This window comes from Pinus tabuliformis, chromosome 9 (genome assembly GCF_031772625.1).
Source record: "Pinus tabuliformis cultivar Carrire ecotype Pingquan chromosome 9, CPIR1, whole genome shotgun sequence".
Classification (NCBI taxonomy): domain Eukaryota; kingdom Viridiplantae; phylum Streptophyta; class Pinopsida; order Pinales; family Pinaceae; genus Pinus; species Pinus tabuliformis.
The window spans coordinates 967,089,357-967,377,714 of record NC_142307.1 but is presented as its reverse complement, the minus strand read 5'-3'; the positions used below and the strand labels follow the sequence as shown (position 1 = coordinate 967,377,714).

At 39.4% G+C, this 288,358-nt stretch overlaps 1 protein-coding gene across 5 annotated transcripts; it reads right to left on the bottom strand.

Annotated features, from left to right (window-relative positions):
* Positions 1–75,548: 75,548 nt before the first annotated feature.
* Positions 75,549–229,292, bottom strand: LOC149151947 (SGNH hydrolase-type esterase superfamily protein). 5 transcript variants are annotated; one of them, XM_089439590.1, is made up of 7 exons: positions 229,102–229,292; positions 228,748–228,907; positions 188,784–188,861; positions 134,732–134,872; positions 134,534–134,610; positions 134,289–134,435; positions 75,549–76,255 (listed from the first exon to the last, which is right to left on the bottom strand). In XM_089439590.1, exons 2-7 carry the CDS (start codon positions 228,856–228,858, stop codon positions 76,003–76,005), a joined length of 807 nt encoding a protein of 268 aa, XP_089295716.1. In that variant the 5' UTR covers positions 228,859–228,907; positions 229,102–229,292; the 3' UTR covers positions 75,549–76,002. The 5 variants fall into 5 exon arrangements, with proteins under 5 accessions (XP_089295716.1, XP_089295715.1, XP_089295718.1 ...); XM_089439589.1 differs by lacking the exon at positions 229,102–229,292 and having other exon boundaries at positions 228,748–229,073; XM_089439592.1 differs by lacking the exon at positions 229,102–229,292 and having other exon boundaries at positions 75,549–76,216; positions 228,748–229,066.
* Positions 229,293–288,358: the final 59,066 nt, after the last annotated feature.

The window sequence follows — 288,358 nt, the reverse complement described above, 5'->3', positions numbered from 1 at the left end:
ATCTTGAATCATATCTTCCATGCTCCTATATTCTTAGAAAATATATTCTACTTATGCATTTTTGTTCTTATCATAAATGCTACATCTACATGAGTATCTAGAACTCGATGTACATCATGATGCTAGATTTTAGAGGATGTTTCTAGCCATGCAATTTTAATTTATTCCTACATGCTCCTATCCTACTCAAAACTTTGAAAGAAGTCTATAAGTAAAGAGTTTGACCTAGTCATAGTAGAGATCCAGAGGATATTCCTTCTTTTGCTTCTTTCCTTCTTCCTTCATCTCTTGAGTGAAGTGAGCTTCTTCCCTCTTTCTTTTGTTGTTGTTGTCAATTTTAAGCTTAGGGCAATTCCTTTTGTAATGTCCATATTCTTGGCATCCAAAACATTGGATCTTGGACATGTCTTTGTTCTTTTTTCTTTGTGGACCAATTTACCCTTTCTTTTGGCCATGGTAGCAAATGCTTTCTCCTTTGATCCCACATCTTCTTTTGCCTTAAGTATGATTTCATATGTTCTGCACAGAGACCACATTTCACTGAGAGTGGTTGCTTCCTTCTTGGCATATGTGCTAGATGTGAAGTTTCCCCACTCCTCAGGTAGAGCATTGAGTATTACAGTTGTCATCTCTCTATTATACATGCCTTCCCCAAGCTCTTGGAGTTGATCTCTCATTTCAGAGATTTTCATGAAGTAGGGAGCTATTCCTTCCTTTATTATGTTAATATTGTATAATTTATTTCTCAATGATATAAATTTTATGGTTGTGGATGCCGAGAATAAATCTATTAGCTTATCATAAATTTCTTTTAATGTCTCAAACCTGGAGACATAAGGATTGAGAGAGTTTTTTATTTATTCTATCAGAATCCTTTGATCTCTTGTCTCATCCTTATTGTACTTGGCTAAGGCTTGAGTCTGTTCCTTAGCAGGGATAGCGATATTCCATTTAACATGCTCTAGGAGTTCATTCTCCTTGAGTAGTAGATCAGTCCTCTTCTTTCATGCAAGAAACTTATTGGTAGCTACCAATTTATTGCTTTCCTTGCAAAAATACATTGATATATATTAAGAAGGGGACATGTGATTACTTGATATATTTTGAGATGTAATGGATTTGATTCCTCCTTGAAGGCTTGATGGCTTGTCTTCCCTAGATCTTGATGTTCTTCAAGTTTCCTTCTCCAAGTGGACTTTCTTGGTGATGATTTTTTCTTGAAGACTTGTAGCTTGATGTAGGTCCTGCTTCAATCTGCTCTTCTTTGTGGGTGCCTTTATATAAAGCTCTTCTTCTAGCTTTGTAGACCTCCTTGATTAATGATGGATTGTAGACCCTTCTTTACCTTGAATTAATTGAGACTTTTAGGCTTGATGCTTCAATCTTGTATATGCTTCTCCTTGATGAGTATTCTTGAGTTGCCCTTTCCTTGATGTGTCACCTTATCTCTGATACCATGTTGAAGAATCTAGGGAAAAGTAGTGTAGTGTGATTCTTCATTACTTGATAACAATTTGTGGAGTCTTTTTACTTTTCTTGTTAGCTTATTCTTCTTCTTCTTATTATTAGTGCATGTGTGTGTACTTCATCAAACTGCTATCAAAACATAAAACAAGAACTCAAGATGTTGGTTCTCTGTTAGGTCCAAAAACTCTCTACTATTGAGAGGAAAACCCTTTAGTGAATTTCTCTTATTGAAGCTTCTATTGATCAATACCAAACCCTAGACCCTTGACTAAGAGATCCTCCAAGTACAAGTGAAGTCTTTACTCCTTTTCTGCACCATATACCCCGACACCTTGTTTCCCGACACTTTGTCCTCCTTCTTCTGGCACTTTGTTCTTCTTCTAACTTGTTAGTAAACTTGTTTTACTTGTTCTAGAGAAGATGTCTTTAATTAAACCCTTTTCATACGATGATTCCTTTCTTTTCTTTTACCAATCGATGAATTGTTATGACTGTCAAGAGAGGGTTGTTATAACTGCAAAAAGAGATCTAATTCTCACATGTGTGACTGTTTTCTACCCTAGAAAATAATCCCTTCAACTTCTGTCTCATTCCTTCTTCCTTCGTTTGTGAGGGCTTCTCCTTCGCTCTTAGAGGGAGGCCTTGTAGACCTTGTTTTCACCCAAAATAGTGAGATATGATGAACTGTACTTTTCTATTGTTATAGCCGCAGGCAAACCTTCCTTAACCTCGCACGTGTGGCTTTAGTTTCTCTAGAAATGACCTCCTTAACTTCGATTGTGCACCCTTCTTTCTCGTTGTCCTTGGAGACCCATATACTACCCCTTTCACTTCTCTTTCTCGGTTGTCTCTTCACTAATTTCAGAGCTTCTTTTTGTGCATTCTATGAGGAGTGGATAACCTCTATAAATAGAGGTTTGTCCCTCCTCTTTAGGTTGACTTGATTGTTCATTAGGCCGACTTGGTTGCTACTTGTAGGCCGACTTGTAGAGTGGACTTCAGATGGAGTTGTATGCTTGAATGAGCTTCTTGATGGTGCCATCGCTTGGAGGAGACTTGTGACTTTGCTTGGAGGTATTCTCTTGACCATAATACATATACATACAAGGTATAACATTCCCTTAAGGTCTTCAACTTATTCTTTTGACTATTTGACTCACCTATAGCACTTTAAATAGTGCTAGACCTATTTCAATGAGAAAGAAACTCATTGACATATATTATAAAAATAATATTTCTTTTCTTGAATAAGTACAAATATAAAAAATACATTTATGAAGACCGAACCTAGTTACGTTTCCTTCAACAAACACCAGGCACCAGATATTCCCTCATGTAGGGCTCTAGCTCTACCAACAAAACTGTTGTTCCATCTTCCTTGAAACAATCCCATATATACTCAAAAGTCTACCTTCAAAATGCCCTAAACTTGGGTTGGTAATCATTGTCCTAAAATACTTAGGGTTGATTTGTCACTTAGGATCTTATCTAGCCTATATCTTACATCTGTTAGCCCTCTTCCATTTTCCATGTCAGCCTTCCATCCTGCCATAACTCTTGCACTTCTCTAGAGTATTTTCCATACTTGATCTAGTGACTATAACCCTAGAGATAAGTCCTCAAACCTACGGCCTCATCTCAGTGTTAAGGTTTGTTCCTTCTCGACCTTTTCTCTAGAAAATATGTAGCAATTATAGTGCATGATCTTGAGGTTTAAATAACTGAGGAGCCCTAAATTGGCTTGTAGATATGTTGTACCAAGCCTTTGGGAACAAATATTTTCTATCTAGCAACCCTCCTTCATGATGTATGATCTCTTGTATCAACTGCAACCATCATTCTAGTTCTGCATCTACACTAGATACCCCTAAAGAACCCTTTGTCTAGCCTAATGTGCTCTCCTTTCTCTGCCCTAGAACCCAGAGATGATCCGCCCCACAAATCTTCATTAGATAGGCCTTACGGCCACTTCTCTGGGTTGATCTACCTTTACATATTTGCATACCTTCCTTCTCCATAGCACAAGAATATCGATGCTCATTAGATCTGCTCCTAAACGGCTGCCACAACTTATATTATCCTCCTTCGCAAGCTTAGAAATCATATATTTTCCATTGTAGTGACTCCTTGAGGAAGATCAAACCTGTGAGGACGCTTCTTCAGATATGGCCAGCCTTGTATCTCTACTCAGCCCTCAAAGTAGGGCACTCATTTGGACTACATCTTGCTAGCCCTTTCATCAAATGAGCCTCTCCCATTCGACGCCTAGTCTTCTGCTAAGGCCTTCTTTAAATTGATTTCCCAAGCCTTCTTAGGAACCCTCTAGACCTTAGGGGTTTGATCCTCTTTAGACTTAGGAATTTAATTTTAACTTCCTTTTAATTTTTCTTTTCGAATTTTAAACCCCATCTAGGTCCAAAACCCCTTCACTTGGGTCTTTTGCTCACAAACCCCTTTTGTGACTAAAATTATACAAACCCTAACCTGGGCTTGTGGAATAAATCCCAAGCTACACATTTTAACACTCCCTCTTAGTGAGGGAAGTACTTCCACTGAATTATCCAACTTCAAACTAGCCCACCTGGAACTCACTTCTACAGTATACCTTATAGAATGGATCATTGTCACTATAGTGTCTATGCCTGTAATGTTCCTTTTTCTGGTGTTCTGTATGGCATGGCTAGGATGGACTTTCAGGGTTGGACACAAATAGGTCCATTAGGGGAATTTTGAGGTTTAAAATGGGCTTCTTAAGAAAATTATAAAATAATAGTGGAATTAATAAAATAAGATTAGATTACATCATCAAATTTTAGAGGGAAAAAAAGGAGAAACTATTTTTTCAACTCGTATTTTCAACTTATCTCCCTATGGGTTTACTCAAATTTCAAGAAAAAACATTTGTTGGATGCAAAATTTGATTCTTCATCCAAAGAATACCCATGTTGCATACTTTTGATGGACCCCACTACACGAAAAATGACAAATACCTGAAAAATGTGATTGCAATCATGTTTTTTCATGTAATTCTCATTTTTAGTGTAGAAAGGTCCATCAAAAGTATGCAACATGGATACTCTTTGGATGAGGAATTAAATTTTGTATCCAACGAGTACTCCTGCTCGAAATTTGAGCAAAACATTAGGGAGATAAGTTGAAAATATGAGTTGAAAAAAATAGTTTTATTATTTTATTATATTTTAATATTTTTACTTTTATACTCAAAAAATGGTGAATCGTCCCTAATGGTTGACATCATCATCTTGAATCTTATTGGTTCTTATAAAGTTTATTTTGGTTGTACATTTTCTTAGGAGGCCCATTTTAGAACTCAAAATTCCCTTAATGATAGGTGCAGGTTGGCGTCTTCAATGGGCCCAAGTGTTTTTAAAGGGGTTTCGTGGAGTTTTTATGAGGTCCGATAACATTCACTTCATATATTCCATCGCCCGCACAATTTTCCTTTCATTCCGTTGCATTTCGAAAACTTTCAAAAAATAGAGTTATTAATGGGTGTGACTCAATTAATTACGCTTAAGGTGGCATTTCGTGAGGAATACTTGGTAGAACACCTTAGTGTAATAATTCGATGGAACCGCAACGAGAAGATCTATAGGATGATATGGTTAAAAGTGATTTTTAGTGACCTTAGGAGGCATGGTGGCCAATTTACCCTTTCCCACATTAAAAAAGAATATGTTAATTGAAATTAAAAAAAAAAAAAAAAAAATGTTCCATGATTAAAATAATAATAAAATAGGAGGTTCTAGAGAGATCCATCAGATTTATAAAAGAGGAGGAGGAGGCCACTGTGAGACATCTTGAATTATTGTTATTTTCTATTGATGAGGTTTAGAGAACCTAGTTCCCAACTTCTAAGCCCTGGGATGGAAACCCTCGGGTGTGCTAGTAGGTGTTGGACGAAAACCCAATGCTCTTGATGAGATTTCACTCAGAGTGTTTCATTGGAGTTTGGAGGAAAGCAATTTTTGCAGTAACAGATTTGCCGCAATCTTCTTGCTAGGTCATCTACATCATTACCAGGGTCATTCATCATTTGGGTCAGAGATCTTTGTATGGGTTTGCTCTACTTGCTTGGCAAGCTCAGGTTCCACTATTCCTCATGCTGATGTACTTTTTCCAGTGGATTAATAAAATGTCTCAGCGATTTTTATTGGCATCTATCTGTGTATCAATTTGCTGACTGCGTGTTATTTACTATTATTTTGTTGTTTGAGTTCATTTATGGTATCTACTGTTAAATTTTCCATAAGGGACATTACAGTGGTATCAGAGTTGGTCTTCCTGCCAGCCTGAGGGTTTTATTGCAAAGCAACTTTAGAGGAAGATCAAGGGTTATTTGCAGGTTGACATTAGTTGGAAAGTATGCCCAAATTTTGATAAATGTTCAACAATTTGGCTCTGATGTTAAATACTCTACAGAAGCACTCTCCAATTGTTGCATGATTATTCAACAATCTACATGGTTGTGAAAGTAATTATTTGGTTATATTATCATTGTTCCAAATTATTTTATTAAAGTGTTGTGTATTTGGTCGATTTCTTTAAAGAGCCAAGGACCAAATTTTTTTATTTTTTTTTTTTTTTAGAGGGGCCATATCCATTGATAAAACCACGTCATTGTACCAAGCAACAAAATGATTAAGGTTTCCATTGCTAAGTCGACAAATTATGTGAGCGAAATTGTATTCTCAACAGACCAAGAAATTATAAAGGTTGCTTTGTTTATTTAGTATCCAAATATTTTTGTGGGACCGTAGGTCAATTATTTTATAAGGGCCATGAGCAAATTCATATTTTTCTTAAAAAAAGGTTGTGGCATAATTGAAGGGACTCAAAGTAAATTTAATCGGGGCTGGTTTTGAAAATCAAATGTTGAAGATTCAAATCTATTTGTGAATTCGTGAGGAAGAAAAAACAAACGTGCCATATTATTATACCTGTCACTGTAGGATATAACGTATTTAATTTTTCATTGACTTGCTATTAGTTTTTCATTGACTGAAAAAATTTAAAATCTATCCAAAGTTTAACATTATGAAATTAAATTTATTATTTTTAAATAAATTTTTTTTTTTTTTATCTTAAATATGATTGGTTGAAATGTCTCCCCTCTTATTGTGTAATGATGGAAAGAATTGATTTTGTGTACTTTATTATTAATTACTATGTACTATATCACTAATTACTATGTACAATAAATATAAATAATTTGAAAAATAACATTATATATTAATTACTACGTACCATAAACACAAATGGTTTGTAATTAAATTCAAAAATTCCATTTTCTCATTGGTATAAAGTAGTGAATAGACAATTTTTATGGGTTTTATTTTTTAATTTACAAAAAAATAATTTGAAAAAAATATGTAAAAATATCATGTGTACAATTTGTACAACTCTCGTTATATCAATCTATACTCTAATTACATGGCATGCCTACTATAATATGAACATTATATAAAAAAATTGACATCATATATTAAATAAATAGTTATTAACTTGTTATCATTTTCTTCAATGTCAATTATATATATATATATATATATATAACTTTTATCTACCAAAAAAATGTTTAATTATATTTTAAAAAGTTAAACAAATACTCATATAACTTATTTTACCGGGCCTAGAGTATGCCCTAAAACTGCTTCTGCTTGGCTAAGAGCTCGTCTTCCTCGAACGTAAAGAAACAGTTAACGGCCCAAGACCCAAAGGCATCTGGCAGTAGTGAAACCCTGCTCCCTTATGGACCACCAATGGGTTATTCCAGGTGGCGTGGTTTTCCTTGATAACAGTGATGCGTCAACCGACATTCGCGGATAGCAGCGAGAGATGGTTGTCCTCACTGTTGGTTTAACATCTGAGTTTGATAGGTTTTTTCACCTTTAACCCAACAAACAAACAAACAAAAAACTTATTTTACAATTTTATTATTGCTTGGAGTACATACAACACATCATGACATTAAAATATTTTATTAAACTAAGTGACAAAGAATGTTAACTATAAGATCTTCTTATAAAATAGGGCAATTCTTTATCCAAGTCTAAGTGAAGCCATGCCATTTTAATCTAAAGTGGGGTTGTGAAATGCTTATCAAAGTTTAAATAATTTTTGGGCATGAAGTGGATTATCAAATTTGTGGTGGCCGAGAATTATTGTTTGTGCAGGGGAACTGACTATTCACTAGCAGGGACACCAAACCCCAATAGCGTGAAGGCTGCGAGATGTTGGTGCAAAACCGTATTTGCAGAGGCCCCTGTTTGAGCAAGGTCTAACATAAAATAATGCGAATTTGTTGAACCAGTTCATAATTTGCAGAATTACACCCACCAGCAGGCCGAGCTATACACTTGGGAAGGAACCGACTTATTTTAATGCAGCAACATTGAATCTCTGAGGCCAAAATATTGTAACAAACATGAGGCCAAAATTGCTGGCAGCTCGAGTACTTTCCACAGAGGTCGGGCGAATCAATTTAACTGGGAGCCAAGTAGAAGGGAAGCTTATAATTTTTGTTGGGGCCAAGGATATCATTTTATCAAAGGCTGAGGGAGCCGAATGCACAATTTTGTAGAGGGCCGAAAGCTCTTCCAATCAGGATGCTAAGATTATAAATTTGACAAAGAAGTCACGTTGAATTCCCTGGTTCATATTTGATATGGTCTGAGAGGCTAAATCCATCTCCAACAATTGAGCCAGGTTTACACTAATTCTATGGTGATCGATTCACTATTGGTGGGTCTGATTTCTTATTTCCACTGTGGTCGTCGTGTACACATATAGCAGACTTCTTGTCTCAGATTATCCATCTCTCATCTTTGTCTATAAGGGAGGATCGAACCATTAAATAAGAGCAGTGTAGTATTGATCAGAAAGTGACCGAATTCAAAGAGAGACATTAGAGCTTATGATCCAGATCTAATTTTCCCTTGGAACCAAACTTCTTGTGCTTGTATCTGTTTGTCTTGGAGGAACTGAGCTGGTATCAAATGCATTTCCAGATCAGTGGACCGAGTCCATTCTGCTAAGAGAACGGTTGCACTAAGAAATTTGATGACCGAGAGCTTAACATTCAGAATTTTGGGCATTGTTTCTTGAAGGAGTCGAGTGGGATCACATTTTGCATGCCTGTAGCAACTCACTGAAAGAGGACGACTTGGTGTTCCTTTTAGCAGTTCATCAGTGAAGGCCAGATTGATTTTCAAGACATCTCCAGCACAAGTTCTTTTGACTGATAATTATTTCAAGTTCATTTCTTAAATTTGCAAGTTTAATATTGACTGATTTTGTATGCTAAATGTATGATGAGTTCCTGTGAACATTTGTGGGCATGCACTAAACATATCTTTGAAATAAACTCGAAAGAAAAACACTTACAACAACAGAAACTACACAGTGAACAAATTATATTGTCCCTACATTGTTATGTGCAGATTCAGAATGGTAGTCTATATGCTACTACATTGAGGCATGTATTGTAAGGCTGAGAATAGAGTTGAGTGTTATTGTTGGTACTAAGTGGTGAGCAGAGTTGTTGGTATTTTATTATCTTGAATTAGCCATATGTTATGGTTCGGAGAGTTGGTGAGATGATGTTCATTGTTCACATATTCCTAGTCTAGCTACTGTTGAGGGAGATTTACAAGCGGAATGGGTATTGAAAAGACCCTAGAATACCTCAAGAATGTCCTTAATAACTTTAGATGAGAGCAACAGCACTTTAAGACATTACTTGGTTTTTCTTTGCACCAAGAAATAAAGCAAAAAGGTAGACCATTTTCCAGAGAGGTCCTTAATAAGCTAAGGCAGAAGCAACAGAGGGATTTACAGAAGGAAAAGGAAGTGGGAAATTGGCTTTATGCACTTGGGATGGACTTAAAGACTGGAAGATCAGAAAATGACTTTCTCACATTGGAAAAACTGGAATCTTGTCTTTCCAAGGTGGAACAATCTGATTGGAGTTTAAATTGGGCTCTGGAGCTAGCTATGCTTGCATTGGTACAAGCCAGATTCTTGGAGCATCCAGGTGAGAGAGTCAAGCTTATAATTGCCTCTTGTTTCAGTGATATTTTGAGGATAGTAGCACCCTTTCCTCCCTACAATGATGACATCATGAAGAGGGTCTTTCAATTGATTGTAGAGTGTTATTCAGGGCTACATGACACCCAGGGCTCCAACTTTGACATAAGACGTATAATCCTAGACACTACGGCCAAAATCAAATCCTATGTTGTCATGCTTGATCTAGAGCAGGATGAACTAATCCTTTAGATGTGCCAATTTTTCCTCACCAACTTCAAAGAACAACATCCTAAGAAGGTAAAGGCCGACATGCAAGATATCTTATTTTCACTACTAGTTGAGGGAGACATCATTCGCAAACAACTACAGATAAAATTGTTAAGCATTTGGAGGAAGACATATGTTGTCTCACCCACTGCCTATGAGCTAGCCAAAGGGGTAGTTGAGCAAAACATGAGGTTCTTTAGAAGGCAGCTAACCCAGGAGGAGTTGCAGAGGATTTGTGGAGACCATGTTACTTTTAGGTATGTTCTATGTGTAGAGCAATTTATTTCAATTTTCGCAGTTAGCTCCATATCTTTTCTAGATTAGCAATCACATCATCATTAAAGTAAACTGCAAATAGAACATAAACATAAATGGCAGAAGACAAGCTAAGACAAGAGGACACAAGATGTGGCACTAGCCAGGGACAAACCCCAATGTGAGGAAACCCTTGATCAATTCTTCTTATATTTTCTTCAATAGTTCAGCAGAGAGAGAGAGAGATAGTACGTTTACAATAGAAGCCAACACTTTGACTTATCTAAATAAGAGCATAGATCATCTCTAAGAAGATAATACATGAGATCAGTTGAAGACATGCTACTTCAACTAGTTCTCCAAGGTGACTCCTTCACCTATCGTTGTGCTTCATTTCGTCATCATGATGCACCTCACCACGTTGCACCATGCTGCACCCATCATCACTATGCTACATCTCATCACGCTTCATTAATCATGACTATACCCATCACTGTACTGCATTATGTTCCATTGTTGCACCATGTTGCCATCTTGATCTATGTGTTGGTTGCACCTTGCTTGCTTGTTGTCCCATGCTTGCTTGTTGTCCCTAGCATGCTTGTTGTCCTTAGCATGCTTGTTGTTGCATGCTAGTTGTCCCTTGCATGCTCGCTGTAACACTGCATGCTTGGTGTATTTGCTGCTAAGTACCATACAACTATCCCAATGTTAGTTAGTTGTCCCTTGCATGTTTCTCTCCTTCAGAGACAGATGCTCCGACTGTTTCGGCAGTTCCCGGTAGTTCTGGCAATTCCCGATAGTTCTGGCAGTTCCGGTTGTTCCAGGCAATTCCGGCAGTTCCAGTGTTCCCAACAGTTCCTCGAAGTTATTTACTATTAAGAACATTGGACAAGTATCAAGTTTGAAGAATGAGCTAAGAACAATGAAGATGACTAAAGAATATATTATGACAACCTTCTTTGTGAAGATAGCTAGACTCAAGGATGATCTCCTGGCCATCGATGAGATTGTTCCAGACAAAGAACTTGTGATCACTGCTTTATTAGGATTGCCACCCTCTTTGGGTGCATTTTCTGCAAGTCTCAACAGTTGGAAGGTCGCACCCACCTTTGAAAATTTATGGACCACCTGCAATCAAGAAGAACTAAGGATATATATGGTTACCAATCCTGATAGCTAGACTCAAGGATGATCTCTTGGCCATCGATGAGATTGTTCCGGACAAAGAACTTGTGATCACTGTTCTATTAGGATTGGCACCCTCTTGGGGTGCATTTTCTGCAGGTCTCAACAGTTGGAAGGTCGCACCCACCTTTGAAAAATTATGGACCACCTGCAGTCAAGAAGAACTAAGTATCTCTATGGTTACCAATCCTGAAGGAGTATTAAATGCATGCATTTTTCATCATAAAGGAAAGAGATCAAAGGGACCAAGGAAAAAAGTTGACATGTCCAACATAGAGTGCTATCAATGTCATAAGAAGGTTCACTACAAGAGTGATTGTCCCAACAATCCAAATAATAAGAAGAGAGGAAGTGATCAAGCCAACTTTGTTGAAGAAGGAGACTCAAAGAAAGTCAAACCTGAAGAACCTGACATTAGGGACTTACACTACTAATTCCTTTTCTTGTAGCTTAATATATCTTGTTTTATATGTTTTAGAATTTATAGGTTAACATATTTTGGAAAAGGCATTTTTTGTATTGTTTTCTTTATAAGTTTGTAGGTATCCCTCAAGCTTTGAAGGGAACCCCCAAAAACTCCCAAAGATAAGTATCTCATTTCCTTTCAGTCTTTTGGTTCATATAATCATTTATTTTTCAATTATATTAAATACTAATCACCTTTATCACTCTATTGTCTTGATTAGGAAAAACATATGCAAGAGGTGTAAAAGAGGATCTCTTAAGACAAGGTTGGTCAAGGAACAAAGGTATGCTTTAAATACAGTGATTGAAAGGATTATTCATTTGATGATCTATTACTAACATTGTTATGTCTAAGCTATATTGAATCATAGTGATTCTTGCTTTGGGTGATTCATCACTTGATAAATCTACCCACCCCACTCATATTCTTAACTGATTTTGTAGAACCCTAGTCAGGTTCTGGAAAACCCTAACCGAAGGGTATGCTTCTGTGAATGTTTGAAACCCTAAGATGATTAGGGATATTGTGAAATGATATTTGAATTTTTATTGATGATGTCATGTTTGGTATTTTGGTAGGATCGAGAAATCATAACTTGTTAGGGTTGAATGATGAGGTCTAAAATCCCCAACCTTTGAAGTCTTGGTGATTGTTGATGTTTCTACATTGAAACCCTAGTCCATTAGGATTTGGTAGCAAGATTCTTATATTGTCTTAAGAAATGATTTCCTTGGTATGGGTGTGTTAGTCTGATCAAATCTCAGTGCAATCAATATGGTTGTGTGTCTAACTCTTATTGATCATTGTGAAGTCGGGTTTGACTAACACATGATATGAAAATCCTTTGCACGATGATGAAATCTAAGCATGTATGGATATGCCTTTTTGGTTGAAACCCTGGCTTGGTCTAGGTCAAATGTATCAATGTTGTTGGACATATGATATGATTATGAATGATTATGAACTCCTAGATATGTGTGTTAACCTAGTCATTGATGGTCATGAGTCTTAGGATTTAATAGAAATCATTGTATGAGATTCTAGGATGATGATATTTGGAAATCTATGGTTTTGCAGCTAAACCCTAGTAGTAAAATTATCTACTATGTGTGATATAAATCTGAGATCTATTTAAATGATTGTTGAAAATGAAAAGCTAGGGTTTTGCAATTAAATCCTAGTAATAAAATTGTCTAGTGTGAAATGTAACCATATGAGATCTATGTATTTAATGATTTTTGAGATTGAGAAAATGGAATTATAGTGTTTTGGTGTTGAACCTTAGTGAAAGTAAAATATCTTAAATATCATGATTTTATATTTGGGTAAAATTGTTGAAATTGTGAAAATAGAATTCAAGGGTTTTGGATTTACACCTTAGTTGAATTAGAAATCTCTGATGAATGTTGACAATATGATAATTTGAGATTTGTGAAATTTGAGTTTTGGATGGATTTTATGATTGATCGGAAATCTAGGGTTTGCAACTAACCCTAGTGGAAGTTGGTCAGGTTAATGACTAAGTTGTGATTGAATTTGATTGATTCTTTTGTATGAAATCTAGGATTTGTATGAATCCCTAGTGACAAGTCTAACATATGAATTTTGAAAGGTTTTTATATTCCTTGTAGATCTATATGTGTGTGAATTGTTTCTAGGGTTTGCTATATGTTGAAATAAGGTATGTCATACCTTTGGAAGAAACATTGAAACCCTAGATGGAATGAAAAGTGTTATGAAGTAGTCTAGGGTTTATGATAAAGTCCCTAGCAAGATGTTGAAGAGTATATGTCTCTTGTTTGTAATTAAGTTTGGGTATATGATATGTATAAAGATGAAATTCTTCCATAATTCTGATATGGATAACATCATGCTTCTGTAGATATGGTTGTACTTGTTATTTAAGTTGTGCAGGTACACAATCTTCAATATGGTGAAGATGCTCATTGATGTGATAAGCATGATGGGGATGATGATAACTCTCATACAGTGTGAAGCCACGGAAGATTATTTTATGACAAAAATTAGAAGTTGATCTCCCTAAGAAATCATGAATAGAAAAGAATTTCCTAAGATTAAGAGGGAGTCTGGATAAAGAGATGTTTTCTGATTGAGAGGGAGCACATAGATTGATTTTAAATGAAGAATGAATTTTGGAGGATATGTTGCTGCATGGGAAGTAGGAAGGAAAACATATGTTTGAGAAATCTTTTGTCAAAGATTCAGTTGATAGTCCTACTATGGAAAGTTGAGAAGCAACATCAAGTTGTCTGAAAGACCCCAGAGGTTCGTATTTGATTTTGTACATATGAAAGTATATTATTGATTAGGGTTGTGTTTGAACTGGTGAATCTCTCAAAGGTTTTGATAGCATGTTGTTTACCAATTAGTTTGATTGGGAGAGATTGGTCATTCTTGATCTGTTGGATCAAGGGGTACTGAGGCTCTGTGAGTGAAGCATTGACTGGGAAGACATCTGGCTAGCATTTTGTGCTAATATATGGGCCCCGAAGATGGGAAAGTTGTGTTAGTTATTGAGCTTTGTTTTGGATACACACCTGGATTTTTGGGTTGGTGGTTAGCGAGTAAGCCTAAGGGTACCTAAAGGGGTTGAATTCTTGATTCTATCTTAGTCCCACCTAGATAAATTGCCTTGGTCTGGAATCTAGTCCATGGCATTGTGGTGCCTAAAGTTATTCATGGTTCATATAGTTTGAGATCTTCCATTGTATTTGTACATGTGAATACCTCCCTAGTTAAGAGGGAGTGTTGGAAAATGTAACTATGTTTGGTCTTCAATAATGTACTTGAGTCATCATGTAATGTACTTGTCAAAAGCATAAATAAAAGGACTTTTATTATTATTATTGTGACTTATTAAAGCATGGATTTCATGCTTGGGTCACCATGTTTTAGGTCAAAGTCCCCATTGAGGACTTCTAGGATTTATTCTGAGTCTATAGAGTCATTGTACATTTAAAGAGACCTTTCTTGGGCTTTTGAATCATGTAAAAAGGTTAAGTATTGAGTCAAATATGAATTATGTAACCTCCACACCATGTCGGCCTAGAAAAAGATCAATTCGGCCTAAGGACCCTATTTGACCCCACATGAAGCCTATAAAAGGAAGCTCATCGAATTCATTTGGAGCATCAATTCTCACACACAAGTATGAATTTTATAGTAGCTGGGAAAAAGTGTGAAAATCTCTTGTAGTTGGGAAGAAGTGCGAAGTTGTCTTGTAGATGGGAAAAGGTGCGAAGTCTGCTGTCGGAGAGCCAAAGTGAATGTGAGTTTGGGGAAGTCTAAGAAGAGAAGGAAAACCAAAATTTTGGTGCTTCTCTTTCTCTGTTTCGTGTCCTGGATTGGGCGATCAAAGTATTCCAAGATTCACTATTGCCGGAAGTTGCCAGTTGTTGTAAGCCGCTACCTAGTCAAAGTTGCTGGAAAGAGATCAAAATTCTAGGAGGATGACTTGGTGTGGTGGGAAGGTCTGGTCTTGGTCTAGGGTGAAGAGTCTCTAAGAATACTATTGAAACAAGAATTACCTTGACTGGGTTTTCCCCTCGAAGGGAGTTTTTCCCTGGCATGTGCCTACATCTGGTGTCTATTATTTTATGTATTGTTGCTTTGGTAATTGATTGATGAACTAAAATGAAAGAAGATATAAAGAATCGTATTAATAAGAAACATCACAAGTAATTATCAAGAACAAGAAAATATTTATGCGTTTCTGATTTTCTAACATGTTTATGGGACCAACAGAGTAGGGGAAAGAAATACATCCTAATTTGACTCAAACATGGACCACACACATAAATTCCATCAATACAAGCCAACAGAATGCATAGGACTCATGAATAATGACCACACCTTAAAACAACAACAAAGCAGCACCTGTTTCTAAGTGTGACAGTTGAAACGACACATTACAACACTTAGAACACAAGTTGTGCCAAAAGTGTCGACTAAGACCAAAAGGTGCGTTAAGTTGTAGGAATGTGTTTGGCACATATTCTAGTGATATGTAAGAATATATCATGCAGAAGAGTGTGCAAGAACTAACTTTAGTGATGTGCAAAGGTGTGACACATGAAAGAGCGAAAACAACAAAGGTGAAACCTGGAACAAGCAAAAAACATGAAGACGACACTTGCAAAACTCAAACAAACTTGAAAGCACCACATGTCAGAGAAAAGATAACATGAAAATCACACTTATTAAAGTGAAAGTGAGAAAAAGTGACAACCACAAACGTAAAAGCGACACTTGTGAGAGCGACGATGTGCAAAAGCGGCAGTTGAGAAAACTCATCGAAATAAAAGTACAAACACAACCAAACTAAGGGAGATTGTCAACAAAAGGTGCACACTAATTTTCGAAATGAGTTGAACATTGCACAAGCATTGTCTTGATGGGTGGTGCTTCTCCTGTTTGAGCTTGCATAAAATAAAGTGCGCTCATGAGTTCAATCAAGACAGTGCATGTGTGACCAAGCGACTTTACAGTTCAAAACTAGGAAGGAGACTTGAAACCTTTAGAAAACATCAATCAACTATGGAGTAACCATAGGGTAATAGGCCATAAGATCCTCAGTACGCTCCAAAATTCAAGTGTGGGAAAAATTTTGGAGGGTGTTGATCGCAGCGTCAACAATACCATATCATTTGAGTCAGTGACCGGAGAATCCATAGTATGAACATTTTTATGCCAACGTTTCAAATCCCAAATGGGATCCATCATCAGGACTTAAGAATGATGATAAAAGAAGAGCGCTTAGAGAGAAATAAAAAATGAAGATCCGCAGCTCTTCTTGCTATCCTCACTCTAAATCTTTCGAGTAAAAGGATTTCACTCCAAGCATCCCCTCCGTATAGGGACAAGATTCTGGATTTAAGAGATCTGTGGTTTGTATCTTTTGAGTCAGTGACCGGAGAATCCATAGTATGAACATTTTTATGCCAACGTTTCAAATCCCAAATGGGATCCATCATCAGGACTTAAGAATGATGATAAAAGAAGAGCACTTAGAGAGAAATAAAAAATGAAGATCCGCAGCTCTTCTTGCTATCCTCACTCTAAATCTTTCGAGTAAAAGGATTTCACTCCAAGCATCCCCTCCGTATAGGGACAAGATTCTGGATTTAAGAGATCTGTGGTTTGTATCAGTTAAAGCAGTTGCGTTCTCATGCTCTAGTATACCTTAAAGCTTGCCTTTTAAATATGAGTATGAGTATATTTAGTATTTTTTTATGCACATGATTGCACCATAAGTACTCCTACACTTGAAGGAGATATTCCCCTTTTCAAATAAAATAGGGTAGGATAGTATAGATATTCCCCTGTACCGTTTCGGCGTTGACTCCATCCTCCGCCGATGTCTAACTCTCGAGGAAGCTGAGCGAGTCCTGAATGACTGCCACTCTGGCGCCTGTGGTGGTCACAAGTCCGGATATGCCACAGCTCAAAAAATCCTCCGTGTCGGTTATTTTTGGCCCTACATTTTTAAGGATTGCATTCTTGTCGTCCACTCGTGTCACACGTGCCAGATATACCAGTGGAAGATGAGGGCGCCGCCAGCTCCGCTGCACCCTGTTGTCACCGTTGGCCCTTTTGCAAAATGGGGCATTGATTATACGACCTGTAACACTCGCTCGGCCGAGGGGCATGAGTTTATTATTGTTGTCGTCGATTACTTTACAAAATGGGTCGAGGCGATGCCCACATTAACTGAAGACGGTCACACAGCGGCGCAGTTTTTGTTCAACCATGTTATTTCACGGTTCGGAGTTCCTCAGGCCATCGTCACGGATCACGGGAAGCATTTCTGTAATCACATGATGACCGAACTGACAACCCAACCAGGCTTACGACATGATAGTTCGACCCCATACTATCCACAGTCCAATGGCCAGGTTGAAGCCGTTAACAAGATTTTGGTTACAATGCTTCAACGTACCGTTGGCATGCATAAGTCTAATTGGCATCTGATGTTGTTTCCCGCCTTGTGGGCCTACCGAACCTCTGTGAAGGATGCCACTGGTTTCACTCCATTTCAATTAGTTTACGGACTGGAGGCTACCCTTCCCATCGAATGCGAAATTCCTTCGTTAAAATTGGCCGTCGAGTTGCTTCCCAACACTACTCCGGTAGAGGAACAACTTCTTTACCTAGAATGAATGGACGAGACCCGTCGGCTAGCCTCTCTAGCTATCGAAGCACAGAAGAAGAGAGTTAAAACTCACTTTGACCATACCATCCATCCTCGTTCCTTTGTTGAGGGAGATTTAGTCCTGCTATATGACCAAGCAAATGACAAGCTGGGGGCAAGCAAACTCGAGCCCATGTGGCTGGGCCCTTATATTGTAAAGAGAGTTTTGCAGAAAGGGGCATATGAGCTAGTTGACTACGAAGCTAATCCTCTCGATAAGCCCCACAATGGGTTGTACTTGAAAAAGTACTATGCATGATTCCATGCACTTCGGTTTGTACATGCGTGTGTTTTAGCAAGTGTGTTGTGTGTGTGTGTTTTCATGTTTTTGGCTTGGTGTGAAGGCGTGATTGCCGCTTATTGTGTCTTTTGCTTCTTGTGCAGATTTCTGGTGCACCTTACGTTGGTTTCGCTGACAGTGCTTGCCGCAGCACTCACAATTTGTCTTCTACGGCGTGGGTGATCTACGATCCTCATGGTGAGTTGATAGATCTTCAAGGTGTGTGTTTGGGCTGTACCACAAACAATGTCGCTGAATATAGTGCTGTCATTGAAGTATTGGCCCAGGCAATTAATCTCAATATTCGTACATTGGTTGTTAACCTGGACTCTCAACTTGTCGTCCATCAGCTCAATGGGCAATATTCCGTTAGAGACCGTCACATTTTAAGGTTGTATTTACGTGTTAAATTGTTAGAGAGGAATTTTGATTTCATTACATATCAGCATATTCCACGACGATTAAACACATTATCTGATGCATTGGCTAATCATGTATTAGATAGACATTTGCGTAACATATAATCAAAACATTATACAAGCAAGCACATAAAAGCACAATAATAAACCATAGGAATATGTATATATATATATATATCGTGTGGCGCACCAAGGCGCTCAAAAATAAGTGTACATGTCTAAATAGGGCCTGTGTTCTTTGTACATCTGAGACACATGTCTCTCAAAAAATCACCAGTAGGAAATAAAGACCTAGATATCTACTGTGGCGGGTTGTGCTCCCTATACTGCACAATCGCTCGGGCCACCCGCCTCAAAAGGCAGTGCATCCTAGGTTCTACTCCCACTGTATGGATCTAAGACGCTATGGGGACCTCCTCTATCCCCTGGTAATCTGGAATCCCTGACAGCAAGCCCTCGAGGTTTCGTATCACGGTCTCCATCGTATCATCTCCCGAAGGAGCCAAGGCTAGAGCTCTAATGCCCTGCGCATCCCTCCGCGCCTCTGGGGCCAGGCTGAGGGGTCGCGTCGGTCCTACATCTGCATACCATAGCGTTCGACGTTAGGACATGTACATGAAAAAATCAAAAACATCATAAAAATAAAAAAATCAAAAAATGAGATCAAGTGTCTTACCACCGTCATCCCACTGCTCTCCAGCAGGTAGCGGCATGTCTGGGTCTCCACGGAAGTCTAGGCCAGCATACGGCCAATCCTCCACAAAGATAGTCTGCCGCTCCAACCACTCTCGGAAGTATACCCCCCACGCCACTGGTCAACCGCCACCTCCTCGTGGCCTAACGTGGCCCCATCGTGTGGCCCTCGTCTCGCGAGGCCTAGGTGGGTCCAAGACCATATCCTGCAGTTGCAAAGCCGACACCCACTCCAGCATGAGCGGGACTAAGATCGATCCGTAACCAAACTGCTTCGACTCACCACGACGGCAGTTGGTCAGTTGTCTCTTCATGTTCGTCGCTACTGCCTCTGCCCAGTTAAATATGGTAGGATTCAAGCATTTGAGAGCCAGTCAGAGATGGGTCTTCGAGGCCTCGTGTTGGGCCTGGGAGCCCGCTGCCCATGTCACCATGAAGAGCACAGTTTGAAGGATGATGTCCTCCACTGTAGGAATTGTTATCTTTCCGCTCCGCAACTTGCGTGCCCGTGGGCACACCTGAGCCATCAGCATGTCTAGAGTATCACCACCGGGTCGCTGCCCCTCCAGAATAGGCCTCTCACCTCGACGTGACAACCCGGTCAAAAAATAGATGTTTGTGTAGTCAAACTCAATGTCTCGGCCTCGGATAACGAACTTCCCGTCAGTGGGATTCCAGGCTCTGATCAAGAGTTCCAGAAGGTCAGGTTGTGCTCGCAGGCGTGGAGTTAAGAAAAATTTAAGCAACCCGCAACCCCGCAATGCATTTTGGCACATGACGTCGGCAAAAGCTGTTATGTCCTCGTTATCATGGGCGCGTTCCTGCCAAACGAACGCCATTATACCCAGAATAATAAAAAAAATTCATTAGAGCCCTATTTACAAAGTTTCACACGTTAATTTTATAAAAAAAAAAACTTGTTGCGCAGCGTCAGCGCGACTGTTTTTAAAACATTCGCGTTGATAATGGGCGCCTTTGATATTTTTTCCGGGTCAACACGGAAGTACATCACTCTTCCGCGCTGATCCAGGATTGGCCTGTGGAAGTTTTTTTCGGTCAACGTGGACCCGATAGGGAAATCCGCGCTGATCGAGAGCGGAATGCGTTTCAAAAAATCCGCTCAAACAACCACTTCCCACCGTTAAAATGTAGAAAAAAGACTTCAACATGGAGCGTAAGGCAAGATGTATCTACCTGGAACTGACTTTAGGATGGATGATGCACATACGAGGTGGAATTTCGCTCGTCAACCTCACAGCTCCAAGTCGCTCTCCAAAGCTCCAATGGTAACAATGATAAAAAAAATTGTTTACCCCCCTATTTATGGTAAATTTTGAAAAATTAGATATTATTTTTCATAAATATGGGTTTTTTATGAAGGTTTTTACCATATGCTTGGTTCCGATATAGTTTTACTATGCTTTTATGCACATTGTCTATATTATTTCGAACAGGTTTACGCGTGCGGTGTTCCTTGTGCAGATTCTCAGCTGGTGGAATTACGACAGTTCTATGCGCACTTGGTCCCGAAACGTTGTCTTTAAGCTCTTTTTCGACGTGAAACAAGAAAAGATAGCCGAATCTCCCTCTCAACTCGTTAAAAGAAGTGAGAGGCGGTCGCCTTTAAGCTCTTTTTTCGACCGTTTAAACTTAAAAATATCGTCGGGTTTTTGTCGTTTAGAGCTTGTTATTGGCTACAAAACGACGTGCTTCTGATCGCTTTTCTAATTTTTCGGGTCGAAGTCACTACTTACGAAAAGTACTCCTCGATCATACTTGTTGGGCGGTTCTTTCGGGCATTGTTTTATACTTTTTCAGGCTCGAGAGACACAACTTTACGAAAAAAGACACCCCCTGGAGTTCACTTTTCTACTGTCTTTTCAGACTCTCTAACAAGAAAAGGCGTCGAGTTCTTCCTTTGTCAGACTCGTTAAAACTTAATGACATCGGATTCTGTCAAAATGACGCCTTTCAAGCATATGCTATCCCCGTCAAGCTTGTCATCAAAAAATAACCGGGGTACTCGCCAGCAATGGTGGGGAAAATGGAACCACAATCATTGTCGTGTCGACAGTATGTCGCTCTTGAACATGGCACTTGTCTGCATTCGTGTCTGGGTGGGAACATCTCATCTTGTTTTTACACTTGCCTCCGTGGGTTTGGGTTATCCTGTTTGACCTCTCATCTGCTCATTGCCTTGTCGCCATGACCCCTGATCATTTAAAGTCAAATACTGCCAAGTCCACTGTTGTGCCGCTGATATGTTCAAGAGAAGTTGACCTCTGCAAGAATACTCAACCTCCCTCTGATACCTCACGCAAAATATCTTATCCTTCTCTGTCTCGTGTCGATGATGTGGGAAACATTATGGCCCACCTTCGATCAAGGTCACTTCCTGTCGACTTCAGCTCATTATCCAGGAAGCTGACCTAGGGACTCGCTTCAGGTGCCTTGGAGCCTGCATGCCTCAATGGCAGGTTCTTCGTGTTCGACGCGAGGTTTTCATCATTGGCCTCAGATCGAATGATTATGTGGGTGTTCGATGCCAGCTCATTGATTCACACGCCGTAGATAGTACCTATAGTACCTTGAGGACCATTGTCATTATTGGTGGTACCTCTCGCATCTGTTAACAGTTTTCATCACTAACTAGTAATCAGACGATGTTCTTCCATGTTCGACTTCAACTCCTATATTCACATGCTTGAACTTGCACTTTGTTCGGGTCGAGATGGAGCGCAAGACCATGGATTTTGTCTATTGAGGTCCAGGTTGCGATTTTGTGGATTATTATGATCATTACATGACTCATTGATGGATGGCTGCGCCCATACCTGAGTCTTCATGGATGGTTGCGACCATACCTTTATTATCATCACGGTCTCATCAGCTGGGTGGTTGCGTCCATACCACAGACCTCTTTCGTATGTCTTTTGGATGGCTGCGCCCATGCCTAGACTACATGTAATTGATTATCAGAGATATCAGTTGTACTTGCGCACAGGTTCTTCCCAGTGGTGTTCCAGTTCAGTCGGTTTCATAAAGCATTTCACCCCTCCCACTCTCTCGGGCTTCATGCTTTAGGGGGCATCTGTTACACAGTAATTTGTCACTGTCTTCCTACCAGTCTTCCTACTGTCTCATGAGACCAAATCAATCATGCTCATGCTCTCTAATGTTTCCAAATGACCCAGTTTGCCAAAGTTTTTCTATCATCGCGACTGTTGTAAAAATAAACGCACTGATGAGTGCTCCAAAACAGACCGAATGCACTGCCAGCGCGGAAGTACATGTGATTCCCGCGCTGGTCGAATTTCATGAGACAGCGCGACTATTGCTCATATTTGATCGCGCTGACATGACTTTCTTCGTTATTCAGCAGCGATGTCAGCGCTCCAGTGCAATTATTCACCCGCGATGATCCAGTCTGGGCGAGTTTGTTCTAACAGCCAGCCTTCCAGATGCCTCTAGACCTGGTTGTTGGCCTTGTATATGTCGCCCTCCCTTCTCTGGCATGTCTGTTTCGTCATTTGAGCCACCTTCCTTGGAGATAAGCTCATCCTCCCACCATTCATGGAGACTCCTTCTCCTATTTAAGCCTCCACCATTGCTATGAGCTGCTAGTTTTGGATTCATAGTGTTTGGAGTGTTGCTGATAGTGTGTGAGCTTGATAGGTAGCTGGTGTGACAAGTGTGGGATTGCTAGAGAGCTTAAGGAAGGTTGTGAAGTGTTTTGATCTTGTGTAAAATTGTGTGAGAGAGAATTTTTTGTCTTGGGAGATTTACCTTCAAGGGTGAATGCTTGAGGAACTTGCTGGCTGGACCCTCTTGAGAAGGATTTAACGTCAGAATTATGGTTGTATTCTTCCTTTTTATCAATAATAGACGACTATCATTATGGTTCCACTCTTATTGTCTTTATGATGGTGTTTGAGTTATATCCTTTCTGACTGATATATAGTTGCATCTATTGGATTTTATGCTTGTGTTTGTATCGTTCTTTGCATGTGCAGGTGTCCGTGCACAAGGATCGTGAGAATTGTGACCAGCCGGGGCAAAGGAACAGGAGCATCAACTCTTCTACAAGTACTAGCGTTGGAATCCAGGTAGGCCTTCATCATTGGTCTTTCATTTGCAATTAGGAACCTGCGTGTTAGCGTTGTTTGATTGTTGCTAGACCCTATTTGGACTAGTAGGTATCGCCTCTGTCTGCAGAGAGGATTTACCTCCACAACAATTTGGCGACTCCGTTGGGGAGTTTACCTTGTTGTTTGATTTGTAAACTTTAGACGGAGCCTGAAGCACGGCCAGATAGCCTTCGAAACGCTATTGCTCTGCATTAGCAAAGTAGATCAACGCCATTTCAGTCAATCTCTGGTTTGGTTTACGAACTGAATAGCTTGGAGCTGGCTTTTGTCCTTTTTGTTCATTCTTTCCTTGAGTTTGTCATTGCTCTCTTTTCAAATTTTGGGGATTAGTTCTCTGTTTTTTGGTTTCCTGGTTCGGTCTGGGAGGTGCCTTGTTTGTTTAAAGCTTGATTACCTTGGTTTGGGAGTTTTTGGCTTGATTGTGGCCATTTTTGAGCATCATCGCGGTTTATAATTAAACAGTCGCGCTGTCATCGCGCAGCCCTTTCTGTGATCTCCTGATCATCGCGTTAATACACCAAACAGTCGCGACGGTTCTGAAAATCGGACCATCGCGGGTAAGGCGTGTACTTCCGCGCTGACATTGCATTGTTGCTACGCGTAGTTTGTTATCAGCGCATTGTTGCTGTGTACCACCCGCGCTAATTCCTGTAGAATTGAATTTCTTCAATTCTACCTCCTGAGCCTGTTGGTCTTGCTATCCCCTACTATCTTCACTTGGTTTATGACTTGATTTTCATTATCTTGAGATTGAAGCACTTTCTTGCGAGTATTGTTGAGCGAATCTTGCTTTTTGTCTTGTGACCTAGTCTTATCATTCCAAGTTTGTTGGATCAGCTTTACTTGGTTACTCGTTTGCAAAGGATCGTTTACTGCTTGCTATTGGTTTGGTGAAGCCTTCCTCTTTGCTTGCTTTTGCTTGGTTGTTTAAGTGATTGTTCTTGAACCAGTCTTGACATTGTTTCGACTTCTTTTCACTACCCGGACACAGATTACAGTTGTTTGGGGTCAACCGGTTCTTTTCACATTTGTTTGTTATTATTTCTCGAAGTTTGTTTAATGCACTTTTCCATCAACAAAAAGGAAAATCTCTTTTGCTTTGTATTAGTTAATGAGAACTAGAATCTTTTCATTTTTATTAGTGATTAGTGATCTCAAAGAAAAGTTTGTGAATTTCCATTAGCTGCATTAGGGAAGCTATTTGTTGTTTTGTGATCATTTCGTTTGCATGAAAGCCCTCAAACCCTCTCATAACTAGCATTCATTGAATGGAATGACATGTTTTGGCATATAGTTTTCATTTAGGCAATTTTGAGAGATTTCATACGGAAGGCCTGAAAACCGAAACCTAATACAAGATCAACCTTAAAATGAACTGAATAAACCTAAAAACACATTGGAACATAATGCTCACTATTTAGAGGTCTAGGTTAGAGACGTGCTCCGGCGTCGTTAAACCTAGTCACTTTTGTTTCACTTAAGGTTGGGTGATTCCTCCTTCCGTGACGCAACAGTGGTCTAGCACAGACTTGAGCTCCCACGTACCGTCGAGTATATGGGGAGACCCCACTAGGTTATCATCCTTTATCCATATGAAGCTGTGTCTGCCACCTTACAAGTTGTAACGCACCGAACACAGCATTCGGGAAGATTGACTACCGTACGGGATGTCCTTGGTTTTCATATGACTGCCAAGGTGTATATGCAGTTTTACAGATTTGTTTGGTAAACCTTTTTGCCTAGCTCTCCAGAGTAGTCACTTTTGATCCTTTTCAGACTCCTTAAATGAAAAGGCTCATCTGAGCATTTGTCACTTTGGGCTCATTAAACATTCGAAGGTGACTAGAGTCATCTTTTTGTCCTTTTCTCGACTCTTAAAAAATGAAAAGGTCAAGTTATGTCCTTGCGTCTTAAAATTTATTCGACCGTGATTAACATTCACCCGGTTAGATCTTGTTTGCGTTAGTTTGAGTAGGGTCCTTTCTCGTTAGTTTCCCTAGGGTTTGTTTTGAAGTTTGTCATCCTGGCTGAATCATCGATCCCGTCTCCCGTTCCAAGTGATCAAGGGTCTCCGTCTTCTGTTGCTCCTGAGGTACCGGTTGTGAGTGATACTCTCCCTGTTATCTCGAGTATCCAACCGATTAACTCTCGTGCTCCAGACGACGAGGATTACGAAATTCATTGGAACCCCATTTGGGAGCCTTACGAAGACGATATTCCTTTTACCCCTCCTGGTGTTTCGACCCCAATGTCTACCTCTAACATGGATGATACATCTCCTAGAGTGAGTGAGACACCTGTTTTGTCAAGTATCGAAACTCCTATCCCGGCCACATCTCCGATACCCTCACGCTATAAGTATTTGAGGGATAATGTGGGTACTAGGATCCCCTCTTCAAGTATCATGTGGGATCTCCGCATTACTCCCACTACGGGATCTTTTGTTTCAGAAGTTCACAGTACACCCGTCACTTCAGTTCCAACTGTTCCGAATGTTTGTGTAGCACATTCAACACCGGTTGTTAGTGCCGTTACGGCATCTTCAGCTGTGACTACTGGTGTTGGTCCGTCTCACGGCCTAGTGAGTAGTAGCCAGTCGGCACATACACCCAGAGTTGTTCATCCTGCACAAAGTGCATCGTCCTCTTCTAGTCCCACTCCAGGAGGGGGGCCATATGATCAATATATGAAAGCTATCTAGGATCCGAGCTCGCAAGGTCCGTTTTATTACTACGATTCCACTGGTCAATTCCTTTATCTTTCCAGACCCTTGCCTACTCAACCTGTTGTTGAGGTCTCGGTACCATTATCCGTTGCTTGGGGCGCCACCACTTACCATGGTGGTCAAGCAATGCCTGCACAACTTCAGGGACCACCTAACCAAGGCCAGTCGTCTTACGTGCAAACCCCCCAAGGGCAGCAATATTACGGCCAGCCTTACCCAGGGCAACCTGGGGGCCCACAGGGACAACCCTATCAGGGACAACCTTCGGCCACTGGTGGTCTGTCTTTCACTTATCTTACCCAACCTTCTGGCAATCCGGGGCAACCTGGTATTCAGCAAGGTTACCCGTCTGGGCAACCGGGACAACCTTACATCCAACAAGGTCAACCTGGTGTCCAGCAAGGTTATCCATCTGGACAAGCAGGAAAACCTTATATGCAACAAGGACAACTTGGAATCCAGCAAGGGTACCCTTCTGGGCAGGGCGGTCAGCCTTACGTGCAGCAAGGCCAACCCACTGCCTAACCTAGTCATCCATCTAAACAAGTTGGTCAACCTCAGGGTCAACCGGCCGTCCAGCCCGCTCAGCCATCTACTCCGGAAGGACAACCCTCGGTTGCACAAGGACAACCTAATACCCAGCGAGCTCATCCTTCTGGGCAAACAGGTCCGTCCCAAACTCAACCAGGGCAACCTTCCAGCCAGATGGTCCAAGCTCAACCTTTGCAAGGACATCCTTCTGGGCCCCAGACTCAAACTGGTCTTCAGATGCAAGGTGGGTTGCAATCCCAACCTTCTTACCAAGTGCAGCCTGGTCACCAGGCTCAAAATGGAGCTCAGCAACTGTATAGTTACCAGCAACCTCAGGGGCAAACTCAGTTGGCCCCGTATCAAAATTATCAACAAATGCAGGTCACTCCTTATCAGAATTACCAGCAACAATATGTTGCTCCTACGGGTCAAGTTGCTAATCCATGGGGTGTTGGGGGGCAGATCCAGAGTCAACCTTCCGGTTATGGACAGAACCCCTATGGACAGAATCCCTATGGGCAGAACCCTTATGGGCCAGGCCCGTCCAGACAAAGTCCATGGGGGCAACCGCCACCTGGTTGGAACTCTAGTACTACCTCTTATCCACTGCCGTAGATGTCCTTCAATCCTCAGTTACCTTTCTTAGAAACATTGGAACTGCCAGATGTGTCCAAATTGTCTAATGACCCCATTCTTCATAATCCATATTGGCCACCAGTTCCAACCAAGATACCGGGTCATTGTCCCAAATTCGATGGCAAAGCCGGAGAGGACCCTCAAGCCCACGTCATGACCTATCACCTTTGGTGTTCGTCAAATTCGTGGCTTGACGATTCCATCCGGCTTCGCCTTTTCCAAAGGACTCTCACCAGCTCAGCTACTAAGTGGTACATTGAGTTGAATCGCGGATCCTTTCAAGATTTCAACTCGTTGGCAATGGCATTTCTAACTCACTTTTAGTTACCCATTCGGTATGAGAAAGGGACGCATCTCCTTACGTCTCTTAAACAGGACATGGCCATGCATATATCCAATCATATACATGAATGGAGACGGCATCGTCATTTGATCAAGTTCTGGATTCCTGATCAGCTCCTAACCGATTGGTTTACAACCTCCTTTGTCCCTGCAATCGCGCGAGACATTGCTATGGGAGCTTGTGTAACTGAAGAGCAAGCTATCGCGCGTGCTCAGTACCTCAAATTAGTTTATTCTCAGTCGGGTACCTTATATGATTATTTTCCTGATGCCCCGAGACCTGGAACATCCAAAGCTCTGCCAAAGCCATCTGTTGACGGTGTTATTGGCTCTGTAAATGCATCTTCAAAGAAATCATCCGCAAACCCTGGGAAGCAAAAATCGAATGCTTCAAACGAGAACACTTCTCAGGGTCAATCTAATTCTGGAAATACTTCCGAGGTCAATGCCATCCAGTCCACCACGACAGATAAATCCTCGAAAGGAAAGAAGAAGGGGAAAGCTAAGAATAAATCTGAGCAGCCCAGACAGGACTCCCCTAAACCTCCACCAGAGGAAGGAGCCAAACATAAACCTAAGTATCTTTGTCTTATTTGTGACGAGGATCACTATACTAAAAACTGCCCCAAGCGGTCCGAAGTTAGTCGATTGTTGAAAGGTGCTCCCGGGACTCTTGTTGTGCTTAAAGAACCTTTCCCCTCACAACAAACTCAAATGGTGGCAGATCCATCACAACCCTCTTCTTCATTTGGCTCTCAAGTATTTATGGCTAGGACGGTTCCCGTCCACATCACTACTCGGGCAAAAGAATATCCGTCGCATGCCGGGAAAGAGCCTGAGGTCCCCTCCAGTGCTCCTCCATCCAGTTCTGGTCCACTCCATATCGAGAGACCTAGCACTGAGATGCCCATCCGACCCCCTCCAAAAGGTGTACTCAGGAAGTCTTCTTACAACCCTAATGCTCGTGTTTCCCAGCATTACAGCATCGTTGAGGACTTAGCTCAGGCTCCGTCTGCTATGTCCGCCTTAGAAGTGCTCCAGAGCTGCCCCTCCCAGAGGAAGTCCTTGCTATCAGCCATCGGTGGCATAGACCCAGCTGACTCGAATCTGATTTCTTTTGACCTCAAAGGCCATACACCGAGACTGCCTCACCAAATCGCTTTCCTCATACAGGTCATTATCAACACGAAAACGATTCATCGTACAGTCATTGATGAAGGTGCTTCGACTTGCATCATGTCTGTTGCCTATTGGAAAGCTATTGGGTCTCCGACGCTGAGCCAGTCTCCTACAACATTGGAAGCCTTTGACGGAAGAGAGTTTCGTCCTTATGGTATACTCCAATGGTTGCCCATCTCTTTGGAAGGGAAGATCGTCGAAGTGGAGGTCGAAGTTGTCGATGCTAATCTTACTTACAACCTCCTCCTCGGACGTAGCTGGACATACGCCATGCAGGCCGTGGCTTCGTCTCTTTTCCGTGTCATTCGTTTCCCTCATCAAGGGAAGATTGTCACCGTGGACCAGCTCTCCTTCTTCGCCTCCTCTTCCGAAGGCAACGTGCCTTTCGTGGAGCATACCTCCAAATCATGTGAGAGTGTGGGAGCCGGACTTTCTAAAGATCCCGCCTTGATGGGTGTCTTTTCCCTCCCACCTCCTAATATCGCTCCTATTAATATGATTTCCATGCGCTCTGATCCGTCGGTCCTTCCTCCCGCTAATCAGATAGAATCTTGGGCCGATATGCTGCCGTTGAGTCCAACCGAGCTCAACTACGTTGAAATCGTTGCTGCATTGGCTCCCCCTCCCGAACCTGCTCCTCCGAGCACGGTTCCCGACTCGTATGTTCATTCCCCTTGGCTTGGAGATGACGCTACTTCGGATCCATTAAAGGAAATATTTCCTTCCGATGAAGCCATTATCGAGACCATGTCTCTCGAGGAACCCCCTTGGTCTGATCATCACCACCGTTCCTTGTTTCTCCCCGCCCATCAGGAAATGATCACCTGTCTCGAACGGTTTTCTCCTTGTCTCCCATCTCAACCCCTTCAAACACCTATTCAAGTTTATCAAGTGTCCTCTGAAGGCAATATGGGAAACATTACGCAGACCCAACCCATCGACATCTCTGCGAAACCAGGGATTGTCGAGCACATTCACATTGGAGTCACTTGTACTCCGGAGGAAATTCAACTCTACACCGATATTTTTCGCGAATTTCGTGATGTCCTCGCTTGGTCCTACGAAGAGATGCCTGGCATTGACCCTAGCATAGTGGTGCATGAGATACCTATGTATCCGGGTGCTAAACCTGTTCGCCAACGTCTACGCCCCGTGCACCCCCGAAAGGCTGCAGCCATTAAAGCAGAAGTTGAAAAGCTTCTCAAGGCTGGTTTCATTTACCCCATTCCACTTACGGATTGGGTTTCTAACATCGTCCCTGTGAACAAAAAACAGGGTACCATTCGAGTCTGTGTTGATTACCGTGACATCAATCGGGCCTGTCCTAAGGATAACTTCCCCACACCCTTCATCGAACAGCTCATTGATGAGTGTGCAGGGAGCGAAATCTATTCATTTATGGACGGTTTTTCTGGGAATAACCAGATCAATATTGCGCCCGCTGATCAACATAAGACTGCCTTCATCTGTCCTTAGGGAAATTTTGCTTACAAAAAGCTCCCTTTCGGTTTGAAGAATGCCAGTGCTACCTTTCAACGTGCAATGTCCTATGCTTTTCATGACATCCGTCACATTGTACAACCGTACCTGGATGATCTACCAGCTCATTCAGTCAAACTCCAGGACCACCCTTCCCATCATCGTGAAATATTTCTCCACTGTCAACACTACCGCATCAGGCTTAATCCTCACAAATGTGTCTTCTGCGTTGAATTAGGCAGACTGATCAGCTTTATCGTCTCCTGAGAGGGCATCCGGCAGGATCCCCTCAAAGTCGAAGCTATTCTGAATCTTCCTCCCCCTGCTTCTTTGCAGCAGTTGCAGAGCTTGCAGGGCAAAGCAAATTTCTTAAGACGATTTGTTCCGAACTATGCCGAAGTAGCTAAAGGCTTTACACGATTATTGAAGCGAGATACCCCTTTTCATTGGGATGCTACCGCTCAAGAGTCTTTCGAGCGTCTCAAGGGTCTCCTTGTTTCTGCTCCATTATTGCGACCTCCGAATTACCATCGCGATTATACTCTGTATTTGGTCGCCACCGATACCACTATCGGCATGGTTCTCGTGCAAGACGACGATGATGACACTGAGCATGTCATATATTACCTCAGTCGCAACCTTTTAGACACGGAAACTCGATACGCTTACGTTGAGAAGTTGGCATTGGCCGCCGTTTGTGCCGTCCAACGTTTCTGGCATTATATCTTGTTGCGTACCACGACCGTGATTTCCGATTGCAACCCGATGACGTACATTTTGTCACGTCAGTTGATGGGGGGCAAATAATCAAAGTGGATCGTCATCCTCCAAGAGTTTGACTTGGAATTTACTGCTGCCAAGTCTAAGAAGTCCCTGGTCTTTGCTAAGTTACTTTGCTCTTTGTCATCTCCTTCCGCACCCTCTCATTCAGAGGACCATATCCTGGACGAAACTCTATTCCTAATCAACACCCTCGACCCTTGGTACGGGGATATTATTGTATATCTGCAGAAATCCTCTTTCCGTCCTGCTGTGTCCAAGGATGCTCGGCGACGGATCCGTCATCAGTCTCAACCCTACCGTATTATCGGGACACCCTGTACCGTCTCGGCGTTGACTCCGTCCTCCGCCGATGTCTAACTCTCGAGGAAGCTGAGTGAGTCCTGAATGAATGCCACTCTGGCGCCTGTGGTGGTCACATGTCTGGATATGCCACAGCTCAAAAAATCCTCCGCGCCGGTTATTTCTGGCCCTCCATTTTTAAGGATTGCATTCTTGCCGTCCGCTCGTGTCACGCGTGCCAGATATACCAGCGGAAGATGCGGGTGCCGCCAGCTCCGCTGCACCCTGTTGTCACCGTTGGCCCTTTTGCAAAATGGGGCATTGATTATACGACCTGTAAGCCTAGCTCGGCCGGGGGGCATGGGTTTATTATCGTTGTCGTCGATTACTTTACAAAATGGGCCGAGGCGATGCCCACATTAACTGAAGATGGTCACACAGTGACACAGTTTTTGTTCAACCATGTTATTTCACGGTTCGGAGTTCCTCAGGCCATCGTCAAGGATCACGGGAAGCATTTCCGTAATCACATGATGACCGAACTGACAACCCAACTAGGCTTACGACATGATAGTTCAACCCCATACTATCCACAGTCCAATGGCCAGGTTGAAGCCGTTAACAAGATTTTGGTTACGATGCTTCAACATACCGTTGGCATGCATAAGTCTAATTGGCATCTGATGTTGTTTCCCGCCTTGTGGGCCTACCGAACCTCTGTGAAGGATGCCACCGGTTTCACTCCATTTCAATTAGTTTACGGACTGGAGGCTACCCTTCCCATCGAATGTGAAATTCCTTCGTTAAAATTGGCCGTCGAGTTGCTTCCCAACACTACTCCGGTAGAGGAACGACTTCTTTACCTAGAACGGCTGGACGAGACCCGTCGGCTAGCCTCTCTAGCTATCGAAGCATAGAATAAGAGAGTTAAAACTCACTTCGACCATACCATCCATCCTCGTTCCTTTGTTGAGGGAGATTTAGTCCTGCTATACGACCAAGCAAATAACAAGCTGGGGGCAGGAAAACTCGAGCCCATGTGGCTGGGCCCTTATATTGTAAAGAGAGTTTTGCAGAAAGGGGCATATGAGCTAGTTGACTACGAAGGTAATCCTCTTGATAAGCCCCGTAATGGGTTGTACTTGAAAAATTACTATGCATGATTCCATGCACTTCGGTTTGTACATGCGTGTGTTTTAGCAAGTGTGTTGTGTGTGTGTGTTTTCATGTTTCTGGCTTGGTGTGAAGGCATGATTGCTGCTTATTGTGTCTTTTGCTTCTTGTGCAGATGTCTGGTGCACCTTACGTTGGTTTCGCTGATGGTGCCTGCCGCAGCACTCGCAATTTGTCTTCTGCGGTGTGGGTGATCTACATCCTCATGGTGAGTTGATAGATCTTCAAGGTGTGTGTTTGGGCTGTACCACAAACAATGTCGCTAAATATAGTGTTGTCATTGAATTATTGGCCGAGGCAATTAATCTCAATATTCGTACATTGGTTGTTAACCTGGACTCTCAACTTGTCGTCCATCAGCTCAATGGGTGATATTCCGTCAGAGACCATCACATTTTAAGGTTGTATTTACGTGTTAAATTGCTAGAGAGGAATTTTGATTTCATTACATAACACCATATTCCACGACGATTAAACACATTATCTGATGCATTGGCTAATCATGTATTAGATAGATATTTGCGTAACATATAATCAAAACATTATACAAGCAAGCACATAAAAGCACAATAATAAACCATAGGAATATGTATATATATATATATATATATATATATATATATATATATATATATATATATATATATATATATAGATATATATATATATATACATATATATATATATATATATATATATATATATCGTGTGGCGCACCAAGGCGCTCAAAAATAAGTGTACATGTCGAAATAGGGCCTGTGTTCTTTGTACATCTGAGACACATGTCTCTCAAAAAATCACCAGTATGAAATAAAGACCTAGATATCTACTGTGGCGGGTTGTGCTCCCTATACTGCACAGCCGCTTGGGCCACCCGCCTCAAAAGGCGGTGCATCCTAGGTTCTACTCCCACCGTATGTATCTGAGACGCTATGGGGACCTCCTCTATCCCCTAGTAATCTGTAATCCCTGAGAGCAAGCCCTCGAGGTTCTGTATCACGGTCTCCATCGTATCATCTCCCAGAGGAGCCAAGGCCAGAGCTCCAATGCCCTGCGCATCCCTCCGCGCCTCTGGGGCCAGGCCGAGGGGTCTCGCCGGTCCTACATCTGCATACCATAGCGTTCATCCTTAGGACATGTACATGAAAAAATAAAAAACATCATAAAGATAAAAAAATAAAAAAATGAGATCAAGTGTCTTACCACCGTCATCCCACTGCTCTCCAGCAAGCAGCGGCATGTCTGGGTCTCCACGGAAGTCTAGGCTGGCATACGGCCAGTCCTCCACAAAGATAGTCTACCGCTCCAACCACTCTCGAAAGTATACCCCCCACGCCACTGGTCGACCGCCACCTCCTCGTGGCATGACATGGCCCCATCATGTGGCCCTCGTCTCTCGAGGCCTAGGTGGGTCCAAGACCATATCCTGCAGTTGCAAAGCCGGCACCCGCTCCAGCATGAGCGGGACTAAGATCGATCCGTAACCAAACTGCTTCGACTCACCACGACGGCAGTTGGTCAGTTGTCTCTTCATGTTCGCCGCTACTGCCTCTGCCCAGTTAAATATGGTAGGATTCAAGCATTCGAGAGCTAGTCGGAGATGGGTCTTCGAGGCCTCGTGTTGGGCCTGGGAGCCCGCTGCCTATGTCACCATGAAGAGCACAGTTCGAAGGATGATGTCCTCCACTGTAGGAATTGCTATCTTTCCGCTCCGCGACTTGCGTGCCCATGGGCACACCTGAGCCATCAGCATGTCTAGAGTATCACCACCGGGTCGTTGCCGCTCCAGAATAGGCCTCTCACCTCGACGTGACAACCCGGTCAAAAAATAGATGTCTGTGTAGTCAAACTCAATGTCTCGGCCTCGGATAACGAACTTCCCATCAGTGGGATTCCAAGCTCTGATCAAGAGTTCTAGAAGGTCAAGTTGTGCTCGCAGGCGTGGAGTTAAGAAAAATTTAAGCAACCTGCACCCTTGCAATGCATTTCGGCACCCGGCGTCGACAAAAGCCGTTATGCCCTCGTTATCATGGGCGTGTTCATGCCAAACGAACGCCATTATACCCTGCATAATCAAAAAAATTCATTAGAGCCCTGTTTACAAAGTTTCACACGTTAATTTTATCAAAAAAAACTTGTTGCGCGACGTCAGCACGACTGTTTTTAAAACAGTCGTGCTGATAATGGGCGCCTTTGATATTTTTTCCGGGTCAGCGCGGAAGTACATCACTCTTCCGCGCTGATCCGGGAGTGGCCTGTGGAAGTTTTTTTCGGTCAGCGCAGACCCGATAGGGAAATCCGCGCTGACCGAGAGCGGAATGCGTTTCAAAAAATCCGCTCAAACAACCACTTCCCACCGTTAAAATGCAGAAAAAAGACTTCAAAATGGAGCGTAAGGCAAGATGTATCTACCTGGAACTGACTTCAGGATGGATGATGCACGTACGAGGTGGAATTTCACTCGTCAACCTCACAGCTCCAAGTTGCTCTCCAAAGCTCCAATGGTAACAATGATAAAAAAAATTGTTTACCCCCCTATTTATGGTAAATTTTGAAAAAATTAAATATATTTTTCATAAATATGGGTTTTTTATGAAGGTTTTTACCATATGCTTGGTTCCGATATAGTTTTACTATGCTTTTATGCACATTGTCTATATTATTTCGAACAGGTTTACGCGTGCGGTGTTCCTTGTGCAGATTCTCAGCTGGTGGAATTACGACAGTTCTATGCGCACTTGGTCCCGAAACGTCGTCTTTAAGCTCTTTTTCGATGTGAAACAAGAAAAGATAGCCGAGTCTCCCTCTCAACTCGTTAAAAGAAGCGAGAGGCGGTCGCCTTTAAGCTCTTTTTTTGACCATTTAAACTTAAAAATATCGTCGGGTTTTTGTCATTTCAAACTCGTTATTGGCTACAAAACGACGTGCTTCTAACCGTTTTTCTACTTTTTCGGGTCGAAGTCACTACTTACGAAAAGTACTCCTCGATCATACTGATCGGGGGGTTCTTTCGGGCATTGTTTTATACTTTTTCGGGCTCGAGAGACACAACTTTACGAAAAAGGACCCCCGTGGAGTTCACTTTTCTGCTGTCTTTTCAGACTCTCTAAACAGGAAAAGACGTCGAGTTCTTCCTTTGTCAGACTCGTTAAAACTTAATGACATCAGATTCTGTCAAAATGACGCCTTTCAAGCATATGCTATCCCCATCAAGCTTGTCATCAAAAAATAACCGGGGTACTCGCCAGCAATGGTCGGGAAAATGGAACCACAATCATTGTCGTGTCGGCAGTATGTCGCTCTTTAACATGGCACTTGTCTGCATTCGTGTCTGGGTGGGAACATCTCATCTTGTTTTTACGCTTGCATCCGTGGGTTTGGGTTATCCTGTTTGACCTCTCATCTGCTCATTGCCTTGTCGCCATAACCCCTGATCATTTAAAGTCAAATACTACCAAGTCCACTGTTGTGTCGCCGATATGTTCAAGAGAAGTTGACCTCTGCAAGAATACTCAACCTCCCTCTGATACCTCACGCAAAATATCTTATCCTTCTCTATCTCGTGTCGATGATGTGGGAAACATTATGGCCCACCTTCGATCAAGGTCACTTCCTGTCGACTTCAGCTCATTATCCAGGAAGCTGACCTAGGGACTCCCTTCAAGTGCCTTGGAGCTTGCATGCCTCAATGGCAGGTTCTTCGTGTTCGACGCGAGGTTTTCATCATTGGCCTCCGATCGAATGATTCTGCGGGTGTTCGATGCCAGCTCATTGATTCACACGCCGTAGATTGTACCTATAGTACCTTGAGGACCATTGTCATTATTGGTGGTACCTCTCGCATCTGTTAACAGTTTTCATCACTGACTGGTAATCAGACTTTGTTCGGGTCGAGATGGAACGCAAGACCCTGGATTTTGTCTATTGAGATCCAGGTTGCGATTTTGTGGATTATTATGATCATTACATGACTCATTGATGGATGGCTGCGCCCATACCTGAGTCTTCATGTATGGCTGCGACCATACCTTTATTATCATCACGGTCTCATCAGCTGGGTGGCTGCATCCATACCACAGACCTCTTTTTCGACGTGAAACAAGAAAAGATAGCCGAATCTCCCTCTCAACTCGTTAAAAGAAGTGAGAGGCGGTCGCCTTTAAGCTCTTTTTTCGACCGTTTAAACTTAAAAATATCGTCGGGTTTTTGTCGTTTAGAGCTTGTTATTGGCTACAAAACGACGTGCTTCTGATCGCTTTTCTAATTTTTCGGGTCGAAGTCACTACTTACGAAAAGTACTCCTCGATCATACTTGTTGGGCGGTTCTTTCGGGCATTGTTTTATACTTTTTCAGGCTCGAGAGACACAACTTTACGAAAAAAGACACCCCCTGGAGTTCACTTTTCTACTGTCTTTTCAAACTCTCTAAACAAGAAAAGGCGTCGAGTTCTTCCTTTGTCAGACTCGTTAAAACTTAATGACATCGGATTCTGTCAAAATGACGCCTTTCAAGCATATGCTATCCCCGTCAAGCTTGTCATCAAAAAATAACCGGGGTACTCGCCAGCAATGGTGGGGAAAATGGAACCACAATCATTGTCGTGTCGGCAGTATGTCGCTCTTTAACATGGCACTTGTCTGCATTCGTGTCTGGGTGGGAACATCCCATCTTGTTTTTACACTTGCCTCCGTGGGTTTGGGTTATCCTGTTTGACCTCTCATCTGCTCATTGCCTTGTCGCCATGACCCCTGATCATTTAAAGTCAAATACTGCCAAGTCCACTGTTGTGCCGCTGATATGTTCAAGAGAAGTTGACCTCTGCAAGAATACTCAACCTCCCTCTGATACCTCACGCAAAATATCTTATCCTTCTCTGTCTCGTGTCGATGATGTGGGAAACATTATGGCCCACCTTCGATCAAGGTCACTTCCTGTCGACTTCAGCTCATTATCCAGGAAGCTGACCTAGGGACTCGCTTCAGGTGCCTTGGAGCCTGCATGCCTCAATGGCAGGTTCTTCGTGTTCGACGCGAGGTTTTCATCATTGGCCTCAGATCGAATGATTCTGTGGGTGTTCGATGCCAGCTCATTGATTCACACGCCGTAGATAGTACCTATAGTACCTTGAGGACCATTGTCATTATTGGTGGTACCTCTCGCATCTGTTAACAGTTTTCATCACTGACTGGTAATCAGACGATGTTCTTCCATGTTCGACTTCAACTCCTATATTCACATGCTTGAACTTGCACTTTGTTCGGGTCGAGATGGAGCGCAAGACCATGGATTTTGTCTATTGAGGTCCAGGTTGCGATTTTGTGGATTATTATGATCATTACATGACTCATTGATGGATGGCTGCGCCCATACCTGAGTCTTCATGGATGGTTGCGACCATACCTTTATTATCATCACGGTCTCATCAGTTGGGTGGTTGCGTCCATACCACAGACCTCTTTCGTATGTCTTTTGGATGGCTGCGCCCATGCCTAGACTACATGTAATTGATTATCAGAGATATCAGTTGTACTTGCATGCAGGTTCTTCCCGGTGGTGTTCCAGTTCAGTTGGTTTCATAAAGCATTTCACCCCTCCCACTCTCTCGGGCTTCATGCTTTAGGGGGCATCTGTTACACAGTAATTTGTCACTGTCTTCCTACTAGTCTTCCTACTATCTCATGAGACCAAATCAATCATGCTCATGCTCTCTAATGTTTCCAAATGACCCACTTTGCCAAAGTTTTTCTATCATCGCGACTGTTGTAAAAATAAACGCGCTGATGAGCGCTCCAAAACAGACCAAATGTGCTGCCAGCGTGGAAGTACATGTGATTCCCGCGCTGGTCGAATTTCATGAGACAGCGCGACTATTGATCATATTTGATCGCGCTGACATGAATTTCTTCGCTATTCAGCAGCGATGTCAGCGCTCCAATGCTGTTATTCACCCGCGATGATCCAGTCTGGGTGAGTTTGTTCTAACAGTCGGCCTTCCAGATGCCTCCAGACCTGGTTGTTGGCCTTGTATATGTCGCCCTCCCTTCTCTGGCATGTCTGTTTCGTCATTTGAGCCACCTTCCTTGGAGATAAGCTCATCCTCCCACCATTCATGGAGACTCCTTCTCCTATTTAAGCCTCCACCATTGCTATGAGCTGCTAGTTTTGGATTCATAGTGTTTGGAGTGTTGTTGATAGTGTGTGAGCTTGATAGGTAGTTGGTGTGACAAGTGTGGGATTGCTAGAGAGCTTAAGGAAGGTTGTGAAGTGTTTTGATCTTGTGTAAACTTGTGTGAGAGAGAATTTTTTGTCTTGGGAAATTTACCTTCAAGGGTGAATGCTTGAGGAACTTGTTGGCTGGACCCTCTTGAGAAGGATTTGACGTCAGAACTATGGTTGTATTCTTCCTTGTTTATCAATAATAGATGACTATCATTATGGTTCCACTCTTATAGTCTTTATGATGGTGTTTGAGTTATATCCTTTCTAACTGATATATAGTTGCATCTATTGGATTTTATGCTTGTGTTTGTATCGTTCTTTGCATGTGCAGGTGTCCGTGCACAAGGATCGTGAGGATTGTGACCAGCCGGGGCAAAGGAACGGGAGCATCAACTCTTCTACAAGTACTAGCATTGGAATCTAGGTAGGCCTTCATCATTGGTCTTTCATTTTCAATTAGGAACCTGCGTGTTAGCGTTGTTTGATTGTTGCTAGACCCTATTTGGACTAGTAGGGATCGCCTCTGTCCGCAGATGGGATTTACCTCCACAAGAACCATAATGAATCATTTTTCCAGATAAATGTATCAAATGTATTGGGATCTTGTTGTATCCTTTGAATGAGTGCCCACACTTCCTCGTCATTCTTCCATTCATTCCTTGCTTCGTTTATCCAATCTATTTGGATAATAGAAATAACACAAAGAAATGCTTCCACATCCTCATCCTTTCTTGAGAGTGCATCTGCCACAACATTTTTCTTCCCCTATTTTTTTAGTTTCTGAAACGTCGCAGAAAAAAAGTTATAGCGAAAATGGCACGATGACCTGTTTGGAGCAGCGAAACCCTAGAATCCAAAGCTCTGATACCAAATTTTATGAAACCAACTCACAAAAAGATAGAAAAGATAGATGAATGCCTTAGAAATAAGCCTCTTTGAGGGGTAAACCTCCTTTACTTTACACAAATGAACAATTCTTAGATGATTCAAATGACAAAACCTCCTTTCTATATATAGGAGTCTACGGGGTCACAATATAACCAAGCCGACCTAACAATAATAATACAAAGGCACAAAAATAACAATATGGGGACAATATGGGCACATTAATAACAATAAGGGATACAACGACAATAGTAATGGGGGAGTCACTAATATTATAGGGACCTAACAGAAAGTTATTTTATTTCTCTTATTCCTTCCCCCATTTTTAATATTCAATGATAACATTGTTCTTATAGTAACAATATTGTTAACATTCCTATGGCAACCATGGCATTAGTTATTCTTTTGGAAAATAAAGAAAATCAATATTGGCAGTGACGGATCCAGTGCAGAAGCAAATCCAACATATATTCCTTCTCTCATCCTTGAAACAACTAGACGAAGTAAGGAGATTCTATTGTTTTTTGTGTGTGAAACAGAGTTATAGGAACTATATACAAGATGAAGGTTCACCTATAGCTTACATCCCACTATGTTTTGATTTGAAATTTAATATATTCTCAACATTGTGTCTATATGGCTTCAAGGATGTGTGGAGCATACAAGTTTGATGATCTAACTTATTCTTGACCAAGCTTCATAATTATATTGATAGTCTTATTTTATTGCGCTCTAAAGTTTTGAAAATGGATAAGACGAGTAATACTACAACATGCATGATCTTTCAGCCTTGGTACTGGAGGAAACCTTTAATTATTTTTCTAAAAAATAAAATTCCTATTAATGTATAAAAATGTTATAATGTTTTGATAATTTTTAACCCTTTTAACTTTAAATTTTAATGATTCCTTGGTTTCTCTCCATTCATTGTCATCACTATAAGGACTTAGGTGCAAAGGCATTCTCTTTCTTCTATTCCTACTCTTGTTATCATGCCAAGTCGAGGAGTATTGTGACATTAACCCTGGATGATTTCGATTACACTATAGATCTCCACTTCCCACAACTAAATCCCAAATATCCCTCGACCATTTCAATTCCTATGTTATTACCTTCCTTTCAGTGTTGAATCCTTATTTGGTGATATCTCTTAAGCTCCTAACAGTGTCAAGATCATGGCCCGACAATTTTTAAACTCTTTTTCATTCCAAATTGTTGACAGACCCTCAGGCTCAGTTGATGTCTTTAGGGGGAAATTTGGACCAGATAGATTGGAACCATGGTCAGTGAAGGAGATGGAAGCATTTCCAAAATACAACACTAGTTTTCCTATATCGCAAACCACATAATGGATTCCCTTCTTGCAGAATTTTATAGGGTTTGATATGACAGTCACCAGAGCATTCACTGAGAAGTTTGATGGGGAAGTTACTATTGTCGAAAGTCTTGTGATGAGGGTTTTAGAGCAGTCTATCTCTTAGGAAATGGGTCTCTCCTTCTAGGGAGAGAAGTGATTCAAAAATTTACAAGTGGAACATAGAGTGTGGCAAAGATTTATCACTAAACCTGGGTAGCAAGGCATCTGATTGTAGAAAATTGGAAGTATCTTTTGTACGTGTTGTGGAAGTTTCTTACCTATGAGGGTCGGTACTCTATGACATTTTTCTACCACATTTGAATTCTCCTATGTTTCTAATCAAGTGATTCCATCATATTCCCTTATTTCCTTTTGAAGAGTTTGGGTAGAATGGAACAGGGGGTCCAACGGAACCCCCTTACAAAAATTTCATATAGACTTTATCATTACGGCCTGGTTAAAATTATAATTTCTAAATAATTAGAAAAATAGACTCCAATTGGGATAATTTCCTTACTCATAATGAATTTGGAAACCCTAGACCAGTCATTAACCCTAAGGGAAAATCGAATGAGCGACAAGTTGAAGGTTCTGTAGTGAAATTGAAGGATCCCGGGCTGAAAATTATGCAGACTAACGATAAGAAAGGGGTTTCGAATTTGAGTAAAAAGGAATTAAGGAATAGAATACCAGTGAAGACACCAGTATCGGAGCAGACTAGAAGGGTAACAAGGAGTACAGTAAGAGGGAAGTGTGCCCCTTCTTAGTCGAAAACCCTTAGACAAACTAGACCACCTCAAATTTCTTTATCTAGTAATGAATCAAACCTAGACTATGAACCTAGCTTGAAAGAAGAAGTTCAATTTTATGTTGAAGAGCATAGTCCTCTAGATAATATAGACCATAAAATATAAATAGTTGTGGATGATGAGATAAAAAATACAATCGGTGATAAATGGTATACTCTTGGAAAGGAATCGGTGATTGGAAAAGAAAAAAAATTCAGTATTGGTTGAGGCAACTATATGTATGAATGAACCTGGTTCTAGATCTTCAGAAGTCCATGGGGAATCCATTCCATTTAAGTTCCTGTTACAAAAGGCTAGGAATGAGAAAAAGATCATAAATATGGAGGAGAAGGTTAAGGTGATCAAAATCCTTAATCAGCTTAAATCACATAACTCGATTATGAAAACCAAGAATGAGGAATTGCTAAGGGAACTGGAGTAATCAAGGGAGGAAAATAAAAGTATTTTTAAGAAGTCTAATAAATGGTGGTTGCACTCTTCCTATTTGCAAGATCTTAATAGGAGACTTAAAAGGAAGTTGAAAGAGATATAGGTCACTGGTCCAGAGACTATCCAAATCAAAAAAATGATCAGAGGGGAGTTCCAATTTTGTTAAAAAAATTGTGCGGGGGTGACCTTGTTATATCATTGCAGTATTTTGTTTGTGTTGGGAAACACAAAAAAATCGGGTTGGGGGAGATGTTAGGTCTGATAATTATCATGATTTTACTATTATAATGCCTCATTTTGTCCCCCTGTTTGCCCATTTTGGAACCTCCTATTCTGCATTCCCATACCCTTTTTGGTACAATGATCGAAGAACATGTTCAATAGGAATTTACTTTAAAAGTTAAAAGGTAAATGTTTATTTATTCCTAACATCTTCATTTACATGCATTTTCTAGGCTTAATTAATATTAAAAAGGTTTCTAATCGGGGTTATGCAGATCTTGCAACCTGCATACAATCCTGCAACCAAGAGAACAAGACATGTATGGTTGTTTACTCAAAGATGACCACGTGGGCCATGATTATTGGGCATCATTTACACCCGTCAAAGTTCTCAATGAAGGTTAGGTCAAGTGTTCTTTAATAAGACTTCAGTTGGTTCATGGTCGAGATAGGAGGAACTAATCTCCAAGTTTTTCTTACACTAGATTTGCACCCACAATAGGGGAATTTTTAGGTCTAAAATGGGCTTCCTAAGGAAATTATAAAATAATAGTGGAAATAATAAAATAAGGTTAGATTACATCATCAAATTTTAGAGGGGAAAAAGAAAAAACTATTTTTTCAACTCGAATTTTCAACTTATCTCCCTATGGGTTTACTCAAATTTCGAGCGGAAACACTCATTGGATGAAAAATTTGGTTACTCATCCAAGGAGTACCCATGTTTCATACTTTCAATGGACCCTGATACACGAAAAATGAGAAATACATGAAAAACGTGATTGCAATCATGTTTTTTCATGTATTTCTCTTTTTCCATGTAGCAGGGTCCATCGAAAGTATGCAACATGGGTACTCCTTGGATGAGGAATTAAATATTGCATCCAACGAGTAATCCTGCTTGAAATTTGAGTAAAACCTTAGGGAGATAAGTTGAAAAAGTAGTTTTATTATTTTATTATTTTTTAATCTTTTTACTTTTTTACTCCAAAAATGGTGAATCATCACCCATGGTTGACATCATCATCTTGAATCCTATTGGTTCTTATAAAGTTTATTTTGGTTGTACATTTTTCTTAGGATACCCATTGTAGACCTCAAAATTCCCCTAATGTAAGCTAATCCAGAAAGATTGCAAATCTAGAGTAAGAAAACTCAGAGATTAGTTCCTCTTATCTCGGCCATGAACCAGCTGAAGTCTTGTTAAATCACACTTGACCTAAACCTTACTTCTCAAGCTCAAGCACCATGGATGTGTCCTTGAACCACCACATATGACCACATTTTTCTTGTATATGTTCTCACTCATTCAAAACACATTTTTGTAATGTCTAAAATATAAAAGATTAACAATGGCTTCTTTCCTGGTCAGCATTAGCATTGTAATGTTATGATTATGGTTTAACTCTTGGGTCACTCCCTTTCGGTCACTGGACTCTAAAATATTGTTATGTGATGTAAAAACTAAGCAGTCGATTTAAGACAAGGATGCTATGTCAAGTTTCATGTTTTATTATCTATGTATTTGATTGCTATGTGAATTAATCAGCTAAAGGAGGCAACGAGTTGGTTGGTTGGGCCTGCCAACTCAGCCCGTTGCCCCTTCCTTCTTGATAGTAGGTTATAGATCTACTATCAATGTTTAGTATGCTAGGATTTGTGTGCTAACTTGTATCATTGCGTTCAAATCTAGAGAGTTGTTGCATGTTAATAGTAATAGATATTGTGTGCTCTTTGATATAATCCTTTATTTTTTGCATATCTGCAGAAGGTGTTGTGTGGTAACATTGATAAATATTGTGTGCTTTGTCGCATTGATATAACCCTTTACTTTATGCTTGTTTCACATGTATATGGATCTGGAAATATGGTGAATGCAAGTGCGATAAACCATTATTGTGAATACCACATATAAATCATAGCAAGTTTCATTTATGTGTACTATGATGAAGGAATAAACTATATGCTCTGTTTTGACAAATTATTTCAAGTAGTTTCTATTTGGGATTAAGATTTAGAGAATGTCATTAATTTGTAATGCAAAGTGTATCAAGTCTATTGTGATCTAGAGTCTAGTGTTGATTTGTAATATGAGGCGCATTAATCTACTGTAATATGGAGTGTTTTGATGATTTGTGATGCAAATTCCATCAGATCTATTTGTGATCTTGAGTGCATTATAACATTATTCCTAGATCTGCATGTGTTTGTGCACTGGAACATAATCTAAATATATATGTATTTTTTTCTTGATCAGGAAACTCGTGGATTTATCAGTAGAATTTAATATATGCATTTTAGTTGGCCCAAATATTTTGATGAGTATCAGTTTGACAGGGATTCAAGTTTAGGATCTTTTTATAAAAATAATATAATCATTCAATGAATGACATGTAGTTTTTCCAACTCATTATAAACAAAGTTGCTCTTATGGTCTTATGGTTGCAGAGTGTCTCTCTAATATCCCTTTCTCATATGCTCTCTTGTTGAGTTGTGGCAACTAGGTTTATTTCCAAGATTCATATTTGGTTCGAAGAGTGGGTTGATTTGTTTGTAAGGGTTTGAGATTTGTACACAGTGTTTTAAAAGAGTATTGAGTGTCAAATCTGTGTAAGGACACTATAGTTTGTGTATATGATATTTGGGTTACACAGTTAGCATTGGATTGGTGTGTAATTTAACAATATCTAAAGCCTTTCCTTTTGGTTTATTTGATTTTACATAGAGTGGTTGGCAATAGGACTATGTGTAGACTTACAATAAGACATATTTTCTTCTTTTGTTATTGCTTTCTACATTGTGTAGAAATGAGTTTGTTTACATTTACAGTCCTTTTTTATGGTGTGAATCTTGTTTCCAACTTAGTGAGGAGCTAGAGTTTAGATTCCTAGGTGACCAAGTAGATAGGGTTTTCTTTTCAGTTTCCATTAGAATGCAAAAATAATGTTTGTAGAAATTTGAGTGTTAATGGACAATTTCTAGAGTAGGAGAGGGTTTGGTTTTGCAGGTCTCTAGAGTCTTTCTCTGGCACATATTGTTCCATGTCTCAGAGTATATGAACCTCATATTAACATAATGATGTTGGATTATTAGTCAAACATACACTGCAACCAATAAATTGTGCATCAAAATTTGACAAAAACAGACACGCAAATTATCCAAAACTATGTTGCATACGAATTGCACATGGGGTTAATTGTGTAAAGAATATAACACATACCCAATAGATATGAATTCCAATAGAAGGTTTTACAAACCATGGATGGGTCACAATGCCTTAACCATCAAATAAAAACAATTTCTTCATGAATTTAATGAAGCTTCTTGACACCACTCAAGGGCCTTGAACAAGTCCTCATAACAACGCATAGGAACTTTGTAGGGGTCTTTGGCCTCTAATGCCATGAGTATGCCTTACGCACTATAAATGGGTATTGAGGCATAAACATGGTCAAGAAGGAAACAATGACCTTATGCCATAACTTAACCTTCTTGAGTTCAAGCACCATGAACAACACATAAAAAAACATGAAACAAGCCCTCTCTAGGAAGTCTTTAACATTCAACTTGATTATTGGTGTTATTACAAGGAGTTGGGCATCTTGGATGGGTGTTTGGTCCTTTAACATACTCAAGGTAAGGTAAAAAAGTGCCCAACCTTAAACCTTACTTCTCAAGCTCAAGCACCATGGTGAGTCCTTGAACCACCACATATGACCTATATATGGTATCAATCACCTCAAAGTGGGATATGAGGACTATGATTAGGTTAGTTGTGAACAAAGAATATATTTTGAGATTTAATGAAAGTTAGAGGAGGACAAAAAGGGCCTTGTCCCCTAAATGAAGCTTCATGGGCTTAATAGCCATGAAAAACACCTATACCCACAAAACATGCTCTCTTCTGAGGATTTCTCAAGTATGAGTGGTTTACCAAGGGACATTATGATATTTTTAGCAATACTTATTGGTCTTCGGATCTTGATATGGTCAAGAAAGTATTTCAAGGACTTAGATGTTTAACAAAGCTTCTTGGGTTCAAGCATCATTATATTTGCATTGAAACACCTCATGGGACCTTTTTTATGGGTTCTTTGGCCTCTAACTGGGATTGGCACACATCAATTCTTTTGTGGTAGTAATTGATTGGTTTAGGGCCCTAGACTATGGTCAAAAAGAAAAAACATGGGCCTTACACAAGAAAAATAAACTTCTAGAGCTTATGAATTGCAAACGAGGTCTGTAACCATGACGCGTGCCCTCACTATGGGTTATTTCACCTTTGAGTGGTACAACAAGCACTATTAGGAAATTTTACACAAAGGAGATCTTAATTATAACTAGGAAAGGAAAATAGGTCTTATACCCTTAGAACTAGTTTTTAGTGCCAAATACATTCTTTTAAAACATGTCACAATGAAAGAGTTTTACATGGTTATTATTTAATGTAAAAATAATGTGCTTCTACTTTAATCAAGCATGTGCACTTTTGTAACCATAAAGCATGCATGTCTCTATAACTTTAGCATGTGCATGCTTTTATAACTAAAACATTAGTGCACTTTTATAATGCACACTTATTCTTCTTCTTTAGAATTAGCTTCAAATTCTTTAGCTTTAGTTTAAGAGTGGAAAACCTAATGGTTTTGACTTTCTAAAGAAAAGCATATTCGTTTTTCAAATCCCCTATGATTATCTCCATTTTCAAAGAGGTTTTTAAATATATCCCGCATATTCATCACCAGTGAAACTACACACGCACTTATAGAACTTTGTATGTAGATTCCACATATATATATATATATATATATATATATATATGAAATTAAAATTAAAATTAAAAAGGATACAATAGGAATAAAAAGGAGCGATGGAGTCTAGGGATTTCATGTTTTGTGGAGATTTCTTTCATGTCGCTTCAAACCAAGGTTTCATTTCTCCTACCATGGATGGAATATGGATTGGCGATTTATCCTCAGTCTTCCTCTTACACATGGAAAAACTCATTTTCCTGGATATTCCTCAAGAGGACCAATCAATCATTCGATGTGATGCCCTTTTGACCCCAAAGGAGCCAGATGACAGGGAATGATTGCCACTTCCATTATATCCTATGTTCCAACATTTGTTTCTAAAAATGTAAATATGATGAGATGGTTGAGTATGAAGCGATGGATGAGCTTAATAGGGCACTATTTCTAGCCCTTCGTCCTCAAAATTTTGTCTATCTGTATGCTCTATCTCAAGGTCGGTGGAGATGAGGGCACTTTCATCCTTGGTGTATGCCTTGGCATCTTCGCTACAAAGTGTTCCTTCTTATATTTCCAAATATGTGCTTCTCGCCTCTCAGACTGAGAAGAACCATAATAATATTTTCTAGATATTTGTAGAGATATCAATGGGAAGTCTTCTATATTTTGGACAAGAAGCTCAACCTCAATCTCTTTCCTTAAGCAATATGTTAAAGACAAATGGAGTATGCCAACAAAATTTCAATGTCTGCAATACGAAGGGAAGGTTCTCCAAGATTCCTATCAGCTTATAGACTGCAGTATCACTAAAAACTATACCATAATCCTAAACTCAAGGTTGTGTGGGGATGCTCATGGTGCCAGGACTTTAAATGGAAACTCGGGCTCTTTCAAGGAAGCAGTGCAAGGGAAAACTTCAGCCCCTGCAAAACTAAGTGAAAATAATCCAAGCCCCTACATAGTAGACCAAATGGAGCAAGCTCCAACTATGGAAGTCAATCTTTCTGAGGTATCTTCCCTCTTTTCTATCCTCCATTCAAAGGTTTTTATTTACATATTCATTGGCTCTTGGTCGAAACCTGAAGCTTTATTCCAATGGATTTTCTCTTTTTGGACACCACACTGTGACATTTATTTATGCTCCAAAGTCTTCTTCATAGTCCAAAACATAGTTAGCAATCAAATGAATACTTAACTGAGTTCTCACTTTTTAGAAGTAGCAAAAAATCTTCTGATTTTGAAAAGTGTTGATTCATTATACACCTTTTTTTAGCATATTTTTGAGACTTTAAATTTTCTTATGTATTAAGTATGCACATTTTTTTAAATGTTAGTGATTTTCATCACAATTTGAAAAGTGTTGATGTGGCATCAACCCCTTTTTTTGGGCTTATTTTTGAAACTTTAAATTTTTTGATATATTATTATGGATAATTATGCGGACTTTGAAAAGCATCAACTTTTTTAAGGCATATTTTAACACTTTAAATTTTCTGATGTCCTAAGTACACAAAAAAATATGTTGATTATTTAACCATTTTTCAATTTATCTTATCCTTAATTTTTGTCCTAAGATATTTGTTTTTTAAGCGTTTTCCAAATTTGTGTTTTTTGTTTTTCTTTACAATGTTTTTTTATAATGAAATTTTAAATTTTTTTTGAAAGTTTAAAAATAATAATAAAATTAATATTTTGAGGTTAGAAATTTCTATATATTTATGTATCATTAATTAATACTTCAATACACATAAAATAATTGTCATTAAAAAATAATAATTTTAAACACACCACAAAAATACACATTTTGCATATTGATATAACAAAAAAATAAAGTATTTCTGGACATTTTCGCTAAAAATGACATGTTAAATAAAATATTATTATGAACAAATTGAATTAAAAAAAGTTGGAAAATTGCAAATTTTTATGAATTTTAATGCTGACATTTGAATTTTTTTTTTCCCAAAAAATGATTCAAATAAAATTTTAAGTAAAAATAACAAAAAAACAAAAGAAGTTAAAACATACAATTAAAAAAAGAACAATAAAATAAAAATAAAAATAAATAAAAATCAGAAACGTTTTATATATATATATATATATATATATATAACAAAAGAAAAAACAATTAAAAAATTAAATTAACTTAAAAATTAAAAAAGCTATAGGCCCACCAAGCCAACCTGCCTAGCTGCCTCAAGGGCCGCAAGCAGGGGGTAGGGAGGTAGGACAGGGACGCACAGAACCACCCCTCCTCCCCCAAGCATGTGGCCCCTTGGGCCAAGGCGGGGGACTTGCACGTAGACCCCCCCTACCCAGGCCTGCATCCTTTCGAGCACTGGCCTAGGGGTTGGCCAATTCTGAAATTGCAGGAATATTTTTAATTATTTAAATATTTTTTTTACCTACTTTTTTATTTTGATTTTTTTATTATTGTGAATTTTATATATATATGTTATTTTAATGTCTAATTTTTTTATTTTTTTAATGGTTTTTATTTTTGTTTTGTTTTTCTTTAATTATCCATTTTGGTTTTATTTATTTGCTTTTTTTTAATGTTAATTTATTTTCTTAAATTATGTTTTTATTTTAAATATTTGTTTTTACATTTTTTTTATAAATTAATTATGTTTTTTTTTTTACATTTTTTTATGTTTAATTTTATTTTCGTCCTTTTTATATATTCTTTTATATTTGAATTTTTTTTTGTTCTTTTTAAATATTTTTTTAATTACTTATTATTATTATTATTATTATTATTATTATTATTCAATATTTTTTTTGTAGGAATTTACAGGGTAAGTTCCTCAGACAGAACACCAAAGGACACCGCTCACAAACAGATCACAGATCAATACACCAGTACTTTTGACGTGGTTAAAACCCTCAAAGAGGGAAACAGTCCACGGCCTGAGCCAACGCGGCCACTTCAAGCAATTTATTAATAAAAGAATAAAAATTTACATAAGCTTCTCTCATGAACGGTTAACCTACAAATGACCCTCCATGCTCTTTAAATAGAGATCATGGACCAATCGGGTGTTAAGCCACGGATCAAGTGTCGGTAATACCGAGAAGAGAATGAACCATCGGATTGTAAGTTACAAAATGTACATAGTAAAGAAACACACTTTACCTAACTCTATACTAGACCAAATTATACTTAACTATTTCCTATGTGTCGGAATATCCTAACATCCCCTCTTAAGAACAACTTGGGATAGGATTGAAGGATTTACAAATATGACACGATAGGAGAAGGAAGGAGGCACTAGAGCCTATCCCCCCTTAGTGACAACTTCCTGAACTCCAACCATAAATCGAAGTTTAGTAAACTTCGCCTCTGTGAGAGCCTTTGTAAAGATGTTTGCAACTTGATCATCTGTTGAACAATATTGCACTTCAAGAACATGGTCGTGAATGAGCTTTCTGATGAAGTGCATGTGCAGTTCAATTTGTTTGATGCGCTGATGTTGGACTGGATCTTTGCATAGTTGAATGGCGCTTTGATTATCGCACCAAAGTGTAGTCGGATGTTGCTGCTGAAAGCCAAACTCTGACAGGATCTGACGAAGCCACAAGGCTTCCTTACTAGCTTCTACGACACCACGATACTTTGCTTATGTTGAAGAAAGAGAAATGGCACCTTGTTTCTTGCAAGCCCATGTAATAGGTCCTCAACCAAGAGTGAACACATAACCTGCAGTAGACTTCCGATCATCAGGGTCACCAACCCAATCGGAATCAGTGAAACCAACCAATAGAGGAGATGCTTCGGCATTGTAATGAATCCCAAACTGAACTGTACCTCGAACATAACGAAGTATTCTTTTAGCTTCTTTCCAATGACTTTCACGTGGGTTTTGCATAAACCAAGCAACAAGGCCAATGGCAAAGGAAAGGTCAGGACGAGTATGGGTTAGATACAAAACGTTTCCTACAAGTTGATGGTATAAGGTAGCATCAACTTCAGGGAAGTACAAGTGACTGAAAGTTTGACTCCAAACTGAAAAGGAGAAGAGGCTGGCTTACAGTCTTCCATGTGAAAATGGCGTAGAATATCACAGGCATACTTGGACTGGGAAAGGGAAATACCTTCCTTGGATTGCAAAACTTGAAGACCAAGAAAATAATGTAAGTGTCCTAAGTCTGTCATTTCAAACTTCCTTTTAAGGCTAGACTTCACATGTTTTATAAGGTTGGGATCACTACCAGTCAGGATAAGATCATCAACATAAAGAACAAGAATGATAAGAGAACTGCCCACTTTCTTGGTGTAGACAGTATTGTCAGAATGACACCTAGAAAAGCCATTTTGTAAAAGAAAGTTATCCATTTTGGCATACCAAGCTCGAGGAGCTTGCTTGAGACCATAAAGGGATTTATTAAGCCGACATACAAGGCTGGAGTCTGTTTGTATAAAGCCATTAGGTTGTTCCATATAGATTTCTTCATGCAAGTCCCCATGCAAGAAGGCAGATTTAACATCCATCTGATGGACTTCCCATTTGAAAGAGGCAGCAAGGGAAAGAACAAGGCGGATAGAGTTCATTTTGGCAACAGGGGAGAAGGTTTCAGTGTAGTCAATGCCTTCAACTTGTGAAAAACCCTTAGCAACAAGACGAGCTTTATGTTTATCAACTTTCCCATCTGGTCCATACTTGGTTCTGTAAACCCATTTGCATCTAACAAGTTTTCGTCCCATTGGTAGAGGAACAAGATCCCATGTATCATTTGCCAATAATGAATGATATTCTTCATTCATAGCTGCTTCCCAATCTGGATGGCCTGAAGCTTCTGCAAAGGTGTCAGGATCATAATTCACTGAAGCTTGAGCTAGTAAAGAAGAGGCTCTATCAAACTGAGAACGTGTACGTCGCTGATTTGTAGGATCACTGGCAAGATCACCTGCTGCATCCCGAGTAGCACGGACCCATTTTGGAAGCTGAGGAGCTGAAGGAGGATCCTGAGAAGGTGGGGGAGGATTTTCATCCTCACTTTCATCATCTGAAGAAGAAATATTTTCAAAAGTAGAAGAGATAGGGAGAGGTGGCACATCTGCCGAACTAGGCTCGTAGGCCGATATATTTTCAGCAAACTTTACATCTCTTCTAATGATAACATTTTTTGACTTAAATGGAATAAGTCTATATCCTTTGACATCTTCAGAATATCCAACAAAAATACATTTTTCACTCTTAGGTTCTAAAGCTATATGTTTCTCATCTGGAATATGGGCCAATGCTTCACTTCAAAAACACGAAAGTGACTTACATCTGGTTTAATTGAGCTCCATGCTTCTTCTGGAGTGATATTCTTTAAAACCTTAGTAGGAGTGCGACTTATTAAGTAATTTGCACATTTAATTGCTTCTGCCCAATAATTAAGACTAAGTCCTTTAGATTGAAGCATACAATTAGCCATTTCCTTTAAGGTGCGATTCTTCCTTTCAGCTACACCATTTTGTTGTGGAGTATATGGAACAGTATGTTGCATTTGAATTCCATTCTCAGTGCAAAAGTTGATGAATTTTTTGTTAACATATTCTCCGCCATTATCATATCTTAGCTTAAGAATTTGATGTCCAGATTGTTTTTCAACAAAGGCCTTAAAGGCCAAAAACATGTTAAATACTTCACTCTTGAGTTTTAAGAAGTATACCCAAGTGCGTCTGGAGAAATCATCAATGAAAGTTAAGAAATACTTGTATCCATAGAATGAAACAACTGAAGTGGACCACATAAATCACTATGCACGAGCTGTAAAGGGGCTGAGGCGTGCCAAGAGGCATGTTTTTCAAAACTATCCCGGTGATGTTTTCCGAGTACACATCTGGACCAAATCGCTCATGCCAGAGTTTGCTCACTTCATCGTTATGAGCAACAAATACTAAGGGAAGATTTGATGACCCAAAGTTGTGAAACTTATACAACCTTGTAGAATCATTAGCAATGCCAATGGCTAAAATCTGTCTAGGATCTCTTAGGTCCTTAATTACAACATCGTGAGGTGAAAATTCAACGATTTTACCTTCACCTGAATGAGTTATCTGATATACAGATAGAAGGTTGCAGGATAAGATTGGAACACATAATACATCATTAAACTGACCATTGTCTATATGAACAGTTCCAGTCCCTACAACACTAAGAGATCTATCATCACCAACATATATATTTTTGGTGTTACAATCATTTAAAGAAGAAAACATGGCTTTGTTTTTGGCCATGTGATAAGAAGCTCCAGAATCAATGAGCCACTCATGAGAATTAGAAGAAGAAGATACATTTAGTGCATAGTCAGACCGAGATGCTTGACAACCACATGCAGAAAGTGACATTCCTGAAGATGAAGTTGAAGTTGAAGAGTGATCCAAATGGATGTTATGCTTCTCCATTGTTGCTTCCAAGGCTTCCATCTTCTTAAAGCATTTGGATTCTAAGTGGCCATCTCGATTACAAAAGTTGCAATGTCTATCAGTCTTCTTCCCTTTGTTTTTATTTGTCTTATCATTTTGTTGAAATGATTTTTCATTTTGAGGCTAAGATTGCTTAGGACCCTTGTTTGGTTTAGGACCATTCCTTTTAGGATACAACTTCTTAGGATTCTTTGGATTTGGTTGCTACTGGGCGGCTAACGCTTTCTTGGAAGAGCTTCCAAGATTAAGAAGACCAAGGTGTAAGAGTTTTTCTTGTTCTCTTATTAAAGAATCACAAAAAGAATCAAAGGAATGGGACTTGTAGTCTTGTCCTTGAGAAATGAAGGCTTCTCTTGTAGAATGGAAGGTGGAAACAAACATAGAGTAGGCTGGTCTCAACTTAGTAAGAATGGAATAGATAAGGTTACTATCTTCTTTCTTAACCTTAACACCTTTCAAGAGAAGTCTAAGGGTCTTGAACTTGGACAAAAAATCTTCAATGCAAGAAAAATTATTGGGGTCCAATGTAAGCAACTCATTTTCAAGTTGATGGGCTCTAAGTTCATTTTTTATTCCAAAAACTTTAGTAATCTGTTTCAATGCTTCATCAGGAGTATCAAGTTCTGCAATATGGAATCTAAGATCTGGAGAAATAGACATCCCTATCAACCCACGTGCTTGATCTTGCCTATTTTCCCATTTAGCTGCCTTATCTTCATCTTTCGGTTTGGTTTCTCGCCTGAGGCTATTCTGTAGAGACCTTTACTTCTAAGTAAATCCACAATGTAGGACCACCATTGGAAGTAGTTGGTGCTGTCAAGAATAACTTGGCATGGACTTTCTATTTTAACAGAAACTGAAGTTATAGATGCTGAAACTAAGTGTTCCAATGGAAAGATCTCGAAAAATTAGGCTGATTGAAAAAAAATGGCTCTGGAAACGGTTTCCGGATGAAGAAGTTATGGCTTTTTGAAGAAAATTTGATGAAGATGCCGACGAAGTGCGGGAATGTGCGGAAATGAAAAATCCGCCCCCACAAAAAGGAGACTTGAACTCAAGACCTCTACTCTCATAAATTAGCTTTGGACCAAGTGAGCTAAACAAAAAGTTTGAAAGAGAGAGAGGGGGGTTGAAGCTTTGGGTTGCGTGCTTGCTTTGAGAAAGCTCTTTTTCCCTACAAAACAAAAAACACAAAACCCAACACAGACATAAAAAAAACGAACCTTGCGGCTCGAAGTTAGCTTTAGCCGGAAACTAAATATTTTCCTCAATGTTTCTGATTTTCCGAGATCACAGTAAGACGCAGCGGAAAAGAGCATACGCATGAGAAAAATCCTTCCTTTCTGTTTCTGATTTGCCCAGATCGCACAGAGTCGCGGGGCAAAGAGCATATGCAGAAATGAAAGGTATAGATCCGGTAATAAAAAAGGCTAAATAAACCGAAACCAAAATAAACAGAGAGAAAATAACTGTAAACTGCAAATAAACACTGTATACCTCCAAATCTTAAAAATGACGTAGCTAGGGCTACCGGAAACCTTTTCGCGTGAAACGAAAGGGGTTCCACACTGGAACATATTCTCACAACACAATAGAGCAGTCCTCTCGGCCCGAAAGTAGTCAGAAATAGTAGATCTAGGAAACGATAGTCGGATGCAGTTCTACCGGCTTCAGATTTGGATCACCAACGGACGCGGCCCTCAAATAGCTCTGATACCATGTAGGAATTTACAGGGTAACTTCCTCAGACAGAACACCAAAGGACACCGCTCACAAACATATCATAGATCAATACACTAGTACTTTTGACGTGGTTAAAACCCTCAAAGAGGGAAACAGTCCACGGCCTGAGCCAACGCGGCCACTTCAGGAAATTTATTAATAAAAGAATCAAAATTTACATAAGCTTCTCTCATGAACGGTTAACCTACAAATGACCCTCCATGCTCTTTAAATAGAGATCATGGACCAATCGGGTGTTAAGCCACGGATCAAGTGTCGGTAATACCGAGGAGAGAATGAACCGTCAGATCACTAAATATCGTGACCGTCGGATTGTAAGTTACAAAATGTACATAGTAAAGAAACACACTTTACCTAACTCTATACTAGACCAAGTTATACTTAACTATTTCCTATGTGTCGGAATATCCTAACATTTTTTGTAGGGTTCGTGTTGATTTTCGATTAGCAATATGACCCCATTATGTGTCAATTTTATAATTGATTTTAAAAAGTTTGTTATAATAGATTGAATTTGCCCCCACAATGTGTTAATTTCATGGTTGGTCTTTAGGTTTTCATTGCAATGGGTCGAGTTTGCCTACACTGTGTGTCAATTTGATAGTTGATTTTTAAATTTTCTTTGCAATGTGTCAAGTTGTCTTAGCCTAAGATTTTAAAATAGTTGTACTTTTAACATTTAAAAAACAAATTACTCTTGTTATAATGGCTCTTTCATTCATGTGTTCATTTTTTAAGTTTTTTTACGCATATAATTTTTCCATAATGTCATGGTTGAAAAATGTTGAAAACTTAAGGTTTTTTGTACTCATGATCTTTAGTTTTAATTCCATGTTTGAAAATTTATCAAATTTTTCAGGTTTTTCTAGGTCATGATATTTTATCTTTAATGCTATGGTTGAAAATAATTATAAGTAGTTTATCTTTAACACCATGGTTGAAAATTGTTAGAATTTTAAGGCTTTTCATAAACATGATATTTTATCTCTAATGTCATGCCTAAAAATCATTGGAATGTTAAGGTTTTTTGGAGTCATGATATTTAATCTTTAATTTCATTGCTAAAAAATGTTATTCCACCATCAACTCTTTTCGTTTTCAGAGTGTTTTTTTCACAAACAAAACTTTTATTGGGTTTTACCGCTATTTTTAAAAAATGTTGAAACTTTACCCCCGAAAAAAAAGGTGTTAATGCAGCATCAACACTTTTCATTTTTAGGTTATTTTTTCATGTTTTTAAGGGTCTTTTTTGCCATAGTTCTCGTTTTGAGTTCACAATTCTCGTTTGATAGGTAACTTTGTTCCAATTTGAAACACAGAAGGATCTGAGTTTTGTTCTAAATGAAGGGCATTCGTTTTGAGGAGGAGTTGGACTTTTCATCACTCTATGGTTCCCTCAATTTGATGTCATAACTATGGTGGTCTCAACTATGCTAGTTTTGGTCAGGTTTCCAAACCTCCCTCTTCCTTTCTGACATCACAAAGTCCTTGAGGACAATGGAAATACTCTGGGCAAATTTTAAAAAGTGGACCTAGAAAGAACAGATAAATGTCTCTTCACTTTTTACAAAATCTATGTGGAGATAGACCTTCGTAAAGGGCTACCAAATCACATAGAAACACAGAAAATTTATGTGGTATCAAGTTTTATATTATGATAACGTGACATTACGATGTTGTCTTCAAACAAAACATTTGCAAAATACATGTTTACAGGCAAAGAAGAATCCATAAAAGAAAAAGAGGCAATCCAAAAGGCCAAAAGTACACCAGTTTTCAAAGCAACACCTTTTATAAGATGAAGAAGAAGATATCAAGGAGAGTCATCTTGTCTAATTAGGTGTGGATGTTTTGGCTCAACCTAAAATCAAAATGGATGGAGACGTCATGGGACAGTCATGAAGCTTCACCCTTCTTGAGAAAGGTATTGAATCTTAAGGTTTCCAAGTTTCGGATGGGAATGGGGGCATGAAAAGAGCTCATGTTTCAGAGAGCTCAAATTCTTACAAAGAAACTCCTCATATGGATACAAGTCGATAATTGGCAATGGTTCTAGTTGAACCAAGTTCATATGTTTGGCATAAAGTGCAAAAAAAGAAAGGTAAAAAATAAGCTAAACACAAATTGTCAACCTTAATTTCTCTTCTCTTGTCGTATGTTTCTCAAGTTGTTAGATTCTCTTTTTAGCACAATCTCAAGAGGCGATTTTCTCTGGAATGCTTCCAACATATGAAAAATGTAATTTTATTTTTCCTTTGGATGAATAAAATTACGTGTCTTTATGTATATATATATATATATATATATATATATATATATATATATATATATAAAGACACGTAATTTTATTCATCCAAAGGAAAAATAAAATTACATTTTTCATATGTTGGAAGCATTCCAGAGAAAAGCGCCTCTTGAGATTGTGCTAAAAAGAGAATCTAACAACTTGAGAAACATACGACAAGAGAAGAGAAATTAAGGTTGACAATTTGTGTTTAGCTTATATATATATATATATATATATATATATATATATATTCCCCAATCGAGATGTCGAAATATGTGCCAACTGAGGAAAGGGGTAAGCTCGTCATCCCACCACCTCCTATCACATTTAAGAGGGAGGAGATGGCATGGCTATCCTACCCCGTGTAGTCGCACATGTTAATCGCAATACATCCCTTCACATTAAGATGGAAACTCGCATTCGCTTTGTGAGCTCTCGGCCTGTTTGCCATGGCTTTGTGTTCTTTTGCAATCTTTGTGGCAATCCTCCCCCACCACAAGTGAGATATTTCTCACACAACACTAGCTTTATGGAAAATTTGTTGCATGAAGGCCTCAATCCCCTAGAGGATGACCTTCATCACACACACACCTTGTGTTGATCGTTCAAGCATGGAGCAAGGTTGAGATCAAATTTGGAGAATATTTTAGAAATGGTATCAGAGCCAAGTATTGTTGAGTTGATATTTTGCTGTGAGATATTGTTTGAGTGGATCGCGAATTCGTTTGAGTCCTGAATAGCGTTTGAGCCCGTTGTTGCTGGTGTTGGCGTTGGAGGGTGTTGAAGACGTTGGACGAGAATTCGTACTTCAAGTACGCGAAGAAGCCGCAATTTCTCCTTCAGAAGAAAGCCGCAATTCTTCTTTCATCATTTTCTGCAAGTCTTTGAACGGGTATTTATCTTTCTTAAATCTACAATGGATGCTTCTAGAAATTCATCTGCTGAATCTTCTGAGTCTATGGGAATATTTGGAACAAAGCATTTTAAATCTATAAAGACTGAAGAGGAACTAAGATCTGGTTTAGAAGGTTTATGTCGATCTGAATCTGCTTCTGGTAATTCTGCAATAATTGAGCAAGAAGAAACAGACCCAACTGTAAACTGGAAACTTCCACCAGTCTCTCCTCAGGATGTTTATCGAGGACTTTCCTCTTTTAATTTCCGTGCCCTCAGCCAGATAAAAATCAAAGAAAAATCCATTAAAGCTGATTTAACATTGAATGCTATGTTGACCATCTCTCTCCTAGAGGCCAAACATATCAAAGCAGCCCTCAAAGCTGGTTATCAATACGCCCATCTGGGGATGGTGAGAATAGGACTGAATGCGTTGCATAGAAAAGGCCAAAAAGCCTATGTATTCTCAGCCCTATTTGATAATCGATGGACTACATTTACACAAGCCATGATAGGTGGCATTGAGACAAGCCTTGCTGAAGGCCCTGTACAGTATGATGTTTTTCCAGACTTTTCTGTTGCATTAGATGACCCAAATGTCCTGCAATGCCTAACATTAGGTATTCAGACTGCAGGATATGAAAACTTCAAAACAAAATCAAAAAATTTGGCCATCTTTTATATTACTTGTGTCCGATTTTATAATACCACAATTCCTGCTGTATTACACACCCCTGACAAAGATGAAGGCCGAGTCACTCTCATCCAGTATGACTCATCCTGTAATCCTGTAGCACCAGTCTATGTTTCCCGCAACGATTTGTGTCCTCTTGACGACTGGGTAACCAATTGGGGAAAACCCATAAAAGAAACATGTTGTTGCAGCGCAGTCAATCATTACTGAGATTGACGGTAAAGTTACCACAAGATTTCCCAGAGTCAATACAGTTCAGCATGGTGGATCCTCTGTTTCTGTCTCTGCAGTTCCAACCACAATTAGCCAATTACATCCTGCTCAAACCTCTGCACCTCCGCAATTTGTAATTGACCAAGCAGTATATGATTCTATCAGAAGATTATTTTCACAGCCAAACCCATCTCAGCCATTCAGCTCAGTCTGTGATCATCCACACTGCTCAAAAACATTTTTCCAATTCTCCTCAAAGCCACCTACACCACATGGTGAGTCATCAGACCGTCACAGGATCAATATGATCAGATTCACTCCTCCGTCTGATTCCTCCGAGGAAAACTACAAAAAAGTGGTATTCTTTAACCCACAAGAAGAACTACTTGTACATGCAGTTTCTAGTTCTTCCACTTATGGTTTGGGCTATGTTGATTCTTCACCTATTCCTGAATACAGGGGAAATCCTATTGATAGGATTCCAAAGCATGTAGAAATCCCTTCTGATTCAGAGATAGTTGCCTTTTTAAAGATTTTTAAAGGTATCAGTCCATATGATCCAGAAGATCAATGGAAAAAGAAAATGTTCAATTGGGATATGTTTACACATGAAAAAGAACATTTGTACTTCAAAGAAGTAATGCTTCTTCCAAGAGATGATCGCCCTGCCTTCAACAAACAGAATGTTGAGAAATGGAAAGAATGGATGAAGGCAGAAAATCAGTGGATATCATTCTATGAATGGTATTACCCTTCTGCAAATATAATAGAACAATCCTTGATGAAACAATTCAGAAACCAAGCAAAGCAAAAGAGAATCAAGGATCCAGAGAAATTTGTAGAAGAAAAGCTGAAAGAAAATCCTGTAGTAATTCCTCCTCCTTTGAAAGCCCATGTTTTTCAGCCAAAGATTCAGAGCATGTTAAACAAGCCAAATATTCTCAGATCTTTGATTACTGTTCAAATTGAAGGAGAAAAATTACTAAGAAAGATTTGTTCTCAGCTCCAAGTAAACATGATGCGGACTGGAACTCCAAATAAACACAAGTGGGAACTCCTTGACGGAAGCCTTTTGGAAACAGACACAGAGTTTCCCCCTTGGAAAAATTTTGTGATAAGAAGTCAAGATGGAAAATTGTACAAATTGCTTCCATCTCATGCTGATGATCCTAACCTAGTAGCAAGAGATGTTGTTGCTGCTACTAATTGGACTAATTTAGCTCTGTCTAGTCTTGAGAAATTTGTCAGTTCTAAATTTGAGAGTATTGAAACTGCTAATTCTGAAATGAAGACCATGCTTGAAAGTATTCTGAGAAAACAAGATTATAACACAGTTTGTCTGAATAGCAGCGTAACTACTCTAGTAGAAAATGATAAGGCTCTTGCTAAGAGTCTTGACAGATTATCTTTACAGACAGGACAGATAGAAAAAAAGACCCATGAAGCTACCTCTGCTCATGGAAAAGAAATAGTGAAGATCAGTAATTCCCTAGATATTGTCAAAAAACAAGTTTGGGAAGTATCTCAAGGGATAGAATCCCTGAAAAAGAAGCCTAGGGTCGAAGCTTATAAATCTGCAACTATATTTTCAGAACCCAAGACTTTTGTTCCATATTCTATTACTCCTTCTGTGGAAAGCCTCATCAAGACACCCAGTTCTATAACCTTTCCACCACCTACTTCCTCTCATCCATATTCTTTGTTTGCAAATCCCAGTTTCTTTAGCCCACATCCTGCCATAAAACAATCCAAAGAAACTGAAGAATCAAGCAAGCTAGAATCCTCTAATTTCATGTTTGAAGATTCATCCACTAAAGACGAAGAAGAAAGATTTGATACAAGTATTCATAAGATAGAAGCATCACTATTTGACATGGGTCTTCACAAGATAGAAGCAGAACCACAAATGGAAGATCTTGAAATTTGTATCAATAACTTCTCTGTGACAGACCAAGAACAATCTGATGATGATAAAGATCAGGTCAATGCTACATCTTCCAGATCGAGATGGGAGACTACTTGGAACCCTGCTCCTGATCGCAGAGACCTTATGAAATCTGAATATCATAAGGATTGGTCTGCAAATTCTACTTACTCATGGAATATTGACAATTGTACTGAGGCTGAAATCATGTCTGTTTTACATTCCATGCTTGTTTGTTATAGGACTTATCTTGCAGATGACATAGGTCCTACTAATGCTACAAGAAGAATAATTGGAGGATTTGAGGGAACATTAGATTCTTGGCTAAAAGCTGAGACATTGAAAGAGCCAAGCCTCCTTGCAGATTGGGAACAAGCTGTTGTCCTAAATGAGGATGGCACTACTCACATAGACCCTGTTACTCATATGCCTGTCAGCAATATGATAGGAAAACTCCTCTATGCCATTACTGTCAATTTCATTGGTTTCCCCCAGATAACCAATGATATTACGACCATTACTCTGCTGGCCATGAAATTGCATAATATGCAGCACTTTGATGAATACTTTAATGAATTCCTTCACAGATTGCACACATTGACTCCAGATCTCATTCTTGAGCCAAAATGGAAGGAAATTTTTGTTGCATCCCTTCCCCAATGGGTTTCTTCTGCTATTGTCAATAAATTACCAGGGAAGGTTGGTGATTATAAATTTGGTATAATCAGACAGGCTGTAAAGGCTATCATTGTTGAATTATGTTCACAAATGAAGATTGCTAGAGCAGCTACTAATCCTAAAAAGCCTCATGGATACCAGCAGCTCTGTAAGCAATGGCACCTTGGTAAAGCTGGAAATTCTGAGGGGCATAAGAGAAGAAAGAAAAGACATTTCAAAAAGAATTACCAGATTTCCCAAGAAAAACCAAAAGGAAAACATTACAAAGCAAAACCTTATAAGCATACAAAAATGTTTTCCAAAGACAGAGAAATAATTTGTTACAATTGTAACAAAAAAGGCCACACAGCTCCAAACTGTCCAAACAAAAAGAAGGATTCATCTAAAAAGAAAGTTCAGTATAGAAATAAGAAAGGAAAGATAAATTCTTTTGATCTTCCTAGCAGCTGTGATGAGCTTGTATCTTCTGATTCTGGGTCTGAAAATGATTTTAACTTTGTTGATTCAAAAGAGTCATCTGATGAAGAATTTTGTAATGACCCACACTGTACAGAATGTAAATATTGTGACTGTGATGATCCTGATGTTTGTACATGTAATGCAGTCAGAATGATGAAGACTGATTATGATGAGACCAACAAAAATATTTTTGCACAAATGATGGCTGCTACTGATCCATAGATGAAAGATATGTACAGATCTTTGCTAACAGAACATTTGAAGAAAACACCTTCTAATCTGAAGAATTCTCCAAATAAAGGGTATGTACCTCCTGCTACTCTTTTCTCAGTAGAGGCCTTAACCAAACAGTTTAGAAATGAAGATTTTGGAGAAGATCTGCCACAGACTTTGCCTGCAGTTCATCAGGCAATTAAGGAATTGAGAAAAACAATCAAGGAGAACAGGAGACTGTGTGTTGAGAAACACAATGAATTAAGTCTAAGGATATTGAATGCACAGGCATCTCCTGCCTCTTCATCACAAGGCCTTGTTTAAGGAAAAACAGAAAACTGGACTTATCATCCAGGACAAGTTCAGCAGCAGTACAACCGGGAAGAAGGAAAAGAAGAGGAAAAGGCAAGAACAGATTTTGGATGCAATAGCATGAATAGAGATGTCATGTATTGTGTCAAAATGAAGGTAAAGATTGGAAACCAGTATGAGTTCTGGAAAGTTCTTATGGATACTGGTTCTAGGTTAAATATTGTAAGTGATACTGTAGTTGGTATGCATCATCGAAGGCCAACAACATGTCCGAGGGTGATTACTGCAAGTGGTGATATCCCCACTAAGTATGAAGCAGAAATAGATGTTCTGCTTACAGAAAAGATCGGAGTTCATTTGGTTTGTCCCGTTGTCCCAGGACTAGACTGTGCAATGTACCTTGGGACCCCATTTTTTCAGAATTTTAGCATGCATGGAGCAAAATTTGATACAAAAACCCAGAGGTATGGATATTTTATCAGCCTTGAGAATAAGGAAGTCTTTTTTCCATTTATCAATTCTAATTCTCCAATTAGGATTAAAAGACTGGAGAGAATGGAAAATCTTCTGGCAAAAATGGAAGTAAAAAGAGAAGTATTAAAAACAGAAGAACATTTGGATAATGGAAAATATGCCTCTGAAATAGCAAATCTCACTGCTAAATTCAAAGAGTGTTGTTCGGACGATCCAAATGCTTTCTGGCATATTAAGAAACAGGAAGTAGAGCTTCCTCTCAAAAAAGACTTTAGTGGAAAATTAAGGAGATCCAAAGCAGTGGCAATGAATGAAGAATAGATGAAGCTTTGCAGAGAAGAAATAAAGGATCTCTTAAGGAAAGGGCTTATCAAAAAAAGTAAGAGCCCCATAGCATGTTTTGCATTTTATGTTAATAAGCATGCTGAAATTACCAGAGGAAAGCCAAGGTTGGTTGTGAATTACAAACCCCTGAATATTATTTTGGATTATGATGCATACCCTTTGCCAAAGCCATCCTCCATACTTGCCCAGATATCAAAGTCTAAAATATTCTCCAAATTTGATCTCAAATCTGGGTTTTGGCAAGTAGGAACCAAAGAGGAAGACAAGTGGAAGACAGCATTCTCTGTACCTGAAAGACATTATGAATGAAATATCATGCCATTCGACCTAATTAACGATCCTTCAGCCTTCCAGAGAATAATGGATGAAAATTTTGAAGGAATGGAGGAATTCCTGAAAAAGTATATTGATGATTTACCGATTCATTCTGATAATATTGATGACCATGTTAAACATTTGAAACTCTTTCTCCACAAGGTCAAAGAAATGGGTATAGTATTATCAGAATCCAAGATGAAGTTATTTCGGCCAATGATAGATTTCTTGGGTTACAATATACAGTATGGATCCTATACTGTAATCCAAAGGAGTTTGAATTTTGTTGATCACTTCCCTGATGAAATTAAGGATAAGACACAGTTGCAAAGATTTTTGGGAAGTCTGAATTACATTTCTAAGTTTCTGAAGCATTGTGCACAAGAAAGGAAATTGTTGAATAAAAGGCTTCAGAAGAATCCAATTCCATGGAATGGTGACTGCACACAGGCAGTGATAGCAATAAAAGAGAAAGTCGGAAATATTCAGCCTCTCTCCCCTATCAGAGAAGAATGGGAGAAAATCATTATGACAGATGCTAGTTATGAAGGTTGGGGAGCAGTCTTGTGCCAAAAGAACCCCAGCAGCAAAAATGAGATTGAGATAAGTCAATATGCATCTGGATTATGGGCCAAAAATCAATTGAATTGGTCAACTCTAAAGAAAGAGCTTAGAGCAGTTTGTTTGGGAATAGAAAAATTCAGAGATTTTGTCATCTACACCAAATTCACCATCAAAATAGACTACCAAGCATTAAAATATGTCATTCACAAATGTGATTTTGAAGACGTTGTTATGGTAAGATGGATTATGCAACTCAGTCAATATAACTTTGATATTGAATTTGTCAAAGGAGATAAGAACAGTTTTGCAAATATGTTGAGCAGAGAGTTTTTATCTGAACATTCAATAATGAGTCTGCAATGCAATTTCATCATAAGACATGAAGATACTGTAGAAATTGAGACTTCATCTGGATGGATTTCATATGATTTGGAAATAAGTCTTCTAGACCATGATGAAGATTGGCGACCGATAAAAGAAGTCAGGTACAGGACAGGCATTGATTTCCTTTGGACAGATCCTCATCAAGATGAAGCAAATAATGAAGCTCTTGAAGCCCTGGATTATCTAAGGCAAATCGGAAGCATTGCCTATGTAATTGAGAGAGATCATGAAGATGATAACAGGATCACTAGTTGTCACATAACATTCAGAAGGTTTGACAATCATCTTCACAGGGAAAATTATGATTTGGATCGGCAGCAAGAGGCTTTCTACACAGCAATGAATCTGCAGAATTTTTCTACTAATATGTTTTATTCCTTGCAGTTTTCTTTTTTGTTTGAAGATACTCCAGTAGAAGACATGGAAGAAGATGACCCTGTTCCAGGATGGTTCATGGATTGGTGGGAGAAATATGGCTTATCCCCACTTATCATGAAACCATACTCCATGGGCTTGTTGAAAATACCAAATTTCAGTCCTAACAGCACGATGATGACATTGGTTTTGGATAAAACAATAGGAGATGTGGTAAATATTAACAGTACAGATTTTTTGAATGGTGTCAGAAGATGTGGCCATGTGAGGTGGTTCGTAATGAATCACTACAAGTGCAGGAAAATAATTCTGAGTACCAACTATGAAGAATTCCATCAACAAGCTGATCCAGAATTAAACCCATTCATGAACCTTAATGAATTAGATTTACCAGATCCTCATGATAATTCAACTTGGGAAACTGAAAAAGAAGTGTGGGTACAATATTATTCCAATTACTTAATTGAAAGATGGAATTACCAGTACTACACTTACCCACAAATTGATTATTACACCTTTGATTGACGTCTTTCCAACCGACTATGGTGCTGGACGAGCTTTCGTGGATTCCCTCGTCCTGGAATCTCCACTTTGTACGTCTTGAGATTTGCATATCTCGTCTTTTTAGTCATTTCAGTCTTTCGAGGGTTCTCTTTTATGAATATCCTCTGTGTAAATTACTATATGTATGAAGATTCGGTCCCCACATGCCTCAGGCTCTCTGAAAAAGAGTAGGGATGAGATAGCATAGGACAATATTGTCCTATGCCCGAATCTTGCCTTCGGCGATTTGCCCAGCTCTGTCCAGTACTTTATTTCTGAGTCATAACATAGGACAATATTGCCCTATGCCCGAATCTTGCTTTCGGGGATTTGTCCAGGTCTGTCCAGTACTTTATTTCTGAGTCATCAGTATGGACACAGACCATTCACAGATGTTTGTTCCCTTCCAGCTTTATAAATAAGAGATAGCTGCGAAGTAAGATTCATTCGGGTTTTGGAGAGAGTCTTGAGTCTTGAGTTTTGGGTCGAGTGATTTTTCCTGCTCTGCATCTGCGGACCATAGTGTCTGATCTGCTTGCATCACGAAATATTCACTCAGGTCTTATAGTTTTGGTTTGGAAGCCTGCGCATCAGTGTGCTCGGCACTGGTGAGAACCTAAAGTGGCTGAACCAATAGGAAAAGTCTGTATATTTGAGAGTCTGTAAAATTTCTGAGGCAGAGTCTGTTTATTGCCAGGCAGCCTCCGGTAATACTTGTTCCTTGCGGACGGTAGAAAGTCCAGTAAATGCAATGACAGTCAATCTCTGTAAAGAAAACATCTTTATGTAAAATCTGCATCCATATAATAAAATTTCCACCAGTTCATATTTCTGCAAGCTTGTTGTGTCATTTATATCTGTGAAAGGGTAGCAGTTGAGGAAGCAACTCATGGGACGTTGAAAGCGGTTGTGGCAAGGGATAAAGCCAAAGGAAGAAGTGGTTGGCAAGGATTTGAGCTTCATCCGCAGTATCTAAATACCCAATGGGAAGATAGTTGTGACATAATTTTCTTTATGTTCAATCTTTGCAAGATTCTCAATTTGGTAGTATTTGCATGGTCGTCTTTGGTTTATGGTTTGCATGGCATCTTGGTGGTGTGGAATTTGATTGGTGTGCCCACACTTTTATCGGTATTAGAACCTTACCTGAGCTACTATCTGTATACTTATCCTCTATCACTACCAATTACTCTAATTCCTAGACCTTTCTAGCAACTGACTATTAAGTTTCTTCTAGTATTTTCCTGAACCCTATCAACTCGTTTCATTGGTTTTCCCTTCTACTAGGGAGCGTCTTTAACTAGGCTACTCTTCTTGTTGAGTACCATGCCTCGCCAGAAAATGTGATCTCTTTAGGGGTTTGCAGGTTGAGGCCCTCAAGGTCGACCTCAAGCTCAATCCCCAAGCTCATAATGTAGCGGCTATATTCCATTCCTCCACCCCTTTAGAAATCCAAGAGGAAATTCATCAGTTAAAAATCTTAACTACAAATGATTGCCAAGCCTATTCTGATTTTAAAATCCAAAACGAAGTAGCTAGTTGGGTTTTCGAACCTAAGCATATTAGGGGACGAAGGAGCCAATATCTCAATTTCAAAACCCTCCATTAGGAAACGAAGACGTTTCTGGGTAGGGTCCTTAAAGAAAAGCACAAGGACCACAATGACATTATAGCTGGTCTTAATGAAATTCAATGAGTCCAATGCCACAAATGGTCATTTCTTGTAATCTTGGACGTCTGCTTGGCCCACATAGAGGGCCATCTACAATGCAGCCTCAAGCCTCCAGTTCCAACAAGCACAAACGCCCAGGATTCGGCGCCAATCACTTCCTCGAATAATTTATGCTTCTTCCAACCTCTTGGCTAATGTTTTTAACTTTCAATAGAGTAGTTTCTTTAAGCAATTGTGTAGCTAGCAATAACTAGTAGTTGAATTTTTGTATATCTAGCTTAGGGCATGTTAGAAACTTGAACTGCAAGCCAATTTTATTCTAGGATAGTTTTGACTGAGAAATAGTAAACCACTATCAACAGATCTGGTTTTTAGTGTGATAGACTGCGACAATGTTAAAGTTAAATAGTGATCTCATATTTTGTATAGATGTTATTTTAAGGCAATAAAAACTTTGATCAACTATAAATATATATATATATTTTTTCATTTTTTATTTATTTTTATTTTTATATATGATTTTTACTATATAGTGAACAAGTAAAACTCAAAGCTTTACTACCATTCAAATATATGTAAAATAATCATTTTATTTATAACTTTACAATTGCCTCTAGAAATTCCATTTTTGAAATATTAAATTGTATTTTAATGTGAACACATGCTTGAACATTATATTTTGGAGAAAAAGTAATATAATTTTTAGAGTCATACAAATTTTACATCAATAAAATTATAATTTCTAAACTAATTTGGTTTTCTATATTTTATATTTTTATACTATATTCGTGCACACATCTCTAATAATTTGTTATTTTTTTTCAACTCAAACTTGTGATTTTAACCATCAAATTATTTCTATCTTTTAACATTCAATAAGTTCTTATTCCCAACTCATTGTTTTTATTATCAAATTATTTTTATCTTTTAACATTCAATAAATTCTTATTCCCAACTCATTGTTTTTATTATCTTAAATAATCATTAAAACAATTATTATATTGCATTTTAGATCTTTAATTTATATTGTATTTGAAATAAAGTTAAAATTTTATAATTTAACATAAATGCTTAAATCATTTAATTAATTAATGTATTGGAAATAAAGTTAAAAATTTTTAATTTAATATTAAATTTCCTTTTTTAGTTGTTATATTTCTTTTAATATTTTTTAATAAGAAAAATTTGGAAAAAAATCATCATTCAATAACAATTTTGTTATGCTTTTAAGGTACTAAAATGTATAATTACGAATGTCTTCATATCTCTATGATTCAATAAATGGAAATTATTATGAATGTGTTCATATGTTCATATTTCTGTGATTCTATAAATGGAAATTATTATGAATGTGTTCATATGTTCATATTTCTGTGATTCTATAAATGGAAATTTTGGTGTATATAAAGAAAGTATGGATATTACATGATAAGTTTTAAATTCATTTGATTGGGAATATTTCAAGGATGGAAATTTTTGTTAAAATTAAAAAATCTCTATGAATTTTACCAGAAAACTATAAAATGTTTAGTGGTATCTTTGCAAAAATATTCAAATTTGTAGTCATTTTGTATATCGTCTTTATAAAATTTTGAATATTTTTAAGATAAAATAATTGTATACTATAAAATTTGAAAGAACCATTTTTAGAAAACATAGAAATTGGCGAATATCTTTTTTTCCAAAATACATGGAAAAATTAACCCTAAAATTTTCCCCAATTTGAGATTTTTCTTTTTTAATTAAATTTTCCAAAATTTAATTAAAAATTAGAAATCTATAATTTAAAATTATTAAATTTATATAAATAAAATGTCCTTTTTAAAGACACTAAATTTGTTTTTGTATGGAAAAATTATTTTTAAATTAGGAAACTAATCATTTAACGAGAAATCTCCCCAGATTTCGAGGTGAAAAAAAAGAGTCATCACCACATTAAAATACACCTAAAATGTATAATTAGATTTACATCATCATTAAAGCATACTTTAATCGAAACTTTAATACATTGCTTCTATAATTTTTTAATTAAGATACTCATTCTTTATTTAGATGATTCAAAATTTTGGATATGAATTTTTAGTCATCTGACCTCAAGTTCAGTCATTGATATTTATCTATACATTGAAAGCATACTGGCATCAGGTGGATATAACCGAGCGTTGACAGGTGTTTCTCCTTATCCACAAACTCCGTTCGTGTCTAAGATTATGAGCATAATAAAAACATGTTTAAAATGATGAACATAATAAAAGCATGACAGTTTGCCAGCAGACCACCTCGAGCTTTATCCCCAGTACCCAACACAATGTAAATGGTTTCTACCACTACACAAATTCAAAATTTAAGTACCTAAGAAAACTTTAGTAATTGCTGGTATATATATATCTATATATCCGATGGCATGTTGTGTATTATTAAATGTCAGCTGTGGAACCAGGCAACCAAAGTATGGACAGGGTCAGACATAGGTCTGCATATGAGTAGAGGTGATATCCAGTAAATTTGGAGAAATCATTTCATTTGCATCAATGGGCAAAAAAGCACTTCACTAAGGATGCTGTTTTCCTTTCTCTAGCCTTCACCTATCAGTCCATGGAGATTGTCAAACTCAGGTCCATGTAATGACACCATCCATCCTGTGGGTCCTAAAACTACAAAATTGCTTAGCATGTGTATTATGTAAATTCTATGGAACCATCTACTCCAAGACTTGCACTTTGTTGTCATTTCACATTTAATTCTACTCAATGGTTTGTGTTTGACTACGAAAATAACTACAACAATGTTTGTACTAACAGTGCAAAACAACCAATTCAATATTTTCTATTGTTTTTGAACTTTGCACACAAAATCCACTAATATCTTTGGAGGCGATGTATTGCCTTTGTTCAAACTTGCGTTCTCCAAAAGTGCAGGCTTGCCTTTCAAAACAAATTTGCTACATGTTCACCTTGTTGACAAACATGGGCAACTCAATATAACCATCAACGTTGGTGAGAATTTAATACATCGGTTAGCACCATTTTCCATCGTGGTGCCAACGTGCACATCACAGAGTTTGATCTTCGAGCCAAATCCACATACGAAAGAGGTGAGGTAGGATATTGCATAGTGCTCAATCTAAGAACCAATATTGAGCGCATACCTTTGGTTCAAACGCAATGCCAGCATGGACTAGAAACTAACACGGATGGCATCGTAGCGCACAATTCCTATGTAGCTAGCTCAAAAGCAACCATGAAAAATTTAAAGGATAGATGCTTATCTTAAAGTTTAAAAATTTTGGCTAATCTTACAAGTCTCTAATACTAAAATTATTTTTATAAAAGTATTTAGACTTCTAATTATTTTATATTAGTCTATATAATTTTTTGTGATTTTCAAGGTATAATAATTTTAACTAAAAATTTGGTCAAATTACTTTTAGAAATAATGGAAATTGATGACTTTTTTTGGGAAGAGCATGGAAATTTAGCCCACCTGCGAGTATTAGTCCCTAAAATTTTCCCCAATAAAAACTATTATCACTTCATATCACTAGAATAATTATCATTACATACTATATCTAACATATGGCCAGTGTGAGAACACCACAACAATTATATGCTTCGCTCCTATTACATGTTCTTCACATTGCTTTCTCTTTAACTACTTTCCAATATTGTTCTTAAGAGGCTTCAAAATGCTCGTTAGCACTACCGCATAAAACTAATGCATTTTGCATATGCTTCGCTTACACCTTAACAATACCTTCGAAGATTTCTACATGCAAGTGCAACAACAATTAGCCTATTGCTGTGCCCCAATGTATTTGTTCAAGAACGTTACGCAAAATCATTGTAGAGGTTCTCGTAACCTTGATAGTGCCCTGTCAACATTCATTCATCCCTTGAATGACCAAATTTGTTGTCTTTTGCAAAGAGCATCATTCAGAGAATAATTTCATTTCTACCAACATCCATCTGTTGCCTTTGCATTCTCACTGTCTTAAAATCTGCCTTTAATAACTGTCCAACACTCACTGAGATCAAGTGGCCTAATAGATTGACAATTATATCAATCGCTCTTGCTTACTCATTAAACGACATTAGTTTCTAGAAGCAATTTAACCACTACATCATTATCAACAAAGTTTCAATCTGTCACCTAACTTCACTTTTCTTTCAAGAGCTGTGGAGGTCAATTCGGTTGTGCTCTGGCAGTAGGGCAGAGGCAGTATATCTCAATTATCTCAGGATTCGATCCTTGTTGTATTCATGTTTGGGAGTCCTCGAATCAACAAACCCACTCTTGCAAAAATTGGAAAATTCATGTTAAGAAAAAAAGAACTATAAAGACTTCCACAATTTTGCATTCATCCTTACTTTTTGAAAGATACCTCTCGTTAAGCATAACTACTCCTTTTTCATCTAACCGTAAAGTATAAAGAAGAATTAACAAAATCTTTGAGACCTTTACCCAAAACACTAATCCTCTTCAATAATCCTCTTTTTACTCTCAAACATGTCTGACTTGTTACTTTCATATAGGTTCAATAGCCAAGGTGGAGCTACAAGATAAACTTGCTTCCATTCCACTCACCCCTAACTGGTCTTTTGTGTGTCAGGTTTGTCTTTTCCCCTGGGCATCTTTCCTCCCAATTCCAGAGAAACAACTATTGCTAACAACTGGGCATCAGTCATAAAATAGAACCAAATGTCAATAAAAAAATCTCTGAATTTAATAAAACAAAGTTTGATAAACTCCTAAGAAATTGCTAAGAATTTATCTGATATTCTAACATTTATCGAGGTATGACATCCTTTCTTGTGATGTTTTAATGCTCTTATGAATTGTAAAGCAGCACTCCCACAGATTAATGAAGCCTTGACACTGTATTCAGATAATGAAAACTTTTAATAGTCCGTTGTTGCAATTCTTGAATACCTACATGCAGAGTGGTTTTTTCACTGTTAAAACTTGTTATTTGTTCTTGCCTCGTCAATGTTGTGCACTCTAGTATATATTTGTCAGTTTGAGTTCTTTGCTTCCACTACAGTGCTTCTGACCTACCCCAGTTCACTATCCTGAAAAAGAAAAGTCCCATTAACACCACTGCGAACAGAGAGACTGAGATTTCACCTGTGCTAAAAGTCCTTAAAAACAGAGCCAGCATGCTTTAGGATAATCTTTCCATCAAAAAACCTAAGTCTCCATTTATCAAACCACTTTATTAAATATTTATCAAATTAATCTCGTCTACAAAATCTTTTTACCTGACATCATTAGTTATTGATTTTAACTTTTTCTTAAGAGTGTTAAATGGCCAAACTAAAAGATTTATACAAAGTTTATGCCATATGGTCAAAAGTATGAGAACTTAAGTCTCCATTTATCAAAGCAAAATAGAGATTCAGGATAAGTTTTATGTGGTCTTTAATAACTGTCCAACACTCACTGAGGACAAGTAGCTTAACGGGTTGACACTTAACAATGACATCAATGGCCCTTGCTTATTCATAAAAAGACAAATAGTTTCTAGAAGCAATTTACCACTACATTATCAATAAAGAAAGGTTCAGTCTGTCACCTAACTTCACGTTTCTTTCAAAAGCTGTGGAGGTCAATTGGGTTGTGCTCTGGCAGCAGGGCAGAGGCAGTATATCTCAATTATCTCAGGTTTCGATCCTTGTTGCATTCATGTTTGGGGTCTTCAAAATGACAAACCCACTCTGGTCAAATTGCTTCTTGAAACTAATGTCTTTTTATGAATAAGCAAGAGCTATTGATATAACTGTCAACCCTATTGGAATTTTTAAGTTTAACCCGTTAGAAATTCTTCCTGTACTATCTGATTTATTTCTTCCTACTTATTCAATTACTTAACAAGTTATTTACTATGTAAATATTGAAAATAAATACAAGTACAGTATCAACACATGCAGATCATCAACTGAAAGTAAACAAGCACACAAGTGACACCATTGTTTTTGGACTAATTTCCGTGGAAAAACCCAATGCGGGAAAACCGGTGCAGCTATTCAAAGGGTTTTATTATTATGCAGTTTCAAAATACAACCTGGGTGCCAGAAATGGCTCACCCAATAGAGAATGCCCTCGGTAGTAGTACCTCTCAGTCGGAGACAGATATTCAGGCTAAATTACCGGATGAACGGTCCCACAGCTACAATGCAGCTTCTGTTGCTCTGCTTCACTCTGATAGGGACTGCATCACCCTATCCGACTCTCCAGCTCTCAGCTACCTCTAGGCCCTGCGTCAGCCCCTGGACCCTTTGTGTCTCACACGTTGGCCCTCTCTGGCTCTGCGTAGCTCCTAGCTGCATCTGCATGGCCTCTAGCTGGCTCTGCGTCCCTCTCCTGGCTCTGCGCTAATCCTCCTAGTACTAACTCTGCCTCTCTACTATTTATTCACTGCCCCTCAACTACAACTCTGATCACTCACTCAATTTCCTCAGCAAACCCTGCCCCAGAAAATCGAGTTTTTGATCTCTCTCGGTGTGTTCTCCAACTGACCCTCAAGCCTCCTCTTATACATTTGTCGTTGGTCCATCAACAGCCGAGATTAAATCTCTAATCAACAGCTAAGATTAGATTTGGCTTGATCCATGACTTTTGGACCCTTCTAACTCAGTTTTATATTAATACCCATTAATATTTTATTTTTATTAAGTTTAGACTTAGAAACTCCATTAAAAATATTAATTATTTTAATATCTCCCAAACCGGTTAGAATCTGCCCAAACCATTTTTGGGTCTTGGAGATCTCATGTGCTTTAACCTCTCCACCAATTTTATTGGCTAGAACACATCCGATGCTACCCCAAATCAACAAACCCATTAGGCTACTTTCTCTATAAAACATATTTGAATTCAACATTATTGAGGTAAATTACAGCTATCTATGGAAATTGACTCCAAAATCGTCCACTTTCTTGATATTGCATTTTCCAAAATCCGTGCTCAATGATACTGTAAAAAGAAACAAACGATAAAACAAATATACTACAATGAAACAAGAAATTCAATCAATAAGGGTTGAGAAAAAGAACATGATAGTATATCAATGTGTAAGCATTCATCTGTCTCCTGCAGAGAATGGAACGCAGAAAAAACAATTCCTTCTATTAATTGCACCTGTTTTCAACCAAGTAATATCATTCAAGGAAACAACAGCAAAAATGCAGATTGTTGTCCATGCAACAGCTGAATTACTCCAACAATAAGACGCATGTGTATGCACCAGACATCACAGATAACAATCGACAGAACAAACATTCCATATACACTCAAACTCAACTTAAAAAGCTCTTTAAACATTGAGAAGCTAAGATCTCAACTAAACTATGCAGATAGACGTGTCGAATGAGGATATAAATTTTCAACTAATACTTAGTAACTAGAAACTAGATCCCTTGTTGACAATGCCATTTAAAATCCTAAAAAGCTATGGCACTTGAACCCAGCAGTCAAACAATATAGAACGTCTATCAAATGCAAAGATAAAATTGTTTATTTATTAGCCGAAGGAGATTTCCAGAGACACGTTGCCTTAATAAAACATAAATTTATCTCCAGGAGATTAATCGGAAATTATATCAACTAATTCTTACTACACTGGCATTTGAAACTAGATCCCTTGTTGACAATGCCACATTCAAAATCGTCAAAAGCTATGGCACTTAACCCAGCAGTCACAATATAGAACGTCTCTCAAATGCAAAGATAAAATTGTTTATTTATTAGCTGAAGGCACTTAAACCCAGCAGTCAAACAATATAGAACGTCTATCAAATGCAAAGATAAAATTGTTTATTTATTAGCTGAAGGAGATTTCCAGAGACACGTTGCCTAAATAAAACATAAATTTATCTCCAGGAGATTAATCGGTAATTATATCAACCAATTCTTACTACACTGGCATTTGAAACTAGATCCCTTGTTGACAATGCCATTCAAAATCCTCAAAAGCTATGGCACTTAAACCCAGCAGTCAAACAATATGGAACGTCTATCAAATGCAAAGATAAAATTGTTTATTTATTAGCTGAAGGAGATCTCCAGAGACACGTTGCCTAAATAAAACATAAATTTATCTCCCGAAGGAGATTAATCGGTAATTATATCAACCAATTCTTACAACACTGGCATCAAGAAAATAACCATTACCTATAGAAAGTAGGCTGAATAATTCATATAAAAATGAATTCCTAGCAAAACTTTCTATGAGATAAATAAGAGGCCATAATTTAATCCCATTGCTTCTCTCTGTGAAAAGTAAATTCCGAAACATTGATGGTGCTCTTATTGTCAGATGCAACAACATCATAAGGTGATGATTCACCAAATTCTGTTGGTATATTCTTCCAGTGCAAAGAAGGTTCCCATTCTGCTTCCTTTAAAACTTTCAAAATTTCCTCAACGACAATATTGCTACCCTCTGCTGAGAAATGAATACCATCTCTGCAGGGACAATGTGTAAAATCATTTCCTTGATAATCTCTGATGCATATAAAAGTGAGGTGTAAAACATAAAGAAATGAGTGTGTTTCCCTATTTCTACCAATATCATTCGCAAAGTGACATAAATATAAGATGTATGTTAGTAATTTATGCATATTTAAATGATAAATTGAAAAATGCCTATATGCAGACTTTCATTTTTAATTATGCTTCAGAATTTGTAAAAGAGGTCATCAGAGTCCCATCCCTATTTCCGACCAGATTCATCAAGGATGAATTGCATTTGGAAGTACGAGAGGTTTAGCAGGATGGTTTTCTAATAAATTTGATTCCCAATGTGTTTCTAGCATGTACCAAAGCCCCTGCACTCTAAAGAGATCAAATCAAAAAACGCAAGACATTTCATGAAACATAAGAAACAGGAAAATTGAGTTGATGCAGACCCAAAGTCCAAATAAGCGTTATTCCTTTTCCTTATCCTAGGCGTTCTTTTTTTCTGAAATCTTCCGTTCTAAGTCTGCTGTTTTTGCATGAGAAGGTCAAGATTGAAACATGGTTTGTTGGACTTGTATCCTTGATAAGTTGCTAAAATTGGCAACTAGGGCCAAATTCCTCTATTGGACAGCTCATCTGTTGGAAATGATTATTGCATTGAATTCCTCTTTTCGAGAGGACCAAAATCGATCTATAGATCACCAAATTTGGATAAGGAAAAATATTTATTTTTCGAAAGAAATTCTGTAAGTCATGATTTTATTAAGGCAGGAAAAATTGAAAATTTGAAATTTGAATTTGCCTCCAAATGTCAAGGTTGGCTTCACCTCCATAAGGACAAAACATCATGTCTAATTGTATATAAGGGCATTCTCCAATCTCATTTCATACATCGAAAATCTCGTGTGATATCTCTGAGGGAGCCACAGCTTGGAGAAGCAGGAGGACGAGTTGTTTGGGTTTAATCTATCTCCCTCAGGACCGTGGGATGAGTCGTTTGGGTTTAATCTATCTCCCTCAGGACCGTGTTCATAGAAGGCAGCTGGCCGCAGGCTTTAGGGCTATTCTGGATAATGTTTTGGCATGTCTTCTGGGTTTGGATCTCTCCTTCAGCAGGACGCTTTCCTTCTATGGTGTCACAGGTAGGCCGCAGGCCTGTATGTCTTGGAACCTCAAGGCCGAGAGGTATTTCTGTGTTGCAGAATAGGCCGCAGGCCTATATCTCTTGTTCAGGAAGATAGATGTCTAGCCAAAGGGCTAATCACCAGCCTATATTGACAGCGAATAAGATCAGAGAGGATTAGAGGCCCACTACAGTGATTGTGGAAGTCTGGAAGATGAGGAAAGAAGGTATGGCAGGTTAACAGTAAACCCTAACCAGTGATCAGTATTACAGCAGCTCCTGAAGCATGTTTTGTCAGATCTGAGGATTGATTGTGCCATCTTCCTGTCTAAGGACATTGTTATTAGAACGTCAAATGGCAAGTCAATGTTATTGTACTCTCTCTCTCTCTGCTGAATTTTTGATATTAATAATAAGAAGAATCGATAAAGGGTTTTCCCCATCTTGGGGTTTTTCCCTGGCTTGAGCCAATTCCTGTGTTCTCTTGTCTTGGCTTGTCTTCTGCACTTATGTTCAATGTTCTTTCTTCAGTTACTATGATTTCTAATGGAATAAGAATTGCTAATGGGTTTATAATCTAATGAAGTATCTGACCTAAGCAAAGAACATGTTATCTCCAAAATTTAACACAAGTCTACCTCCCTTTGGCTATACAACTGAATTATTGCTGGCGGTTTCACCTTGATCTTCGACAATAGTGAAGAAAAGGAGGTTGTTTTCTCTAAAATCCCTGTCAATAATTTGTTGAAGATCCTATCTCCTCTTGTTCTTTTTTCTATTTAAGACCCATAAAAAATAGGCCACTTTGAACAACAGGGGAAAAGGCAAAGTCTTCATCACCAAGAGATTCAACAGATTCCTTCTCAAGTAAACTGTATTCCTTTATTAAATGAAACTATCTAACTCAAATCTGGCATTATATCCAATTCATCTTCATCACAGGACAATGTTTTTGGATATTTATACAATCACAATGGTGGATCTATGCCTTTCTGCTACAATCATGACCCATAAAGAAAGTCTAGAGGTCTAGTTCATCTTTTCTTCTTCTTTGAATTCTCCTTTTCAAGGTTTTGGTCCTGTTTCCCATCATCAGGAGAAAAAATGAAGCAGCTTAAGTCTAACATAAGGCTATGGTGCAATCCAAATATCAAAGACCAAGGGGAATAAAAGAAGCTACGGACTGAAACACTAGAAAGGATTCGGGAGAAAAGTGAGGACGTAAACCTGCAAAAATCCCTTTTTCCAAACCCAGTTGGATGAGGAAAATCACTAGACTCAAGTGAGGAATGGCTTGACTGGAAGCTGGAGACAAAAGTACCAAAATACTTTCACTGCATCACCAGTACCCAAAGGGTGAATAACTACATCACAGAGATAATCACAGAAATCGGCCAAGCTCTTAAAAATCACATACAAGTTAAAGTAGAAACTTCTCACTTCTTCACAGACCTACCAAGGATCATATAATTAGAGGAGAAGCACAAGAAATTATGGTTATAAGCTGCATGCTAAATCGCACGACACGAGGAAATTGGACACCGAGGATACTAATATATCAGTACCTGACACGTGACAGGGGGACCTGGCACATGACACGGAGGACACGTTATATATATATATATATATATATTACACAAATTCTCATTCAATTTAGAAACTAAAACATGTACATGATTATGATACAAATTTAATCATACATTATGCATACAATCATGATTCATCAATGATACAATTAGTATTTACTACCACATCAATGATGATAAATTGACAAACACAAGAAATTAACCATCAACTACATTTTTCACATTAAGTCATCAAAATCAAAATGTATTAAACAAATAATGAGTCCTGACTCCCTAAGTCACAGATACTATATGTGGGAATGCCAATTGCAAATAGCAAATACAAAAGAGGGTAGATATTAAGACCATAGAACAAGATGGAAGAATCTCATAGGCTATAGCTCATCTATGAAAAATTCTGAATCTACACATTAGAAATCCTACTGCAATCATTGGTTTATCATCTCCTACTTGTTCTTTACAAATAACAAGTTATTTAATTACTTAAACAGCGATGAAAACACTATTGCAGCCTACACATACATACAGATCATGAACTGAAATAAACTGAGACAATCACACAAGGGACACTGTTATTTTTGGACAATCGTCCCCGGAAAAATACAATTCGGGAAAATTGATGCAGCATATAGAGGGTTTGTATTATTAAACAGATTCTTGAATAAAACTAGGGTGCCAAATGCGGCTCACCCAACAGAGAATAACCTTGGTAAGGTACCTCTATCTGGAGACAGATATTTCGGCCAATCCAGCAACTGGATGATCAAACCCCACATATGACAAATGTTGTCCCCAGTGCTGAGCAGCAATGGCAGCTCCAAGCTCTGCGCTGGAACTGCGTCAACCTCTCAGTGAGCCTTCATTGCTCAGAAATTCGATACGCTGAACTTCTCTCTCTCTACTTCACAAACAAAACCCAGCGTTGCCTCTAAGGACCTGCATTAGCCTCTCTGGCCTCTATGTCACCCTCTCTGGAGCTGCGTTGTCTCTCTTGGTGCTGCTCTACCTCTCTACTATGTATTGTTCGGCCTTGGACTGAAGTCCCTCTGCCGAATTCTTGTCCCACATGCTGACAAGAATATCCTGTATGGCAATCAAGAAGGCCTTTGTTAATGTCTCATACTCAAGGCACTCGTTTTGAAAAATAATGATCCTTGTTGCCGCAAAATCTAGCAGGCCTTATGGAGGGGTACCCCACAAAGCAATCATTAGACCAAGTGACAACAAGAAGGTAATAGCCCACTGTCACCACAGCTATTACCCCTTGCTCTTAAAGGATTTTCACAAATGGGAGGAGTCCCAGTATAAGGTCACCTACACAACATATTCAAGGTTTAGAGGTTCAAGGTAATAGAATAGCTTACTTAGGGATGGGTCGGCTTAAGAACGAGGTTCAAACTATGAGAAAAAGAAATTTGGATCCCAAATAGAGGCCAAATTGAGGCAATGCAAGAGTTAGGGTTTGATTGATATGTTGTGAGTTGGGGTGACTTAAGGTCAAGATGCCAGGAAAAGGTTTCCAATAATAAGTATTAGCAACGTAAAGGCACTTGAAACCTTCAACAAGCCCTCAAGTTGAAGCTCCAACCAAAATAGAGTTTTATCCTGTTGACCATGTACATGTCAACAGTTCAAGAAGCAAGGTATAAAGCAGCACACAAACAAAAAATTAGTCAATCCCAAATTCTGCAAGTTTATTGTAAAAATGATTTAGTACGACTATTAAGCCATGTAACAACACCTAGGTAAGCCTATGATTCTTTTCAAAGTGTTTCACTCTAGGGAATTTTTAAACCTCCCCAACTTATGTGTGTTTGTAAACACGGATAATTGGCAAAGTTTTTCTCCCAATATACCCCAAAGCTAAGGTGGAACTCATTAACGAGGTATTAGGTAAGTCTTAGTGTTTATCGAGTCTATGTATTTTTCATACTAGATCATGTGTCTTGTTGCAGAATTTGGTTGGGTCTCAAGTGGTCTATGTCTGTGTATTTCCCCTTCTAAGAGTTGAATTATTATTTCGATGTAAAAGTGTGTTTAGAAACATTTTTGGTGAATGGTTCCTCGTAATTAAAATACCATTACCAAAATATTTTTTAGATACACTTAGAGAGTGGAAAAATAATTAATCCCCTCTTGAGTCCTTTTAATTTTAATTTATGGCAAAAATTAAAAATTAAATTAGCCAGAAATTATCCAAAAAATAAAATGAAGGGAAAATTAATTACCCTCCAAGTGGAAAATTCATCAAAAAATTATTTGAGGCTATTTTCAAAGGAAAAATTCAAGTCAAAGATAAAATGCCTCATTTCCAAAGCAAGACCCAGTCCAGAAATTCGTTGGGACAGAAAAGATTATTTCCTAGCAAATCGAATTTTTTGGGCCAAGCAAATAATTATTTTGCACAAGTAACGAAAATTCTATTTTGGTCCAGAAGTCAAAGTTTGACCCCTCCAACACAATGAACAAGGTCGAATTTTTTTGGAGATTTGTGCCGACTAATCAAGGGATTGAATTTTTTCTTCTGAGATTGAGCCATGGATCGATGCAACTAGACATTATTTCCACTTGGAGGGGTTATTCCCTCATTTTTATATATAAGGAAGCTCTCAAGCTCCTCATTGTATATTTGATCTCACTAGATCGAAGAAAAAAAATTGTATTGAGCTAAGCTCTGCTGGAATTTTTGCATTAATAAAAAGACTTTGGGGTTTCAATTCAAGGTGTCTCTCGCTTAATGATTCATGGTATGTGTTGAATGTGCTTAATGCTCTAATTTTGTGCTATCATTGAAGATTATTGTTTCATAGCCAATGGTTGGACTATCTATTAGCACAGGTATCTTGCTTTAGGTTTTGGGCTAGAGTAAACACTTAGAAGTTGGTAGATCTAGTAGGTATCTCTAGATCTCTAGCCTATTTGTGTGAATCGAACCCCTATGAAACTAATGATCTATTTTTCAAGTGTATATAAATATTTCAGGTGATTCAGCCCATTCGGAAAGCCCAAGTTCATGGACTTTCAGGTGATCACATTTTGTTTGGACTCTGAGCCTATCTAACGAATCTATTTTGTAGAGTTTGGGTTTGTGCATTAAAATTAAAATTATTTCTATCAAATTATCTTGCAAAATTTTCTTTGGGCTATAAATGAATTATTTGTTGATTAGAGCTAATGTTTTCTTGTAGATTATTGTAAATAATTTGTAAATAATTTTTTTTGTAAATTATTTTTCTCATTTGTAAATAATAATTTTGGGGTTTTATTTGAGAAATTTCTAGATCTTGTGTCTTGGGCTCTATTTACTCATATTGCAGGTGCCAAAGGACTAAAATTTCAAAGAGAAATTCAAATGTGAGGGTCCTAGCCCTCCCCTAGCCTAGATGACTAGGGTTTGAAGGGGTTTTCAGCCTTAGAAGGAGCCATCTAGCCTAAGAGAGGAAGTCATTCAACCTATAAGGGTTGATTTTGGGTCTAGACACCTCAAACTACAAGACCCAAGTGATAATTTTGCAACATCCAGCCTCCTTGAGTAAGCTACTAGCCCTAGAGGGCTTTTCCTTAACCTTTTAAGGCTAGTTTGGCCTACCCACAAGGGTTAGAGGCCATTCTTGGCCTAGCCGCAGGGGTTTGAGGGCTAAAATCCCTAGCTGCAACCCCTTTTTAGCCTCCACAAGAGGGCCGCAAGCCTAATTAGGCCTTGAAGACTAGGCCGCAACCCTAGACGGGCCTAAATTCTTTTTGGCAAGTGATATAAAAACTAATACTTTGTCTTGCAGGCCTAGAGGAATTTTTGGGCAAAGGTTTGAACGGTTTCTCATTGTATTTCCATCAATTTGTGGACTAATCTTGGTTTTGCAGGCTCATTATCCATTCAAGAAAGGTTTCAAGGGCTCAAGACTCATTTGTTTGATCATCCAAGGCCTTTGAGGCCTAGCCGCTAGGCCTAGGGCCACTTTCTAGGCTGGCCGCTAGCATTGGAGGGCTTGAAAGCCCTAGATGCTAGATTTTCAAGGTCTGATCTATCATTTTGAGTGGATTTGAGGGCTAATTATTTGTGTTGCAGGTGTTGGAAGGCCTAAAGGTCACTTCTTGGTGCTCCAACAACTCAAATTTTCCATTGAAGCTAGGCCGCTAGGCCTAGAGGGTTTGATCCTCTCTCCCTTTCTTCCCTTTTGATGACTGCCATTAGTAATCAGATCTGAACATTAACATTTCAGTGGCATATAAATCAAAATATAGGCCTAAACAACTCCATAATAAACTAATAACTCACACAAGATATCAGACATTGATTATAAGCACCTAAATCATCAATTTAATTGATTTGTGATAGCTGTCCTATGCATTTCTGAGGTCTGATATAATTGCTACAGCAGTATAATTGTTGATGTCTTGCTCTAAAAAACTCATCTAAGTAAGCCTAATATACTAAAGAATCATCATCTTGATTAAAGGGCTGAATAAACATTGATTTGTTTGATCTACAAGAAGAGTTTTGGGACTGATCTATAGCAGTGACATAGTGAAAGAGAAGCTCTTGAATATCTTAAATTCATTTATGTCTTGATAATAGCCTTCCATTGCATCATTCTTGCATCATTGCACAATATTTCATGGGCATTCGAATAGCTCTCTCTCCCTTTCTCTTATTCCATTAGTGTTGTAATTAGCATATTGCATCTTTGCATAGCATATCATAGCTATTCTCATTGACTTGCATTTGCATCCTTGCTTTGTCATTATTGCATTCTCGAGAAACACTGTTAGCAATCTCTATACTTTCTTATGCTTGTTATGAATTGTGGTTAAGAGAAATTGCATCTTATATCTAATTGTCTCATAGCACAAGTAAATGAGAAAATATTGTCTCTAATTGTTGAATAACATAAGAATATTGTTGTGCTCCAAGTTCATCTCTCAAGAAGAATCTTTTTAAGTGATTAGAATTGCTAATTGTGTTTCATTGGAATTGTTCATCTTGTTTCATTTGAGATAGTCTTTCAATTACTCTCTAAGTGCTTCATTTAATTGCTCTTATATTGGATATCATTATAAGCATTTGGATCTCAAATAACTTGTCTTATTGAAGTACTTAATTTACTTAATAATCTCATTGAAGCTATCACTCACATCTTGCATTTTCATCCTAAGTTAGAAGTGCATTTCTAAAACATACCTCCAAGCATAAGCTTGGTTGTAAGAAGATAGGACCACCTTCTTCAAACAATTTGAGGACTCTAGACCCTCATTCACAGTTAACATAGGTGACCTTGTAGTTCTCTTGTGGGCAATCCCTTGTAGGAATGGAGGCATCTAGGTGGTTAGAACCCCACAGGAGGTATCATTAATGAGGCCATAGCCTCCTTCCTTTGGGCTTCTCTCTACAACTTGCGTTCGAGACTAGTTCCAAAAGAATTGAGGAGAAGGAATCACTTAGATTAGGCATATAATTAAAAGTAACCAAGAGTTTGCATCTCACATAGCTTTAGGTCCTGCACTTCATATAGGATAGAACTTGCATATTGCAACAATTGTTCATCCGGTAACTTGGAATTTCAATTCATATTGTGCAAGTAATTAATCTCCAAAGGCACTGGTCTCCAAAGTGTGATCCTAACAAACCTAATTGTGCTAAACAATCATACTTTCCTCTTAATTTCAACCAAGTTGTTAGGCCATTCAGTTGTGTCTCCTTAACTTGTTAGTTCCCAATAAGTTGTTCATCATCTTATCCATCAGGACTAACCCGTATTAGTCTGCAGTTAGGAGACAACTAGAATGGAGTGACAACCTATATCTTGAGTGTTGTCGCAATCCTGTGTACAATTTGAGCTACAACATTTTCTAGGGCAAGATAAATTATCGATGAAAATGGAAAGAATGGCCACCAAGGGGAATGATTTTGAAACGACCACTACAACCCTTGATGTTGATACCTTCCAAGACCAAAGATTCCTCTACCTAGCTAATTCGCACTAAGCCCTAATTGGGTCACTTGGCCATAAGAGGGATGAATTAGAGAAAGAGAGAGAAAATTAATTTTGTCGATAAATATGACTTGATCACCAACAAGACATGGTCAGTGCCTAGTCCTTGTGTTGATGGAGTCTATAAAGGTGATAAATTAGCCAATTCTTGCAAAGGAGTAAGGATGTTTGATACTTTTTTACTACCCTTCTTCATCTTGACAAGACCAATAGCATCTACTTTTCCTTGTTGCTTAAAACAAGAGTATAATCAGATTATTTCTCACACAAGATCAATCCAAAGAATTTGGAAATCTAATATGCTCTCTCAAGCACAAATATCCTGAAGAAAATACATTTAGAAAGGAGTAACTCATTATAAGCAATGGACAATATCTCGTGATCCTCCACCTTAGTTCCAATGGCTTCCAATTGATCCTTCACTTCATTGATCCAGGTCAAGTACCTCACTGTAGTAATTGTCTTTCTCTTGTGAATGGATAAGAGTTGGTTTTGCAAGAGAATCTATTGAGAAGCACAAGAATTTTCAAATCACTTAACCAAAGCATCAAACATGCCCTTATTTGACCCCATATCTGATTTGTGTGGGATGAAATGATCCTTCATAGAATCAAGAATGATTCTCTTCAACTGGCTTCTTTCTTTTGATGAGTTTCCAATTGTCTTAGATTGGTAGGTTTTGGATTTCCCTCTCAACATGCTCCCAAAGATCAGCCTTATCCATAAGAATCTGAAGCCTAAGCATCCATAGAATAAAATTGGAAGCTCCGTCCACCTCGTCGCACCAAGATTCATCTGACACATCCTGAAAAGTCACAAGTGCACAAAAATACCAATATATGGAGTAGACCAAACCCCTTCTAGGGTGCAAATGCTTTTTCCAACTAAGGGTTTCACAGCCAATGACCTTAACTAGGTCAAGTACCTTTCCCAAAAAAACTCCAACCAAAACACAAATTCCCTCTTACTCAAGAGTGATCTCAACCATAACAAGCTCTTATACCATGTGGAAATTTCATGCACTCAAGCAATTAATGCAAAACTGAAATTTCACCTTCTTCATAGAAGGTCTCTTAGATCTTAGCCTTAAAATTTTCAGCCTTTAGGACTATTGTAAACTAGAGTATAAAACAGCAGTGAAAAGATCACAATAATTCACTTCAAATCAGTGTTATAACGACCAAACCAGACCGACCGGTCCGATCATTTTGAGGCAAACACTGGTTCGGACCGGTGACTTGAACCGTTTTTGTTCGGTTTGGTACAGTAAAGCCACGTAGCACGCAACAAGTGGGGCCTGTTTTGTTTTTTTTCTTTTAATGTCTGTCTTAGCTAGGCACTAGCCCATAATAGGTGCGTAATATTCAAGCATATGGCCCCACTATTACTATGCATTTCATGGTAATGTAAAAGTGACATTCTCTTTTATCTTTCATTTTCATCCTTTTACTTAAATTTTTAACATTACCATGAAATGACTCAGGATGTTTGAAAGTGGTTTTGACCTCATTGGATTTCATATGGAGAAATTAGAATTTTGGATCTCACTCAAAATCCAGCAGACTTAACAGTTTTCCAAGATTTAAAGATTGGGAGGATTGCAACACTACACTGGATTTTCTCATGTACGAGGGTATGGAACTAGTATTTAATCAAGAACACCAAGTCCTCTATGTACTCTGATGTTAGTGGCATTGGTTGTTGAACTCCTCTATCATGAGCCTACTAAAAAAAATACCCGTCACTCGAACAAAATTTTGACTTGACATGCTATGATTTTTCAATTTTATTTTAATGCTTAGAGTATGATATTGATGACAAAGATCCCAACATAGGCAATGATTTTGATGATATGTAGGTATTTGTTGTAGCATAATTTTTTTTGGATGCTAGAGGCCATGTGGAGCTTGTTTGTTGATGTATTTTCGGTTTAGAGATGGATTGCACTAAGTGTTATTTTGTTTATGTGCACCCTTACATGCTATATAAATGAGAGTTTTTGCTTATTTGTGTATAATGGTTTGGATTCATATGGATGCACATGAATATATATGTTTTTCTTTAAAATTTGAATATTTTATATTTTTTTGGTTGACCAGCTTTTTGGTCCGGTTTTTTTACCGGTTTTCGTATGGTTATGACCGGTTCCCGGTCCAGGGGGTCCACTGGTTCAATGACCAGTCCAGTTTTGATAACTATGCTTCAAATAGCCCCAAACTTCCTAGCAATTCAAGGAGAAAAGATATCAAACAAAGACATAAGTTTCAGCCCCTTCCAAAGAAACTTATCAGCCAGTAATCAGATCTGAAAATGCACTTCTAAAGCACTATAATCAGTAAAATCTGCCAAAAGAAAGGTTCTAGAATATAGGGTTTTTACAAAACAACTTATACTCAGAAAAGATATTGGTGCCTAAAAAATGATAAAACTAACAACACATGAAGAGAGAGAATTTTGGTGGGGGAAGAAGCTCTATATACCATTACCTTTATGCCAACGGGATGTCTACAGAGGTAGTGGCTTTCCTACTAACATAATGCTTGACTATTTCTAGAATTACTATGTGTCCTCCCCCTTTTCTATGGGATATGTTGTGTGGGTGTCTAGGTGTGTGATAATAAACAGAATAATAAATGGTGGGATGTGTCATGTTTGGTGTGTTGTAATGGTTTCTAAGACTTTAAAATCTCACACTCCTATCTCTCTATCATCTTCAAAAGAGCCAGTAACATTCAGAGCATGGTTGCGGGGTGTTAATTTTAGGTATGTTCTATGCTAGAGCAATTTATTTCAATTTTCACAGTTAGCTCAATATCTTTTCCAGATTAGTAATCAGATCAGCATTAAAGTAAACTGCAGATAGAACATAAATATAAATCGCAGAAGACAAGCCACGACAAGAGGACACAAGATGTGGCGCTAGCCAGGGACAAACCCCAATGTGGGGAAACCCTTGATCAATTCTTCTTATATGTTCTTCAATAGTTCAGCAGAGAGAGAGAGAGAGATATAGTACATTTACATCAGAAGTCAACACTTTGACTTATCTAGAAGATCATCTCTAAGAAGATGATACATGAGATCAGTTGAAGACATGCTACTTCAAATAATTCTCCAAGGTGACTCCTTCACCTATCAATTTGTTGCATCTCGTCATCATGTTGCACCTCACCGTGCTGCACCATGCTGGACCCATCATCACAATGTTGGACCTCATGTTGCTACTGTCCCAATGTTTAGCACTGTTGTACATAGTGCCACTGCTGCACCATGCTTACTGCTGTCCCAAAGTACTTGCTGCACTGTACTTGTTGTTGTCCATGCTTTACCATGCTGCTATTGTCCATGATTCTTCATGCTTGCAGCTGTCCCATGTGTCATCAAACTTGCAGTTGTCCTAGTGTCATTGCATTTGTCCTATGTATAAGCTTGATGTCCTACTTGCAGCTGTCCTAGTGTCATTGCAGCTGTCCTATGTATAAGCTTGTTGTCCTACTTGCAGCTGTCCTAGTGTCATTGCAGTTGTCCTATGTATAAGCTTGCTGTCCCATTACATGCTTACTGTCCCTCATGTTACACCTTCACTGAGTCTCACAGAGCTGTATCTTTCATACTGCTGTACTATGCATTACAACGTTCATCCTAAGATACCAAGGTTGCTTGCTGTGGTGCTATGGCCTGCGGCCTAGCACTTAGCAATGCCAATGTAACTTGATTGCTGTCCAAACAACCTTGATTAGGCTCCTGTAGATACTTGGCCTAACAGCCCTACACACAGCTCCTACGCAGCCTCCTTAACTCGGCCTAATCTCCAGCTCCTTGTTCCTTTGAGACAACCCTGTTCTTGGGCCTATTTGCACCCTCAAACAGCCCTCAAACCAACCCGCATCCCCACAGCAACTTGGCCTCTAATCTAGGCCCACCACGCTGTCCTCACGCTGTCTCTTTTTGTTGCGGCTAGGGCATAATATGACCCTCCTAAATCAGCATCTAGATGTTAGTCATAGACCTGCGTTTTTGCCCAATCCTTGCTGTGATTCCATGACCGCATTTAGGGCAGCGTTAGAGCTGTGTTCTAGGACTGCGGTTAGGGCTTTTGTGGATCTCCATTTAGCTGTGTTCATGACTGCGTTTTAGGTGTCTCTTCTTGCTGCATATTAGATGGCGTATTAGGGCATCAAGTGGCTTCTCCATACCAGTGTTAAGGCTGGCTTTATGGACTATAATTTAGGGCAGCGTAGGTCTCCTTAGAAAACCTTTTCAGCTCCACGTCTAGGGCTTCTCCTTGACAGCATATAAGAAGCTGTGTCTCCTCCATGACTGTGTTAGGGTCTAGGGCTTCTTCTAGGGCAGCATAACATCTTGAGATCTCTCCTCCCACCAAAACCCAAAGACCAATGGAGAGGAAGAGATCACAAGAGGTGTGTGAAATGACTTGAAAGTCACCTATAGTGCTACGTTGAGGATGAGAGGGGGCAATTTGGTTTCTAGCCGACCTTGACGAATTGTCCCATAACACAAATAAATTCATATATCCATGAATACTTATCAGAATCAGATATCTTTAAATCAATCCTACACCTCTCGATGAGAGGGATCCAAGAAAAATATCAACTACCATAAATAAGATGACCCTCATGGAGTTTGGCCCTAGTTGCCAATTTTAACACGGGGGAATGCCCCCCCTGTCTAATCCACTCCCAAAGCGCATCGGACGGGAGCGCGCTCCCTAAAAAAAATTATGCTCCCTGCCTATTAACGAGTGATAGATGGAGCTATTGAAGATTGGAAACAATTTTTTTTGAGTGGGGCAGCCAAATGTTCAAGCATGTGGCCCCAGTGTTGATATGCAATTCATGGTAATGTTGATTTCTTAAAGTAAAAGTGACATTCTCCTTTATCTTTCATTTTCGTCATTTTACTTAAATTTTTAACATTACCATGAAATGACTCGGGATGTTTGAGAGTGGTTTCAACTTCATTGGATTTCATATGGAGAAAGTAGAATTTCAGCTCTCACTCAAAATCCAGCAAACTTATCATTTTTTCAGGATTTCAGGGTTGTGGGGGATTGCAATGTTTCCATTGGATTTTGTCATGTACTAAGGTATGGAACTTGTATTTAATCAAGAGCACCAAGTCCTCTTTGTGGGGGAGACTCCCAATAATCAAGAGCACCTAGGGTACTAGGGTATGAAACTTGTATTTAATCAAGAGCACCAAGGTCATTCAACTATGTAGGAGGAGACTCCCAATAAAGCATGAGACAAAAAATTAGAAATTTCTCATGGCAAGAGGGTCAAGCAGTAGATAATAGATTTACTTGTCTTTTCTAGTTTCTAGTACTTTTTATAACTATTGACTCTTTCATATTTATTATGGTATTTTTTGTAAACAATATATGACAATTTAAGTTTGAAGTTTGAAGTTGGCATTTATAACTCATTGGTAATGAATTATGAATATGATGCTTCATGAAAGTTGAAAGTTGAAACATTTCATTTCATGTTAGATATTCTTTGTTATCGTTTGGTTACTTGGTAATGGTAATGGTTACAAGTACAAGTTACAACTTTAGTGATCAATGATGATAAATGTTATATATTGAATTTTGAAAGCTTGAAACTTTAAGATTGATGAATCATGAGACTCAATATGTTGTATGTTACTAACTTGTGGATGTGGTTGATGAAGATTATAACTTCTAGATGATTGATGTTATATGGTTCAATCCATGTTTTTATGTTTTTTATATCTAATTCATCATTCTACATGTTTTTGTTGACATATATGCATCAAAATATATATTATATAAAAATTCGTTCTCGATTCGCTCCTAAACCGGGAGCTTTTGAAAATGTCACTCCTCGCTCCCGCTTCCACTCCTGCTCCCAAATAACCTTGATTCAGATTATGGATAGGAAGAGGAATCCTAAAAAAGATCTAAGAAATAATTATCTACAAAAACAAAGCTTGGACCAAGATAATTCTCATGCTTTCAAAATGGAAAAGGTATAATGAAATAGACGGTAACACCAGAATATAAGCTTCTTCTTAGGAAACCTTGATTTCATCTTCCCACTGGTAGAAAGGAAAAATGTGTGTTCATCTTGTTAATTTTTAGGGCGAGATTAATCGTTGTTGTAGATAATTACAATTTTAAACTTTTTCAACATTTTCATATTACAATCACCCCATAACATCATATCATCATTAACAATTATCTAAAGAGAACAATGCAGCGGAATAGTAAGGAACAACAAAAGAAAATCATATACAATAGAGACACCAGGATTTTGGTCGAAGACCAAGGAAAAACCCCACAAAGGGGAAAACCCATAAATCAATTCTTCTTCTTCTATTAGATATTCATCAATGTTCAACTGAGATACAAAGTACAATATCATGAGACAAGTCATCATCAATCACACAACAACAAACAACAAGGGCCAATCCAACAACAAACAAGAATATTAGAGAGGCATGCACATGCCTCCATATCACTGTCACAAGGGCACGGTATGCATTACAATCATAGAAGTTCAGCCATCACTGTCATATCATCATCATAGAGACAAGCCATAGATCAGAGTGTCACTTCCATACACCAAAGGTCACTATCATGTCAAGTTCACTGTCATATAGATCATTGTTATGTCTCCAAGTCACTGTCATATATCTCACAATCATTACTAACATATAGATCACAATTCATACATCAAGATCTTTGTCATATAGAAGGTTACATTGTCACTGTCATAACCATGGGCCACACATCTTTATCATAGAAGCACTGCCCACAACTTAGTCACCGCTGCCATTAGAACAATTACCGTTATCACTGTCATCTGTAGACATATTGTTATCACTGTCATCAAGAATAGAAACCATAGCTCAAATATCTATTTCATAAGGATTGTTGTCATACATCAAGGTCATTGTTATATTTCACTATCATGTGCTCAAACATCATTGCAATATTGTCCAGACATCAGAGTGTCACATAGATCTTGTCTCTCATCCCTGTCATTATCATTATCAACGGTGAAAATATCATAGCTATACAAAACGGTCAAGAGAACAAACAATACAGCAAAGTATCATGCCCATTCATCAATATGCAAGTCACAGAGAAAGAGTTATGTAGTGAGCCACTGTGATAGAATGCGAGCCTCAAGAGTTTTGTATACAAGCCATAGAGTTTTGTATACGAGTTACAAAGCTATGTAACAAACCACTATGATAGAAGCGAGCCACAGAAAACTTAGCGCGATAGAATGCGAGTGATATGTGATTATGTAACTAGCCATTGTTATAGAAGCGAGCCACAAAAAACTTGTGCAAGCCATTTTAATATAGATCACTCAGAGATACAATGTGGGCCATAGATAAATAGTGAGCCATAAAACATTGCGAACCATAGAGAGATAAAGCGAACCACATAGTAAGATACGCGAGCCACAGGAATCAAGTGTGAGATCTGTGGGTGACACTCATAGGAGAAATTTTTCTCCTAGATGGTCCTCAGTCGGCAGCCAGCAACCCCTTGCAGCCACTAGATAGCTCAATGTGCCACCATCTCCGTCACCTGATCCGGCCATTATGATTCCTTGCCCATATGTTATGATCATATGTTTGAAGATGGGCATTCCAACCTCGAAGGTATGGCTTTTCATTATGTAGCTAAATACTTTTGCTTACTTGTCATGGACACCTTGACCATGGATTAGTGAGAGGATTTGGTGAAAAGAATGGGCTTGGTTTGTACTCTTGTCCCCTTGTCCAATTTGGTGGTTAACCTTGTATCCTAGTCCCGTGGGATCTCCTTTATTGGCTACTAGCTTTAGGAGTGCCACTACATGGGAAATCTCGATTTTGGTTGCATGGTCCTGCTTCCCGACACCACATACATCACTCCCCTCTGCTCATTATAACCTTTTTTTACATATTTCCCATCCAGGTCCACATTTGTTCATTGGGTCCACAAGGAGTTAGCCTCCCCCTCCCCTTGTCCAAACTTTGGGTCGAGTCTAGAACAATGCCCCAAAGGTTGATGCATCTAAAAAGGAAATAAAAAACATAATTTGGCAACTCTCAACTGTAATGTGTTATGAAACCAGCTCACAAAAAGATAGAAAAGATGGATCAACGACTTAGAAATCAGCCTCTTCGAGGGGGAAACCTCCTTTACATTACACAAATGAATAACATTTGGATGATACAAATGACAAAACCTCATTTCTATATATAGGAGTCTAAGGGGTCACAATATAACCAAAGCCGACATAACAATAATAATATAAGGACACAAAAATAACAATAGTGGGCTTCTATGGGGCACGATAATAACAATATGGGGACAATAGGGGCACAACAATAACAATAAGGGCTACAATGACAATAGTAATGGGGGAAGAACTAGTATTATAGGGACCTAACATGCCCCTCTCCTTCAAAAAAGTGTTGTCCTCAACGCTTGAGTAATTCTGGATGCTTTTGTATAAAATTCTCATCCTCCCATGTGGGAGCTTGTCACATATAACTTTCTTTAAGCATGAAACATGGAAAACTGGGTACACTCGGGAAGCTACAGGAAGCTCCAATTTGTATGCCATAGTACCTATCTTTTGAAACACCTTGTACGGACCATAATACTTTGGTGATAATTTATTATCCTTCTTAGCTTGCTTGAGGGACATTTGTTTATATGGTTGTAGTCGTAGGAATACCCAATCACCTACATCAAAACTTCTTTCGCTGCGATGTTGATCTGCCTGTTGTTTCATTCTATTCTGCACCAAAGTGACGTTATCCTTTAACAGTTGGATGTTGAAGTTTCTAATTTTCCTTAGTTAGAAACCCTTCATGCACTTTTTCTGATTTATTCCTACCTACTTGTTATTTTTCCTTTAACAAGTTATTTACAAAGTAAATACTGAAAATAAACACCAGTACATGCTCAACATATTACAGATCAACAACTAAAAGAAACAAGAACAAACACACCCCATGACACCATTATTTTTGGACCAATGTCCCTGGAAAAACCCAATGCGGGAAAACCGGTGCAGCGATCTGAGGGTTTTCTTATTAAGCAATATTAGAGTACAATCTGGGTGCTGAAACTGGCCTACCCAACAGAGAATTTCCTTAGCAACTATACCTCATAGTTTGAGAGACATCTCCTGGCTAAAACCCTGGAAAATCCTTCCGGCAGCTCCTCAGCACAAAACTTCTCTACAACCCTAGCGTTTGTCCAAACTGGACTGCGTCAGCCCCTCTCTGTCTCACGCTAGCCCTGCGTCAGCCTTTCTTGGCCTGCGTCAGCGCCAGGAGGCCCTGCGTCAGCTCTAGGAGCCTCTGCATCAGCTGCGCTGGCCCCTCTGGTGCTCTGCACAACACTTGGCTACCTATGCGTGGCCCCGCGTGAGCCCTTGTTGGCTCTGCGTCACCCTCCTTGGCTGCTGCACTGCTCTCCCGACACAATCTCTGCCTTCTCTGTTTCTCTGTACTCAATGCCCCTCAGTTGCTCTCCCGATCACTAATTCTATCTCTCTTAGCAAACCCTGCTCTAGAGAATAGAATGACTGATCATCTGGTGTGCTCTCCAAGTGACCCTCAAGCCTCCTTTTATACTTTTCCTGTTGACATCTCAATGGCCGAGATTAAGTACCTAATCAACGACTAAGATTAGATCTGGCTTGATCCATGTCTTTTGGACTAATCTAACACAGATTCATATTAATACACATTAATATTTTATTTTCCCTAAGTTTAGACTTAGGGACTTCATTAAAAATATTAATTATTTTAATATCTCCTAACCTATTTAGAATCTACCCAAACCCTTTCTAGGTATCGGAGATCTTATGTGCCCCAACCTCTCCACCAAATTTTGTGGCTAGAGCACATCCGATGCTACCCCAAATCAACACTCCTTCTTAGCGAGGATTGTGCTCTAGCAATACTCCTCACTGAGTATTACTCTGATCATCCGGCATCGGTACCTATGCTGATGTTAGGCCTTCCTGCCCAACATCCTCTACACTGTTGCCTCCTGTATTGTTGCCCATGGTTCTGCCACTGCCACTGTTGCATCTGTACGACAGCTCCCTCTGCATCCGTGCTGCTACTGGTCCTTTCTCCCAGCACTACATTCGCACTGCACCTCCTCTCATCAAGCTACATCGTGCTGCCCACTACTGCACTGCAACTCAGTTACTGAGAAGTAAGTAACTGAACTCCCAGCTAACCTCCCTGTTGGGCTAGAAACACCCACTGATGCTAAAGCTCCCTTTGTCGCTAACAAGTGCTCCCTCTCAGACCTCTGCGCTGCTGCAACAACTCCTTACATCTCGCACCATTGCACACCTCTTTGTGCCTTCCTGCACTGGTGCAACACTCCTATGCCTCTCGCACTGCCGCAACCTGCTAGTTATGCGTTGTCTCGGGACCCCTGCATTATAGCTCTCTCTGCCGCTCCATCTGCATCGGTCTCTACCCATTCATTGTGTCCTACTACTCCTCGTCGAGGCTCCCGTAGCAAGGTCTAATATAAGAGGCTGGGTACCACGAGGATCCTACCCCTCGTCGCCTGTAGTCTGCTTGACTACAGCTCGATGTCTCCCCACTTCGGCTCAAGTGGTGCGCGTGCACTCATGGCACAATCATCGTCTGTCAAAACTTCCTTCTCTTCCCATGCTAGCGCTGCCTTAGTCTCGGAAGACTCTCCCTTACTCTTCTTCCTTAGGCACTGATTCGCATAATGACCCATCTCCCCACAGTGGAAGCACTTGATCTTGGAGAGATATTTCTTCTTCCGCTTCTCCTGCTTTCCCTCAGATGCTAGGGCCACATCCTCCTACTCCCGTTGAACTTTGATCCCTTTGATGTTGCTAGGAGAGTCCCTCTGCCCAGGATACTCTGGACAAACACTTCCCAATCTTCTGAGACAACATTTAGGGCTCTCCTCACCATAAGCTCCTGATCCGGTGTCGCTCCTGTAGCAGTCAACTGGTCTCAGATCTCATTCAGTCCTCCGAGGAAGGTGTCAAATGATTGACCCTTCTTCATCTGATACGACATCATCTGGTTCTCAAGCAGCATTCTTCTCTGCACAAAAGTATGCTGGTACAAGTTCTTAAGAGCCTCCCACATCTCAATTGTTGTTTCCTTCTCGGCTATATGTGGTACCACATGATCCTTGACCCCATCAAGGATAATGCACTTGGCCCTCACCATCGCCTTTTTGTACTTGTCATTATCATTGGGGTCGACTGGGATAGCTATAACCTTCAAGGCGAAGTTCTTCACACGATTCCTGTCAAGAACTGATAAGATTTTGGCCTTCCAAACTGCAAACTTCATGCTTTGTCCAGTTTATCCTAGTCTCTTATCCCGTGTAGTGCCATGACGCTCCTCTACTTCCCTCCTGGAAGTTCTCTGTTCGACTCTTCTGAGTCTCTACTTCCTGTCTGGAAGTTCTCTTCTAGACTCCCTCTGAGTCATGATTTCCCTCCTGGAAATCTTTCTGTCGCTTGTCGAGATGCCCCCTACTCTGATCGTCTTGTGCAACTACACTACTGATCCAGGTTCCTCGGCTAGAAACCCTCAGTAACAACTCCTCTGGCCTTGCTCTGTCAAGTACTGTTCTGACTACAGCACCTCACCAGCTTCACTCTGCAATATTCCTGCAGCCTTCTAGACCCCAGCAACTGTCTCTCTGTGAACTGCATCAGCCCCTCTCTGCCTCACGTTGGCTCTGCATCAGCCCTGGGATGCCCTAAGTCGGCCCTCTGGCCCTCTGCATCAGCAACGCTAGCCTCTCTGAGGCTCTGCGCAACTCCCAACTTCTTTTGCGTGGCTCTGGTTGGCTCTGCGTCACACTTCTTGGCCTCTGCGCTGCTAGAAACAGCTTCTGTCACCTCGGGACAGCTGCTATTGCTTCGCTCGACTGATGTCTCTTAGTCCTCTTGTGATCTGCAATCACGCTCTCATACCATGTTGAAGTTTATAATTTACCTTAGTTAGAAACCCTTCATGCACTTTTTCTAATTTATTCCTACCTACTTATTATTTTTCCTTTTAACAAGTTATTTATAAAGTAAATATTGAAAATAAACACCAGTGCATGCTCAACATATTACAGATCAACAACTAAAAGAAACAAGAACAAACACACCACATGACACCATTATTTTTGGACCAATGTCCCTGGAAAAAACCAATGCGGGAAAACCGGTGCAGCGATCTGAGGGTTTTCTTATTAAACAATATCAAAGTACAATCTGAGTGCCAAAACTGGCCTACCCAATAGATAATTTCCTTAGCAACTATACCTCACAGTTTGAGAGACATCTCTTGGCTGAAACCCCGAAAAATCCTTCCCGCAGCTCCTCAGCACAAAACTACTCTGCAACCCCAGCGTCTGTCCAAATTGGACTACGTCAGCCCCTCTCTGTCTCACGCTGGCCCTGCGTCAGCCTTTCTTGGCCTACGTCAGCCCCGAGAGGCCCTACATCAGTTGCGCTGGCCCCTCTGGTGCTCTCCGCAGCACTTGGCTACCTCTGTGTGGCCCTGTGTGAGCCCTTGCTAGCTCTGTGTCACCCCCCTTGGCTGCTGCGCTGCTCTCCCGACACAATATCTGCCTTCTCTGTTTCTTTGTACTCAATGCCCCTCAGCTGCTCTCCCGATCACTGATTCTATCTCTCTTAGCAAACCCCGCTCTAGAGAATAAAATGATTGATCATCTGGTGTGCTCTCCAAGTGACCCTCAAGCCTCTTCTTATACTTTCCCAGTTGACATCTCAACGGCTGAGATTAAGTCCCTAATCAACAACTAAGATTAGATCTAGCTTGATCCATGTCTTTTGGACCACTCTAACACAAATTCATATTAATAAACATTAATATTTTATTTTCCCTAAGTTTAGACTTAGGGACTTCATTAAAATATTAATTATTTTAATATCTCCTGATCTGTTTAGAATCTGCCCAAACCCTTTCTGGGTATTGGAGATCTTATGTGCCCCAACCTCTCCACCAAATATCATGGCTAGAGCACATCCGATGCTACCCCAAATCAACATTGGAGAACTTGTTGTTGATGCTCGATGTGATCTTCCACTGCTTGAACCTTAGAATTTTCTCTTAAATATGATGTGATAGATGGTGGATGATATCCATAAAGTGCCATAAATGGGGTCATTTTTGTTGCAGTATGGAAGAAATTGTTATACCACCATTCAGCGAGAGGCAACCATTTGACCCATTGTGTCTGTTTATCAGATACAAAGCAACAAAGATATCCTTCCAAACATTTGTTTACTATCTCGATTTACCCATCAGATTGAAGATGATAAGATGGGCTATGAGCTAACTGAATACCAAGACAAGAAAATAATTATGTCCAAAAATTTCCAGTGAAAATGGGATCTCTATCGTTTACAATAATCTTTGGGTTTCCATGTAGCTTTTGAATTGTTTCCATAAATGCAGTAGAAACTGTACTTGCTTTAAATGGATGAGATAATGCACAAAAGTGTGCATACTTGGTAAGTCTGTCAACTACCACCATGATAACACTCTTTCCTTCGGACTTGGGTAAACTTGTGATAAAATCCATTGAAACCTCCTCCCAACATTGGCTTGGAATGGATAAAGGTTGTAATAGACCTGGGGTCTTAACTATTTCAACTTTATTTCGTTGGCAAACCAAACATTCCGCCACAAACTTTTGAATATTCGATTTAAAGCCATCCCAAAAAAATTCCTTCTTAACCCTGTGGTAAGTTTTTAGAAATCCTGAGTGCCCTCCTAAGGAAGAGGTGTGCAATTCCATAAGAATCTTTTGTTTGAGTTGGGAATTCTTACATAGGTATAACCGATCTTTGTACCATAATGAATCATTTTTCCAGCTAAATGTATCTTATGTACTGGGATCTTGTTATAACTTTTGAATGACTGCCAACACTTCTTCGTCATTCTTCCATTCATCCTTTGCTTCGTTTATCCAATCTAGTTGGATAATAGAAATGGCGCAAAGAAATGCTTCCACATCCTCATCTTTTCTTGAGAGTGCATCTGTCACAACATTCTGCTTCCCTTTTTTGTAGATGATTTCAAAGTCATAACCCAACATCTTTGTGACCCTTTTTTACTGCTCTTCTGAACATAATCTTCGTTCTAAAAAGTATTTAAGACTATCATGATCTGGTTTTACCTTGAACTGTCTTCCCATTAGGTAGGGTCGCCATTTCTTAAGTGCATATAGTAATGCAAACATTTCCTTCTCATAAATAGCTTTGTGTAAATACTTTCCTTTGATTGGACGACTTTCGAAAGAAATGGTCTTTCTTCTTGCATTAAAATAGCAGCAATTCCATTTCCCGAGGCATCACATTCCACAACAAAGGTTTTTGTGAAGTCTAGTGTAGCTAAGACAGTGCTTGGCACATTGCCTCTTTAAGATGTTCAAAGGGCTTCGTTGCTTCTAGAGTCCATGAAAATGCATCTTTCTTCAATAATGTTGTTAGAGGTGCTGCTATTCTCCCATAATTCTTAACAAACTTGCGATAATACCCTGTCAACCCGAGAAATCCTCGCAGATTCTTTATGGATGTGGGGATTTTCCATTCCTTAATGGTTTTAATTTTGCTAGGGTCTACCTTAACACCTTCATGAGATACAATATGACCCAGATATTCCACCTCTTGTACTCCAAAAAAACATTAGGAGCCTTTTGCATATAATTGTTTCTCCTCCAATAGTTTGAGCACCCTGTCTGTTAGGATATTCCGACACATAGGATATAGTTAAGTTCAACTTGGTCTAGTGTAGAGTTAGGTATAGAGTTAGGTAAAGTGTGTTTCTTTACCGTTGTACATTTTGTAACTTACAATCCGACGGTCACGATATGTAGTGATCCGACGGTTCATTCTCTCCTCGGTATTACCGACACTTGATCCGTGGCTTGACACCCGCTTGGTCCATGAATTCTATTTAAAGCGCATGGAGGGTCATTTGTAGGGTAATCCGTGCATGAGAGAAGCTTATGTAAATTTTCATTCTTTGATTAATAAATTGCCTGAAGTGGCCGCGTTGGCTCAGGCCGTGGACTGTTTTCCTCTTTGAGGGTTTTAACCACATCAAAAATACTGGTGTATTGATCTGTGATCTGGTTGTGAGCGGTGTCCTTTTGGTGTTCTTTCTGAAGAACTTACCCTGTAAATTCCTACATGGTATCGGAGCTATTTGAGGGCCGCGTCCGTTGGTGATCCAAATCTGAAGCCGGTAGAACTGCATCCGACTGCCGTTTCCTAGATCTGTTGTTTCTGACTGCTTTCGGGCCGAGAAGACTGCTCTGTTGTGTTCGGAGCATCTGTTCCAGTGAGGAACCCCTTTCGTTTCACGCGAAAAGGTTTCCGGTAGCCCTAGCTGCGTCATTTTTAAGATCTGGAGGTATACAGTGTTTATTTGCAGTTTACTGTTATTTTCTCTCTGCTTATTTCGGTTTCGGTTTATTTAGCTTTTTTTTAACCGGATCTATACCTTTCATTTCTGCGTATGCTCTTTGCCCTGCGACTCTGTGCAATCTGGGCAAATCAAAAACAGAAAGGAAGGATTTTTCTCATGCGTATGCTCTTTTCCCTGCACCTTAGTGTGATCTCGGAAAATCAGAAACATTGAGAAAAATATTTAGTTTTTCGGCTAAAGCTAACTTTGAGCCGCAAGGTTCAATTTTTGAAAATATTTAGTTTTTTGGGTAAAGCTAACTTCGAGCCGCAAGGTTCATTTTCTTTGCATGTCCGTGTTGGGTTTTGTGTTTTTTGTTTTGTAGGGAAAAAGAGTTTTCTCAAAGCAAGCACGCAACCCAAAGCCCCCCCCCTTCTCTCTCTCTCTCTTACTCTTAAATTTTTTGTATAGATCAATTGGTTCAAAGCTATTTTAAGAGAGTAGAGGTCTTGGGTTCGAGTCTCCATTTTGTGGGGGCGGACTTTTTCATTTCCGCACATTCCTGCACTTCGTCGGCAACTTCAACAACTTTTTTTTAAAAAGCCATAACTTCTTCATCCGGAAGCCTTTTTCAGAGCCGTTTTTTTTAAACCAGCCTAATTTTTCGAGATCTATCCATTGGAACACTTACTTTCAGCATCTTCAGCTTCAGTTTCTGTTGAAATGGAAAGTCAATACCAAGTTACCCTTGACAGCACCAACTACTTCCAATGGTTGTCCTACATGAAGGATTTACTTAGAAGTAAAGGTCTCTACCGAATAGCCACAGGCCAAGAAAAGAAACCAAAAGATGAAGACAAGGCTGCTAAATGGGAAAATAGACAAGATCAAGCACGTGGTTTGATAGGGATGTCCATTTCTCCAGATCTTAGATTCTATATTGCAGAACTTGAAACTCCTCATGAAGCAATGGAACAAATCAATAAAGTTTTTGGGATTAAAAATGAAATTAGAGCCCATCAACTTGAAAATGAGTTGCTTACATTAGACCCTAATAATTTTTCTTGCATTGAAGATTTCTTGTCTAGATTCAAGACCCTTAGATATCTTTTGGAAGGTGTTAAGGTTAAGAAAGAAGATAGTAACCTTATTTATTCCATCCTTACTAAGTTGGGACTAGCCTACTCTGTATTTGTTTCCACCTTCCATTCTACAAGAGAAGCCTTCATTTCTCAAGGAAAAGACTACAAGCCCCCTTCCTTTGACTCTTTTTGTGATTCTTTAATAAGAGAACAAGAAAAACTCTTACACCTTGATCTTCTTAATCTTGGAAACTCTTCCAAGAAAGCGTTAGCCGCCCAGCAGCAACCAAATTCAAAGAATCCTAAAAAGTCATATCCTAAAAAGAATGGCCCTAAACCAAACAAGGGTCCTAAACAATTTCAGCGCCAAAATGAAAAATCATTTCAACAAAATGATAAGACAAATAAAAACAAAGAGAAGAAAACTGATAGACATTGCAATTTTTGTAATCGAGATGGGCACTTAGAATCAAAATGCTTTAAGAAGATGGAAGCCTTGGAAGCAGCAATGAAGAAGCATAACATCCATTTGGGGCAATCTTCAACTTCAACTTCATCTTCAGGAATGGCACTTTCTGCATGTGGTTGTCAAGCATCTCGGTCTGGCTATGCATTAAATGTATCTTCTTCTTCTCATTCTCATGAGTGGCTCATTGATTCTGGAGCTTCTTATCACATGGCCAAAAACAAAGCCATGTTTTCTTCTTTAAATGATTGTAACACCAAAAATATATATGTTGGTGATGATAGATCTCTTAATGTTGTAGGGACTGGAACTGTTCATCTAGACAATGGTCAGTTTAATGATGTATTATGTGTTCCAACCTTATCCTGCAACCTTCTATCTGTATATCAGATAACTCATTCAGGTGAAGGTAAAATCGTTGAATTTTCACCTCATGATGTTGTAATCAAGGACTTAAAAGATCCTAAACAGATTTTGGCTACTACCATTGCTGATGATTCTACAAGGTTGTATAAGTTTCACAACTTTGGGTCATCAAATCTTCCCTCAGTATTTGTTGCTCATAACGATGAAGTGAGCAAACTTTGGCATGAGCGATTTGGTCACTTAAACTATCGCTCCCTTCAGCATCTATGTAAAGAAAATATGGTGACAGGTCTTCCTATGGTATCTTGCAGAGATGGTGTTTGTTCCGGATGTGTACTCGGAAAACATCATCGGGACAGTTTTGAAAAACGTGCCTCTTGGCACGCCTCAGCCCCTTTACAGCTTGTGCATAGTGATTTATGTGGTCCACTTCCAGTTGTGTCATTCTCTGGTTGCAAGTATTTCTTAACTTTCATTGATGATTTCTCCAGACGCACTTGGGTATACTTCTTAAAACTCAAGAGTGAAGTATTTAACACTTTTTTGGCCTTCAAGGCCTTTGTTGAAAAACAATCTGGACATCAAATTCTTAATTTAAGATCTCATAATGGCCGAGAATATGTTAAAAACACATTCATCAACTATTGCACTGAGAATGGAATTCAAATGCAACATACTGTTCCATATACTCCACAACAAAATGGTGTAGTTGAAAGGAAGAATCGCACCTTAAAGGAAATGGCTAATTGTATGCTACAATCTAAAGGACTTGGTCTTAGTTTTTGGGCAGAAGCAATTAACTGTGCAAATTACATAATAAATCGCACTCCTACTAAGGCTTTAAAGAATATCACTCCAGAAGAAGCATGGAGCTCAATCAAACCAGATGTAAGTCACTTTCGTGTTTTTGGAAGTGAAGCGTGGACCCATATTCCAGATGAAAAGCATAAAGCTTTAGAACCTAAGAGTGAAAAATGTACTTTTGTTGGATATTCTGAAGATGTCAAAGGCTATAGACTTATTCCATTTAAGTCCAAAAATGTCATCATTAGAAGAGATGTAAAATTTGATGAAAATATATCGGCCTGCGAGCCTAGTCCGGCGGATGTGCCACCTCTCCCTATCTCTTCTACCTTTGAAAACATTTCTTCTTCAGATGATCAAAGTGAGGATGACAATCCTCCCCCACCATCTCAGGATCCTCCTTCAGCTCCTGAGCTTCCAAAATGGGTTCGTGCTACTCGAGACGCAGCAGGTGATCTTGCCGATGATCCTACAGATCAGCGACGCACACGTTCTCAGTTCGAGAGAGCCTCTTCTTTACTGGCTCAAGCTCCAGTAACTTATGATCCTGACACCTTTGCAGAAGCTTCAGGCCATCCAGATTGGGAAGCAGCTATGAATGAAGAATATCATTCATTATTGGCAAATGATACATGGGATCTTGTTCCTTTACCAAAGGGACGAAAACTTGTTAGATGCAAATGGGTTTACAGAACCAAGTATGGACCAGATGGGAAAGTTGATAAACATAAAGCTCGTCTTGTTGCTAAGGGCTTTTCACAGGTTGAAGGCATTGACTACACTGAAACCTTCTCCCCTGTTGCCAAAATGAACTCTATCCGCCTTGTTCTTTCCCTTGCTGCCTCTTTCAAATGGGAAGTCCATCAGATGGATGTTAAATCTGCCTTCTTGCATGGGGACTTGCATGAAGAAATCTATATGGAACAACCCATTGGCTTCATACAAACAGACTCCAGCCTTGTTTGTCGACTTAAGAAATCCCTTTATGGTCTCAAGCAAGCTCCTCGGGCTTGGTATGCCAAAATGGATAGCTTTCTTTTAGAATCTGGCTTTTCTAGGTGTCATTCTGACAATACTGTCTACACCAAGAAAGTGGGCAACTCTCTTATCATCCTTGTTCTTTATGTTGATGATCTTATCCTTACTGGTAGTGATCCCAACCTTATAAACCATGTGAAGTCTAGCCTCAAAAGGAAATTTGAAATGACAGACTTAGGACACTTACACTATTTTCTCGGTCTTCAAGTCTTGCAATCCAAGGAGGGTATTTCCCTTTCCCAGTCCAAGTATGCTTGTGATATTCTACGTCATTTTCACATGGAAGACTGTAAGCCAGCCCCTTCTCCCTTTCAGTCTGGAGTCAAACTCTCAGTCACTTGTACTTCTCCTGAAGTTGATGCTACCTTATACCGTCAACTTGTAGGAAAACTTTTGTATCTAACCCATACTCGTCCTGACCTTTCCTTTGTTGTTGGCCTTGTTGCTCGGTTCATGCAAAACCCCCGTGAAAGTCATTGGAAAGCAGCTAAAAGAATACTTCGTTATGTTCGAGGTACAGTTCAGTTTGGCATTCATTACAGTGCCAAAGCATCTCCTCTATTGGTTGGTTTCACTGATTCCGATTGGGCTGGTGACCCTGATGATCGGAAGTCTACTGCCGGTTATGTGTTCACTCTTGGTTCAGGACCTATTACATGGGCTTGCAAGAAACAGGGTGCCATTTCTCTTTCATCAGCAGAAGCAGAGTATCGTGGTGCCGTAGAAGCTAGTAAGGAAGCCTTGTGGCTTCGTCAGATCCTGTCAGAGTTTGGCTTTGAGCAGCAGCATCCGACTACACTTTGGTGTGATAATCAAAGTGCCATTCAGCTATGCAAAGATCCAGTCCAACATCAGCGCAGCAAACACATTGAACTGCACATGCACTTCATCAGAAAGCTCATTCACGACCATGTTCTTGAAGTGCAATATTGTTCAACAGATGATCAAGTTGCAGACATCTTCACAAAGGCTCTCACAGAGGCGAAGTTCACTAAACTTCGATTTATGGTTGGAGTTCAGGAAGTTGTCACTAAGGGGGGATAGGCTCTAGTGCCTCCTTCCTTCTCCTATTGTGTCATATTTGTAAATCCTTCAATCCTATCCCAAGTTGTTCTTAAGGGGGGATGTTAGGATATTCCGACACATAGGATATAGTTAAGTTCAACTTGGTCTAGTGTAGAGTTAGGTATAGAGTTAGGTAAAGTGTGTTTCTTTACCGTTGTACATTTTGTAACTTACAATCCGACGGTCACGATATGTAGTGATCCGACGGTTCATTCTCTCCTCGGTATTACCGACACTTGATCCGTGGCTCGACACCCGATTGGTCCATGAATTCTATTTAAAGCGCATGGAGGGTCATTTGTAGGGTAATCCGTGCATGAGAGAAGCTTATGTAAATTTTCATTCTTTGACTAATAAATTGCCTGAAGTGGCCGCGTTGGCTCAGGCCGTGGACTGTTTCCCTCTTTGAGGGTTTTAACCACGTCAAAAATACTGGTGTATTGATCTGTGATCTGGTTGTGAGCGGTGTCCTTTTGGTGTTCTTTCTGAGGAACTTACCCTGTAAATTCCTACACTGTCAACATGTTGAACATGATCATTCCAAGACTACTTGTAGATTAGTATATCATCAAAAAATACTAACACAAATTTTCTAAAAAAGGGTTTGAAAATGGAATTCATCAAACCTTGAAATGTAGAAGGTGCATTGGTAAGGCCAAAGGTATGACCAAAAATTCATAATGACCCTCATGAGTTTTAAATGATGTTTTCGGAATGTCTTCAGTCTTCATTATGATTTGATGATATCCTGAACGAAGACCCAACTTGGTGAAGTAAATCGATCCATGCAATTCATCCAATAATTCACCAATGACAAGAATGGGAAATTTATCTTTAATAGTGAGCTTATTGAGCTCCCTATAATCTAGACACATGTGCCATGATCCATCCTTCTTGTGAACCAATACTACTGGAGCAGAGAAAGAACTTTGACTAGGTTGAATTATACCAACCTCTAGCATTTCTGCAACCATACATTCAATTTCACTCTTTTGGGAATGGGGATATATGTAAGGCTTGATGATTGGAGGAACACTTCATGGAATTAAATGAATAACATGATCATGATCACGAATAGGTGGGAGGCCTTTGGGAGTCTCAAATGCCTTGGAATGATTGTCCAAGACTTTTCGGAGATCTGGAGAAATAGATGATTTAGGTGTGGCAACCTCTAGTGAACATAATTGTGCAATTATGCCTCGTCGTTCTTTCTTTAGAAGCTTTGCCATTCCATTAAAGTTGATTATCTTTCTCGGTTTCCCTGCGATACCCCTTAATTCAACTTCCTTTCCTTCTAAAGAAAATTTCATGAAAAGTTCTTGAAAATTAAAAGATATTGTACCCAAGGATTGTAGTCATTGGACTCTTAGTACAACATCAGCACCACCCATTGGAATGAAAAGCATTGGGCTATTCAATACATATTCTCCCATGGATAGTTTGATATTATGGCACTTTCCAGAGCAATTTATGGTTCCTCCACTTGCAACCATCACTTGACACTATGGTGTTGGATATAGGAAGCAATTTCATTCCTTGGCTATCTTACAATGAATAAAATTATGGGTACTGCCCGAATCAATCAACACTATTACCTTTTTCTTCTTGATATGCCCCTCTATCTTGATAGTTTGAGGAGTGGTAATTCCAACCAATGCATTACAAGATATGGTCGGATTCATTTCTTCTTTCTCTAGGATTTGTTCCTAGTGTATATCCTCTTCTTTTGACGTTTCTTGTTTCTTTTCTTCCTCTTCTTTACAATCTATGTAAAATAATTTCTTCTCAGCACACTCATGACCTTTAGTGTATTTGCTATCACAGCTGTAACAAAGCCCTTTTGCTCTTTTTTCTTCCAATTGTTGTGGTGTCAACCTTGTAGGTTGTGGAAGGCTAGGGGCAACAACACTTCCATCTTTATAACTGTGAGTAGTACGCTTCCTTGTTGCCATAATTTTGCTTTCCATTTTTCTTGCCAACCTGAATGCCTTCTCCAATGAATCAGGTTCTAAAAGGCGAACCTCATGTTGAATGTTATCCTTTAAAGTCCCTATGAACACATCAATCCTATGCTCCTCTGGAATACCTTTTACCTTTATATTCAATTTTTGGAAGTCCTCAATGTGCTCCATCATTGAACCCTTTTGTTTGAGATTCATCAATTGGCTAAAAAAAGTGTTGCTTTTTGTACCCTCATAATGTGTTATCATTTCATCTGTAAAATTGCCCAAGTGACAATTTGTTTACGAGAGCAAAGCCATCAATACCATACAAATTGATTTGATTCCAAATATAAAGTTGCAATGCGTAACTTTGTGTGTTTTTCACATTATGGAGATCGAAATATTGTTGCATCTGTAGTATCCATGTTACAAGATCCTTGCCATCAAACTTCTTCATATCGATCTTTAGAACATGTTGGGTCTTCGATCCAACATTAGAGTCTATGAAATCATGATTAACATTTATTTTGTTCTCATCATGAGTTTCATTTACTACCCTTTCTTCATTAGTAAGCATTTCTTGTAGAAACTTTGTCAAATCTGTCTTCAAATCTTCCATCTTAGCTTCCACATCTTTCTTTAAATCATCCATCTTAACTTCCACGCCATCCATCTTAGCTTCCACGCCATTCATCTCAGCTTCTATGCCTTTCTTTAAACCGTCCATCTTAGCTTCCACGCCATACATCTTAGCTTCTACGTCTTTCTTCAAACCATCCATCTTAGCTTCCACGCCATACATATTAGCTGCTACGTCTTTCTTCAAACCATCCATCTTAGCTTCTGTTACTTTTTGTGAGAGTGAATTTTCTTGCACTTGGTCTCGTAATTTTGATATATCATGTTGCATACTAGGTGTTTCCATTTTCTTTGTTGGGGGCATCAATTAATGATAATAATGTTTCACTATGTCCTTTGAATTCCTTCAAACGAATTTTTCAAACCAAACTTATGCAAATTTGTTAAAAAACTACATAATTTTTTTCACTTTGTAGGAGCTCGATATTGAATTTGTTGTATCTCTCTAATTTCGTATCTCCAAGGTCTGAAATTACTTCCTGTGGTAGCCCTCTGAGTTCTATTTCTAACCCCGTAAGTCTGATCAAGAATGGATTCTTCAAGGAAGAGTTATGCTAAATCTCCCACGATGACCTGATTATAGACCGATTTAGTAGAGCGAACTTGTGTGAAGTGCCACGTGTCACTATTTTGACCTTAGGACCTGAAATCGATACATAGAAAACTATAGGTGGTCCTCTTTCTGTAACTTCTTATGAAATTTCAATCTGATGTTCAGAAAGGCAAAATAAAAAAAAAATATAAAATTAAAATTAAAAAATATAAAAAATTAAAATTAAAATTAAAAATTAAAGAAAAAATTATGATGATTTTCCCCAGGTCACCTGTTTGAGATATAATTTAGGATCCAGCAAAAACCGTAATTTCCTTTGATCATATCTCCGAAAATATAGCGAGAAAAGATCTGAAATTCGAACCCAAGGTTCAGAGTGATATCGGCTCAAATGAGTTTTTTGTTAGCTTCTGAAACATCGCAGGAAAAAAGTTATAGCGAAAATGCCATGATGACCTGTTTGGAGCAGCGAAACCCTAGAATCCAAAGCTCTAATACCAAATGTTATGAAACCAGCTCACAAAAAGGTAGAAAAGATATATCAACGACTTAGGAATCAGTCTCTTCGAGGGGGCAACCTCCTTTACATTACACAAATGAATAATTATTGGATTATACAAATGAAAAAAACCTCATTTCTATATATAGGAGTCTAAGGGGTGTTACACGGTAATTTGACACCATTTGTCACCGTCCATGTTACCCCTCTCCCGCACTTTGGAGGACTCATTCCGGGACCTGTGAGAAGTGACATAACTTGAAAACACTTGCATTATGTTCCCCTAAGTATGGACTTCATATGCCCTGAAGACATCTCCTGCAGAATATCCTTAAAAAGTTCCCTTTTTCCATTAGTGCGAATCCACAGTATATTACTCGTGCCAATGGGGGAAATCCTCCAAAGAGGGCGCGCCAGTTGGCGCTCTGTCTCAGATCTATACCCGCGCCAACCGAGTTTGGGAAAGCTTTTTAACAAACGCACGCGCGAAAGTTTTTTCCTTTCGACTCATGAAGCTTTTTAAGGATAATGTCAATCCCATGGATGTCTTGATTCATCGTATCTCCCTTTCCTCTATCCATAATAGCTTTTTGAGGATAAACCCAATCCCATAGATGGTGTGATTGATATTATCTCCTCCTCCTCCATCTATAAAAGCTTGTTCTGTTGCATTTGACAAGCTAGTTCGAGTATAGGGAGAATTATACTTTCAGAAGTCTAAGAGATTGTTGTAAGAGTCTTCTTTGCATTCATAATCAAAGAGAGAGAGGCTTGTTCCCAATCCCGACAAGCTTTGCAAGACATATGTAGCTGATCACCCAGCCAAAGGAGAATTTGACGTCAGAACTATGGTTGTATTCTCCTTTGTTGTTTATCAATAATAGATGACTATCATTATGGTTCCACTCTTGTTGTTCATTGTAATGATGTTTGAATTATATCTTTTCTGACCGATATATAATTGCATCTATTGGATTTTATGCTTGTATTTGTTTCGTTCCTTGCATGTGCAGGTGTCCATTCACGGAGATCGTGAGGATCGTGACCGGCCGGAGCAAAGGAACGGGACTATCGACTCTTCTACAACACTAGCGTTGGAATCCAAGTAGGCGTTCATCATTTACCTTTAATTTGTAATTAGGAACCTGCGTGTTAGCATTGTTTGATTGTTGCTAGACCCATTCTGGGCTAGTGGGGATCGCCTCTGTCCGCAGAGGGGATTTACCTTGCCAACAATTTGGCGACTCCGCTGGGGATGCTATTTGTTGTTTGATTTGTAAACTTTGGACGGAGCCTGAAGTACGGCCAGGTAGCCTTCGAAACGCTATTGCTCTGCATTAGCGAAGTAGATCAACGCCACTTCAGTCAATCTCCGGTTTGGTTTACGAACCGAACAACTTGGAGTTTGTCTTGCCCTTTGGTTTTCTCTTGTTTTGCTTGCTTAGATAAGTTTTCTGGATTGAATTTTTAGTAATCTCTTGCTGCCTGGTCTGTCTGGATACTGTTGATTGAGCCTTGGACAACCTGTTTTTATTTTTAAGCTAGCAAACTTTATTAGCGCGATTTTTTGCCTGACAGTCGCGCCAGTGGGCGCATGTTGCACAAAAACAACTCGCGCCAATCCCTTAAAAGCGCGATTTACAGCCTGACAGTCGCGCCAGGCCTGTGAACTTTTCCAGTTTGCTTGTTTGGAAGCCTTCTGAGCTTGGATTTCTGTCTTCTCACATCTTTTTCAACTACTGGAGTGTGTCAGAGCTTTGCTTGACTGGTTTTGACCTTCATCCTTCGGGTGTTTGCCTCTTTCCATCGATTTCACATTCCAGCCCTAGGGCATCTAGTGGCTTTGTCCGTCGAGCCTTCCGTAGGAGTTTTTTGGTTCTTTGATTGTCCAGTCAACTTCTTGGCTACTTTTTGCACTTGTCTAGTGGTTGTCAAAACTTTTTATTGTGTTCTTCGAGCAATTTACCTCTTTTTCGTTTGGATTTCGCTTGACTTCGTTTGGGCTTAGATTACATAGCTCATTGATGTCTTTGTGATTTTTCTTGGTTGAAAGATTGTCTTGGTGTTTCAAGGACTTGATTGGGTTTTCATTGAGTGAAATTTGTCTTTTTTACTCTTTGTTATTATCTCTCAAAATTTGTTTAGTGCAATTTGCCATCGAAAAGAAAACGAACAATCTCTTTTGCGTTGCAGTAGTTAATGGAAATTAGAGCTTTTCATTGTTATTAGCGATTAGTGACTTTAAAGAAAAGTTTCGTTTATTGCCATTAGCTGCATTAGAGTCATTGTTGATTGTTTTATGATCATTTTGTTTGATTGAAATATCTCAACTCGCTCGTAGCTAGCATTCATTGAATGAAATGATATATTTTGGCATATAGCGTGCATTTAGGAAATTGTGAGAGATTACATACGGTAGGACCTGGAAACTGAAACCTAATCAAAGATCAACCGTAAAATGAACTGAATAAATCTAAAAACGCATTGGAACTTAACGCATACATCTAGAGGTCTAGGCTAGAGACGTGTTCCGGCGTCGTTAAACCTAGTCACTGTTGTTTCACATTAAGGTTGGGTGATTCCTCCTTTTGTGACTCAATAGTGTTCTAGCACGGATTTGTGCTCCCATGTACCATCGAGTATATGGGGAGACCCCACTAGGTTATCATCCTTTATCCACAGGAAGCCGTGTCTGCCGCCTTACAAGCCGTAACGCACTGAACACAGCATTCAGGAAGATTGACTGCCGTACGGAAAGTCCTTGGTTTTCATATGATTGCCAAGGTGTATATGCAGTTTTACGGATTTGTTTGGTAAACCCTTTGCCTAGTTTCTCCAGAGTAGTCACTTTTGATCCTTTTCGAACTCCCTAAAAGAAAAGGCTCACTTGAGCATTTGTCACTTCGGGCTCACTAAACATTCGAAGGCGACTAGAGTCATCTTTTCGTCCTTTTCTCGACTCTTAAAACATGAAAAGGTCAAGTTCAGTTCCTTTGTCTTAAAATTTATTCGACCACGATTCACATTTACCCGGTTAGATCTTGTTTGCGTTAGTTTGAGTAGGGTCCTTTCTCGTTAGCTTCCCTAGGATTTTGTGAAGTTTTCATCCTGGCGGAATTACCAATTTCATCCCCTATTCCAAGTGACCAAGGGTCTCCATCCTTTGCTGCTCCCGAGATACCAGTTGCGAGTGATACTCTTCCTATTATTCCGAGTATCCAACCGATTAACTCTCGTGCTCCAGGCGACGAGACTTACGAATTTCATTGGAACCCCGTTTGGGAACCTTCTGAAGACGGTATCCCTTTTTGGGAATACACTTCCCCTCGTGTTTTGGCCCCACTATTTTCTTCCGATATGGAGGAAGTATCCCCTATTTCGACTGAAGAATCCGTTGCGACGAGCGGTGAAATTCCCACCGCAACGGAACCTATACCTGTTAGTAGCACCCCTACTACTGGGAGACTACCTACAGGCTATAAAGCATTAAAGGATGTTATGTCTTCTAGGACTCCCTCCACGAGTTCTATTTGGTCACAACTCTTTACTCCCACCACGGAGCCTTTTACTCCACAAAGTCGCAGTACGTCTGTTACCTCAATCCCAACCATTCCAACGGTATGTGTAGCTTCTTCGGCCCCCGTTTTCAGTGGCCCATCGGCCTCTATATTCGGAGTCGTTGATCCTACGTCAAACGTCCCAGCAGAGGGGCCATACGACCAGTATTTACGACATCTTGGTAGGCCTTTGTCGTCTCAACCGACTGTTGAGATTTCGGTCCCGTTGTCAATTGATTGGGGCGCCACCTATTATCATGGTGGCCAAGTATCGCCTGTGCAACCCCAAGGGCCACCTAATCAAGACCAACAGTCTTACACAGGGCAACCTGGGAGCCAACAAGGACAACCCTTCCAGGGACAACCTTTGGCCTCTGGTGGTCCGTCTTTCACCTCTTATGCTCAACCTTCTGGTAACCCAGGTCAATCTTCTGTTCAACAAGGCCAGCCTAGTATCCAGCAAGGTTACCCTACTGGACAAATTGGTCAAGCGTATGTTCACCCAAACCAACTTAATGTCCAGTATGGTCCAACATCTGGACAAGCTGGTCAACCATATGGTCAACCCACCGTCCAATATAGTCAAGCACCTGGGCAAGTCGGCCAGCCTCAAATCCAATCAGGCCAACCAACTGCCCAGCCCACTCGGCCATCTGGTCCGTCAGGACAACCCTCAGTTGTGCAACGACAACTCCACCCCCAGCAAGTACAACCTTCTGGGCAGGTGGGCCAACCTCAATATCAACTAGGTCACCCTTCCGGCCAGATGGCCCAACCTACAGGACATCTTTCTGGCGCTGCTCAACCAGGAACTCAAATGGTTGTTGTCTCACAAGCTCAACCCGGTTTTAGGCCCCAGGCTGGACCCCAAGCCCCATCCGGTTTTCAAATGCAAGTTGGCGTTCAATCCCAACCAGTCTATCAAACTCAGCCTGTTTCTCAAGCTCAGTTTGGAGTCCAGCCGCCTTATGGTTACCAGCAACCCCAAGGGCAACCTTCGTTTGCCCCATATCAAAATTATCAACAACTGCAGGCAAATCCTTATCAGAATTATCCGCAATCGTATGGTGCTCCTGCAGGACAGTTTAGTAATCCATGGAACGCTGGGGGGCAGAACCAAAATCCCTACGGACAGAATCCCTACGGACAAAACCCTATGGGGCCAAATCCGTCCAGACAAAGCCCATGGGGGCAACCGCCAGTTGGTTGGAACCCTGGTGCTCCATCCTACCCGCAGCCCCAGATGTCCTTCAACCCTCAGTTACCCTTCTTAGCAACCTTAGAACTACCGGATGTGTCCAAACTGACCAATGATCCCATTCTCCATAATCCGTATTGGCCTCCGGTTCCGACGAAGATTCCCGGTGATTGTCCCAAATTTGATGGTAAAGCTAATGAAGATCCTCAAGCTCATGTCATGACCTATCACTTGTGGTGTTCATCGAATTCGTGGCTTGATGATTCGATTCGGCTTCGCCTTTTTCAAAGGACTCTCACTGGCTCTGCAGCTAAGTGGTATATTGAGCTCACTCGCGGATCCTTTCAGGATTTTAACTCGTTGGCTATGGCATTTCTAACTCATTTTCAGTTGCCCATTCGATATGAAACGGGTACACACCTCCTGACATCCTTAAGACAGACAACGGCTACGCATATCTCTGATCATATCCATGAATGGAGACGGCGTCGACGTATGATCAAGTTTTGGATTCCCGACCAACTTCTTACCGACTGGTTTACGACTTTGTTCGTTCCTCCAATAGCACGGGACATTGCAATGGGGGCATGTGTCACTGAAGAGCAAGCTATCGCGCGCGCTCAGTACCTTGACTTGGTTTATTCCCAGTCTGGTACATTGTATGATTATTTGCCTGATGCCCCGAGACCAGGAACATCTAAAGCCCCGCCAACACCATCTGTTGACGGTATTATTGGTTCTGTTAACTCATCCTCAAAGAAGAATTCCGCGAACCCTGGGAAGCAAAAATCAAATGCTTCGAATGAACACACTTCTCAGGCTACACCCACTTCGAATATTACTTTCGAGGTCAATGTCGTCCAGTCCACCACGGCAGACAAAGCCTCGAAAGGAAAGAAGAAAGGAAAAGGGAAGAATAAGTCGGATCAACCTAAACAAGACTCCCCTAAACCTCCACCCGAGGAAGGTGCCAAGCGCAAACCCAAGTATCCTTGTCTTATCTGTGATGACGATCACTATACCAAAGACTGCCCCAGACGGTCCGAAGTTAGTCGTTTGTTGAAAGGCACTCCTGGGACTCCTGCGGTGCTCAAAGAACCCTTTCCCTCGCAACAAACTCAAATGGTGGCTGACCCCTCTCAACCTCCATCTTCCTTCGGTTCTCAAGTATTTATGGCTGGAACGATACCTGTCCACATCAGTACTCGGACAAAAGAATATCCGTAATCTGCTGGGAAAGAGCCTGAGGTCCCCTCTAGTGCTCCTCCGTCCAGTTTAGGCCCGCTCCACATCGAGAGACCTAGCACTGAGATGCCTATTCGACCCCTCCAAAAGGAGTACTCCGAAAATCTTCTTACAACCCAAATGCTCGTGCTGCACAGCACTACAGTATTGTTGAGGACTTAGCTCAGGCTCCGTCGGCTATGTCCGCTTTAGAAGTCCTCCAGAGTTGCCCCTCTCAGAGGAAGTCCTTGCTATCGGCCATCGGTGGCATAGACCCGGCCGACTCGGACCTGATTACTTTTGACTTGGAAAGCCATACACCGAGACTGCCTCACCAAATCGCATTCCTCATACAGGTTATTATTAATTCCAAAACGATTCATCGTACAGTCATTGATGAAGGTGCTTCAACTTGCATCATGTTTGTTGCCTGTTGGAAAGCTATTGGTTCTCCGACGTTGAGCCAGTCTCCCACAACCTTGGAAGCTTTTGATGGAAGAGCATCCCGTCCCTATGGTATACTCCAACGTTTGCCCATCTCTTTGGAAGGGAAGACAGTCGAGATGGAAGTTGAAGTTGTTGATGCTAATCTTACCTACAACCTCCTTCTCGGACGTAGCTAGACATACGCAATGCAAGCTATAGCTTCGTCTTTGTTTCGTATCATCCGTTTCCCTCATCAAGGGAAGATTGTTACCGTAGACCAGCTTTCATTCTTCGCTTCCTCTTCCGAAGGCAACATCCCTTTTGTGGAGCATACCTCCAAATCATATGAGAGTCTGGGAGCCGGGCTTTTTAAAGATCCCGCCCTCATGGGTGTTTTTCCGCTCCCACCTCCTAACGTCGCTTCTGTCAATATGATTATTGTTCGTTCTGATCCGTGGATCCTCCCTCCCACTGATCAAGTAGAATCTTGGGGCGATGAGATGCCATTGAGTCCCGCCGAGCTCAACTACGTTGAAATCATTGTTGCATCGGCTCCCTCTTCTGAACCTGCTCCTTCGAGCAAAGTTCCCGACTCGTTCGCTCCATCCTCATGGCTTGGAGATGAGACTTCTTCGGACCCTTTAAAAGAAATATTCCCTTCTGACGAAGCCATTATTGAGACTATGTCTCCCGAGGAACCTCCTTGGCATGATTATCACCATCGTTCCTCGTTTCTCCCTGCCCATCAGAATATGCTTACTTGTCTCGAACGGTTTGCTCCTTGTCTCCCATTTCAAACCCTTCAAACACCTATCCAAGTTTATCAAGTGTCCTCTGAAGGAAATATGGGGAACATCACGCAAACCCAGCCTATCGACATCTCTGCGAAACCAGGGATTGTCGAACATCTTCACATTGGAGTCACTTGTACTCCGGAGGAGATTCGACTCTATACCAATCTTTTTCGCGAATTTCGTGACGTCTTTGCATGGTCCTACGAAGAAATGCCTAGCATTGATCCTAGCATAGTGGTGCATGAGATACTCACGTATCCGGGTGCTAAGCCTGTTCGTCAACATTTACGCCCCGTACACCCCCGCAAGGCTGCAGCTATTAAGGCAGAAGTGGAAAAGCTTCTTAAAGCTGGTTTTATTTACCCTATCCCACTCACAGATTGGGTCTCCAACATCGTGCCTGTGAATAAAAAACAGGGTACCATCCGTGTTTGTGTCGATTATCGTGATATTAATCGGGCCTGTCCTAAAGATAATTTCCCCACACCATTCATTGATCAAATTATTGACGAGTGTGCCGGAAGCGAAATGTACTCTTTCATGGACGGTTTTTCTGGGTACAACCAGATAAATATTGTCCCCGTTGATCAACACGAGACCGCTTTTATCTGTCCATGGGGCACTTTTACTTATAAGAAGCTCCCTTTTGGTCTCAAAAATGTCGGTGCTACCTTCCAACGTGCAATGTCTTACGCTTTTCATGATATTCGTCACATTGTACAACCGTACCTGGATGATCTACCAGCTCATTCAGCCAAACGTCAGGACCACCCTACAAATCTTCGCGATATCTTTCTTCGCTGCCGACACTACCGTATCAGACTCAATCCTCACAAATGTGTCTTCTGCGTTGAATCCGGCCGACTTCTCGGGTTCATCGTCTCCAAAGAGGGTATCCGTTTGGATACCCTTAAAGTCGAGGCTATTTTGAATCTTCCTCCCCCTACTTCTTTACAGCAATTGCAAAGCTTGCAGGGTAAAGCGAACTTTCTAAAACGATTCATTCCAAACTATTCCGAAGTGGCTAAAGGTTTTACACGGTTGCTAAAACGAGACGTTCCTTTTCATTGGGATGCTCTCGCTCAAAAGTCTTTCGAGCATCTCAAGAATCTCTTGGTTTCCGCTCCATTGTTGCGTCCTTCGAACTATCATCGCGACTATACTCTGTATTTGTGTTAAATTGGCAACTAGGGCCAAACTCCATGTGGGTTGGCTTATTTCTAGCAGCTGATATTTTTATTGGATCCCTCTCGTCGAGAGGTGTAGGATTGATCCAAAGATCATCCGATTCCGATAAGTATTTATGGAGATATGAATTTATTTTGTTTATGTAATTATAGTCAAGCCGACCAGCTCTTATGTAGGCTCTAGAAGCCCAACCGACGTGTCTATTCAACCTCTACATTTTTAGTATAAATAAGAGAGGGTTTGATGTCATTTAGAACACACATATTCTTCAAGTGATCTCCTCCTCTCCACGTCCTGGGTTATTGGTGAAGGAGAGACACTAAGAAGAATACGTTGGCCTTGGATGATACCCTAGCTGCTGTACGTTGTGGAGATGATGATCTAGCCGTAGTTCTGCTGTGCCACAGTTCAGACGTGCCTTAGCCGCAGTCAACATGAGAATCTGCTCCTGGAAGAGCAGCAGTCTTAACTCTGTCATGGAAAAGGCTCTACGTTGTCATGGAGAATCTTAACGCTGTCATGGAGAGGCCTAACACTGTTATAGGAGATGACCTTAACGCAGTTATAAAGGAGGCCTTCATAGCACATTCCATGTGCCCTAAATGCAGACCCTAAGACGCTGCCATTATGTGTCCAAAACAGAACTATTCTCAGAAAATCGATGAGGAAAAGACAAGGTAACTCTGCGAGCACTTACAGCCAGGTAGACGAATTTGATCTTGGGTAGGTGAGTGCGTAAGATGATAGTAGTTGATCTTTCCTGCTCCGTCCATCGATCTGTCTGTATGGCGAATCGGCTAAGGGGTGCTCTATTTGGTGCACGGCCCTTCAAATCCGGGGATGGGCTCAGTAGCAGGTCGGTTCCACCTATTGATCAGTTGCAGTTGAGAGTGGTCCTATACACGGAGATTTGGATGACGAAATTACTGGCCTTCATGTGTATCTATTACAGTCTCGACTTCATGTTTGATCTCGGCATACTAATATATCACATCCTCGTTGAACCTGTTTCATGACAAAGGATCGCACATGATGATATCTCCAGCTACGGCTCTGTAATTCAGTATGGTATAACAACATTCGGATCTGTATAGGCATATCACAATAGAATAACCAATGGCCTCGACATACTTGTAAAGAACTCGGACGAGGGTACCATATTGTCTGATGAAGATCTCGGACAAATGGACTGTGTTGATATCTCGCACAACAGTCTATACATATACAGATCTTAGTGAAATCCTTATGACAATACAAACATGGAGTACCAGATCTAGGAGGTGTGATGAGGACGCAGTGTTGACTGAAGTTCTGGACCAAATACACTCTCGGCATACCTGTAGCAGCCCAAACACATGAACAGCAGTGATAGATCTATTCTCTTGGCTCAATGAAGATTATGTTACAGGTTTCGATGATGGTCAAGAGATCCTTGGCATACCAAAGAAAGAGACTCATAATCCGCAGCAAAAGAAGGATCTTATTCACAGTATAAGGAGGTCTGGAAGGACAGTGTTTCGGTTGCTATAGATAAAAGAAGCATGGTGACAGCACATTGATAAGGGCTGTTCCTTAGGACTGTTTCAAGGTTGATAAGTCACTGTCATCAGATCAGCATATGTTATTAGTTGCTGACTGTTTGAGGATCATAGGCCTATCTTGCTGCTGGGCTAGGCCGCAGGCCATAGCGAGCAGCATAGGTTGTTCTATCAGTCTTGGACTGCGTGGCCTACTGCAGACTTGAAGGCCTTCATTATTGATGAGAAGGATAACTGCTGAAGCAGTGTCAGTTAGTACAGCAAGAAGATCACAGTGTTCTGGAAATTATATTGAGTCAAGGTTTGACTATGTTCGACTCAGTTTGATGAGCTTCCTATTGATGCCACCTGGATGGAAGATTCTGTCTAGTTTGACCAGCATTAGCTTCTCTGGTCAAGGGTTTTCTACTGCTGTCATAAATATCAGATTTATGTATTTGTACTATCTCTCTCTCTGCTGAACTTTGAAGATAAAAGAAGATTTGATCAAAGGGTTTCCCCACACATTGTGGGGTTTGTCCCTGGCTCGCGCCATATCTTGTGTCCTCTTGTCTTGGCTTGTCTTCTGCGTTTTATATTTATGTTCTATCTGCAGTTTATCATAATGCTGATGTGGTTGCTAACTGTGAAAATTTAAATAAATTGCTCTAGCATAGAACATACCAAAAATTAACAATTTGGCCGTCGCCGACACCACTATCGGCATGGTTCTCGTTCAAAGTGACGATGATGAAACTGAGCATGTTATATATTATCTCAGCCGCAACCTTTTAGACACGTAACTCGATATGCTTATGTCGAGAAGTTGGCTTTGGCCGTCGTTTGTGCCGTCCAACGCTTCCGTCACTACATTCTGCTGCGCACTACCACCATGGTTTCTGATTGCAACCCCATGACGTACATTTTGTCACGCCCATTGTTGTGGGGCAAGTACTCAAAGTGGATTGTCATCCTCCAAGAGTTCGACTTGGAATTTACCATTGCCAAGTCCAAGAAATCCCTTGTATTCGTTGAGTTACTTTGCTCTTTGCCATCTTCTTCCCCGCCCTCTCACTCAGAGGATCATATTCCGGATGAGACCTTGTTTCTCATTAGCACCCTCGATCCCTGGTACGGGGATATCATCATATATCTGCAAATGTCCTCCTTTTGCCCCGCCGTGTCCAAAGACGCTCGGCGACGGATCCGTCATCAGTCTCAACCATACTATATCATTGGGGATACACTATACCGCCTCAGCGCCGACTCTGTTCTCCGCCGATGTCTAACTCTCGAGGAAGCTGAGGATGTTTTGAATGACTGCCACTCTGGCGCCTGTGGTGGTCACATGTCCGGATATGCCACTGCCCAAAAAATCCTCTGTGCTGGCTACTTTTGGCCCTCTATCTTTAAGGATTGCATTCTTGTCGTCCGCTCTTGTCATGAATGCCAGATATACTAGCGGAAGATGCATGCGCCTCCCGCTCCATTGCACCCTGTTGTCACCGTCGGCCCTTTTGCAAAATGGGGCATTGATTATACGACCTATAACCCTCGCTCGGCCGGGGGGCATGGGTATATTATCATTGTCGTCGATTACTTCACTAAATGGGCCGAGGCGATGCCCACATTAACTGAAGACGGTCACACAGCGGCGCAATTCTTGTTCAACCATGTTATCTCGCGATTCGGCGTCCCTCAAGCCATCGTCACTGATCACGGGAAGCATTTCCGTAATCATATGATGACAGAACTAACAACCCAGCTGGGCTTACGGCACGATAGTTCGACTCCATACTATCCTCAGGCCAATGGCCAAGTTGAAGCTATCAACAAGATTTTGGTTACAATGCTTCAACGTACCGTTGGCATGCATAAGTCTAACTGGCACTTGATGTTGTTCCCTGCCTTGTGGGCCTACCGAACCTCCGTGAAGGATGCCACCGGTTTCACTCCATTTCAACTAGTTTATGGACTAGAGGCTACCCTTCCAATCGAGTGCGAAATCCCTTCATTAAAATTGGTCGTCGAACTACTTCCCAACACTACTCCGGTAGAAGAACGCCTTCTTTACCTGGAACGGCTAAATGAGACCCGTCGCCTAGCCTCTCTAGCTATCGAAGCACAAAAGAAGAGAGTGAAAACTCACTTCGACCACACTGTCCATCCACGTTCTTTCGTTGAGGGAGATTTAGTCCTACTATACGATCAGGCAAACGATAAGCTGGGGGCAAGAAAACTCAAGCCTATGTGGCTAGGTCCTTATATTGTCAAGAAAGTCTTGCAAAAAGGGGCCTACGAGCTAATTGACTATGAAGGGAACCCCCTCGAGAAGCCCCGAAATGGGCTGTACTTGAAAAAGTACTATGCGTGATGCGTATACACTTTGTTTTGTACATACATGTACTTTAGTAGGTGTGTTGTGTGTGTGTGTGTGTTTTAGTTTTGAAGGCGTGACTGCCGCTTATTGTGTCTTTCGCTTCTTGTGCAGATGTCTGATACACCTTATGTTGGTTTCGCTGATGGTGCCTGCCGCAGTACTCGCAACTTGTCCTCTGCGGCGTGGGTGATCTATGATCCTCATGGTGAGTTGATAGATCTTCAAGGTGTGTGTTTCGGCTGTACCACTAACAATGTCGTTGAATATTGTGCTGTAATTAAACTACTTGCTGAAGCAATTAACCTCAGCATTCGTGCATTGATAGTGAACCTAGACTCTCAACTTGTCATCCACCAGCTCAACGGGCAATATTCCGTCAGAGACCATCGCATTCTAAGGTTGTATTTACGTGTGAAATTGTTAGAAAGGAACTTTGATTTCATTACATATCAACATATTCCAAGACAATTGAACACATTAACTGATGCATTGGCTAACCATGTATTAGATAGACATTTGTGTAATATATAAAACATCATACACGAAAGCATATAAAGCACAATAATAAAATCATAGAAATAGGCATATGTATATATATGTGTCACAATGTTTGCACCACGTGCATCATATTGTTCAAAAAATAATACATGTTCATCTCAAATACATCCGAAGACGACATGTCTCTCAAAAAATATGCACGAAAAAGTCACTATGGAGTCATCTTTCAGCTCTTTTCTGACTCTCTAGACATGAAAAGATCGTCGAGTTATCCCTCTTGACTCGTTAAACGTAAATAAGAGGCGGTCGTCTTTAAACTCTTTTCCGACCGTGTAAAAAACGAAAAGATCGTCGGACCCTTGTCGTTTCAGGTTCGTTAACGGTTACGAAGCGACGTGGTTTCGATCGCTTTTTTACTTTTTCAGGTCGAAATCACTACTCATGAAAAGTACTCCTCGATCATAATGGTCGGGCGGTTCTTTTGAGCATTGTTTTATACTTTTTCGGGCTCGAGAGACACAACTTTACGAAAAAGGACACCCTTGGAGTTTTCTTTTCTGCTGTCTTTTCAAACTCTCTAAACATGAAAAGACGTCGAGTTCTTCCTCTGTCAGACTCGTTAAAACTTGATGACATTGGAGTCCGTCGAGATGACGTTACAAGCATATGCTATCCCCGTCAAGCTTGTTAATAAAAATAACTGGGGTACTCGCCAGAAATGGTGGGGGAAAATGGAACCATAATTATTGTCGTGTCGGCAGTATGTCGCTCTTGAACATGGCACTTGTCTGCTTTCGTGTCTGGGTGGGGACATCTCATCTCGTTTTTCACTTGCCTCCGTGGATTTGGGTGATCCTGTTTGACCTCTCATTTGCTCATTGCCTCGTCACCATAACCTTTGATCCATTGATGTCAAATACTGCCAAGTCCACTGTCGTGCCGCCGATATGTTCAAGAGAAGTTGACCTCTGCAGAATAACAACCTCCCTCTGATAGCTCGCATAATTCTGATTCACCACAACATTCTTCCTCTGTCTTGTGTCGATGATGTGGGAAACACTATGGCCCACCTTCGATCAAGGTCACTTCCTATCGACTTCAGCTCATTATCCAAGAAGCTGATCTAGAGACTCCCTTCCGGTGCCTTGGAGCCTGCATGCCTCAATGGCAGGTTCTTTGTGTTCGACGTGAGGTTTTCATCATTGACCTCTGATAGAATGATTCTACGGGCGTTCGACGTCAGCTCACTGATTCGCACGCCGTAGATTGTACCTATAGTACCTTGAGGGCCATTGTCATTATTGGTGGTACATCTCGCGTCTGTTAACAGTTTTCATTATTGACTGGTAATCAGACGATGTTCATGCATGTTCGACTTCAACTCATGTATTTGCATGCTTGAACTTGTACTTTTGTTCAGGTCGAGATGGAGCGCAAGACCCTGGATTTTGTCTGTTGGAATCCAAGCTGCGATTTTATGGATTATTGTGATTATTACATGACTCATTCACTGGATGGCTGCGACCATGCCTAAGTCTATTCATCGATCCTCACCGAATGGCTGCGCCCATACCTTGGATCTAGATTATTATGTACTCTGTTATGGATGGCTGCGCCCATACTACATATATCATGTACTTGAGCTATTAGTTGTACCTCTATATGCAGATTCTCCGGCGGCAGCTGCATGTGTTCTTGTAAAGCATTTCACCCCTCTCTCGAGCCTCATGCTTTAGGGGGCATCTGTTACACAGTAATTTGTCACCATTTGTCACCGTCCCTGTTACCCCTCTCCCACACTTTGGAGGACTCATTCCAGGACCTGTGAGAAGTGACATAACTTGAAAACACTTGCATTATGTTCCCCTAAGTATGGACTTCATATGCCCTAAAGACATCTCCTGCAGCATATCCTTAAAAAGTTCCCTTTTTCCATTAGCGCGGATCCACAGTATATTACTTGCGCCAATGGGGGAAATCCTCCAAAGAGGGCGCGCCAGTTGGCGCTCTGTCTCAGATCTATACCCGCGCCAACCGAGTTTGGGAAATCTTTTTAACAAACGCACGCGCGAAAGTTTTTTCCTTTCGACTCATGAAGCTTTTTAAGGATAATGCCAATCCCATGGATGCCTTGATTCATCGTATCTCCCTTTCCTCTATCCATAATAGCTTTTTGAGGATAAACCCAATCCCATAGATGGTGTGATTGATCTTATCTCCTCCTCCTCCATCTATAAAAGCTTGTCTTGTTGCATTTGACAAGCTAGTTCGAGCATAGGGAGAATTATACTTTCAGAAGTCTAAGAGACTGTTGTAAGAGTCTTCTTTGCATTCATAATCAAAGAGAGAGAGGCTTGTTCCCAATCCCGACAAGCTTTGCAAGACATATGTAGTTGATCACCCAGCCAAAGGAGGATTTGACGTCAGAACTATGGTTGTATTCTCCTTTGTTGTTTATCAATAATAGATGACTATCATTATGGTTCCACTCTTGTTGTTCATTGTAATGATGTTTGAGTTATATCTTTTCTGACCGATATATAATTGCATCTATTGGATTTATGCTTGTATTTGTGTCGTTCCTTGCATGTGCAGGTGTCCATTCACGGAGATCGTGAGGATCGTGACCAGCCGAAGCAAAGGAACGGGAGTATCGACTCTTCTACAACACTAGCGTTGGAATCCAAGTAGGCTTTCATCATTTACCTTTAATTTAAAATTAAGAACCTGCGTGTTAGCATTGTTTGATTGTTGCTAGACCCATTCTGGGCTAGTGGGGATCGCCTCTGTCCTCAGAGGGGATTTACCTTGCCAACAAGGGGACACAATATAACCAAGGTCGACATAACAATAATAATATAAGGGCACAAAAACAACAATAGTGGGCTTCTATGGGGCACAATAATAATAATATGGGGACAATAGGGGCACAACAATAACAATAAGGGCTCCAATGACAATAGTAATGGGGGAATCACTAGTATTATAGGGACCTAACATAATGTACCACAAAATGCAAAAGATGGTTGGGACATACAAATTTCACATGTGGGCAAAAGCCATCATGAGCTCTACCCCTATCATCATGGCCATCACCCTAGTCACATGCTCGTCTCAGAAAAGCGCCACCATGTTGTCAATGCGCCACTCTAACTCTAATAGGCTTCCCATCATGTGCAACTGCATCCTCCTCCCATGAAACCTGGTGGCGAAATATCGAAGAAGGCCAAGCTAATTCTGCCCAGCTATCTCTACAGTGTCAATATCTACCCACTCATCCCTAATCTCGATCCTGAGTTGCAACTGAAAACCCTGCCCCGCAAAACAATGGAGGCCTCAGTGATCCCCCAAAGTGAGCTAGATCACCCCCAATTATGCTTCTGCTCACGCAATGGAGTGGCCTGTCAACCAATTAAATCCCTAGATCCCCTAGCCCGACCTACTATGGCATAGCTCTAACAATAAATGGAATCAATATGTGCCTCGTCCCTAGTCCATGCATGCAATCAATATATAGGCCCCATATATTATGAACTAATCTGATACTCGCGATTGACTCAGTGTATGTGTTAGTTTTTGTAGCATCGGATGTCTTCTAGTCTCGAAACTTTGTGGAGAGGCTAGAGCACAGGAATTCTCCATAACCCAAAAATCGTTTCTAGAAATTCCACCTAGAAGTGTCTTAATTAGATTATTAACCTATTTTTTAATGTTTCCCAAGTCTAAACTTAGGATAACTAGCTAATTAATCATAATTAATTAAGATAAGGTGAAAATTCTCTAGAAACACACACAAATTGCCTCTGATATGATCTTGGCACTTGATTAAGTTTTAATCTTAGGTGTTGGTGCTCCAACAGTGGATTAGAAGAAGAAGTTTATGGGTAGATGGAGAACACACTTGTGAAGTTCGTTTTCCTTGGCAATTTGATTTCCAAAGAGTAGTAGCAGTTGTCGAAAGCCAAAGAAGGAAACAGAGACAAAGAGGGGCAGGGACAATGAGTCCAAAGGAAAGTTTTTCCAAATCTAGAGAGTTAGTTGTAGGAGGTTGAGTTTCTCCATGAGGCTGCGCAGTCCCAGCGCAGAAGCCTCAAAGGCAGGGTTCGATTTGGCTAGGCAGAGAATCGTTTCAGTTGCTAGAGGCAGGGAAGATTTCCGAAAGGTGTTAGCTAGTCATTCTCAGAGGCTGGATTGAACAGACGAATTGATCAGTTGCAGTCTCTGGCAAAGGGTCCTAGAACCTGTGCAAATTTCACGCAGGCGTTTCGTGGAGCCCATTCAGAACCAGTTTCAGAGCTGGACCAGTGCCGGGGGAGACAAAATTTGTCTCACTAATTTCTGTGGCCAGTTTTTCCTATAGTGGATTGCCAGTTTGTGCATCCAGATTGTACTCAAAATTTCACTATTGCATAATAATAAAAACCCTCATCTGTTGCACAGGTTTTCCCGAGTTAGGTTTTTCTGGGGACATTTGTCCAAAAATAAGTGTTAATTTTTGTGTGCTAGAATTTTCTCAATTTCCAGTTTGATACCTCTCTACACCCAAACTACTCTAGAATGCCGCAAATTAACCTGTAGAATTACCTCCCAAACAACTCCACAATAAAGCAAAGGCTCCTCTAGGGTGGCACTCAAAGTCCACCGAAGGAGTTGAGATATCCCCTCAGAAACCTAGTGTGCTAAACAACACAATGTTGAGTTGGCTCAACAGCTCAAGCAAACAGTGGTATAATTTTCAGATTGATAAAAGCTACCAAATGATGGTCCCTTCTCTTCCATTTATGCTTGATGTCCTCTTCCTTCCCTCATGGGCCCCATTCTCCACTAGTACACCTTCCTTCTCTCTCCACTGTTCGTTTTCCTAAGGAAGTGTGTATTCCCTTTGTGTGTGGCCCCCACAACCCACTAAGAATTCGATTTTCTCCCTCTCCTAAGTCAAAATACCCAAAATTGTTGCTAATTCCAAATTTGTCAATAAGTGTAATATTTCCTAAGTGGCTTAGGAAAATTGGTGTTAATTTTAGGTATGTTCTATGCTTAGAGCAATTTATTTCAATTTTCACAGTTAGCTCAATGTCTTTTCCAGATTAGCAATCACATCAGCATTAAAGTAAACTGCAGATAGAACATAAACATAAATCACAGAAGACAAGCCAAGACAAGAGGACACAAGATCTGGCGCTAGCCATGAACAAACCCCAATGTGGGGAAACCCTTGATCAATTCTTCTTATATGTTCTTCAATAGTTCAACAGAGAGAGAGAGAGATAGTACGTTTACAACAGAAGTCAACACTTTGACTTATCTAGATAAGAGCAGAGATCATCTCTAAGAAGATTATCCATGAGATCAGTTGAAGACATGCGGCTTCAAATGATTCTCCAAGGTGACTCCTTCACCTATCTTTGTGTTGCATTTTGTCATCATGATGCACCTCACCATGTTGCGCCATGCTGCATCCATCATCACTATGTTGCACCTCATCATGCTTCATTAATCATGACTGTACCCATCATTGTACTACATTATGTGCCATTGTTGCACCATGTTTCCATACTGACCTATGTGATGGTTGCATCTTGCTTGCTTGTTGTCCCTTGCTTGCTTGTTGTCCCTAGCATGCTTGTTGTTGTATGCTAGTTGTCCCTTGCATGCTAGTTGTAACATTGCATGCTTGGTGTATTTGCTACTACGTACCATACAATTGTCCCAATGTTAATTAGTTGTCCCTTGCATGCTGTTCTCCTTCGGAGACAGATGCTCTGGTTGTTATGGCAGTTTTGGCAATTTTGGATGTTCCAGGCAGTTCCGACAATTCTGAATATTCCCAGCAATTCCGGCTTTTCCCAACAGTTCCTGGTAGTTTCGGCTTCTGCCCTCTACGTCAACGTTCCGCGTTGTTCTGGCAGTTCCTGTTGTTCTGGCAATTCCAACAATTCCGGCAATTCCGGCTATTCCCGGTAGTTCCAACAGTTCCCGGCAGTTCCGACAATTCCGGCTATTCCCGGCAGTTCCGGCAATTCCAGCAATTCCAGCTATTCCGAGCAATTTCGGCAGTTCTTGGCAGTTCCGGCTATTCTCGGTAGTTCCGGCAGCTCCCGACAGTTCCGAATTCTGCCCTCTGCGTCAGCTTTCCCGGTTGTTCCGACATTTTCGACTTCTGCCCTCTACAGCAGCTTTCCCGGTTGTTTCGACAGTTACAGTTGTTCCCGACAATTCCGTCTTTTCCCAGCAGTTCCAGCTATTCTCGGCAGTTCCGACAGTTCCGGCAATTCCGGCTATTCCCAGCAATTCCGGCTTCTACCCTCTGGATTAGGGCAGCGTTATCCCTTAGGATCTCTCCTCCTACTAAAACCCAAAGACAAGTAGAGAGGAAGAGATCCCAAGTGTGTTGAAATGACTTGAAGGCCACCTCTATTTATACTAAAACGTTGAGCACAAGTGGGGTTTATTTGATTGTTGGCCGACCTTGACGAATTGTCCCATAACACAAATAAATTCATATCTCCATGAATACTTATCAAAATCGGATGATCTTTAGATCAATCCTACACCTCTCGATGAGAAGGATCCAAGAAAAATATCAGCTTCCATTAATAAGATGACCCACATGGAGTTTGGCCCTAGTTGCCAATTTTAACACACCCTCTCAATTAGGGAGAACTCCATCCGTTGATCCATATGTCCAACTGTACTATCTCTGCCATCAGTGCCCTGCACTGCTCTGCTCTGCTCTGTTGAACCATGAAGAAGAAGAATTGATCGAGAATGTCTCATACCATTCTCTACTAACCCGAAGTCAGTTTCATCTGAAGAGAGTGTGTCACATCACTCTTACTGACCCGAAGTCAATTTTATTGATCCCAGATCAATATCACAAGAGAGTGTCTCAAACCACTCATACTGATCCCAGATCAGTTTCATCGATCCCAGAACAATGTAGGTCATCCTAGCATAGGGAGTACGGTAGATACATCGAAGCGTCCATCGATAGTACTACTATGGTCCCTAACCCCATTTCCCTTCTCATTGATCAGATGAGAGGTACTTGCCATGAGTCCCAGACTACATGGGTAGGATGCCTCGATAGGAGAACTAATCATCCTGTCCATAGGAGAACGAATCATCTTGCCCCAAAGTTGCCACGAGAGAACTAATCATCTCGGCCCACAGGAGAACTAATCATCCTGTTTCACAGTTGCCATGGGAGAACTAATCATCCCAACCCATAGGAGAACTAATCATCCTGTTTCACAGTTGCCACAAGAGAACTAATCATCCCGAAGCACAGGAGAACTAATCATCCTGTTTCACAGTTGCCATGGGAGAACTAATCATCCCGGCCCACAGGAGAACTAATCATCCTGTTCCACAGTTGCCACGGGAGAACTAATCATCCCGGCCCACAGGGGAACTAATCATCTTGTTCCACAGTCGCCACGAGGTATCACAGGGGAAGGTTGAACCTGACATCCTGTACATAGCGCACCACCAGGGGAGGGTGAGTCGCCTTATGGTCGTATGTTGCTCTAGTAAGTACCCCAAGACCCCCCAAAGCTCCTAAAGCTCAATGCAAGCAAAATGCAGGACCCTTATAAGAAGGTCTCTCAACGACTCCAAGTCGTTCGGGAAAGTCACAAATTTGACCTTTCCCCAGGGCTTTGACAAAATGTCTGCGACCTGTACATCAATGTCAATGCAATGGAGCCTCCTTGCTCATCGACTTACCATATCCCAGATAAGGCAGTATCTGATGTCTATCTGCTAGAGCAATCATCAAATACGAGATTCCTCAATAATCGAATCCCCCCTCTGGTTGTCATAGAGAATCACAGTGGTATTCATCATGTGTACAAATAGCTCATTGAAGAGCTTCCATAACTAGGCAACTTCATACGAGATCATACTCGTAGCTATGTATTCGGTCTCGGTGGTGCTTATAGCAACCGACTTCTACTTCCTGCTTATCCATGATATCGAAGCAGAACCCAAAGAAAACCAGCGTTGAGAAGTGCTCTAGTGATCCTCCACACTGCCTGCCTAGTCAGCATTCAAATAATCATGCAGCTTCATATTTCCGACAGTGTATCTCAATCCATGAGAGATTGTGCCCCGAAGATATCTCAGAAGATTCTTAGCACCAATCTAGTGAGGCTCAACCAAATATGAGCTCACCATGCTAACTGCAAAACATATGTCCGGACAGAAGTTCACCAAGAACATCAATGCAAATGAGTTTATGGAACTCAAAGGCATTTCCCAAATCTGGTCCGGCATCATCACCATATAACTTCTGAAAGTTAAGATCCTCGAGGTAGTCACAAGTTTGCAGTTTACCATTCCACATCCGGAATCCAACTCCCTCTTACCTCTGCAAGTGAGAGGGTCAGCACCTGTTTGAAATAGGTCGTCCTCAAAAGGTGCTGGTATGAGAGGTCTATCATCCACAACCTTCAAACAATGGTTTGGATCGGCTTCACTCTTAGTGAATCTCAGCTTCATCTGACAGCTATCAATCCTCTCACACTACGCCCGGGGAATTTTGCTTCAAGCAATAGAGGTCTTTCTTCCACTTGCATACGTGAGATTCCTGATCATGAATCTCAAACCCCTCGGGTTGTTCCAAACCTGTGGACCTGCTACATGAGGGGAATGGTCCCCTTGTAAGATTTTCCTTCGGTACATCTCAGACATGTGCTTTCATGCTCTTTTTGAATTCAGGCATCCCTGTCACCATCTGACTCATAGACCTCTGGTGCTATGTGTTAATGGACATAGTCCCCAGTGGACTTCCTGCAACTTGATACAACCCTGAACTCAAAAACATCTTTGAAAATTCGATTTTCAAACACATACCTTTCTATCGATGAGTGCCACCCTATAACCTTTGACTTCCATTGCCGAAATGGACACCAGGTTCTTCTTGCGATCAGGTACATAAAAGAGATTCTATAAATGAATCGAGTTACCCTCATTCAATTGAGGGGTAACATTCCCTACACCCTTTCCAGGATAGGTAGCATCGACTCCAAGTATAATCCCACGATTGTTTCCATCTCTACCAAATTAGAGAGTGCACCCTACTATCTGATGAAGTGCCTTGAAGCACTACCATCAATAAGCCAGATTCCCAAAGAATCTGAAGGAGAGGGCCAATACAAGATAATGCTTCTTTATCTTATCAAAAACAACATTTGATTCCTCATAACTGGGGTTCCTTGCTTTCTTTGAAGAGTCGGCCATTTCCTTGATGACCTGCATTACCTGTCATTCATTTGATCATTGAAGATATCCCTGGAATCATTGTTATCTTCATCAAGAGATGTGTCTCTACCATTCGGACACTCCTTCACATAATGGCCAAACTTATTGCAACCAAGGCATCTGCCTTTCCTTCCACCCTTAGATCCGGATTTCCCAATTAAATGATCTTTAGGTACGCCATCAGAAACTTCCGTTGCGCCATTCTGATAATATTCTCTACTTCGACTTCACCCTTGGTGAATTTGAAGAGGGATGAGGATTCCATTGATCCTTTTTTTTCCTTTCCCAACTGTCTTCGGTGATTGCTCTTTCACTCTTGCTTGGACATTGTCTTCACCTCAGCTCTGGTACCATGTTAATTTTAGGTATGTTCTATGCTTAGAGCAATTTATTTCAATTTTCACAGTTAGCTCAATATCTTTTCCAGATTAACAATCACATCAACATTAAAGTAAACTATAGAAAGAACATAAACATACATCGCAGAAGACAAGCCAAGACAAGAGGACACAAGATGTGGCACTAGCCAGAGACAAACCCCAATGTGGGGAAACCCTTGATCAATTCTTCTTATATGTTCTTCAATAATTCAGCAGAGAGAGAGAGAGAGATAGTACGTTTTAAAAGAAGTCAACACTTTGACTTATCTAGATAAGAGCAGAGATCATCTCTAAGAAGATGATACATGAGATCAGTTGAAAAAATGCGGCTTCAAATGATTCTCCAAGGTGACTCCTTCACCTATCGTTGTGCTACATTTCGTCATCATGTTGCACCATGCTACACCATATTGCACCCATCATCACTATGCTGCATCTCATCATGCTTCATTAATCATGACTGTACCCATCATTGTACTACATTATGTGCCATTGCTACACCATGTTGCCATACTAACCTATGTGCTAGCTGCATCTTGCTTGCTTGTTGTCCCTAGCATGTTTTTTGTTGTCCCTTGCATGCTAGCTGTAACATTGCATGTTTGGTGTATTTGCTGCTAAGTACCATACAAATGTCCCAATGTTAGTTAGTTGTCCCTTGCATGCTGCTCTCCTTCGGAGACAGATGCTCTGGTTGTTTCGGCAGTTTCGGCAATTTCAGATGTTCCCAACAGTTCCGGCAGTTCCAACAATTCCGGCTATTCCCAGCAGTTCCGGCAGTTTCGGCTTTTGCCCTCTGCGTCAACTTTCCCGACTGTTCCGGCAGTTCCGACTGTTTTCCTGGCAGTTCCGGCTATTCCCGGCAGTTCCGACAATTCCGGCTATTCCCGGCAGTTCCGACAATTCCGGCAGTTCCAGCAATTCCGGCAATTCCCAGCAGTTCCGGCAGTTCCGACTATTCCCGACAATTCTAGCAGTTCCGGCTTTTCCCAGCAGTTCCCGACAATTCCAGTTCTACCCTCTGCGTCAGCTTTCCCAACTGTTCCGACAGTTCCGGCTGTTCCCGGCAATTCTAGCAGTTCCGGCTTTGCCCGGCAGTTCCGGCTTCTGCCCTCTGCGTTAGCTTTCCCGGCTTTTCCTAGCAGTTCCATCTTCTGCCCTCTACGTCAGCTTTCGCAGCTGTTCCAGCAGTTCCGGTTGTTCCCGGCAGTTCCGGCTATTCCCGACAGTTCTGACAGTATCGGCAATTCCGGCAGTTCCCAGCAGTTCTAGCTTTTGCCCTCTGGATTAGAGCAACGTTATCCCTTAGGATCTCTCCTCCTACTAAAACCCAAAGACAAGTAGAGAGGAAGAGATCCCAAGTGTGTTGAAATGACTTGAAGGCCACCTCTATTTATACTAAAACGTTGAGCACAAGTGGGGTTTATTTGGTTGCTGGCCGACCTTGACGAATTGTCCCATAACACAAATAAATTCATATCTCCATGAATACTTATCAAAATCGGATGATCTTTAGATCAATCCTACACCTCTCGATGAGAGGGATCCAAGAAAAATATCAGCATCCATTAATAAGATGACCCACATGGAGTTTGGCCCTAGTTGCCAATTTTAACAATTGGGGATATTACAACTCCCACCGGCATCTGTGAGTTTGGACTTACCACATTTCATAGTCCAAATTTCTGTACCCAGGCCTTGGAAATCTCCATCACTGTACCTACTACCAATCCTTGTATCTCGGATAATCAGAAATCCACATATTTCACTCGAAGTGTTTGTTCAAACTTCATATTGCATAGTAAATATTTTGTTGTCGTATTTCCTATTGACTGGTTTCATCTTCAAGACATTAAACTGATGTGGTGCCTGCCTTATCACAGAATCCAATTACTTCCCATTAAATATCAAGGATTGGCTGGTGGTGTAGCAACCCTGGCAAATTGGTCATATTCTTGGTTGCTGACAAGGCCAATAAATTTACTTCTAGAATGCCCTGCATGTACTGTGATTGGACTCATGATTGCCACTTTGCATTCTCTATTCATTTACCTCTCACTTAACCTTTTCCTTTTAATTTTAATATTTCATTGTCTCATGGACCTTGTATTTATAAAATGTATAATCAAGACCTTTTTCCATATTGGATTTTTCCGAGTTGAATTTTTTCCATATGGAACCAAATTTGAAGTTGAGCTTGGCAATTGCGATGAAAGGTAGATTTTTGAAGAAAGCTGTCATTTGGACATCACTTTCATTTGAGGCAACTTGCCTCAAGGAGAATATTTGAAAGAGGAAAAAACTTGTAAATGATAATTTTTGTATGCAATAAAATTTGTACTCCTTAATACGAAGATCCTTGTCACTTGCCTTGTTTCTCTGACGTTTGTAGCTAGTTAACAAGCTCTTGCAAAATGCAATTATTTTCACCTGGTCATGGTGAGATCACAGCCACGTTTAGAAGAAAACCAACAAGCCTGTTGACATTCCACGATAAAATAAGTTCAAAAGATTAACATCCAAACAGAAAAGAGTGTATTACCCACAGAGCTGCCTTGAGTGTGAAGGGGATCTTTGTTTGGAAAATTTATTGTTAATAGATCATTTTTTGCAGGAATTAGGTGTTGAAGTAACAACTGCAATCCATTAGACATTGGAGACTGAGAAGGAACAAGACAAGAAACTCATAGCAGAGGCAATCCAGAATAGAGCAAAATGAGGTACTGGAAGCACACCATCAAGTGTGCCTAACAAATTGAAAGAACTCCAAGCACCAAAATACAATACCGTTGGCACAAATGCTTGACATTCAAGGAACAGAAAAGAGGATTAGCTGGTCTATCTGTGATTTCCATGTATGAGATATTTGTCAATGCAAACATTTGGAAAACACAGTCAAAATATGTTCAGTAGCATATGTTTGACAATTGACCAACCCAGTGCAGTATTGTTAGGGGATGAAAATAAAACCAGCCTCGAGATAAACAAATAACAGAAAAACATGGAAAGAAGCACAGCCAAAGAATTAATCTCTTAGGAACTCACGTGAAGCAGGATGTTCGCCAATCTGGCCTTGTTTGAAGAGCTGACCAAAGATCGACAACTTTCAGACCCATCTCCTTGCAGAGCTCTATACAGGCTTCAGAATAATGTCGACTTACTTCATTGGTCCGTACAATAGTGCTAAGAATTCTGCTGAGTTATCCAAAAATTAGAATCTTAAACAGAAAGGAAAAAACGCACAATGTTTATAACTGACTAAGATGAACCCTTCACATAATAACAAATACCTTGAATCAGTATTCAGCATATCCTCATTAACAGGTGGGCAACTTAAAAAAATTAGCCGTGTTGATTCTGAGAGGGCCTGATTTATTCTCCCCACACTTAGCTTAGAATCTTTGAAACTGATGATCATCAAAAATCTTGCCAAAATACAATACCGAAAAAGGAAATCAGAATGCAGAATCTAAATCAAACAATTTTACCTTAAGATAAGTTGCTATTTTTCTCATGTTGTCAATGTATTCAGAAAGAGGTACATGAGGACCTAAGCCTGATGGGTGGGGCCCCGTAGAATCATTTCCACCAAAGTACACAATAATTAATGAGGGCTGTTGACTATCACCCTGCATAAGATAATTCATTAATGCAATAAACATGACCAGATACAACACTAACACCTATATCAGTTACAGGTATACAAGAAAAAGCAGTAGAGGTACTTGCCATCTCCATCACATCCAGATTCTCTAAACCATCTGGTATTTTAATGTTGCTGAGCAAAGAATAGAATATGAACATTTGAGAAAATCAGAGAAAAGAAAGTAAAAACTTATAACTACTTTTTACACAACCATTTCCATCTAACATGTGCTTCCTAGATTGTACATGGCTGCAACAAAACATGTGAAAGGAAGATCACATGGAAAACAAAAAATAGTCGGAAATGTCAATATCACAAATGACCAACTAAATTTTAATAGGGTGTACTTCTCAAGGTCGCATAGTTACTAAGAGATAAACTGCTAGTTACTTATAGAAACCATACACAACAAGCACTTGTTAGGCCGTTAGCTAAGAATAAGAAAATGCAAATGTACATGTTGGGGAATTAATGCTAACAGGCAAGGGTTGATATGGCACAAGGTAATGCCAATTGCTGGCCATGGGAACAGGAAGGGAGCGGTGTATCATTGGCAATATATAACCAATCAAGATCAAACCACACATAGGAAGAACTCAAAGGTTTTTCAAATACTTGCAAAAAAAAATGTGCTTGACTAGGGCTTATCAAGCAGTATGCACATGCTTACAAGGGCTTGTAGGTGACTCTAATGTCCATCAGAAACTTACACTATTCACCTGAATGAGATAGTAGTGCCATAGCAATTAAGCATTCAGCCTCAACTCAAACTATAGCTTATTTTCTGGTTTTAACCCTTGGATTATATTATATTAAATCATGAACATGATATAGTGAGCTGGTTTATTTGACAGACATCAAGCCACATGGGCTGAGTTATAATGTCCTTGCAATAGATATATAGATAGATAGATATTATTAATGTCCAACAAGTGACCACTAAAGTAGGTCAAAGGGTCTGCTGGGTACAATGATGTTGATACAAAGTAGGAGCATTGAAGCAGGGCTTCTATAAAAAATAGAATGCAGAAAACAAGAAGATGGATCTACTCTATAGCATGTGGAAACAATATCTAGACTCCATAGCTGGACGTCATTATTAGAGAAAGATGTACAATATAGGCAGATCCAGGATATGGAAAATGGAAATAGGTAATGAGCAATATGTATCACAATCTGTTGGATCTGAATCTATCTCTGCTAGCATCCAAGGCTGAATGGAGGAAGCTCAAGATATAGGACTGCATAAAAAAGCACCAAAAGAAGAGTCGGATGACATGTTGCGTTGTTGTTTGGAGGAGGAGGCACATTGCTGGAGTCAAGATGATCTCCACTGACTGTTGGTGGGAAATCTGGACTGGCTATGCTGCTAAGGCCTTTGTGAAGTGTGGGTGGTCCCACATAAATCAAGATAGATATGGCATCCATTGTACATCAATCAATGTTACCAGACTCGGAATCGGCAATAAATCGGCGAGGCAAAAGAGCGAAGAGTTTTAATCGGATCGGGAAAAAATCGGCAAAAAATCGTTGAATTCATTAAATAAAAATATACACATATATTGAATTAAAAAAACCGTTTTTCATTAATATTGGGTAAAGGCATGTCCAAACAATGCATAATATCAATAGATGTCCAAAATGTCATGAATAAATAAGTATCTCATATATGTTATGAGTCCAAACATGATCCAAAGCACTGAGTTCACAACCTGAAGCACTACATGCTTGGTTTAAGATTGAGGGTTTTGTAACATCTGTTATTAGACTGTTTTCTTGCATTTGTGAGTTCAACAAAGTTAATGGGTTTATGAAATGCTACTATGGAGCACATTTTTGCACTTTTGAGTGGGTTTGTTTCAGAGCCAAATAGAGGCGGTTTATTTGCAAACATTTCTGCTATAATTGCCTTATTTTGCATAATCTTAGAGTAATCTCACTTTGATAATTTTTGACTTCTTATAATAAATTAATAATGGTGTCTCGTGGTTATCCCTCATTGAATACATGATTTCCCAAACTATTTGTTTTGTTTTTAATATGAAAAGCTCACCGTGTAGTATCTCTAGCTATAAATAAAAATATATTGACGAAGCTTTAAAAAAATAAATCGTGCATAATACTATTGAATAATAATAACATGAGTGAAAGCTAACCTAACCTCATGGTCTTTTTATTTTTTCAACACGACACATATACATATGATAGACAATGCTCGAATAGCCAGATGGCTTTAGATCTCCCATATGAACTACACTTCGCGTACGTATAATAACCTGTTAGTTCTTCAAATTCAAAGATGGTCTGCCCTCGGAGGTCAGCGCCAGCTCCCTTAAAGGCTGAGCCCTCTCGACTCAGCGCCATCTTGGATTCCGATTCAGATACTTACGTTTACCTATGAACAAGTAGTCCTGAAAAAATCTATTGAATTTAAAACTATCACTCAGTGAGGTCGTTGATCTGCCAAAGCGAACCCACGCAGTTCTGAAAAAATCTGTTGAATTTAAAACTATCGCTCATTAAGGTCTCTAATCTGCCAAAGCGACTCCCCGCTGATTTAAAACCAGTGCATTTGCTCGGATCAATCAGTGATATATTAACATGCTCGTCTAATATTTCAGTTTAGATATGGATTACTACGACGAAGACCCAAGGCCACGTTTTCAGTTGCAGGCATCCTCCATACCCGCTCCCCAACAATCTGCTTCAATCGACAGAAAACACGCAGCATTTTGCATAGCAACAGGAATCTTAATCTTCAGTTACGGCTGCCTTTTACCCGGCATTTGGCAGATCTTACTGACATGGATCGGCTTGTCACTCGCCATTGGACCGTTCGCCCCGATTTCCCTCACCGGTGGCGACATCAGAGTCGGCTGCGGCGAAATCCTTGAAGAACCACAGATCAAAACCCCAAAACCGGAACCCGAACGGAAAAATTATAGAGGAAAGGCCAAGCGGTCAGAGAACAGTAATCCCGAAATACCCATTTTAAATATCCCCAGATCAGACGAAATTCCGGAAGGAAACAAAAATGGAGAAGCAGGTGCTAAGGTTTCTGTGGTTTCTAGGGTTTGATGTCCGAGCCGACTCGCAAAGATTCAGTTCGAATCGTTTCATGGCCGAGCCGAGTCCGAATCGCGATTTTGCCGATTAATCGCCGATTCCTGTTTCACTGACATCAATGATTAATTATTCGAGCATCAACCATCTAGAATCTAGATTCTCTTCCTCTTGTCTAGTGTCACAGGGTGCAGCTATACATTTTTGGCCCCATTTTTGGTTTAGGAGGAGGACCCCACACTTAAACTTAGGAACTATAGGGGAAATTCGACTTTATTTTGCAGCTAGTAGAATGTGGGGGCCACCCACATGAGAAATTCGAACTTGGTCATTCAATGAGCTTGGAGGGAATCAAATGGGTGGATGGAGGGGCCCACTTGAGGCTAAGGGGACCCAAGGTGATAAAAGGAGGATCAACTCTCATTTTCGACCATCTTGAACATTTGCAAACAAACACTCTTTTGTACGCTCTGCTGCTTAGCGAGTCTACCGGCTGTTTAGCCACGAATGTCTCATGCGAGAGATTCAACCTCTTCTTCGAGGGAGCATCCGTGCCTGCCCAAGGGAAGCTATTCCACAAGAGTTTCAGGGATTTCAGCGCAGTCACACACTTCAGCCAATGGTGCAGAGAGGGGACTGCGTATTTCCTAGGCAGCAAGAAACGCACAGGAGGAGTTGGAAGCCAGCGAGGAGGTTCATTGCTTGCTGGGAGTTTCGGGCGCTGAGGAGGCTACTTGTTGAGGACATTTTCGGTGGGATTTGCAGCCAGCTAAACCAAGGCATCAGTTGTACGAATTCTAGGCAGAGGGATTGGGCAGACGATCAGCTCTCATTTTTTACCATCTTGAACATTTGCAAACAAACACTCTTTTGTATGCTCTGTTGCTTAGCGAGTCTACTGGTTGTTTAGCCACGAATCTCTCACGCGGGAGATTCAACCTCTTCTTTGGGGGACCATTCGTGTCCGCCCTAGAGAGGTTGTTCCACAGGAGTTTCAGGGATTTCAACGCAGTCACACTTCAGCCAACAACACAAAGAGGGAACTGGGTATTTCCTGGGCAACCAGAAACACGCAGGAGGAGTTGGAAGCCAGCAAGAAGGTTCAATGCTTGCTAGGAGTTTTTGGAGCTGAGGAGGTTGCTGGTTGAGGACATTTTCGTTGGGATTTGCAGCCAGCTAGACCAGTGCATCAGTTGTACGAATTTCTGGGCAGAGGGATTGCGCAAAGGCCTGTAGCAGCAATTTCGTGGGGCTTGGGAGAGAAGTTAATCTTGGCCAAGAGCCATCCGGGGAGTAAGGAGTTGGATAGCACAAGTAAAACCAGCATTTCAGAAGTGTTTACAGAGGGATTTGCAGGTTGTTTCCTGCAAGTCAAATTTGGCAGCAGAAGTTGGGGAGAGGCTCCAAGGAGGCCGAAAATCCAAAGTCAAAACCAACGAAATTCCCTTCTGGGTTTTTCTGGGTTTTGTCCAAGGAGTTCGGGGCTGAAAGGATATAATTTTCTGGGCAGTTTTTGGGCACATTCCAGCAGGTCAAAGTTCAGCAAGGCAACGGTTTACTGGGGCAGCACAGTGCAGAGTGGTGCAGTAGCTGGGCAGCCTTCAGCTCAACTATTTTCCCACCTGGGGTTGGTCTTGCTTGTTCATTAGGACAAGCCCAGGTGCACCATTCCATTTCATATTGTATCTAGCCCTCTGATTTTTAATAATATGGCTTAGCAGTTCCTGATTGGCAGCGTTTTCATGGATGTCTAATGTGTGTTTTTATTTTTATATGCTACTACACTATTTATTTGCTTAATATCACTCACATTCCTACTTAGGAACATTATAGTGGTATCAGAGCCTAGTTCTTGGCTCAGATGTGGGGTTTGTTTCCTATGAGAGAAGGGGACCAGCAGAACATCACCTACCGTAGGCAGAGGTACAGGAGCAGAGAAAGGGAGTTAGAAATTACGCCAAATACGGAGGAAAGAGGGAAAGCAGTGGTCGGAGAAGAGGAAATGATAGAGCCCAAGAGCAAGGAGGAGATGGCTTTCGACAGCCTCCTGAGGGCCTTAAGTGACTTAGCCAAGGGGCAGAAAGACATGCTGGAGGAGATCAAGTCACAGAATAGAGACAGGGCCATGCCCTAGAAGGTTTCTATGTGGAGAAACTTCCGAGGCCTCTCAGCTTTTCGATCACCCCTCACTAGCAGCGCAGCGCACTTTAGTTACTGTGCCAACTCGAGCTACACTACCTTCTTTTGTGCTAGTGGCACAAATCAAGCCAGCAAGGGAAGAAAACACTCCTCAGATGGGGGATTATTTCAGAGAGTGGCAGACTATGGACGAAGACTTCAAAGAAGCCCTCTCCTTCAGAGATTACTGCAAGCTCAAGCAGAGTGAGAAGAACAAGGGGTATAGAGGACAAAGGACCCAAAAATATGAGCTGCAGAGAACTATAGGGATGATGTACTTCCCTACTTTTGATGGCACGGCCAGGGCTTGGGTTGAAAAGATGGACACATACTTTCAACCCAACCAGATGAGGAAGCAGGAAGCCATTAAGATGGCAACGCTGCACTTGGAGGGGGAAGCCCATGATTGGTGGTTTCATTGTCTAACCACTTTGGGGCATGCCCAGATAGTTTCCTATGAGGACTTCACCTGGAGGGTGGTGGAGCGATTTGATCATAGGGATCCGAAGGCTTCTTTTAGAGAGCTGACACAATTGCGCCAAATAGGCAACCCAGAGCAGTACTTCTCAGATTTTTTGCATGTGTCAATAATGGTCCTGGATCTATCCGAGGCAAGGAGGGTGTATTGGTGAAGTCACGCAAACCCTCCACACTGCAGGAAGCGATTATTTGTGTCATAGATCTGCAGGGGGCCATCCCCGAGACTAGAGCACCATTTCCTGCACAAACCCCTTTCCCACAGAAGGGGCATGAGACTAGACCCCCACCACTGAGGACCACACAGGGGAGGGGGCAGTTAGATGAGGAGACACGGAAGGACCTCCGAAGGAGGAAGCTGTGCTTCACATGCAGAGAGCCTTGGGCACCTAGCCATAGGTGCACTGCAGGTAGAGCACATTACATTGAGGTCTTTTCTGACAGTGACCAAGAGGATGAGGTGGAGCAGGATTGTGGTGGGACAGATGGAGAGAGTCCAGCAAACAGAGGGCCACCACCACCACCTCCACAGGGAGGGGCATCTCTTGCCCCAGCAGGAGGAGTCCTTGCTTCTTTATGCGGGATTCCTAAGTTTTTGACACTCAGGATCAGAGGCACTGTATAGGGACAGAGGGTGTCAGTGCTGGTGGACAGTGGGGCTACCCACAATTTCATAGATGCACAACTGGTCCAGAGGAGGGGCCTCACCACAACAGAGTTTGAGGGTTTCTCAGTCCTAGTGCCAGGTGACCGTACTATCCAGTGCACCAGATATGTGCCCTCCTTGACAGTAGTTATGGGGAACTACTCGATGACGGACCACTTCTTTGTGGTCGATGTGCCAGACACCAACGTGGTGATGGGTGTCCAGTGGTTGTATTCCCTTGGGCGAGTCATGACGGATTGGAGGAAACCAGAGATGGAGTTCATTGGGCCAGATGGCAAACTAGTGGTCTTGAGAGCCACACAGTCTTATCCACCTCAGACAATCTCGGCCCACAGGATGGACACAGATCTCCAGCATGGGGACATTTCATGGGCAGTCGAGTTGAGGATCTTAGAGGCTGGGCGATAGGCGCAACCACCACCAGCAAACATACAAGCTTTACTGGATAGGTATGCGGTAGTGTTCGTGGACATTACACCAGGGCAGCCACCAGATAGAGGACTTGAGCACACCATTGAGCTAGAGTCGAGTATACAAGCAGTTATGACTACTCCTTATAGGAACCCCAGCCTATAAGGACGAGATAGAGAAGGCCATCTAGGAGTTGCTTGCGTTGAGCCATACTAGACCAAGTTCCAGTCCTTTCGCTTCTTCAGTAGTGCTGGTGAAGAAGAAGGATGGAACCCTCCGAATGTGTATCGACTATCGGGCCCTCAACCGGAAGACTCTTAAGAACCAGTACCCTATTCCCTGCATTGACGAGCTGATGGATGAGCTTAGAGGAGCCAAGTACTTCTCTAAGATTGATCTGCGTTCAGGGTACCACCAGATCAGAGTGAGGGATCAGGACATCCTGAAGACAGCGTTTCGATGCCACTATGGGCACTTTGAGTTTCTGGTCATGCCATTTGGGTTGACCAATGCTCCAGCCACATTCCAGTCTTGCATGAACCATATCTTTTGGGGACAACTGAGGAGGTTCGTGCTAGTGTTCTTCGATGACATCCTGATCTATAGTCGGACGTGGGAGGAGCACCTCCAACACTTGGAGGAGGTATTACGCATTCTGGAGCAGCAGTTTTATGCCAAGCTCTCCAAATGCGATTTTGGATTGACAGAAATGATTTATCTCAAGGATATCATTGGAGCAGATGGGGTGGAAGTTCACGAAGAGAAGATTTGTGCCATCCGGGATTGGCTAGTACCCCGATATGTGAGTACGCTAAGAGGCTTCTTGGGTATTTGCACCTATTACAGGAAGTTTGTCAAAGGGTTCTCACAGTTGGCAGCACCTTTGACCGACTTGACCAAGAAGGAGGCCTTCGCATGGACTGATGGAGCACAAGTTGCCTTTGATCGCCTCAAGGAGGTGATGAGCAGTTGCCCTGTTTTGGCACTCCCGGACTTTTCCCAGCCATTCACGATGGAGTGTGATGCATCTGGGGTAGGAGTTGGAGCAGTGTTGTCACAGGAGGGGCATCTCATAGCTTTCGAGAGTCAAAATCTCTTACCATTTGAGCTGTCATATTCCATTTATGACAAGGAGATGCTGGCCATTATCCATGCATTGGCCAAGTTCCGCCACTACTTGCTGGGCAACCAGCTCCGAGTGAAGACTGATCACAACAGTCTTCCACATTTCATGGGGCAACAAGGCCTCAACGACGGGCAATAGAGATGGGTCAGCAAGGTGCAGGCCTATGATTTTGACATCGAGTGTGTGCGAGGGAAGCACAATGTGGCGGCCGATGCTCTATCTAGGAGACCAACTGGGTTATCTCTCATGAGCATCTACCAGAATTGGAGGACTCAGTTGTTGGTGGAGTACTCCAAGGACAAGAGGGCATGCAAGGTATTGGAGGGGACACATGCAGATGAGCGTTACTGTGTGATGGATGAGGTCATCTATTACAAGGGGCGAATTTACTTAGCGACCAACTCGCAGTTGAGGGAGAGGATACTCTAGGCAACTCATGGTTCACCACTGTCCGGACACCAAGGGTTCCAAAAGACTTATATGGCTGTTAGGGAGAGGTTCACGTGGAAGGGCCTCAAGGAGGATGTGCTGCAACACGTAGGGGGTGTGAGGCCTGCCAGTGGAACAAGGGGGAGTTGACTCACCCGGCAGGACTACTATAGCCAGTTCCCATTCTGGAGGGGAAATGGGAAAGTATTTCGATGGATTTCATCACTGGACCCCCGACAGTACAGGAAAAGGATTGCTTATATGCAGCGGTCAACAGGTTGACCAAATTTGCCCACTTCTTCGCTATCCCCACCAAGTATACGGTTGCACAGGTTGCCAAGTTGTTCTTCCGAGAAGTTTTCAAGCTACATGGGCTCCCCAAGAACATAATGAGCGACAGAGACAGCAGGTTCATGGATGGATTTTGGCAGGAGCTCTTCAGGTTGGTTGGGACGGAGCTCACTCCTAGCACTAGTTATCACCCTCAGACAGACGGCCAAACAGAGAGGGTCAACCAGTGGTTGGAGGGGTACCTAAGGAACTATGTGACAGGTCAACAGAGGACGTGGATTCGGTGGTTGCACCTGGGCGAGTACTGCTACAACACCACGCACCACATGTCTATCGGTATGACTCCTTTCCGTGCCCTTTATGGATATGATGCACTGACTTTTGCTGATATTGTTTTTGGAGACAGCCAGGCCCCAAAGGCCAAAGACTAGGTCCAAGAGAGCCAAGATATCCTCAAGGCTCTCAAGGATAATTTAGTGACAGCCCAAAATCAACAAAAAATTTATGCAGACCGACACAGGACAGAGAGGCACTTTGAGGAGGGGGACTTAGTATACCTCCGGCTGCAGCCTTACAGGCAGTCTACGCTGAAACAGAAGGGGGTCGAGAAGCTACAGCCACGCTTCTATGGGCCCTACCAGGTGACTAGGCGAGTTGGGGAGGTGGCTTATGAGTTGGAGCTGCCTCCAGGGAGTAGAATCCATAACGTGTTTCATGTCTCACGCCCGAAGAAGGTGTTGGGATAACAAGTGACGGCAGCAGATAATCTAACCCCACTGGATGATGAAGGCCACTTGTCGTTAGAACCAGAGGCCATTTTGGAGAGCAGGGAGAGGAGACTGAGGAGCAGGACCATCAGGCAGTTCTTGGTACGCTGGAAGAACTTCCCGAATGAGGATGCCACCTGGGAAGGTGAGCACCCAACTTTGAGGTTGCTTGAGGGCAAGCAACATTTGGGAGGGGAGGATTGTCATGTCCCTTCTCAAATACATTAGTCACGAGGTGCAACTATACATTTTTGGCACCATTTTTGGCTTCGGAGGAGGACCCCACACTTAGACTTAACACTTAGACTTAGGAACTATAGGGGAAATTCGACTTTATTTTGCAGCTAGTGGAATGTGGGAGCCGCCCACATGAGAAATTCGAACTTGGCCTTTCGATGAGCTTGGAGGGAATCGAATTGGTGGATGGAAGGGCCCACTCGAGGCTAAGGGGACCCAAGGTGATAAAAGGTGGATCAGCGCTCATTTTCGACCATCTTGAACATTTGCAAACAAACACTCTTTTGTACGCTCTGCTGCTTAGCGAGTCTACCAGCTGTTTAGCCACGAATCTCTCACGCGGGAGATTCAACCTCTTCTTCGGGGGACCATCCGTGCCCGCCCTAGGGAGGTTGTTCCACAGGGGTTTCAGGGAGTTCAGCACAATCACACACTTCAGCCAACGGAGCAGAGAGGGAACTGCGTATTTCCTGGGCAGCCAAAAACACGCAGGAGGAGTTGGAAGACAGCAAGGAGGTTCATTGCTACTGGGAGTTCCCGGAGCTGAGGAGGCTACTTGTTGAGGACATTTTCACTGGGATTTGTAGCCAACTAGACCAGTGCGTCAATTGTACAAATTTATGGGCAGCGGGATTGCGCAGAGGCCTGTAGCCGCAATATCGTGGGGCTTGGGAGAACAGTTAATCTTGGCCAAGAGCCATCCGGGGAGCAAGGAGTTGGATACCACAGGTAAAACCAGCATTTCATAAGTGTTTACAGAGGGATTTGCAGGTTGTTTCTTGCAAGTCGAATTTGGCAGCAAAAGTTGGGGAGAGGCTCCAAGGAGGCCGAAAATCCAAAATCAAAACCAGCAAAATTCCCTACTGGGTTTTTCTAGGTTTTTCTGGGTTTTGTCCAAGGAGTCCAAGGATGAAAGGATATAATTTTCTCGACAATATTTGGGCACATTCCAGCAAGTCAAAGTTTACCAGGGCAGCGTAGTGCAGAGTGGTGCAGCAGCTAGGCAGCATTCAACTCAGCTATTTTCCCACTTGGGGTTGCTCTTGCTTGTTCATTGGGACAAGCCCAAGTGCACCATTCCATATCATATTGTATCTAGCCCTCTGATTTTTAATAATATGGCTCAACAGTTCCTAATTGGCAGCGTTTTCATGGATATTAGTTAACATTGCCCAATTTTGATCAAACTACCTAATCCAATCCTTAAAATATGGTAATGAAAGCTTAACATGCTTGATCAATGATTTTGACTTGATTGAAAGGTAATATTTTGCTAAGGCCATGACAAAGAAGTTCAACAATTAACACCACCAACACTAGGGTACATATAGGGCTTTGGTGCTCTTGATTAAAGGCCAATCACATACCCTCATACATGATATAATCTAATTAAATGCCATAATCCCATTTATCCTGAATTTCTGAAAATTGTTAAGTCTGCTGAATTTTGAATAGGATATGAAATTCTATTTTCTCCATTTGAGGTCTGATAAGGTTGCAACCACTCTCAAACTTCTTGAGTCATTTCATGATAATGTTAAAAATTTAAGTAAAAGGATGAAAATGAAAGATAAAGGAGAATGTCACTTTTACTTTAAGAATTTAATGTGAAAATTCGTCAACAGGAATTCCTACTGCAGCAATTGATGATATTACTCCTATTTGTTAAATTCCTTTAAACAAATTACTTGTAGTTTCCTACGGCAAATATCGTAATACATACACTGCAGCGTTCACTTAATTAAATATTATGCGGAAACAAGAGACTTAGCAAGACAGAAAATACAACACAATGGACACCATTATTTTTGGACAAATGTCCCCAGAAAAACATAATGCGAGAAAACCGATGCAGCAAATCTGAGGGTTTTATTATTATGCAGGAGAAAATCTGAGTACAATCCTTGGATGCTCAACTAGCAATCTGATACAGAGAGAAACTGGACAAAATGAATGGTGAAATGATCTCACCCTGTCACTGGGAGAATTTGAGTCTGATCACGTTGAACTGGAGCCTCTACGTACCCTCTGCACAGAACTGCGTCACTCCTATGCAGTTCCTACGTCACCCCTGCTAGGTATCACATTGCTCCTTCTCTGGACCCTTTGTTCGCTGGAAAATCCAAATCGCTGCCTCCCGGTCTCACAACCCGGCTCCCGGCTACTGAAACTCGATTTCCTCAGCAGGAATTCAATCTCCCTCTAAGGCCTGCACGACCTCTGCGTCAGCTTCGCGTGGGCCAGTGTCTACCTCTCTTTGAACATTGTTTTGCCCTCTCTCTGCCTTGTACTCTCCGGCCAAGGAAAATTTCCTTCTTCCGGATACTCACTGCCCCTCTCTGTAAGAAATCTCCTCGATCAGAATTTCCTCCTGAGAACGTCTCGCTTCATAAATTTGATCTTTTGATCTCTCAGTGTGTTTTCCAAATGACCCTCAAGCTCCCTTAAATAATCTTCTTGTTGACATTCAACGGCCCAGATTAAAAGCTAATCAATGGCTAAGATCATTTTAGCTTGATCCTCGTCTTCTTCTAGAAGTTACACCTACAATTAGATTAATACACATTAATATTTTTAATTTCCTAAGTTTAGATTTAGGGTCCCATTAAAAAATATTAATTATTTTAATAAAATCGTCTCTGGGTGGAATTTCCCAAAACAGTTTCTAGGTTCTTTGGAATGCATATGCCCAAGCCTCCCTGCAAAATTTGAGGCCTAGAGCACATCCGATGCTACCCCAAATCAACACTCCCTCTTAGCGAGGAATGTGCTCTAGCAACAAATTGTTACTGCATACTTCTATGACTCTGAAGCATCGTCCTCTGCGTTGTTCATGTCTGACATACAGCCCACCAATTACTACGTTGTTGCTGCAACTGTACTGTTGCCTTTGACACTGCCACTACCAATGCTACATCTGTACTACAGCGCCCTCTCAAGCGTTGCATCTGCTATGCTGCTAGCACTGCCGCTGCTAACACTGCATCCATATTGAAGCTCAGTTGCTAAGAGAAGCAACTGAAAAAAAATCCAAAATTATTGAACTAGTTGTGTTCAGTGTGATACCACGTGAATGTTGGAATTGATTGATGCTAATCTCTGCGCTGACCCTCTGAATCTACTGCCTTGGTATTGACCTCTGCTCTGTGCCACCTTCACTGCTACCAACTCTGCTCTGCGCTACTCAGACTCTGGCGCTCCTACCCACTGCAACTGTCTCCCCAACACCCCTCGGCACCAACCGACACTAGTCCATCCTGCTACTGCAAAACTGGGCTCTCGTAGCAAGGTATTGATCCAAGAGGTGGACTCCTCAAGGATCCTACCCATCTGTAGCTCTTTCGAACTACAACTCCAAATCAGCCCACCTCCCTCCTAGAGGTATCTCGGTTGTCATGGCGAACTCCTCCTGTTCAATCTTCGCGGCTGCAACCTTAGGATCATGCTTCTCATCCTTGTCCTTTTTCTTCAGAGGACACTGGGATGCATGATGGCCCATCTCGCCACATCTGAAACACTTCACCTTGGAGACGTCCTTCTTTCATCTATGTTGCCCTTGTTGTCCCTTCGATGCAAGGGCTGCATTATCCTCCTCCTCCTTGGGCTTCAACCCACTGTTGTTGTTGCTTCCATCAAGTTTGACCTTGACCAAGTCTCTCCTCAGCTCCTCTTGTTTTAGAGCTGCCCACATCTCATCCCAATTAGGCAATGTTGCTCTGCCCAGGATACTCTGGACAAAGACTTGCCACTCATCCAAGACAGAATTGAGGGCTAGTCTAACTAACTCTGAATCCTGAGGTGTATGCCCCGCAGCAGACAACTCATCACGGGTTTCCTTCAGCTTCGTGAGGAAGGGATCCACATGCTCTCCCTTCTCCATCTGAGCGGATCTCACCGTCTGCTCCAAGTACATCTTCCGTTGCTCGGAAGATCCTTGATATAACGTGGCCAAGGCATCCCACATCTCCTTAGCAATCCCTCTGCGAGCAACATGACACACCACGTGATCCTTGACTCCATCTAGGATCATCCTCTTAGCCTTCGCCATCTCAGCTCTGTATTTCTTCAACAGATCTGCATCCGCAGATTCAGCTACCAAGCTATAGATGTACGTCTTGAGGGCATGCTCGTCTAGAAGGAAAGACATTCTAGCCTTCCAGATGACGTAGTTGGATGCGCCTTCCAGATGACGTAGTTGGATGCTCCGTCCAACATGTCCTGATCCCTCAAGCCACTGGTTGCCATATCTACCAAAAATGTCGAAAATCCCCTGTCTGCTTCTCACTGCTGTTGCTCAATGAATGAGAAAACGGACTTCTCGGCGGGAAGTCTGCTGAGGAAAAGTTCCCTCATGGTGCTTCTCTTCTTCCTTCTGACATTTTTCAGCCCAACAAAACGGCCTACTGAAAATCTGTGTCCCACCAGCTCTCTCATGTTGAGGCTTCAACACTGCTCCCTCTACCCCTGCAAAAATTTGAATCGGAAGTCCTTCTCTCTGTCAGCTCACTCGGAGAGAGACTGCCTCTAAAATCTGCACTCCCGGTTTGGAACTGCGTCATCTATCTGGGGGTTTTGAACTGCTACTTCCTGCAGCTTTTTCGAACTCCCTTCTTCTGCTTCAGCGCTGGATCTCCCGGCTCTACTCTTCTTGCTTCACCTGCACTGCTCCGATACCATGTGAAAATTCCTCAACGGGAACCCCTACTGCAGCAACTAATGATATTACTCCTATTTGTTAAATTCTATTAAACAAATTACTTGCAGTTTCCTACAACAAATATCGTAATACATACACTGCAGCCTTCACTGAATTAAATATTATGTGAAAACAAGACACTGAGCAAGAAAGAAAATACAACACAATGGACAACGTTATTTTTGGACAAATGTCCCGGGAAAAATCCATTGCGGGAAAATCGGTGCAGCAGATCTAAGGGTATTATTATTATGCAGGACAAAATCTGAGTACAATCCTTGGATGCTCAACTAGCAATCTGATACAGAGAGAAACTGGACAAAAGAATGGTGAAAAGATCTCACCGTGTCATTGGGAGAATCTGAGTTTGATCACGCTAAACTGGAGCCTCTGCGCAGAACTGTGTCACTCCTACGCAGCCCCTGCGTCACCCCTGTTGGGTATCATGTTGCTCCTTCTCTGGACCCTCTGCTAGCTGGAAAATCTGAATCTCTACCTCCCGGTCTCACACCCCGGCTCCCGACTATTGAAACTCGATTTCCTCAGCAGGAATTCGATCTCCCTCTAAGGCCTGCGTTGCCACTGCATCAGCTCTGCATGGGCCAACGTCTGCCTCTCTCTGGACATCGTTCTACCCTCTCTCTGCCTTGTACTCTCCGGCCTAGGAAAACTTCCTTCTTCCGGATACTCACTGCCCCTCTCTGCAAGAAATCTCCTCGATCAGAATTTCCTCCTAAGAACTTCTCACTTCAGAAATTTGATCTCTTGATCTCTCGGTGTGTTTTCCAAATGACCCTCAAGCTCCCTTAAATAATATTCTCGTTGATCCTCGTCTTCTTCTAGAAGTTACACCCACAATTAGATTAATACCCATTAATATTTTTAATTTCCTAAGTTTAGACTTACGGTCCCATTAAAAAATATTAAATATTTTAATAAAATCGTCTCTGGGTGGAATTTCCCAAAACGGTTTTTGGGTTCTTCGAAATGCATATGCCCAAGCCTCCCTCCAAAATTTGAGGCCTAGAGCACATCTAATGCTACCCGAAATCAACATTTAACATTACCGTGAGGGAGCATCTAAGGAGCATCAAGGGAGCACCTTGGGAGTGTCTGAGAAGCCCCAACCTAAGTCAAAGAAACATTGAAAAAAAATTAGAAAATGGGCCCCCAAGGATCCGCACAGATCTATGTCTGAACTCCACGAATCCACAGCGGATCCTTTTCTAGATCCGCAGATCGGGCCCAAGCAGTTCTGAATTTCTAGGAATTGCCTCAAAATGGCGGAACCGCGGATACGATTTTTAGATCCACGGTTCCGCTGGAGGATCGCCCAAGAATCTGTACGAGACGCGTTTTCAACCTCAGATCCTTGGGGGGAAAGCATCGTGCAACACTAGGCAGTCCTCCAAGGTCATATTGATCTACAATCGAGGCCTGGGCCGCTATCTTCCTATCTCTTGGTGCCTTGAGCAAAAGGGAGTCTCATAAAGAAGGAATTAATAACAAACACAAAAGGTCTCTTGCTTGTAAAGGACCAAACATCCCTGATCGAGGAATCTGAAGAAATTGGAGAGAATCTGGGACTCTCTGAATAAATAACGGAACCTCCCTCTCATCTTGTAGTAAATGGGACGGTGGAAGATAAAGTGAACCTCAGTCTTAACGTCCTAAAGGTGGAAGAGCTGGCATATCCTGTCTAATCTAAGCTATTGTTCTTTCATTTCGCCCCTCTTGAGAGGCTTATTGTTCATCTTTTGGATCTATTTGGTGGACTTGTCACCAATAGATTTATTAGTGTGCACATTAGAGTTATTTTAGGAGCTCATTAGGCTAAATTGACCAATTCGAATTGTTAGAGGCTCATATAAATAGAAGTGAAGCCTCATTTGTAACTCATCATCACTTGATTTGGCTTAGCTCTCTCTAAAAGAGAATTTCGCACTTTTTTTTTTGTTGTCTATTAGAGATCACTTGATGCATTTAGATATATTTGGGGCTGAAATTTTCGTTCCCTTGGAGCCATTTCCTGGATTTTGGATTTGGATATATCTCTTGTTGTCTTGGAAGTATTCTTTTGAAAGTTATTTGCATAATAATGTCTAATGTGTGGAAATTACACAACTAGCTATTGTTCTTTCATGACCTAACTGTTGAATATCATTGTCAAAGAATGTTAAATTGCAAATTTATGTATGTTACTCATTGATAGCAAGTAAATGAATGTTCCTAGTGGAGTAGAACTCATTTTCTTTCCATGAAAGTCCATAAATCTTGGGCCAGTAAATGTTTGAGAATGCTTGCTAGGGCATCATTTTCTAGCCTCCTTGAAAACGATTTTGGTCGGATTTCGAATCACATAGACTCCATAGCCCAAGAACAAGGCATTGATCCGAGCAAATTTGGTGATCAACCCCTCTTCCCTCTTCTTTTGCTCCTACCAAAAATTTTGGTCTCTCATCTAGACGTCCTTGCTAGGCAAGATGTGAATTTCTTTAGAGGGATGATTTTGCACTTCCACTTGGACAAACTTCTATGATCTTGTCTCCTCTAGAGGTTCACCAAGTTTCACGAGTTTTCAACAGTTCATTTGTGAGAAAAACTAAGCCCTAGCTCGGATTTTGAAATTCAACCTTTAGCGTCATAGTGAGAGACTTGTTAAGGGTTACATTCAATAAAAGCTTGATCGACTTTAACCCTTTCTTTGTTCTAGCTTGACTTAGGATCCTCCTTGGAGGTGTCTCTTTCATGGTAAACCTTACAACACTAAGCCTAGTTAGGGCACCCCTAGGTCTCTCTTGTGGTCCCAATCATCTTGTGATCTCTATCTCACAAAACCTTAAGAGAGGTCCTTTCCCTTTCTAGGAAACCTTGATCTAGGCATAGCTCTTCTATTGAATACCTTTTCACCTAGGTCTAGGCCTCTTACCAATAAGCCTTTCTTGGAGAGCCCTTCTCTTGCTTTTGAAGCAAGAAAGCCATTATTTGAGCCTCTCCTTTGAATGGGCTTTGGAAATCACATTGTACATTGTTATTGACCTCATCCTTCTAGTGATTTCCTTCATACTGGGACTCCTCCCATGAGTTTAACTCTGTAAAAAGCAGGGGACATTGACTGAGGTGACAGTGGGTCTTTGTGTCGTTGTTGCCATTTGGTCTAGAAATCGTCCCTTAGAAACCCCTCCTAGAACTTTTGCTAGATTTTGTGGTAACATGGTTTATACAAGAGCTACGTTATTGCTCAAGGTCGCAATGTTAGTGACTCGACAAGGCCGATTTGGATAACACTAGACAACCAAATTGAATTATCCCGTCGCCTCGGAAAGACTGCGTCGTTAGCCAAGGAATTGATTTATCGTGTGGCTTGAGTTCAATATTGTTGATAAACTCCTGTCTATTAAACTCTCCATCCCTGAGTCGAACTGGGATTGCAAAGATAAATTAAACTGACTGGGAATGTGGCCAAATTGCATGTAGAAGAGAAGTTTAGATTTATGTGTGACAAGGGTTGAGATCTAGGAAAACACAGTATTACCATAATTCATGGGGTTGGGTCGCTCAGTCAAAAGTTTGAATTTCCAGGGAACACAACACGGTATAACTCTACGAAGTTGTGTGGGCGGAGCGATGGATCCATGAGCCCATGAGGATCGTAGTATTGTGTGCTAAGCTCAAGAGTTGGGCTTCCTCGTTGCAGAGGGCAGTGGTCGTTATAACAACAAACAAGGAGGGTTCGTATTTCTTGTGTCAAGTTCGTATGGCCTGAATCGGAATCGAATCTCTCACTGCTAAATCGGACGGAGTTTTGTATTGCCAAGAATAGCATCATATGGTTTCTAGGGTCACTTTACCATATCCGTAGCTAAGCCAAATCCAAGCCACAATCACATCACCTAGAGCGATGGTCAAGTTTCTTTGATCGGGGTTAAGAGTCGAGTCCATGGTTTTTCAAAGGTTGAATTTATGGCTGTTACTAGGCCAAGCTTCATCGTGGGGGCCAATTGGTGGATTTTATAGCAGATTTGACATGTGGAAGGTTGAACTCCCTTCAAAACTCGCCCAGCCAACAAAAGACTTAGCGCAATGGTATCCTCGGGGGTAGATCTCCCTTCATAACTTCCCAGCACGTTATAGATACATCGCAGTGGTGGCTCCAAGTGAAGAACACCTTTCAGATCACACCCAACAGTCTTTAAACCAGCGTTGAACTAAATGGAAGATGCAGATCACCCCTCATATTATGTTCAGCGGCAATATGATAAGTTCTGGAAGTAGATACGCTATACTCGGTCACATTTAAAGAGAGCACATTAGGTACCCGGAGTGTGAATTGGCACGTGGAAAATCCATTTCGTCTTGCACACAATATACTCGGCCTATAAGAGGGAACAAAAGTGACTGTGGGTAAGGTTCATTGAACATATATTCACTTTCCCAACAGCTGGGGATACAATCTAGAGTACTTAACTCACATACAGGCCTAGCGTAGGATGTCTTGGTGTTTCCCAGCAAAAGAAAGACAGATCTATGGGTGTTGGGAGCAATTGAGATGGTCGAGCCTGGATGGCAGCTTAATGCCTTGACTATATATGCTCTAGTAGACTGCAACCTATTTGTTGTTGTAGTACAAGGATTCTATTGTGGATTTCCTGAAAATTGAGTGTTTTAGTCTTAGCTACTACTGTTGAATCTTAATAGCAATTTAAGCCTTCCTGATTTCAGAGTTCTAGCTAACCATATAGACTAGATATGTTGTCTTTGAGAGCATTGTTGAAAAGGAGTCGTGGTGACAGCAAAAGAATCATAAGGGATTTTTGAAACAAACCATTGAATTCTAGGACTTTTTTAATGGTTGTCGAAAAATTGCTCATGAGTGGTAAATGGAAAAAGACCATAGAAGACCTGACAAATGCCATGAAAAACTTAGAGAGAAGAAAACAGTAGTTCAGTACATTAGTTGGTTCTTTGGACTACAATGCTTCTATAGACCAGAGAAAAAGGCAGAACAGCATACCCTTCTCAAGAGGAGTCCATGTTATTCTATAGTTGGAGCACCCAAGGGATATGAAGAAAGAACAGAAAATAGGAAATAGGCTCTTTGCACTTGGGTCAGACTTGAAGGTCATGAAGATTACAATGAAATCCCTTTTTAAATTGGAGGAATTAGACTCACATCTTTCCAAGGTGAACCAATCAGATTGAAGGAGTTTAAATTGGGCTCTAAAACCATCAATGCTTGCCTTGATACAGCACAAGTTCTTGGAGCACCCTTGTGGAGGGGTAAGACTTATAGTTGCCTCCTGTCTTAGTGAGATCATAAAAGTTAACTTCACCTATACCTCCTTACAATGATGACATTATGAGGGACGTTTTCCAACCGATAGTAGAAAGCTTTCAAGAGTTGTGTTACACAGAGGGTTCTACCCTGGGAAAGAGGCTCAGGATTTTAGAAATCATGGCCGAAGTTATCCATGACGCCATTTGCAAGTCATTGCAATCCAAGTTGTTGGCCATTTGGAGGGGGAACAAATGGTCTCACTTGCTGCCCATGAACTAGCAAAAAGGTTGATTGACCAGAACAAGAGACTGTTCACAGTTGACCAAGGAAGAATTGATGAGGGTGCAAGTTACAAGAAAGGACCACATGAGGAAGAAGCAAATTGGTTCATCTGATCACTTGAGTGGTATTGGTAAAGACAAGGATGCTTCCAATGCAAAGGTTCAAACAAGCAGTAAGAAAGAATTAAGAAGGAAAAATCTTTGCTTCAACTGCAAGGGACCTTGGGAGCCTAATCACTCATGCTCGGGTAAAATGGTAGAGATGACAAGGGTAGAACAAGAGGAGATTCCTTCTGATAATTCTAATGAGAATGAGATGGGTTCTTCTACTATAGTTGAGTATATTGATTTTCATGAGAATACCGTTGAAGGGTATGAGCAATAACGTGAAGATGATGACAGTAGTTCACCTATGCATCCATGTTTGATGGCTGAAAATGGTCAGATAAATGAAAATCCTAATGATTAGCAGATTTCTCCCATGTGTGAGGAATGCCAAGTAGAAGAGCACTCAGAGGTGGATGAACATGAGGAGGAGAGTGATATACACAGTGTGCATTATGAGAGTATGTTGAAGGCTCAAGTTGGAGTCGTGGTTGAGGGAGTTGAGCATCCATCTTTGGGGCCAGCCATTGATGAGGTGCAAATAGATGCAGAGGCATCCAGCAGGGCTACAAGACTTCCAAATGATAGCCACCAAGAGAAGATTAAGCATTTTAGGACAGATCTTATGGCGATGAAGAAGACCCCGACACTCTGAGGCACCATCTTGCAATAGATCAATAAACTTAAGGATTTTGGAGTTGTGTGTGCCAAGCTAAGTTGCACAAAACGGGGAAACGGAAACGAGTTTCCGAAACGGGAAGCGATACGAAACGCGACCTCCCCAAATTTTGGAAACGGGGAAACGCAAATATATATATATATATATATATATATTAAAAATATTTAAAATTTATTATTATATAAATGTGCAATCATAAAGCATTAATGATACATTATAATTTATTACATTTAAACATTAAGATTAAATTTACATCACATTTACTTATGAGTCATGAATGATCACATAATGAAAATAAAAATATAATCCAAAAGCAACCTTTATTATATATCCAAGGGCAAAATCTCAAAATCAGCCTTTATTTATACTAGTATATGAGGCTGCAAGTACAATAAAGACTATAAGGCTGCAAGAACTATAGAGACAAGTCACAAAAGACTAATCCTCATCATAACAATCCTCATCAAAAATAGAAGCAGCACAATGCTCAACAGTGGATGGTAGTGTTGAAGAAGATGATGCACCAATTCCACTTCCAGATTCAGCCTCAATATTCAGGGCAGCAAGAGAGAGATCCAAATCAGGATTTTCTGCATCCACATCCCATTCTTTAGAAGGACCACTGTTGTATTCTGGACCCCTACGAGATGCAAGGCGAAGGTTGGAGTGCAGATAAACAAGATCCTCTGCTTTCTGTGAGCCCAACCTATTGCGCTTCACAGAATGAATAAATCCATAAGTGCTCCAATTCCTTTCCGCTGATGAAGAGCTTGCCACTTGTGAAAGAATACGAATGGCAAGGTTTTGCAAATGTACACCATTTGCTCCATGACAAATCCACCACCTAACTGGATTCATGGTGCTTCTCTCCTCCAAAGCTGATATATCTACATAATCATCTATTCCTACAGCAAAACTGGCAAATTCCTCCTTTAGATGAGAAGGAAACATTCTCATAAGGGCTTTTTTCACCCCAGTAGCCACCTCTCTATCCTTATGGGGTGCCTTCCTCTTCCCATTGCTTTTAGCAATAAGCTCCTCATCATAAAATTTGGGGTTCAAAGCATGTGCTAAAGTGTGCAATGGAGTATTGAAATTGTTCCAGCTATCAACAATGATTTTCTTGATCAAACCAGCAAAATGATCATCAACAAACAAAAGTTGTGGAGACTCCTGCGAAATGATTTCCATAGTTTTCTCAACCATGGAATCCATGCCATCATATACCTCTCCCAAGAAAGGTTGGTCAGTGTCAGCACTCCGGAGAAGCTCAAATGCAGGGGTTGTGAACTTTAGCAAGAAATCTACCTTGCTCCACCAATCCTCATCAAGGCACAATCTACGCACCATAGATCCCCGCTCTGAATCTGCTTGTCTCCACTCAATCCAAAGTTGACTCACCACCATAGAAACTAATGCATGCTTAACCTCAACAAGGCGGCGCAACATCACGAAGTTTGAGGCATATCTTGTCTCAGCAACTTTTAACAACTCCAATTTGGAGTACTCTCGAAATATGGCCTGAGACTGGTGGTGGTTGGTGATGAATTTGATAATCTCCCTTGCTTCCCCTGTGAGTTCCTTTATCCAGGAAACTTTGTTGTCGATCTCCTCTAAGATCAGATTCAGATTATGGACAATGCATGGTGTCCAAAAGATGTGGTCATACCTCCCCTCAATAATTAAACCTGCAGCTTTGCAAACCGGTGCATTATCCGTGATAACTTGCACCACCTTGTTAGGCCCTATTTGTTCAATAGCTTTTATAATAACATCAGCAATGTACTGTGCATCTTTCACCTCTCCTGAGCAGTGTTCTGCCTTGACAAACATTGCTCCTTTGGGGGAAGTGGCAATGATATTTATCAATGGTCTGCGCCTTATATCTGTCCAACCATCTGAGACTATGGTAACCCCAGAGCTACTCCAGGAAGAACGAATTGGAGCTAAAATGTCCTCCACAAGGTCCTTCTCATTTTTGAGAAGCTGGGTTCTGACTTTCTCATAGTTGGGCCCCTTGTACCCTTGAGGAGCTTTGTTAACTGCCCTTATCATATCTTGCCAGTAAGGAGAGCGAACAACATTGAATGGGATACCACATGCATAAATGCACCTAGCCACTATGGAATCAGTTTCTTCTCTTGCTTGCACATTCACCAATCTAGCAATTTTGCTATCCTGAACTGAAGGGGATGCCCCTGGGCCTCTGGTATTTTTGGGTGCTGGTTGTTCATGTTGTTGAGTCTGACCAGCTCTCCTCTTTCTTGCTTCAGCTACAATCCTTGGCTCAATGTTAGATGGAGCTTGATTAAGGTCATCATGCCTTCTCTTAGTACCATCCACCTCATCTTGCTCTCTTTGATATGCCCTCCTTGCCAACGGATCTGATGTTTTTGTGCAACCTGAAATCCCCTGTCCTCCTCCATGCAATAGATGTGCCTTCACTCTTGGGTAGGAGCCCTTGTACGTATTATTGCAAAGATTGTATCGCCATTCCCATGAGCCACCACCTCCACACCTTTGAAGCTTCGTCACATGCCTCCAAAGAGGATAATATTCAGCCCTTGGCTTGGCCCTAGGGCTTGAACTTGCAGCTGCACTTTGGATGGAAGCCATTGCTGCAAAAATAAATTAAAAAAACAAATCTGTAAATAAAAAAGTTAAATAATAAAAACGTTTTTCATATTTTTGGCTGTATAAACCCTAGAAAAATTGAAGAAATAGTAAGAAAAAACTAGGAAATGAATGTGGCTTACCCAAATTAATTTTCTATGGCTGAAACTACCCTAAAATGCCAGAAAAGAGGAGAAATATGGCTGTAGCTGAGCCAAATCTGCTGCAAAAATAAATTTAAAAAACAAATCTATAAATAAAAAACGTTTTTCATATTTTGGCTGCATAAACCCTAGAAAAATTGAAGAAATAGTAAGAAAAAACTAACAAAATGAATGTGGCTTACCCAAATTAATTTTGTGGCTGAAACTACCCCGAAATGCCAAGAAAGAGAAGAGAAATATGGCTGTAGCTGAGCCAAATCTGCTGCTACTGAAATCTCTTTCTCTTGCTGTTGAAATCTCTTTCTCCTGCTGCTGAAATCTACTTTGCTCACTGCTCAAAATACCCTAGCTGAAACAACTGCCAGTCTCCAATAGAAACGACTTGTTGAATAGTGTGATGAGAGAATGAGACAAACTTCTCTTTTATAAGTTTAGAATAGGCTTCTAGAATTTACTGGAAACCTAAAAAAAATTTAAAAACAAATTAAAAAATAAAAATAAAAAAATAAAAAATAAAACACATTACAACTGGGAAACGTGGCTTGTACGGCCGGGAACGTGTTTCCGGTCGTACTGCCACGTTTCCGTTTCCGGAAATGTGGCAGTACGGCCGGAAACGCGTTTCCTGGCCGTACCAAACGCGTTTCCGCGTTTCGTACCGGTTTCCAACCGGAAACGGGCCCCCCCCACGTTTCCTACAACATAGGTGCCAAGACAGCGGCCAAGCTGTCTAGTGTTGGGGAACAACCAACGTCCCTAACCGGACAGTTAGGGGAGCATATTCTAGAGTTTCAACACAACCCTCTTCAGGAGTACATAGATAGGGCTTTCAGCACTATCATCCCATTTTTGTACATTGGAGAGAGGGGCAGAGTTTTTTAGATGGATCATATGGGTTGATCGGACAGAGCAACATAAGTTGAGAATGGTGCAGCATTGGCATAGTGTACTTGTTCTATGTACAAGTATTCATGCATTCGATCCTTCCCAGGGGATGGATTGGTGAGAGATTATGAGTTGGTATTCTATTGATGGGGCGATTCTTGGGAAAATATTATTAGTCAAGGGCATAACACAGCAGGAGTCCTTGGACATGAGGGATACGAGATGCATGAATTGACAATTAGATCCAGGTGAATCTATTGGTGGCAAGATGAGTCAAATGTTTGTTCGAGATCCAAGTATTGATGAATCCATTCATGATTGGGTGGCACAGAGGCATTATGTGGCACAATGGTCATATGGAATCTTGGTATTGGTGTTCAGATGCCTTTACAATTGAAAAATGTGGATTGCTTGAGGGAGAAATCTCGGGGCAAGAGGACTTGAAATATCCCCATTTTTTGTTTCTCTTATGATGCAATTAGGGTGGGTTTCCAGGGTTTGTGTTAGTCAAATCACAACAGCGAGATTACAAAATTTGTGGGCCCGGAGGGTTTTGGAGTTTTATGGGGTGTGACGAGGTTTGCTTGCTATATTTCATTATCAAGGTCACTTCCACACAGTTTGTTCTTGGTTTTGCTGCACTCCAACGATTCTCGTAAAAAAAAAGTTATTATCAATCGTATTTTAATTAAATACGCTAAAGGTGTTATTTGGAGCAGATTATTTGGAGAAACACCTTAGTGTAATAGCTCGTTGGAACTAAGATGAAGAGATCTACAGGATGGGATGATGAAAAGTGACTTTCAGTGGCTAGAGAAATCATAGAGGTAAATTAATCATTTTCTTGGATTAAAAGTGACTTAAATAAAATAAAATAAAAGAGTCACTTAGATAAAATAAAAGGGAGGAGCTTCTAGAATGAAAATAAAATAATAAAATAAAAGTGCTTCTAGAAGGTTGGAGAGAGATCCATCAAATCTTTAAAAAAGGGGAAAGCAAGTCATTTGGGTATCTTGGAATTGGAATATTTTATTTTGGAGAGTTTTGGTGAACTTGGTTTTCAGGTTCAGAGAGCCCTAAGATGAAAACCCTAGTTGGACAAAACCCCAACTCACTAGAGATTTCATTCAGAAATCTCATAGAGCTTCAACGGCATCAGTTGATGAGCAGATCTAGCACAGATTTGTGGATTGAAGTGAGGATCACCCAGATCTCCAATTTGGGCGTCATCTCAACTATTTTCCAACTATTTTGTATTGGCAAGTAATCATCTTCCAGTTAATAAAATAAAGTTGAGTTTTGCTACATATGTCTCGTGTTTACTCTAAGTTGTAACATTTATGGTTTCTTTTACATATGCAATTTTATTTGTGTTGGTAAAATTGTGCAAATCGATTGGATTTAAATGAAGAATTTTATGTTGTAATTTTTTTTAGTAAAATTTCGGAAAAAATTGTCAAAATTACCTTTCAAAATATTACAAGCTTCCTCCTATAGGATCCCCTTGCAACTTTCCTTAACCCAACGAGGATAAGGGTAGAAGAGGAAACACACCTTAGTTAGATTTACTTTATTGCAATCACACATCTCACATTGCACACTCATATGGATCACCACATATTCGTCAATCTAATAAATCTAAATCCAAGTGAAATCTAACTTAACTAAAACGTACAAAGAACATTCCACAACATTTTTTTACAACATTCAATACTTGGTTATTTTTCATTGCCACATTTACTTTCAAGCAACATTTACTTTGGGCATTTTCATTTCTAAATATAAGCATTTTACTTTCAAGCATACTCTCTCACTTTGAGCATTTACTTTCACAAGCTCTCTTTACTTGGCACTAGTCTTTATTTGCTACATCATTTGCCTACAAGTATTTCATTCATATTTTCATTGTTATATCTCTTGCTTGTGGATGGTCATTTGTACTTATGAAGTTTATTTACATGCTTTAAAGTGATATGTTGTAATTTATATTTTGATGGTTGAATGTGTTTTGGGTAATTCAATTAACTCCTAGATATTTCTTGTTTAACTTAGCTTAATCAAGCCTTAGTTTTCTTTTCTCATAGGGACTATCCCCCTTGGCTTCGCTAGAGTTAGCCTAGATAGAGGAGTTGAGATTTTAGTGACAATTGCTCAACCCGAGACTTGCGCCCAAGGCCACACCAAGTGGATTAAAGATTTTCTCCGCGTTAGCCTAGGTGTGGATTAGGTGTCAACAACTCCTAATGTTGCCATCTTGTTGCAATATGCTAATACTTTTCACAATCAATTTGATTTTGTCTTAAGGTATAAAGATCCTAATGACCTCGCCCATGCCAAAGAATATGCTACCAATATTGAAGAAAATGTCTTTGCTTCTAAAAATTGATCCTTTTGCACCTAGAGAAAAAGCTAAGACCAAACCAAAGTTTGACAACCATGTTGATCCTATCTAAAGTGATTTACCCTCCTTTGCTCAAAAGTTTGACAAAGTGACAAAGGAGATTCTTCCAGGTCAACTTGCTATGATGAATAGGTTAACCATTCTAGAAAGAGATAAGATACAATGCCCAAGTTATCCTCCCATGCCTCAATAAAACAATAATAGGCCACCAAGAAGGAACCAATACTCGAATAAAAATAGACCTCCTCCTTAACCAAGTGTTCCCAATATCTTGGTTCCTACTAATATGATTAATCAAGAAGGTAGACCTTGCTGTAATTATTGCAGTGAATTACACAGAGGATGAAAGCCCTTTAAATCAAGGATATGATGATAACCCTAATAATGTTGAATACATGAATTTGACAAATGATTCATATTCCTTTTTTGTGTTGCCTAGTAAAACTTGTAAGGAACAACATGAGCAATTTATTAAAGGATGTGTTGATACTTCTAATTTCATAAGTTTAGATGTAAATGCTATTACTGAAGAAACACGGAATAAATTTAATAAGTTGTTGCAGTACACCCAAAGGAATAAACAAATATAATAATAATAATAATAACCCTCCCACAAAAAAGTGGACTAGAGTTCATCTACCTCTAAATACTAATCCCAGTCCCTCAACCCAAAAGAATGATGAGATTCTTTGAATGTTGATTTGGGTAATGTTCTTGCTAAAGTAAATGTTGCTATGCCTATTCTTGAATTAACCAAATTTTCTCCTCACAAGAATCAAGTAAAGCAATTCTTCAGCCTTGATAAAGAACTTGAGGAGACTCCTGTAATATTACAAAGTATGCATTATGACCAAAAGAATGGAGGGCATGAACCTTTCTTCCTCACATTAGTTGTGAACAATTTGCTTCTTCATAATTGTGTGCTTCACTCTACTGCTTCCATTATCATGATGCCTTTAAAGGTCATGAATCAATTAGAATTGCAAATCACAAGGCCTTAATGGAATGCATGTGGTTTCAAATCAAGAGCCATTAAAGTTTGTTGTCTTATCAAAGATTTTAAAGTCAAACTTGTTGATTGTCCTAATATAGCTATGTTGATGGATGTTGTTCTCATAGATGTGTTTGATGTGTGGGGTATGCTATTATCTAGGAAATGGTCTGACACTTTGGGAGAAAATTTATAAATGGATTTTTCTATGCCACCATCCTTAACTCTAATGGGAAACCAGGTAGCCCATTGTGAAATACCAAGTAGAAGATGTCAAGGAACCTATATATCAGGGATCAAACAATGGTAGAGAATTTGGGAATCATCATACATTTACAAATTCAATCACACCAATGAAAGACCTCTCATAACTTTTCCATTCTCCCTTTTGGGCATGAGGAAAACATTGATGAATTGTCCAAGGAGGGAATGTTGATGAAAATGAGCAAGTTGAATCTTTTAAGCTTGAATTGCTTGGCAACATTTTGGTCCTGGAAGGGTCATGAATGATAAAGATTGAAAGAAAGAGCCAGCATTGAGTTTGAGGGTAACATATGCAATAAAAATGATGATGTTTTATCACCTTCCGTTCATACCAACCCTGAGGATACAATTGATGTTGTTAAAACCTCTAAGGGGATTGCTTATGATTGGAAAGTAAAAAGAATGATCAAACATATGTCTAAAAAATTCTTTGATCACAAAATGAAAGAAGAGGATTTTGAAAAGGGAGACCTTGTGCTTGATGAGAATAATACTCATCCATACAAGATCCAAGGAATGGTTGGAATTTACTCTTTTCACTTATCCAACCTTAATGGAGTGAGGTTGCCCTTGCTAGTTAGTGGAAAATTTCCTAAACTCTACTAAAATTGGCACTTGATTGATCTTGTTAAGAGACTGTTTAGTTTAGGATTGAGTAGGTTGTGTTATACATCTTGATTTAGCATCCTTTTTTCTTTTGTTTCTTTTACTATGTTGATTTTATGCATCTTTGTTTACTTTGAGAAAGAAGAATGGTAGCTTAGGATTTACTTATTTCTTTTATATTTAGATCCTTTCATATTCCAAGGTGATTGTATCGCCATGTTACTTGTGTACTAGTGAGTTAATTTTAAATCTAGCAAGATTAATACAGTGATTAAGGTTACAAGTCTTGAAGTGCCAGAGATGTTGAGATTCTCATGCGCTCTATAGTGAGCATACGAATCATGTGCTCTACGGTGAGCACATGTCCCCAACTTGGAGCCAGATGTCACCCATCCATCTACATCGGTAAGTTCTAACCAAGGGAGAAAAAATTTCTCCTATGATGCAGACTTCTAGCTAGTAGCTCCACATATTCTTCACAACAAAGATCATTGTAGAGATGTTGATCAACATTCTCCACATGCACCAGCCCCTCATATGCCTCTTCTTCCTGAAATGCTTAGTTCATTCACCTGATAACGATACGCATATGATGACGATGGTTCAACACACATGAGGTACATTAGTCATTGTTTCATACGAAGTGCTTACATTTAAAATATTGGGAATTTAAGTAAGGATCATGGGTTGAACATAGAGAATGAATCATGATGCTTGGAAGTTAGGCTTGTTGCTTTATTTCACCTTTGTGGTCATCAATTCTTCTTGGTCAAGTGTAACCACCCTAGGGCTTTTCTTTCCTCGTCTAGGAGGGGCATGAATAGGAGGCCTCAATAGAGATAGTGTGACCATAACCTTCCATACATAACACTTTCCATTCATCCTTTTCTCCGCTTTCCCTACTTTTGAGTTGGTTGTTGTCAATTGCTCATGCCAGTTCCCTATTTGTCTCATCTTATGAGAAGAAGGGGCTTGGAAATACCCAAAGGTTAACATTGCTACAAGAAAGAAAAATAAATAAAAACATATGCAAAACATTAAAATGCAAAAGAATGGCAATGGATGAATAATAGTCAAAATCCAAGTAAGCTTGAGCTCTTCCCCCTCACATGAGGCCATCATCCTAGTCCCATGCATATCATGACCTATCAAAGTAAAAGGGGCTTAAAAGAACATCCCAACCCCTATGAGCAATGAACTACCCATGCTAAAAGGAGATTCAAAAGAAAATCAATGAATTGCACAACAAGTTAATTCAAGCAAAGCAAAAGGCTAAATAAGTGGTGCAAAGAGTAATGTCGAGGTAAGGGTAACTCAAATACAAAAGCGCTTCCTCTACAAAGGCTCTCAAGGATGAAGGTGTTGCATAACCCATGTATAAGACTATGACACCACTTATGAAGTCCACCCTTAACCATATCACTTATCACATTCACCTATCAATTGAACGATCAACCTAGAAAATGTCCCTTCCCCTGGCACCTTTTCTTTCAATGTCATTGGGGAGCACCTAAGAGAGGTTGTTGATGACCCTCCCATACCTAAATTTGGCAACTTGCATAAGGTCATAAACTACTGTGAAGTTTGAAGGAGATGCCTAATCCGATCTATGTATGTGGCTTTTGCACTAAATATGGTTCACTTTTTTATGTTATATTGACTATTATATGCATGAGGGTTGATCTTATTTGACTCCTTAAGGCATGCTTGATAACGATACATACATTTACATGGTCCTTTATGGGATGTTGATGATGCTTCTTCCATACTTCATGACAATGCTACACACCTTTTGAGAACATTGTAAACTTGTGGATGAATATTGGACCCAGTGATGACTTGGCAAGTTGGCACCATGTTAGATAAACTCCAAAACACATTGGAACATGGATGTTGTAGCTTGGAGCTAGGACGTTGCATGGATGAGCTTCATGTCTCACTTGGAGAGGGCATGAAGCCCCTTGATGATGTTGCACCCTATTGATGATGATGAGCCTTCTCTTGATGACAATGGGCATGATAATGATAGTACACCTTTTTGGAGAGGACGTGAATCCCTTTCCCTTGATGATGTCATGATGATGATGGACGATGTTGCACATATGATGGGATTGTTACCCACCCAAGTGTGTAACCCTTAGGAGATTTCTTCTCTCCAATCAGTGGGTTAGCAAGCCCATGATGATCCCCAAATAGCTTTGCTTCAAAGCTCTCCACATATGCTCCGGACGATGCTCTTTCCCATCCAGTTTACTTAATAAGGAAGGCGGGTCATCTATCAAAAGGTACACTGACCATTTTTGTAATCATGTCCTTTTATTTCATGTTAAGGGCCTTTAAATATGGAGCATAAGTTGACTTGAATGATTAACCACTTTTGATTGTATCCTTGTTCCCACACTTCACCTGAGAGATTATCCTTTTCCCCTAGTCCAATGTGACCTTTCCTAAAGCCTTTTCTTTCCACTATTCAAGAGGGGCATGAATAGGAGGCATTGATTGATGTAGTGTACCCAAAATAATCCATACTTGTCACTTTCCATCCATTCTTGTATACACTTACATTCTTTGGGTTGATTGTCATTTGCCACTGGTGCTAGCTCTCTTTATCCATATCTTTGAATCAAGGTCTGAAACATAGCCCTAAGAGGTTGATGCAATTGAAAGAAAGAACCACAAATGTAAGAAAATGAAAAATGCAAAAGATGGTTGGGACTACTAATAAGCACGTGGGCAAAAGCCTAGTTTGAACTCTACCCCCCTCATTAGCCATCACCCAATTCCTAAGCATATCATGCTCTCTCTAAATCAAGGAACTTATAATGTCCCAACTATGATGACCAATAAACCACTACATCTTTAAGGGGTATTGAAAAAGCATAAACAAAGCTAGTCACCCAAGCTACACAAGAAAGAAAGGAAAAATCATTGAAGAAAAGGTGCACCAAAGAGGTGGCAAACGTAGGTTGAGGAAAGAGGTAACCCGGGCCTCCATGATTAATCTCTCTTATCATCATTACACTCAAGAAGTTGGACCTCTTTCAGCCATCCCCAAGGCAGTGGTATCTTCCTTAAAATCTTTTCCATATCATGTCCACATTTATCACATGACCTATGTATTGATGGGCCTACCTAGGAATTGTTCTTCCCCTTAGTGTTGGAAGCATCTAATAGGGATGATTGTATAATCATCTCTAACACAAGTGTGGTCCTAAGTTACCCTGAAACATATACGGGAACAGATACAGATACCGGGTTTGAAACGGATACGGCAAATTTTCAAAAAATTCGGACGATATGGTAAAGTAATGGCATATATATATATATATATATATATATATATATATATATATATATATATGACAAAATAAAATTTTCATATTACCATTCATCTTTTAGAATCTAGATTCTATATTTAAAAATACATAATCAAACTTAGACAATTACTGTGCAGTGTGCATTGAATGCCATGTTGACTAAAGACAACAAGAGGCAATGAGCCTGTGGTCTGAGTGTCAGAACCATAAAACTTTAAAAGTAAAACAGATTTAACCAAAGGAACCTTATTGCTTAAAGCTTGAAAGGGTTTGACAAATATATCAAGACCCCGAGAATGATGAAGATCTAACCATTTTTTGTTTTGAATTCATGTTATGTTACATTTACAATCATGTTTTTTTTCAATTATTAGTAGCTTTTCAAAAAGTTTAGTGTTTTGACTATCTGGCAGAATTTGGTAGCTAGTTTAGTGTTGTTTAGATCTCACAGTCAGAGGATAAATCCTTGGTCTTTGATAGGATTACATTAAGCATCGATCTACTCCAATCTTTTAACAAGTGGGCCTAAATGGCAACCATTAAACTCATTAACTAAACATTAATATTTTTTTGCTTTTGTAGCAATCTTCCTATATAGGCCTATAAAACAAGCATAATCAAATCTATTGGATTCAACTCTTTTTGTGACTAAATTTTGATGCATACAAACTACAATTAAATTAAATGGAAACCGAGTAGTAGAAATTATTCTCTTGAGTTTCCATTTCTTCTTGAGAGGGGAGCTTGTTGAGATTACAACTACTTAAACCTATTTGGGGGTTTAGTTTGCGGGCTACTCTCAACTTGAAGGTAGCTTCTCAATCATGCTTTGTAAGGGTTAAGCCTCTTTTTGTGCGTATGCATCAATGTTTCCATATACATTTCATGGATATCCCCTTAAAAATGCATAGCTTTGAAGTTTGATGTGATTACAAAATCCATTGTTTTTATTTAATACACAATCTTTCTCGAATCTCAACATATCCAACCTGTACCAGATGATAGATTCATTGGTTATGGTAGATAGGTTGTATGCAGGGGTCTTGAGATGGCCTCCTCCAAGCAGCGATAGCCTCCAGGCTCCTCCAACTCCAAGCAACTGCCGCGAAATGAATTATGACGACCTCCTCCAACACGCAAATGGCATGAATAGGTTAAGAGGGTGGCATGCAAACTTTTCCCCAAGCAAAAAACCCACTAAAATGAATTTCTGTTCTCGACAAATACTTTTACGTGTGGATTTGTTTCCAAAAATTTGGATACATATCACAATTTTTCTGGATACGTATCCGAATTTCTAGAAATGGATCAGAAATCCTTGAAAAAATAACTGAAACATTTCAAAAATAGGATTCGTCGTTTCCAAAAAACCTAAACGGCTTGGAAACGTATCAGTGGAGTTTATGTGCCATTTCGTACGAGTTTCCATTTCCGAAATGCGAAACAGCATTTCCAAGGGTTGGGAGGGACATTGCTGGTAACTTAGGTGTGGTAACTTGCTAACAAATCATCAACTAGAAAGACATTTGAAGACAAGGCTTGTGTAAAGTATTTTGTGCCCCTAGCATTAAATATGGTTCATTGTGTTACCTTACTAGTTTCTTTACCCAATGATATTGATCTCACTTGATCTTGAAGGTATGTTTTAGGTGGTTTCTCACAGATGCATTAGATGTCCCTCAAAGGATGGTGATACGGACAAGGTCTGTTGTCACATAATATAAATTGTATATAATTGATAGTAAAAAATAGACGTGATTGTACAATGAGGGCCCTAAATATATACCTAGGCGAGATGCCCTTTCATGAATAGTCATCTAACATGTCCTTTCATTATACTAATTATAGTAATTATTATTTAATTACATTATTTAATACATTTATGTTCATAACAATACCTTCCCCTTTAGGCATGCTTTGTCCTCAAAGCATAATTATGGAAAGGCTTGATGTCTTTTTCTTTGTCTAGTAATGTATTCACATTTTTCTCAGTTCTTAGAGCTATCATCTTCAATTATACAAGATGAGATGAACCTCTAAGTGCTCAACAAAATTGTCGAACTGAAAAAATGATTTGACAATCCTAATTTGATCCTTTGTGGAATGTTGTGCTTGTAGGCTTCACACGATGAATTGTTATAATGAGACTTAATAAGACCGGTATCAATATTCTTCGACAAATATGTTAATTGTTTTCCTTTTGATTGATGTTGATAACCTGATTGGTTAATGTATCTGCTCTTGTGATTAGGATATCGATAAGGATTTTAATTTTCCCTCATCATACTTGTAATCTTTTCCTGGCTTACTTTAGGTAAATGATTGCATTCACAATGTATTTTCAAATGGAATCCTAATTGTTTGTATTGTAGCATCCAAGTATGTCTTCACTTCAATTGGATTGGGATCATTCTAAATCATGATATTATTTGGATCTTTATTCTTCCCTTTTCTTCAACTTAAATTTTCACATCTGAAAATTTCAGTGCCTCCCTTTCGATCAATAGTTGTACTTTGTTTTCCAATGACTTCTTATCCTTTTTAAGTTTTTTCAATTATGTAAGTAGATTATGATTATGATGATGGAGATGTGAAATTTCCTCAACTTCTGATTCATTGACTTTATTTTTAATGTTTTGATACTAATTGTTCTCATCTTTTAATGTCTTAATTTCTTCCAACAACTTTTGATTAAGGCCCTCTAAGCAAGAATTTTCTTCATCCTATTCTAATAGGCCTTCATTGAGTTCTTCATGACATCTTCCTTTTCTTGTTCTAATTCCTACTTCATAGCCTTGGCCTTTTTGACTTGTGTAATAAGTAATTTCTAACTGTGATCTTTTAAGCGAGAAATTTCTTCGTTTTTATATGTGATAACTTCATTAAATTATTTTTGCATTTTTTATATTGACTTTTGATTTTTCCAACTCATCATCTTTGACATATCATTCAAGGTTTTTGGATGAGGATACCATCAAATCTAACTTCAGTGTAATATCCTAAAGTGTCACCTTCTTCTTCTTATCAAGAAAAGTCCAAATCTTTTTCTCTGTGTTAATATGAAGGTACCTAGTTTTTCAAACCAAGGTAACCAAAAAATTATGTCGATTTTTTCTTCAAACATAGTTACAACACTAAATTGAGATATACATTCATAATCATCAATTGTCACTTGTAAGTCCTTAATTTCATATTATTTCTTGTGAAAAATATCTTCCTTTTCACCTATATTTGGTTCTGGAATTGATAATTGATTTGTCAATTTAATATTGATGTAATTTTCCTTGTCACTTGTGTTGATAATAATATTAATCTCTTTTCCTTGGATACTTCCTTTTAAAGTAAATAATTTAGAATCTGTGATTGGAAAACCTTTATAGGAAAATCTTCTTTTGTTTCTTAGTTATAATCCATTCTTGGTCTTGAAAATTTAAATACTTCGGACCTTAAAAATAACTCTTTTATAACCCCTTTTTTTTCTCTTTTTTTAAAAACATTTTTTCAAATAAGAAAAAATGTGTGTGTCAATCAATTTAGTGTCCCTTCAATTTGAAGATGAATTCTCTTCTTTTTATTTTATATAATTTTAAATATAACTAGCACACTTAAACCCTTTTTCACTTTTTAAACTTGATGGGTTTTTCTCTTTCATAAATGATTTTTTTATACCCCTTTCTCTTTCAAAAAGAATCTTAAATACCTTTTAATTTCATATAATTTTAAATATTACTAGCACACTTAAACCCTTTTTCACTTTTTAAACTTGATGGGTTTTTCTCTTTCATAAATGTTTTCCATAGGAACTTTAAGTATATTTTATCTTTAACTTATAAGATTCCTTGAAATATATTTTATTTTTCCAAGTATAAAATTTCCCTTCTGTAATTGATTCTTGATTCTAAAACCTTCGATTATCCAATAGACACAATCATTCTTTAAATAGCGGTGTTTCATGACAGTTGTACGGTGTTTTATGGTGGTTGTACAAGATAAGGGTATTGTATGGAAATCATAAAGATTTAATTCAGCGAGGGGAACATGAGGCAGTCAAGGTTGTACAAAAACATTTTTAATAACATTATGATTGTACAAACAAGAATTTATTAAGAATTAAATGCAATTTGTAGGACATGATAAAATTTAGACAAACTGTTGATTTGTAAGGCGATGCTTGTAGGGACAACCAATTGATTGCATGTACGAATGGTACTGAGGGCACAACAAGTTGTTGACTCGGTTGGGGCAGCGTACAACTGCAGAATTTAACTGTATGGGCTATAAAATCACATCATATTGTTGGTACTATGTTTGTCTGGATATCTAATGATAGAGTCTTAAATTTTCTAATATATTGATCATACGAAAAGCAAAGTGCCAAGGGTTGTGGCAGTTGTAGCTGACACAATCATTAAATACAAAAGGTACTTTATAAAATCACTTTACAAAGTTTACCATCTAGAGAGGCAATCTTCCACATGCTAAGACACCAAGCCAATGTGGAAGTCCTACAGAGCTACACAATGCAACACTCTCTCTTAGGGAGGACGCTACTTCCATAACCCGGATCCGTCTCCAAGCTCATCACATCCACTGTAGTTACTCCCTCTGACATAAAAGCTTGTCCCACTACCTGACATGGAACTTGAGGTGAGAACCATGCTCCTAGAAGCCTCTCACTCCTAAGCATCCTAGATGGCTATCCTGACCATGTCTTCCTTGAATGGCCATCTCGAACCATAACTTCTCTGAGGCTGTTGACTCTCCCTCTAAGCCTCAAGATCATAGGCTTTCCTGGCCTTCGCACTCCAAGTTTCACACTTGGAGTTCTAATGGCTGACCATCCTGGTCTAGCTATTTCAGCCCTATGGTGCACATTGTTCAAGCCCATTGCTCGAGCCTATTGCCTGCTACTCAAAACTTCCACCCACTACCCAGACCTTCCTGCACACTTCCTGAGGGTGCACAAAGCCTCCGCTCACTCCTCGGGTGTGAGGGCCCCAAGTTGGCACTAAGGCCAAGGGGGGCCCACGACCGCCCACAAACACTTGGAGAGTTGAAAAACCAAAGTTGGACCGAGTTAGGCAAGAGCGCACGATGAGCGCGCCTGCACATAGGCGGGGCACTCGCCTATGAGACGGCCACGACTTGGTAGCGACTTGGCAAGGAGCATGCGTTGGAGGGCGAGTTAAGAGGTGTGGATGTGCTAGAGCGGAGGGTACCCACACAACTCGAGAAAGGAGCACTTGCATCGTAAACTTATAGCGGCAGCCCAACTTAATGGACTCATGCCCACAAGCACGCCTGCACCAAGGTGGGGCGCCCGGGCACTGTGACGTAGAGGGCAAGGCAAGCAAGTGGCAACGACGGGCGAGGCAAGCAAGCGGCAACAACAGGTGAAGGGCGCGACGAACGAGCGTGCGGCATGACGTAGCGGAGAAGGCAGGGGCACGCCTGCCCAGCTAGGGGTACCCACCCACACATAGGCAGGTCGACCTAGGGGCGAGCCCAACCATGAAGGGGCATCCACAAAACTTGAAAGGTCGGCTCCATGGAGGAAGGGGTGTCGACCCACATAATTAACTTTAGTTAAACGTGAATAATTAAGAGTGGAAGGCATTCGACCAAGACACATCACAGAACAAAGTGAACTGTGATATCACAGAAAACTAGAAGTTCCCACAAAGGGCAGAAGGACGCAACAAGAGGGTGCAAGCAAGGTGGGGTTCGCCCTACGAGCGAGCATGTTTAGGCAGAGTTTTTTGGTCTTTGTTCTGGGCCGAATTATTGGGGTTTCTGGGTAGGTCAAGTTGCAATATCACAGACTGGGCAGAGTTGCTATTAATTTTTCAAAGGGCTACATTGTTCTTTGCTTTGATAATTGCATTTCTTCATTAATACATTAAGTTCACCCCATATCATCACTACATTATTCAGATCTACAACATTATTCATCAACATATGCAATTATATAAAAAGAACAACATCATCATCATCATCAATGCAGCGGAATATAAAGGAACAATAGAAGAAAAGCAAGCACACACATAGAGACACCAGGATTGGTCCGAGACTAGGGCAAAACCCACTATGGGGAAAACCCTTGCAAATCTTCTTCTTCTTAGATCATCATCAAATGATTCAGCAAAAGAGAGTACAATGATCCATAACTTTATCTATGCAACAAAACAACTATGATATCCATGAAACAGATCAAATCACGTTTATAATCAAAACCCTCATTCTGATGGTTGTAATGTGTTGTAACTAAATGCAGTCAACTATTCGATAGTGCTAAACACTGCAGCCACTGAGCGGAATCTTCGGAATACAAAATTCTCATCTTTGAGTCTCGGACACGAGGAGCTGTGAGAGTGTCTATAACAGTCATGGACGCTATATGCAAAACTAGAAGACTGCGTCCGGAACAGATCTAGACACTCCCAGGTGAACTAGATGAGGGAGTCTGGGGTCAAACATACTCAAATCTGCCTCAAACCCTGGACACTCTCATAAGGCTTCTATGTGAGCATCTATGGCAACACAGACACTCTCAAGACCATACTGTGCGTGCATCCGAGGACCAATATAGCTCAAACTGTCTCTGAAACCCTGGACACTCCCATAGGCTTTTGTGCCAGTGTCTAGGGCTTTCTGGACATTGTATTGACCACTGTGTGCCAACATCCAAGGACTAGAATGCCTAGTTCTGTGCCAGTGTCTAGGAATCAGAAAACCCTAGATCAGTGTGACCTTCACCCCTAAGATTTAGAACCCTTGCGTGAACTTTCCTCCAACAGACTTGTGTGAACCAAAACAATACGAGAAGAGAAGATGGCTTGATCAATGTGTCCAAATGAGCTTGAAGTCTCTTCTATTTATAGGCTTTCATGAGGGTCCACTTGAGTTTGAAGCTGAAATGTCCAATTTAACATGTTCTTAGGGTCAACCTAACCCAATATACATGAATGAATAAATAAATTCAGAAACCAACTTTCGCTTGTCCAAATAAGGTGATCTTTAGGTTGATTTTGGTCCTCTCAAAAAGGGGAATCTATTGCAATTATTATCTTCATCATATGGGTCGTCCAAAGTGGAATATGACCACAATTGCAAAAATTAACACTCCCTCTCGACTAGGGAGAATTCCACTTGCCAATATTTGTCCATCGATAATTATGCCATTCTGGTGTCTTCAAGTGTCATCACATATCATCCCTGATCATCTCTGCCATGTAGTCATCATGCAATGACTACCTTAAGTATTTCATCATCACAAATCATCGATGTACATCTCGATCTATCCCTTGCTTATTCTTGTTTATCCCTTGATTGTTCCTGCTTGTATGCTGAACATTCTTGAATCTAGAAGAAAAAGAATTTGTTACCAAAGGGGACCTTAAGCTACCACCCTCTATCCATCAGGCTGCTACCTGGAATATTTGCCAGCGGGCTACTACCCGAAATATCATCATCAATCATCATCAGAGAGCATATCATCAAGGAGCACATCTCAACTTGTAACCACATCGGGGAGCACATGTCAACCTGGAATCTCATGGGGGGGCTATAAATCTACAACCCCATATCGAGCAATAAGATATCCAAACACATAGGGGAGCACATCTCGACCCTAGGATCTCATCAGGGAGCTCAATCTCAACCTGGAATCGCATAGGGTTATCTCAACCCATCCTATTGCTTACTGATCTTCCCATCAATGACCCTGAATAGTCATGTGGTAGAACACCTGCATCATAATAGAATTGGGTTGTACACCCCAAGTACACACTCTACTTGTTGGCCAAACGAGGAGCGGTATTCCCAACAAGCCCAACTTATGGGTGTGATGCCAACTGGGGTATACTCTACAACAACCAAACAGGGGGGCAGCATTCTCCGATCCTATAAAGATAGGGGAGCAGCATCTTCAACCCTATGGGTAACAGATAAGGGTCATACTCTATTGTCCAGGGTTCCCTCAACCCCGGGAGCCCTCTACCTCAATTCCTCACCCTGGAAGTTCAGACAGGGAGGAAGAGTTGGCTCAGTGTCCTCGATCAGCGTTGCTCTCATCATACTCAAATCTGGTATCAACTTGTCTCAATAGCAGTTGTTTCCTATTCATACAGGACATCAAATCAAATATCATGTCAGAACATAAATAATCATATAAATCTCAAAAGGATACCATAATCATCCTCCCTCTCAAGGAGGTGCCAACCACAAGCCTGAGCTTGTTTCGAACAGCTGCATTGTCTCAATATATGAGAGTATCTCAGTCCCAACTATAAATATGGGACTTTCTGCCAATCAAATCTCACTCTATGTCATCACAATGTATCCATGTCATATCCAGATCATGCTCAGACAGCTCTCTAAGGAGCTTCTTCATCCTGCCTCACAGCTAGCCATGCTAGCAACATCATACTCATCCTCAATCGTACTATGGACCTCTCATCCAAGATATCATGGCAGATCTCATACTAAAGCAGCATCCAAATGTGCTTAACAATAATCTCTATCAACAACAATACATCCATGCAGTCACATATCATAGGAGAAATATCTCAGCCTCAAAAATAGAATATCTCATGTAGATATTTCAAAGGATGCTTGGTGGCAACTCTATGTGAATGAAGCGGCTCACTCATGAATTTATTCAGGTTCTATGCACATATTATATATATATATATATATATATACAGATGGATGTTCAAAACGGAACATCAATGCTTCAATCAACAGTTGGATGCCATGTCAAGTTCAACAACATCTTTGAACTTCAAATCGGAGTATCCAAGGATTTGCATTTTCATTATTCAAAAACATTTTTCAATAGCTTTGCAATATAGAATTTCTTTTCCAAATTCCAGAAATCGATTCATCATGCCATGATACATCATTTTGAGCTTCAGAAGCTATCTCCCTCTGATTTAGATCATCAGAGGCTCATCACCTGTCAAGAGTAGACCATCAGGATGTAAAACCAAAACCATAATCAAAATCAAAGTCATACCTTGGAACTCATCATCCTGACTTCATCAGATAACTGTCAAATATAGACATATCTAGATCGGGGAGCTTGCTTCATGCAATGCTCTAAGCATAATGCCTTGCTAAGCCATCATAATCAGCCTTACATAAATCAATGTTGTACCATCACATCAACAAAGTCAGCTTATCAAAGTTTAGAAGTTAGATCACAACCATTATCAAAGTCATCAACATCATAGTATCAATACTTTCAACTGAGTGACAGGGAGAGCTCATATCAAGTCGTGACTTCATTTATTATTATGCCAACAAGTTGTCATCAACCATGCATTATCAATCTGAACTTTATCAAGTCATTCTCATAATCATAATACAAGTCATTTATGTCACTAGGTGCAAATGCATACACCAAGGATGAGTCATGCAGGTTCCATGTTCATGTTGAATCACAGTTATCAATACCTCAACCATTGTGCTAGGAACAAGGAGGCCAATTTCCAAATACCCACATAAGTCATTGTGCCCACATAGCATTGACATCAGGGCAAATCAACAATCATCAAATCAAATCATTAGACATCAGGTCAAGTCCAAATTTGCTATCATAGAGAGATCTATAGTCAAATCATATCTCAATCATCAATTCAAAGTTATTGTGAAGCATCATGACAACACATTGTTCATCTATATCAATGTCATGTCCCTTCTCAAACACATTAGTAACAGGGTGCTGCTACACAATTTTGCACATTTTTTACTAAGGAAGAGGGCCCCACACTTTTGACTTAGGGACTTAGGGGCCAAATCGACTTTATTTAGTTGTTAGTGGAATGTGGGGGCCACCCACATAGGAGTTCGAATTAGCCATTCGATATGCTTGGAGGGAAAATCGAATGGGTGGATGGAGGGGCCCACATGAGGCTAAGGGGGCCCAAGGAGTTATAAAGAGAGATCAGCTCTCATTTTGTTTTCATCTTGATCATTTTACAAACAAACTCATCTTTGTATGCTTTGCTGCTTAGCGAGTCTACCAGCTGTTTAGCCACGAATCTTCCAAGGGAGAGATTCAACCTCCACTTCAAGGAACCATCCGTGCCCGCCCTAGGGAGGTTGTTCCACAGAGATTTCAGAGGTTCCAGCATAGTCATACACTTCATCCAGTCACGCAGAGGAGGAGACTGCGTATTTTTTGGGCAGTCAAAAACACACAAGAAGAGATTGAACAGGAGGTCCATAGCTTGCTGAGAGTTCCGGGAGCTAGAAAGGTTGTGGGTGGAGGACATTTTCACTGAGTTTTGCAGCCAGCTCAACAGGTATTACAGCAGTACGATTTTCTGGGCAGAGGGACTGCGCAGAGGCCTCTGGCAGCAAACTCGTGGGGATTGGGAGAGCAGCCATCCGAGCCAAGAATCATCCGAGGAGCAAGGAGTCAATTAGCACAAGTGAACCCACCGTTATAGGGGTATTTTCAGAGGGATTTGCACACTGTTTCCTACAAGTCAAAATTGGCAATAGCATCTAGGGAGAGGCTCCAAGGAGGCCAAAAATCCAAAGTCAAAACCAGAGAAATCTCCTTCTGGGTTTTCCTGGGTTTTGTCCAAGGAGTCCGAGGCTGAAAGGATATAATTTTCTGGGCGGTTTTTGGGCACCAACAAGTCGAAGTTCAACAGAGCAGTGGTTTTCCTGGGACAGCACAGTGCAGAGTGGTGCAGCAACTGGGCAGCCTTCAGCTCAGTGATTCCATCACGTGGGTTTTGTCAAGCTTGTCCTTGAGACAAGCCCAGGTGCACCATCTCATTTATATTGTACCTATGCTCTCAGATTTTATAATACATGGCTCAGCGGTTCTAGATTTATAATGTTTTATGGATGTGTAATGCATGTTTTTAATTTTATGTTGTTGCACTATTTATTTGTTTAAGTATCACTCATATTCCTACATAGGAACATTACAATCAATCAGCGAAATCATGCCAACCTCTTGTAGCGCAAACATAGTGACATATCTATATGTATGTCATAGTCACCTGTAAACACAAGTTTAGTCTACATGTTCATGTTATGGAAAACATTCAAGCTTTTCCTACTTCCAGATCTTGTTATCTGCAACACGTCTATGGAACTAACATCTTCTAGGTGACCATCCGATTTCATGCACAATACTTCATTTTTATGTGATCAGCAATTTAACCCAACAACTTTAGAAATCAAATTAGAGTGGCAAAATATTTCAGAGACACCTTGGTTCAAACTTCAGACAGCTTCAGAAAGCTTCAGATGATGGTCAACTGTAGTCAAACCCACAGACACTCCCTTCAAGTTAGCATGGGAACATCTTTAGTTGCCTAGGCGCTATCTGGGCCTTAACATTTGTGCGTCCAGGGACAAGATTTCCCAGTTCAGTGCCTGCATCTAGAGCAAAAACCCTAATTTCTATACAAGTTTCAAATTTGAGACTTTGTTGCATATCAATTATGTCAGATGCACATAAATCATACTTCAACAATACAGAATGCAAAGAGTAATAAGAGTAAGAATATTGAGAAGAGATTCTCCCTCTGACTGGGAATCTATGTCATCCGCTGCCTCTACTAGAGTCAAGCAACAACAGATCTGTTAGATCATAAACATATATCTATCATGGCTATCAACATCATGACATCAATCTTTCATCAAAGGTTAGACTCAAAGCAGCAGATAGATGCAACATCATATCTCAGAGATTATGAACACAATAACACTTTCTATCAAGTCACTTCATCAAGTTAGGGTATTCAGCTTTACCATATGCTATCAAGACATGACCACAAGAAGTAAGAGATCTAGAATATAAATCTCATAGTTATACCTCTAACATCAAGGCTACCATGCTTATCATGATCAATGAGATCAAGTTAGGTCATTCAATAAAACTTTACCAAAACAACAAGAGTGTCAATCTCTCTTTCCATATGCTTTCATCATGCTTATCACAAGCATTATCAGCAGACTCATGTATAGGAGTCAATGAGTTATCCTTCTATATAAAATCAATCATGGCAAGTGTCAAGAGTATCATTTACTAGAGTCAAGGTGTTAGCCTTCTTTATAGGATCAAGATGTCCAACAGATGGATGTTAGCCAATCATCAAGTGTATCAATATATCAACATTAGATAGCCTCATAGAATTCAAGAAGATCAAAATGTTCAACACCAGGTGCATCATTTCATCATAGGAAACATAGATCCAAGTCGCTTTCACATGCATGTATGAGCCAAGAAAGAGGCATTCTCATCATACCTTAGGGCTTACATAGCCATCAATGTTATTGCTAAAATACAACATACCATGCATACCTTGTGGTATTCAAATAGTTGTGCACCTTCTCATAGGCAGCTTGTAGTGCTTGTCACATTTTCATCAAGTACCTCTTTACCTCTTTCCGAATCTAGCTTTTCTTTCCTACATCTCAAATGATCCTCAAGAAGGATCTACTCATCACATCTCATCAAGGAGGTTAGAAACATCCATATACTCAAATACACATGCAGGAAGTATAAGTAATAAACATAATCAGCAGATCCATCGATCTAAAGTAAGAGGCATCATAAGTCAAGAAATACTTATCTTCAATGAGAAGTGATACTCTCCCTCCTGAACCAATCTTCCTCTCCCTCTGCAAGAGTTATTAATGTCCATCGTCCATATACCAATGTTGCCTTCAATTATCCAACCAAGTCTGCTAGGGATTATCCCATCTAGGGCTTCATCAAATCTTTGTCTAGTGCTTGAGCATCTTCACATTGACCAGCTAAGTTCCATATCTCATATTGTTTCCGTAAACCAGGGTTTTCTCTCCAACCCTAACCTCTTAGAATCCATCAAACCCTAATAATCAAGTAGCCTAGGGTTTTCTTCAAACCCTAGAATTATTTTAGGTCTCCACCATCCTCTTCTTGCTTCCATCAAAGGTGTCATCATCAGAGTGATCTCCATGACTTTTCTTTAGCCCACCTCTAATACCATGTTAATTTTTCATAGGGCTACATTGTTCTTTGCTTTGATTATTGTATTTCTTCATTAATACAATAAGTTCACCCCATATCATCATTACATTATTCAGATCTACACCATTATTCATCAACATATGAAATCATATAGAAAGAACAACATCATCATCATCATCATCAATGCAGCGGAATATAACGGAACAACAGAAGAAAAGCAAGCACACACATAGAGACACCAGGATTGGTCTGAGACCAGGTCAAAGCCCACTATGGAGAAAACCCTTGCAAATCTTCTTCTTCTTAGATCGTCATCAAATGATTCAGCAAAAGAGAGTACAATGATCCATAACTCTATCTATGCAATAAAACAACTATGATATCCATGAAACAGATCTAATCACGCTTATAATCAAAAACCCTCATTCTGATGGCTGTAATGTGCTCTCACTGACTGTAGTCAACTGTTGGATACTGTTGAACACTGCTGCCACTAAACAGAATCTTCGGAATACAAAAATCTCATCTTTGAGTATTTCCGTATTTTCCGTAAAAAACTGCAACTTGTTCAATTTATTTAACAAGTAGGTGAAATATAATTAATTTGTTGTAGTAGGAATCGAGTAACCGATTTTTCACAGACAGCCCCTAATGTCTGACGACCCCCGTGATCACGACCTGACCCTTCTCTACAGACTTATCGGCGACTATCACAGCAATGGTGTTGACTCCAAGCTAACAACTTTAGGCAGCTCAATCCTCGTTTCTGATGCACCCTTCACCCATCGGTAAGTTCCTCAAACCCATCACCCATGGATCAGTCCCCGCGAACCTCCGCATATCTTTTGCAATGACGGCTCTAGGCCACAGCGCTCCACAATCCTTCAACTCAATGATTTCCACATTTGTATATGCTACCCCGTCCGTGGATCACTTGGCGACTAGACATAATTTCCTCACGCACCTCTGCTGTCAAACAACTCCAAACAACAACTTACCATCCTCTTCCCGCCACGTCTCTAATCCTCCACAAATGATTGTTGCGATCTCGAATGGCAGCTAGTTTATCATGGCAATTCGGCCTCCAAACCACCTCAATTCCGTTTTGGATGTAGTTCGTTGGTCCCTGGATTCGACAGCAACCTTCTCGAATTGTTCTTCTGCTGGCAACAACAACTCCCTCTTGCATCTGACGGCTTCACTCAGTAGCCACACCCTCACAAACAACGAACTAGCAATCACACGACCCAACTCGATTTTTCTGTTCATAGAATCTCACAACTCCGATACCATGCTAATTTTCCTTGAACTTAGCACCTAGTAGTAAATCTCAAACAAACCCTTACATGATTTATTAATTTATGCACAACTAGGTTCATAACGAAAAATGCAAAGCGAAAACACACAGAAATCATCATTACACGTTGGACACATGATATACCTTGGGAAACACACAAAGGGGAAAAAACCAACAAACTTGTTCTATTAAGGACTTCGGCTCCCATACCAAGGATAATGGCTCATCAGAGGAAAAGTACAAACAATTGGAGCAACCTTGCTGCTACTCCCTAACTTCCCCTTGCTTCTTTTCCTCAGGCTCCTGCACAACCTGCACACTTCAGTGAAATCCCTCTTGTATAGGGTATCTTCACCTCTCCCTCAAATCTCCTTTTATAGCTCATTAATAACTAAAAAAACTAACCCTAGATCTCCAAAGTGATTAACGGTCAGGATCGAATCTTTATCACCACAAGATCAATGGTCACGACTTAATCTCTCGTAGAGATCACTTAAGTGGCTCAACTTTATAAAAAAATTACTTTTAATCAATAAATGCAATAGGTACTTTATAAAATCACTTTACAAAGTTTATTATCTAGAGAGGCAATCTTCCACATGCTAAGACATCAAGCCAATGTCGAAGTCCTATCGAGCTACACAATCCAACAAGGACTATTATGATCATGGTAATGCCATGTGAAAAGTTGAAGACTAAGAGCAAGGAGACTGATGTGCCAACCTCAACACCACCTTACGCATAGAATCAAACACTCACCAATGATTATCTGTCTCTATCCAAAGGACTTATTGTAACGACCAAAAGTCGTATACGCAGCAAAAATATTAAAATACTTTGTAGACAAATACATCCATTATAGGACAGTAAATGTAAATTGTATATTATATAAAGAATTGATATAGGATGATTGCAAATGAGAATGAGGGTCCTGTATATATAGTCAGGTAAGTACCCTTTCACGAATAGTTATGTCCTTTAGGGACATACATTTTCATTAATTTCTAACTAATTAATCATTAATCTTATTTGTTGTTTTTTTACATTATTTGTGTTTATTTTTATATAAATTTAGTTTGTTACCTTGCCTTCCCCTTCAAAAAGATTTGTCCTCAAAGCTTACTGATGAAGGATCGGTTCTCTTTTGTTGATTGGAATATCTTCTTATTTCTGAGCTTTCATCTTTGTTGATACAAGACGATATGATGTTCTGAGCGATAGACAGAATTGTCGTACTGAAAACGGATCAGACCATCCTAGATTAATCTTCTGGGAAATATTTTGACCCTGGGAGATGTGTGGTGAATAGTTATTGTATGACTAGATTGAGCTTATTTCAGTATTCTTTGAAACATAAGTTTGTTTATGTTCTACTTGATATAGATTTGTAGTTTTATTAAGGCATCTACTCTTGTGATTCGGATGTAGATAAGGAATTTTTCCTGTTTGAACTTCCTTAAACGTTTTTATAGCAGTTTCCTGATTTCCATCGGGGATTGTTGTTGTTGACTTAACTTGAATCCTTATTTGGGGTGTCATATGTTTGAACAACAACCTCTGAGTGCGTTTTTACTTCAATAGTGTTTGGATTTGCCTGAACTGCGAGATTAGTGGTATTGATGTTTGTTTCTTCAGTTTGGACTACTACATCTGGAGATTTTGATGCTTCCTTTGCGACAAGTTCTTTGAACCTATTCGTCAATGATTTCTTTTCGTCCTTAAGTTTTTTAATCTGTTTGAGCATATTTTGATTATGATTTTTGAGATGTAAGCATTCCTCATTCTCTGAGTCAACTTTATTTTGGCCTTCACGCTTCTCGTCTTTTAAACACTTGATTTGTTCTACTAATGTTTGGTTAAGGCTCTTTAAACGTAAATTTTCTTCTTCTTGTTCTAATAAATGCTCCTTGAGTTCCTTCTTTGATGCTTTAGCTTTCTTGACTTGTTTGAGTAGTTTTTCTTGGTGATCTCTAAGGCGCGAAATTTCTTTGTCTTTGCTGCAGATGACTTCTTCAAGCTCTTTTTGCTTCTTTGATATAGTTTTTTCGTTATCTTGAAACATCAAGTCTGAGATATCCTTAAGGTCTTCTAATGAAGATTTTATTGATTTTGATTTACTTGTTATGTCTCGAAACGTGACCGTCTTCCCTTTGGAAAGAAATGTCACAACTTGTTTCTCTATGTTTAACATGAATGTACCCAAATTCTTAAACCAAGGTTGACCGAGTATGATGTCAGTGTTTTTATCCGTCCTTACAACATGAAATTGAGATATGTACTCATAATGACCTATTGTCACTTGTAGATCACTAATTTTATACTCTTTTTGGTCAAAAATATTTTTCTTTACACCAATGCTTAGCTCTGGAATTAATCGTTGATTTGCCAAGTTGATGTTGATATAATTTTTATCGTTGCTTGGGTTGATGGTGACATTAACTTCTCTTCCTTGGATACTTCCTTTTAATGTAATTACTCTGTGATCTGTAACTAAAAGACCATTATAGGAAAACCTTTCTTCCTTCGTCATTTTAGAATTGAGCTCCATCATTTTTTTCAATGATTGATCCCATTTTGTTTTGTCGAGATGACTTTAGGTATTATGTAATCTTTTTTTTTGTCTTTCTTAATATAAACCCTTTTTTTTCTTTTAAATATTTTTTTTAATTTACTTATTTAATTTTTATTTAATTTTTATTTTTTTAATTTTTTTAATAATAATATATATATTTTAATTATTAGAATTATATAATTAATTAAGTTGATTAGTGTAAATCACTTCCCAACAATGGAAGAACAAAGCAACGTAATGGTTCGATAGCACCGATGGAATTGACTTGTGGGCACGATATGAACCAACGCAGCACGATAACGAGACAGGAGAAGGCGGTGTCGAACTGTCATAGAAGTGGCGTGAGAACAAAGGTATTATAGTGTCATCGAATCCGGATGCAAGTGGACCGGGGAATGGTTTGAATGACAGAATTCGCAGGGTCAGCGTATGGCTTGATTAATTCACTGTGGCGATGTGTAGAACAGATGGTGCGGAAGTCAAGGAGGTCGCAATGGGCGACTGACAGAAGGGAACTCCTACGTAGAGAGCGATGGCAAAGTGCGGCTCCTGTTAGGTGGTGGAGGGAAACGAGAGCAAAATGTTGTAGGGTTTTATCAGTCGAGCAAGGACCCGTATCTATAAAGGAAACAAATGACCCGTATCTGCAATGAGGTGTTGTCAGCAATCAGGGACTCCGCTGTGCATCCGTCAATGTTTTGTCAGCCAGATATTTTATTTTTACGATTTATTTTTAGTAAAAAAAATTGTATATAAACTTTTTGTTTTTTATATAAATTTCTAAAAAAAATTATGATTTTTTTTATAATAATTTTTTGTTTATGAATTCAATATTTGTTTTTTTTTTAATGGCCAAGGGCCTAGTAGCGAAACTGGTTGAATCGAGAACCTCCGAGTTGTAGCGAAAAGCTCGAATTTTGACAACAACGAAGTTGATGGCCAAAGGCTTGGTGATCAGCCAATGTGGCTCTGCGGCTCCTGTTAGGTGGTGGAGGGAAACGAGAGCAAAATGTTGTAGGGTTTTATCAGTCGAGCAAGGACCCGTATCTATAAAGGAAACAAATGACCCGTATCTGCAATGAGGTGTTGTCAGCAATCAGGGACTCCGCTGTGCATCCGTCAATGTTTTGTCAGCCAGATATTTTATTTTTACGATTTATTTTTAGTAAAAAAAATTGTATATAAACTTTTTGTTTTTTATATAAATTTCTAAAAAAAATTATGATTTTTTTTATAATAATTTTTTGTTTATGAATTCAATATTTGTTTTTTTTTTAATGGCCAAGGGCCTAGTAGCGAAACTGGTTGAATCGAGAACCTCCAAGTTGTAGCGAAAAGCTCGAATTTTGACAACAACGAAGTTGATGGCCAAAGGCTTGGTGATCAGCCAATGTGGCTCTAGTACCAATGTAACGACCAAAAGTCGTATACACAGCGGAAATATTAAAATACTTCGTAGACAAATACATCCATTGTAGGACAGCAAATGTAAATTGTATATTATATAAATAATTGATGTAGGATGATTACAAATGAGAATGATGGTCTTGTATATATAGTCAGGTAAGCACCCTTTTCATGACAGTTATGTCCTTTAGGGACATACCTTTTCATTAATTTCTAACTAATTAATCATTAATCTTATTTGTTGTTTTTTACATTATTTGTGTTTATTTTTATATAAATTTAGTTCGTTACTCTTATCCTATGTGAGGATGAGCAATTACCTTTGCTCGTAAAAAGGGCAGAGGGAATCAGTAGCTAGCTACTATATTAATTGTTTCATATGACTCATGATGATGATGTTGATTTTTAGGGCTATACTGTTCTCTATTGTAGATAATTGTCTTTTATTTTTTTCAGAATTTTCACATTACATTCACCCCATAACACCATATCATCATTAGCAACTATTTAAAGAGAACAATAACATCAACAATGCAGCAGAACAATTAGGAACAATGGAAGAAAAGCACACACAATAGAGACACCAGGATTTAGGTCAGAGACCAGGGCAAAACCCCACAAGGGGGAAAACCGAACCAAATTATTATTCTTAGATATTCATCAAATGTTCAGTTGAGATACAATGTACAAATATCATGAGACATAAGTCTTTCATCATCAATCACATTAGCCCTCCAAGGGCCATCCTTGGATCATACCATATCCTCATGAGATAGCAGCAAACATATATATCAAAGAGACAATCACAAGTCCTTCTCAAAGCTGCCTCCATATCACAATCTGCACATCACTACTATACACATCACTGTGATAAGGCATAGTCACACATCTCTGTCATAGAGGCACTGTCACATCTGTTATAGAAGCATTGTCACACATCACTATCATAGAGGCACTGCCACATTTGTCATAAAGGAAAGCCATATATATCACTACCATCTTTGGCACATGGACACTACCATATATCATCGTAGTAAGCATTTTTACGAATCATTGTTACATATCACTGTCAAGAATCACATTACTAAATATACATAGAAGATATCATAATCATAAAACACAAGTGACACTGCCATATTTCCCTGTCATAGGCACATAAGTCATAGCTATACTTCTTTGTTGGAAGCACTGTCATACAACATTGTTATAAGGACAAATCTAAGGTCATTACCAAACATCTTTGTCATTCATCGCTGATGATTGACATACATATTACATCACTACCATACAAGAACAAATTCCTCTACCATATATTATTGTCAAATGCACAAGCCCTAGGGCACAATTTACTGCCCACATAATTTACCTTTATGCTCTTCATATCAGGGCTCTTCAAAACTCTCCAAATTGTACATAAGCTACCATAATAGATTGTCCAACTTAGGCCTTCTATACTCGTAATTAATAAAAAACCAAAAGTCAAATGCATACCTTTGAAGGACAACATATTTCAGCCCTTCATTACACATCAACTTGTGCATTGATTGTTGAAGAATATCGGCCCTAGTTAGGGCTTCCTACAACCCTAAAAAAATCTACCACAAAACTCCTCAAAACCATGTGCCGACCTTTGAGACAAACTCAGCCTTCAAAACCCTGTGTTGACCTTTGAGACAAACTCGGCTTTGACTGTTCTACCCTTTAAAACATGCCCTGCAAACCTCTAAACAAAAAAGTTGAAAAACCATAGGAGCTCGGCTCTACCTCCAAGATACTGAGATTTTCGACCTACATAACTAGAGAATTTACCACAGATGCAGGCTACAAAAGCCTCAAATGCGAGCTACAAAAAGTCACAGATGCGAGCTACAAAATGCAACAGATGCGAGCTATAAAAAGCCTCAGATGCAAGTTACAGAAAGTCACAGATGCGAGTTACAGAAAGTCACAGGTGCGAGCTACAGAATGCCACAGATGCGAGCTACGGAAAGCCTCAGATGCGAGCTACAAAAAGATGTGAGTCTTCCTTGACGTGAAGGAGGAATGATAATGGTGCCTTTATATAGTTGTTTCCATATGTGAAAGGGCATGTCCTTTGGGGCGAGCCGACTTGAACATTATGAGACCTACATGAATTTTAGAGGGAAACATAAACTCAAATTTGCTCATAATAGAATTTAAATATTTTTTCCTTAATGATTGCTTGCCCTAATTTGTGCCACATTAAATAATAATTAGAGGAGAGCCAAACACATTAATAATAGTATCTCTTTTATCCAATTGAATTATATTTGAGGCTAGATGGGCTTCTTTTGGGGTAGTTGGGTTTCTCATGGGAATTCATCCCATAGCTGCCCCAAATTTCAACAGATGAGATACATTTGTTATATGATTGATGTAAGTTTGTATTTATTAGTCTCGGATGGACAGCTATTAGGATTCAATATTGACTTTGACATATCATTTACAATTTGGCATCCGCCACATCATATATATCGACGTGTTTTGCATATTTATGTGCCAATTTGCTTATTTGATGTTGTTGTCAGTTAATATTTTAAAAATCTGAAAAAAATATTTTATTTTGTATTTTTTAATGTTTGCCAAGGTTTGCTTATTTTTGTCAATTTTGTCACCAATTTCTCCAATTTCCCAATGTTCGGACCCTCGGCAATTTGTCGCCAATGCCAATGTTTTCAACAATGTTTCAGACCAAGGATCCTAGCTAGAAATTTTGTCTCTACAAGTGTTTTTCATGCCAGTATTCCCTTCATCATTGGACAACCTCCATCATTCATTGTGCCGTTAAACTTCCATTCCACATACATAAATCAGCTAGTCTCTCTTAAACACATTCTATGTCTACCAATCAATTCTAAACAGCTACCTAGAGGCTTGGAATCAAATACTTGACTCAAAAGGCTACCTCTTGACCACATACTAACTAGAAAGGCATGTTATCAATTGCTGCCCTAAAACGAGATGGTCAGTGTATCTGAAGTGTAGCATAAAGCACATCACATATATGAGGGAGATCCTGCAAGGGAAAAAAAGATCATGGAAATAAAAAACAACAAAATTTTAATAAACAAGAATGTTAAAAAATAAATTTGATGTTACTCTGTAATTAATCAAATGACCATTTTAACTTCAATTATGTTACACACACTGTTACATTCAAGGTTTTTTGACAGTACATAAAAGATGCCAAAGGAGTACCAAATGAAATAGATTGCTCCTTTAATAAACAGGCCCCAAATAATATAAAAAGAAATAAGTTTGTTTATTTGATAAGCCCTCTAAATAAAGATACAAAGACCACATAAAAATTCCATGTGCAAAGATGCAAAATGTTTTTTGATGCCCGCCACAATGATCTTTCCATTAGATAAAACAAAGAGATTTTAACTATAATCTACTTTAGAACAGCCACTTTCCATGTGCACTCCTAATGATGACAGATGGGTACCATTGGAATGCAAATAAGGACCTCTCTGCAGGAACTAATTAAAATACTATCATAATTCAGAAAGAGCATATGTGAAAGACAAAGGTTCGACTTCTTGTAGTAAAGAAAGAAGACCCGGAAATCAAACAATAAAGAAACGTTTAAGACCAATCATACAGCCTATTACTGTTTTCAGACTTTTAATCCTGATATTAAGGAAACTAGAAATGTGAAAACTGATTTTCCTGTAATGAATTAATACCTTGGGAAATATTTGATCTAACACTTGCAGTGCCCGCCTGGAGTTCCACGCACTATACCCTCGTACAAGAATATCTGCCTATGACATTACAAACAAACACTTGTGTAAGCTCAAGCGGGCTATTAGCCTTCAGAAATTTAGCTGTAGAGCAGGTTCCTAGCTTTATTACCTTCTCTCATGTTTGAGAAGAGGTAATTTCTAGTGAACTTTGAAGCAACAATCTGTAAGCAAATGAAAGGTTTCTCTACAATTAAGATGTCCTCATCAATTATCAAGCTAGAGCTTTCACACATGCTGTTGTATATAGTTTTGCACTTCAAGTAGAAAGCTTGGCAATGTTTTAGGACCACCGTGATCTCTAAAAGATGAAAACCTGGGAACACTTGGATGTCGGCATTAGCGTCCTACAGTATTCCACATTCCAGCACAAAAATTGAATTTATCTGAAAAGGCAGAAAGGTAGATTTTAGAGTACTCTGGTTTGTTCTTGAAGATAGAGAGTTTGGATTTTCCACAGTGATATTTGAAAGTTGTCGACGTTTCGAATCCAAAAGAGGATCCATCTTTCTTCAATCTTTGTCCTGAAGATGGATCCTCTTTTGGATGTGAAACGTAGGCAGAAAGGATTTTGTGAAGAAATACACCGTGCTCCAAAATACATTGATTTCAAAATTCACAGGTCCTTTTGATACATTAGGTTTACTCAAAATGAGGCATTGATCAAAGTACTTGGTAAATTATTAATAGGGTAAAATGCAATCACAACTGAGAGTATGATGTCAAAAAATGCTTTTATCTGAACCTGTTGGTTTCTGAGACCACGCAAACCCCAACAAAATAGTGTACATTGTAACCACTCCCTGGCAGCATAAAACAAGTAAAATCTCTCAACTTCCCTTCATGTATGACAGACTTTAGGCAACTACATTATGATTTGAGCTTCCCTTCACTTGTCAATATATCATACAAAGAAAGATCATAGAATAAACATTGTGGAGTAAATATCCTTAATAACCAATGTTAAAATCTTATGAACAACAAAAGGACTTGTGTGAACCATATCTACCATGGAAATGAGCACTCATTGTGACCAACATCAAGGATATTAATGGTTTTTACATCAAGAAAATAACCCTATAATGGTCTTCTTCCATATTTCTTGACTTATGCTTTCACACAAGAAGCACTGAGATTGTTCCAAAAACCTTTAGCCTTGACAGCCAACATGACTCGCGGCCCTACTTGGATGAAAAATGGCATGACCCTGGTTTAGCCTTAAGAGTCTTGCTTTATTAGATAGCCTGTTAGAGTTCTCTGGTGCAGTTTCTAATTATTTTGTTGGTGTTGATGTTACAACCAAACCTGGTGTTAACACCATAACTCTTAAACTCTTCCTTAATTTCTTTCACATCTCTCAATATTCTTCAAAAATAGATACCTTATCCCTTTTCACCTAATCCTGTTTGATCATCTTCCCACTAAATCTTATCCTTTTCTCCTCTAGTCTCAAAAACTCATAATACAATCAACATTAAGAATCTAGAATGCTTGTTGCTGGGCTTCACCACATTGGAATGTGATAGTCTTCGTTGGTAGGGAGTAACCAAATTTGGTAAAGTTCTAAACAAACCTTTGATAATCCCCTATTTGTCCTTAAAAGTCTCTAACACCATGGGAATCACAACAACATTAGTATTTGACAAAAGTGACTAGGGGATCACAACAACATAAGTAATTGACAAAAGTGACACAGGGATTGTTACCCACAAAAATGGGTAACCCTATAGGAGAAAACTTTTTCTCCTATATTGAACAGCTAGCCAGCCAACAACCCTACACATTTGTTTATTGATGATGATATGCCAGTGCCTCCACTATTTGCACCAGTCATACAACTCTCACCACCATTATTCCTCTTGGATGAGGGTGGACTACCACTCAACAGGTGCTTTGATCATTTTGCAATCCGATGTTTTTACTTAATGTTTTGGACATTTAGCATGGATAAAGTGGCGATCTGGATGATTGACCAATCTTGACTGTAAATTTTTTCTTTCACCTTACCAAGGGCATCTTTAGCCCTAATCCAGTGGAACCTCCCTTAAGGCCCTTGGGTTATAGGAGGGGCACTACATGGAAGACATGGATTGAAATAGCATGTCCATTCTCCCTTATCATACTTAATATTTTCCATGTCACAATATCACCCTTTGATATCATCTCCATTCTTCAAGTTGATTGTCACTGGTTCATTGGGATTTTGCACTCTCTTATCCACGTCCTTGAGTAGTGTCGGGAAACATTGCCCTGGAGGTTAATGCAGCTAAAAGAATGAAAAAGCACAAGAATGCCACAATGAAAGAAAAAGAAAATTTAAAATGCAAAAGATGGTTGGGACATAAGTTAGCATATGGGAAAAAGCCTAGCGTGAACTCTACCCTCCTCATAGCCATCACCAGGTTCTTGAGCACTTGATGCTTCATTTCATCAAAAGAAACCCTTGCATGTCCCAACTCTAATGAGCAATAAATTGCCGCATCTTAAGAGGTAAAACAAAATGCTATATCATAAAGAGCAAGCTTTGATCCTTGAGCTATGCACCGAAATACAAAGCACTATCAAAAAAAAGTAAAAGGTGCACCAAAGGGGTGAAAAAAGTAGGCCAAGCAGGTTAACTCATGCATCCAAGATTGCTCCCTCTATTACATCTATACTCTTAGGATCTGGACTCCCATTAGTTGGTCCCCTGACCATAGCACTTGGCCATGAAGTCTTTCCCCTCCATTGCCACTTACTTTCATCAACACCTATTGACTGAAGGATTGACCTTGGAAATGCCACCTCCCCTTTGGCACCAATGTTGCACGAAGCAGGGACAAAGCAAGTGCCTTTTTTGGAAGCAAAGCGTCGAAAGCGTCATTTTCCAAAAATCGTCAGAAGCAAACTGTCCCATAGCGTATATATATATGCTTTGATATATTCTACAACTAATTTGGCATTCTAGATGTTTTTTTGAATATAAATGCAATGATATATATATATATATATATATATATATAATGCCAAATTAGTTGTAGAATATATCAAGGCATGCATATTGTACACAAATCAAGATAGAAATGGCATCCATAGTACATTAATGATTGATTATTCGAGCATCAATCATCTAGAATCTAGATTCTTCTCTTCTTGTGTAGCCTTCGCCTATACCTCGATTCTCAAGGGATATTAGTCAACAGTGCCCAATTTTGATCAAACAGCCTAATCCAATCCTCAAAATATGTTAGAAAAAGCTTAACGTGTCTAATCAATGATTTTGAATTGAGTGAAGGGTACATTTTTGCTAAGGCCATGACAAAGGAGTTCAACAATCAACACCACCAACACTGGGGTACATATAGGACTTGGTGTTCTTGATTAAATGCTAATCACATACCCTCATACATGATACAATCTAATGGAATGTCACAATCCTATTGATCCTGAAATCCTGAAAACTGTTAAGCCTATTGAATTTTGAATGGGATATGAAATTCTATTCTCTCCATATCAAGTTCGATGAGGTTGGAACCACTCTCAAACTTTCTGAGTCATTTCATGGTAATGTTAAAAATTTAAGTAAATGGATGAAAATGAAAGTTAAACGAGAATGTCACTTTTACTTTAAGAATTTAACATTAGCATTAGGGAGCATCTAGGAAGCATCAAGGGAGCATCAAGGGAGCACCTTGGCAATGTCTGGGAAGCATGGTTCCTCACATAGCAGTTCCACAATTCCAAAAAAAAGTGCCCTACAAAACCATGTGATTGTTTTTGGAGATGTGTCAAAACCACGATTCGGCCTGTCAAATCAAGAACGGAACCATCACAGTTCCGACAAGTCCAGGAACCGCAATTTTTTGGGCAAAGAGTTGTTCTACCCACGAATCCACATGGTTCGTGTTTCCAGGTTCTGATCTGTGGGGGTTGGGGGACAATTCCTACTACACTAGGAAGCACCTAATAGGATTGACTACTTAGCCACCCCTACAAAGGTAGGGAACATTTTTACGACACTTGGTCTAGTTAGATATTTGAAGCTGATTTGGATTTTATTAATATGCCCTTAACACTTAAGTATGGTCAACTTATATGCATTTATGATCCTACTCTCTAATGAAAGGTTGCTTTCACTTGAGTTTGATTTGGTTTTGCTAGGTGGTCCAAAGTAGCAAAAACCTTCAGGGCACCTTACTCCACATGATGCCCAGGCCATACATTACATTTTGGGAGAGCATGATGACTTAACAGATGCAACATTGCCCATTAATAGCAGAGTGTTAAGCTTTTTGATGACTTGAGCAATTGATATACATAATAGAGCACCCCCAAGAGCTATAGCGTTGAGCTTTTCATGCTTAGAATGGAGGATTCTTGATGAAGTACCATTGAACCCAGCATAGCCCAGGCTGGCCATGACACTACTTGATGGGCATGCCATTATCCAAGGCCCAAACGAGGATTGTCATCCCTAGGATGATTGAGGAGGGCTTCTTGTACCTGATGGAGCCCCAACGGTGTAGAGAGGAGTCACCATGTTGCCTACTTGGCACCCATGGAGATGGCATGCAACACCCATAGCTGGATATTAGACCCTTGGAGCTGCTTTGAGGCTTTATTTTAGGATTTTCCTCAAATGGAGGATGGTCATGATGCTTGGAGACATTTTCAGCCTTGCCTTTGCCTTGATGGAGTATTTGGAGCCATAAAAGGGCATGAAATCATCACTCTCTTAGGTTTATGGCTATGGGCTTATTTTGGCATATCTTGTTGTTAAGCTAATGGGTTGGCTTGTAACCCAATTTTACTTTTTGTCCACTCAAAAATCAAACTTGTGTAAAGGATTTTAGTCATAAATTAGAAGAGGCAAACCTCATATAAATAGAGGATTACCTATCTCATTTATTCATCATCATTTGTGTGGAATTCATCCTCTCTTAAAGAGAATTTGGCCTAGCCTTTTTTCCTTCGCTACTTTGTGGACATGTGATCTTTTGTGGATTTTCTCTGTTGGGGACTAATGCTTATTGTCGAGAGTCGAGACATCATTTTGGGATTGAAAGAAGGCATGTTCTTGGATATATTGTGAGTACTTTTGTTGAATATATTTTATGGTTATTGCATGTAATGGAATATTGCTAGGGTTTCTATGTTCCTTGTCTAAATGCTTATGTTTATATGAAATGTTTGGTAATTTTTGCATGCTTTAATATTGTATCCTTGAACTCCCTAGAAAACCTCCTAGAGAGCATTTTTCTAGTGAATTTCTCCCCTCATAAAGTGATAGCTAGGGTTAGTAAGTGAAAACCTTGGGTTTCCCTTTACTCCCTTCAAGGGTTTAATATTTCCATGATTAAAGTTCCTAAGACTCTATCACCCAAGTAGATAGAAGGCACTAGAAACCATCTTGAAGATCAAAAACCTTAAAATTTTACCCATTTCCTCTCTTCCTAAAATTTCGGCCCTTCAAGGAAAGTTGTTAAGGTTAGGGCTCAAGCTGAATTCAACTAAGGTTTGAGCGTTTGACCTAATTTTGGACTCTTTTACCTCGTTGAGCCTTATAACATCAAAAGCTAACAATTTTCATTTTCTGAAGTGTCTCCCTAGGGCTGACGTCATCAACCCTAGGCAATTCTAGGCCTTGTGAAACCCTAATTCTACATAAATCTTCAACTTGGGGCCATTTGAAGGTTTGTCATTTTATTTGTTGATCATATCTTGCAAACAAACCTTTTCCCTTTGCTTGTATGCCTAGATGTGCCATTTTTGAGCTGCATCGTGAAAATCCTAGGCTACAAGCCTTATCTCATAAGTTGTTTCATAGGCATGATATTTCTTACTACAAAGAATTGTGCCATGTTCCTAGTGTGAAGTACCCTGATATAGCCTTCCAAAGTGTCACCTTGATCCTGTTAACCTCAAATACCCTTAGGTGACCTATACCATGAAGCCTCCAGTGCGTTGAAATTCAACTAAAGCGCGGGAGGTGGAGTGTTGAGGTGATAGTGGCATCCACCTCGTTGTTGTGTCATACTCTAGCTTTTGCCTTGTGATGCCTCTCACAAGACCTACTAGATTTTGAGGCAACAAGGATCACCAAGAATATGTTCTTGCAAAAAATCCACACTCACATTCTCTTTATACTTAACTCAAAAAATTGAGGGGTGATTGAAATGGAATTTTGCAATGAACCTACATGTCATCATTAAGTACTAAGTACACCATGCAACACTAGAAGATCATCCTCTCTCTAGATATTAATAAAAACAAGCGCAAGAGAAAACACTATAAAACCTTCCCATAATCATCCAAGAACAAGATTATGAGCCACTATCATCCCCTGCCCTCAAGCCACCCTTATTCACTGCCATCGAGTAGTTATCACCACTACACCCTGGAGTCACTGTCACCACGTGGCACGAATCATCATCACCATAATTGTCTTACTCTTAAGATTCTCAACCCTCAAGACCCCATCAAGTTCTCATCCACCATTGCATCAACCCAAGCACACAAGGGATTTATAAGCTATAGTGACAAATTGAAATAGGCACACAAGGAGATATTCATGTGGGTTAACAAATAAAGCCACCATGTTGTCATTGAGATGGATTCACTACCATGGTGTCTAGATGTTGTCAGGAGCATCTCTACGCCCTCATTCACTTTTCCAACATGGCTCTTAATATGCGCTTCTCTGCATCCATCTCCTTCATGCCTACGCCCTTTCTCCAACAATATTAATTACTCCCCTCCTCTCCATCCCTTCACTCCCTTCCTCCTGACACCTCCCCCTCAGCCCCCCATTTCCTTCCCACCCTTGACGCTATTCAACTCCCCTTCATCACCATTCCTATTGTGTTCCCTTACACAAGCGGCCACCTCTCACACCTATGTCCACAAACCATATGTCCCTCTATCAATCCCTCAACAATAGCAGCTCACTTCAAGTCAATTAAGGTAACCACATATCCAATCATACAGGCAGATTTGATGGAGTACAACAATACCCTAACACTAATTTGTGGATTGGATACACAACAAAACAAAATCCACAAATAGTCTCAAACACAACCTCGATCCAAGTAGCATGGGAGCTCTTTCAACAAATCCAATATTATTAGCATCCCAACTTCATAGTTTTGCAAAAAGGATGGACTAGTCAAAGGTGCTCATTCTCTCAATTAGAGACTCCAAGGTGGAGTCAGAGAATCTATCCCTCAAAAAATTGTTGAATGATAACAAATTGCAAGAAGCCTTTCACCCATCAAATGATGATTTGCACACAAAAATTCTTAACCTTGAAAACAAACATGAGGAGATTTGAACCCAGCAGACCACCTTCAAACAATAAACAAAAACACATATTAACTCATGGGCACAAGTTGTTTGAGGAAGGGACAAGGCTCACCCCACCTCCTCTAGCTATGGTTGAGGAAGTGGCACAGGCCAAGATCACTAAGGAGCGTACTAGGTGTTGATTTTTGTAACTATGGTTGGTCTTCATAATGTATGTTTGAGTCATTATGAATTTGTAAAGCATATTTTAATGCTAAGAGTCAAAAGAAAAATTATTTTGAGACAAAGTTCCATGGTGACTTTCAAAGGAAGAAATTTGAATTTTTGAATTAAGGTTTTTGGTCCAAAATTAAGGTCGACCTCCTCCTAGTCAAGTCAGCCCTCTAATTATTCATATCGGCTTCATCCAAGAGACACATCCATTCAGCCAAGGGAAAAACTATACAAAGCGCCTATTTGCTCTCCCATCTGGCCAAGCGACTAGTTCGCATCTTCTGAGGTGTATGAGCAAGGTCTGAGGCAGAGAATGTCATATCTCTGAGGCAGCATATGGAGGCATGCAAAGGGAAGGTCTGAGGCAGTAAGGAGAGCCTATTCTGAGGCTAACAAAGGGATATCTAAGGCACAAGAATCCCGCTGATCTGAGGCAGCAAGTCAGCTTACCTGGCCAAGAAAGCTCGCATTTCCTGAGGCAGTTTGTATGGTTTTCTAAGGCAGTTTCTATGCTTTCCTGAGGCAGTTGGTATGGCCTACTTTGATTCAGTGGATTGGCTAACATTTGAAGCTCGCATCTGTGGTAGTAGGGTTTGATTTGAGGAATACAAAGGTGCAGGAAGCTCGCATTCTCTGAGATATATCTGTATGGGTTGAGGCATGTATTCAGAGGTCTATGGAGGCTGTGAAAAGGGTATTTCTGAGGCAGACCAGTGAGAAAGAAGGTAGCGTCTGAGGCAGATCTAGATGATTATCCTCGTGAGCAGCCTATGACTTGACTAGGAGGATGGACCATGGACAACGTTTGACCTAGCTGTTGACTTAGATGTGTCCCTATTGAATTAAAGAAATCTCTACTGAAAAAGGTTGTTGGGTTTTTCCCTTTAAGGGTTTTCCCAGGGTAAATCTCTGTGCTCTTTGTGTGGACTGTCTCTTTATGATCTGGATGTACTGATATGTTATATGGTTGATGTCTTTCTGTGAAATTACTGAATGATGAAATGTTAATAAGAATGTGAAAATATCAAAAATAATTATCAGATTGAAAGACACCTTCAAAATCAACATGGAATAAGAGCGAGGGCCCTAAATATCAAGTCAAATCAGGCCTTTGATTGAATTCCTTCAAGTTTCAGTAAGTCTGTATGGTAATCCAAAATTCTTAGAAAAATTGTTGCTGGATCAGCCTCAGGTTAAGATCATGAAGGTTCACAAATGACAGCAGAGAAATTTACAGTCAAGAAAAAGGATATGACTAAGGACCTCAGAAGATCCAAAATCCTAATGAAGCTTATGTTAATGTCAAGACTGAAATCCTCAGAAAAGATGAAGATCTAAGGCATCAAGGCAGAATCTCTGAAGGACGAAGAAATCTCTTAACATATCTCAGAAATTCCAACTACTTCAGGAATAAGCCTGTCTACACTTTTGATGTGACTCAAGGTTTGTCTTTGTGATTCATATGGGTTTCGTCTACGAGAAGAAGAAATTTTGAAATGTTCTTGCACCGACATACTAAGCCAGCAAGGTTACTATTTTCACAAGATCTGCACGTCATATTACAGTTGACAAGATTAAGGTCTGAAAAATGAAGCGACGATTGTCACTTGAAATATCAGATAATAAGATATACTTTATTATTTAAAATTTCGTCCAAGATCAAAGGTTCCCTTTGGCACATTCTTAGGCCTGTCAACATAATTGTCAATAAGGACCGAATATAGATCTGCTGTGAGTTTTGCATGAGAGCTTTCCATTAGAACTATTGATCTCCAGATCAATGAAGTTCTGGCAAAGGAAAGTGATGATCGTATCACAAATTTGGAGTAAGCTGATTTATTATGTGCTCAGAAGAAAGACATTGCTAAAAACACTAAGAGTTGCCAAGTCATCTTTCAAGGAACAGTAACATACAATCTCTGGCAAATTACAGTTAGAGGAGTTAGGGAAAGGAACCATAAATGGTTAAATCTTATACATGTTAAGGTTCAGCATGACTTGAAAGATCTCATCAGTGCAATATTATGGAAATAAGAAATCTTCAAAAGGAACAGACAGGATGAGGCTCCTTCATTGTTGATGCACAGTCTTGTATGTGACATAAAGAAATGACAACGCCATAACTTGAGCTGTAAGAGACATATCGAACATATGCTTCCCTTGTGTTGCTTTGCATACAGAGTATTTGCTGTATACTCAGTCTTAAAAGAAAAAAGAAAACATCACTGTCACTCATAAAGAGGCTGAGTCCCTCTCCAAGAATAGAAATCAAAAGCTCTCTTGAAGAAAGCCATTTGCATATGAATGAAGATATATTGTCTTGATCCGTCTTGAAGTTTCCTGCTGCTACAATGTCTTAAAGTCAAGCTACTTGGCTCAAGATAGTTGGTTGATCAATGACAAGGATAACATGATAGATCTAGGGTTTGTAAACTGTTAATTTTGGTATGTTCTATGCTTAAGAGCAATTTACTTCAATTTCTTAGTTAGCCCAATATCAATGTTCAGTTTAGCAATCACATTAGCATGATAGTAAAATGCAGATAGAACATAAACATAGACAGTAGAAGACAAGCCAAGACAAGAGGACACAAGATGTGGCACCAGCGAGGGACAAACCCCAATGTGGGGAAACCCTTGATCAAATCTTCTTATATTCTTCAATAGTTCAGCAGAGAGAGATAGTACAAATGATTTAAAGTCAATGCTGACTTGCCAAATAGGAGATCAGACATCAGAGATCTTCACCATGAAGATGACACAATGAGGTTGCAATTCTGACACCACAGATGATAGCCCTAGAACAGCTCAACCAATCACCCAGAGTACTGCGGCTTTCCTTCCATAAGACCCTCCTTCCTACGCTGCATCACTGATTATGTCAAAGCTGCTAATCTGGCACCTTTTACATGCTTCAAGGACTGGTGCTTTTCTTGGCAAACCTGGTCACTGGTTAGGGCACAAACTCTGTCTGCTACAGCACCCTAAACACACCCAACAGCCCACCTATTGATTGTGGCTTTCCTTCATACAGTCCCTCCAACTATACGCTGCCTTATAGGGCTGCTATCCTCCCTGAACACAGCTCCTAAAGGCCTCCAACTGCTGGCTATGGCCTGCGGCCTAGCCCAGCAGTGGACTGTAACTTCGGTCCCCTCAATCAGTGCCCCAATCAGCCCTTAAACAACAGTCCCTTGCTCCTCTTTTCTGCGGCTTCTTCTGCCCTGCAAACCGAGCTCAAGAACAGCCCTATCATGCCCAAACAGCCCTGAAATAGACCACGCTGTCACCTACAGCAATGTGGCTTTATCACAGAATTACCACACTGATTTTTCTAGACTCCTTCACGCTGTTATAGGGCTCCTTTTGCTGTGGCTAGGTCTCCTCTTGCTGCGGCTAGGTCTCTCCTTTTCTTGCTGCGGTTAGGGCTTCATAATCTGCAGCTAGGGCTTCATTGACTGTGGCTAGGGCTTCATTATGACAGCGGCTAGGTGACAGCAGCTAGGTCTCTCTTTGAGCTGCGTATTAGGCCTCCTTTGCTGCGTCTTAGGCCTCTCTCTAGACTGCATATAAGGCCTCCTTCTTGCTACGAATTAGGCCTCTCTTAACTGTAGTTTAGGGCCTCCTTTAGATAGCGGATTAGGGCTTCTTTAGACCTGTGGCTAGGGCTAGATCTCCTTTCAAGGACTGCGGCTAGATCTCCCACTTGACCTCTCCTGCCACCAAACCCAAAGGAGTGGAGAGAGATCATGAGAGATGTGTGTCACAAATGACTGGAGGCCTCCTCTATTTAAATGCAACGTTGAGGTTGGGCTGGGGGTTATTTGGTTGCTGGCCAGCCTTGACAAATTGTCAAATAATACAAATAAATTCATAGCTCCATAAATACATGTCGGAATCACATTATCTTTAGATCAATCCTACACCTCTCGAAGAGAGGAATCCAAGAAAAATATCAGTTGTCATAAATAAGGTGACCCACATGGAGTTTGGCCCTAGTTGCCAATTTTAACATAAACTTTAGTATGAAAGGGTGCTTGAACAAGAAAGACTCTAAGGTCTATGGATAAATCCCTAGGGTTAGACGTTTCCACTGAAAATAGAAACCCTAGATTTTGCAAAGAAAGAATAGCATCAGAATGATGATGTGGATAAGATACAACATGAATGCAAGGTCAAGAAGGCACTGGCATGTTCTTAAAAGATAAGTATTTTATCTTTCTTATTTGATTATTACTAATGTTGTTGATTTCTACTGGTGGATAGTCTCTTGTTCTTGAATTTTTTGCTTGGTTGTGATTGTTCTTCCTTGGCCTCCTAGTGAGGATTGCAGGTACATAATAAAGGAGCCAAAGATTTGGTACCAGATGGAAGAACAACAACAAAGATACGCCAAGAAGACCCTCCCAGAAGTAGGAATGTGTGACGAGAGATGAGATCTAGATTCAAAGGGCGAAGACAAATCAACAAGATGGAAGAATGCCTCGATCTATGCCGGAAAGAAGTCAATGTTGACTTCCAAGACAGTATCAGTGGATGGCATAAAGTACAAAGCTAAGGATCACTTCAACAAGAGGGAGGAGACTATGAAGGAACGTCTTGACAGGTACACTTCTGTTGAAAGTTTATTGTATTTATGATTTCTACTATTACTGTAATGGATGCAAAGATCGTCTTCTTTGATGAAAGAAGAAGTGTACATATGAGCTACCTCAAGCTTGTGAGGTATATGAATAAGTCTTATGCTTGTAAAGGAAGGCTTTGTACAAACTCCTCTAGGATTGATGGATCAAAGTCCTATATTCTCTAATGAAAGCAGAAGAGCTCATGTGTCAAAATGAAGTTGCATTAACCGGAAAATTTGATCTAGCAAAAGAGGTTTCTCCAAGAGCCCTTGCTCAACTTCAGAGGAAGATGAACCTCTGAATTCAAGATGAAAGATCTTAACAATAGAGCTAATAACATCAATGTCAAAGGGAGCAAATCAAGATTGCTATGATAGGAGTTGTTTTAGGTAAAACATCCGGAAAGGATGATGGATTAAGAAAAGGAAACAGAACAGTTCATGGTTGAGCTCAACATGTGTTGAACTACCAGCATGGTGTAGTTGGTCATGGCATAGTCAATTATGGTTTGAGAGATGTCTCAAATAGAAAAGTTCAACTATAGGGCATGGAGTGCTGAAAACAAAGAGAGTATGTATATTGGTTCTAATTGGGCTCTGATCTTGTGGATAAACAGGTACCAAGACATATGTTGCACTCACAAGTCAAGTATGTTGCGGCTTGAAAGGCGAGCTATGAAGCAGTATGATTATGGCTTGCAAGACTAATTGATCAGGTACAAGTGACAGCAGGATGACAAGTCGAGGCACCTTGGGATCAAGTACCACTACATCTGTGACATGGTGCAGAGGAGAGCAATAAGGCTCAAGTACGTCTCCACCGATGAGTAGGCAGTTGATATTCTGACAAAGCCATTACCCAAGGATAAGTTTGTGTACTTCAGAGACAAGTTGGGGCTAGTGGAGATTACCCCTCTCGTTGAGAGGGAGTGTTGATATATCTGCAACATGGTCTGAAAGGCCTAGAGTGCTCAACAGGGAAAGCTAGGTGGGGTCCTTTAGCATGTGGACCCTAATCAAGTGATAACATAAACTCTAGTATGAAAGGGTGCTTGAACAAGAAAGACTCTAAGGTCTATGGATAAATCCCTATCTAGGATCATTACCAGGAATGGTGGAGTGGGAACTTGGACCCTGAGCACACACCGAGTAGGGTGGAGTGAGGTCCTTTCAACATCTAGCCCTTGATCACCAACCAAGAGGGGTTGAGTGAGGTCTTGGCCCAGAGTGCTCACCAATAAGGGTGAGTGATTGCTTGCTAGTTGAGGGTCTCAGCATTTTGGCCTAGGAAGAGGCCATGGGATTTGAGGACCAGTCACTCTAGAGGAATGAATCCTAATATGTTGTAGACATTGCCATGGGATTGGTACCGCCCCGGATATGGCCACTATCGGATGTTGATGATGTTGATGTCGAAGATGTCTACAAGTTGATGATGACAGTGTGTTAGAGATTCCAACTAGTGGTTGATGATGAGATGATGTTGATAATGTCAGAGATCCTAACAAGTTGATGATGATTTGTTATAACCAATGAACTCCATCTCCAGTTTCATCCAATCTGTCGTGACTTGCCCAAGGCAATACAGCCACTGGACACCCATCACCACATTGGTGTCTAGCACATTGACCACAAAGAAATGGTCAATCATCGAGTAGTTCCCTATAACTATTGTCAAGGAGGGCACATATCTAGTACACTATATGGTACGAGCACCCAGTACTGGGACTGAGAAGCCCTCGAACTCTGCTATGGTGAGGCCCCTCCTCTAGACCAACTGGGCATCTATGAAATTGTGGGTAGCCCCACTGTCTACTAGCACTGACACCCTCTGTCCCTGTATAGTGTCTCTAATCCTTAGTGTCAAAAATTTGGGAATCCCACATAAGGAAGCGAGAACTCCCCTTGTTGGGGCAAGGGATGCCCCACCCTGTGGAGGTGGTGGTGGTGGTCCTTTGTCTGTCGGACTCTCACCATCTGCCCCACCACAATCCTGCTCCACCTCGTCCTCTTGGTCACTATCAGAAAAAACCTCAATGTAGTGTGCTCTCCCAACAGTGCACTGATGGCTTGGTGCCCAGGGCTCTCTGCATGTGAAGCACAGCTTCCTCCTCCAGAGGTCCTTCTGTGTCTCCTCATCTAACTGTCCCCTCCCCTGTGTGGTCCTCTAAGGTGGAGGTCTAATCTCATGCCCCTTTTGTGGGAAAGGGGTTCGCGTAGGAAATGGTGCTCTAGTCTTGGGGATGGCCCCCTACAGCTCTCTGGCACACAAGATTGCTTCCTGCAGCATGGAGGGTTTGCATGACTTCACCAGTCCACGCAGAGGCTCAAGCAAGCCCTCAATGAAGGTATACACCTTCCTTGCCTCGGATAGATCTGGGACCATCACTGACACCCACAGAAAATCTGAGAAGTACTACTCTAGGTTGCCTGTTTGGCGCAGTGGGGTCAACTCTCTTAAATAAGTCTCCAGATCCCTCTGATCAAATCGCTCCACCACCCTCCTGGTGAAGTCCTCATAAGAAACTATGTGGGCATGCCCTAGGGTGGTCAAACCATGAAACCACCAATCATGGGCTTCCCCCTTCATGTGCAGTGTGGCCATCTTAATGGCTTTCTGCTCTGTCATTCGGTTGAGCTAGAAGTAGGTGTCCATCTTCTCAACCCAAGCCCTGGTCATGCACTTGGTAGTGCCATCGAAAGTAGGGAAATACATCCTCCCTATGGTTCTCTGCAGCTCGTAGTTCTGGGTCCCTTGTCCTCCATACCCCTTGTTCTTCTCACTCTGCTTGAGCTTGCAGTAATCTCTGAAGGAGAGGGCTTCTTTAAAGTCTTCATCCATAGACTACCACTCTCTGAAGTAATCTCCCATCTGAGGGGGTTCTTCCTCCCTTGCAGGCTCGATTTGTGCCACTAGCACGAAGGAAGGTAGTGTGGCACGAGTTGGCACACTGACTAAAGGGCGTTGCGCTGCTGGTGAGGGGTGATCGAATGGCTGAGAGGCCCCAAAAGTTTCCCCACACAGAAACCCTCTAGGCATGGTCCTCTCTCTGTTTTGCGACTTGATCTCTTCCAGCATGTCTTTCTGTCCCTTGGCCAAGTCACTCAGGGCTCTCAAAAGGTTGTCAAAAGCCATCTCTTCCCTGCTCTTGGGTTTTGCCATTTCCTCCTCTTCTGCTACTACTTTCCCCCTGTCCTCTGTCTTTGGAGTAATCTCTAACTCCCTTTCTCTGCTCCTATACCTTTATCTCGGCAGGAGATGTTTTGCTAGTCCCCTTCTCTCATAGGAGACAATCCCCACAGCTAAGCCAACAACTAGGCTCTGATACCACTGTAATGATCCTAAATAGGAATACAAGTGATAACAAGCAAATAATACATGCAGTAAATTACAAAAAAAAAAATATTTAGCAAACACCCATATAAAAGCTGCAAATGGAGAACTTCTGAGCCATTTTATTATATTTCTGCAAGTCAAATACAATAGATGATGGAATGGTGCACCTGGGCTTGTCTCAAAGGACAAGCAGGACCAAACCCAAGTAGGAAAATGGCTGAGCTGAAGGCTGCCCAACTGCTACACCAATCTGCATTGCGCTGCCCAGAAAACTACTGCTCTACTGAAGTTTGAATGGCTGGAAGGTGCACTAAAACTACCTAGAAATTTATATGCTTTTAACCCCGGACTCCTTGGCCAAAACCCAGAAAAACCCAAAAGGTATTTTAGTTGGTTTGGACTTTTGATTTTCGACCCCCTTGGAGCCTCACCTCAGCTCTAGCTACCAATTTCGACTTGTTGGAAACTGCCGGTAGATCCACCTGAAAACTCCTCCAAAATGCTGAGTTCACCCGTGTTATCAAATCCCTACCTCCCCGAATGATCTCTTGGCCCAACTCAGCTACTCCCAAGTACCACGAAAATCTGTTGTGTGGCCTCTGCGCTGTCCCTCAGCCCAACAGTTCGAATTGTTGGAATGTTGGTTCAGTTGGCTGAAAGCTTCAGTGAAAATGCCTGTCCAATGCTGCTACCTCAACTCCCTGACCTCCCGACAAGCTATGTGATCCTTGCTGGTTCAAAACTCCCTCTGCATGATTCCTGGCTGCCCAGAAATATGCACTCCCTTCTCTACGTTGGTTGCTGATGTGTGTCACTACCCCGGAACTCCTGAAAACTCCTGTAGAATAGCCTCCCTAGGGCAGGCACAAATGGTCCCCCGAACTAGAGGTTGAATCTCTCGCGTGAGAGACTTGTGGCTAAACAGTCAATAGACTCGCTAAACAACAAAGTGAACAGATGTGTGTTTGTTTGCAAATGTCAAAGATGAAAGACAAAATGAGGGTTGATCTCTCCTTATAGCTCCTTGGGCCTCCTTAGCCTCATGTGGGCCCCTCCATCCATCCATTTGATTTTCCTTCCAAGCATATCGAATGGCTAATTCGAACTCCCATGTGGGTGGCCCCCACATTCCACTCGCTGCTAAATAAAGTCGAATTGGCCCCTAAGTCCCTAAGTCAAAAGTGTGGGGTCCTCTACCTTAGTCAAAAATGTGCATAATTGGGTGGCAGCACCTTGTTAATAATGGTTTTGAGAAGGGACATTACATAGTCTTAATACTTTGTGAAAGGCTTTGCAATAAGGTGCTAGATTTTGTGATAACATTGCCAAATAACTGTTGTGGGTTTTTTACCCATAAGTATCTTAGATCAGTTATTAATCCAAAGAGTAAGAAAGAAATTTGTAACAAAGCCAAAGATGAGAGTTGTTCTTTTCATAACATAAAATAAGGAGATATTTAAAAAAAAATGCAGTGTAGCAAGGGGCATTATCACAACTCTAGAGAATTCTTTTCGGCCCAAGCTCCCGGACATCCTCTAGCCGTGTAGCACCAACGTTTTTCTTCCCAAGGGCTTGCCCAATTTGGGTATACTAAACATGGACTAAACTTTCTCTTAAGTTAAATGTGCAGAATTATTACTTAACCAAAATTTATCATGTGTTCATTTGCAAACCAAAACATATGCAAAAGACAACAGATAGAGTGGGCAGCTCACCAGCCTAATAGCCAATTCATATATTAAGTATTAGCAAACTTTTACAAGGAAAACAACCCCCAAGATTTTACATTTATGGCAAAACCAGGCCAAACCAAAAACTCGTCCTCTCTTTGGACAAACCCCAAATTCGAACCTGTCACAAACCCTAAATTTTACCAAACCCTGAATTTGGTTTTGTTTGAACAATCATGCAACACCTTGACTAACCTATAGTAAAACACCCCCAAGACACAAAGCCCGCACACCTTGCCCTTGCCAAGTAGATGCGGCCTCAACTCTCTCAGTTTGACCCTTTGTTTTAGCTCTGTTGCGTTATTCATGCACTTTGTATTACTCATCTCACTCTGCAATTATGTGACTTTGTTGTTCATTCTCCCTCCACTTTTAACTATCCACTATATATACTCGTCGCACGTGCTTTACCAACCAACATGTCAGTTGGGTAGACTGGGCCAATGCGCCCCTCCATCTTTTGCATGCAACATTTGATCTTCCACTCGATCAAGCTGACACGCCTACCATTCGCCTTATCCGCTCGCTTTCTCAAGCCAACACACCCATCATGTCACACCAAACCAAACGACCGCTCATTCCTTGTTCCATGTTTTTGCACCAACCATGTCGTCATGTCGGTCACTCCACCTTATCACATTGCCCACCCGCACTCACACGATAGAGGAAACCCCAAATTTGGGTCCCTCAACCCTGCGCACTCTCATACAAGATCCCAATTAATTGAATGTTGGTTGTGCCCATGCCATGCGACTGTGCCTATCACATTGCAACTTGGTGTGGCACCTCAAAATTGTCTATTGTGTGGACCAAGTGCCTTGGGTGTCGTTTTTGCCAATGGAATGTCGTGCGACGTCACAAGTCTCTCGGGCACAAGCTGACCTTGGGCTCTAGGGATGTTATATCCTACCCCACTCTAAACCGCCCTCAACAATCTCGATGTGGGCAACCCATGATGTTTCTCCTCAAATTCATGGATCTTTTGTGCCCACTTCCACAACAATTCCTTCATCTAGCAACCATGTTCTTTATTTGGAGCATCCTTCCATCGGACAAAGTACTCATGACATTTATTTTTTCCAACCCTACAATCATGTCTGCCAAGTTCCCAACCTACACCTCTAATCGATAAAAAATTAACGCTGGTGCACGTGATGCCTTACTCTTCTCAAGTCATCCATGTTAATTCGACATGGTCTCAACTGACTAATATGGAAGATAGAATTATGAACCTTTAAGTGAAATGGCAGCTCCAACCTGTATGTGACTTCTCCAATCTTCTCAAGTACCTTGAACGAGCACTCCAACCTCTAAATCAGTGACTTATCCATCCCTGTCAACAACGTGAACTTCTCCCTGCTCAACCTGACGAGAACCAAGTCCCCAATGTTGAACTTTGCATCAAATCTCTCACGATCTACCCATTCCTTCATCTTGTCAACTACACTAGTCAAGTGCACTCAAGCCAACTCCACCATCTCCTACCAACTCTTCATGAACCCCAAGGTTGATGGACTCCTCCCATAATAGCCCTACATCACCAAATGTGGCATCGTGGGCAGTTGCCCATTAGTCAACTCGAATGGACTATAACTCGTTGTTGAACTTTTCTGCAAGTTGTAACTAAATTGTGTTGCATCCAACAAATCTGGCCAATCTATTCCATCAGCTCTCACAAAGTGTCTAAAGCAGTCCTCCAATGGACCATTCATGTGCTTTGTCTTCCCATCTGTTTGTGAATGAGAGTTAGAACTATGCAACAATGTCATACCAACAAGCTTGAACAAAGATGTCCAAAACTTCCCATTGAACCTCGTACCTCTGTCTGACACAATGCTCAATAGAAGACCCCAATGCTTTACAATATACCTAAAAAACAGCGTTGTCACCTCCTCTGCTCCACAAGGCACCTTCACTAGAATGGAGATAGCATACTTGGAAAAATAGTCAACCACAACCATAATCCCATTGTACCCTTGTGATACCAATTGTTGTGTAATGATGTCCATAAAAACACTTGACCACAACCTCTCTCGAATCGACAAAGCCTACAATACACCAACTTGCTTTCTAGTGTCGAGCTTGTCCTATTGACACGCGATACAACTTTGGACATACTCTGCAATGTCTTTCCTCATACGTACCCAAAAGTATCCTCTCTCCAACAACACCAATTTTCTACGCTATCTTGGGTGGCCAACCCAAGGCAAGTCATGACATTCCTTCAAGATCTCCTTTCAAGGAGTACCTATCCTAGGCACATAGATGCACTCGCCAAAATTCAAGAGCCCTTTGCAAACTGCAAACTTCTTTGTCTTGCCTTCCTTCACCTGCTTCATAAAATTTTTCATAGTTGGATCCACCATAACCCATAATGAATCCTACTCTCCAACTCCTCCAAAATCTAAATCTAACTCCCATCTGATGTAGGCAACTCCTCCTCGTCAAGTATTGTAAGTTATTCCTTCCTACTAAAGACATCTTCCATAGTATTGAGTTAGCCTGGAATGTACTCAATGGTCGTGTCAAACTCCGCCAAGAAATCCTACCAACATGCCTATTTGAGAGATAACTTAGACTGAGTCATGAAATAGCCTATCAAAATGTTCTCTATCTTGACCAAAAATGGCTTTCCCAACAGGTAATGCCTCCCTACCCATAGACAATGCACAATAGTGGTCATCTCCTTTCATGAACAAGGTATCTCCTCTCTCGATCCTATAACTTCCTGCTCTCGAAAGTTATCGGGTACCCCTCGTGTGTCAAAATTTCTCCAATGGTAAAATTCAAAGCATATATCTACATCTCGAATGGTTGCTCAAAGTTTGGCAACTTCAGTACAGGAGTCAATGCAATCTTGCATTTTAACTCCTCAAACACATGCATGCTCTTCTTTGTCCATCACCATGTCCTCTCCTTTAACAACTCAATGAGGGGTGCAGCAATCTTGGAAAAGCACTCAACAAACCTCCTATAATAGTTTACCATCCCAAGGAAGACTCCTTGATCACTCAACCTTCGCGATATCCGTGTGAATACATCCATGACCCATTACATGGGCAAGGAATGGTATATCCTCCTGTGCAAAAAGGCACTTTGACTTCTTCAAGTACAATTGGTGATCCCTCAGTGCCTTAAAGACTTCTATCAAATACTTCTTATGTTCCTCCATGTTCTTGCTATACACAACGATGTCATCAAAATATATTGATACGAACTTGTCCAAGAAGGGATGAAGAATGTCGTTCATCAATGTGCAAAAGGTAGTCAAGGCATTACATAGGCCAAAAGGCATCACCAAAAACTCAAAACCCCCATACCTCATCACCATGGTCATCTTCGCCTCATCCCCTTTTGCAATCTGAACCGGATGGCACCCCTATCTCAGGTCCAACTTCGTGAACACATTGGCTTTTGCCAAGCTATCAAAACAATCTAATGCAAGTGGTAGTGGATAGTTATTCTTCACTATTTGCTTGTTCAAAGCTCTATAATCAAGGCACATCCTCAACTCTTCTACGTCCTTCATCGGGAATAGAACCAAAGCACCATATGGGGACCTCAAAGGACACATGAAATGTGCATTAATCAACTCGATCAACTTACGTCTCAACTCCCCAAACTTTGAACCCAACAACTGATAGGGAGCTCTTGGCAATGGTTACAGTTTAGGCTCTAGCACTATACAATGGTCAACAATGCACCTAGGTGGTAGCACTTTCAATAACTCATCTGACATCTAGTCGCATAATCATCCAACGGGTCAAAAAGCTCCAGCGGAATAAGCATCCTCGCTCCATCCTCTTCAACCTCTAAACACTGCAGAATATAGTTATGATCCTAGGTGTGATGTTGCCCTCTTCATGCTCAATGCAGACACAAGTTGCACCTTTCCTCCTAGTTTTCGTGCTATCGTGTGCACAACACACGTCCTATGCTTACCAAAGATAATCAACTGATCCAACCAAGGTATCAGAACGACCCTGTTCCTCCTCAAAAATTCTTGCCCCAATATCACCTCAAAATCATGCATCTGCATTATCATGAAATCTGTACATCCACTACACTCACCCACCCATATCCTGATCAATGAGGCAATCCCACTGGCTACCTTCACTTTAGAATTTACTGCTTTCACCGCAGCCTTACTTGCAGTACACTTCAACCCCAATTCCTTTGTTGCATCGATCCCCATGAAATTGTATGATGCACCTACATCCACAAGTGCTTGGACCATACTTCCATTGATCTTCAAGTCCACAATATACAACCTGTGCATGTTCCTGCCTTGCTTTCCTCCCAAGGCACCAATCCTCACACATAATGCATCAAATGAATGAGAACAATAACCATAATCCAACATATCTCTTGGATCGCACCTTCCAACAAAACCTATGAATTTCCCTTTGGAATGGCTACATATGGCACCCTTCTCCATTTTGAACTGCAGTCGGGAGATCTCTACAATTCCCATCCAATGTACTGTCATTCTACTCTTATACCACCTGTCATGACTCCAGAGAATATGTCTCCACCTAGGCTCTCGAACATCCTCTAGTCATGTGGCACCAACATTTTTCTTCCCAAGGGCTTTCCTAACTTGGGTGTACTAAACCTGGACTGGGCTTTCTCTTTTACTAAGCGTGCAAAACTACTAAACCAAAATTAATCATGTGTTCATTTGCAAACCAAAACATATCCAAAAACTGTCAGCGAAATTGATTTGGGTTAATCCAGTTAAAAACCTAACAAATATTGATTCAAGGTGGACCTGATGAAGACCCTTCTCCACATTGCCCCAAGATGAAGTGGCAACATGTGATCCTTGAGTAAGGTAAATCAAGACCAGGATCAAATGGCTTAGGAGGGAAGTGCCAAGCTTTGGAGCTGCAGAACAGTTGTCTGCCTCATACAGGAGCTGCAGTCTTATAAGCATGGATCTCATACAGTGCCAAAGTGTTATAAGCATGGATCTCAAAAATTGTCAGCAAAATTGATTTGGGTCAATCCTGTTAAAAACCCAACAAATAATGATTCAAGGTGGACATGATGAAAACCCTTCTCCACATTGCCCTAAGACGAAGTGGCAACATGTGATCCTTGAGTAAGGTATTTATCAAGACCAGGATCAAATGGCTTGGAAGGGAAGTGCCAAGCCTTGCAGCTCCAGGACAGTTGTCAGCCTCATAAAGGAGCTGCAGTCTTATAAGCATGGATCTCATACAATGCAAGAGCTCAAGAGATTTTAGGAGGAGTTCTGCATACATATTGCAGCGCACAGTAAGAGAGAGTAGAAATCTGTTGGATGTTGATTGCAGGTGAAGTCCTGGATAATTTACTGTGTTGTTAAGGGGCAATGCTAAAGGTTATCAACAATAAATATTTGTGGGTCAATCATTAAGGTTCATACGTAAATATAGAGAGATGTTATGCCCATGGTTTTTTATTATAGCATTATAAAACCATTGGGTTGTGACACACATATTATCAGGTTCTGATCCTATAAACGGGAGACACCTTTTGCAATTTCTTGAAGCGCAATAATATAAATGCTTGAGCATATTTTCCATTGAGTCTTTCTCCTCTCTCCGGTTGTGGTTCCTTAATCTTTTAATCTACCAACACCAGAGTAGGCAATGGGTCTGTGAAAATTCAGAAAAGCAATAGAAGAAATATTGGAAATAAAGGTGTCTGCAATTTATGTTACCAAAAATAGGTAGAAGGAAATGGAAGAAGAAACGGGGCTACAAAGTTTTGGGGGATAAGAGAGGTCAACCCACCCACCCCTTCCGTGCGTATATCATACATGTAAATTTGATTAATAATGTGCTAAACAGAGTGTCAATACGAGAATGGGAATGGAAATGCGAACTAGGTCTCCTGATCAGGTTTTTGGTGAGGATCAGAGAAACAATACCTAGTCAAATCGAAAACCCCAACTATGGTTGATGCCATGTTAGTGATGGAAATGGTAGAGCAAATTAAAAAGGTTTAACCCTAAGATGTTGGAACAATTCCCCAAACGATTTATTTTGTCTTCAAGATTGAACCAGAAAATCATAGCTTTCTAATAAAAACAGATTTGATATATAAGCACTCGCTATACTTAGAGCTAGCATAAAAATTGGCAGGCTGTTAAAAGCCATTATTAGAGATCTGATTTTTGGCATGTAGGTTTAGTGAACAGTAGATAAAAATAGACCAGAGATCTCTGATCAATGGACCAGATTGTTCTTTGAGGGGCGGCAGAGAAAATGTAAGAGAAAAGATTTATGATTTAATGAAGAGATTAATGGAAGACCTATGACTCCGCAGGGTTTGAGGCTTTGAGCAGATTTATTGAGTGTTGTCTTTTGGCTTTGGAGTGCTTAGTATTCTGCTATTGTTTGCTTTTCCCTGCATTACTGATTCAATGGGATTATTTGTTGCTCAACAATGCAAACCGATCATAAGCAAAAATTGAGTAGCATACCTACCAGGTACATGCTATCATATATGTCCTTTAAATAGATGAGGGCTCATCCCACACTTTGAAAAGGGAAGTGTGCTTAAAATTATTTGTTTCCAAATGGGTAAATACTTAATAATCTGAAACGTAGACTAATTACAATCCACAGCATTATTGTAAGGGTTTATGTGGTATAATGGTAGTGGTGTGTACCTTGCGTGCATAGATGTCAGCAAGATGAGCTCCCCAACCACCATTGGCAAAGCTGTACTGCACAATGGAGGAACCACACAGCACAAACAGTGGCCGACGTGGTCTGACCATTTTCTCTCCTTTCTGCTGTGAATCCAAGCTCAGCTTTCAGAGTTGAAAGCTGGCGATAATCGAGGATGTACAGGTCCAAATGCACACTGAGTTCTTGGGAAAATATGTTTATATATATAATATATACGTGCAAGTACAAGAAGAGATATTTCCATATCAATGAGCACCATCAAAAAAGTTTTCAGGTAGACAATAAAAGAAACACAGCTCAACAATAAATGTGTGGAGCGATGTTAGTTACTTGGTTCGTCCTCTGATAAGTGAATGGCACCTACTTCACTCCAAAAGCTGGTGTCTCACCTCTGAGGTTATGTTGTCAAAATCTTGACAGGTTCTGTTTGACTTATAAGATTACTTTGTCATGGTTATAAATGATATTGACATATGCAGATTTTGAAATAGCTGAGTGGATATCATTGAAATCCTAAATTAATAATCACCCTGGATCCTTATGTTTGAGAGACGGTCTGCTTTTACGGGATGCTGGAGTTATACTTCGCGTAAAAAGAACCATTAAAAATTCATATTTTTGGGTAGTTGTAAAATTGTGATTAATGATTAGTTGTATTTTCTGTGTGATAAACAACCACCCATGGGTCCTTGTGTTTGAGACAGTCTGCATTTACTGAATGCTGGTGTTATATTGGCATGACATAAAGTATTTAAAAAAAATGGGGTAAGTGTGAAATTGTCATTTTCACATAAATAGTTAGTAAGTTATATAAATTAATAGGTGTTAAATTGCTAGTTAGTAAGTTATATAAATTAATGATTAATAAATATTAATAGTCATCGTGTCATTTAATTTATTTAATGTTGAGAATTTGTAATGTGAGGATAAATGGAAGTGGTAAATACATTGGCATGAGCTTTGAAATGGAAAAATAGTTTGAAAATCTTTTGAAATAGAAAAACAGTTTGAAAATTACAGAAGTAATAGTTTGAGGTCTTATTGTGGGTTGTTTAGTTTATTTCCTTTTTATTTAATTTTTTGATTTTTCTTTTTCTATTTTCTATTATTTATATTTCCCGAATTATAATTTTTCCACAATTTTTTCAATTTAAAATGACTTATTATTATATTAAAAACATATTTTGATCAATTTAATTATAAACAATTATATATATATATATATATATATGTTAATATAAACAATATTAGTTAATCTCATTTCTTAATTTTTGGTGATAACATTCAACAATACAATACTTTACTAGTTGTTTTATTTTTGTGATGAAATCTTTGGTTTTTATTTTTTTTGTTTAATTAAGTTATATTTAAGCTAAGGGCCCGCGGGTACTAGCTACTATGTAGCCCTTGTTTTATTTGTGATAAAAAAGGGATGGCAAATCAGCATTTGAATATGAAATTTGCTAATATAAGTGATTTAGAAGGGCCACGCTAACTTTTAACATTTTGGCATTTTTAATTGAAATTTGGTAATATAAATTACTATGTAGCCCTTGTTTTATTTGTGATTAAAAAAGGGATGGCAAAACATCATTTGAATACAAGATTCGCTAATATTAAGTGATTTAGAGAGGCCACACTAACTTTTTAACATTTTGGCTTTTTTTAATTGAAATTTGGTAATATAAATTCTTTTTAGCTTTTTTAGTAAAATTGTAGTTTTTTTTGTTATTTAAAATGTGTTTCTTAATATGAATTTAGCAGTATAAAAAAAATGAGTTTAAACATTCTAATTATCTAGATTTTATGATTTTTCGCCTTATACAAAGTGATGATGAGTTAGCCCAACCTTCTAACAATCCCCTTGCTAAAAAGACAATGTCAAAAAACCGATGCTAACAGATTCCCAGAACTTTCTCTGATGACTTTGAACCCATCATATTCCAAAATGAAATGTTTTTCCGATTCCACTGCCCCAGACGTGCAAAATGTACATACTCATTCTTCCCAAACTTCTTTAGGCCTTTTCCACCGTCCTGTTTCACACCGAAGTTGATGTCAGTTGGCTCTTAATTGAACAATAAGAACCTTTGCCCTCCACAGAATGTTAGCTCCAATGTACTCTTTTTGTTGGAGATCACACGTAGGGTTGAATTCCTCAATGTAGTACTTCTTCTTTTTATCCAACTATTTTCCCCATACACGTTTGCTAAACTTCTCCATAACAAAATTCTTTAGCTCTTTGCTATTTGCGGCACAGGCATTGAGGTAGATATTCCATTTTTGCATCTATGCTTAATTTCGTCTCATCCATATTTTCATTCTTTCACTCATGTCTTCATTGAAAATAACATTAAGTCATCTACCTTCTATATTTTCATTCTTTCACTCATGTCTTCATTGAAAATAACATTAAATCATCTACCTTCTATATTTTCATTCTTTCACTCATGTCTTCATTGAAAATATCATTAAGTCATCTACCGACTCTTATTTACTCAATTATTTTTAAATATCTTATAAACCACACCCTGATTTCAATAATATATTGATTTTTGAAAAAAATTAAAAAATATATATTTATATAAAAAAACTTGAAAACATTAAAAACAGTAAAGAATTTCCAATAACCCTAAAAATAAAAATTAAATATGTATATGTCAACCTCATAGAAGAGAGATTAGACCACATCTATGTCATCTTCCACTCGATCATGTTGACACACCTATCATTCGCCTTATCCGCTCGCTTTCTCAGGCCAACACACCCATCATGTCACACCAAACCAAACAACCGCTCATTCCCTGTTCCATGTTTTTGCACCAACCATGTTGTCATGTCGGTCACTCCACCTCATCACATTGCCCACCCGCACTCACACGATAGAGGAAACCCCCACTTTGGGTCACTCGACCCCGCGCACTCTCATACAAGATCCCAATTAATTGAACGTTGGTTGTGCCCATGCCACGCAACCGCGCTTATCACATTGCAACTTGGTGTGGCACCTCAAAATCGTCTATTATGTGGACCAAGCGCCTTGGGTGTCGTTTTCGCCAATGGAATGTCGTGTGATGTCACAAGTCTCTTGGGCACAAGCTGACCTTGGGCTCTAGGGATGTTACATCCTACCCCATTCTAAGTCATTGCCGCCCTCAACAATCTCGATGTTGGCAACCCATGATGTTTCTCCTCAAATTCATGAATCTTTTGTGCCCACTTCCACAACAATTCCTTCATCTAGCAACCATTTTCTTTATTTGGAGCATCCTTCCATCGGACAAAGTACTCATGATGTTGATTTTTGCCAACCCTACAATCATGTCTGCCAAGTTCCCAACCTACACCTCTAATCGATAAAAAATCAATGCTGGTGCACGTGATGCCTTACTCTTCTCAGGTCATCCATGTTAATTTGACATGGTCTCAACTGACTAATATGGAAGATAGAATGATGAACCTTTAAGTGAAATGGTAGCTCCAACCTGTATGTGATTTCTCCAATCTTCTCAAGTACCTTGAATGAGCACTTAAACCTCTAAATCAATGACTTATCCATCCCTGTCAGCAACGTGAACTTCTCCCTACTCAACCTGACGAGAACCAAGTCCCCAATGTTGAACTTTGCATCAAATCTCTCACAATCTACCCATTCCTTCATCCTGTCAACTGCACTAGTCAAGTGCACTCAAGCCAACTCCACCATCTCCTGCCAACTCTTCATGAACCCCAGGGTTGATGGACTCCTCCCATAATAGCCCTACATCACCAAATGTGGCATCGTGGGCAGTTGCCCATTAGTCAACTCGAATGGACTATAACTCGTTGTTGAACTTTTCTACAAGTTGTAACTGAATTGTGTTGCATCCAACAAATATGGCCAATCTATTTGATCAGCTCTCACAAAGTGTCTAAAGCAGTCCTCCAATGGACCATTCATGTGCTCTGTCTTCCCATCTGTTTGTGAATGAAAGTTAGAAATATGCAACAATGTCATACCAACAAGCTTGAACAAAGATGTCCAAAACTTCCCATTGAACCTCGTACCTCTGTCTGACACAATGCTCAATTGAAGACTCCAATGCTTTACAACGTACCTAAAAAACAACTTTGTCACCTCCTCTGCTCCACAAGGCACCTTCACTAGAATGGAGATAGCATACTTGGAAAAATAGTCAACCACAACCATAATCCCATTGTACCCCTGTGATACCAATTGTTGTGTAATGATGTCCATAAAAACACTTTACCACAACCTCTCTCGAATCGGCAAAGGCTACAATACACCAACTTGCTTTCTAGTGTCAGGCTTGTCCTATTGACACGCGATACAACTTTGTGTTGGCATTATGATGCATGTGTTGTACTTGATGGCAACCCACTTGTAGCAGAACAACTCACTTGTATATGGTAACTAGATGAATCTACAGAAGAGATATCAGATGTGACAGAATGCATGGCAGTTGTGTTTACAGATGTGACAAAATGCAGGAATCAGTTCAAAAGTAATGTACAATGGCAACTCTCTCAGATGACAGTTCACATTGCAGTAGGTTAACAGCAAAGAATTATAGATCAAACTACAAAGAATGAAGAAAGAGAGGTATACGCAAGTTCACCTTGACCAAGCTGCGTATACACGCAGGTTCACTGAACACAAGTAGCATATACGTACAGACGCACTTTCACAGAAGGAAAAACGCGTATATTTTGGAAAACTAAGTTTTTGGTCCGAGGTATTTCGTCCAAGGTATTTTGATCCATGGTATTGGTCCAAGGTATTTGGTCCGAGGTATTGACCCTAAGTATTTGGTCCAAGGTATTGGTCCTAAGTGGTTTTGGTCCATGGTATTGAAAAAGGCCTAAAACTATATAAGGAGGAGGAGATCATTAGGCCAAGGGGTGCAAGTATTGAATATCTTATGAAGCGTGAGATCTAGTATGCAGGTTATCGGCTTATGGAGCTTTGTTTGATCAGAACCAAGGATGAAGCTTAACGATTGATGAAGGATAAGATCTAATGATGGATCGGGATCTTAAGGCTTGAAATGAATTATCATTATATGGTTTGATCATGTATAGTCTAGATCTGAATACTGACACATGTGTTGTTCTGTAAATGTTATGATCTGGGTATGACTGAAGTCTGGAATAGCTGCAAAATTATGAATTAATATTTGCAGACATATACGCTAGTTGGCTTTGATAAAAGCGCGTATACACGCTAGTTCAACACATCTAAGTAGCGTATACATTATGTAATATGATATTTGAAGTTACAGTTGGATCTGGCTGTTGTTGCAGAATTCTGGGTTCTGCTCTGTGTTCTAGTGACTGTAGTTTGATGACAGTATACTGAATGTTCAGATTGATTGATTGTGATTTGCTTCAGTGACGATGGGCTTTCAGTGATTCAGTTGTGGGTGATTCAGAGATTTATGATTGAGTTTCAATGATTGGTTAATGCAGATGTATTTGATGGTTGTAGTGCAATGGTGATTGATTTTGAGCTTCAATGTTGATAATGGGTCCAGTATGAAAATTGGATGAAACGAGGCCTTCATGTGTATTGTTGTGTACCAGGAGCATCCAGTCTGAAAATTTATGAAACGTGGTCCCTGGAGGAAGAGAGAAGGTTGTAGCCTTCTGTAGGTCGGCACCTACGTACTAGTAAACATATCGGCTAGTACAAGAGCTAGGGGGTTGTAGCTCCCTTCCAGTAGAAGCTGGAGAACGAGAGAAGGTAGTAACCTTCTGCAGGTAGAAGCCTGCGTACTAGTATGAGTCTGCACCAGTACAATGTTGTAAATAGATTTTCTTATTATTAAAAGAAGACAGAGACGACAGCAGCAGGTGGTTTTCACCCACATTGGGTTTCCACCTTAAATCTTGGTGTTCATGTGTGTTGCTTATGTGTGATGGTTCATTCTGTTATTAACTGCACATGGTTACTGTTTAATGTTTAATAAAGTACTGATGCATAGATTAAAAATCATTGTTTGATGAATTAACTGAATCATAAGTTTTCTGGATATACGCTGGTTTCCTTAAACACAGTTGCGTGTACACGCGAGTTACCTTCATTGAAGTAGCGTATATAAATTTGAGTATGAAAAGAAAAAGATTATTGACTTGACTAACACTGATTCACCCCCCCTCTCAGTATTATTTCCAACAATTGGTATCGAAGCAAGTCCTTTGGTAGAAGCTTGATCGCTTGAAGGAGATCCGTAGAACAATGGGAAAGAAGCTAAAGAAGAAAGCGTCTCAGAAGAAGAAGACATCTCAAAGGAACTATGACAGTGGGAGAGTTGATTGGGGATTATGTGGAAGCAACTCTTCAGATTCAGAATCACCTCAGAATGAAGATGAACAAACAAAAGAACTATCAGGTATGAATTTGTTATCCTCTGGTGATACATTTCTCTGTCCATTTGAAGATGATGAAAGTGATAGCGAAACAACTGAATTTGCTCTTATGGGTGAGAGAGAAAGATATCAAATAGAGGCAGAATTTAAAAGGCTCACAGACAAAATTAGAGATCAACAAGATCTATTGGACAAAAGGGAGTGTGCCTTCAAAGAAGAAGCTACCAAACTAAAAGCTCAACTAGAGGAAGGAAACAAGGAAAAGGAAGATCAATGTCAAAAGCTACAAGATGAAGTGACATCATTAAGAAATGAAGTAAATAAAAGGAGCACAACAATCAAGAAACTCAAAGATAGATCCAATTACTATGAAAGTCTTGAAGCTAAGATCCTCTCTCTAAAAGAAGATCTTGAAAAATCAGATAAGCAGAATAAAGAACTACTTCAAGCTCTTGAAGAACAAGAAAACGAAGTTCTTGAATTAAGGCAATAGATGGAAGAAGGAAGAAACGTTGAAGAAATCATGAAGAAACAGTATCTTGAAAAGGAAGAGAAATATCAAGTTGAGGTAAATATCCTAAAAGGTAAATTAGGAGAAATGAATAAGCTTTTATGATTTCAAAATAGTACTAAGATTTTGGATGATATTCTCAGTAGTCAAAGGTCTCCTGCCATCAAAACTGGTCTTGGTTTTCATGAAGGTGAATCTAGCTCACAAAGTGAGGCAAAGAACTCTAATGCAAAATCTAAAATGCTCAACAAGGAGATGAGAGGTCAATCCCATCAACAACCAAGGAAAAAAATTCTTCAAAGAAAATCTTTTACTCCTAACTATGGAAGTGATAGTTGGTTATTTCCTCAAATGAATAATGTTGAATGTTTTATATGTCATAATCTTGGACATGTTGCAGTGAGATGCGGAAGTAGAATAGTTCAAGATCATCAACTTCCAGGTACTTTAAGGGATATTGTTTTTCTTGCAATATGTTTGGTCACAAAGCCATTGACTGCTATAGAAGAAATATGAAACATGTAAGATGTTATGCATGTAACAAGTTTGGACATATAGCAAAGGAGTGCAGGAGAAAATTTCGGGCACCATACCAAAAGGAGAAAACATCATCACACTCAAATATATGGAAGAAGAAGGAAGTACAGTCAGAAAAATGTGGCATGGCACAGTGTATAGACATGACAGACTCAGGGGAAGCCGGAAATATGAAACTTCAATGTTCTAAATCTCATACGCAAGTTTCATGAAGACAAGTCGCGTATATACGCTAGTTCGAAGCTGCACAATGGCGTGTATGTAGTTTGAGAAAAATGTTGTGGGACAGTCTCAGAAAAACTAATGTGATATGATTCAGACAATTATTAGTTACCTTTTCTGTCGTAGATGACTACAGTGTGTGGATGTTACTTAGAAGTGTTTTGATCCTCACAAGTTGTTGATAACTTGATGTATATCTGATTGATGATGATGCCTTGATACTTCTTACTGATATATGCAATGATCAAATCTGACAGTGAACAGGTGGAACCAGTTCAGGGGGAGAACATGCTATGTTGGCATTAATAGTTGAAGTCTTTGGTACCTAATCAATGATGATAATGCTTATATGGCTTGCTATGTTACGGTTATGAGTTGCCCATGATAAAATCTCAGATGATATTTGGGATCGCATAAGTTGGTATTCAGATCAGATTTATGGATGATTGTAAATGACTTTTGATGATGCATATAGTACATATATGTTGCTTACATGATGATCTTCATAAGGACAAGGAGAAGTACAAAGCTTGAGTACACAACTTCATTATTTGATGATGAGCCATTTATTTCTTTTATGCTGCTGACATCATGTCTTCAAAGATGCATAAAGTTCATATGGTGCAGATATGATGCAAGATTCCTATAGTTCTTGGCTCTCACATGGTTGAGGATTGTTGTTGTTGATGATATCAAGAAATCTTGACAAATGACCATGAGCTCATGATTTACTAGATACATATTGCTATCTCTTTGATGGATATACAGTATGCTGGATACAAGGATGATTACTTAAGTTGCATATTTATAAATATTGTTGGTTGGCCAAGAGAATGGTGTTATCGCAGGTCACATGAAGACATAGCTATTTGAAGACATGGATATTCAAAGACATGGCTTACCTAGACACATAATGATGATGAGTTCTTACCTTATGATGATAAGTTGATACTCACATATGTTAATTATCATGGTTGATGCTTATCAGATGTGGGATGTTCCTTAGTAATGACACATGGTAGATATATTATGGGTTCTTGTGAAAAATCATAATGTGATGACTATGGTGTTTTCACATATGATATGGTGTGACTGATTTTGTGTTACTGCTTGGAGATATGACATATGTTGAGTTGATTCATGGAAGGTTATGATAAGGCTCTTTCTACTAAGGAAACGAAGCAAGTTGATCTTGATGAGATCAAGAGGATGAGTTGATATCTATATGCAGACATACTTTCTCACAGGTTGATGATATTTACACTGTCATATATTGGGAACTAATGATGGACATATACAGGTTGCTGGTCTGGATGTTGTTGACAGATGCTTATGGAGCAGATCATACATGGTGTATGATAGTTGCTGATGACTATCATGGTCTTGTTTAGATATTTGGTCTCTGTTATAAATGTCATGTATATCATTCGATGTAAAGGTCATATAAAGACCCATGATGTAATAATTTGTCTCTGTCTGTTGTAGTCTTTTGATGAGTCCCTTTTGATCATATGATGTAATTTGTAACCCCACTATGCATGGGAAGGATGATGTAATAATTGATATATTTCAATCATGTATATCCCCACTTGGTTGGGAGGATGAGTCAAATTCAGTATATCCCCACTTGGTTGGGAGATTGATATATGTATGAGTCTTTGATGATAAGAAGGTCAAAGTCACTTAGTCGAGTGATAGAGTCATGTTATTCTTTTGGAAAATATTTGCAGACTCTGCATGTGCTCAGGGGGAGCATGGATGATATAGTGCATCTCAGCATGTACAAAGGGGGAGTTTAATCAGAAAATTCAGCATGTGCTTAGGGGGAGCATGATCAATGTTTATATTCAGCTATTCAGATATGAAAGTCTTCTTTTTGGTCAACCCTTTGCCCTTGATATCAAAGGGGGAGAATATCCTGGTCCGCCCTTTGCCCTTGATGTCAAAGGGGGAGAGTATTTTGGTGTTGCTTGTTATCTCTAACAGTTTCTACAGCTTGCGATAATCAACACCAACATGGTTGCCATCAAGTCCAAAGGGGGAGATTGTTGGCATTATGATGCATGTGTTGTACTTGATGGCAACCCACTTGTAGTAGAACAACTCACTTGTATATGGTAACTAGATGAATCTACAAAAGAGATATCAGATGTGACAGAATGCATGGCAGTTGTGTTTACAGATGTGACAAAATGCAGGAATCAGTTCAGAAGTAATGTACAATGGCAACTCTCTCATATGACAATTCACAGTGCAGCAGGTTAACAACAAAGAATTACAGATCAGACTACAAAGAATGAAGAAAGAGAGGTATATGCAGGTTCACCTTGACCAAGCTGCGTATACACATAGGTTCACTGAACACAAGTAGCGTATACATACACACGCACTTTCACAGAAGGAAAAGCGCGTATATCTTAAAAAACTAAGTTTTTGGTCTGAGGTATTTGGTCCAAGGTATTTTGATCCATGGTATTGGTCCAAGGTATTTGGTTCGAGGTATTGACCCTAGGTATTTGGTCCAAAGTGGTTTTGGTCCATGGTATTGAGAAAGGCCTAAAACTATATAAGGAGGAGAAGATCATTAGGCCAAGGGGTGCAAGTATTGAATATCTGATGAAGTGTGAGATCTAGTATGCAGGTTATCGGCTTATGGTGCTTTGTTTGATCTGAACCAAGGATGAACCTTAGCAGTTGATGAGGGATAAGATCTAATGATGGATCGGGATCTTAAGGCTTGAAATGAATTATCATTATATGGTTTGATCATGTATAGTCTAGATCTGAATACTAACGCATGTGTTGTTCTGTAAATGTTATGATCTGGGTATGACTGAAGTCTGGAATAGCTGCAAAATTATGAATTAATATTTACAGACATATACGCTAGTTGGCTTTGATAAAAGCGCGTATACACGCTAGTTCAACACATCTACGTAACGTATACATTATGTAATACGATATTTGAAGTTACAGTTGGATCTGGCTGTTGTTACAGAATTCTGGGTTCTGCTCTGTGTTCTAGTGACTGTAGTTTGATGACAGTATACTGAATGTTCAAATTGATTGATTGTGATTTGCTTCAGTGACGATGGGCTTTCAGTGATTCAGTTGTGGGTGATTCAGAGATTTATGATTGAGTTTCAATGATTGGTTAATGCAGATGTATTTGATGGTTGTAGTGCAATGGTGATTGATTTTCAGCTTCAATGTTGATAATGGGTCCAGTATGAAAATTGGATGAAACCAGGCCTTCATGTGTATTGTTGTGTACCAGGAGCATTCAATCTGAAAATTTATGAAACGTGGTCCCTGGAGGAAGAGAGAAGGTTGTAGCCTTCTGTAGGTCGGCGCCTACGTACTAATAAACATATCGTCTAGTACAAGAGCTAGGGTGTTGTATCTCCTTTCCAGTAGAAGCTGGAGAATGAGAGAAGGTAGTAACCTTCTGCAGGTAGAAGCCTGCGTACTAGTATGAGTCTGCACCAGTACAATGTTGTAAACAAATTTTCTTATTATTAAAAGAAGACAGAGACGACAGTAGTAGGTGGTTTTCACCCACATTGGGTTTCCACCTTAAATCTTGGTGTTCATGTGTGTTGCTTATGTGTGATGGTTCATTCTGTTATTAACTGCACATGGTTACTGTTTAATGTTTAATAAAGTACTGATGCACAAATTAAAGATCAACATATGATGAATTAACTGAATCATAAGTTTGTTGGATATACGCTGGTTTCCTTAAACACAGTTGCGTGTACATGCGAGTTACCTTCATTGAAGTAGCGTATATAAATTTGAGTATGAAAAGAAAAGAATTATTGACTTGACTAATACTAATTCACCCCCCCTCTTAGTATTATTTCCAACACTTTGGACATACTCTGCAATGTCTTTCCTCATACGTACCCAAAAGTATCCTCTCTCCAACAATACCAATTTTCTACGCTATCTTGGGTGGCCAACCCAAGGCGAGTCATCACATTCCTTCAAGATCTCCTTTCAAGGAGTAGCTATCCTAGACAAATAGATGTGCTCCCCAAAATTCAAGAGCCCTTTGCAAACTGCAAACTTCTTTGTCTTGCCTTCCTTCACCTGCGTCATAATGTTTTTCATAGTTGGATCCACCATAACCCATAATGAATCCTACTCTCCAACTCCTCCAAAATCTAAATCTAACTCCCATCTGATGTAGGCAACTCCTCCTCGTCAAGTATTGTAAGTTGTTCCTTCCTACTAAAGACATCTTCCATACTATTGAGTCAGCCTGGAATGTACTCAATGGTCGTGTCAAACTCCGCCAAGAAATCCTACCAACATGCCTATTTGAGAGATAACTTAGACTGAGTTATGAAATAGCCCATCAAAATGTTCTCTATCTTGACCACAAATGGCTTTCCCAACAAGTAATGCCTCCCTACCCATAGACCATGCACAACATCTCCTTTCATGAACAAGGTATCTCCTCTCTCAATCTTGTAACTTCCTGCTCTCAAAAGTTATCGGGTACCCCTCGTGTGTCAAAATTTCTCCAATGGTAAAATTCAAAGCATATATCTACATCTCAAATGGTTGCTCAAAGTTTGGCAACTTCAGTACAGGAGCCGATGCAATCTTGCATTTTAACTCCTCAAACACATGCATGCTCTTCTTTGTCCATCACCATGTCCTCTCCTTTAACAACTCAATGAGGGGTGCAGCAATCTTGGAAAAGCGCTCAACAAACCTCCTATAATAGTTGACCATCCCAAGGAAGACTCCTTGATCACTCAATCTTCGCGACATCTGTGTGAATACATCCATGACCCATTACATGGGCAAGGAATGGTATATCCTCCTATGCAAAAAGGCACTTTGACTTCTTCAAGTACAATTGATGCTCCCTCAGTGCCTTAAAGACTTCTATCAAATGCTTCTTATGTTCCTCCATGTTCTTGCTATACACAACAATGTCATCAAAATATATTTATACGAACTTGTCCAAGAAGGGACGAAGAATGTTGTTCATCAATGTGCAAAAGGTAGTCAGGGCATTACATAGGACAAAAGGCATCACCAGAAACTCAAAACCCCCATACCTCATCACCATGGTCATCTTCGCCTCATCCCCTTTTGCAATCTGAACCTGATGGCACCCCTATCTCAGGTCCAACTTCATGAACACCTTGGCTTTCGCCGAACTATCAAAACAATCTAATGCAAGTGGTAGTGGATAGTTATTCTTCACTATTTGCTTGTTCAAAGCTCTATCATCAAGGCACATCCTCAACTCTTCTATGTCCTTCATCGGGAATAGAACCGAAGCACCATATGGGGACCTCAAAGGACACATGAAATGTGCATCAATCAACTCGATCAACTTACGTCTCAACTCCCCAAACTTTGGACCCAATGGTCTTGGCAGTGGTTACAGTCTAGCCTCTAGCACTATACAATGTTCAACAATGCACCTAGGTGGTAGCATTTTTGATAACTCATCTGACATCCAGTCAGCATAATCATCCAACAGGTCAGAAAGCTCCAGTGGAATAAGCATCCTCGCTCCATCCTCTTCATCCTCTAAACAGTGTAGAATATAGTTGCGATCCTAGGTGTGATGTTGCCCTCTTCATGCTCAAATGCAGACACAAATTGCACCTTTCCTCCTAGTTTTCGTGCTATCGTGTGCACAACACACGTCCTTTGCTCACCAAAGATAATCAACTGATCCAACCAAGGTATCAGAACGACCTTGTTCCTCCTCAAAAATTCTTGCCCCAATATCACCTCAAAATCATGCATCTGCATTATCATGAAATCTGTACATCCACTACACTCACCCACCCATAACTTGATCGATGAGGCAATCCCACTGGCTACCTTCACTTTAGAATTTACTGTTTTCACCGCAGCCTTACTGGCAGTAGACTTCAACCCCAATTCCTTTGTTGCATCAGTCCCCATGAAATTGTATGATGCACCTACATCCACAAGTGCTTGGACCATCCTTCCATTGATCTTCAAGTCCACAATATACAACCTGTGCATGTTCCTGCCTTGCTTTCCTCCCAAGGCACCAATCCTCATACATAATGCATCAAATGAATGAGAACAATAATCATAATCCAACATATCTCTTAGATCACACCTTCCAACAAAACCTATGAATTTCCCTTTGGAATGGCTACATGTGGCACCCTTCTCCATTTTGAACTGCAGTCGGAAGATCTCTACAATTCCCATCCAATGTACTGTCATTCTACTCTTATACCACCTGTCATGACTCCAGAGAATATGTCTCCGCCTAGGCTCTCGAACATCCTCTAGTTGTGTGGCACCAACATTTTTCTTCCCAAGGGTTTTCCCAACTTGGGTGTACTAAACCTGGACTGGGCTTTCTCTTTTACTAAGTGTGCAAAATTACTAAACCAAAATTTATCATGTGTTCATTTGCAAACCAAAACATTTCCAAAAACTGTCAGCGAAATTGATTTGGGTTAATCCAGTTAAAAACCCAACAAATATTGATTCAAGGTGGACCTGATGAAGACCCTTCTCCACATTGCCCCAAGATGAAGTGGCAACATGTGATCCTTGAGTAAGGTAAATCAAGACCAGGATCAAATGGCTTAGAAGGGAAGTGCCAAGCTTTGGAGCTCCAGAACAGTTGTCTGCCTCATACAGGAGCTGCAGTCTTATAAGCATGGATCTCATACAGTGCCAAAGTGTTATAAGAATGGATCTCAAAAATTGTCAGCAAAATTGATTTGGGTCAATCCTGTTAAAAGCCCAACAAATAATGATTCAAGGTGGACATGATGAAAACCCTTCTCCACATTGCCTTAAGACGAAGTGGCAACATGTGATCCTTGAGTAAGGTATTTATCAAGACCAGGATCAAATGGCTTGGAAGAGAAGTGCCAAGCCTTGCAGCTCCAGGACAGTTGTCAGCCTCATACAGGAGCTGCAGTCTTATAAGCATGGATCTCATACACTGCAAGAGTTGAGGAAATTTTAGGAGGAGTTCTGCATACACATTGAAGCGCACAGTAAGAGAGAGTAGAAATCTGTTGGACGTTGATTGCAGGTGAAGTCCTGGATAATTTACTGTGTTGTTAAGGGGCAACGCTAAAAGTTATCAACGATAAATATTTGTGGGTCGATCATTAAGGTTCATACGTAAATATAGAGAGATGTTATGCCCATGGTTTTTTATCATAGCTTTATAAAACCATTGGGTTGTGGCACACGTATTATCAGGTTCCGATCCTATAAACGGGAGACACCTTTTGCAATTTCTTGAAGCGCAATAATATAAATGCTTGAGCATATTGTCCATTGAGTCTTTCTCCTCTCTCTGGTTGTGGTTTCTTAATCTTTTAATCTACCAACACCAGAGTAGGCAATGGGTCTGAAAATTCAGCAAAGCAATAGAAGAAACATTGGAAATAAAGGTGTCTGCAATTTATGTTACCAAAAATAGGTAGAAGGAAATGGAAGAAGAAACGGGGCTACAAAGTTTTGGGGGATAAGAAAGGTCAACCCACCCACCCCTTCCGTGCGTATATCATACATGTAAATTTGATTAATAATGTGCTAAACAGAGTTTCAATACGAGAATGGGAATGGAAATGCGAACTGGATCTCCTGATCAGGTTTCCGGTGAGGATCAGAGAAATAATACCTAGTCAAATGGAAAACCCTGACTACGGTTGATGCCATGTTGGTGATGGAAATGGTAGAGCAAATTAAAAAGGTTTAACCCTAAGATGCTGGAACAATTCCCCAAACGATTTATTTTGTCTTCAAGATTGAACCAGAAAATCATAGCTTTCTAATAAAAACAGATTTGATATATAAGCACTCGCTATACTTAGAGCTAGCATAAAAATTGGCAGGCTGTTAAAAGCCATTATTAGAGATCTGATTTTTGGCATGTAGGTTTAGTGAACAGTAGATAAAAATAGACCAGAGATCTCTGATCCATGGACCAGATTGTTCTTTGAGGGGCGGCAGAGAAACTGTAAGAGAAAAGATTTATGATTTAATGAAGAGATTAATGGAAGACCTATGACTACGCAGGGTTTGAGCAGATTTAGTGAGTGTTGTCGTTTGGCTTTGGAGCGCTTAGCATTCAGCTATTGTTTGTTTTCCCCTGCGTTACTGATTCAATGGGGTTATTTGTTGCTCAACAATGCAAACCGATCATAAGCAAAAATTGAGTAGCATACCTACCAGGTACATGCTATCATATATGTCCTCTAAAATAGATGAGGGCTCATCCCACACTTTGAAAAGGGAAGTGTACTTAAAATTATTTGTTTCCAAATGGGTAAATACTTAATAATATGAAAGATAGACTTATTACAATCCACAGCATTACTGTAAGGGTTTATGTGGTATAATGGTAGTGGTGTGTACCTTGCGTGCGTAGATGTCAGCAAGATGAGCTCCCCAGCCACCATTGGCAAAGCTGTACTGCACAATGGAGGAACCAAACAGCACAAACAATGGCCGACGTGGTCCGATCATTTTCTCTCCTTTCTGCTGTGAATCCAAGCTCAGCTTTCGGAGTTGAAAGCTGGCCACGATCGAGGATGTACAGGTCCAAATGCACACTGAGTTCTTGGGAAAATATGTTTATATATATATAATATATATGTGCAAGTACAAGAAGAGAGATTTCCGTATCAATGAGCACCATCAAAAAAGTTTTCAGGTAGACAATAAAAGAAACACAGCTCAACAATAAATGCGTGGGGCGATGTTAGTTACTTGGTTCGTCCTCTGATAAGTGAATGGCACCTACTTCGCTCCAAAAGCTGGTGTCTCACCTCTGAGGTTACGTTGTCACGATCTTGACAGGTTCTGTTTGACTTATCAGATTACTTTGTCATGGTTATAAATGATATTGACATATGCAGATTTTGAAATAGCTGAGTGGATATCATTGCAATCCTAAATTAACAACCACCCATGGATCCTTATGTTTGAGAGACTGTCTGCTTTTACGGGATGCTGGAGTTATACTTCGCGTAAGAAAAAACATTAAAAAATCATTTTTTTTTTGGGTAGTTGTGAAATTGTGATGAACGATTAGTTGTATTTTCTGTGTGATAAACAACCACCCATGGATCCTTGTGTTTGAGACAGTCTGCTTCTACTGAATGCTGGAGTTATATTGGCATGACATCAAGTATTAAAAAAAATGGGGTAGGTGTGAAATTCTCATTTTCACATAAATAGTTAGTAAGTTATATAAATTAATAGGTGTGAAATTGTCATTTGGACATAAATAGTTAGTAAGTTATATAAATTAATGATTAGTAAATATTAATATTCATTGTGTTATTTAATGTTGAGAATTTGTAATGTGAGGATAAATGGAAGTAGTAAATACAGTGGCATGAGTTTTGAAATGGAAAAGTAGTTTGAAAATTTTTTGAAATGGAAAAACAGTTTGAAAAATACAGAAATTTCAAATCAATAATAGTTTGAGGTTTTATTATGGGTTGTTTAGTTTTATTTCTTTTTATTTTTTCTTTTTCTATTTTTTATTATTTATATTTTCCCAATTATAATTTTTCCACAATATTTTCAATTTAAAATGACTTATTATTATATTAAAAACATATTTTAATAAATTTAATTTTATATATATTAATAAAAATAAAACACACAGAGATATATCTATGTTAATATAAACAATAATAGTTGATCATATTTCTTAATTTTTGGTGATTAACATTCAACAATACAATATTTTATTAGTAATATTTTACTAGTTGTTTTATTTTTGTGATGAAATTTTTGTTTTTATTTTTTTTGTTTAATTAAGTTATATTTAAAGTAAGCCGCAGGTACTAGCTACTATGTAGCTCTTGTTTTATTTGTGATAAAGGGATGGCAAATCATCATTTGAATACAAAATTTGCTAATATAAATGATTTAGAAGGACCACGCTAATTTTTTAACATTTTTGCTTTTTTTATTGAAATTTGGTAATATAAATTACTATGTAGCCTTTTTTTATTTGTGATAAAAAAAAGGGATGACAAATCATCATTTGAATACAAAATTAGCTAATATTAAGTGATTTAGAGGGGCCACGCTAACTTTTTAACATTTTGGCTTTCTTTATTGAAATTTGGTAATATAAATTCTTTTTAGCTTTTTTCATTGAAATTTGGTAATAAAATTTTTAGTAAAATTGTAGTTTTTTTGTTATTTAAAATGTGTTTCTTAATATGAATTTAGCATTATAAAAATATGAGTTTAAACACTCTAATTATCTGGATTTTGTGATTTTTCACCTTATTCAAATTGATGATGAGTTGGCCCAACGTTCTAACAATCCCCTTGTTGAAAAGACAATGTCAAAAAACGGATGCTAACAGATTTCCATAACTTTCTTTGATGACTTTGAACCCATCACATTCCAAAATGAAATGTTTTTCCGATTCCACTGCCGCAAACGTGCAAAATGTACACACTCATTCTTCCCAAACTTTTTTAGGCCTTTTCCACCGTAATGTTTCACACCGAAGTTGATGTTGGGTCTTAATTGAACAATAAAAACCTTTGCCCTCCATCGACTTTTAGCTCCAATGTACTCTTGTGTTGGAGATCACAAGGTCGGTCGAATTCCTCAATGTAGTACTTCTTTTTATCCAACTATTTTCCCCATACAAGTTTACTAAACTTCTCCATAACAAAATTCTTTAGCTCCTTGCTATTTGTGGCATAGTCATTGAGGTAGATATTCCATTTTTGCATCTATGCTTAGTTTCGTCTCACCCATATTTTCATTCTTTCACCTATGTTTTCATTGAAAATAACATTAATCGTCTACCTTCTATATTTTCATTCTTTCACTCATGTCTTCATTAAAAGTAACATTAAGTCATTTACTTTCTATATTTTCATTCTTTCACTCATGTTTTCATTGAAAATAACATTAAGTCATTTATCCACTCTTATTTACTCAATTATTTTTAAATATCTTATAAACCACACTCCGATTTCAATAAATATATTAATTTTTGAATAAAATTTAAACAAAACAAAAAAAAAACCAAAAACGGTAAAGAATTTCCAATAACCCTAAAAATAAAAATTAAATATGTAGATGTCAACCTCGTACAGGAAAGCTGAGGCCACATCTATGTCATCTGGGTCCATGTTGTAACGGGTTTTTATTAGATATATGATTCGTCCGTATGGAGTTGGCATTTAATAATATGTAACTTCTTTTTTTCGGCGGAATTAAGCTTTATTATGAATTATATGGTTCCGATGTCGCTGTACATTTATTTTTTAATTGTATTGTTGAATTGTATCTGCACAAATATTTTTTTAATTAGATGGTTCAAATATGTATGAGATAAATATTATAGTTTTAACAGTAGTAATGTGAAAGTCGGAAATTTAAATTTCTTTTCAAATTTATTAAAAATTATATTTTTATTTAATTAATAAGAATTTAGAAAATTATATTTTTATTTAAATAAAAAAAAAGAGTAATAAGAATTTATTTTTAAGGAGTGAATTTAGTTGAAATTTTATGAATATTTATTTACTGAAAAAGTTGAATTTGTTATTTTCTATGTTCTAAATAGATTTATAGGTAAGTGTTATAATTTGAGTATATAAATATGGGTTAGTTAATTTTTGAAAAGATTTTTTTTGGGATATGTTTAATCTACAATTTGAGTATGTAAGTGTTTTATTAGAGATTTCTAGAAGAGAACTCTTTTATGGATATGTTTCGGATGGTTATTTCATTCATCATCAGGAATAGAGAGCTTCGTCAAATTTGGATAACTTATGTAAGTGTTTGTTAGTTTGAAGTTAAGTAAGTCTCATTGTGGGACTAACAAATGGTTGGCATAATGGGATGTTATCAGGGGACATCTTTGGTCCCCTATGATAAGGCACAAGGAGAAGGCTCACCCACCCTCATAGAGTCACTCCTTCTAAGTCATATGCCCAAGAGTACTCCAATTTACATTTAACCCATTATGATGCCCTCTTTTTATACTCTATCCACCTATGTTCAATCTTCAATAAGGCATTTAACTTGTTATAATGCCCATAGAATAAAACCCCTTATCTTCTACATTGTCCCTTTATTGTTGAGAAATTATCTATTTATATATATAATTTATTAAAAATATCTTAAAAAAAAAAACCTACCTTAATTGAAAAATATTCTCAAAATTTCTTAATCATACTGAAAAATATTCCCAAAATTATACTAATGAGTCTTAATCATACTAACAAATATTTCCAAAATTATACTAATAAAAAATAATAAGTCTTAATCATATTAAAAAATATTCTCAAAATTATACTAGTAAAAAATAATAAATATTAATCACACTAACAAATATTCCCAAAATTATATTAATCAGAAATATTCTTCTGAGACCAATTAGTGAGACAAGTATTCCCAAAATCATTTTTTTCAGTAAGAAAAAATCGGCATGTTATATATTGAGAGAAATATATGGATCTTGAATACAATTTTGAAGACCGCAGTCTTGGAGTTATATGGATAAAAGGATCCTGATGAGCGCATATGAAAATTGCGTCGGATAAACAGCAGCATGAGAGACATATAGAGATATGTGTGCGCATGAGTCGACATGTATATCAAAAATGAGAGAGCATCTGCTGTGCTTGTAACAGCGGCAAGATAATGAGAGAGCCTGTAATATAGAGGGAAATAGAAAAACAAAATATTACAGCCATATAGATAAACATGAGAGAAACATATACATATATGCAAAATCCTGAGCTCCAATGCGCATGATGTAGATGGACTCATCAATCAGATCTGATAGGGCATGGATCCCATGATAAAAGGCAGAATGGAGAACAGCGGCAGGCAGGAGGCCTGAAAGATGCGCCTGTTCCTCCACGTCCAGATATTCTAGCATGTGAGGCAGAAGAGAGCCTGTCTATCGGAACTTTGATCTGCCCACCATAAAAAAGCATCCTGTACGGAGGAGAATAAACAGTGAGGAAAACTGAGAAGTGACGAGAGTTCATACCAGATTGCTTGGGCAGCAGGGCATTGGAGAAACATGTGGGAATTGGATTCATTCTCCTGAAGGCAAAGAACACATCTGCCAGGACCGTGCCAACCTTTCCTCTGTAAAACATCCCAGGTGAGGTTCTTATCAAAGAAGAGCAGCCAAGAGAAAAGTATGGTTTTTAGAGGGCAAGGGGCCTTCCAGAGCTTAACTGGAAAAATAGAGGGAGGGGAGGGAGATCAGCAATGATGGAGGAGTAAATTTTCCGGACAGAGATGAGATGGATGTTGGAGTCGATGGACCAAATGAGGGAATCTTTTGTGCCATGTTGGACAATCCCATGGTGGAGAAACGGAGGTGAAGGATAGCCATAGGGGGCGGAGGGGGGGGGATGGCGAGCTGGAGGTCGGTTTTCCAAATCGGATGAAGAGACGACCAGGAGTCTATGAGGGAGTTCCAAGTGAAAAAACCTCTGGAATGGAAAAAAAGGAGGAGAGAAGGGGGGATCATAGACTCCAGGTTGAAAAGAGTGGGTCTATACCAATAAGGATGGAGGAGCCGGAGAAGAGAGTCCATTTTAGGTGTTTCCTGAAGAAAGGATGAATCTTTCTGTTCCAAATGGGGGAGCCACATCGAATGCCAAGAGTGGTTCGATGGAACCAATGTGCCAAGGGACGGCCTTTTAGATACTTCTGTTTTATCAAGAGACTCCACGGACCGTCTCCAAATAAGCCTCTGTGTAAGGAGTTGCATATTAGCGCCTTGCCGAAGAGATGCATATCAAGAAGGCCCCATCCACTCTTCTCTTTGGGGCGAGAGATAGAGCCCATCTTAACCAAATCATACCAATTAGTGAGACAAGTATTCCCAAAATTATACTAGTGAGAAATATTCCCCAAACGCGTTGGTGAAGTAGTTTGGAAAAAAAATCTTCATCCCCTCACAAAAGTTCCATTTTCATCTTGGAATAATGAAGTATTCCTCATAATTATACTTGATAGGTTAGTGAATGAGTTTAGCAAAGAATCTTTCTTCAATTATGAACTAAATATTCATCTTCTTCGTATTCATGAATTGATATTTATGATATAAATAAATTGAATATGAATTGATATTTATGATATAAATCAATTTAATTATATATTTACAATATTTTTTAAATAATTAAATTATGGATATTTTTTATAATTATATTAAGAGATATATTTTACAATTTTGCGATGTAATTTTTTCTATGTTTAATTTTGAGTTGCTATATTTTTTTAAAATAATAATAATAATAAATAATGTGAGTTATAATAAAAAAATAGAAACGAAGACATATATTTGATTGTTTCAATTAAAAGCATTATAAGATATCAATAATTTCATTCTCGTTGTTATTGTTGCATTGGGATAGGTTCTCCATTCAATGTGGTAGAGATGTTATAATATTATACTATATTTAACATTTTTACTCTATCAAATTACACAAAAATTAAACAAGTAGTTTTTAAGTGAGATTTTTTGAGAAGTTTTTGGGTTTATTTACATAAAAATTAAACGAGTAGTTTTTAAGTGCGATTTTTTGAAAAGTTTTAGAGTTTATTTTCTGATCTAATTTGTTTAGAGTCTCCCAGAGATTCATTGAAATCACAAGTTTGACAAGTGAACTCTTCACAATGGAAGTGCCCCACTGGTTTTTGAGAGTGTTAAATCCATGAAGTGCCCCACGAGTTTTTGAGAGTGTTGAATCCATATATGCAATCAAAAAAAAAAATTAAACAACACAAATCAAGATTTGATAGTAATTTTTTTTACAGAATTCCAATGAAAAATCCACCACAAACTCCAAAATGTAGCACTTAGAAACTACTCCAAAATTAAAATTAAAACTAAAATAAATAATTAATAACTATAATTATCAATAAAACATTTTGATTGGGTCAATTTACATAAAACTAAAAATAAAATAATAATAATAATAATAAATAAATAAAACATAAAATTCATAATTATAATTATAATTATAACTAATTGATCATAATTATAATCATGATCATAATTAATCATAATTATAATCATGATTATTATTATGATTAATTATAATTAATTTATAATTATAATTAATCATAATGATAATTATAATTAGTTATAATTAATAATTAAACCAACCTAGATCCATTTTAATTTTGGATCTATCAAAAGGGATCAAGTCTCTTGATATGCCAACCTCTTATAGAGCAAAAAGAAATTTGATCCCTGTAGAGACTTGGTAGATTGGAAGTTAAGATGAATCTAGGTTGGTTTATAATACAACCCAATATAAAAGATATGTGGTAAAAATAAATTATAATCATAATCATAATGATTAATTATAATTATTATTTATTATTTATTATTTATAATTATAATTAGTTATAATTAATAACTAAACCGGCCTAGATCCATCTTAATTTTGGATCTATCAAAAGGGATCAAATCTCTTGATATGCAAACCTCTTATAGAGAGAAAAGAAATTTGATCCCTCTAGGGACTTGATAGTTTGGAAGTTAAGATGAATCTAGGTTGGCTTATACTACAACCCAATATAAAGAATATGTGGTAAAAATATTCCACTCTCCTTGTAGGCAATAAATAAAATAATTCAATGTCCATATTAAATAACATAATTATTTATCCACTTTAGAGAGATAAAGCAATTAACAGTGAAAAAAACTTATATTTTCACTGTGTATGGGAAAGGTGTATGATTCTTATATTTTTTAAATATTTCAATATACAAGTTATATATATATATATATATATATATATATATATATATATATGCCTCCAGAGGAAAAAAATATATATATTAGCCTCATTCTCACATAAAAAATCAATAAGTCCCAATATTAAATTATTAAACTTGGAATATATAATTCTTACTTGTCTTCGGTGTACTCATCAAATTCTAGAATGAGTTTGTTCCTCATACTTGGGAGTTTGCTGAGGTCTAGATGATTGAGAGATTCTCTCCAACTATTTGGCCTCCTAAATTGGTGTGTGGTTTAGATATTCACTTAACCAAAGAGATTGTGTGTCCAATATAGACAAATTATCTTGAGACATAATCTTGATGTATTTATATTGTATCATCCATTATTTGGAAATACAAGACATTGAGGCTTAATATCTTTGTCATGTCTTTATCTCTCTTAAATTTAAGTTTTTATTTTTATTGGTTCTCTTTAATTAGTATCACAGCTAGTAGGGTTCATGATATTTTATTTAGATCATTTTATTTTCTCATTGCATGAACAAAGCCGTTGAGATGAATTGTTATCTGAAATGTTGGATTGGTGTTGCATGAAGATTGGTCGAGATCCACCATGATTGGGCAATTGCATGAGTGGTTGTGTGGAAGAAACGTTTACCTATGTTTGAACTGAATCATCTCATTGTGGAATACCAAAATGAGATTATGGCATTATGAATCGGCAATGTAGACCTATGTATGGAAACGTAGAGCTACACATTGAGCTGTGTAACGAGTAAAGAGTTGCGTTGTCTATAAATATGTTGAAAGGTGTGTTGAAACCGGAGATGGGAAACATTACAAACTAGAGGAGTGTATAGCTCTTGAGAGCACATTGTACATTGTGTTGTGTTGAACTGGTGGAAATTCTCAGAGAAAAGAACATGCAGAGGTTATTAGTGCTTGTAAGAAAGACATGAGATAGTTGACTATTGTGAAAGTGCAACGATGGGAGGATGTGTTGCTGCAAAGATATGTTACAAACCCCTAAAGAGTTGTGTCGAGCTTAGATCAGATTGTGGTCAAAGAATTCTTGATTCCTAAAGTCGGGCATGTGCATCCCTTTTGAGAAGTATTGTAAACTGGTGTTGAGCCAAATTGTGTCGACTGTGAAGAATCATTCGTGGAGCTTGCAAAAACGAACCATTTGTGAACCCACCACATGGAGATGTTGAATGTGAGGTGTTTAAAGTGATCACTGCAAATTTTTGTGCCAGCGTAGCCAAAGAGGAGCTTCCACTTTTTCAAGGAGTCCAGCATAATGATCAACGTGAGCACCAGCATAAGCATCAACGTAAGCATCAGTGTGGATGAAAATGCGTTGAACCTACATTAATCCAACATGTAGCCAATGTGGAACACATCTACATAGAGGACTTTGTGTAGGCCAGAGATGCATTGATGAATGGATGCTTAATAGCTTTGGTTTCCTTGTGTAATTAATCTCTCCAACGAATTTTTTAAGATGTTGTAGCCTAAACCTATATATGGACAGTCTTTCATACTCTGTTATGTGTAATCTTCTTCCTAGAAAAGTTGATATGTGCGTGGAAATGCACTCTGCGTATCAAAATGAAGACCCTTGCGTGGCATGACACTGGAGCCATTCTCGACATGACTCTTGTAGCTTTGGGCTTGTGAAGACCATTATGCAACGCTGCAAGACCGCAGTTACAATGAGTATAGAGAATTTTGTTTCCAATCTTGTGAGTTGCCCATTGTGTTAATGTACAATGGATAATTTATATTTGCATTACACTATGTTCGTGGTTATGTGTTGAATTGAACTTTATAGAAATCAAACTCGTATTTTCTGGAAGATTTATTTCCTATAGGAGAATTAATTTAGGTTATGATTCCTAGAGGTCATGGGTTTGAGTTCTAAGCTGCAATATTTTCACCTACGACATATCTAGATTAAAAATCAACCCGATTCAACAACAATCTAACCAACGAATTGTATTTGACGAGTTTTCTTGTCTTCAAAAGGGTTGGGCATTTTTTATGTGCCTTCAAAAGCTTGCATTTTATCTAAAGTTTGTGAGGTTTGACGATGTAAATCCAAGAACTATTCTATAGTTGTATCAAGAGCTTTCGAATCTGCTTTAGAACATAATTCTGCAAACTTTTTCATTATTTTCACCAGAGTTTCCATTGTAGATGTTGCATGTTGCGCAATCAATGCTACAACAACAATTGCTTCACTATAGTGTTGTGAGTGAAATCTTTGCAGTGATGTGATAGGATCATTATTTATTTGATTGATTTCATTTACCTTTTGAGAGATAATATGTTAATGAGTTTTTATGAAGAGATAAGGTATATTTTGTAATATGGAGTGATAAGTGAATTTTTTTAAGGGAAGGTCATTGTTGTAATTTGAAGTAATGTTTTACTTCTAGGAGGTTTGAAAAGTCATTTTACTAGTTGAATCAATGTCCATTCAATTTTGAAGACAAGTTGCCTCAAGGGTTTGCAAGCTTTGCTTTATCATTGCTTGAGAAGTTCCAATAACAATGTTGTGAAAGTGAAGGTTGATAGCTTATGCACTCCAATATTTAATAAAAAAAACATATATTTTTTTGTGGTGTTGAAGTGTCCTAGATCCTCCTGAAATTTGAATAAGGGGATCTTAGGTACACTTTGCTGGCATGTGATGGTGATTTTCTAATTGGAGGCTTATGGTTATTTTGTGTCGAGTTTGACATATTTGCATTTTTTCATCATACAACAATACACTCAAGGAGTTTAAGCATATGTAATCAAGTAGTTATAAATAAGGACAAATAAGCAAATCACATATGCTCAAGAACCCACGATTAAGAAGCTAAAAAGAACAAACTCAAGCAATCATCAATATTCTAAGACAAGTCTAGAGCAACAATCAACTACATCAATAACATTTGCATCAATTTTTAACAATGCACTTGCAACCATTCTCTGTAAGAGTCAAATCAAATCAAAATTGAATTGTATTGTAACTTGCAAATCATAATCTTGTGTAAGCTAACTTATTAAGTTAATTTGAGTTGTATCGAGTGCATTCTCAGTTGAACCCGACACCCAAGCCTTGAATCATTAAGTCAGAATTGATAGGAGGTTGAGTTCTTTCAAGATAATTCATTTGAACTTGTCATTTATTCATTAACTTGGGTGCATTTTCTATGGTAACTGACACCCTAAACTTGTCAAATCAAGTAAAGAAGTGAAGCAAAGCACTACTCTAAGATCAAGCAAGCGTGAAATTCAAGAAAGCTAGTTTAAGAAAACAAGTTCAAGCGAGCGAGCTCGAAAAATCAAGCAAGTGTTAAAATCAAGCGAGCGAGAGTTAAAGCAAGCGAATTCAAATGGAGCAAACTATTCAATTGTTAAAGTTTCTAAACAATCTGATACTATCCACTGCTTAAGACATGGTGACAATCAGCAAAGCAACTCTTGCTAGTATTGAAAGGCATCTACAATATGCACATGAGACCATTGAATTTCTCCAACTTGAATCACAACTACAATGTGATGAGCTACAACAAAACAGTCATGTTTCCGTGTTTTTCAACAATACAACTTCAAATGTTGATTCCAAGCCACTCAACGATACAACTTCAAGTGTAGAAGTTGTACATGATCAAGTTCAACCTTCTTGTTCCAAGCCAATCATCAAACTGTGGGAGTAAATCCAATGTAACAAAAATTGACGTGGTTTAGGATATGACAAAGATGACAACAACTTGCATATTCCTGATTATTCGGAACTAATCAAGTTCATCAATGGAGTATTTCTTGATCAAGTTGTTGAAGGAAATGTAATTAGGTTCGGTCTTCATAAATGTACTTTTGATATTTGTATTTATTCAAGAAAAGAAATATTATTCTTATAATATGTGTCAATGAGTTTCTTGCTCATTGAAGTAGGTCTAGCACATGTCAAAGTGTTATAGGTGACAGTCAAAAGAATTATGTTGAAGACCTTAAGGGTATCTTATGTTATGTATATTTATGTATAAAAGTCAAAGAAGACACCTCCAAGCAATGTCAAGTATCCTCCAAGAAAAGACATCCTCAAAAGAAGAAATGGCACCATAAAAGCACCTATTTCAACAAAGAAAATCAAGTCGGCCTCAAAGCAGCAAGGTAGCCTTCAAGTCAACCTAAAGGAGGGACAAACCTCTATATATAGAGGTTTTCCAATCCCTCAAAAGAAAATGCGTTCCTGTTTGAAATATGCGAAGGTACAAGGCAAGAAAAGGGTAACAAGAGGACAAGAAAAGGGTCTCCAAGGCAACAAAGAAAGGAAGAAGAAAACCGAAGTGTTAAAGGGCTAGTTACAACCACACGTGCAAGGAAAGGAGAGTTGTCTTTGTGGTTATGACAGTTGTAACTTACAGTTTACCATATCTCATTGTTTAGGGTTCAAACTAGGCCTACAAGGCCTCTCTCTCAAGCGTGGAAGAAGGGTATGCAAGCAAAGGGAGTAAGAGAAGTCTAACATAGTTCTTGTGAGGGTATTCCCTCACATGTGTGAAGAACTAGGGCTGCATTACTCCTGCTCTAAGTCTGCAATCTTTGTGAAAGAGAATAAGGCTTGGTTGGGAGACAACAAGGTAATATTCTTAAGTTATAAAGGCTCTATCTCAAGCGAAGGAAGAAAAGGTCAAGGTTCATCCTAGAGCATACAACCTAAGGTCTCTACAGTTTCTGAAAGAAGTGCTAAAGGGAGGAAGACAAAGTGCTGGAAGGAGAAGGACGAAGTGTTGCAAGAGAAAGTAATCTTGAAAGGACTTGACTTGTGCTTGGAGGATCTTCTTATCAAGGGGTCTAGGGTTTGACATTGATCAATAGAAGCTTCAATAAGAGAAATTCACGAAAGGGTTTTCCTCTCAAGAGAAGAGAGGTTTTGGGCCTGACAGAGAGCCAATATCTTGTGTTTTTGTTCTTATGTTTTGGTAGCAGTTTGATGAAGTACACACACATGAAGAAGAATAAGATTAGATAACAAGAAAAAAGTAAAAAGACTCCACAAATTGTTATCAAGTAACGAAGAATCACACTACACTTATTTGCCCTAGATTCTTCAACATGGAATCAAAGCTAAGGTGACACACCAAGGAAAGGGAAACTCAAAAACACTCATCAAGGAAATTCATCTACAAGGTTGAAGCATCAAGCCAAATATACTCAAGGAAAAGAAGGCCTATCACCTATCATTCACCAAGAAAGACTACATAGCAAGAAGAAGAGCCTTATATAAAGGCACCTACAAATAAGAGCAGATTGAAGCAAGACCTACATCAAGCTACAAGTCATCAAGCAGGTCCACTTGGAGAAGGCAACTTGAAGAACATCAAGATCCTAGGAAGGCAAGCCATCAAGTCTTCAAGGAGAAAGCAAATCCACTACATATCAAAATCTATCAAGTAAGTACATGTCCCCTTCTGAATATACATCAATGTCTTTTTGCAAGGAAAGAAATAAATTGGTAGGTACCAATAACTTTCTTGCATGGAAGAAGAGGATTGATTTACTTCTCAAGGAGAATGAACTTCTAGAACATGTTAAAGGGAATATCACTGTCCCTGCTAAGGAACAAACTCAAGCCTTAGCTAAGTACAATAAGAATGAGACAAGAGCTCAAAGGATTCTGATAAAATCAATCAAACAATCTCTCATTCCTTATGTCTCCAAATTTGAAACATAAAAATAAATTTATGATAAGCTAGTAGAGCTACTCTCGGTATCCACAACCAGAGAAGTAATATCTCTAAGGAATGAATTGTAAAAGATGAAGATAACAAAGAAAGGGATATCTCCGTAATTCATGAAAATATCTGAAATGAGAGATCAACTTCAAGAGCTTGGGGAAGTCATGTCTGACAGAGAGATGACAACTGTAGTACTCAATGCTCTACTTGAGGATTGGGCAACTTCACACCAAGCATATATGCCAAGAAGGAAGCAACCACACTTAGTGAAATGTGGTCTCTATGCAGGACAGAGGAAAATAAACTTAAAGAAAAGGAAGATGTAGAATCAAAGGAGCAAGCATTTTCTACCATGGCCAAGAGAAAGGGAAATTTTGGCAATTTTGGTCCACGAAGAACAAACAACAAATACATGTCCAAAATCCATTAATTTGGATGCCAAGAATATGGACACTACAAAAGGAATTGTCCTAAGCTTAAGAAGGAAAACAACAACAAAAGAAAGAGGGAAGAAGCTCACATGACTCAGAAGCAAAAGAAGGAAGATCCTCTGGATCTCTACTATGACTAGGTCAAACTCTTTACTTCAAGTCTTCTTTCAAGGTTTTGAGTAGGATAGGAGCATGTAGGAATAAAATAAAATTTCATAGCTAGAAACATCTTCTAGAATCTAGAAACATGAAGTACATAGCGTTCTAGATACTCATGAATATGTAGCATTTATAACGAGAATAAAAATGCATGGGTAGAAATATCTTCTAGAATATAGGAGCATGGTAGATATAGCTCAAGATATTCATGTAGAAGGAGCGTACCTAGTATAGGACCTCATCCATGATAAAAGAAGATTGATCATGATTAATAATCTTAGAAGCCCTCCATCATCAAAAGAAAAGAAACATTTGCAAGGCAAGGGTCTTTAAGATCCTATAATGAAATCTTCAAGAGAAGGTTCATGAACCAAAGCAGATGTCTCATCGGGAATCCTATTCATGGGATTCAAGAAAAGATGATATGCAGGCAAGCTAAGATGAAGTAAGAAGGGCCACACCAAGGACAGCCAAAGGAAGCTAAGACGATCAAAGGAGAATCAAGATGAGGTATGTATGCATTAAATTTTAGTCATGTTATCATTTGTTTATTATTGAGTCATGTGGATAGTTCTATAACATGATCAAATATGAAAGAATCTCTTTCACCAAGGACATGCTCGAAGGCATGTACTACATTGCAACGAAGGTCAACAAAAGGATATGCTCACATAAGGAGTATAAGATTGCTAACTAAGAAGCAAGAAGAAATGTTGACTAGTCCAGGAAACAAGTAATGAAGAAGTGCTCTCACAAGGAGCATAAGGTGGTTGACCAATCTATCTAAGAAGAAGCAAATGAAGAAAGAGATCAAGCATGTGAAGAACACCATGATCGCTGAGAATCACTATCTGGCAAGATACTTTGAAGATATCTCCCGAAAGGAGGCAGGACAACTCTGACAAAGGAAGGAAGGACCCTTGACACCTATGAAGGCCTTGAAGATATGAAATATGTTAATAACTGATTCTACTCTACAAAGATGTCATGATGAAAAAAACCATCCAGCAAAAGAAAAATCAATGTTGAAAGAAATATCAGGATGAATTCATGATGTGCTGCTAGGTCAAAGCATGTAAACAAGCCAGTACAATGAAGCATCCATGAGAATAGTATTTCGAAGCATGGACAAATGACAAAGGAGTAGCTAGATAACAAGAAAACCTGATGTATGGAAAGAAAGACACTTTCCACGAAGGAAACGATGACATGACAAACCAGGAAGGAAAGTAATCGATGGATGGTGCCCTACCTAGAAGAAGTTTGAACAAAGACTTCATGACATCAAAGAAATGAAGGAGATCAAGCAGTTGAAGGACCCATAAAGAAGAAGTTGTTGATGAAAGAAATAGTCCCTAGTTAAGAGGGAGCTCTGAGAATTCCCTTATCAAAATGGAGTTTAGGATCACCCCTGATTACAAAGAAGTGACATTTGTATTTTTCCATCTCATGGGTCATGCAATAGACCAGGACTAACATCCGTAAGTCTAGATGAAGGCCATGAATGGAAATGTAGACACAAGATAGACACAACATTCTTGTCTTCGCTTGGGAAGAAACAATGGGAGGATTAGGTAATCATATAGCATCTGATACTCTTTGAGGATGTGTAGGGCATCCAAGACAAGAGTAGGCAAGAGGACCGATATTCTTTGAGGGCTGGGAACCCAAGATAAAAATAGTCCTAGAAGGTCATACTCAGAGAACACTTGGGTGGTATTGGGATGGGGTCCCTTGGGTCAGTTTTAGGGTTAAAAACCCAAGTTTTGATGTAATTTTTGTAAAAGATGTAAAGTCTTCGCAATTTGGGGATGTGGAGCGCGTAGATGATCAGGAGTAAAAGGGGTTTTAGCCCCTTGTTTATGTAAATTTGAGTTGGTTTTTGAGATCCACCCATGGTCCACGGACCATGGGATTGTATGTAAAAGGCTATAGATAGGTGTGTCTTAGAGAGTCTAAGGCATGTCTATGTAGCAGATGTTAGTAATGGGTCAATAGAAGATAATACAAAGAAGTGATTAGACAGGAGAGAAAGGCTCTGCAGCTGAGTGCGTAGAGGCCTAGGTAGAGTTCACAGCTAAGTGCGCGGACCCCTGCAACTGAGTGCATAGGGTAGTTTTGAGTCTATAATACCACATTGAAGATCAATAAAGACGATCGTTGAAGAATTCTTATGTTTACCTATTTACTTCTGTTTATTTATGATTGCGATACATGTTTTTGATGAATAAGACATTTATGAAATATCAATCTAATGATGCACGACTTTATGGAATAAATCTTAATAATTGTACGCACTGCATGTTAAGTACTTCCGAGACGATTGTAATACATTATGTTATGTTTACTAAATACTTAAGTAGATATGCGCGAGCTCATATATAGGGTTATTTTCTGATGCGCATAAGTGGATGAACAAACTATTAAGGGTCCGCAAAGGCCGATCGTGGACCTTCGCGGAGGTCTGAAGGCTATTTAAGTGGAGTTGTAGTACCGAGCCCTAAGGGCTCATAGGTCTATGTGAAGGCAGATCGAGGGTGCTAAAAGACATCACACAAATCTCTGGATGCGGAAACTTGATTCTAGCATCCCCCCATACTGCATCACGTGAGACTGCAGCCTGCGCTACGCGGGTTGTTTCCGAAAGGGCCAGTAGTGTAGGATTTTGTTAGTTGGCGCAACTAACCCTGAACCTAGGTCAAGACCCCCTAAGCCAAAAAATGGTTCCGTTTCCGGGACCAAGATCTATCCAAGGAGATGTGTGATGTCGCATCACTAGAATCCGACCAAGAAGAAAATTGAAAAGTGGTTGGATAGAAAAATTCATGAATTCGCAGCACAGGAAAAAATGAATCTGCACCTATCAAAGGAGCAGTGATTGGATAGGTATTTGTATTCGGAGATACACAAAATTTTCTTCTGTACCTTCCCGATTGAATTATACGAGTGGATAGCTAAGTTGGCAGACGACTAAGGAAGGTGGAATCTTGACGGTCCAATAGTGTGGACTTGAGAGCTAATGTGAAGATTGGAAGCTTCTGAAGATAAGATTGTGCGCGTTGTTGATCATTGGCTCGATCAAATTATAAGAGGATTTGTTATAGAATTTGCAGTTGATACCTCGGTCAGCTACAATGAGGAGAAGCGAAGGTTTTTCAAGGGAACATGAGGTAAGTATCTGAGATCTCTGAATACCTGGATTAAAATGTTGTTGTGTGAAAAACGGGTTATGCCATTGCCTTGATGTTTGGAGCTATGAGAAGTGGAAAACTCTTTAGAGATTGAGAGAAATTTGGTCTTGAATATAGCCCATTGATTGGACCTCCTTCGAGCGATGACGAGGGATCGGTATAGGCCTCATTGCAGAGTGTTGTTCAGTTGAGAAGACAAGGTTTTCCGTGGACACATCACCCATCCACTCCACCTCCACCTCCACCTCATACACCTTCGCCCACACCTCCACCACCACCACCTCCATTCAACATGTCAAACACAATGAAGCTGCTAATTTTCAAGGGCACAAGGAGCAAATATACAAACAAGTTTTGGTTTGTTACGAATGTTGTGTCGACAACACAACAAATTACTGATGACAATATAAAGAAGGCACAATTGGTTACTGCTCTATGAGATCGTGCACTGACATCGTATATTAAATATTGTTCTAATCATCCTGTGGCAACGCTAGTAGAAACTAAGGATGCTTTAAACAAAGAGTTCAACAAGCCTAAGTTTGACTCGCAGTTAGTAGTTGGTTTTAAGGAGATCACGATGAGGGTTGATGAGACGCCTTGGGAGTTAGATCAAAGGTTGAAGTGTGTAATTTGTGAAGCTAATATGCATCTCACAGATGGTCAGCATCGCGAGTGGTTCATAGCTTTGCTTCTACCCCACCTAAGGATTGCTTTGTCGCAGCAGAAGATAGGAACTCAGGCAGAAGCACTAGAAATCGTGATGAGACTGCATGCAACCCCTATTCAGGACACGACCTTGGGGGTACAATAGATTCACTCCCAGTTGTAGAACCTCTGCTTGGAATTGTAGAGCTTGAAGAAAGAGAAGGAGACTAAACCAGAGGTACGCGCAGAAGTCTGGTGTCTGAAGTGTAAGATCCAAGGGAATGACAAATACCATTGTCCTATCTTTGCGAATTATATTACAGGAGGAGGACCAATTCCCCTGAAGCCAGATGCCTCAGCAAGTTCGAGCATGGGCGTTGCGCTATTTTTCAGGTGGCTGGAAAACACGCAACGGATAATTGTCATTTGCTTCAAAAATTCGTTCAGACTCTACAACAATTGTTTTGTGACTTATGTAAATCTATGGGCCATGATGAGTGCCACTAGCGTAGCTATGAATTAATGATGGAAAGAATGCCTACGTACTGGATGCAAGCAACGACTCGACCTCCAGATCAGGGCACCAGAGGAGCACGCAGAGGATATCAGGGACGAGGATGAGGCCACGGAGGAGGATGTTATGAAACCAGCTCACAAAAAGATAGAAAAGATAGTTGAATGCCTTATAATTCAGCCTCTTCGAGGGGGCAACCTACTTTACATTACACAAAAGAATAATTCTTGGATGATTCAAATGACAAAACCTCCTTTCTATATATAGGATTCTAAGGGGTCACAATATAACCAAGCCGACCTAACAATAATAATATAAAGGCACAAAAATAACAATAGAGGGATTCTATGGGGCATAGTAATAACAATATGGGGACAATAGGGGCACAACAATATTAATAAGGGATACAACTAAAATATTAATGGGGGCATCACTAGTATTATAGGGACCTAACATGCCCCTCTCCTTCAAAAAAGTGTTGTCCTCAATGCTTGAGTAGTTCTGGATGCTTCTGTATAAAATTCTCATCCTCCCATGTGGAATCTTCAGTGGATAAGTTCTTCCACTTGATGAGATACTCTAAAATGGATCGATTTTGTAGTTGTCGAGTTCTTGTTTCTATGATTGCTTTCGGTTCCAAATATAATTTTTCCTTCCTCGTCAAGTTCTGGCAATATTGTTTGAACTGGGAGCTTGTTTCCTATAACCTTCTTTAAACATGAAACGTGGAAAACTGGGTGCACTCGAGAAGCTGCAGGAAGCTCCAATTTGTATGCCATAGTACCAATCTTTTGCAACACCTTGTACGGACCATAATACTTTAGTGACAATTTTTTATCCTTCTTAGCTTGCTTGAGGGACATTTGTTTATATGGTTGTAGTTGTAGGAATACCCAATCACCTACATCAAAACTTCTTTCACTGTGATGTTGATCTGCTTGTTGTTTCATTCTGTTCTGTGCCAACACGAGGTTATCCTTTGAGAGTTGGAGAACTTGTTGTTGATGCTCGATGTGATGTTCCACTACTTGAACCTTAGAATTTTCTCTTAAATATGATGTGATGGATGGTGGTTGATATCCATAAAGTGCCATAAATGGGGTCATTTTTGTTGCAGTATGGAAGGAAGTGTTATACCACCATTCAACTAGAGGCAACCATTTGACCCATTGTGTCTGTTTATCAGACACAAAGCAACGAAGATATCCTTCAAAACATTTGTTTACTATCTTTGTTTACCCATCAGATTGAGGATGATAAGATGAGCTATGAGTTAACAGAGTACCAAGACAAGAAAATAATTCTGTACAAAAATTTCCTATAAAAATGGGATCTCTATCACTTACAATAATCTTTGGGTTTCCATGTAGCTTTTGAATTGTTTCCATAAATGCCGTAGAAACTGTACTGGCTTTAAATGGATGTGATAATGCACAAAACTGTGCATACTTGGTAAGTCTGTCAACTACCACCATGATGACACTCTTTCCCTCAGACTTGGGTAAACCTATGATAAAATCCATTGAAACCTCCTCCCAACGTTGGCTTGGAATGGATAAAGGTTGTAATAGACCTGGTGTCTTAATTGTTTCAGCTTTATTTTGTTGGCATACCAAACATTCTACCACAAACTTTTGAATATCTGATTTAAGGCCATCCCAAAAAATCCCTTCTTAACCCTATGGTAAGTTTTTAAAAATCCTGGGTGCCCTCCTAAGGGAGAAGTGCGCAATTCCAGAAGAATCTTTTGTTTGAGTTGGGAATTCTTACAGAGGTATAAGCGATCTTTGTACCATAACGAATCATTTTTCCAACTAAATGTATCAGATGTACTGGAACCTTGCTGTAACTTTCGAATAAGTTCCCACACTTCCTCATCATTATTCCATTCCTCCCTTGCTTCGTTTATCCAATCTGGTTGGATAATAGAAATGGAGCACAACAATGCTTCCACATCCTCATCCTTTCTTGAGAGTGAATCTGCCACAACATTTTGCTTTCCTTTTTTGTATATGATTTCAAAGTCATAACCCAACATCATTGTGACCCATTTTTGTTGTTCTTCAGAGGATAATCTTTGTTCTAAAAAGTATTTAAGGCTATCATGATCCATTTTTACCTTGAAGTGTCTTCCCATTAGGTAGGGTCGCCATTGCTTAAGTGCATGTAGTATTGCCAACATTTCCTTCTCATAAATAGCTTTGTGTAAATATGTTCCCTTGATTGGACGACTTTCGAAAGCAATGGGTCTTTCATCTTACATTAAAACAACATCAATTCCATTTCTGGAAGCATCACATTCCACAATAAAGGTATTTTGAAGTCTGGTGTAGATAAGACCAGTGCTTGGCACATTGCCTCTTTAAGATATTCGAAGGCCTTTATTGCTTCTAGAGTCCATGAAAATGCATATTTCTTCAACAATGTTGTTAGAGGTGCTACTATTTTCCCATAATTCTTAACAAACTTGCGATAATACCCTGTCAACCCAAGAAATCCTCGCAAATGCTTTATGGAGGTGGGGATTTCCCATTCCTTAATGGCTTTAATTTTGCTAGGGTCTACCTTAACTCCTTCATGAGATACAATATGACCCAGATATTCCACCTCTTGTACTCCAAAGAAACATTTGGATCTTTTTGCATATAATTGTTTCTCCTCCAATAGTTGTAGCACCCTATCAACATGTTCAACATGATCCTTCCAAGACTTGCTGTAGATTAGTATATCATCAAAAAATACTAACACAAATTTTCTAATGGTTTGAAAATGGAATTCATCAAACCTTGAAATGTAGAAGGTGCATTGGCAATGCCAAAAGGCATGACCAAAAACTCATAGTGACCCTCATGAGTTCTAAATGTTATTTTCGGAATGTCTTGAGTCTTCATTCTGATTTGATGATATCCTGAACGAAGATCTAACTTGGTGAAGTAAATTGATCCATGCAAGTCATCCAATAATTCATCAATGACAGGAATGGGAAACTTATCTTTAATAGTGAGCTTGTTGAGCTCCCTATAATCCGGACGCATGCGCCATGATCCATCCTTCTTGTGCACCAATACTACTAGAGCAGAGAAAGAACTTTGGCTAGGTTGAATTATACTAGCCTCAAGCATTTCTACAACCATACGTTCAATTTCACTCTTTTGGGCATAGGGATATCTGTACGACTTGATGTTTGGAGGAACACTTCCTGGAATCAAATGAATAGTATTATCATGTTCACGAATAGGTGGGAGACCTTTGGGAGTCTCAAATACCTTGGAATTATTGTCCAAGAATTTTTGGAGATTTGGAGAAATAGATGATTTCGATGTGGAAGCATGTAGCGAACATAAGTGTGCAATTACACCTCGTTGTTCCTTTTTTAGAAGCTTTGTCATATCGTTAGAGCTTATTATCTTTCCGGTTTCCCTGCAATACCCCTTAATTCAACTTCCTTTCCTTTCGCATAAAATTTCATGAAAAGTTCTTGAAAGTTAAAAGCTATTGTACCCAAGGATTGTAGCCATTGGACTCCTAGTACAACATCAACATCTCCCATTGGAATGGAAAGCATTGGGCTTTTCAATACATATTCTCCCATGGATAGCTTGATATTATGGCACTTTCCAAAGCAATTTATCGTTCCTCCATTTGCAACCATTACTTGACACTCTGGTGTTGGATATAGGAAGCAATTCAATTCTTTTGCTATCTTACAATGAATAAAATTGTGGGTACTTCCTGAATCAATCAACACTATTACCTTTTTCTTCTTGATTTGTCCTTCTATATTGATGGTTTGAGGAGTGGTAATTCTAGCCAAAGCATTACAAGATATGGTCGGATTCATTTCTTCTTTATCTAGGCTTTGTTCCTGGAGTATATCCTCTTCTTTTGACCTTTCTTGCTCCTTTTCTTATTCCTCTTCACAATCTATGTAGAATGATTTCTTCTCAGCACACTTATGACCTTTAGTGTATTTGCTATCACAATTGTAATAAAGCCCTTTTTCTCTTTTTTCTTCCAATTGTTGTGCTGTCAACCTTATAGGTTGTGGAAGGCTAGGGGCAACAACACTTCCATCTTTATAGTTGTGAGTGGTATGCTTCCTGGTTGCCATAATTTTGCTTTCCATTTTTCTTGCTAACCTGAATGCCTTCTCTAATGAATTAGGTTCCCAAAGGCAAACATCATGTTGGATATTATCCTTTAAAGTCCAGTCCCTATGAACACATCAATAATATGTTCCTCTGGAATATTTTTTACCCTTATGTTCAGTTTTTGGAACTCCTCAATGTGCTCCATTATTGAACCCTTTTGTTTGAGACTTATCAATTGGCTAAAAAAGTGTTGCTTTTTGTATCCTCATAATGTGCTGTCAGTTCTTCCGTAAAAATTTCCCAAGTGATAATTTTTTTACGAGAGCAAAGCCATTGATACCAGACAAACTAATTTGGTTCCAAATATAAAGTTGCAATCCGTACCTTTTGTGTGTTTTGCACATTATTGAGATCGAAAAATTGCTCCATCTGTAATATCCATGTTGCGAGATCCTTGCCATCAAACTTCCTCATATCGATTTTTGGAATATGGTGGGTCTTCGATCCAACATTAGAGTCTATGGAATCATGATTAACATTTCTTTTGTTCTCATCATGAGTTTCCTTTACTACCCTTTCACCATTAGTGACCATTTCTTGTAGCAACTTATTCAAATTTATCTTCAATTCTTCCATCTTATCATCCATGCCATCCATTTTAGCGTCCATGCCATTCATCTTAGCTTCCATGCCATCCATATTAGCTTCTACGTCTTTCTTTAAACAATCCATCTTAGCTTCTACATCTTTCTTTAAACCATCCCTCTTAGATTCTGTTACCTTTTGTGCAAGTAATACTTGTTGCACTTGGTCTCGTAATTTTGATATATCATGTTGCATTTCTTCCTCTTCTTCATGAGTCATGCTAGAGCTTTCAGGTTGCTTACTAGGTGTTTGCATTTTCTTTCCTCGGGGCATCAATTACTGATAATAATTCTTTACTATGCCCTTTGAATTCCTTCAAACTAATTTTTCAAACCAAGCTTATGCAAAAACTTAAAAAAAACTACACACCTTTTTTCACTTTGTAGGAGCTTGATATTGAATCTGATGTATCTCTGTAATTTCAAATCATCTAGTTCTGAAATTGCGACCTGTAGTAACCCTCTACATCCTCTTTCAATGCCACCAGTCTTATCCAAATTGGATTCTCCAAGGAAGAGTTATGCACAATCTCCCAAGATGACCTGATTATAGACCTTTCCAGAAGAGTGAACTTGTATGAAGTGCCACATGTCACTATTTTGACCTTTGGCTCTGAAAAATATATACAAAAAACTACAATATGTCCTTTTTCGGTACCTTCTTACAAAATTTCAATTCGATGCTCAGAGAGAAATTTATGACAATTTTCCCCAGGTCACTTATTTGGAATGTAATTCAGGAGTTTGCAAAAAGACCAACTTTCTCAGATCATATCTCCACCTAATATAGCGCTAAAAGCTCTGAAATTCGGACCCGAGGTTCAGTGCGATTTCATCTCAAATGGGTTTTTTTTGCTCTTCTGAAACGTCGCAGAAAAAACGTTATAGCAAAAATGCCACGATGACCTATTTGGAGTAGTGAAATCCTAGAATCCAAAGCTTTGATACCAAATGTTATGAAACCACCTCACAAAAAGATAGAAAATATAGTTGAATGCCTTAGAATTTAGCCTCTTTGAGGGGGCAACCTCCTTTACATTACACAAAAGAACAATTCTTGGATGATTCAAATGACAAAACCTCCTTTCTATATATAGGAGTCTAAGGGGTCACAATATAACCAAGCTGACCTAACAATAATAATATAAAGGCACAAAAATAACAATAGAGGGATTCTATGGGGCACAATAATAACAATATGGGGACAATAGGGGCACAACAATATTAATAAGGGATAAAACTACAATATTAATGGGGGCATCACTAGTATTATACGGACCTAACAGAGGAGGACCTGGTAGAGGTCGCGGACAAGTTAATAGCTATAACTATGGAATGCCAAGGCACTATGTGCGGGAGTGTCAGAATAAGACATGCCCGTCATGTCAATACTGTAGACAATTTGACCACACTATAGAAGAATGCCCTCTGTTGATAGCCAAAATGCAGGAGAAAGAGGCGCAACCTCAATAACCGACACAAAACTTACAAATGATGAGAGGTGAGCCCCACGAAGAAGATTAGAATGTGAATATAGTGCTGAGGAGCGGAATAAAGACTGATGATGATAAGGGAAAATAGCCTGAAGAGGATGGATGGGTCCGCAAGGCCCTAGAAAAGGAAGTCAGTTTTGATTTGGAGCATGCGAAGGAAACATTTATGGAGGCCAAGAAAAGCTTTGTTGAGGCATCCACCTCGGGAAGCCAGAACAAAGTACCAGAAACCAGCGCGACTACAGAGGTTGATCCCTCTGTGCTTACCACGTTCTTAGTGACCTGCATGAAGCTGCTACACAATAACAAAGCTATGAAAGGCATGTACGAGTTAATAAAAAAATGCGCTAGCAAATAAAATGCCCCTGGTGGACACCGCGTAGTTAGAAAAATTGGCAAACGTAAGGCAAGAACAGGGTGGGTGATGAGGCTCACCACGCAGATAGGAGATTATGAGATGGACCAAGTTATTGGATCTGGGGTCTGATGCAAACGTTTTGCTAAAACAAACCTGGGAGAGAATGGGGAGACCCGCACTGCAAAGGTCTCTGATCCAGCTTAGAATGGAAAACCAGCAAAAGATAATCCCTATGGGATGACTACATGGAGTAATGGTGGATATAGAAGGTGCAAGCACGCTGGCTGATTTTAAAGTAATAAGGATTGTTGATGACAATAATTCATACCTGGTACTCCTCAGAATTGATTGGGCCATTGACATGAATGGAGTCATCAACTTGAAGAAGAGGAAAATGTTGTTTGAAAGGAAATCACTTCGAGTTGTAGTACCGTTGGACCCTGCAGAAGGGTCACGCTACACTGAGTCGGTCCGCGATTATGAGGAAAGTGAGGATGACTTGGATCAAATCTACAAAATCATAGCATGAGATCAAGACTGGATCAATCCAACAACATATGGATGGATTGCATGGAGCCGAGAGAGTTATTACACCTTTGATTGAGATGAAGAATTGGAACATTGGCAGAATTGATTGCATGAAGTATCTTCACTACGCTGCAATATGATGACTAAATCACTGCGCTGAATTTTGTCAGAGGTAAGGAATTTACCTTATTATGATGGTTTAACTGATGTGGATAAGTTTTTTTGGATGCATTTCAGCACGAAGTCCCTGAGCATCACCGCTTCCAAGTGTTAGATATGGCCCTGTGTGCTACGTCCGCACAATGGTGGGGTATGCACAAGGATAGCTTTGATGAATGACGCGATTACATAAGAATGATGAGACTGCAGTTTGGTCAACCTAACCTTCGATTGATTGAGAAATATGATGGGAGGGATGACCCACGCGATCACCTAGCGAAGTGGACTAAAGAATATGGAATGGAGCCGCAATCGGAGTGCGTACACTTGTTTTGCCATACTTTAGACACAATCCCCATGAATTGGTATTTGGAGACAGAACTCCGCCATGGCACCGTAGAGTGGGATATATTGAGGGAAGGATTCTTAATGACCTTCAATTTTTAAGGTGGGTTCGAGAGAATTGATGAAGCTCTACAGGAGGTTAAGACAGTGATCTTCAGAATACCACAACAACCTCTAGAATGGGTCCAGCCAGATTGGAGCACCTAGCTGCGCCATGTGCTGGAATGTTATAATGTGACAGTTGAAGGGGAGGACAATGATCCAAGAAATATTAATATTCCAAAGGCAGAGGGGCATCGCGAAGTCGAAGGTTCACAAATAGAGAACCCAGACATCATTGCACCGTTGAAAACCAAGCAAGTGAACATTGGGATTGAAGCAGAACCGAAGTTTGCAAAAATTGGGGATTATTGGGACGATGCTACTATGGATAAGGTTGCTGAGTTACTCCATGAATATCAGGATCTGTTCCCTACCAAGTTTTCAGACTTGAAGGGCATAATAGGAGACTTGGGCGTTATGAAAATCACTCTGAAGCTGGACGCGAAGCCTGTTAAGCAGAGGCTGTATCGCCTGAATCCTAAGTATAAGGAAAAGGTTCGCTTGGAATTGGATAAGATGCTGGCAGTAGGCATCATAGAACCAATGGAAGAGTCTGATTGGGTGAGCCCCATGGTGGTCCAGGAGAAGAAACAGAAGGATGAAATAAGGATTTGCATAGATTTGAGGAAGCTCAATGATGCCTGTGTCCATGACCCATTCTCGATGTCGTTTACAGATGAAGTATTGGACAACGTTGGAGGGTAGGAGGCTTACTCATTCATTGATGGGTTTTCAGGGTACCATCAGATCAAGATCGCGCTAGAGGATAGGAGAAAAACAACCTTCGCGACGAAATGGGGTTGTTTCCAGTATACTGTGATGTTGTTTGGGCTTGAGAATGCATCGACGATATTCTCTCGCGCAGTTATAACAACATTTAAGGAGTTCATCCATAAGTTCTTGGAAGTTTAATTTGACGATTGGATGATGTTTGGTTTAGTAAAGCACCATGTAGCAAGTTTGTGCCTGATGTTGGATACGTGTCACAGATACCAGATTGCACTGAATCTAAAGAAACGTTTATTTTGTGTCCCCTTTGGGATTTTGCTGGGTCATGTGGTGTGCAAGCAAGGGATGAAGGTGGACCCTGCCAAGATAGCGGTGATAGTGAATTTGGAGGCCCCGAGGAGTGTTAAGTAGCTGCGTGCGACACTGGGACATACAGGATATTACAGGAAGTTTATCAATATTTATGCTCAGATTACCACACCCATGGAGAAACTGTTGAAGAAGGACACTACATTATGTTGGGACAAAAAATGTTAGTGCAATTTGGACATGTTGAAAGAGAAAATGGTCACTGCGCCGATATTGGTCTTCCTTGATTGGAAGAAGGAATTCCATGTACATGTCGATGCTTCTTGCATTGCATTGGGTGCAGTGCTAACACAAGTCGGTGAAGGAGAATTGGACCATCCTATAGCCTTTGCAAGTAGGAAATTATCAAAGGATGAGAAGAATTACTCAATGATGGAGTGCAAAGGATTGGCTATGGTGTACATGCTTCAAAACTTCAAGCACTATCTGTTGGCAAACATTTCAAGATGTACACAAATCATTATTCCCCGAAATACCTAGTCAATAAGCTTGTGTTGGGGGGGAAGATCTGTTGATGGTTGCTGCTATTTCAGGAGTATGAATTTGAGGTCATTGTGAAGCCAGGGAGGTTGAATGTAGGACCTGACCATCTATCGTGAATCGAAACTGGAGAGGAACCTACTAATTTGGAGGAAGGGTTGCCAGATGTGCAGCTCTTCGCGGTGCGCGTAGCGGACAATCATTTTGCAGATATTATTCACTTTTTTACTATGGGGATGGCACTGGAAGGGTATACAAGTCAACAAAAGAAGGATCTAGTAGTGCACGCTGTGGATTTTTCAGTGATTGCACGACATCTGTACCAGATGGGTGCATATGAGATATTGCGAAGATATGTGCCAGATTTTGAGCAAAATAGCATTCTCGCTGAAGCTCATGGAGGGGTTGCTGGAGGACACTATGCAGGAAAAGCGATTGCGCAGAAGATTTTGTGCGCAGGTCTATGGTGGCCAACGATTCATAAGGATTGCAAAGCGTACTGTAGGGCATGCGATGCATGTCAACGAACTAGTAGACCATCGCGGAGGGACGAGTTGCCACTGAATCCTTAAGTATCTTTTTAGCCATTTTAAAAATGAGCGATTGATTTCATTAGGTTGATTCAACTCCCAGGAAAGAAGATAGGTGTGTGCTACATCATCACTGCGACGGAGTATGTAACCAGATGGGAAAAGGCACAACCAGTTAAAGATTGTACAGGGGCTACATCGTCGAAGTTCTTGTTTGAGCATGTCTTAACTAGGTTTGGTTGCCCGAAAGTATTGATGAGTGATGGAGGTAAGCACTTCCTAAATGAGACAATCAATGCGTTGACTGAGGAGTTCCAGGTCTATCATTAGAAAAGCACACCGTATCATCCACAGGCTAATGGAACAGTTGAGGCCATTAATAAGATCTTGGAGAACGCACCAACAAAGATCTGCAATGCACAACCAAATGACTAGGATGTGTGCGTACCTGCAATGTTATGGGCATATAGGACTACTTATAAAAAGCTGACAAAGCAGACACCTTTTAGATTGGTATATGGTGTAGAAGCTGTAATGCCGATGGAATATATTGTGCCTAGTCTGCGCAACTTCATAAGTATGGCAGATCACAAAGCCTTGGAGGAATGACTCGCGCAGCTGATGGAGCTTGAAGAGGATCGATTCTTGGCTGGATTCCATCAGCAAGTATAGAAGGAGTGGGAAAAACCCTGACATGATCATCACATCAAGCTTCAGATGTTCAAGGTAGACGACCTAGTATTGTTATATGATAGTAAGTTCACTAAGTTTCCAGGTAAATTTCAGATGCATTGGCTGGGGCCATATATTATCAAAGAAATCATGGATGGAGGTGCAGTTCAACTCGCGAAGCTAAATAGAGAACCTTTTCTGGGAAGAGTGAATGGAAGCCAATTAAAGCTATATATAGGGGATCCTGCACAATGACTATATGGTGGCAGGACAGTGTTAGTCCTCTAGGAAGTTGCAAGGGAGCGCAGGACTATAAACTACACTGCCAGGGTTGGAGGACTATGCAGCAGGCGGGTTGCGCGGAAGATGATGCAAATACAACCTGTGAAGTTGCGCTATGGAGGGAGGTGTTATGGAGCACAACAAGAAAGTGACCATTAGAGTCACTATTCACAATTTGACAGCCAGAAGATGGTTAAGGGGAGCGGGCTGGTGGCATTTAAGGCCAAAATATTTGAAGATCTGCCGCCAAAACAACATTAATGGTCGAAATTTGGGGGGAACAGTTGGATTTGAATTTAAAAACCCCTATAAATTACGTGTGCCAGTCCAACAGAGAACACTTTGCACACTTGGAGCTTTTTCTGAAATTTGTTGTTTGTTGCTTATGAGCCGAGCATTTTGGGAAGAGTTCTTCACCCACACAGATGTTTCTCTTGAATCCCGTGAGCTATTTATGGAGAGGATGACTGCCACCAACCCCACAGAAGCTTTGAGTGTAGAGGTCGTTGTATCCGACGCCCCAGGCCCTGAAATAGCCAGTGTTGAAGCTACACCTACGGTGCCCACGACGTCAAGGTTGCCAAGACCAAAACAATCCATGGCAAAGGAGAAGCAACATAAGCTGGTATAGATACACGCTTCCCCTAGGAAGCATACCGTGACACCTGCACAGAAAAAAGACAAGCAGCCGACAAAAGGCAAAGAGAAGGTTGTAGACTTGGAGGCAGAAGAAGGCCAGGGAACTGAAGATGTTGATGTTGAAGGAGCGGAGCCCATCACAAAGCTCCCTCAGTATATCCCTCTGAGGAAGGGAAAGGCGAAGATTCCAAAAGACCCGGACTCTGAGAAATTTGTCATTTCCACTCCCCTACTCCCTAAGCAGGTGCCTTTTGAAGGTTCGCAGCTCGCACAAGTCCTGCTACTGAAGATGGAGGATTAAGACTTAGCGGATCATGCTAAGTTCCCACTCTTAGCAACAAATAACTACATGAAATTAGTATACTATGAAGGCATAGGTGTGATAGTGCTGGAAATAGAGGAATGGGCCCGCCATGTTGAGCAATCCAGGCTACTCAACTTGCTTTGGGTACCACATTACCACCGCACCCTAATTAATCCAACGTGCATACGCCAGCTGCTCACGCTGGTACATGATAGGTGTTTATGGCTAGGAGGGCCTATCCCCATCACATATATCTTGGTTCATAGGATTACACACTTGCCGCATGAAGGGCTGAATCCGGCCAAGGAGTTTGGTAGAAAGACAGGAGAGAAGGAGTTGACTGAGTGCATGAAAAACGATTATAAACTGGTGAAGAAAGCGTGAGGGTATTCTATCCTATCAATAAACAACCCAAAAATTCAATTGGCCATGCAAATATTGGCCGACAAAGTGATGAGGAAGTATCGTGCAGATGAAGTTCGATGCCTATTTTATCTCTAGCAGCTTAGTGCGCGAAAGGCGTACTAATCAATTGGTCTAGATACCTATGCCAAGAATTCCTCGTGAATTGCCGTGAGGCGCAAGATGTGACCAAGCCGTTCCATTACGCTTGGTTGTTGCTATCTATTGTTCTAGTTGCGTGGGAGCTATCGAAGGACAACCATTTTCCTCCATTGGAAGAAGGATTGCTGGAGGCAGCACAGTTCGCTTCCCTCTGGGCTATGATGGACTCTGAGCGCGTCACAGAGACGAAGATTTTTTGGGTCTTGATGGAAGCAAGTCTTCGTATGGTAGTTAACTAGCGGCCAAGGTTGTCCCCAACCTTGTATACACAACTTTCAACCTATGCAGCTTTCAAAGCTGACTTCCATCGAGTTTACATCCAAGCGCGGAAGGATCCAACACAGAAGTGGTACAACTTGCCCTATTTGGTAACATATTCTGATGTGCAAGAAGTAGTGTCGCGCTGTCCAACCGAGTGGCGTGCCCCTTTAGATTTAACTATTGGGCCAAGCACAGGTGCAGAAAGTGCGACCGCCAAGAAAAGGAAGGAGGCAGCCAAGCAGGCTGCGCAGAATAAGAAAGATGCTGTGGAAAAGGCTCGGGTCAAGGAGGATCGCGCTACCAAGGAGAAGGCAGAGTAGGAGCAACACAAAACCTAGAATGGTGACAAGTCACCTTTGATAGTAATAGAGACCGAAATAGGTCACGACGGTGGAGGCGAGGAAGGGCAGCGAACCCCCTTCGAGTTGAAAAGGTGAGAATTGGAACAACAGGGTGGATGGAGGAAGAAGCAAAAGGTGCAAAAAATGCAGGTTGATCCCCTGGTGATCATAGAAAGTGACCTAGACGTGGTTGGTGATAAAGTCAGGGACGTCGCCATAGAAGTACTACAGCGGTTGGAACAATAGTACATACAAACTTTAGGGGGAGTCCAGAAGGATCTTTGTGAGTTATATCTTCAAGCAACTAATATCTAGGTGGATGTAGGAAAAGTGAGTGACGTAGCGGGTAGTTCGGCGTAAGAACAAATTACTGCCGTAGAGATAGTTCTATGGCCAACGATGGATGTACGAGTCTTCCCCTTGCCTACAGGTTTAGTACGTGCCGAGATCGATGAACAACCCTCCCTCCTTGATAGCATCTCGAAGATGGGCCTGAACCTTGCCGCGATGCAGTTGGAGACATTGCATGAATTGTTACATGGAATTGCGGGAGATATTCGCCTTCAGGAATAGTGAGCACTTAGTGCTGTCAGCGAGATCAAGGTGAATAATCAACAGCTGTTCGCCGATAACACACAAATTTTGGAAGAAAAGGAGGCACTCCCAGTGCACAGCTCGTGATTGGAGTCATTGGTCACAGAGGCATGCAACACTGTGCCTGAACTCCATATTCTTGAGGACACGCAGCCAGAGGTGAAGCTTAGAAAATTGGTTGTTGGGGTGCGCGAGAAAAAGCAGAGGCTAGTCGTGTTCAATTTGAACTCAACATGAAGATAATCGAGCTGCAATTGAAGATGTAGGCTTCGACTCTATCGGAGGTCCGGGAGCAACGCAGAGCCACCGTAAAAGAAGGGATGACCACTTTGAATGCTGCAGTCGCTGACTGTTAAACATTATTTGAGCAGTCAATGGAGTTGGTGACGACTTTGTAGGAAGACCCAACCCTGCAGATACTGAATACCGAGATGCGGGAGCTGTAAAAACAATACGACGAAGTCCGGGCAACGACACTTTCCATTGCCCTAGCACAACACTTAGCCAAGTTGCAGGAAGGGAAGCAACTCCTTGCACAGGTCGAAGCAACATAGAAGGAGGCCTTGCTTAAGGCCAGGTTGGGGACCTGGTTAGACGAAGCTTACCAAGTCATGACCAACATTAAGGAAAAGCTCACAAGCTTGCAATAGATGCAACAAACGATGAAGCTAGCCACAGAAGGACCAACTATAGAGTAGCTAGTGGAGAAGATCAAGCAGGCAACCACTCAGAGCTTTGTCGACGTTGTCGTAGTTCAAGTGGAGCTAGGGGATCTTCGCAGCAAGATCGTCGCGCCATCTGAGTGACTCGAGGGTGAGTCATGATCTTTGTGTTAGGGGCCTGTTAGGATGGGGTCCCCTAGGTCAGTTTTGGGGTTAAAAACCCAAGTTTTGATGCAGTTTTTGTAAAAGATGTAAAGTCTCTACAATAAAGACAATTATTGAAGAATTCATGTGCTTACTTGTTTACTTCTGTTTGTTTATGATTGCGATACATGTTGTGGATGAATAAGGCATTTATGAAATATTGATCTAATGATGCGCGAATCTATGGAATAAATCTTAATAACTGTATGCACTGCATGTTAAGTACTTCCGAGACGATTGTAATACATTCTGTTATGTTTACTAAATACTTAAGTAGATCTGCGTGAGCTGAGATCTAGGGTTATTTTCTGATGTGCGTAAGTGAATGAACAGACTATTAAGGGTTTGTAAAGGCCGATCGTGGACCTTCGCAGAGGTCTGAAGGCGTTTTAAGTGGAGTTGTAGTATCGAGCCCTAAGGGCTCATAAATCTGCACGAAGGTAGATCCAGGGTGCTAAAAGACATCACATTGATCTCTGGATACAGAAACTTGATTCCAGCATCCCCCCATACTGCTTCAGGTGAGATTGCAGCCTATGCTACGCGAGTTGTTGCTGAAAGTGCTAGTAGTGTAGGGTTTTGTTGGTTGGCGCAACTAACTTTGAACCTGGGTCAGGACCCCCTAAGCCAACAGGTGGGTATGTACCTTGAGAGACAATGATGATGGTTTCCATAAATCATTGGTCTCACCAGCATTGTAGCTCATGATCTCTTGAAGATATGGAGTTGTTAGTCAAGGCCTTGCATTATGACAATGCTGATTGATATGATGCTCTAACAGATGGATTACAAATCTGGTTTCTCTTATGTGAATTCTTTAAAGATTGATAATAGCCAAACACCTTGTAATGTTGTATGAATACCTCCCTAGTTAAGAGGGAGTGTTGAAGGAAATGTAACTAGGTTAGGTCTTCATAAATGTACTTTTGATATTTGTATTTATTCAAGAAAAGAAATATTATTCTTATAATATACGTCAACGAGTTTCTTGCTCATTGAAGTAGGTCTAACACATGTCAAAGTGCTATAGGTGAGTTAAAGAGTCAAAAGAATTATGTTGAAGACCTTAAGGGTATGTTACATTATGTATATTTATGTATAAACGTCAAAGAAGACACCTCCAAGCAAAGTCAAGTATCCTCCAGGGAAAGACATCATCAAAAGAACCAATGGGACCATTAAAAGCAACTATTTCAGCAAAGAAAATCAAGTCGGCCTTCAAGTCAACCTAAAGGAGGGACAAACCTCTATATATAGAGGTTGTCCACTCCTCAAAAGAAAATGCATTCCTCTCTAAAATTTGCGAAGGTACAAGGAAATAAAAGGGTAACAAGAGGACAAGCAAAGGGTCTCCAAGGCAATGAGGAAAGGAAGAAGAAAATCAAAGTCTTAAAGGGCGAGTTATAGCCACACATGTGAGGAAAGGAGAGTTGTCTCTGCGGTGCAATTGTAACTTACAGTTTACCATATCTCATTGTTTAGGGCTCAAACTAGGCCTACAAGGCCTCTCTCTCAAGTGTGGAAGAAGGGTATGCAAGCGAAGAGAGTAAGAGAAGTCTAACGAAGTTCTTGTGAGGGTATTCCATCACACGTGCGAAGAACTAGGGTTGCATTACTATTGCTCTAAGTTTGGAATCTTTGTGAAAGAGAAGAAGGCTCGGTTGGGAGGCAACAAGGTCATCTTCTTAAGTTAGAAAGGCTCCATCTCAAGCAAAGGAAGACAAGGTCAAGGTTCATCCTAGAGCATACAATCTAAGGTCTCTACAATTGCCGGAAGAAGTGTCGAAGGGAGGAAGACAAAGTGCTGGAAGGAGAAGGACAAAGTGTTGCAAGAGGAAGTAATATTGAAAGGAATTGACTTGTGCTTGGAGGATCTTCTTATCAAGGGGTCTAGGGTTTGGCATTGATCAATAGAAGCTTCAATATGAGAAATTCACGAAAGGGTTTTCCTCTCAAGAGAAGAGAGGTTTTGGACCTAACAGAGAGTCAATATCTTGTTCTTGTTCTTATGTTTTGGTAGCAGTTTGATGAAGTACACACACATGCATTAATAATAAGAAGAAGAAGATTAAGCTAAGAAGAAAAAAGTAAAAAGACTCCACAAATTGTTATCAAGTAACGAAGAATAACACTACATGTATTTTCCCTATATTCTTCAACACAAGTAACATAAAAAAGCAATGGGAAAGTTGAAGAAAAGCCCAAATGCCAACATTGTCAAAGAACAGGTCACATGGAAGATCATTATTTTGATCTCCATCCTTGTCACCATTGTGGCAAGAAAAATCACTCATCAGAGAAATGTTTCTAACGAATCCAACCAGCCAGATTGAAGATCAATTATGCATAGATTGATCCTTGGGAGTGGTCATCTACAGTCAAACGATTGTATAAGTTTTACCGCAAAATTCAATCTCACATGAAGACAAATATTTCAGCCAGTAGTGAAAAGAGGGCACTCTCATGTGTTTGGAAGGGGGAGTACAATAATGAAACTCTCCTACATATGAAGGGGAGGGGGGGAGTTCAAAACCACTGTAGATGGGTATGGTATCCCCATTCTGCTGACACAGGGGGGGGATTGATGGTTGCCATACTGGAAGTTTCAACAAATTTTTCTAGTGGACATCAAACTTTTCCAGTGGGAAAGTGATTGGATGATGATTGTGAGCATTGTGGACATTCTTTTGTTCACTTGGATGGTCATTGGACTAAGCAAAGGGTGGATCTTGACATTTGATTGAGTTTCCAAGCATTTTCAGAGTTGTATCAGACTTGTAGCGGATTCACTTCTCTTGGTGTGCTCTCTTCATATTGGATTTTTTCAGCATCCAGTTTTTGGAATTTTTTCAAGGAGTTCTTCATTGAGGATCAACTCAATAGTTTCAACATGAAGACTTGGGGATGCTACTAGGTTCTTACCTTGGACATACGATTAATGGGGGGGATGTTAGCCTCATCCTCACATAAAATAATCAATATGTCCCAATATTAAATTATTAAACTTGAAATATATAATTCCTACTTGTCTTTGGTGTACTCATCAAATTCTAGAATGAGTATGTTCCTCATACTTGGGAGTTTGTTGAGGTCTAGTTGGTTGAAAGATTATCTCCAACTAGTTAGCCTCCTAGATTGGTGTGTGGTTGAGATGAACTATCTTTAAACATAATCTTGATGTATTTATATTGTATCATTATCATTATTTGGAAATATGAGACATTGAGGCTTAATGTCTTTTCAGCCATCTCTCTATCTCTTGTGAATTTAAGTTTTTATTTTTATTAATTCTCTTTAATATTTTAATCTATATATATATATATATAAACATATGCAAAGTTAAAAAAAAAACAAAAACAAAAACAAAAACAAAAATGACTTTAATATTGACTAAAAGGAGAAAAAATAATTAAAAGTAAAGAAAAAACAATTACTTCTTAATAAGAGGGAGATATATAGCCCTGAGGGTTAGCTCAATTGGTCAAGTACCCACCGCATAAGCATCTCACTATGAGAGGTCACAGGGTCAATTCTCCTCGACATCCTTGGGGTTAGGCTCCAAAGTGAGCTAGCAGGACTGATACCTCCGGGTGTATCTACCTGGGACCATTTCTATGGATGTAACGATTACTGATCTCTGGAGTTCGTGAACCATATATATATATATATATATATATAATAATTCATTCAAGTATTAAAATAAAATTGATATATAACATTTAAAAATAATATTATAAAAAAATGTAGATAATAAATAAAATATTTCAATACATAGAATTAAGAAATACTAATGTGTACTTAAAAATATATTAATAACAAAGAAGCATGGCAATGTGGAGAGTGTGATTCATATAATAAAATATTTCAATATCACCCACACACACATATATGTCAATAGCCCAAAGGGTTATCTCAATTAGTAGAGTCCCAATTGTTAAAGCACCATTGTGATTGAGAGGTTGTTCAATTCTCTCGACACTCTCATGGTCGGGCTTCGTGATTGAGCCGACAGGAAGTGATCCTTTCAAGTGGATTTGCCTGATACAAATATTTAAAAAAAAATAAAAAAAAATCTCTCACTATTCTACATATTCCCTTTTTTAAATATATAATTTTTTGTCAATTTTCTTTAAAAGACAACAAATATTTATTGGAATTGTAAGTTTAAGTTGGGTAATCTATACAATCCAAGTGCCTAAAGTGATTTTCGAGCCGTTGTATCCATTTATGTGTCTAAAAATGATTTAAAAATTGAAAAATTACACATTATATGTGTGTAAAGAGGGAGAGAACTAGTGTATTTCCATCTTAACTATCAAGCTATCAAGCACCACCAAGAGGGATCAAGTCTCTTGAGGTGCAAACCTTTTTAAACCTTGTTTTCAATTTTCACACTCTAAAATGGTTTGCATCTCAAGATATTTGATTCCTCTCTCTGTTTAATAGATTAATAATTAAAATGGATCTATACTCCGTGTTTAATAGATTAATAATTAAAATGGATCTATACTAGTTGTTAGTGAGTTAGTCAAATATTATAATTAGAAAAATCCCACATGAATTAAATGGATCTATACTAGTTGTTAGTGAGTTAGTCAAATATTATAATTAGAAAAATCCCACATGAATTATTGCGCGAGAGTGTATGAGGGAGAGGTTGTCACATAAAGTTACATTAAAAAATTTAAAAACATATGTCCACTAATTAATGAAAAATAAAGAATAATATCAAATATGCATACTCAATTAAACTTTTTAACAAAAAGCACGTATATACAATAATGTTATTGATCAGAAAAGAAAATTAAGTGTTGACAAAATTCAAGAAAATAGAAAAAGTAGAATATGAAGAATATTGGTGTGGAAAACTCCAGTGGGTGTTTGATTGTTCTTCAAAAATTAAACTACATAAACTCTAATATATAGTAATGAAATAAACTATTTGTTTGTAAATTCCATATGGCTTCACATTGGGACATCAAACTCACTGGGGTATAGAAGGCACCATCACCTTATTCCTCATTCCGCTTTGCTTTGATCCTCAATTAAAAAAATCATATAAGATTATTTGCGAAAACTTGAAGTTGATTAAACATAGTTCAACTCAGCTCCTATTATTTATAAAATGTTGTATGAAATTGGAATACTTACAAAACTAAATCGCTGAACAAATTGAAGTAAATTGATGTCATAGTTAAAACTTCGTCATGTGAGGTAAAATTTATTAAAGTAAAAAAGTAATTAGCATTTCAAATATATAAATTAAATAAAGTGATATTTACAGTTAAAAACATTTTTGTGTGAGTTAAAAAACAATAAGTATTTATTGCGGTCTACAACCAATATGAGTATATGTGTAGGCCTTAGATGCAATGTAAGAAATATTGTATGTCAACATTTTTAATGTGGGCTATATTATAACTAATAATAATAATAATAATAACAATATTAACTTTAAAAAAAACAACACAATCTTACATGTTCTCTTTAGTCATTCTTAGTGCAATAAGTTTGAGCCAAGTAATTAAAATAATAAAAAGTTAATTTGCTATATTTTAATTTTGTTTTATTAATAAGATTAGGAACATTTTTTTAGATAAAAGAAAATCATAATACCATGGGTCAATACCATGGTTTATCAATACCATGGGTCATCTACACTTTTGATTATATGTTATGGATCTAAGCTTTATTCTGTTACAATACCATGGCTTATCAATACCACATGCCTAAAAACTATAACTTATTTCACAATCAAAATATTTTATAAATATCTTAATTTAATTTAATTTTATGGCATTTTTTAATTAAATATGTGTGTGTGAGAGAGAGAGAAGTTTATATAACATAATTAATATAATAAAGAACTAGGATAGATGCACCTTAACCAAATATCCAAGCAAAGAGAGAGAGAAAAGATAATGCATTATTCTTTTAAGTTTTCTATTATTGTATTTTTCTAACATGATTGATCCAAAATATAGGTTTAATATTTTACAACCAAGTATGTTTTTTCAATTTGGATACTTTCTTAAATATAATACAATGGGATCGGATTTAAGAGACAAAGAGAGAGAGAATGAGATGGAGGGGGGATAGAGTCGGGGAGAGAGAGACAAAGGTGGGAGAGAGAGGGGGAGAGAGGAAGGAAGAGAGAGAGGAAGGGGAGAGAGAAGGAGAGAGGGAGAGATGGATTTGGAGGGGGAAGGAGAGGAGGGAAGAACAAAGACATTGAGAGATAGAGGTGGAGAGAGAAGGAGTGAGAAGGGAGGGATGAAGATGGAATGAGGGAGATAGGAGACGAGGTAAGAGAGAGAAAAGGAGAGGATAGAGATAGGGAAAGAAGGGGAAGAGAGAGAGAGAGAGCAAGGGAGACATATATGAAGGGGGGATATAGGGGGAGAGGGAGAAGGAGAGAGGGAGGGAGATAGTGATAGAGTTAGAGATTGGAGAGTGAGAGAGTTTAATGGGGGGAGAGATAGAGGGAGGTGAGAGACAAAGAGATATAGATGAAAGAGGAGAGGGAGGACTTGAGAGAGAGAGATGGAGTTGGAGGGGGTGAGAAAGGGAGGGAAGAAGAAAGACATAGAGAGAGATAGATAGAGAGGGAGAGGGAGTGACAAGGGAGAGATGGAGAGACAGTGAGGGAGAGAGGAGAGTGGGAGAGAAGAGAGAGAGAGGGATAGAAGGGGAATAGAGAGAGGGAGAGGAAGAGGGAGGGAGAAAGACATAGATAGACATGGCGAGAGAGTGTGTATGTGATCCGAAATTGATCAAGGATCTAGAAAAGGCCAAAATTAAAAGTTGTTGGATTCGAGTGAAAGTAGCGCCATCACGTAGATCTCGGAAAAACGATTCCAACGCAACTTGAACGGGAAAGAACGAGAAAAAACCGAGCCAGTATGTGAAAGTTACTCAAAGTCAAAGTTTTCAAGGTAAACTCTAAAAAATCAAAGTCAATGAGTAGTCAAAGTCAACGCTGACTGGATGTTGACTAAGCGTTGATGTGGCACTACTGACTGTGCAATGAGGTGGCAGTTGACAAGTGGCAGAATGCAGTAGGGCACTTTGGGACCAATCCCAAGGCAACACGTGGCCCTATTAGAGGGTGACACAAGGCCTCTTTAGATTCATCAAAAGTTGAAAAGGGTCGGGCAGAGCTAAGGAGGCGAACCTGTGACCTCTTAACTGTAAGCACAACGCTTTTACCGCTGGCCCACGCCTCCAAGCTTATTATTATGATGTCGCATTTTATATTTATGTGTTTATATATGGTAAGTGTGGGTAAGATTGGCGGCCCCGCCAACCCAAAGCTTTGCTGTAAGTAGCGCTAACATACAATCCAACAACGAATACATGGTGGAACGAAGTTTGTGGCAACACATTTTGGCTATGGTTTATAACCATTACACCTCGGTAGTCAGATGGCACACTCTGTAACAAATATACACGGTGGTTGTAACATATTAAACCACATGTGGAGTATTTCCACAGAACCATTAGAGTTAACATTTTTATGTTTTTGGTCCAATCCTTAATCATATTGTTATATGGTTAAGATTTATATGTTATATTTAACATTGGTTCCATAATACCATATTCCATGTATCATAATTCGATTGCACCGAGGGAGATATAAACTTTGGTTATAAATAATATGTTAAAAATAGAGTGGGTTTGTAACTATAGAGCCATATTGTTATATGGTTATAACAAATGTGTTATGTTTTCCATTAGGGTTTAGTCACAAACATTATATGTATATGTATATGTATATATATAGATATATATATATATATATATATATATATATATATATCTATATATATATGTAATGTTATGCCATGGAAAATATGGAGAGGTGAGCTTGGATTTTTGAAGAGGAGAGTTGAGATTTCATGTAGTAGAGGAGTTTTTTAGCAGGTGCACGTAGTGAAGCTAAGAACTTTGAAGACACTTTCTGGGAGATCCAGGAAGCCTTTTTCAGAACCGAGAGTTGCTACAGGATCCTGAGACAGAGAAGATTGCATCTGGATGGTGCAGGATTGTATCTGAAGCAATATTATTTTGATGTATTTATGGTTTTGAAGTTTTTAATATAAAGACCTCCCCGTTGAAGACCAGGGCCTGGAGATGTAGGCTTGAAGATAGTGAAACTCCGTTAACAATCTCTTGTGTCACTATTATTTGCATGTTTTTTGTTCTTATTCGCTGCAAAATTTCTTACAAGTTCTTTATGCTTAAATGTTTATGTGCTCGAAATGGTGTTTTTCAAAGTCATGCATTAACACTTTCTAAAAGATAATAACGTTTCAATTAAAGATCTTTTTGGGATCAATATGTTTTGGGGGTGAGAAGGAGAGATAAAGGAGGAGATATAGTGGGAGATAGGGATATATATGGAGAGAGAGAGAGAGAGAGAGAGAGTTTATGGGGCTAGATAGAGAGAAAAAGGAGAGACAACGGGAGATAGAGATATAGACGGAGGGGGCAAAAGAGGGAAGAAGAAAGAGACAAAGAGAGGGATGATGGAAGGGAGATAGATATGGAGAGAGTGTGTGTGTGTGACATGCGTTTAGGGGGGTAAGATAAAGAGACAAATAAGGAGAGATGGAGGGAGGTATAGATATAGATGGCAGGGGGGAGAGGGAAGAAGAGAGAGATAGAGAGAGGGACAAAGAGGTGGAGAGAGAGAGATGGGGGAGAGAGAGAGAAGGAGAGACAGAGGGAGATATAGATAGAGATGGAAGGTGGAAAGAGAGAGAAGAAAAAAGAGACACATAGAGACAAATACAAGCATAGAAGTTAGATCTTGAAATTCATGAATATTTTGGTTTTTCACTAAAATAGATGTATTGATTAGTGTTAATTTTTGCAACAACGATCAAATTCCACTTTGGACAGCTTATATGATAAATATAATGATTTCAATATATTCCTCTTTTTGTGAGGACCAAAATTGACCTAAATATCACCTTAGTTGGATAATAGAAATTGGTTTTTGAATTTATTTATTTAGTCATGTATATTGGGTTAGGTTGGCCCTAAGCACATGTTAAATTGGACAGGTCAGCCTCAACTCCAAGTGGACCCTTATGAAATCCTATAAATAAAAGAGACCTCAATCTCATTTCATCACATTGATCAAGCCATCCTCTCTTCTCTTATTTTCTTGGTTCGTAGAGGTTTTTCGAAGGAAAATTCACACAAGGGTCCGAAATCTCAGGGATTGAGCTCGCAGTGTTCTAGGGATTTCTAATTCCTAGAAGCTGGCACAGAACTGAGCATTCTAATCCCTGGATGTTGGCACACAGTGGTCAATACAATGTCTAGAGAGCCCTAGATGCCGACACAAAAGCTTATGGGAGCGTTTAGGGTTTCAAAAATAGATATGGAGGTGTCAGTCCTCGGATGCTTGCGCAGAGTGGTCTTGAGAGTCCAGGTTGTCATGGACACACACACATTAACTAGAAGAGAGCGTTTGGGGGTTTGGAGCAAATCTGGTGAGTTGGTTCCTAGATGCACACACATAGTGGTCTAAGGAGCATCTGAGCTACCATAGACGCTGGCATACAGTTCACAGAGAGCATCCATGCTTGTTATAGATGCTTGCACAACTCCACCTCCCTACACCCAAGACTCAAAGATGAGATTTCACTATTCTGAAGATTCCACTCAGTAACATCAGTGTTCAGCAGTATCCAACAACTGACTGCAGTCAGTGACAAAGCATTACAACCATCAAAATGAGGGTTTTGATTATAAGCATGATTATATTTGTTTCATGGATATCATAGTTGTTTTGTTGCATAGATAAAGTTATGGATCATTGTACTCTCTTTTGCTGAATCATTTGATAACAATCTAAGAAGAAAAATATTTGCAAGGGTTTTCCCCATAGTGGGTTTTTCCCTGGTCTCAAACCAATCCTGGTGTCTCTATGTGTGTGCATGCTTTTCTTCTATTGTTCCTTTATGTTCCGCTGCATTGATAATGATGATGTTGTTCTTTCTATGTAATTGCATATGCTGATGAATAATGGCATAGATATGAATAATGTAATGATGATATGGGGTGAACTTAATGTATTAATGAAGAAATTCAATTATCAAAGCAAAGAATAATGTAGCCCTATGAAAAAATAACAATTAGTGTAGTTGTTGATTTCTAATCCTATTTGATTGCTTGCACTAGATGCATTGATTTGAGTGTAGATGTCGATTTCTACTTTTATTTGATTGCTTACATTGGTTTTAGTGTATATATTGATTTCTAATTATTGGGTTGTGTTATATTCTTTCCACAACTAACCTACGTAGTGAACCAAGGGGCTAGAGAGGGCGCGGAGCCCCCCCTGTCCGGGGGGTTTGAAGGGGCAGGTAGCCCCCCTTTACGGGGTCTGGGGCAGCGCCCCAGGAAATTTTTTTTTGGACCTTACATTATGTTGGGCGAACCTACCTATGGTTTTTGGTCCATGGTTTTGGACGCGATGGTTTTTGGTCCATGGTATTGGATGCTTCGACATGTATAAATATGTATTATAACATTGAAAGGAACATAATGAAAATTCAATCTGGTAGTCCCGGTTTTAGGATCCAGGGGAAAATCTCTGTGTATATGTGTTTTATGTGTTATGCTCTCACATTGTTTATTTGATTTGTTTTTTAGAATTCGTATGTAGGTAATTTTTGTACGGGGTTAAAACCTACATTTGGTATAGGAGTTGTTTTGGCTTCAAGGGGACGTCTTTGTTGCTGAGGGGTTTCGCTCGGGCCTGTGGTAGACCCTGTTCAGTGGGAGATCTGCAAGATCGATTCTGGCGGTGAAAGGAGATGGCGAGTAGTGGAAAGATAAAGATCGAGAAATTTAATGGTTAGAGTTTTGAGTTGTGGAAACTCAAGATGGAGGACCTGTTGGTGGATAAATATCAGTGGATTGTGGTAGATCCGGGTACTAAACCAATGGGAGTGTCCGATGAAGAATGGAAGAAGTTGGATCGGAAGGCAAAAAGCATAATACAATTGTGTGTCTTAGATTCAGTATTGCTGAATGTATCAGGGGAAGCTACGGCAAAGGCTTTGTGGGACAAGTTAGGGACTTTGTACCAATCTAAGTCTGGTGAATAAACTGTTCTTGCGGAAAAAGCTGTATAACCTGAGGATGAAAGATGGAGACTCGGTGACAGAGCATATGAATGCATTTAATACTATTGTAAGTCAGTTAGCATCTGCTGATATTAAAATTTCAGATGAAGATAAGTGCATCAGTTTGTTGTGTTCTCTACCAGATTCGTGGGATAATCTGGTTATTGCAATAGGTAGTAATGCAACTGCCTTACAGTTTGATGAAATAGTCTCAGCCTTGCTGACGGAGGAGATGAGACGGAAAAATATAAAGAGCCAGAATGGTGATGCCTTGTCTGTACGAGGATGGTCCCAAAACAGAAACAAAAATAAGTCATCGAATGGGAGATCTAAATCTAGAGGGAGATCTAAATCTCTAGGAAAACCTGTAAAGGTGCTGTGCTGGAAATGCGGAAAGGAAGGGCACTACAAAAGGGACTGTAAATCTAAAGCTCCTGACAAAGGAAAGGGATCTGATGAGGTTCCTTCTGCAAAGGCGAAAACCACCTCAGATGAAGGTGGGGATGTGTACTTGGCTTCTTCAAGTACACATGTAGATCATGAGGCATGGTTGATTGACTCAGGTGCATCCTTTCACTTCACTTCCCATAGAGAGTGATTCTACGAGTATGAGAAATACGATGGTGGTGATTTCTTATTAGGGGATGATAGGAAGGCTAGAATCGTTGGTCATGGAAAAGTAAAGTTGAAGTTGCAAGTTGGAAGGGTTAGAACACTTCCGGGTGTTCTGCAAATTCCTGCATTGGCCAGAAATCTGATTTCTGTAAGAAAGCTGGATGATGTAGGTGTAAAAACAATGTTCGAGAAGGATACCTGCAAGATGGTTCGGGGAGCACTGGTATTGATGCAAGGAGTTTGAATTGGAACTCTGTACAAGCTACAAGGTAGCACTGTTGTTGATGGGTGCAACAGTTCTGTGGTTCCTGAATGTGGAGCAGAAAATTTAGTGGTCTCTGGAGAGAAGGGCCTTCGAATACTTCATGGTAAAGGTATGGTAGAATGTATGAGTAATAGCTCTCTGGATTTTGATTTCTGTGAAAATTGTGTATATGGGAAGTAGAATCGGGTGAGTTTCCCCTATGGTGGTAAGAGGGCGAAACAAATATTAGAGCTTGTGCACAGTGATGTGTTTGGACCTGTGAAGGTTCCATCGCTGGGTAAGTCTGTGTACTATGTATCATTTATAGATGACTTCTCAAGGAATACATGGATATATTTCCTTAAGAAGAAACCTGAAGTCTTTGACAAGTTTAAAGAATTTAAGGCTCTGGTGGAAAACCAGATAGAGAAGAAGATAAAGGTGCTGAGGACAGATAACGGTGGAGAGTTTTGTAGTAATGAAGAATTCTGTAAGAAGTGTGGTTTAGCATGGCAAAAGACTACTCCATATACACCTCAGCAAAATGGAGTTGTAGAAAGAATGAACAAGACGTTGATGGAAAGGGAAAGAAGCATGCTCAGTGGTGCCGGGTTAGGACAGGAATTCTGGGCAGAGGCAGTGGAGACAGCATGTTACCTGGTCAATAGATCACCTTCGTCAGCGTTGGAGGATAAGACTCCACAAGAGGTATGGACTGGTAAGAAACCCTCTCTTTCACATTTGAGGGTATTTGGATGTGATGCATATGTACATGTTCCAAAGGAGAAATGAACCAAGTTGGATAGTAAATTTGAAAAGTGCATCTTTATTGGGTATAAGGATGGCTTAAAGGGTTATAAGCTTTGGAACCCGGCAACAAGGAAGGTTGTGTACAACCGAGATGTGGTGTTTAGAGAGGTGAAAGATGTTATTAAACATGAAGTCCAACCAAAGGAACCTGAGAAGATAGAGTTTGAGCTAAAGGAGGAAGGATCAGAATCTACAGCGGAGGAGGAATCAGAAGATGAAGAGCCACAAACTCCGAGTCTGAGAAGATCAGTTCAAGAAAGAAGGCAACTAGAAAGGTATAGTCCATCTTCTTTCTGTTCAAATTTTTCTTTATCTATTACTGACGATGATCCTAGAACTGTGAAGGAAGTAGTAGATTCAGAGGATGGAAAACTCTGGAAAGAGGCCATGGTTGACCAAATGGCATCTTTGCACAAAAATGAGGCTTGGGATCTGGTGGAGTTGCTGGCTGGAAGGAAGCCCATTGGCAGCCAATGGGTGTTCAAGAAGAAGAAAAATGCAGAAGGAAAGGTGGAGAAATAAAAAAGCTCGGTTGGTAGCAAAAGGTTATTCCCAGGTGCTGGGAATTGATTTTGGTGATATTTTTTCTCCTGTTGCCAAGGTAACTTCTATTAGATTACTTTTATCTGTTGCTGCTGCTTTTGATTTTGAGGTAGAACAGATGGATGTGAAGACAACATTTCTTCAAGGGGATCTGGAAGAGGAGATCTACATGAAGCAACTTGAAGGCTTTGCGGTGAAGGGTAAGAAATAACTGGTATGCAAGTTAAAGAAGTCTCTGTATGGGTTAAAACAGTCACCAAGGATGTGGTATCTGAGATTTGATACATTTATACGGGGACTTGGCTTCACCAGAAGCAAAGCAGATCATTGTGTGTATTTTAAATTAATTGTTGACCATGTTATTTATTTGGTCTTGTATGTGGATGATATGTTGCTGGTTGGAAATGACAAAGAAATTGTCCAGGATTTGAAGACCCAATTGTCCTCGAAATTCGACATGAAAGACCTTGGTGCTGCAAACTATATTTTGGGCATGGAAATTAAAAGAGATCAGGCAAAGAGGAAGCTCTAGTTAAACTAGAGGAAGTATGTCGAGACAATATTGCAGAGGTTTAATATGCAGGATAGTAACCCGGTGAAGGTTCCTATTCCTGTAGGTGTAAAGTTATCTGCTGAACAGTGTCCCAAGACACAAGAAGAGGAAGAGGATATGTCTCATGTTCCATATGCATGTGCAGTCGGTAGCCTGATGTATGCAATGGTCTGTACTAGACCAGACATTGCACATGCAGTGGGAGTATTGAGCAGGTTTATGTTAAAACCAGGGAAGGAGAATTGGACAGCAGTGAAGCAGGTTTTCAGGTATTTGCGTGTCACTAGAGATTATGGTTTATGCTACCAAGGAAGACCAAGATTGGACAAAGTTTTGGATATTCGTGGCTTTGTTGATGCAGACTGGGCTGGAGATTTGGATCAGAGAAGATCTACAAGTGGGTATGTGTTTAACCTATTTGGAGGTGCAGTCAGCTGGATGAGTAAGAAACAATCTGTAGTGGCACTATCAACTACAGAGGCAGAATACATGGCAGCCACTCATGCAAGCAAGGAAGCAGTTTGGTTGCAGAGATTATGTTCAAGTATGGGTTAGTATAGGGAGCTATAAGGATAGACTGTGACAGCCAAAGTGCAATTTTCTTGGCAAAGAACCCTGCTTATCATTCAAAGACAAAGCACATTGATGTTTAGTATCACTTTGTGAGGGATATGATAGAAGACAAAAAGGTGTTGCTGGTAAAGGTGGACACTTTGAAGAATACTACAGATGCATTGACAAAATCTGTGAGCTTTGAAAACTTCTCCTGGTGTAGAGAGACAATGGGCGTTTCAAGGCTAGAAAAATGACTAAGCTCTCTTGTGGTCCCCTGTGGAAAGAAAACAACAAGTGGGAGAATGTTGGGTTGTGTTATATTCTTTGCACAACCAATCTACGTAGTGAACTAGGGGGTTAGAGGGGTGGCAGAGCCCCCCCTTCTTTGTGTCGATTGCGCAGTGGGTAGCCCCCCCTCTACGGGGTCCGGGGCAGTGCCTCGGGAAAATTTGTTTTGGACCCTATATTAGGTTAGGCGAACCTACCTATGGTTTTCAGTCCATGGTTTTGGACGCGATGGTTTTCGGTCCATGGTATTGGATGCTTCGGCATGTATAAATATGTATTGTAACATTGAAAGGAACATAATGAAAAGTCAATCTGGTAGTCCTGGTTTTGGGATCCAGGGGAAAATCTCTGTGTATATGTGCTTTATGTGTTATGCTCTCGCATTGTTTATTTTCTGTGTTTTTTAGAATTCGTATGCAGGTAATTTTTGTACGGGGTTAAAACCTACACTAATCCTATTTGATTGCTTGCACTAGATGCATTGATTTCAGTATAGATGTTGATTTCTAATCCTATTTGATTGTTTGCAATAGATGTATTAATTTCATTGTGGAATCGTCTCATTGTGGAATACCATAGTGAGATTATGGCACTATGGATCTGCAATGTAGACCTACGTGTGGAAACGTAGAGCTGTGCATTGAGTTGTGTAAAGAGTAAAGAGTTGCGTTGTCTATAAAGATGTTGAAAGATGTGTTGAAACCAGAGATGGGAAACATCACAAACCAGAGGAGCGTATAGCTGTTGAGAACACATTGTACATTGTGTTGTGTTGAACTGGTGGAAATTGTCAGAGAAAAGAACATGCCATATGCATAACTTATTAGTGCTTGTGAGAAAGACATGAGATAGTTGACTATTTTGAAAGTGCAATGATGGGAGTATGTGTTGCTGCAAAGATATGTTGCAAACCCCTAAAGAGCTGCGTCGAGCTTGGATCAGATTGTGGTCAAAGAATTCTTGGTTCTTGAAGCCGAGCATGTGGATCCCTTTTGAGAACTATTGTAAACTAGTGTTGAGAAAAATTGTGTCGACTGTGGAGAATCATTCGTGGAGCTTGCAGAAACGAATCATTTGTGAACCTGCCATGTGGAGATGTTGAATGTGAGGTGTTTGAATGGATCACTACAAATTTTTGTGCCAACGTAGCCAAAGAGGAGCTACCACTCTTTCAATGAATCTAACATAATGACCAACGTGAGCACCAACATGAGCACCAACATAAGCATCGGTGTGGATGAAAATGTGTTGAACCTGCATTAATCCAACATGTAGCCAATGTGGAACCCATCTGCATAGAGGAATGTGCATAGAACGAAGATGCGTTGATGAATGGATGCTTAAGAGCTCTGGTTGCCCTGTGTAATTAATCTCTCCAACGAATTTTTTAAGATGTTGTATCCTGGACCTATGTATGGATGAACCTGCATGCTCTGTTGTGAGTAATCTTCTTCCTAGAAAAGTTGATCTGTGTGTGGAAATGCAGATTTGCGTGTCAAAATGAAGACCCTCGCATGGCGCAAGAACGATTCTTGACATGACTCTTATAGCTTTGGGAGTGTGAAGAAAATTATTCAACGCTGCAAGACTGCGTTGCAATGAGTATAGAGCATTTTGTTTCCAATATTTTGAGTTGTTCGTTGTGTTAATGTATAATGGACAATTTCTATTTGCATTATATTGTGTTCGTGGTTATGTGTTGAACTGAACTCTGTAGAAATCAAACTCGTATTTTCTGGAAGATTTATTTCCTGTAGGAGAATTAGTTTAGGTTATGATTCCTAGAGGTCATGAGTTTGAGTTCTGAGCTGCAATATTCTCAGTTGCGACATATTCAGATTAAAAGCCAACCCGATTCAACAATAATCTAACCGACGAACCGTATTTGACAAGTTTTCTTTGTCTTCAAAAGAGGGGCATTTTTTATGTGTCTTCAAAATATCTCATTTTATATGAAGTGTGCGAGGTTTGATGATGTAAATACAAGAAATGTTCTATAGTTGTATCAGGGGCTTTCAGATCTACTTTAGAACATAATTCTGCAAACTTTTTCATTATTTTCACGAGAGTTTCCATTGCAGATGTTTCCTATTGCGCAGTCAATGCTACAACAACAACTGCATCACTATATGTTGTGAGTGAAGTCTCTGCAGTGATGTGATAGGATCATTATTTATTTGAGTGATTTCATTTATCTTTTGAGAGATAACATGTTAATGAGTTTTTATGAAGAGATAAGGTCTATTTTGTAATATGAAGTGATAAGTGAATATTTTCTAAGGGAAGGTCATTGTTGTAATTTGAAGTAATGTTTTTACTTCTAGGAGGTTTGAAAAGTCATTTTACTAGTTGAGTCAATGTCCATTCAATTTTGAAGACAAGTTGCCTCAAGGGTTTGTGAGCTTTCCATTATCATTGGTTGAGAAGTTCCAATAACAATGTTGTGAAGGTGAAGGTTAATAGATTATGCACTCCAATATTTAATAAAAAACATATCTTTTTTGTGTGGTGTTGAAGTGTCCTAGATTCACCTGAAATCTGAATAAGGGGATATTAGGTAGAATTTGTTGGCATGTGATGGTGATTTTCTGTTTGGAGGCTTATTGTATTTTGTGTCTAGTTTTGACACTATATTTGCAATTTTTCATCATACAACAATACACTCAAAGAGTTTAAGCATATGTAATCAAGTAGCTATAAGTAAGGACAAACGAGAAAAGAACATATGTTCAAGCATCCACGATTAAGAAGCTAAAAATAACAAACTCAAACAATCTTCAACATTCTAAGACAAGTCTACAACAACAATCAACTACATCAATGACATTTGCATCGATTTTTGAACAATGCACTTGCAACCATTCTTTGTAAGAGTCAAATCAAATCAAAATTGAATTGTAAGGTAACTTGCAAATCATAATCTTTTGTAAGTTAACTTATTAATTTAATTTGAGTTGTATCAGGTGCATTCTCGGTTGAACCCGACACCCAATCCTTGAATCATTAAATTAGAATTGATAGGAGGTTGAGCTCTTTTAAGAGAAGTCATTTGAACTTGTCATCTAATCATTAACTTGGGTGCATTTTCGGTGGTAGCCACACCCTAAACTTGTCAAATTAAGTGAGCGAAGCAAAGCAAAGCACTACTTTAAGATAAGGCGAGCGTGAAATTCAAGAAAGCTTGTTTAAGCAAACGAGTTCAAGCAAGTGAGTTCGAAAAATCAAACAATTGTTAAAATCAAGCCAGCGTGAGTTCAAGCAAGCGAATTCAAACGGAGCAAAGTATTCAATTGTTAAAGTTTCTAAACAATCTGATATTATCCACTTTTTAAGACACGGTGACAATCAACAAAGCGACTCTTGCTGGTATTAAAAGGCATCTACAATATGCACATGAGACCGTTGAATTTCTCCAACTTGAATCAAAACTACAACGTGATGAGCTGCAACAAAAGGGTCATATTTCGATGCCATTCGACAATACAACTCCAAATGTTGATTCCAATCCACTCAATGATATAATTTCAAGTGTAGAAGTTGTACATGATCAAGTTCAACCTTCTTGTTCCAAGCCAATCATCAAATTGTGGGAGGAAATTCAATGTATCAAAAATCGATGTGGTTTAGGATATGACAAAGATAACAACAACTTGCATATTCCTGATTATTCAGAACCAATCAAATTCATTAGTGGAGTATTTCTTGATAAATTAACATAAAAAGTCAATGGGAAAGTTGAAGAAATGCCCAAATGCCAACATTGTCAAAGAACAGGTCATAGGGAATATCACTGTTTAGATCTCCATCCTTGTCACCATTGTGGCAAGAAAAATCACTGATAAGAGAAATGTTGCAAACGAACCAAACCATCCAGATTGAAGATAAATTATGCATGGATTGATCCTTGGGATTGGTCATCTACAGTCAAACGATTATATAAGTTTTACCGCAAAATTCAATTTCACATGAAGACAAATATTTCAGCCAGCAGTGAAAAGAGGGTACTCTCGTGTGTTTCGAAGGGGGGGTACAATAGTGAAACTCCCCTACATATGAGGTGGGGGAGGGGGAGTTCAAAACAATTGAAGATGGTTATGGTCTCTCCTTTCAGCTGAAAAAGGGGGGAATTGATGGTTGTCATACTAGAAGTTTGAACAAATTTTTCCAGTGGGAAAGCGATTGGGATGATGATTGAGATCATTGTGGACATTCTTTTGTTCACTTGGATGGTCATCAGAATAAGCAAAGGGTAGAGCTTGACATTTAATTGAGTTTCCAAACATTTTCAGAGTTGTATCAGAATTGTAATGGATTCACTTCTCTTGGTGTGCTCTCTTCATATTGGATTTTTTCAGCATGCAGTTTTTGGCGGTTTTTCAGGATGTTCTTCTTTGAGGATCAACTCAACAATTTCAAAATGAAACTTGGGGATGGTACTGGGTTATTACTTTGGACTTATGATTGATGGAGGAAATGTTAGCCTCATCCTCACATAAAACAATCAATAAGTCCCAATATTAAATTATTAAACTTGAAATATATAATTCCTACTTGTCTTTGGTGTACTCATAAATTCTAGAATGAGTCTACTCCTCATACTTGGGAGTTTGATGAGGTCTAGTTGGTTGAGAGATTCTCTACAACTAGTTAGCCTCCTAGATTGGTGTGTGGTTGAGATATTCACTCAAACAAAGAGATTGTGTGTCTAGGATAGACGAACTACCTTGAGACATAATCTTGATGTATTTATATTGTACCATTATCATTATTTGGAAAATAAGACATTGAGGTTTAATGTCTTTTCTGCCATGTCTCTATCTCTTGTGAATTTAAGTTTCATTTTTTATTAATTCTCTTGTATATATATATATATATCTAACCAAAAAAAACAAAAAATTACTTTAGTGTTGGGTAAAAGGAGAAAAAATAATTAAAAGTAAAAAAAATAAAACAATTAATTCTTAATAAGAGGGAGATATATAGCCCCAAGGGTTAGCTCAATTGGTCAAGTACCCGCTGCATAAGCATTTCGCTATGAGAGGTCATGAGGTCAATTCTCCTCGACATCCTTGGGGTTAGGATCCAAAATGATCTAGCAGGACTGATCCCTTCGGGTGGATCTACCCGGGATAGTTGCTATGGATGTAATAGTTACCGATCTCTGGAGTGCATGAACCACATCGAATATATATATATATATATCCCTTCGGGTGGATCTACCGAGGACAATTGCTATGGATGTAATAGTTACCGATCTCTGGAGTCCGTGAACCACATCATATATCTATATCTATATCTATATATATATATATATATATATATATATATAATTCATTCATTCAATTATTAACATAAAATTGATATATAATATTTAAAAAATAATATTATAAAAATGTAGATAATAAATAAAATATTTCAATAGAATTAAGAATATTAATGTGTCTTTAAAAATATATTAATAACAAAGAAGCATGGTAATGTGGAGAGTGCAATTCATATATAAAATATATCAATGTTCATATGAAATAAAATATTTCAATATCACCCACACATATATATGTAAATAGCCCAAAGGATTATCATATATATATATATATATATATATATATATATATATATATATATATATATATATATATAATATATATATATATATATATATATACATATTTCATTTAGTTATTAAAATAAAATTAATATATAAAATTTAAAAAATAATATTATAAAAAAGTGTAGATAATAAATAAAATATTTCAATATATAGAATTAAGTAATATTAATATGTATTTAAAAATATATTAATAACAAAGAAGCATGGTAATGTCGAGAGTGTGATTCATATATAAAATATATCAATGTTCATATGAAATAAAATATTTCAATATCACCCACACACATATATATGTCAATAGCCCAAAGGGTTAGCTTAATTAGTAACATCTTTGTGATTGAGAGGTTGGAGGTTCAATTTTCTCGACACTCTCATGGTTGGGCTTCATGATTGAGCCGACAGGAAGTGATCCCTTTTAGTGGATCAACCATTGTTAGAACATTTTCAATTCTCTCACTATTCTACATATTGCTTATATATATATATTGTTAATTTTGTTTAAAAGACAACAAAGATTTATTATTGTAAGTTTAAGTTGGGTAATCTATACAATCCAAGTGCCTAAAGCGATTTTCAAGTTGTTGAATCCATTTATGCATTTAAAAATGATTTAAACATTGAAAAATTACACATGATGTGTGTGTAAAGAGAGAGAACTAATGTATATCCATCTTAAAGCTATCAAGCACCACCAAGAGGGATCAAGTCTCTTGAGGTGCAAACCTTTTTAAACCTTGTTTTCAATTTTTGCACTCTAAAATGGTTTGCACCTCAAGAAATTTGATTCCTCTGTGTTTAATAGCTCAATAATTAAAATGGATCCATACTAGTTATTAGTGAGTTACTCTGAATCCTTTCTCCACTTTTTAACTAAATATTTATCTTTGCATATTATTATATTTATGAATGGATATTCAAGTTCTAAATAACCAAACAAAACTATATTTTTATGACAATTGATCAAACATAATCATGATTCTAAAATATTATAATTAGAAAAACCCCACATGAATTAAAATGTTATAATTAGAAAAATCCCACATGAATTATTGCACCTAGAGTGTTTGAGGGAGATGTTGCCACATAAAGTTACATTTAACAAAAAAAAAAAAACCAATAATGTTATTGATCGAAAAAGAAAATAAAAGAAAATTAAGTGTTGACAAAATTGAAGAAAATAAAAAAAGTAGAGAATAAGGAATATTGGTTTGGAAAACTTCAAGTTAGTGTATGGTTGTTCTTCAAAAATTAAACTACATAATCTCTAATCTATAATAATGAAATAAAATTATTTGTTTGTAAATTCCATATGGCTTCGCATTGGATAAAAAAATAAACTACATAATATCTAATCTATAGTAATGAAATAAAATTATTTGTTTGTAAATTCCATATGGCTTCATTGGGACATCAAACTCACTGGGCTTCCTCATTCCGCTTTGCTTTGATCCTCAAGTAAAAAAAATCATATAAGATTATTTGCCAAAACTTGAAGTTGATTAAACATAGGTCAACTCAACTATTATTATTTATTAAATGTTGTATGAAATTGGAATACTTACAAAACTAAATTGCTGAAAAATTTGAAGTAAATTGATGTCATAGTTAAAACTTTGTCACGTGAGGTAAAATTTATCAAAGTAAAAAAGTAATTTGCATTTCAAATATATGAATAAAGTAAATTGATATTTATATTAAAAACATTTTTGTGTGAGTTAAAAAACAATAAGTAGTTATTGCCCTGAGAGGGCTCTACAACCCAATATAGGGTAGGGTATATATGTAAGCGTTACATGTAATGTCAACATTTTTAATGTAGGCTATATTGTTTCTAGAATGAGTCTACTCCCCATACTTGGGAGTTTGATGAGGTCTAGTTGGTTGAGAGATTCTCTACAACTAGTTAGCCTCCTAGATTGGTGTGTGGTTGAGATATTCACTCAAACAAAGAGATTGTGTGTCTAGGATAGACGAACTACCTTGAGACATAATCTTGATGTATTTATATTGTACCATTATCATTATTTGGAAAATAAGACATTGAGGTTTAATGTCTTTTCTGCCATGTCTCTATCTCTCGTGAATTTAAGTTTCATTTTTTATTAATTCTCTTGTATATATATATATATATCTAACCAAAAAAAACAAAAAATTACTTTAGTGTTGGGTAAAAGGAGAAAAAATAATTAAAAGTAAAAAAAATAAAACAATTAATTCTTAATAAGAGGGAGATATATAGCCCCAAGGGTTAGCTCAATTGGTCAAGTACCCGCTGCATAAGCATTTCGCTATGAGAGGTCACGAGGTCAATTCTCCTCGACATCCTTGGGGTTAGGATCCAAAATGATCTAGCAGGACTGATCCCTTCGGGTGGATCTACCCGGGATAGTTGCTATGGATGTAATAGTTACCGATCTCTGGAGTGCATGAACCACATCGAATATATATATATATATATATATCCCTTCGGGTGGATCTACCGAGGACAATTGCTATGGATGTAATAGTTACCGATCTCTGGAGTCCGTGAACCACATCATATATCTATATCTATATATATATATATATATATAATTCATTCATTCAATTATTAACATAAAATTGATATATAATATTTAAAAAATAATATTATAAAAATGTAGATAATAAATAAAATATTTCAATAGAATTAAGAATATTAATGTGTCTTTAAAAATATATTAATAACAAAGAAGCATGGTAATGTGGAGAGTGCAATTCATATATAAAATATATCAATGTTCATATGAAATAAAATATTTCAATATCACCCACACATATATATGTAAATAGCCCAAAGGATTATCATATATATATATATATATATATATACATATTTCATTTAGTTATTAAAATAAAATTAATATATAAAATTTAAAAAATAATATTATAAAAAAGTGTAGATAATAAATAAAATATTTCAATACATAGAATTAAGTAATATTAATATGTATTTAAAAATATATTAATAACAAAGAAGCATGGTAATGTCGAGAGTGTGATTCATATATAAAATATATCAATGTTCATATGAAATAAAATATTTCAATATCACCCACACACATATATATGTCAATAGCCCAAAGGGTTAGCTTAATTAGTAACATCTTTGTGATTGAGAGGTTGGAGGTTCAATTTTCTCGACACTCTCATGGTTGGGCTTCATGATTGAGCCGACAGGAAGTGATCCCTTTTAGTGGATCAACCATTGTTAGAACATTTTCAATTCTCTCACTATTCTACATATTGCTTATATATATATATTGTTAATTTTGTTTAAAAGACAACAAAGATTTATTATTGTAAGTTTAAGTTGGGTAATCTATACAATCCAAGTGCCTAAAGCGATTTTCAAGTTGTTGAATCCATTTATGCATTTAAAAATGATTTAAACATTGAAAAATTACACATGATGTGTGTGTAAAGAGAGAGAACTAATGTATATCCATCTTAAAGCTATCAAGCACCACCAAGAGGGATCAAGTCTCTTGAGGTGCAAACCTTTTTAAACCTTGTTTTCAATTTTTGCACTCTAAAATGGTTTGCACCTCAAGAAATTTGATTCCTCTGTGTTTAATAGCTCAATAATTAAAATGGATCCATACTAGTTATTAGTGAGTTACTCTGAATCCTTTCTCCACTTTTTAACTAAATATTTATCTTTGCATATTATTATATTTATGAATGGATATTCAAGTTCTAAATAACCAAACAAAACTATATTTTTATGACAATTGATCAAACATAATCATGATTCTAAAATATTATAATTAGAAAAACCCCACATGAATTAAAATGTTATAATTAGAAAAATCCCACATGAATTATTGCACCTAGAGTGTTTGAGGGAGATGTTGCCACATAAAGTTACATTTAACAAAAAAAAAAAAAACCAATAATGTTATTGATCGAAAAAGAAAATAAAAGAAAATTAAGTGTTGACAAAATTGAAGAAAATAAAAAAAGTAGAGTATAAGGAATATTGGTTTGGAAAACTTCAAGTTAGTGTATGGTTGTTCTTCAAAAATTAAACTACATAATCTCTAATCTATAATAATGAAATAAAATTATTTGTTTGTAAATTCCATATGGCTTCGCATTGGATAAAAAAATAAACTACATAATATCTAATCTATAGTAATGAAATAAAATTATTTGTTTGTAAATTCCATATGGCTTCATTGGGACATCAAACTCACTGGGCTTCCTCATTCCGCTTTGCTTTGATCCTCAAGTAAAAAAAATCATATAAGATTATTTGCCAAAACTTGAAGTTGATTAAACATAGGTCAACTCAACTATTATTATTTATTAAATGTTGTATGAAATTGGAATACTTACAAAACTAAATTGCTGAAAAATTTGAAGTAAATTGATGTCATAGTTAAAACTTTGTCACGTGAGGTAAAATTTATCAAAGTAAAAAAGTAATTTGCATTTCAAATATATGAATAAAGTAAATTGATATTTATATTAAAAACATTTTTGTGTGAGTTAAAAAACAATAAGTAGTTATTGCCCTGAGAGGGCTCTACAACCCAATATAGGGTAGGGTATATATGTAAGCGTTACATGTAATGTCAACATTTTTAATGTAGGCTATATTGTAACTAATAATAATAATAATAACAATAATAACTTAAAAAAACAGCACAATCTTACATGTTCTCTTTAGTCATTCTTAGAGTAATAACGTTGTTTGAGCCAAGTAATTAAAATAATAAAAAGTTTTGTTTTGTTTTTATTAATAAGATTAGGAACAATTTTTAAATAAAAGAAAATCATAATACCATGGGTCATCTACACTTTTGACTATATGTTATGGATCTAAGCTTTTAATTATTCTATTACAATACCATGGCTTATCAATACCATGGTTTATCAAATACCACATGCCCAAAAACCATAACTTAATTCACAATCAAAATATTTTATAAATATTTTATTTTAATTTAATTTATGGCATTTTTAATTAAATCTAAAAACAAAAAGGTTATAATTACTTTTGAGTATATATAAACCCTCCATCTACTAAAAATATTCCCATAGAGATTAAATGGAGGTTTTAATAAAATTAAAATTTTGAATACTTATATGTGTGTGTGTGTGTGTGAGAGAGAGAGAGAGAGAGAGAGAGAGAGAAGTTTATAGAATATAAATAATATTATAAAGAACTAGGATAGATGCATCTTAACCAAGGATCCAAGCAAAGAGAGAAAGCAAAAACTAACAATGATAGAGGCAAGATACTGCATGATTCTTTTATGTTTTTTATTATTGTATTTTCTTTAACATGATTGATCCAAAATATAGGCTTACTATTTTACAACCAAGTATGTTTTTTTCAATTTAGATACTTTCTTAAATACAATACAATGGGATCAAATTTAAGAGAGAGAGAGAGAGAGTGAGATGGAGGGGCGAGAGAGTGGGGGAGAGAGAGGGAGAGATATGAAGGAAGAGAGGCAGGAAGGGGTGAGACAAGGAGAGAGGGAGAGATGGATTTGGATGGGGAAAGAGAGGGAGGGAAGAACAAAGACATTGAGAGATAGAGGTGGAGAGAGAGGGAGTGAGAAGGGAGAGATGAAGATGGAATGAGGGAGAGAGGAGATGAGGGAAGAGAGAGAAAAGGAGAGGATAGAGATAGGGAAAGAAGGGGAAGAGAGAGAGAGAGAGAGAGAGAGAGAAAGATATGGAGGGGGGAGAGAGGGGGAGAGAGAGAAGGAGAGAGGGAAGGAGATAGTGATAGAGTTAGAGAGTGGAGAGAGAGAGTTTGATGGGGGGAGAGACAAAGGGAGGAAGGAGAAAAATAGATAGAGACAAAGGAAGAGAGAGAGGACTTAAGAGAGAGAGAAGGAGGGAGAGAGAGAGAGAGAGGGAGAGAGAGAGATGGAGTTGGAGGGGGTGAGAGAGGGAGGGAAGAAGAAATACATAGAGAGAGAAAGATAGAGAGGGAGAGGGAGTGACAAGGGAGAGATGAAGAGACAGTGAGGGAGAGAGGAGAGCGAGAGGGAAGAGAGAGAGAGAGAGGGATAGAAGGGGAATAGAGATAGGGAGAGGACGAGGGAGGGAGATAGAGATAGATAGATATGGAGAAGGAGTGTGTATGTTTTGGGGGTGATAAGGAGAGACAAAGGAGGAGATACAGGGGGAGATAGGGATATAGATGGAGGTGGAGAGAGGGAAGAGGAGAGAGGTAGAGAGAGGTAGGGAGGAATAAAGATATACATGGAGAGAGAGAGAGAGAGAGAGAGTTTAGGGGGCGAGATAGAGAGACAAAGGAGAGATAATGGGAGATAGAGATATAGACACAGGGGTAAAAGAGGGAAGAAGAAAGAGACAAAGAGAGGGAGGGAGGAAGAGAGATAGATATGGGGAGAGAGAGAGAGAGAGAGAGAGAGAGAGAGAGAGAGAGAAGGGGAAGATAGAGAGGGAGAGGAAGATGGAAAGATAGATAGATAGATAGATATGGAGAGAGAGAGAGATTATGTTTGCAGGTTGATATAGAGAGATAAAGAAGAGACATAGGGAGATACATATATATAGATGGAGGGGGCGAGAGGGAGGGAGGGAGGAAGAGAGATAGATATGGAGAGTGTGTGTGTGTGTGACATGTGTTTATGGGGGTGAGATAGAGAGAAAAATAAGGAGAGATCGAGGGAGGTATAGATATAAATGACAGAGGGAGAGAGGGAAGAAGAGTGAGATAGAGAGAGGGACAAAGAGGTGGAGAGAGAGAGATGGGGGAGAGAGAGAAGGAGAGATAGAGGGATTAGACACAAAGATGGAAGGTGGAAAGAGAAATAAGAAAAAAGAGACACATAGAGACAAATACAGACATAGAAGT

What these genes read in the sequence shown, in the direction of transcription:
- LOC149151947 (XM_089439590.1), bottom strand. Translation starts at nt 228,858, where the DNA reads ATGATCGGACCACGTCGGCCATTGTTTGTGCTGTTTGGTTCCTCCATT. An exon ending in TAGATCAAATATTTCCCAAG is followed by an intron (nt 134,873 to 188,783) that starts GTATTAATTCAT and finishes TATCTTATGCAG; the next exon opens with GGTGATAGTCAACAGCCCTC. An exon ending in ATGCTGAATACTGATTCAAG is followed by an intron (nt 134,436 to 134,533) that starts GTATTTGTTATT and finishes ATAACTCAGCAG; the next exon opens with AATTCTTAGCACTATTGTAC.